The sequence below is a fragment of the Cynocephalus volans genome, chromosome 10, assembly GCF_027409185.1.
Source record: "Cynocephalus volans isolate mCynVol1 chromosome 10, mCynVol1.pri, whole genome shotgun sequence".
NCBI lineage: Eukaryota > Metazoa > Chordata > Mammalia > Dermoptera > Cynocephalidae > Cynocephalus > Cynocephalus volans.
In genome coordinates this window covers 6844909-7133266 of record NC_084469.1, presented here as the reverse complement: position 1 = coordinate 7133266, position 288358 = coordinate 6844909, and the positions used below count along the sequence as shown (strand labels likewise).

Here is a 288358-nt window from a genome sequence, read left to right as displayed (position 1 = left end):
ATACCTGGACAGACTCTTTCACAAGATAATACCTGCCTCTCAGGCTGATTCTCTAATAATCTTTTACTGTCCCTCAAAAGAATGACCTATATCCCCCACCTCCCCTCTCCCCTATGAAGACTGGCATAGAAGTTTCTGTACCCCACTGTGTTATTGAGTAATCACTCTCTTGTGATTCCCCATGCATTGCCCTTCTGCAGCATGTTAAAATAAAATCTGTTTTGACTTTTTTTTCATATTAATTGAATCTTGATAGTTGATTTTTCAGTGAACCTTCATGGGTGAAGAGGAAGTTTTCCTTTGGCCTCTATTCCTTCTAGCTGGTCTCTTTCTCCAAATCATCCTTGAACACAGCAATCATGTGCATTATCTCAAGATGTTGTCTTCATTATGTCCTTCCCCAGCTCCAAATTCTTAAATGGCTCCCCATTGACTAATTGTTATTATTATTTAAAGTTTTTCGTAATTAGGTGCCCATTTGCAATGAGTTGAATGGTTATTTCACCCCCAAAATCGTACATTGAAATCCTAGCCCACATGGTGATGATATGAGGAGGTGGGCCCTTTGGGAGGTGACTCAGTCATGAGGGCAGAGCCCATGACATGAAAGAGGTCCCAGAGAGCTAGCTCACCATGTGAGGACACAGCAAGAAGGCATGTCTATGAGGAAGCAGGCTCTTACCAGACACTGAATCTACTGCCACCTTGATCTTGGACTTCCCGGTCTCCAGAACTATGAGAAATAAATTTCTGTTGTTTATCAGCCACTTAGTCTACAGTATTTTATAGCAGCAGCTGGAACAGACTAAGACACCATTGAACTGTCTAAGATCACATAGTGTTGAAGCCAGATTTTTAGACTGTAAATCCTATCCCTTTTCCATTGTTTCTCCCTTAGCTGGTCTAGTGATATGCTTTATTAGAATTCATTTATTTATTTAACAAGTAGTTTTTGAGCTACTGCTACATGCCAGAGTCTACTCAGTACTGGAGGACAAAGTGGTGAATATGACAAACGTCCCTGACCATATGGAAACGCTTTCTACTAGGAGACAGAGACAAACAAACAAACAAAAAGTAGGCAAATAAATAGAATAATTGCAAACTGCGATAAGTGCTAGGAAAGAAAGCTGAGAGACAATAAGGGAATTCTACAATATTTTAATCAGGTTTCCAAACTCTCATCTCTCCCATTGCTATTTCTCTGGTTCCTGAAGATGGCCATTTCTCAGAGACCCACCTCCCAATAGCTCCAATAAGGACAAGCATAATACTTTGTAAATACAAATAATTCCCTTAGGACATCTCTATTTTATTGGCTTAAATCGATATTAAACAATCAAGCTACATTTCTTGGAAATTTAGAAGCAAGCATGTAATCTAGTGACCCCTCATTTGGGCCACAGATGGAATAGATCTTTACGTTAATGTATGAGGGATTTAGGTTAGACGTGATGAAGAACTTCCTGGCAAAAGTTCAGTGGAACGGGCACCTGAGGGAGTTTATCAGTCAACTTTACTACAACAAGGCCGCATAACAAATAACATAAATCTCAGAGGTTAACAACATTCACTTCTGGCTCACACATTTGTGGACTGGTTGTGGTGACTCTGTCCCAGGTTGCGGGTCTTGTTGAGGTCTGCTCCATGTCACTTTCTTATTCTGAGACCCCCAGGCTGAAGGGACTGGGCATGTTCTTCTCATGGAAAAGGGAGGAGGTACAAGAAGCCAAGCCAATCCACAGGAATTGATTTAAAACCTCTGCTTATGTTCCATTGGACAAAACAAGTCACATGGCTAGACCTGTCATCATTGGAGTGGGGGGAGATTACTCCCCCATGGAGGGCATAGAGGAGAGTGGATGTTTGCTGAACAATAACACACGACACTGCAGAGAGGTTGTGGAGTTTCCTTCACAGGTGGTCTTTACAAATAGAAGAGATTGTTATCTATCTGGGTTCCTCTGGGTACCATATTACCTGAAGTATAGCAAAGGAGGACCAGAAGACATGATTTCTTAAAGATGCCTCTTTTGGTACAAGGGCAATGTAATTTGTGTTTGATATCTGCTTGCCACTGAAGCCCCTTTTCCTTTTCCACCAGAGCTGTGCCATGGGGGTGATTTCCAGGCCAAGTCTTAATATCAGAGTCTCTGTGTGATTGTATACAAGTGACAGTCACACAGCAAACATAAATACAGAAGAGGCTCTGATACCATCGGGGAACAGTATTCCTGCCATCAGGCCAGCTTTGTCTGCCGCTGCAGTGCAGTTAACTCTGGAACGAAATTGGAAAGCTAACTGATGGTCAGAGGGGACCAGGAAGATTTTCATTTGTAACCGAGACAGGTAGGGCTCAGCAGCAGGTGAGGCAAGAATGGATTTTACCATAGGCTAGACAAACTCAGCTTACACACATTTATACATTGTATTGAATCACTTAATGGCCTTAATATTTGAATGTGTTCAAATGGAAAGACACAAGCACAATTGTGAACTCACACTGTCAGCAGTTTTTGACTTCAAGGCTTCATCGTCTTTACCTTTTTTGCTCTTGATAATAACCTTTCCCTCTCGTTTCACTCCATGATGCGCATTCTCACGCTTCTCCCTTCCCAATATCTCCTACTAGGAACTCTAGGTGCTCTTGAAAGCGTAGTCCCCAGACCAGCAACAGCTCGTCTTAGGTGCCTCGTCTGAGAGCCTGTTAGGAATGCCAGTGATGGGTCCCCTCCTCAAGACTTGTCGAGTCAGAATCTCTGGTGATGGGATGGGGAGCATTGTCCCAGGAAACTGTTTTCATAAGCTCTTCGGGTGATAACTTAAGCACACACACTGAAGTTTGAGAACCATAGTAATTCTGACTCAGCAGGTCTGGGGTAGAACCCATGACTTGCATTTCTAACAAGCATTCAGATGTCACAGGCTGCTGTCTTTGGACTGCACTTAGAAACCCTGCTTTAGGACTCAATCACATACACGTGAAATAATAACCAACAGTTAAAAGCCTTACTGGTCCTGCCTGGAGAGAATCAAAGTCTTAATGAAAGAAATGAGTCACTAATGGTGGAATTTCAGGCAGCAGCAGCCACCAGATTTTTTGTTTGTTTTTTAAAGCATGTTTTGGTCAGAGGGTGAACCTGGAGCCTCTGAAGCCACACTGTGATTAATTTTCTTCCCATATATAGAGCTAGTCCTGGCTATGGATGATTAAAGAGTGAGTGTGCTGGTGGGGGGGGAGCGAGGAGAAGCCCTGGACTTGGGGTCAGGAGACCTGGGTTCTAGTTCTCGCCCTGTCATTGACAATGTGACAGTGGTTAGTTCCCTTATCTCTCTGATTCTTATATATAAACCGAAGAAGATGAGAGCTATACAATCTCTAGCATCCCCCTCCATCCCCCTCCTCTTTAATTACACAAGATTATGATTACCTTGGCAACAATGTTCTCCTCAGGTGAGTAAGGGAGTCTTACAAATATGGGAACGCCAAGCTGTAGAACTGAGGGCCGGTAGAACCTGGCCATGAGGTACACTGTGAACCATGAGTGGAGTTAGGCCTGACTCTAACCATTCCACCACACTCTCCTTAGTGTAATGCTTGAGCATCCAGGCTCTGAGCCAGATCTCAGGGTTGGGATCTCCACCTCCTACTTCCTAACCCTGTGACTTTGGGGAAGTTACTCTGTCCTGGAGCTGTAGTGTCCTATTCCATAAGATGGGGATGACGATAAAACCTACCTGATAGGGTTGTTGTGAGGTTTAAGAGAGTTAATAAATGTCAAGCGCTTAGAACAGTGTCCGTCCGACACGAGAAAAGCATTCGATAAATGTCAGGGGCAGTGACAAGGAGCAGGAGGGCCGGTTCCCATCGGTCCCTGCCGCACAAGGGTGGGATTCTCGAGCCCAGGTTGCAGACCTTCCTCTCTCCTGTAGGTGGCGCCTCCCCTCGTTGAGCGCGCCACCTGCGTCCTGCAGTGCTTTCAGTTGAGAGAAGTTTCTTTTGATATCCCTGTTCTGTTTAGGATTGCTAGAGCGGGATCTCCTGCAGTCCCCTAAAGACTGGGCTCACGACAGCCAGGTTTTGGGATTCCGACTTCCATCCTGGAATGGCGTTGAACCCATCCCACGCTGTACCCTACCCCCATGACCTGAGCGCCACCTCCCCGCACGCATGCAACCCAGGAGTCCTTGCCTTGAGACGATTTCACTCCCAGCACCTGAGGTAGGGAGTTCAGTGGGCGTTTCTTTCCTGCTCGGTTAAAATGACAAATTGGTACATGAGCGCTTAATGAAAGATGCTGGAAACGTCCGTGGAGATCAGAAAAATCGCCTCTCCGAGCTGACAGCCAGGCCATCTGCATTCCTGCATTCCTATTAATTCCTTAACAATAAACGACAGGAGCGCCTAGAGGGTTAACAGCTTAATTTAATCTCTGCGATTCCTTCCTGGAGCATTGAGAATTAGAAGGGCATTTACAAAACGTTATCTGCACACCTGATTTTTTCCCCACTTGATGTGTCTGCAGGACCAGTCCACCCATTTGACACTTTTCTCTCCACACAGAGGCTCTGCCCTTCTGTCTGAGAACTGAATATGCCCCACAAGGTGCTCTTGGGGCGGGGGGGGGGGGGGGGGTCCTCGAATCACGTGACTGGGCTCCACGTGTCACAAGATTTGGCTTCTTAGTTGTGACCTCAAATAAACCCCTGAAGAAATAGAAAGGTGGTGCTGCTGTTGAGAGAGAATTTCCTTCCCTGGTGGGAAGCAAGGCAAAAATGGGAAGAGGTAGTAGCAGTAGCAGGAACCAGCATGGGGAGCCATCAGGTTAGGCTTTGGGAGTCCCTGGCAGATGGTGAACTATTCTTTGGAAATGCCTGATTCTAATGCCAGTCTTCTCATTTTATGGATAAGGAAATTGAGACCCAGAAATGTCGAGTAGTCTGTTTAAGGCCATATATCCAGGTAATGTCAAAGCCCCTGAGAAGGACTCAGGTCTTCTTACACCTGGACAAATATTTGTTCTGTGATAGGGTTGGCGATAGATTTCATCTTACATGGTAACTCCCATCATTGGTGGATAGGGGCTGCCCAGGGCCCGGTGGGCTTCTCAGGTTGTGTTCAAGTCTAGCAGGGAAGACCGTTTGGAGATGTCTTCCAGGAACAGGAAAGGAGCAAAGATGCCAGGTAAGTATTTGTTATGCCTGCATTTTTCAGGATCTGTCCTCTGGGTTAAGGCACTTAAAGGCTCTATTAAAATGGAAATGTTATCTAGGAGGAGTAATGCATTAAGCCATTATCTGTCATTAACGCCTTGGCTAGAATGCATTTAAGATTAGTTTGCTGGTTGCCCAGCAGGTCCCTCAGGGAATGAGAGTTTTGACTGGGATAGAGACCTAGGAAAGGACAAAGGGCACTGCCCAGGAGGGGTGTAATTATTTTGGGGCTCAGTGCAGGCAGGAGTTAGAATGAAGACACTAGACATCTAGCAGGAGGAACTCCGAGGGGCCGAATTAAGAGGAAGATGTGACCCCGAAGACATTTTTGTGCAATTCTCTCTTGGTTTACCTTTGCATGACATGGTTTCTAATCGTCACTCTGCTTGATTCTCACTTTCCCCATCTGTAAAAGAAAAAGTTGGGCTAGATGAGAGGTTCTCATGCCTGTCTACACATTAGAAGCACCTGGGAAGCTTTCTTTTTTAAAAAATCAGATACTAACGCTTGGGTCCTGCCCCAGCCCAATTAAATCAGAATGTCCAGAAGTGAGACCCTGCTCCCCCCTTTTCCCAATAATACTCTATAGTACATCCTGGTATCAGTCATTATATTCTCCAGTCCTTATCCATACACTACATATTTTATGTACTTACAATCCCAGATTTTGTATAATTTTGTATTTTGAATGTATCGAAATGCAGAGGCAGGTAACAGAATACTTAACGAGAAGCCTCAGTAGGGGCTTTTACTGTCTCACAAAATAAGGAGCATAGAATCCTATTTGGCTCATCAGCTGAAAAATGCTACAACTGACTAGGCTCCTTTCATCTTTCTGTGGTTTTCACCCTCAGCGTTGGCTCTTGGTCTTTAGGCTTGCTGTTGCATGGTTGCCATGGCTGAAGCAATCATGTCCTCACACAGTATGATCATACATGTATACTCATCCTTTTATTAGAAGAAAAATGTTCTAAGACATCTCCCTATGGTCTTCCTCTCACCTCTCATTGGCCAGAACCAGGTCATGTGACCATCCTAGTTGCAAGGGAAACTGGGAAAGCAAGAATCTGTCATGAGAGGCAGCTTCACCAGAAGTATATGAGGGGTATTTCAAAAAGTTTGTGGAAAAAAATAGAAGTAAAGAGATAATATGAATCTCTCCATGAACTTTTTGAAGTACGCTCATATTTGATAAGTAGTATGTATATTTGATAAGACATAGGACACAATCAAATATCTGTAACAACAGCTAAAGATTTAAATGCAGCCACTACTTTATATACTACTTTCTGTACCAGCTAAAACCATTTTCTTCATATCTGCGGTTCTAGCTCCAGAGACCACATCCTCCCACCTAGGCAGGAAGTGTAAAAGAAGATCAAGGCCATTTAGATGTGTTTTGTTAACTGGTGCTGTGACTATAAATGTCTTCCTGAACAGCAGACTCCTGTCATCTGGGATCTGATTCTTCCACCCCATCTTACTAACTAACCTCATGGTGTTTAAACCTTCATCATATGCTTGAACAAGGGAGACCACCCACTTTCTGGTATCTGCCTTCATCTCCAGATCCCCAGACCACTGGTATTTGTCCTTGACATCAGCAGAGCTCTCTAGTGGTCTTGTCTCCCTGACAGACACATATGTTTTGCTGCTGGGTGTGTGAAAAAGAAATATGAGTACAGTTGTGAAGCTGAGTGTCTATGGAACAAATCAAACGTTTGAGTATTGAGGGGATGCCAAGCAAAGGAACTGTCAGTTGCGTTAATCAGATCAGGGCTTGCTCCCGCAAAGTCTGACATTTAAAAAAAATTGCCTTTGGTTAATGGGTTAATATCCTTAATTTGTAAAGAGTTCTTACACATCTATAAGAAAAATTTTAAAAAGGACAAATACCCTCAGAAAAATGGGTAAGGAGTGGGCCGGCCCCGTGGCTCACTCGGGAGAATGCAGCACTAGTAGCACCGAGGCCGCAGGTTCGGATCCTATATAGGGATGGCCAGTGTGCTCACTGGCTGAGCGTGGTGCAGACAACACCATGCCGAGGGTTGTGATCCCCTTACCAGTCAAAAAAAGAAAAATAGGGGCCGGCCCGTGGCTCACTCGGTAGAGTGCGGTGCTGATAACACCAAGGCCACGGGTTCGGATCCTATATAGGGATGGCCGGTTTGCTCACTGGCTGAGCGTGGTGCTGACAACACCAAGCCAAGGGTTGAGATCCCCTTACCGGTCATCTTTAAAAAAAAAAAAAAAAAAAAAAAAAAAGAAAAATGGGTAAGGAGTAGAATAAATAATGTATAAAAGAAGTAATAGGAAAGGCCAATAGATACATTTTTAAAAGTTCATCCTTACCAATGATCAAATGAATATCAATTAAAACCATGTATTAATTCTGTCAACTTGACAAAGGTTTTAAGAAGGTTCTGAAAAAATATAATATCTAATGTACTAGATAAGATTAATTAGCACTTAGTATCCATTCCCACTATTACTAGTGTGCTTTTTTGTACTACACAGGCTGGAAAGCTAAATACTATATTTTCTAGACTCCCCTGTAGCTGGGATTCAGAGTGTAAATTAGGTTCCACTGATTAAATGCACTTTCCTGAGATTTGGGTGATGCTGTCTGCTGCTGTCCAGAAGCCTGAACCATGATTCCTTTGGGTTAGATCCTTTAGATTGCTGAGCCCTATGGCAAATAATGGGCTTCATAATAACTAACATATATGGTGCTTTACATAAGTTTAGTTTCCTACATATAAAGCAAGTTTCCTGTACAATAGCTCAAGGAAATAATGTATTTAGTTCCAATGCTGGCCCTGGTTGCCTGACCTTGAACTGGTCACCTATCTATCTGGGTCCCAGTTTCCTCATCTCTACAGGAAAGAGATTTATTAGATGACTCCTGCCACCTCTGACAGCCTAGCCCCATGCGAGTCAAAAACAGTGCTGGCTCCTTTCTCCTTGGGAGAGTCTGGTATGCAGGTGACCCTAACCTGCCTTGAAGGTCAGTCGGGAACCCCATATTCCTATGGCAGATCAAAGTGCATCTCTTTGGTCAATTCATTTGGCCACAGTACAGACCACAAGTACTCCCAGTGTTAGTATCTATATGTGCTTTGCCATTTTAGTTCTATGATTCTTCTACACAAGGGGGTAGGTGACATGACTTTAGGGGTCCTTAGGCAGGAATCCTTAAAACTCTCCTGCCAACTATTTCCCAATCGCCACCTATCCAGCACAGTGAATTCACCATTAGAAATGGCTCCATTAAGGGCCGGCCCGTGGCTCACTTGGGAGAGTGTGGTGCTGACAACACCAAGGCCACGGGTTCGGATCCCTATATAGGGATGGCCGGTTAGCTCACTTGGGAGAGCGTGGTGCTGACAACACCAAGTCAAGGGTTAAGATCCCCTTACTGGTCATCTTTTTTTTTTAAAAAAAGAAATGGCTCCATGAGATCAAGGAATTGTTTCTAGTTCAAGCAAAAGTACATCATGAAAAGAAGTAATACATTAGTATATTAACCCCGGCTACCCTCATTAGTACTTATTACACATGAGATTATCTAACTAATTATAGTTTGGAGGGCAGAGAGCAGATCTGGAGGAGAAACAGAGCCAGGGACTGATAAAGTTTGACTGGAAGAAGGAGTTCTCAAAGAGGGCAAGACTAGGCGAATTGCTACAGTGGGACACACCAGGAACTTTGGGGGTAGCATAAGTGTATACATTCATTCATTCATTCCAACAAATAAACATTGATTAAGCCTCCATTATATGCTGGCATTATGATGTTAGGAGTTATAAATACAGAGATGAATAAAAATTAGTCCTGGTTCCTAAGGCAGGTATGATGTACTTGGGGAGGGGAGAACCAAATGTAAAGTGGGCAAGGAAGCATTATACACACAACACATATACACATATACGTCTTCCATGTGTGCGCAGGAGGAGCGGTCGCTTCCTCCTGGAGGCATTGGAACAGATGTCATGGAGGCAGTACTGCTTCCTCTCCTGGTGTGACGAGGAACTGCTAATGCAGTGGCGGGGAGGATGAACGAACTGCAGCTACCTCACAGTTTTTAGCTAGGGCCGGCCTTGCTAACCTTCTTTGTGTTTGGATAATGAGGCAAAATAAATTCATAGAGGACTTGGAGGCAGAGTGCCATTTGACTGCTCCTGTCGTGGAAGGGCAAGCTGCTCGCCAGCACCTGAGGGTCGGCAGTAGTAGTAGCAACATGGGGTGCAGCCTGTGGTGGCTGAGAGCATGAGCTTTGCTGTCGCACTCCCTGGGCTTGAACCTTGGCTCTGTGACGTTGGGCACAGTACTTACCAGGCCTGCCTGGTTCCAGTTTTCTTGTTTGTAAAATGGGGAGGGAGTAATGCCCATCTCTTGGAAGTGGGAGGATTAAATGAAATAATGCATGGAAAGCACTTAGCAATTGTGGCAATTACGTGTATTTTCTGAGATAGTTTCATGAAACAGAAATTACCTAATATAATGGTCGACCCCAGTAATTCTAGCTCGAGGTCAGTACCTTTTGCCTCATTCATGAAACCAACGGCTAACTCCTGCTATTTCGGGGATCCTGCAAATCTTTTTTATAACCCCGTTTTCTGCCTCACGTTCCCATCCAATTCTTTTGTGATTATGACCATTCTTCACATTCAGAAAATTCAGGACAGGAAAATCTGAGTGTGTTAAACAGATACACCTAGAGGTCATTATTTGTATTACAAAATAATTATGTGTTTTAAAGGAGAATTAAACTTTACAAAGTTAATTTCCTATGTACAAGCAAAATTGAATGCAGAATATAAAAACTCATTTTGCATACATCTTAGAATCACAGAATTGTGGCACTTTAAAAATGGAATTAGCCTTAGGAATCGTCTAGGCTATGTAGGTTTTCAAATTTTTACTGCAGCAGCCCTATTTCTTTAAAAGTCTTAGATTTCTTAGATGCACGATGCATGAGAAAGCAGAGCTACTATGATTAAACCAGGGACGGGAAGGTGGCGGCACTTGCTCCTGTGCTCTCTTGCCCTGTCCTTGAAGCAGCTTCAGACCCCCTCTGAGGAGCCCCAGGGCTCCTAGGAGCATAAATTTGAGTTCCATAGATCCCCCTTAACAATCTCATTTTGTACTTTCCTTTTGTAAAACTGGGTATTCCTGTATTTCTATTGATTCAACCGTCTTACTTTCTTTTTTTAATTATAGGCTATTTGAGGGCAGGAAACTTTTCATTTATATAAAAAAATTTGTAGTGTACTTTCCCTGTGTGTGAGTATTTGTGTTAAAATCTTCCTGTTAGTGCCTGAAATGACCAGAGACTATAATTATATATAAACATCCTTTATTGAATCTTTGAAAAGTGATTTCATAGAACCATAGAATTTTCAGCTTGAAGGGACCTTAGAGAACATGTACTTACACTCTCATTTTCCGGATGCGAAGCTGGGGCCCAGATAAGTGATTTGGTTGATGTCATGTAGTGAGTTAATGGTAGACCTGGGACAAGAGTACTGGACGCCTGATTCCTGGTTTAGGGCTGTTTCAATTTATAACAGGAGGCTGCTCTTACTTTGCTAGAATATTACAGAGTTGTATTCCTGAGAACAAACTTTACCTACAAACTTCCTTTCTTTTCTCAATGCGTAAGCCAGAGAACTATCTTTATAATCCATGCCTATGTTTTATTAGGTGTAGTTTTTTTTAATTATAAAAATTAAGAAGTACTAACAAGAAGAGATGTCTATGATACAGTAAGTGGAAATGCAACTATTATAGGAAAGATGATCTCATTTTGTTTAAAGCTTCAGATATTTCCTTAAGGTTTAGGTGGACTTATTTTTCTATGATCACTTTTGACTCAATTACCTAATGAACACCTAGGTATCTGATGGTGTGGTAACCACATCTGTTAATTTATGTAAGTTGACATTAATGCATGACTGTAACAATCATAAGAATTTTAAATTTACAATATCTTACTCTTTTTAATTACTGTATGGTGTTGTATAGTTTATATGCATCATAATTTATTTACCCAACCCCTTATTGACAACATTTAGGTTATCTGCAATTTTTCAAAAAGCTGCAGTGAAATTCCTCACACATACATCCTTTTGTACATATGTGAGTATTTTTGTGAGATAGATTCCTAGAAGTGGAATTGCTGGATCAAATTTCAAGATATTGTATGACATTCATTCTCACATTTTTCTTTCATTACTGAGACTAAAATGAATAACCGCCAGCATCCGTACATAGCTTTGTAGTTTATTAAGGTTTTCACATGCATGAAATTATTTGAACTTTTTAAATGTGTGATTTATAGATGGGGAAAATGGTGCTGAGATAAGTTAGTAATTTTGCTCAGGTCCTATAGCTAAGGAGGGTAGAGCCCAATTCAAAAACTAGGTCTTCTCACTCCAGGTGTGGGGCTAAAAGTCCCCAGTGAAAACACAGATATAAACTATTACGGTGAGAACAGGAATGTGAATACATTTTCTTTGGGCCGCAGAGACCACTAATTTGAGCTGTTGGTAGATATTAGTTGGAGCATAAACATTGTCTGGTCCTCACCCTGATGCCTTGCTGGAGAGAGCAACAGCTTCTCTGTCTGAAGCCATCTTCATAAGTCTTTCTTTTCTGCACAGTCTCCCAAGAAAACCAGATGTCCCCTGTCCCTCTCAGATGGGATGACTTTAGTGAGAAGTGGATGCTTCCAGATAGAAGTTGAGAGTGTCTGGGAGTCCAGACCTTAAAATTATCCAGAAAACAGTTCAGCTGTATCTACAGAAGCAAACACTGCCACAGTTCGCCATGGTGAAAAGAAGTCTAAAAGGGTATTGAAAAAACTATTTGTGCCCAGATGCAGAGAAGAGGCACCCTAATATGTGCTAATTAGACCCACTGCACAGGCCATTATGAACAGAAACGTGGTGTGTGTGTGTGTGGTGGTGGTGGCTGGGGGTGGGGTGTGCATAGGCACTTCTAGAGACAGAAGATTCTGTTCTGGTGAACTTCCTGCTCTGCTCCAAAAAAGCTACATTTCAACTTGCCAGACGGTTTCTAGAATGGACTGGGCTACATGAATAACTGGTGACAGTAAAGATAGATACCCCGGGATAAACATCCCTTTTTCCTTTCCCTCCACCAAGGCCCTGTCCATGCTAACTTGGTCAAACTTTTTAGCATCTGGGTCCAGATGCTAAAGTAAATATCAAGCCTTATTTGGTTTAATAGAGATTTACTGGGCACCTACTATGTGTAAGGCCCTGAGGATGTGAAGCTAAACAAGACGCAGAGATCTCTGCAGATCCAGGGGACCTCTTGTAGCACCTCCATTCCCAGCCACCCAACCCCACCCACCCATAGTATCTCTTGGGAGCAGATGCTGCTGATATGGGCAGGAGCAGAGTTAGCAAAGGCCCAGCTTGTCACACCACTGCCACAGGCCGGTGGCTGTAATGGGGCCTGGGCAACCTCTTGGGCCTGGACTGTGTTTGGCTAAGCCTCTTCCGAGACCCTGTCTCCAAGCTGCTTATTATGCCGGCAGAACCCAGAGAGATTTATTTGGTGACCTTTCCGGATGCGGAATCCAAGCAGGGGGAGGGAGAAAATCAGCTCCGAAGCGGTTAATTTTACTGGCTCCTAAATTGATAAGCGGTGGGACGTCAGCCTGAAATGAACTCGCCTTGTTCGACGGGGTTCTCAGACAGCGGAACTCAATCAGCAGCGGGCCGCATGGTTCAAGGCTGCAATTCATCCCGCCGTGCCTCTGAAAAATAGGAGGTGACAGTTCATTTTGCCAGTGACAGTCTGTCGGTCTCGCTCGCTGCTTCTCCTGTCGATTGCTGGCTGAGGTGAAGAGCAGCTCTGGGACACCCTCGTTTGCTATTCCGCTCAGCCGAGCAGGACGGTCCCAGGACCCAAGCTGTGCAAACCTGACCGCCCCCGGCGTGTCTCCTCGGCTTCTCGGAAGCGCTGAACCGCTCGGGCACGATCCCAGGTCCCGGGAGCCGTCTTCCCACTTCCTGTCCCTCACCTTTCCTTCCAACCTCCACTTCCGGTGCACGGGGCTTCCTCCTCCTCCCTCTGGGACCTTGTGAAGCAAGGCCATCCTGCCCTTTTTTTTCTTTTTTCTTTAAAGAGGACTGCCCGCGGGTCGAGATACCAGATACAGACATGGGTGCAGAGAATTTCCTGGTGCAGGTGGGGGCCCTGTGGGGACACTGGGACACTTGCTGGACCACCAGCAAGACACCTCCTTCACAACCACAGCTTCCGTTTCTGAGGAAACCCCTAACCAGGGCGAAGAGAGAAGAAGGAGACAGGGAATGATCCTGTGAATCTGTGCACTTAATCCTTCTCTGTCACCCTTCCCCAGTCCTTTCTATTTCTCTAAAAAGAACACCACGCATTTGAATCAGAGCTCACATGTCTTTGTTTACTTTCCTCATTTTGATAACTATGCTGAGTATTATTTTTAAGGAATGTCCTCATTCTTAGGACATGTCATTGAATTTTCGGGACGGAAGGAGCATGATGTCTGAAATTTACTCTCAAATGGTTCCGAAAAAAGTATGTAAATTGATATAAACAGATAGTAAAGAAAATGAAGGAAAAGTTAACGATTGACGAATCTAAGTGAATGGTACACAGGAGTTCTCGGTATTATGGCAACTCTTCTGTAAGTTTGAAATTATTTTAAAATGAAAAGTATAGAGCCGGCCTGTGGCTCATTTGGGAGAGTGCGGTGCTGATAACACCAAGGCCACGGGTTCGGATCCCATATACAGATGGCCGGTTCGCTCACTTGGGAGAGCGTGGTGCTGACAACACCAAGTCAAGGGTTAAGATCCCCTTACCGGTCATCTTTTAAAAAATAAATAAATAAAATAAAAAGTATAAAAAAGCCCCAACAAACTTACCTTGTAGCACTTATTCAATAAGTGTTTATTGAGAACCTACTGTGCATGATGTGGTGCTGGGAATAGAGTGGTGAACAAGATAGGAAGGATCCAGACCCTCGGGGACTTTACACTTGAGAGCAGAAGACAGGTGGTAGGCGGGCAAGTAATCACAGATGGGATGTGAGTTTTGAATGGCAGGTGCTAAATGCTACAGGAATAGATGAGAGGGAAACATAGCCCAGCCTGGGCAGACAAGGCTGGTTACCAGAGAAGGTGAAGTTGAGACCTGGAGAATGAGAAGGGGTTAACTGAGTGAAGGTGAGTGTTGCAGACAGAGGGAACAGCACATGTGAAAAAATCAAAGTGGGCGAGGGTGTGGCTCATTTGAGTAACTGAAGGAAGTCTGTTACTGAAGATGACAGGGAGTAAGGGGACCATGTGGGAGGTGAGGCTGGGGAGATTAGCATGAGATTATGGCGCTGATGGGGGTGGAGGCTTGTTAGCCATATTGAGGAGTTAGAAAGTGTAATATTGGGAAGCAAGTAAAGTTTTGTTTAGGGGAGGGAAATGAGCAGATTTTTTTTTTTTTTAAAGAGATCACTAGCTATAAGGTAGAAAATGTGTTGGTGGGCTAAACTAGAGGGCTGCCAGGTGAGAGGTGATGGTGGCTTGGACCAGGATGGTGGCAGCGTGGCTGGAGAGAAGCAGATATTTTGAAAGATAGTTAGCAAGTAGAATCGGCAGAAGGAGAAAGAGGAATGAAGGATGATCCCAGGTTTCCAAACTGGGCAATTGGATTATCCGTGGTGCCATTTACTGACTTAGGGAAGATGGAAGGAGGGGGAGGCTTGGCTAAGAAGAGGAGGAGTTGCTACCCCTGTGAACAGGGTTCACTCTGCACATTTCACAACCAAAAATGTAACAGCGAGTATAGTAGAGTCTCAGTAAGGCTGGAAGTAAGACACTAGCGAGTGGAATAAGGATCTAAACTCCTGATCTAACCACATCCCTGATTTTCAGGGGCCTAGAATTTGAACATTTTCCTATAGCAATTCAGGCATATACAGGCAGATCTGAAGAACAGGGGGTATGACGTATAGATTGCTTTTTCTGTTCAGCAAATCTACCTATTTCTTCTAGAAAAAGCAATATGTGTCGTCTAAGAATTTCTTCTCTCCCGCATTCCACCCATTTGGTTTCTGTAGGAGCTCTATGATCTTACATGACATCACTCTGGCGGCCACAACTGCCTCAGTTTGGGCCAATGAGACCCTGCCGTGTGACCTAAGAAACTAATGAATCCAGGAAATCAAAAGACTATTTGTATCTAAGGCCTAGTTATATTCCTGCCCTTCCATGTTCATTTGTTCAACACTTCCTTGGAACCTGGCAACAATTAATTTCCCTTTTTGCCTAAGGCTATTTGATTTGTGTTGCTGTCTCTTACAATCAAAATAGTCTTGATTAACACAAGGGGCCCTTAAAGAATCCAGGTCTGTTGGAAAGACAATGAGACTGTTAAAGAAAATCACCTGTGTAAGGATGGAGTTTGCAGACAGACCAGACTCAATGACCAAGTTGGAGTGGAAGGAAGGCAGCATGTGGTTGTTTTCGAGCCCTCCTGACCCAGCCCCTGGGGGTGCTAAAATCTTTCCATCAGGTAAAGAGTAAGCAATGCCACACCCTGTGGGTGGCATAGCAAGAGTAGGCACTTTCAAAATGAGCCAAGAGGACAAACAAGAGCCAAATGGGGTTGGCAGAGGAAGCAGAAGTGATGCAAATCCGTGAGACCACCCTAGAAATCTCAGAAAGACACAAGAAAGAAGGACTGAGCTAATTGCATTTGGCGGGTGAGGGATACGAATCCAGTGAACTTAAGGACAAATTGTTAAAGTGACCTCAACTGGTGGTACCTGAGAGACAATATAGACCACATCAAAACTTTTTTTGTTAAATGAGACACACAGAAAATGCTAAAACTTTTATCAACACAAAGGGAAGCCACTGAGGAAGCCCAGATCTGAGGCAGGATTTTAGTAAGGTTGACCAAAGATGGAAAGATTCCAGAGGACAATGATCACAGCTCCCTAGAGAAACAATTCTGAAATAAGCATTGCTTTCTTTCAGAATCCCTTTTGTTCTCCATCCTTCCTTTGTACCCGGTCCCTTAAGTTGATTTTAATATTCGCCCAGGCCTGAATTCTCCTGGGTAATACTCTGTGTCCCAGACATTTCTTGCTTTCATGTTCTATCAAAATTTACCTGCCCCGTCCATCATCATCTCCTCAGGACAGACACTGATCTGATAAACTGACATGTACTAATGGGATAAAGAGTGCCAATGTTGCAACACGTTAGGTCTCCAGGTACTTCACGTCTTATTTATTTATGAATTCTCACTACTGGACTTTGTTCCTGGCACATACCAGATATTCAGTTCATGTTTGCTGAAGTGAATGGGTGAAGCCTGCTCCTTTTCACTCAGACTTTCTGCAGACAACACCTTACTGAAACTTAAGGCCCCCATTGCAAGAATTTTAAGCTTTGTAGCACACTAGAGTGGGAGAGAGATTGGGGGCAGATGGCATTTTGGCATTTCTCAAACCACACCATGAGGGCAATTGCCCATCCTGTCTCTGTAGGGGATGGACCTTAGCCTGCATCTCATGGTCCACATGAAACACCAATTGTGCATTTACTTTGTTTTGGCACTAAATATCTTTGGGAATTCAGTTAATACTGAGGCATTAAACAGGCAAGCATTTTGGTCTCTATAGAACACTATGTTGTCATGTGACATGAAGATATTATTAACATAGCATTTGTAGGTTACGTTTTTGGGTCTAATAATGACACTATTTGGAAAATACCAGGTTATATGTTTCTTGAGGTCACTATTTTGTCTCTACATGTTTGTGTCCTAGTACTTTGAATATAGTAGTGGCCACTTGAACAAATGTTTAATGAATGAAGGAAGGAATTCACACTGGTATTCCTGGTTCTCTTTGTGACTATGGAAATACCCAAAGCCTTTTGGAGTTAAGGTTAACAAAAGTTCCAAAGAACAGAAATGTTTTGTTTTGTTCTGTTTCCTTTTTCCGTTTCTTATGTGAAGCTGATGGGTCCACTGAGGACAAAACCCGTAACCTTGACTCAAAATAACAGGGCTGCCTTGCCTTAAGGTATCCTATTAGCTGGAGTATTAACAACTTGGACCTACATAAAAAAAACATGGCTGGTTGCCTCCTCGTCCTTCTTAAAACACCAGAAGAAGCTTCACTGCATGTACCTATTCTGGCATGGAGTCTATGGTAACCCCTAGGAGTTGAACAACCCCTTGGTGTTTGCCACACTGATGATGCTAAGCTTGGGGCAAGGGAAATGTGCTACTTACAAGATGTGCATTACTACATGTGTAATTAAATGCTGTAAAGAGGTATTGGTAAATTCTGGGAAGTCTCCACTTTTTGAAATTGTGGAATTCTGGCAGGTTAGAGACGGAAGGAACCTTATTTCCTCAATTATAGTTGAGAAACCAGGTCCTTTAATAAAAAAAGAAAGACAATCAAATTATCTGTCCTAGATGCTTTAGTTACTCAGCAACCGGAAGACATGATGCCAGACCAGATGTTTTCTTGGGGTTCCCATAAACTCCATTATTCTTTGATTTCATGATTCTGTGTTGGACAACAACCAATAAAACCCCTGAACAATCAGGTTCATGCTCTCCTTAATGGCCTGAAAGAAAGAGTGTGGATTAGATGGGGACAGTAGTGTGGAAGCCCACAGTCTTGTCAATTATTTTCTTCTCCAGAATCTTCTCTCCTTTGGCATCAGCTGACACAGGAAGTGGTAAAGCTGTTATCTGTATATTCAGCCAGATCACCAGTTCCTGATTCTAATGTTCAACAACCACTTTTTTTTTTTTTTTTTTTTTTTAAAGATGACCGGTAAGGGGATCTTAACCCTTGACTTGGTGTTGTCAGCACCACGCTCAGCCAGTGAGCGAACCGGCCATCCGTATATGGGATCCGAACCCGGGGCCTTGGTGTTATCAACACCGCACTCTACCAAGTGAGCCACGGGCCGGCCCTTTTTTTTTGAATCCTCCCCCACTTACTCTCTATTTTAGTTTGAAGTTCAAAAGCACCCAGGAGATAAATTAGTACTCAGATGAGCAGAGTGGGGCCCTGGCACCTTTGGGGTTCTGCTGCTAATTTGCTATAACCCAAGCGCATCACTTCTCCAGGCTGGGCTTCAGATTTTCCCCTAGACATCAAGGGGTTTCTACAGTCCCTTCCAACTCTGAAATTCTGACATTTTTTGTTGAGGTTTTGAAAGGAGAATCTATGGACCAGCTCCCTCTGGGAAGAAAAATGTTTTATGCAGCCCTATGAATCTCTTCTTAGCCCAAACCTTGTCTTTTCCTCCAGAACACTATATCGGAACAGTGAAAGAATCAGAGAAGCAGAATGACTGGTAGATGAGCTCTCCAGTGTCTCATGTGAATTAAAAATGGAATGAGAGGATGCCAGCGTCCAAGTGGCCAGAGAAGCCCTTTGCTGAGGCTAAACAGAGTTTAAGGAAAGAGGCCAAGGGGTCCCCCTTTGATGTTGCTCCATTTCTCTCTGAGCCTCTGTTTCCCATCAGTTTAGTGCAAAACTCTATTCTCCTGCTCTGGGCCAGCTTAGACAAAATTGCATACTGGTTTTGTTTCCAAATCAGGATAGAGGTGAGGAAGACCCTCCAGTGGCGAGCTCTCCATGCCAGTGACTGGCACTGGGGACATCAAAACTCACATCCTGGGGCAGAATTCCACTCGGGGCAGCAATATCCCCCCATTAAACATATTTGGGTATCATCTTCTCCTGGGGACGTTGGAAGCCCTCAGCCTTCCCTTCTCCTGGCATTTTCTCCCTTGGGTGAAGATGTTGAAAGTTGGTGGCCAAATGACTCGTCCAAGATCACACTGTTGGTGGCAGAGCAGAGATGATATCCTTGGCCAGTCTATTGAGACCTTAATATGGCTCTCACGCCACAACCGCTCCTTGTGTAAGGGACAGCCCCACCTTCCAAGGATGCTGGGCAGGGATGCCAGGTGTTGATATGACTGCCATTCTAGTCCCCAGTGACCTTTTATGTCCTGCAGCACACTCAGGTGGTGGAGGAGGCAGCTCTGGGGCAGAGGAGATTGCCATATGCAGAGCTGCCCTGGAGAAGATAACAGGTTGTCTGTCAACATACGAAGCCTACAAAGCCTATGTATGGCCCAGACCACAGAGCTTCCACCGGAGGAGAAATTAAACCTGTCTCACACACCAATCCCAGTGCTCTGATTACATTTACAGAGGTCATGGCCTGCATTCTGTCACCATGGAAACCTCTCAGGCTGCCAGGGTGTTGTCGTGTGTGTGGTTGATATTTAAAGGCAAAGTCGCAAGCCTCCGCATTGCTGAACTGTCAGCTGCCAGGGGCAATTGCTGTCGTCCACCTCCTGAGTCCTGCTGCCTCATCCCAGAGATAAGAGGAAGGGGAAGAGATGAAGAAAAAAGCCCATTTGTCTCTAACAGGCAGGTCATTTTCGTAGAGCCAGGTCTGCAGGAGGTGAGCTAGAGGGTAGATGTGCTGGAATAGCAGGTGAAGGAAAACCAGAAAGGACACCAACTTTGTCAGAATATAAGCATCTTCTCACAGGCACATGGGCCCTTATGTTGAGTGGAGCCCTTTTTTCTGATACCTTCTTCAACTCATGAGCACATGTCAGAGCAGAAAGATGGAGCTGGGGAAGCCCCCTTTGCCTGAAAGCCCTTGGTGGTTTCGATTTTGCACATCTAGTAGCTGTGTGAATATTGCTGATAACAATACAGTTTATGAAGGATCCCTATGTCTTCCAAAGACCCTACAGCACTGTCCTGGAAAAGCTACCAGGGGAGTGGCTTATCAGGAGTCCCAGGTGTTGGAAGAGGTAAATAACACCTGATTCAACAGAGTTAGAAAAGAACACAAGTGCTGACTTGGCTCATGACCATCAATTTTTTTCTTTAGTCTCAAGACAATTATTTCCACACCATTGAATAGAGTGTAGATAACACAGGCACCTTAATAGGCTGGGAGCAGAGGCTGTTTAGAGGAGATTTTAAGCACTGTGAGCATAAAATGAACATGAATATTCTGCAATATGTATCTTACAACTTGTCATTAAGTAGATGGCCTCAATGATGGGGTGCAACAGGCTTTGATTGGAATATTGAGCTCTGAAAAGGGAAATTCTGCATCAATGGTCTCATGATGCAGAATATCACATATTACTCAATAAGACATGTCATTGTGTTGATAGTGCAGTTGCTAAAAAGTATAGCAGCAGATCAGAACGCTTGAATCTCCACAAGGCACTTTTCCTTAGGCATTTATAGCCATTCCCTGAAGCTTCTCAGTGTCCTTGGGTTGGAGCATGGTATATCCTGAAATTACAACTCAGGAAATCAAGTGGATCTTTTTGATTTAGTTTCTGATTCTCCCAACTATGGGGACCTCTTTATTTTCTCCTTATGTTTTCTTTCTATTTCTCCACTTTGTTTTTGTTTGTTTGTTTGTTTTGTTGCTGTTGTTCAGTTTCTCATCCACTTTCTTCTTTTCCTCTTTTCTTTCTCACTAGCCTTATCCTTAGGCCATTACCCCTCCCACACACGCTCCCCCCACCCCCACCAGCAATTCTGTAGAGCTTAGCCCCGCTGGCAGATCTCCAGACCAAAGAGGCTACAGACTCCTGAGATATAATCTGCTTTCTGATTGGTTCTTTCCAGGGTCTGTATTTATAGTGGAAGCTTGGTTTCTGCCACAATGAGTGAAACAGGAGTCAGTATCTCATGCCTTCCAGATCATTGTTTTCCCCATGTGGTCTGAAGAACACTACTAGTATTCTAGAATAGATAGGGCAGGGAGGAAATCTGTGGAGGTGGGCAGGAGAATCTGATAACCCTGATTTATTAGAGCCCGGTGCCAATGAAGCCAAAGCTGCTGTTTCCACCTCATTAAAGGTAAGTTAGCTTCATAGAGAGGAAAACTCTCATCCCTGGAGACCAAGAACACCCATGTCTTGGCCAGTCACTCCTGAAATATATCTTTAGTGGGCAAGGAAGATCAAATGAGAGATTACGGATGATTTGTGTGTATATTTATGGAGCACCTACCAGGTGCTAGTTGTTGCAAGGAAACAGAGACAATAACAGCTAAAGTTTATAAAGCATCTACCATGTTGCAGGTAGTTGTAAACCCTATATATATTAGCTCTTTGGATCTTTACAACAGCCTTGAGAATACTGTCACTCTTGCCATTTTACAGATAAGGAAATTGAGGCACAGAGAAGATAAGTAACTTGTCCAATATCACAGCAGGCAAGTGGCAGATTCGAGCATAGAACTGTCTGATTTTAGGGCCACTATACTCTATCACCTCTTTGATGCGGTCAGGACCATGTTTTGGGATGTATACTCTGGAGCTTGTGTGAGGGGTAGCATGGGATGGTGGGAAGATTGTATGCTGGAGCCTGGGTTGGAAGCCATTTCAAGATTACTTCTAAACAAAGGTAATAAGAACCCAACCAGAGTGGCGACATTCAGGATGCAAAGGAGGGTAAGAATTCAAAAGCCATTGTGAAAGACTGGTGGGCATGGTGGATGTTTGGAATGAGGATGAGGAAGGATCCAAGATGAGTCCTATATTCTAAGCTTGGATTACCAGGAGAAAAGCAATTCCTTTATAACTGTTATAGTTTATGAAGCATATAGCATATACTATATACATACATCATCTTATTTAAGCCTTATAATAACCCTGTAAGATAGGGATTATGGTTTCCAGTTTCCATATGAGGAAACTGAGGCTGGTAGAACTCTGCCCAGAATCTCAGAGCAGATAGGTGGCAGAATCAGAATTGGGACCGAGGTCTTTCTGATCCATAAGCCTGTGCCCTGTCCACTGAGCTTTGTTGCCATTACAGGAAAGGAGAGGAAATAACGAATTGTTGGAACTTCTCAGATACCCAGGTGGGAATGTGGGGTAGAGGTACAAATTAGGAAAGGAATCTGTACAAAGGGGAAAGTTGGAATGGTTGGAGGATGAAACCACTGGGAACTCAGAGAAGAGGGAGGAAAATGAAGGGAGAAGGGGAGAAAGGCAAGTGTAAAACCCTGGCAAATACCTGTGACTGGAAGGTGAAATGACAGCAAAGAAGGAGGCAGAGAAATAATAATTAAGGACGGCGGGAAGAAGACCAGGATAGGGCAGTGCCAAGGAAGCTGGTGCTTACTGCAGGAGCAAGTGGCCAATGCCATTCATTGGTGCGGAGAGAGGGTTGGTGAAGACTGAGAAGAGCTGGGAACGAGGTCACTGAGGCCCTTAGGACAGTCACTTCATTGTGTGAAGACAAGCATGTTGAAGGACTGAGGGGGAGGGATGTGAGAGTTGATGGAGCAAGTGGATGAGACAGGCAAGAAGATAGGATGAGAGCTGGAGAAGGTATCGAGGCTGAAGGAAGGTTTTGGGTTTTGGTTTTAAGGATAGAGGAGACCATGAATGTTAGCAGACAGTGGGCAGACTGAAGGTGAAAAAGGATGTGGACTGAAGATCAGGAAGGTGGTGGGAGACGGTGGGATCATGAACTCCAGAAGAGGGGTGACAGGAGGAGGGACGTTCTTCTTTTAGAATAGGAGGAAAGATGAAACCTGAAAAGCAATGCGATGTGGACTCAGAGTGCTGTCTTGTACAAGAAAGACAGTGTGGTTTACACCGGGAGAAAATGCTGCCAGAAGGGGAGCCCAAGGACGTTTAAGAATAGACAATTAGAAAGCAAGAAAGAAAGAAAGAAAGAAAAAAGGACACTGACACAATTCTGAAGGCAAGGAAAGAACATATTTTGAGGACCTAAAAGTCATTTTAGAGGATGTCCATTAACATTTTTACCTACTTTGTTACACTGAAATAACCAGCCATTGCTATTCTTATCTCTAACTTCAGGTACTACTTTGCTTTACATTTGTGAAGACCGGTGATTCTGGACGGATCACATCAGTTCCTCTCAGTGTGAGAATTTCTCCAAAGCACGTGTGCACATGCGCACACGGGCCAGAGCTTTCGGCCAGATTCTACGTAACTGCCCCTTCTCTCTCCTTGAATCCTTCTGCTCCAACTGTGAATTTTAAGACTTGTCGTAAAGTGAGGGAGAAGGAATGGTAGAAAGAAAGGGTTTTGGGGAGACTAAACTTTTTCTACCTTTTGAAATAGCAGATGAAAAGAAACCAAAGAAACCCAGGTCAACATAAGAAAATTGCTGTCCCTCCATTACTTACCTTCGGTCTTCTTAATTCTCCCCAAAAGAAATGGTTATCTCTTCCATGTAGTTTTGCAAAGTTATCATGTCTGCAAATATCTAGCCTATAAAATTAGTCTTAGTCCCATCTGCTTCTCGTGCAACTTAACCACATAGACTGCCTCCACGTCTCACACAGAGTGCACAGCCTCATCCTGTCGCAGCTGACACATTTCAAGTCCCCCCAGCCCCCCTTCAGATTCCCAAGAGAACCAATCAAAGACAGTGAAGGTCAGAGTCAGCAACCTCTTTGGTCTTCAGGGCCTCTGCTGGGCTCAGCAGGGCCCAAGGGGGATGTGTAATGTGGTCTAAGGGATAGGTAAAGAAGACACACAAAAGGGGGGATAGTGGTGGTGGGAAAAATAGAGGGAAAATAATAAGGGGATTGGCAGAAAGATAAAATAAAGAACTAAAGAACAAAGAAAGAAATGTTACTATTTAGATTAAGGAAGCCCAACAGTGATTGCTTCACAGAGTTGCTAGGTGATCCCTGGGCTGTAACTCTCTATTTTTGTTATTGTTCAGTTCTACAAGAGCTTTGAATCAGCACCAGAGAACCAGGATTCTAATGCCAGCACAGCTCCCGGTGAGCTGGGGGCCCTGGGCAGAGCACTGAGTCTGTTCCTCATCTTGAATTTGATCCCCTTGAAGATTCTTTGAGTTTTAATAGTCCCTCATTCTGTTCTGAGCTTGTGTCTCATTGAGAACCTGCTTGTAAGAATGTTCCCTGATATGATATGAGAACCTGCTTGTTTTTGTTGTGTGTATTAGGGCAGAGAATCTAGGGGTGTGAGCTGGAAGGTGAGACCATCGGAAGTGCATTTGTGGGAGTGCGTGTATTAGGACCATCTTCAGTCTAAGGGTTAGCTAATTAGTAAGAACAAGGCTTGTGGAAAACAGCAGAAATCCTGCATTTTAAGGCCACTGAAGTGATGCACCCAAGTTAGCATCTTCTGTCCATCTCCTCTGCCTCCAAGGTGGCATGAGGCTTAGCTTCTGGCACCTTGGAAAGTAGGCAGTGAGCCTAGTTCTTGGCACTGACAGGATGCATCATCTCTCCTTCTACATCCCTTAATGAAGTGTGCAGCTCTTGTCCTCATTAGGCCCCAGCACTGTCAATAAAAGAGTCAATAAACCCGGATGATGGGGTTGGGACCGAGAGGCTGAGATGCAGCGGCCGCACATCCACAGGGCAGACGTCAGCTCCTCCACATGTTGTGAGCCAGCATCCAGAGATCAATAACCTGCTCAGAATAAAGCCTCAGAGCCTGCCGTCTGCAATCTCCTCTCCAGACCCATCTCACCCAGGGTGGAGCGGTGCCAGCCTGCTCCTGCTTTGCTTGCAGTTGTTCCCACCCCATGCCATTCTGGGTACCAGATGCTTTTGTTTCTTCCTGATTGAGCCCTCTGGACAGCCCATGGATGCATATTTAGTGAGTGCCCACCTGGCACAAGAACATGTACACAGCATCTCCGTGCAGCCCAGAGGCCGCCATGGGCCCCATTCTCTGTGTCTTCTGTCTGCTGACAGTGTGCGAGGGGTCCCAGTGGACACGGCGGTATATTTCCTGCATTTGTGCTGCCGGACTTCATTCCTGACTGCTCTGCATCTCTTTAGATACCCTTATCTTATCTAATTACAAGGAATTTCAGATTAATTTCATGGCCTCTGCTCCAAAAGACCTCTTATCTGTGAGGGCCTGGTATTTTAACCTTGTCATTCTTTTGTTGTTTGCCTTTAAGGGGCGGGCAGCTAAGAAGGGGATGCTAAGATCTTGCTGGAATTGGGGCTACGGGGGGAGGGGAAGGAGAGGGAGGCAGACAGACCTGGGATTTGTGTATTCTGATCCATTCCTCTGCCTGTGTGCAAGAGACAGCTGGCTGCTCTCTTCCATGACAGCCACATGGTACCCAGCCACACAGAACAGTACCTGGGCAGGGACTCGTCTGCTGCCAACCTCTCCAGATCTCTTTGATATTTCCGACAGAGCAGTAAAGGACTCTTGACTATCACATTTTGCCCTGCCTCTCTCCACCTCCTCTAAGACCCCTTCATGTGGTTTCCATGGCTACTCCCAATCAGATTTGGCTTTCTGCGAAATTGGATTTCAAAGAAGGACAAGGCTTCAAAGGAATTTGTCCATTTAACAGAATGCCATTAGGAGTGAGGCTGTCTGCTGAACCAGGTCCTCAGATGATGAAGGAGGGGCTGCACTCATGTGTGGAGGCAGGTTTCTGTCTACAAAGAGGAATCTTGATGCAACATGACAATACAGTATTGGAATCTGCCAGTCACCCACCATGTACTACCCAACTCTGCACCTCCCTCTACCACAGTCTCTCTAAAACCCAGGGATTGGTGTGGGAAAGAATAGATGTGGAATACCTACACTGCAAGTTCCTGCTATTTCCCTGGGTATAAGTAAGCTAGACAGGGAGTGAGGCCTGGGAGGACATGCAATTAATTACCTGGCTCTTTATCAAACAACTCAAAGTTTGGGGTGGCATACAGGAGGGACTTTGTTTCCCTTGCTGTTTTTTTAATACCAGCTTTAGGTTTACCAAAAATAAAAAACAAAAAAATAAAAAATGTGACCATAATACAGCTAGTTCCCATATATCCTCCCTTGCTTTTTAACACGTGTCATAAGTACTCCAAAATCATTCCAGAGCGGCTACAATTGTATAGCGGATGTGGTGAGGCTGGTAAAAATGCCCCAGGGGGTACCTGGTGTGCACTTGCTCTGCAGCCAGGAAGAAGCAGCCTGCCCACTGCTCTCCTTTCCCAGGGGAAGAAGGAGGATGAGCAGGAAGCAGATACTGCAGAGATTCGTGCCAATCTCTGTCCCTTCACCCCAATTTGCTGCAAATTGTAGGTGGGTCATGTGACTCTGAAACCAAGGCACCATTCCTTTTCAGATGGCAGGATATGATCAAAGCCACTGCACCCCTTAAAGGATCAAGCCCCCAACCTTGAGGTTGTATCTCTGAAGGGAAAACTATGCCAGGAGGCAGGCACTGCTACCATGTGTCCTTCTGGACAGTTCCTTCTTGCTGATCCCCCCGCCATCTCCTGGGACATTATTTCCCTTGAGACTGCTGTAAAAACCACTTCACCCTTCTCTACTGTGTACTTTCTTACCACTCCCAATCCTTCCAACATATCCTCTAGGCTGACTCTGAGAATAGAAACACCACTTTTTTTTACAAAGAAGGAAAATGATACAGGCGAAGAGAGATGTGTGAGGCCACATACTATAGGCGCTCGGATTAGGTCACTCTCCAGCTCAAAAATTGTCAGTGGCTCCTACTGCCCACTCAGTTGAGTTCAAAATCCCTATTCCGACTTTCAAGTCCCTTCATAGGAGAGCTTCAATTTATCCTGACAACCGTAGTTTCCCTACACCATCCAGTTCTTCAAGCAGGAAAGGCCTTTTCCATCTTTGTTTACTCTGGTGTTTCTCCCTGGAAAGTCCTCCTGCCCCTTCAAAGTCTGGGGTGTTGTTCAGAGCCCGTCTCAAATGCCACATGCACCTTTAGGCACTCATACACCCACTGGCACGTCCCTCCTTTTCTTATAATGATCTCCCTTCTTTTATGACCCATAGCACTTTATACCTTTTTCATGGCAGTCGGTCTACTGTACTTAAAAAAATTTTTTTTTTATTTTGAAATGATTGTAGATTCACAGAGAGCTGTAAGAAATAACACAGATGAATCCTGTGTACCTCTACCCAGTTTCCCCCAATGGCAGCATGTGGCAGTGTTACAGTACCATATCATAACCAGGACGCTGACACCGACTGCACTTTGCCTGTCACCTTGGCCTTTCCTTTCACCGGCTGTCACTCTCAGAGGGAAAGGGCTCTGTTCCCCTCTTCCTCAGCGTTCTCTTGAGGTTACCCCTTCCTTTCTCACAGCCTTTCAGCTTCAGGAAGGAAGGGACACTGGCTCCCTGTGATCATTGCTGCCGTGTCGCTCCAATTTTTCCAAATGTCAGTGGTCTTATTTTATTTATTGAGGACTTAGGATCATTCCCTTTAAACATCGTGGCTTCCCTGAGAGAGCCACCGTTCTGTCCTCTTTTCTGGGCGTGGACGAGCGAACTGGATCTCAGTTGAGGGCTGTTAAGCTTGGCAGGGACAAATGTCTTCCTCGAACGCTGCCTCCCTATGCCCCGTCCCCGTCCCCACGCGGTCCCGAGGCCAACTGTCGGGGGCTTGGGATGGAGTCTCCCGGAGCCGCCCTGGCCCCTCTGACTTGTGTGAAGTCTTTGGTTTGGGTTGCGGGGGGCGGCCTGGAGGGGCACCCCTGTGGCCCTGCGTGGGCGGCGCTCCCCGCGCCCCAGTCTTGCGACCTGGGGACCTGCCGCTCGCGCCACTTCCTGAGCGCGTCCCGGGCCCGTGGCCCCGCCCTGCGGCTGGGCCGGGCGGTGGCGACAGAGGCGGCGGCCGAGGTACAGGTGCCTCCGCGCGCAGCCCGCCCGCCCCGCAGCCCGCCGGCCTCGGCCTCGGCCTCGGAGCAGCCCCACGCCCCCTCGCCCGCCTCCCAGCCCGGCGCCCTCCCGCCCCGCCACATGCAGGCCGCCGCCCTCCCCGAGGAGATCCTTTGGCTGCTGGAAGGTAACGCCCCGGCCCACCCCAGGCCCCCTGCCTTGACCCCTCTGGGAGGTCCCTTCAGGGCAGGACAGGAGACACCAGGCCTCTCCAGGCAGGGCTTTCTTTCCAGCTCCATCACCCGCCTTTTTCTAGAACCTCAAGGCTTCTGGAGTCCTCAAGCCCCCGGCTTCCATCCTCGCACCTCAGGGTCCCCTTCACTCCCTCTAGTTCCACATTTTCTTTTTCCTTAAGGCGTCTCCACCCCTCCACTTAACCTCACAGGCTTCTAAACTCTTTTAGGCCAGGTCTTGGTCCACTATGCCACCTTGCCTGGTCTTCAACCTGTCCCTTTCACCCCAGAACTCCCTGACCGATGTCTGTAGGGTTTTACACCTCCCGGCCCTCCAGCCCTGACTTCATCAGCTCTCACAGAAGTCCCTGCACCTTCGGGCTCAGAGGTCCCTCAGGTTCTCGAGGGGGCTGTGAGGAGCTCATGGGATCTGTAGGCCAGGGCCTGGTGCTTAACGGTGAGTTTTTGTCAGTGCCAGAACCCCAGGCCTCCCTTTACCAGCCTGCAGACTTCTAGGGGTCTCACTAACCAACTCAAGGCAGGCTCGTTTCTTCCTTTTCTAGAAGTGCCCCATTGTGGTGTATTCATGTTCAAAGTACAGTGTCTAAGCAGTCCTTTAAAGAGTTAAGGCTGTACTCACTAACAGTCAACACATACTTCCAACACTGCTAATGGGCAATGTCATCTGCTCGGTTCACACTTTGCATGGTGAAAGTAATTTTTAGTTGCTTTCCTGTAACTGACCTTCTAGGGAGGACAGAGGCCTGGAATCTACAGTTGCATGAGAGTCCCAGGAGGAAACTGTTCAGAATTGAGCCTTTTAGCATCTAAGTGACGTATTTGACACATATTTAACAGATGGCCTGCTTCAGGCAGGTTATACTTTTGGCAAGAAGTATTTTTTCAGTTTCTCTCAATTTAATTGAATTTATATCTCCATTACCTTGTTATCTTGGTATAAATGCCTTCTCATCAAATATTTGGCAAGTCCTTCTGGTCTCTGTGGCACTGTTTCCATTCTGGTTTGCTTCTATGTAAAAGCTGTCAACTAGCTATTTCTTTTGAGGTGAGGTTTCCAAAATCCATTTTACTCATGACCTGAGTTAATATAAACTTTAGGAGGAGAAAACTATTTGCAGGGTAAAAAAGCATCATCTGAGCATCTAAGAAGAAGGAATCCAGCCTTTCCCCTTTGCTGTTGGTTTAATATTAGGCTTGTGAAGCAAGGCTGCAGTTGTCTTTGCTTCCTAGGAGAGAAGAATCTGTGGCAAAAAGTTTAACTCTGCCCTTGCATTTAAAGATTCTTCCTATTGGTATCTGTCATTTGATGAGAGGAAACCTATTTTATAAGCTTGTTACGCTATACTTCAGTTTTGTGGGCAGCCTTGGTAGGAAATTTCTTTTTATTTTCAGAGGCTTGCAATGAAATCCACTCCTTCAACATTTTTGATGTACAGTTCTGTATTGTTCAAAACTGACACTTTGGTAAACAACTCATTTCTGCACCTGCCACCTTCTTTTAGCTTAGATTATTTTCTTGTTAGCTGACTGTTTTTAATTGAAGTCTTCAGATCTCCTTCTAAAGCAGAACCTCTATTTGCTGACAAGTAGAGCAGTGTATGAATGGAGATTAATTGCATGTCACAGCCTTCTGTATCAAACTTGCTGTGTCTTAACAATCTCTGTTGGTGCTCAGGTCTTTAGAATATACAGAGGAGTCTGAGGCTAAATTATCAGGAGCTTCGTTGGTTAATGTTTTTCTTTAAGGCTTGTTTGTTTGCTAATAGGGTCTGAAATTGAAGTAGAGAAAACATGTAAAGTGGAATTCAACCAATGATTCTATTGAAAAATATTTGAAGAATTTTGGGGGGAATGTTTCTGTTGTAATAGCCACGTGTTGGTTATAGGTTTTATTTTTTATGGAACACAGTCTTTGGTGTCGACCAGCAGAATTATTCACTGTGTTACAAATAATTTGTGGATATTAGTAACCCCAAACGGCACCAATTTGTCATCTGTTGCTGTTTACTTGTCTCCTCTGCCACACACTTTTTAAGGTTAACTGTTGACAGTTTGAAAATATGTAGGTCCTGATCTCTATATAGTCACTCAGTGGGAGGGAGTCACAGGATGTGAGAGCTGCAACTCTAGGGCTGCCACATGACCGTGGGGGTGGAGTTTCCACAACGAATTACTACTTTCATAAATCAAGGCATAAGCATTTGCTCTGTGATTTAATGCTGGCCATCACAGCCATAACTTAAGCATTTATTTATTTATAACTACACGAGGATAAATGACAGGGGCATTTTTTGACATAATGTGTGTGCTTTTAAAAACAAAAATATGCAAAGCATTGTGAAAGGTTTATACCAAAATTTTGCATAATGAAGAAGAGAACAGATATTCTGAAGGTCTAAAATTATTTTTGTTTAAATATAAAATTTTAAACATTTGAAAATGTTTCATTTGACCCAGAAACCCCACTTCAAGGAATCTGATACTGAAATGAAAGGACGTGAAGTATATGCACAAGGGTCCATCCTAAATGTCCATGAGTTGGGAAAGGCAGGGGATGGTTGAATGAACTATGAAACATTCATCTTATGGAATACTTTGCAGCCATTAAAAAGGATGCAATTGATCTCTATATGTCGGCTTGGAAAACATCATGGCATGTTTTTAAGACTAAAAAGCAAAATGCACAATAGTGTATGTAATATCTCATTTTTGTTAGAAAACAAAAAACAAAATAAAAAATCCTCATATATGTTTGTGTAAGCCTAGGAAGAAGTAAAAATATAGATATATATATATACCAAGCTGTTAACATTGGCTTCCTTGGGAGGGGAATGAGAGTTTGGAGGAGGGAGAAGTTATTTTTACTTTATACTTCTTCGTGTTGTTTGAATTGTGACAGTGATCATGTATTACTTTTGTAATCAGGAAAAAACAACCAGTATGGTTATTTTAAATAAAAAAGAAGAAACAAAAGAAAAATAGAAGCTCAGAGAGGTCAGAGTGCTAAAGGGTCATCCACCATGGTTGTGGTTATTCTTTTCTCTTTTTAGCCCTAAGGATTGTGGACAGTGGGGAATTTAAAAAAGAAATGCTCTCTTGGATTTTTGGCAAATGTTAAAGCGATGAGAGGCTTCTAGAATAACACAGGAAACAGCTTCCCCAGATAGACTCCGTCAAGCTCTCAAATAGAAATAGTAACTAGTCCTCTATCACAAGTACCTTATAGATAAGAAAAATGAAGGACATCTTCTGCTTTATTGAAAGAGGAGGAAATAGTCAGGTCTGTTTTCAAGTAATAGGGCTTCAGATGCAGAAGTTATCTTTTTGTTTTTGTTTTGTGATAACCGCACCGAAAACAAAAGCAATGAAGTGCCTGCAGTTTGCATAATCTTTGTTCTACAGATATAAACATAATCAGTCTCTTCTTCCTGGTCTTTCTAGCACCGTTTTTTAAAGTCAGAAATAAGAGGCAAGTATGAAGGAGGTGGAATAGATACTTCTTTGCTTCACAGTTTGTCCTCTGTGACGGAACGGGGCCTACTGCCTTTACCCTGATAGTTGATAGGTCCCAACTGCCTACATGGTACCTAAAGACTATGGATTTAAGCCAAAATAACATCAACAACCTGGTTGCTGTAGTAGCAACTGCTGCATTAACACTGATTCTGATGTACCTGTGGTTACTTATTTTTAAACTTCTTTGCAAAGAAGCAGTCATTAATCATTTCCTTGCAGATCGTTCCACAGATTTGTATTGGCTGACGCAGCCAACCATAAAATTCTTTTCAATATAGTAAAAATCAACTATGGGGAACTTGCACAAATGAGTTATTCTGTGCTCTTTAAGCACTCTTTTTTTTTTTTAATAAACATTTGTGATCAAATTTTTTCTAAAATGAGTTAGGAATTTCTCTTATTCCTTTAACTAATTAGTCTATATTCAAATGGACCTCTTTATAACACTTTTTAATTCAAGGTTGTTATAGTGAATATGTATTATCATATCTTATGGGGATATATTGAATTGTTTAGCGATGTTTTGGCCATACTTGCCCCTGAACTGCTTTGTGAGTGTCTGTCTGCTTTATGTTTTTATTTTTGTTATTCTCTTCCTACTGTTAGGCTGAGGCCTGTTACTCTGCACTGTTGTGTATCTGCATCCGCAGTGCTTCTGGAATATCAGATAACCTAGTTTGCTGGAATTAAGATATATGTAAAAGAAGATATAAAGGGGCTTTCTTGTTGAATGAAGTACCTAAACCTTTAGGCATGGGCTTTGTGACATGTGTTTTGGCTGCTCAAAGTGTTTTTTGCTTAATTTTTAATACTGGATTGTTTTCCAGATAGGTGAAGTTACTGGGTCAGTTGAATTCTGAATGATGAGATATAACTATAGTTTTATTTCTTTTTTATGCTAAATATTTCTGATTATAAAAGTAATAAGGTTTGTTGTAGAAAACCTAGAAAACACGCAATAGTATACGGTTACCCAGAGTCAACAATTGTTAAATTTCCATGTATGTCTTCCTGTCTTTATTACACATGCATGTTTTAAAAGTTGGACATACTATATGTATAGTCTAAATACTAATTTTTCCACTTGTAATTTTTTGCCTATCATTATCTTCTGAACTTTTTCCTAGGTTATTGCTATAGTCTGAATGTTTGTGTCTCTCCCAAATTTACAGGTTGAAAACCTAATTATCAGTGTGATGGTATTAGCCTTTAGGAGGTGATTAGCACTCATGAATGGGATTAATGCCCCTGTAAAAGGGACTCTGAGAGCTGCCTTGTCCCTTCCACTTAAGGATGCAGCTGGAAGGTGCCATATATTTACCAGAAAGCAGGCCCTCACCGGACAGTGACTCTGCTGATACCTTAATCTTGGACTTCCCAGTCTCTGGAACTGTAAGAAATAAATTTCTGTAGTTTATAAGATACCCAGTTTGTGGTATTTTGTTATAGCAGCCCAAATGGACTAAGACAATCATTAAATGGTTTTTTTTTTTTTTTTTGCCTTCAAGTAATTTTAAAGTTATACATTCTGTTTTTATTCCATAGATAGTTTTACCCTAATGGCTTAAAACAAAAATTGAACCACATCTCTCTGGTTAGCAATATTAATAATAAAACAGTATCTTTTGGTTCTTTGCTCCAGCGTGAAATGTGAACTTGCTGATATGAGAGGATTATTAATGTTTTTATTATGTATATTGTATTGCAAGAATTATTTTTGACATTTGCATAATATTTAATACTATAGTTGCAAGGAACATTACAACGACTATTTTTTTTTTTTTTTTACTGTTTAACTTTGCTTACTCATTGCTTACTTTCGGTACCATGGCTTTTTCATTCTTGAACTCTTTATTTTATCTCTTTAGATATTTAGAATGTGCCGTCCAATATAGTAGTCACTAGCCATATGTAGCTATTTAGATTTAAATTAACTAAAATTAAATGAAACCAAAAAAATCGGCTCCTCAGTTGCACTAGCTACATTTCAGCTGCTCAGCAGCCACAGTATATTGGACAGTGTGTGAAGTCCTTGTAGGTAATGATCTAGAATATAATGCTGAGTGAACTTATCAGGAAGGGTACTTTGATAATATACTTTCTGAGCCCCTGCATGTCTGAGAATGTGTCTCTCTTGTTTCACATAATCTTAGCTGTGGGCATGAAGTTCTGGTGTCACACTCTTCCTCTTTCTTTCCCTTCCCCTCAACTTAACTTCTGGAAGTTGTCCCTTTATCTTCTGGTCTTCAGAATTGTGGAGGAGAAGTCTGATGCCAGCCTGATCCATTTCTTTTATAACCCATTCCTCCCACTTCTTGCCTGGATGTTTATAGGTTAATTTTCTTTGCTTTCAAAAATGTTATTAGATTGTGTCAAGGTCTTAGACATTTTAATAATTTTGCCTGGTGTGTAGTGAACCCTCTTGGGAGATGCATTCAGGTCTTCCTTTGACTGGGGAAGGTCTTCTTGTATTTTCATGCTTCTGTTCCGTTTGTTTTATTCTGTCATACTGGGGTTTATATCATACTTATATTGGACCCCTGAGCTGCTTTCTCTGTTTCATCTTTTATTGTCATTGCTTTCATTGTGATTTTAAATTCAGCATTTTTAAATTTTTGAAAAAAGTTTTCGTGTATTCTTTCCTCATCACTCATTTTAATTTTACCTATAAAGCTCTGTTTTATTCATGTAATGACTTTTTGGATGTTGTTGAGAATATGAATTAGAAATTTTCTCAGTATTTCTCTTCTTTAATAATAAATCCATGTCAGAGGGAGGCATTTTCTCTCATTCTTCAGGTGGTCTTTTCTTTTTTATTTTTATTTTATTTTTATTATTTATTTATTTATTTTTTTTGTGACCGGTAAGGGGATTGCAACCCTCAGCTTGGTGTTGTCTGCACCGCGCTCAGCCAGTGAGCGCACCGGCCATCCCTATATAGGATCCGAACCCGTGGCCTCAGCGCCCCAAGCGCCACTGCACTCCCAGCGCCACACTCTCCCGAGTGAGCCACGGAGTCGGCCCCGGGTGGTCTTTTCTTTTTGGACTTTAGTGTTTTCTCATAGATCCTGTATATTTTCTGTGTGTAGTTTGCCTAGATTCAAATCCTGACTCTGCCACTTTCTTACTACCTGTTTGACATTAGCCTCAGTTTCTTCATCTGTGAAATAGGGATAATAATAGTACCTATCTCATAGAGTTTATATAATGAGTAAAGAATGAATATTTGAAAAACAATTAGAACAGTATCTGGCATGCATTAAACATCATATAAGTGTTTGGCAAATAAAATTTTTAAAGTTTTTTTTTTTTTTTTAATTAGGGAAGTCTTATTGACCTCTTTTTTTCTCAGCTGCCTCTCCACAGGAAAACTCCCAGAGATGGCCTTTTGTTTATACTGGTGGTCATCCTTGCTTTTCTTTAAGTTAAGGGAAACTTGTAGGGATTCTTTCACAGTCTCCTCCATTTCTTTGCTTCAGAGTCTAGTGATCATTTCTATGAGAAACCCCATGGAGGAAAGAAAGAGAACATTAGCTTTGTTGCTTTTGTTGTCAGCTACTCTGCAGTTCACTGAATGTTCCATACTCTTATAGATTCCCAAACATATAATTTTTCTACTCTGATGTCTAAGTTGAAATTTTGTTTTGTAACAAAAAGATTCTTTGAGGTGGCACTTGAAACTTTTCCGAGTCTGTTTGTGTATGACTGACTATGTATCAGGAAAGATATATGCTCCTTACATTGACATAGAACCATAGAATGCTGTGTGTGTGTGTGTGTGTGTGTGTGTGTGTGTGTGTGTGTATAAATAGTATTTTTGTATTAATTCTTAATTGAAAAAAAAAGAAAGTTTTATTCTTCTCCTTATGTCTTTTGTTTGCTAAAATTTTTAAAACTTGGTTTTAAATTTGGTGTCACTGGTTGCAGATGGCAGGGGGGTTGGGGGGGGATAGGGGACGTTGCTGAGGCCCCAGCTTGGAAGTACCTAGGCCTCTTGAACTGTAGGGAAGATCTACTCTCCATGGAGGTGCACGACTCTTCTCCAGACCCAGGTAGTTCTCAAGGAGCATGCATTCCCGAGGCCATCTCTGCCTCCAGGGTCCCCTGCTTCTACTCATGCTCTTTGTCCTGGGTTGTGTAGGCCTAAACCAGTGGTTGCCAACCGGGGTGATTTTGTCCCTTAGGTGACTTTTGGCAACATCTGGAGATATTTTGGTTGTCATAACTTGGGAGGGAACTTTTGGCATCTAGTGGGTAGAGTCTAAGGATGCTGCTGAAGTTCCTGCAATGCACAGGACAGCCCCACAACAAAGAATGATCCAACCCAAATTGTCAACAGTGCCAAGAGTGAGAAACCCTGGCCTGGACATATCCTCTTCCTCAATTTCCACAAAAGCCTATTCATATGAAGTCCCTGTGAGTGAAGAAGTCACCACTGGAGATTCAGGGGTGCAGGGAGAGGAAGGAGGGGTTTTCACTGCAGTCATGCAGATGATTTCAGTTTGAGCATTAGGCATCCCTATTCCTAAACACGCTTCTGCCACCGCAGTTATCATGGTGTGCAGTCTAACCCTCCACCTGATTTAGTTCTCAGCCTCATGCCTTCTCATTGCCATCTTCTATCTGGAGCAAAACCCCCCAAAATTTTTTTCCTTGCCATTTGAAAAGGCAGTTTAGTTATCTGTTCAGTTGTTTAAGTCCCCACCAACACACACACACAACAAAACGAGTTGCTTTCCCAAACAATGACAGTTCTTTTCCCAAGAGGAATTCTAGTGCTAGCTACAAAGATAACATTTTTACCTAATTTCGTAAATATAATACTTGAATAGTTTTTAATCATTTTAAGTAATAGGAAAAGTAAGGTACGTTTCAAGTTTGACTATCATCTGAGAATCTTAACATATTAACATAACTAACATAGATCTAATTTTTTCACATTATAAGTCATTACACCCTACAGAACTCCTATAATTTCTACTACATTTATTCATATTTATTTCCCCTGTGTTTCTGAGTTCATTGCTTGCTTTTCTGGTTTGTCAGTGCTGCATTATAGGTTAGGCGATTGTAACAGATGGCTTTTCAGGTTTGGAGTCTTTGAGTTCCACTGTTTAGTTTTACTATCCAGTTTTTACATGGAAGATAGGACAGATCTGGGCTTAGGAACAGAGCAGTCTTAACATCCAGAGAGCAAGTCTTCCTGAAGTCTAATGGCTTTGATAAAATCATTTATGAATTACTTAAGTTCTCATCTAGGGTCTCTTCCTAACATTGTTGACATTCTAGTATGAGTATGTTATGGGAAAATAAAGTTTTTATTCACATAATAGGAGCTTTACTAAAATGTATCCAGTGGCACATGTTTATACTTACTTAAACAAACATTGTGATAGTTGGAATTAAATAAGATACTATATATTATAAACCAAGTATGAGAAGAATGCTGGGGTACTTAGATAGCTACAGAAAATATCTCCTAACTGCATTTTAATAAACCTCCTTAAAACATCACATTCCCTTTAAAATAATTTTTCCTTTCTGAAAACTTTTTGTGTGAACCTCTTTATCCATCCATCCATCCGTCTGTTCCTTCCTTCTGCCTGCCTGTGGTGCTTTGTATGACAATGTGTAGCTTCCTTCTGACATGTGAAACCTGAGGAACTCTTTCACTGTGATTTTTGATGGTCATTCTCCTAACTATTCCCCTGGGCAGCTTCTAGTGGTGTCTCCCATTCACGTTCCCAACAAGAATGTCCACTATGTACATGCGAATTCTACATTTTTCTTCTTTCTTACATGCTGAATTCTGATTGGGGAACCTTCCGTGGTTGTCTTTCCCAGAGATTCCTTTGAATGATCACTTATGATGCACTGAAGGCTCTTTGTATGGCATTTTCATGAAACATTCCAATCCAGAATTTCTGAAACCTGTATGCCAGTTTCTCATGGTGGTGATTTTGTTTCACTACGTTCAACTTCGTTCTCATTTGGGCACCTTGTGTGTCGATCTTTCCACCAGATTTGCAACACACGATCTCTTACCATATCCCCTATGCTGCTCATTGTGATGTTTCCACTTACCCGTTCCAAACAAGAATTTCTGCTTGATGTATGTGAGTTCTACGTGTTGGCACTTTGTTTCAGTGAGTGGCACTGAATTCTGAGTGGGGACCCTTCTCTGAGTATCTTTCACGGATATAGCCACGATTGTTCTATCCCTCCTTCCCCTTTCTCTCCCTCCCTCCCTGCCTTCCTTCTGTTTTTTCTTCTTTCCTTCCCAGTACTTCATGAAGGTATGACTTACATGCATTTTATGCTCTAATCTTAAGTGTTACAACTGGATGACTTTAACATACATATATACCTGTGTGATCGTTACTTGTATCAGGATATAAACATTATCATCACCATACAAGATTTTCTTTCCAGTCCCTACCCCTTCCCAGAGCTAATCATTGTTCTAATTTCTATCATAGTAGATGAGTTTTGCTGTTCTGGAATTTCATACAGTCAGGATGTACTACTCTTTTATGTCTGTCCTCAACATAAGGTTTTTGAGATTTATCCATGTTATTGTGTATATTGGTTTGTTCCGTTTTGCTAAATAGTATTCCATTGTGTGAATCTTCCATACTTTCTTTATCCATTCTTCTGGTAACAGACATTGAGTTGTTTTCAGTTTGGGGCTATTATGAATACAGCTGCTATGAACTTCTTATATAAATTGTTTTGAGAACATAACCACTCATTTCTCTTGGATAAATGTCTAGGAGTAGAATGACTTGGTCATATGGTAGGTGTATATTAAACACCAAACAGTTTTCCACAGTGATTGTTCCCACCAGCAGAGTATGAGAGTTCCAGTTGCTCCATATCCTTACCAAAACTTGGTATTGAAGTCTTTTTATTTTAGACATTCTGGTGGATGTCATGGTCCGTGTACTTAATTACAAAAACAACTCATAGATATATTTTTATTATAGAGTATTTGCACAGCATAGAAATATATAGAGTACTTGATTTTTTAACATAGTAGTGGTAGAGGCTTTTCTATGCAAATCCACGTCTCTATCTATGTATACGAGGGTACTTCAAAAAGTTCTTGGAAAAATAAAATTAAAAGATAAATTTTCCATGAACTTTTTAGAGATCCTTCTTATATATATTTAAACTGCTGTATAATATTTTACAATTTGTTTAGGTATTCTCCTATTGATGGTTGTTTCCAAATTTTTAATATTCCACAGTGCTACAGAGAACAACTCTATCTGTGCGTCCTTGTGTACTTGTGCAGATATTTTTATAGGATAGATGTTTAGACTCTCAGATAAAGATTGAAAAAGTGTTAATCCTGGATTTCCAAGCTGGCCACTAGTTAAAACTTAAAGTACTGTCTGTGTTTTATTTTCTGCTTTTTGTTTTCTCTGCGTTGTGAGTGTACAGGTGTTTTCATTTTTTCCTCTACAGGAGGTAGAAGGAGAATTAAAAATATAAACACAACACATTTCTTGGGTCATGGGGCAGAAACAATCAGCAGGTTGAAGCAAACCATAACCAGAACATCTGACAATTTCACTATTGCATGCTGACAGCTTCTTTCAAGCCAAAACAAAGCTGGTAGGTATGATTTTAGCCTTGCCAACAAGTTTTACCTCTTAATAAAGGCAAATAATGCATATGCCTTAAGAATGACGATTAATTGCCAGATCAAAAATTTAGTGTAATGTTTAAAACAAGTTCTAAACAAACTGAAAGTCACCCCCCCCACACCCATGGTTCTTTTATTTAATTGGTGTGAAAACAGACAAGACAAAGTTTCCATGAAGGCTTCCATTAATAGGGCAAGAAAATTAAACAAGAAAGTTTTAGAGGTTTGATTTTAGTGAGCTATTTAAGAATGACAACAGGAATCCTAGGGGTCTAATCCCTTCTATGTACCTGTGACAAGGAATCAGGAATTATTGTTTTTGTTTCTACTAGAAGCTGTTAATGAGACTTTATAGAAGTTGGATTGCCAACTAATCTGGTTTATTCTGTAAAATAGCAATATGTAACTTAAAGGGGTAGTTGTGACATTTAATTAAATGTGTGAAATACTCAGATACTCTTGAAAGGAATGGGGTTTTCTATTGTTTCCAGGGTGGAGATTGTTTTGGTTTGTCAGGCATTGTTTGCTAGGCATGGCAAGGTGGACAGGCATATCCTGTTACTAGAAAGGATGTTTTACTGTTAGCAGTTCATAAATGGAAGTCCTGGGGCTGATGCAAGCAGATCCTTACTCCCTGCCCGTCACCATCAATACAGAGGGCCCCAGGATGTGCCCCGGGAGTCCCTCATCCTCTGGCTCTCCTTTCCTTTTCTCCTCCACAATCCCAATAAACCTTTTCTATCCCCCGCCCTGCTCTTCCCCATAGAGGGTCTCATCTCCATCCTGAAGGTCTTTAAGGCTTTAACTGCTTCAAAGTGTTCAGAGTAGAGCATCTACAAGATAAATTAGGCATCTTCTATTTATTTTAAAATGCTAGGTATCATTGAAAATTTAAGAGAAGATGAGGCTGAAATAGCGTCCTGCTCCTAGAATTTTTAAAAAACCAATAAATTATTTTCCAATGTTCACTCAGGTATTTTCTTATATAAACAATGTTTTAACTGGAAAAACAAGCATATTTTTTAGGCTAATTCCCAGGCCATCTTATTTTTTAAAAACTACTTTGCAAGTATTATACCTGGAGGAGAGGACTATAGACACAATATTTTGATAGGGGCCTATCTTCCAACTTGCGCCTCCAGAAACTCTTTCCCTGCTGAAGCATGGGCATCTGTCCTTTCCATCTGCTTCTTCCTCTTTAGCCAGGGAGAACACACGCTTTGTCTCCCTCCTCCCCAACTCCAAATCCAACGATGACTTGGGGAATGACTCCAATAGGTAAGGCTGGGAAGGGGGCGAGGAGCTGACGGGAGCCAGGTTAGTGTTTGGAGGATTAGAGAAAAGAACATTTAAGGTGACACATTGAGAATGGGTAGGGGGCCCGCCTGGAGAGAAGTGAGAACCAGTGGAAAGGGGGAAAGAATTTCCTCTTCTCATGTTCCCCTCTCCTTTCCCTTTCCTGCCCTCTCACCTCCAACTCCATCTTCCCATTGAGAGTGTGGCTGTCAACAGATTTGGATGTGCTATGATAAGAGGAGGGTGCTAGGGGATGGGGTGAAGAATGATGGTAGAAGTCAGCAGAGGGTTGTTGAAGTAAAAGGAGAATTAAATTAGCAACAACAAGGGAGAATGGACATTTCTGTGATCTTGCCCAGTCAGGACAACCATTCACACTTAAAGAGTATTTGCACGTACTTGGGAATTCTTTTTACTAAAGAGAGGGCCTGAAATATTGCCCAGCATTACACTTTGTAGAATTAACATGGTGGGTCATTTTAACCTGTGCTAACCCTTTTACCCATAGAAAAAAATCTCAAATATTTTCTTGGGCGTAATGCCAGTATAGGCAGAAATTTATACCGTTCTTTTTAGAAATGTGAGTTCTGCTTTAGTAGTTCAAATACTTTTACAAAATATCTCCTTTTGGAACCTTTAATTGGTATTTGATGGCTGGAATTGTTTTCAATAGCATTTGCTCATTCATCCTGCCTCCAAATAAGAGGTTGACCGAAGCAAACTTTGAGTTTTAGAAACATATCAACAAAAAACATTTGCAACTGTTAGGGAACACCGACTTACACATTTTTTTTCTTTTCAGCGTTATTAGTGTCATTACTTAGGAAACAGAAGGAGACAACCTTAATCTTTTAGTAGTTTGAAAAATGTGACCTGTAAGATATCATTCTTCTCCAAATAAATAAAAGAATAGCCTTGTAAATGGACAAGGTCAGAGAATTTGGGAGAATGTCAGAAACTTTCACCAGTCTACAAAACCTGGTGGTCTTGGGTGCATCCTGCCAAGGCAGAATCTTTTCAGCTGGCCTTAGATTTTATAGTGGTTTTTCGCAGGAGTGTGATGATCGTATCATGTCTCCAGTGTTATACATACTCCCTGTTCCCTTGTCCTTCAGTCATCTTTTCCTATTTTCTTCCCCTACTCTGACTTACTGGAATAGATGTCTATAAACAGTTTGGAAGCTGAGGGAATTTTTGTTTTAGGGCAGCTATGAATTATAATAGGAAGATGCATCATTGCCAGAGCTGTGTTTACCTTTTAAATATGGGAATTAAAATTATTATATATTACTTTTAGTACAGAATACTGTACATTGCCACAAGCTTACCTTCCAGATTAATCTCTGACTACCTTCCCCCTCACTGCTGACCTTTATGTTCTACTCTCCAAGTTGAAATTCTTTGAGTCTCTCCAAGTGAACAGCCACCTCTGACCTCTGGACCTTTGCACATGGTGTCCCCGGTGCCTTTTCCTCATCTCACTAACTCTCCTCCCCTGCCCACTCCCCCAACACATATACTTGGCCTGATAATTTGGAGGTTCAGATGAAAGATCAGTTCTCTGAGTGGTCTCCTTTGACCTAACCTTCCCCTCGGGACTAGGTGCCTCTACCATGGGCCTGTACACCCATCACTTCCTTATTATAGTTACCGTAATTTATTCTGATTGTCTATTTAAGTCTGTATTCTTTGCTAGACTGTAAACGCTTAAGGTAGAGATTTATCTTGTTCACTTTTCAGTGCTTAGTGTGTAATAAGTACTCAATAAATATTTGTTGAAGAACAAATACATTTAGACAATGTGGCATTGTTTGTGGTATGTTTTTGATTTTGTCATTTCTCTTTGGTATGAGGACTTTTACACCATGTGATATTGCTCATGCCCCAGTTGAAGGTAACCATGGGCAGACCCTGTAGCATCAGGTCACATATAGTGAGAGTGCTGTGATGTCAGACACACCTCAAAGACGTTCTTATGCAGTTGGTGGCACTTTTCACGCTGGGGATTGCAGTTGCAGGGAGCCCAAGGCATCCTGATGAGACCAGACATGATGTTATTAGGAGAGTTCTTGTTTGTGAAAGGCTGATCACTTAATGGAAAACCCACCAGATGGAAAGGTGACTTTGGTTAAATAAGGGAGGTGATCTGCTGAGGAACCTTCTCTTCCCTCTTCAGTGGTGAGTAGTGTGTTCTGAGCAGGGTTGCTGAGGTACTTTGGGGTTATAATAACTGAGTAGCATCATCTTCTGAATTCAAGAGCAAATATGTTGGGCCGAGCCCATGGTGCACTCGGGAGAGTGCAGCGCTGGGAGCGCGGCGACGCTCCCGCTGCGGGTTCGGATCCTATATAGGAAATGGCCGGTGCACTCACTGGCTGAGTGCCGGTCACGAAAAAGACAAAAAAAAAAAAAAAAAAAAAAGAGCAAATATGTTATATATTGATCTGTGATTTTCTTTCCTTGATGCCTTTATCAAGTTTTGGTATCAGGGTTATGCTGGCTTCATGATATGAGTTGGAAGGTGTGTAGTACTAGTAATACAATGCCTCATAAAATCCTTGCTGTTGACTTCTTTATGTTTTCTTGGTTATATGCTTATTCGTCTAATAAGATTGTGAGTATATTTTTAGAGCAGATTTTTAAAAATCTGATGAGACAGATGGAAGAGGTCATCTTGTATCCTTTGATACAGATGACAGTTGCAGGTGAAGGAACAAGTACTTAAATTAACATGGGAGCTGCTAAAGTGTTTTGAAAGGCAGCCTTTCAAAAAATTAATTTGAAGTGAAACTTAAAAAGTAAAGTCCTAATAAAAATATCTCCTTGTCCTTAGTGACATCATTGAGGGATAATTGTATCCTGTTAATTCCTTTTTAATAGTTTTAGTATCCACAGATATTATTACATAGGATATTTTACTTATGAGAATTTAGTAAAGATATTTGTCAATTATCCCTCAATTCAGCCGAAGAACAATAATTTCGTAAAAAGAGCCGAAGTTCAAAATAACAAAATTATCTATCATCTACAGAAATAAAGTATACGCTTTAACACTCCATCTCCCATGGATCTTTTTTATTCCCCACTTTGTCTCTGCCCAGCGGGGGTGGAAGCGGGGACCTCCTTTCCTTGTTCACAACTGTCTGAAAACCAGCTCAGCCCACTATCTCTGGGTGAAATGAAGACGAGGGACGAAAACTAGAGTCTGTCTATCCAAGCTGGGAGTAATACATCACCGCATGCTTGCATAGTGATTTTTATTTTACTTATTTTTTTCTTATTCTAAAACACATATTTTTAGAACATTTAGAAATATGGAGAGTATGAAGAAGATGATAGAATTCTACTACCCAGGGATTACCATTGATAATATTCTGGCGTTTATTACAGTACCTGACTGGTATGTAGGAAGGACTCAATAAAGATTAGGTTAATGAATGAATGAATTGAACCCAATATATATTTTTATTTGTAAAACATTAAGATTATACTATACACCATTTTTTAAATCAATAGATTTTACTTTTTAGAACAGTTTAAGATTTACAGAAAAATTAAGCAGATAGGACAAAGTTCTCCCATTCCTCCTTTGGACCCCAGTTTCCCTAATTATTAACATTTTCCATTAGTATGGTACTTTTGTTACAATTAATGAACCAATATTGATACTTCAAAAAAAATTATTTATTTGTTGTTTTTTTTTTTACATCCTAAGATGTTGTTGCAGAGCAGTTGGTGGGGAGAGGGAAAGGGGAAAAGGGAAAGGAAATAGGGTAGGAGTAGGAAGGAGGGGGCTTCCAGTGGGGGCTCGGTCATTGCTGGGCTGGATGCAGATGTCAGGGGGATGTGGTTGAAGCCCTCAGCCCCCACTGCCCCAGTTCGGGAGCTCAGGGCACTTCCAGGGGCAGCTCGGTGGTCATTACTTGTCTTGGTGCAGACACTGTGGAGGTGTGGCTGAGGCCCTCGGCCCCCCACCTCCCTGGCTTGGGAGTCTGGGGCACTTCCTCCTGGGCTGGCTGCGGATGTCTGGGGGGCATGGCTGAGGCCATCAGCCCCCAATGCTCTGGCTCGGAAGCCTGTGATACATTATTAACTAAAATCCATAGTTCATGCAGTTTTCCTTTGTTTTTACCTAATGCCCTGATGAGGAAACTCACGTGGAAATCTGATCCCAAATGTGGCACTGTGGGAAGCTGTTTGAGTCATGGGGGCAGATCCCTCATGAATGGATTAATGTTCTCCCTGGGGTAGGAGGGGTAGTGACTTCTCACTCTATTAGTTCCCAGGAGAGCTGGTTGTTTAAAAGACCCTGGCACCTCCCCTCTCTCTCTTGCTTGCTCTCACCATGTGATCTGCTTGTACCCACTGGCTGCCTGCCACTTTCTGCCATGAGTGGAAGCAGCCTGAAGCCCATGCCAGATGCAGCTGTTCAAATAAAACTCTGTTCTTTATAAATTACCCAGTTTCAGGTGTTCTGTTATAGCAACACAAAACAGACTAAAACATGCCCTTTTTTCTGTTCTGGGATCCTATCCAGGATACCTCATTTAATTTATATCTCCTTGAGTTCCTCTTGGCTGTGATCGTTTCCCAGACTTTCCCTGTTTTTGATGACCTTGACAGTTTGAGGAGTACTGGTCAGGCATATTGTAGAATGACCCTCTATTGGAACTTGTCTTATGTTTTTCTCATGATTAGACCAGGGTTATAGGTTTGGGGGAGGAATATCACAAAGGTAAAGGGCCATTTTCATCACATCCTATCAAGGGTACATACTTGTCAACATGCCTTATTGCTGTTGATGTTGACCTCGATCACCTGGCTGAGGTAGTGTCTGTCAGGTTTCTCCACTGTAAAGTTACTCTTTATTCCACCTTTCCATACTGTACTCTCTGGAAGGGAGTCACCATGTGTAGCCCACCCGTAAGGGGTGGGAGTTATGTTCCCCCTATTTAGGGTGGAGTATCTACATATTTGGAGTTTTCTGCACTAGAGATTTGTCTCTTGTCTCCCATTTATTAATTTATTCAGTCATTTATTTATATTAGTATGGACTCATGGATACCTATTTTATATTTTGGGTTGTATTCCAATATTGCTGTATTTTGTTGCTCAAATTGTTCTAGCTTTGTCCATTGGGAGCTCTTTCAGTTCATTCCTGTGCCCCTTTGACATGTTCAGTGAGAGAGAGAGAGAGAGAGAAAGAGTTTGCAGCACTTCTTTACTTTCTGGCACCACAGAATGCTGCAGGCTCATCCTGTCTGTTTCCTGCCACAGTCCTAGAGGTCAGACATTTTCCAAGGAGCCATGGTTCCTTTTATTGAAGATTGGTATTAGAAACCAAGATGTGGGTGCTAGATTTGCTCATCGTTACTGCTTTGTTATTTATTTTAGGCCCTCCCAGCTGACAAAGCAAAGAAATATATGTGTGTATAGTACCCTGATATATAAATATTTCTATGTGTAACCATCTGTATCTACAGAAAGTTAAACATTCGGTCTCCAACTCTAACCCACTACCATCTGGATCGTTCTAGACTCTTCTCCTTGCTATTCTTGCTACTTGCTTCTGTCCTTTCCATTCTAATAGTGAGAAACCTGGCACCTACCATTCTCTATTTACTTAATTGTTCAATTAGAGTAAACATGTATAGAAGTATAAGAATTGTTAACCTGTACACCTGTGGCAAACAACTTTATTGACTAGAATCCAGTATTTATGTGCAGTTCCTTTTGCCTTTAGTCTTACAAACTCTACTCATTTTCAAAGCTACTTAAGTCAGCACGTTTTCCCCATCCTCTTTAGTAAGGTATTTTGTACATTTATAATATAGTTAGATTATGTTGTTATAGTCTACATTCTTTCTTGTGATCTCTCAACCTTCTAAATAATTTTTTTTTTGAAATTTACCAACATTAAGGCTCCCTCTTTGTGTTGTAAAGTTCTTTAGGTTTTGACAAATACAGAATATCATGTATACACCATTACAGTATCATACAATATAGTTTCACTGACTTAAATATCCTGAACTGCACCTATTTATCCCTCCCCAATGTCTTGAACCCCTTGCCAACCACTAATCTTTTTAAAGTATCTATAGTGTTGCCTTTTCCAGAATGTCATATAATTGGAATCATATAGTTTGTAGCCTTTTCAGACTGACTTCTTTGACTTAGAAATATGCATTTAAGGTTTGTCTTTCCGTTCTCTGAACAGTGTTTGCAGCTTTTTTCATTCTTTTAACAGTGTCTTTCTTAGAGTGAAAGTTTTCTATTTTAATGAAGTCTAAGTTGTTAGTTGTTTCTTTTGTGCGTCATGCTTTTGGTGTCTTATCTAAAAACTCATTGCCAACCTCAGGCTGTGTAGATGTTCTCCTATGTTATTTTCTAAGGTTTTACATTTACGTCTATGAACCGCTTTGAGTTACTTTTTGTGAAAGGTGTAGGAGCTATATCTAGATTTCTTCTGCATATGAATGTCCAGTTGTTCCAGACCATTTGTTAAGAAGACTGACCTCTCTTCATTGAACTGCCTTTGCTTCGTTGTCAAAAATCAGTTGACTATGTTTGTGTGGGTCTATTTCTGAGTTCTCTGTTTTGTTTCATTGATCTGTGTGTCTGTTCTTTCAACAGTACCACTCTATCCTGATCACTGTAGCTTTGTAGTAAGTCTAGAAGTCAAGTAAAGTCAGTCCTCCAATTTTCTTCTTCCTTCTCGTCCTCCTTCAGTATTGTGTTAAAACTATGCTATGAGAATTTTTGAATCCCTTTGTTTTCCAAACTTTCTACAATGAGCATCTATACCTTTTTTTATTAGGGGGAAAGATAAAATGTTTGTGTTTAGTTTCTAAATCTGAGAAATGTATTTTCTTCCTTTTCTCTCAGTCTGTCTAAATACTTTAATGGTTACATAGTATTCAAATAGGGATGCACCATAATTTAAAGCAAAGGGGAGTGAGGGGATGGGAGGGAATTTTCCAGAGCTCCCACTCCCTTGAAGTCCCTCTACCTTTTCTCTTCCTTATCAGATGAAGACTCCAGAGAGCACTATTAGAAAACCACTGTTCTGATTCATTAATTTCTGCTTTTATCTTTATTGTTTCCTTCCTCCTGTTTTCCATAGGCTTGTTTTATTGGTCTTTTCTGATTTCTTGAGTTTGGTGATTATTGTATTTATTTTCATCCTTATTTAACATTGAAAATATTTAAGGCTATGAATTTGTCACTGTACAATGCTGGTCATATTATAATATTTTATATAGGCTATTTTCTCCTTAGATGGTAATTATAATTTTTGAGTTTCTCTTTGACTCATGATATATGTAGACATTTTCAGTGTCTAAGTGTGGAGGGATTTGCTTAGTCTTTTTAGTATTAAGTTCTGGTTTTATTTCATTGTGGCCATAAAATAAGATCTTTCACATTTGGAGTTTTCAAGAAATTAGTGACATTTCTTTGTAATCCAATGTTTAATCAATTTTTATAAATTTTCCTAGCAGCTTATAAAGTATGTTTTCTGTTTTTAGGTTGTAAAATTCAGTTCACTTCTATTACCTTTCTTATTAATTATGTTATTCTAATCCTCTATACCTGCACTGTCTAATGTAGTAGCCACTCTCCACATGTGGCTATTGAGCATTTAAAATGTGATTAATCTGAACAGAGATGCATTGTATGTGTAAAATTCACACTAAGTTTTGAAGATTTAATACAAAAAGGCAAAATATCCCAGTAATAGATTTTGTATTGATTATGTGTTCAAATGATAATATTTTGGATCTATTAGGTTAAACAAAAAGTAAATATCATTAAAATTAATTTCACCTCTTTTTGGTACTTTAAAACATTAGGCTTCTAGAAGATTTAAAATTATATATGTAGCTCACATCCTGTTCCTACTGGACAGTACTCTGTATCATTTACTTTTGTTTGGTTGATCTGTCAAAGACTAGTAGTGACATTAAAATTGTTTTTTCAGTAATTTCTGCTTATATTTCTCACAATTTTCACTGAGTATATTTTAGTACTATGCTATTTAGCACATAATGGGTCATTTCTATTGTGGATTGTACTTTATATCAAATAAAATAAAATGACTGGTTTTGATCTGTTTTAAATTGTTCCTTAAATTCTACTTTGATATGCATTATTGCCATTCTTACTTTTTAACAAAATTTGCCTAGGATGTTTTGCATACCTCTCTACTTGTAATTTCAGCTTCATTTTGTTTCAGGTGACTATCTTTTAAATAGTAGTTAAATTTGTTTTATTTTTTGATATAGTATGAAAATATTTTCTTTTAATATGGAAGTCTAACTTTTCACAATTATTGTCATCAATGATATATCATCTTATTTTATGAGATCTATTTATTATATTTATTTATTTTTAAATTTAATTTTATATATGAGGGTTTTAATTTCTTTCCATCCTCAAAAACACTCATTCTTGTCTGTCTTTTTGATTGTAGCCATTCTAGTGAGTGTGAAGTTGTATCTGGTAGTGGTTTTGATTTGCATTTCCTTGGTGGCAAGTGATGGCGAGCATCTTTTTATGTGCTTATTTGGTCATTTGTATGTCTTCTTTGGAGAAATGTCTTTCAGTTCCTTTGATCATTTTTAAATTGGGTTGTGTTATTATTATTATTATCTTATTGTGGTTGAGCTATAAGAATTCTTTATATGTTCTACATACATGTCTCTTATCAGTTCTATAAGTTTTTTGCAAAAACTTCCTCCCATTCTGTGGGTTGTCTTTTCACTTTCTTGATGCACAATAGTTTTTAATTTTGATGATGTCAAGTTTATCTATTTTTCCTTTTGTTGCTTGTTCTTTTGGTGTGATATCAAACAAACTGTTACCTAATCCAATGTTACAAAGATTTATTCCTTATGCTCAAGGTTACAAAATTTTGTAGTTTCAGTTTTTACGTTTAGATCTTTGATCCATTTTGAGTTAATTCTTGTATATGGTGTGAGGTAGGGGTCCAACTTCATTCTTTTGCATGTGTATATTCAGTTGTCCCAGCACCATTTGTTGAAAAGATATTCTTTCTCCATTGAATTGTCTTAGCACTCTTGCCAAAAATGGACAGGTATGAAGGTTTATTTCCATGTTTTCAATTCTGTTCCTTTGATCTGTATGTTTATCCTTATGCCAGTACTGTATTGTCTTAATCACTGTAGATTTGTAGTAAGTTTTAAAATCAGAAAAATTTTTCTTTTTCAAAATTATTTTGGCTATTCTGGATCCCTTGAATTTCTGAATGAATTTTAGGATCAGATTGTCAATTTCTGCAAAAAATCCAGCTGGGATTTTGATAGTGACTGCATTGAATCTTTAGATAAATTTGGGAAGTATTACCATCTTAACAATACTAAATCTTTCGATTTGTGAACATGGGATAGCTTTTGATTTATTTAGGTCTTTTTGAATTTCTTTCAACAATGTTTCATAGTTTTCAGAGTTGAAGCTTTGTGCTTGTTTTGTTAAATTTTTACTAAGTATTTCATTCTTTTTAATGCTATCTTAAGTGGAATTTTAAAAATTTCATTTTTTGTTTGTTCATTGTTACTGTATAGAAACACAGTTGATTTTTGTACATTGATCATCCTGTATCCTGAAAATTTGCTGAATTCTTTTATTAGTTCTAGTAGTTTTTTAGTGGATTCCTTAAGGTTTTACATTTATAAGATTATTTCATCTATAAATAAGGATATTTTTAGTTCTTCCTTTCTAGTCTGGATGCTTTTTATTTCATTTTCTTGCCTAATTTCCCTAGCTAGCATCACAAGTTCTATGTTGGGTATGAGTGGTGAGAGCAGACATCCTTGTCTTGTTCCTGATCTTAGGAATGGAGGAAAGCATTCAGTCTTTCACCATAAAGTATGATGTTAGCTGTGGGGTTTTTCATAATGCTCTTTATCAGGCTGATGAAGTTTCCTTTTATTCCTAATTTGTTGAGTGTTTTTATCATGATGGACTGTTGAATTTTGTCAAATCCTTTTTTGTGTGTCTATTATGATCATGTGGTTTTTGTGCTTTATTATATTAATATGATGATTCATTAATTGAATCTTGTATGCCATTTATGTTTGCCTTTTAAGTCAACTTCCCATTTTCTTGTTCTTTAGCATTCAAGGACCCTGGAGGAACTCATTGAATGACACATGCAATAGATGCCATGCAGGGCTTGGATGTTGATGGTGGTCCTTTGTGACATTTTCAATTTCCAGGACTTTGCACCTCATCATAAGTCCTAGTGATGACTATCTAAGATTTTTTCGTTTGATGTTGTTGAGTGGTGCGAATGTGGAGCAAATTTTTAGGTACACTTATGTAACATAACTATACAAATTCATAGCATTATTTTGATAGTATATATGATACAGTTTCACATTACAGGCACACTTGTTGGAGGCTGAGATTTTTAACTATATTATTTATATGCTTCTTAGGGGTGGTGAACCTCTTATGCAGAATAAAGTGTATATTTCCGGCAATTGTAATTATTATCAATGTATTTGATAGCTAGTATTTCTAGCAGTTGTAATCATTATCAATGTCTTTTGATAGCTAGTATTTCTAGCCGTTGTAATCATTATCAATGTATTTTGTTTTTGAAAATTTGTAGGGCCCCCCCCAGTTTCTTCCTTCAACATCATATGATTTGTTTCACATTATGTATTTCCATCAGGTCTCCATTTTATAATGTATGTTCACGTTAATTGCAGTTTCCTACTCTTAGACACATTTTTCTTTTCCATGTGGATTCCTTCACTTGGTTGCTTTGTCATTTTCATTGATGATGCATCTGCTAATTAATGTTTCTTTTTGTTGTTGATTTTGCAGTTCAGCCCTATTTATTGGTATTTCTTTTTGGTTTCTATTGGCATGTGACCTTCTGTGACTTATTTGTAATATTTATGTTTATAAAATTAACAGTCTATCCTCTGCTATCAGTGATAATTAATATGTAAACGTTTCTCCAAAATGGTTTAGAAAATAGTAATTTTTGTGTGTGTGTGTGTGTGGTTAATAAGTATATGCATTAGCTTTCTAAATTCATGGCAAGGTCTTGGACTATTAGAACACTTCACTTACAGACATATATAAAATTTAGTTATTCTTTATTCTAGTAAAATATACATAATATAAAATTACCATCTTAACTGAGTGTACAGTTCTGTGGCATTAAGTGCATTCACATTGTTCCGCAACTATAAAGTGTTTAAAGAGAAAAAAACCCCATTTTTTAATCCTTCAGATTTTTCTCTTTTGCCTTCAGTACCTCCTCTTTTCTGTTGATCAACTTTTCTTTTCTTTTAGATGCTGAAGAGTTCCTGGCAGAAGGTTTGCGAAATGAGAACCTCAGTGCTGGTGCAAGGGACAACAGAGATCATATTCTACGGGGCTTTCAGCAAATCAAAGCTAGGTTTGTATAAACTGGTTCCATTATTTTTCTTCATGAGCTTTAAAAACAACTTATAATCAGCAAATTCTACTTTAATACTGTATAAGTTAACAAGGTAAGACATAGCTATCATAGTTCTTTATACTTGGCAGAAGCTTTATAAATATTTACTGAATTGCATTGGAGGTAGGAAGGAGAATTAGTGTGGTTTCCCAAAATAATGTTTTGATAATTACATATCTTAAGATAATTATTCTGCTTTTAGCTTTAGATTTTTATGTTAGACTTTATTGAACATTTTGCATTTAACTAAAAAAATGGTGAAATCTAAGCATTTATGCTTATCCAGATTACTAACAGGAAGGTGTTAACAGTATGAGATATTTTCATTATGGTTTCTGGTACTGATTTTACTTCCACATCTCCTTCCCTAATAGAAAACTTAAACGAGACTTATCCAGTTTGACCATATTAGAATGTTTCAGTCCTGGGCTAGGTTGGAATATCATGTTCATTAAGTTTTTTTTTTAATAAGAGGCCCTGATCTAATTTGTGTGTTTTAGAATGTGAGCATCTGACAGATGCATACTTTCTTGGGGGAGGAAAAAAATAAAAAATTTTATTTACACTATATTTCCCTTCCACCGCTTGCTTGAAATGTGGTAACTGAATGAGAGTTGGAGATAAGTGAGTGTTACTTTACCTTTTCCAGCCTGGTGGCAGTGTGATTCAGAATGTTTGAATGGAGTACTCTTAGAAAAGGGAGAACATCTGCAGGGTATGGCCGGGCTTTAATTTGCGTGGCTGACAGTTCTTAGCATCTGCTTTAAAAACCTCACTGAAACTCCTTAAATGCAGGGAATTTTATCCTTTGGAAGGGCACAGCCAGAATCTATTCCCTCCAGGAATGTGAGAGAACCTCATGAGATGCCCTGCTGGATCTTAATCGATCTTTCCTGCCAGCTAATTAAGCATCACTTTTACTCAGCAACTGGGGACTGTGTAATTATCAGCCTGGGTTGCCCTGAATAATTGAAACAAACCGAATGCAGAAGGTGGGAGCTTTTTGCAAAAGTGGGAATATCTATAATTTTTGGTAAGCTGGAAGAATGTTTAAAACAAACTTCTCCTTAATGTTACTTTACTAGATAAGTTTAGATCTAGTTGTGTACCTGGAGGCTTAGTCAGTAACTCATAGAATTTCTTATTTTTACAAGTTTGCCTTTGTATTATAGGATTACTGTAAAGATAGCATGAGAAATAAAGGTGGAATTACTTTAAATTCCACCTTTATTAATTACAGGGAGAGGGATGCTTTAAATATAATGGTGTATATTGTGGTTATATCGGAGTAAATCTGTGATAAGGAGTGAAAAAACAGTTTTACTGCCTCTGTAGGGACAAGCGTACAATGAGGAGGAATTCTTCTTTCCCATATTTGTACCCCAGCATTGGGAAAGGGCTAAATTGATAATAAAAGGCAAATTTGTGGTAACATTACTGTCAGTTGCATATTACTTCTTAATCCTCTTTTAAAATGCATACGCTTATGTATGTACATAGAAGCAGTACTTGTTATAGGGTAGAGAGGGTTCCTTGTTTTCTAAGAAATTTCCATATGGTTTGTGGGGTGGACATTCAGGAAATAATCAGCAGGAACTTTAGGAAATATCTGCCTTGTTGATGGGAACTTTCTGTTGATTGATTTGTTGTAAGAAAGATGACATTTTATTTAGAATTTCATCATTATCAGACCACTGAGGAAATGAGGAGCCAGAAATTAGATACTATACAAGAAAATGGAAAAATGAGGCTTTCCTTTGGCAAGCTGTTTGAAATTGCCTTTCATCCACCCATTCAATCATCATCCAATCAATGTAACCCTTGTTGTACTGAATCCCCTTCTTCAGTCATACACCTCTGCTGTCCCATTTATGGCTGGTCAACATTATACACTTATATGTATTGATACTAATTGGTTTAAAAGTACTGAAGGCTGTGAAATGCCAGACATACTGACTTTTGTCGTGTGGTTGTTGTATCTCTCCCAAAAAGCTGGGTGTGAAAATAAATTTGAAAGTCATCAAACTTGCGTTAAATGTATATGGCAGTTGCTGAATAATACAAAAAGAATTATTGAAAGTCATTTAAAAAGTTTTATTTTTAGTCATCTTAAAGCAATAATATTTTTGGAGTTTGGTAAATTTGGGGGATATGAATATACCTAAAACTATAATTTGGCACTTTAGGGATTGTTTGGAAGGTAGGTAAGAAATCTCTAGCAGGATAATTTGGAAAAGCTACTAGATAATATAAATACTATATATGTGTGTATATATAAATATATAAAAGATACAGTCATGCGCTGCATAACAACATTTCAGTCAACAGTGGACCACACATATGATAGTGGTTTCATAAGATTATAGTGGCTGTACCACATGGCCTAGGTGTGTAGTAGGCTATGCCATCTAGGTTTGTGTAAGTACATTCTGTGATGTTTGCACGATGTAATCACCTAATGATGCATTTCTCAGAATGTATCCCTGTCGTTAAGCGATACATGACTGTGTATATATATATATAATTTTTTTTACAACTTCCTAGTTTATCTTTGTTGTTTCCTTGCTTTAATTCTTCCCTCATGTCATGCTGCTTGAGGGGGAAAAGGAGTAGAGAAGTAAAAATAGCACTGCCTCTGATTCTTGGTAATCTCTGGGGGCTTGGCTCTAATCTTTATGGCTGGCTTAGAATTCAGCGGTATTTGCCGTGGTTGTGGACTTGCTGTAAATTGAAGTGCCTGACTCCACCACAGATGTTATAATGTACTATTTGCCACCTTTCTGTTGTCTAAAGTGACTGACCACAGGAAACAATAGTTGGATCATGGATGTTCCCCAAGTGTTCATCCGTTTTTCAGTATAAGTAGCTTAGCTATTCTCTCTTCCCAGACTTAAAAACAAAAAATAAAATCATATCTATATCTACATACTCACTTTTTGGCTTGAAAGTGTTACCAATGAAGGATAATGCTTTCTGTATAAGACAAAATAAAAATGGATGGGAATTTCTGTAATTCCAAGGAAACGAAATCCTGTTGTGGTATTTGATGTCCTGAGCTGTGATTTTTATGGCTGCTGCCTCATTTAAACCTTCTCCCTAAAAACTAACAGTTTTCACATTCTGAGTCCAAGTTTTCATTGAGCTCTTTGGAGAATGGTTAGGATGAAAGCCAGGCAAAGGCTCCTCCTGTGTTATTACAGTGGTCACTGCAGGATTAGCTCCAGATGTGAGACACCTGGAACGAAGCAGACATGATCTATGCTCAGAAACGTGGTGCTATTCTTATTCATTTGGAGAAACAGTGGACCATTTCTTAAATGTTTGATTCAGTGGAGGCCATCTGACAGCAAGAATACATGAGAGTGGGGGGAGCGATGAAGAAATAGAATAATTTTATTATGGAAGTAGGGCTAAATTTTCTCTCGATGGCCCTTTTTGGGATGAGTAGTTATTTCTGTTCACTGTTGGAAGTGAAGGCCAGAGCCAATGGAAACAAACTTGGGGTATTGTTTTCTTCTGTGAAACTTAATAATGCTAGAGGAGTTCCAAAAAGAGACAAGTAGATTTATAGTATATTGAAATGGAACAAAATAAAGAAATAACTTTGTGTAACAGGGTTATAGCACAAAACCCACAAAACCCAGGACATTTAAGTACAGTCTGAAATACCTTGAACATGTCTTATTGTGGGTAGCTAGCTTATAGCTCTGCCGGAAACACGATACACTAGTACAAAATCTCATAAAAATAATTCCGACTTTCTTTGGGAATTTCCAGTTTTTCTTTTCACCTTAACCTGGATTTAGCTTTAAAACTGGATTTAGCATGAGAATCTATAATTCTGATTATAGAAAGATTACAAAGAATCTTTGTATTATAGAAAGAAAGTCAAGGAGTCAGTCTGAGAGCAAGAGTTTTAAAGTAGTATACTGTAAATATCATTACTATTAATTATATAGTGAGTTTTACTTTTCCTAGTGTTGATTATTGAGCTTAAAAAACCCCAGAACAAAATACTTTCAAATGAAGTATGCTTATCAAACGCTCTAATGAATCGTGTGCTATTAGTGCATTTGTGTTTCTCCCAAGTTTAGAGATTTGCTCCTAACATCTATTTCTGTTCTTTAATTTTGCTACTTATACTGGAGTTTCAGTGCCAAAGCAGAGAAAGGAGTAGGTGGTACTTGTACAATCTAAGTCATAAGACTCAAAAGGCTCAAAAATCATAACAATAATTTGACTACATCTTGAAGGTTAATAAGTAATTTCTTCCTTTTTCAGTCCTATTCGTCCTTCCCATCCTTAAAGAAAGAAAGAAGACAAAAATCCACAACTTCTGTACTCTCAACTGATCAGTTATATGACAAATTTCTGTACTAGTTCTCTATTATTCAGTGTTTGCTGAGATTTCACAATTGCATTGAAGATTTGGGGGAATCTAGTCCTCTTGGAGCGAGGGGTTATATTTATTGCTCTTTTAGCCTGAAATGCTCTATAGGTGAGACTGATGTACTATTACCCGCTGTCGGTTTCTTGGCTTAACTTTTAAGACCTGGAAAGGAAGATCATTTTATTATGTGTTCTTTTATGGCAAGTCTCAGTCCTTTCAAAGTAGTTGTGAAATGTATAACTGTCTTTTTAATTTTATCATGATTATTTTGTTTACTGTTTTGCTTGTAAAGGTATTCTTGGATTTGGTACCAGCTCCAAGATTAGATTGATCCATGTTTTTCTTTTACACTGAGTTATTGTGGTATATTACCAGGCAGAAGCTTCTCCCCTTGGGCATTCCGAAGACAAATATTTCATATAAATAACTCTGATATAAAATAATATTTTATTACTTTTCATGCTAACAAATAGGTGGATTTTTTCCCAAAGCTTGTGTGGATAAATTTGTTCCTTTCAAAACATTTTGTTACAAAAGTAGAAAAAAATTTTCATAATAATTTTTCTATATAATAACAAGCATATTCCTTGGTGGCTTAGAATAAATGTCTAATAATAAAATAGTATTTATGATATTTTAATTTTATATCTTAAAGATTTTAGATTAAAGTGCAGGAAAATGCATTTTTAAGGGAGTTTTTGGATCATTTGCAAAACTGGGTCATGTATAATTCTTCCCAGTACTGTGCTCCTTAAACAGAATAACATGTTCTGTCAAGAGTGAAAAGGAATTTTGAACTGTGATCTAGGAGGCAGACAAGTAACTGAACTTGCACCCTTCAGGTTGGACTAAACTATTAGAATAATAAGAATAGAATAATAAGCTGAGCACTGCTGTTTAGTCATAGAGTTAGGTCACTGAAATTTGCTTTACTCCTGATAGAACTTTAGCCATCATTATTACTTGGGTGCATTCCTATTATCTACTCGATATGGATTTGTCTTGGTCTCAGAAAATCTTTAGTGTCAATTTTTTAATACATGAAACTTTTCTATTTGTCTGTAGATGGAGGTTCTCAATTCATACATTGTATGAAAGAATCATCTGTGTGAAATTACTGTATTCATTTTACCACCATTTGCTTTGGCTTTCATTTTAAGTCTCGTTTGATCTGGAGCTAGTCTTTTGTCCTGCAGTTATGTTATTATCTCTGATCGTAGAAAGCCAATGAAAAAATGCTTCTCTGTATTCATCTGTTTGTGGATTTCCAGGAACCTTGTGCTATGGGGCCTTCCTGATTGTGATTTTCTCCAGTTTGTATATTTTCTTTTGTTTCTGATATAGACCCACCCTGTATTCACTTTCTGTGTTATAGTGAAACTGGAGCAGAAGGGAGGGGAATGCAAGAGCTCTGGGTCAGCTGTCAGGAGCCAGGCTCTTTGTTCTGATGTTATTTCTGTGACACTGACTGAGTCACTTGAAGATTCCCTGATGATGAACTTATGGTTTCTTAGGTTGCTTCCCCAAAATGTTGTTTGGAATTTATTTTTTTTTACAGCTGTTAGAATAATGCAAACATTACCAACCAAACCTGGAAAACTCTATTTTATTTCTTTTATGGTGTCACTATGATTTCTTTCTTTCTTTCTTTTTTTTTTTTTATCTTGGAAGATGATGCAGGACATTTTATTTCCTCAGGATTTTATTTTATTTTGTGATTCTGTTGAAAATGAGTTGGGCCTAATGTGGGTTTTTATAATCACTCCATGTGAATCATTTCTTCTTTGGATGCCGGATCTTCTCTCCCACTGTGTAGCCTCATCTAGTCTCCCTGAAGTGCAGTGCTAGCAGGGTTTGTAATGAAATGCAGTCCTGCTTATCACGCTCAGCAAAGGGCTCAGAGAAGACGGGAAAAAATCAATCCCACAGGAACTTCTTGAGTGCTAGATATCCATATTTAACTCTCATGCATTTAAAATGGAAATGAGATATCTTAGGGTTTTATTTTTTGATTTACACAAGATGTCACCACCTCCTTAGCAATGGAAATATTTTATAGACCAACTGCTGACCTGTTTGGGAAGATCTCAGCCTGTCGCCCCCAGGTCGGTTGTAGTTTCTTCATATTTCTTTCAAAACTCTCAGCAGTGCTTTGCAGTAGCTTTGATTCTTCAGGCTTCAAAGAGTAGTGTCCCTTCCAGGGCCAATCATCCAAAAGAAAAAAAGGGGGAACAAACAATTCATAAAAGAAGGAGCAGCTGTCCCTATGGCAAATCTTACTGTAGTCAGACAATTAATATGGAGTTTACAAACCAGTAATACCATGGCATTACAAAGCCAAGCCAATTCCAATTTGATGCTACTGCTTTGTTGTTACAACACCCCCACTTGGAGTGACCCCATCTTAAGTAGTCCAGCTTCTGATAGTTCTATTAATGATACAGTGTGGCTTATGTAAGATGTGTTATAATTAAACGCTCACATTCAAGCTCCCTCTTGAGTTTGTGAGCCTTTTTGAGGTTCTCATAATTTAGAGAAAACTTTATGCCCACATACTCTCCAATTAGCTATTTCTCTAAGTTATATTAGTGAGCGACTCTCATTTATGAGTTCTGCCATAACCACAAGGCCCATTTTACAATTTGGTAACTGAAACCTTCTACCATGTTTAGCAAATGCCTTTGTTCTTTTGTTGATGAGAGAACTCATATATAAGAAATTAGTCAAAGTAACAGAGTTAATAAAATATTAGGATTTAGAATTTAGAATTTCTAAATGGCTACTTAGTTTACTTAGCACAGGTCATCAAATAAAATGAAGTGGCATCCTTCAAAAGATGTTTGGTTTAAAAGAACTGTAAACAAAGATTGTAGTCTAATTAATTATATGCATGCCAAAGTGTTTAAGGATGGAGTGTACTAATGTGTGCGGTGTATTTTGGAATGCATCAAAAATATGGATGATGGATACATAGACATGTGACAAAGCAAATACCACATAATGTGAATCATGGAGTTTAGGTTGTGGGTATATGTGGGTGTTCCTTCAACTTTTATGAATATTTGAAAATTTTCACCGTATAATGTTGCAAAAAATATCTGATTGGTTTGACTCTGCATTTCAGACACCACGGACTTCATTAATTCTTGTTTCAGAAAACCATAGACTTTCTCAATTTATAAATGTAATAATACGTATTTGCTAGGATGATAGTTTTCTAGGAATAACCTTATTATTTTGGGATGATAACAAACAAAGGGATAATATTCCAGTTTGTTATTTCCAGCATAAATAACAGGAAGTAGCTAACTTTTACACTTCTTTAAAACTTGTAAGTCAGCAATTATTGAGAGCTGAAATTCAATTCAAACATTCTGCCCAGGAGATCTTGAAATTTTGATTTTTTTTTTTTTTTTAAGAAAAGGCACTTTCTGACTTTTCTCATAAATTTGATAAAAGGAAAGCTAATATGAGATTGGTAGTCCAGTAGGAAATGGAACTCAATTTTACATTTTTAAATCATTTTATGGTATTAAAAATGACAGAGGTTAGAAACAAAGCTCTTATTCTTTTATTGAACTAGAATTGAAAGTGGCAGAAAATCATTTTGGTCCTAGTGCAGTAAATGTTATCACTAAAACATGTTCAGGGGATATTAGGATAGTCTCTCAAGCACCAGAGACAAAAGTTCACCAAAAAAGAACTGATTTTTCTGTCCTTATCTTGAAATTATTAGATATACAGGAGATGAAAGTATCTTAGCTCTAAGAGGACAGGTGATGGAGTGTGTGTTGAAAATGATAATGTCTCCATTCTGGAGAGGTGAAATAGGGAGAATGTGGTGGTGTGGGTGTCTCCGCAGTGACAGGCATGGTAGGGGGAGAGGGAGTTCACAGGGATAGCAGGGTCACCACCTGAGCCAGCCCCAGGGCTGAGGAATCCAGGACCAGAGAAAATTATGCTCATGCAATAGTGTGAGCTGACGATGCAAATGGTAAAGAAGCAAGTGATACTATTCATTAAAAGAACTGTTTGAAGATTTTATTTAACAAGGAGATTAAACTGGATCTGTCAGCAGCTACTCTGTTTTGAGAATCTTGTTGGAGAGAAATTTTAAGTCCATTTGGGAAAAACCAATCATTTTTGAGTGTGCAGTGTGATTATGCTTCAGAATTTTGTGTAAATGGAGCAGGTTGGTAGGCATATGTTTGCTGATCCTAAAATGATTAAAATTCAGAATAAGTAAGACTCTTGTGAAATTGAGTTTTCAGGTTCCAGCCAGTGTTCTATACTGCCATATGGCATAACTAGAATTAATTGCTGTTCCCAGTCTCTTATTCTTTTACTGAATATTTAGGTGTTCTGTTTGAAATATTAGAGGTTCCACAGAAGTATCTAATCACATGAGATAGATGTTTGACATGTTCATGAAAACAGTGTGTGTAGCTAACAGTTGCTTAGAAGAAAAAGCCCCTTATGAGCTTTTCTAGCTTCCTTTCCCTGCCCACTCCCCCCCGCCCAGTTTTTTCTAATTAGAAAAATGGATACTGAATAGGAGGGTTAGCAAGAAAAGGAGGAACGATTCTTAGGACTTTGTAGGGCAGTGCAAATAGAAAAGATAAAGCAAGGAATCTTTTTTTGCCAGCCTTTAGCTCCTTGAGATTGCAAGTGGAGTATCCACACACCGGCAACAACAGCATCACCTGGAAGCTTGTTAAAAATGCAGAATCTAAGGCTCCGTTGAATCAGGCCTACTCAATCAAAATCTGCATTTTAATAAGATCCCAAGGTTATCTGTATGCACTTTAACATTTGAGAAGCACCGTTCTAACACATCAGCTACTTTTAAGTTCATTTTAAATTCAGTTTCCTGGAACTCAGAATACATATTTCTCGAGATTCTAAGCTCATAAAGGCATGGATAGTCTTATAGTCATTAAAAAAAAAAAAAAATCTAGGTTGGTTCGTGCATGTGGCCTAAGTTCAACGATGACAGTTGAATGAACGGGGAAAAACGATTATAAATGTGTTTTTAGGTCCCAGGCTAGACCTTAGAGAACCTCTTCATTAGGAAATTTACTATTCAGCAACTAGCCCCACATATTCTTTCCCAGGAATAAGGATGCTTTCTTTTTACGGAGTGCTGAGCTACAGAGCCGTTTGGAAAGGTGGTCCATCTCTTCAAGTGCCTCCTATAATACCATTCCTCTCGCTTATGGAACATTCTAATTGGAACTGTGATAAAAGGTTACAGGACTGCTGACCATGTATTGGAATTCTGTTGGAGTGTGGCTGCCAGTCATCCCAGCCATCTTTGGGACTGTCACCAGCTCTCTGCGTTTGGCTATCATCCTCCCTTTTCAGCTTTGCACTTCCTTTTCTCTGTCATCTCTCATCTTTCCTGATGACTCTCTCCTAACCCTGTGTTCCTTGGAATCCACGTCCTGTTATAATCAAACTCTGCTGTTTCCTCAACCTCTTTTCTCCATCTATGCCTAACTAAAACGTGGCTGTCCCACAGGACACAGTGTCCCGCAGGACACTGTTTGCAATTATCTTAAATAGAATTTGCTTATTTTTCCAGAAGTTCTGTTGGCATTCTTCAAGCTCCTTGTTGCCCCTTCTAGAATTTCACGATTCAATTGTGTCCAAAACTTCTTCCTTTTGAGGTTTGTCTACAGCTTTACAGAACTCTGTCCCTCTGTTATCTTTTGAGTTCAGAGTCCCTCCTCATACTATTTGAGGACTGAAGCATCAACTCACAATTATTATGTTCACTGCCCCCCTGAGACTCCCTCTTTCTTAAATTTAGCTTTTCCCTCTCCATTACATCTCTCCAGTAGTTATAAAAATATGCTCAAATTTCTCCTAATATTAAGAAAAACATTGTGTCCTACGCAGTGACCCTCTCTCTTGCTACTGTTTTGTATCTCTTCTTTTACAGGCAAACTTCTTGAAATAGAAGCCTGGACCAGCCAGTTTTGGTTTGCTGTTCTCCACCCACTCCTTAGCCACTCTTCAGTCCACTTTAATCTAGCTTCTGCTCCTATCAAGTTACTGTTACCTGGACCACAGAACCCTACTAGCCCAGGGATGAATCATAACCTGTAAGCCATTCTGCTTTGCCAGTGGCTGGTCTAGGATTTGCATAAGATACAGTTTTGGCCAAAGAAATGTAAGGAGAAGTCTTTTGACAGCCTCTCACAGGACAGTCTCATACTTGGGAGACAGCAGTATGGCAAAATACAGTAGACCCCTGAAGACATTAGTTTGCTCTAATGTGTTTGTTAGAGCAGAAAAATGGAAGGATCTGGATCCTTCACGCCATTGGCCCTTGAACCAACTCTGAAATCTCCTGTCTCCAGACTTTTTGTTTTGTGGGAAAAATAAACCTCTGCTTGTTTAAGCCCCCATCAGAGAAGTTTTCTGTTACTTGTAGCCAGAAGAATCTTAACTGTTCCCGTGTCCAGAACTGAACCCACTGTCCTGTATTCTGCTCATCCCTGAAGTCTACTTCTGCTTTCTCTAGGCCCAGGCTCCTGGGAGTCATTCCTGATTCCTCTCTCTTTACTCCCCAAACAGCCAACAAGGCCTACTGATTCTTCATCGTAAATCTGTCTTTCTATGCCCTTTGTCACTGGCTAAACGTTAGCCTTCATAAAGTTTTACTCAAGCATTGCAAAATTCTCTTTTCTGGTTCTCTGCCTCAAGTCTGTCTCTGTTCCAATTTACTCTGTACCTTTATCCTGTTAAAAGAGAAAACTTTTTTAAAAAATGGTAATTTAATCACTTATGCTATAGAAGATTTATTGATATAGAATAAGATATACTATAAGTAAAAAAGTAGTTTAAAAGATACTCATATATAAAATCTCACAGTAAAAAATGCCTAAAAAAATATATACCAAAATGTTAACAGTAGCAATCTCTGGCAAGTGGAGTTTGAGTGATTTTTAATTTCTCCTTTTCGTTTATTTGTATTTTCCAACTCTCTAGAGTGAATATGTGTTTAATCGTAAGTTACCAATATTGGAGTCTTTCCTATTTTAAAAAAGGGCAGAGATTTAAGAGCTGGTATTTCATTTCCAGGTGGGTAAAGAGTTGGCACTGAGGGGGAAAGAGATGTGGAAAGAGGAAATCAAGTTTTAATTGTGCAGCCTGTCTTCGGGTCACTTCTGTGCAGATGAACAGCTGTATCTGAAGGTGTTTTACTTTGTGTTCACACACACATGAAAGTAAAATTATTTTTGAGCCATATGAAATATAGCAGCCCTTTGAGTAATTTATGATGATTTTCAAAATGCGGGGTTTTTTTTAAGTAAAGGAAGTTCACTCTCAAGGTCTCCATTAGATGAGGTATCACTGACTGGGAACAACTTCCATTTCTTAGATGTTATCCCTCTGAGCTGCACAGAACTGACACAGGATGAATTCTTCATTAGAAAAAGATTATCTACACTCTGTGTGACTATTTAGTAAAACATTTGTATTTGTCTGACTACTTTTCCAAAGTGACAGTGCTTGAGTAAACCGTTCACTTCCTTCTTCCCAAAACATCAGTCATCATGATTGATTTCTGTGTTGGTCATAAAGAGAAATGGAATCAACTAAAAGCAGGGTGAGGATTACAGACCGGAAGCAGTTAATTTACTCGACAAATATGTATTGGCTATTTGTTTATGTTGGGCACCATTCTACGTGATCAAGACAGTGTCACATAAGACACATTCCTGTTTTTCAAGGAGATCTTGGGCCAATGAGTGGTCAGGCTCCTGGACAGAGCCAGCATGGAGCCTGCTGCCCACACATATCTTCTCTAGAAGGTCTAAAATGTTTGGTTTCAATTTGTTGTATGCCTGAAGTTTCACCATTTAGAGATTAATTTGGGCTTAACATTCTCTTTTAAAATACAAATTCACCTGGAGAGTTTAGAGACTTTTGGTTATTCAGTCATGTGCATTAGCCTGATTCAATGGTTTGCTTCTAACTTTTGGTGAGGATGTCTGTGTTGAGGAAATTCAGTGGCTGGTAAATTTGTTGAACCACTATTATGGGCAATGCTAAATGCTAGGTACACTGAGGGTTATAAAAGTAACAGAGGATCCTTTTCCTCAGGAAGAATGAGGACTTTAGAGGCTGTTACCTCTGCGACTTAAGAATAACAGTCATGGCTAACATTCATCACACACATACCATGGGCCAGACCTGGTGTCAAGGGCTTTACATGAATTATCTCATTTAATCCTCACAACAGGTACGTGTGAGGTGGATACTATTATAATCCCTATTTAGCAGATGAGAAAACTGAGGTTCAGATTGGTAATCAACTTGCTCAAGGTTACACAGCTATTAGGTTCTGGAATTGGGATTTGGACCCAGGTAGTATGACTGTTGGGCAGGCACTGTTATTGAGGCTCAATTTCTTCATAAAAAATTAATAATCCCACTTCACTCATTCATTCATAGGTTTAACAAATATTTATTGAGCATATACTAAGTGTAAAGCATTTTTGTGGTGAACATGACACAGGTCCCAGTTCTCTTATAACTTATTTTTGAGCAGGATAAACCAAATGATTATACAATACACTCACATTATAGGGTTTTGTTATACATATAAAAGTGCCTAACAAGACATGTCACATAGTAGATACCCAGCAAATATTCCCAAGAAACTTACAACCTGATGGAAAAGATTTTTTTAAAAAATTCACAACTATAATTGTAACTGTAATTCAAGATAAATTGTGGCAAAAGCTTTAGAAGAGGTACACACAGATAGTACTGTGAAAGCCCAGAGAAGGAAAACAAATCAGAATCTAGAGAGCAGATTCCTACTGGAACTGGTTGGTGGGGTGTGGGATGTCTTCATGGATGAGTTGGCATCATAGCTTAACCATGGGTTGAAAAGGATGGGTTTTTGGTGAGATATATTGTACGCAAACATACCATGTGCAAAGATGCACAGGAGATAAGTTTAGGCATGTTTGGGAACCAAAGGGTGATTCTGTTTATTAGGTAAAAGAAAGTAATGGAAATATGGCTAAAAAGATAGGATGAAACAAATGGAAATGAGAGTTTTGACTTTTTTTTTATAGTTATCCCTTTTAAAAATATTATTTATTATAAGCATATTATTATTACAAATCGTGATTTTTCTTTATGCCCTTTACCCAACCTGTCCCTCCCCAAACTGCCCCCCCGTCCCTCCTCACACTTCATCCTCATCTCTAGTGTTCTGAAAGTTCAAGGAATTATTTAAGTCTTTTCTTCCTTCTTTCCTCCCCCCTCTCCCCCTCCCTCCTTCCCTCCCTGCCTCTCTCTCTTTCCTTCCACCCAGTTACAAGTGAGAACGTGCAGACATGCAGCATTTCTCTTTCCTCATCTGGCTTATTTCACTTAACGTAATTTTCTCCAGACTCATCCAGGTTGCTGCAAATGGCAGAATTTCATTCTTTTTTATGGCTGAGTTGACTGGGTTTGAGGAGGACAGATAGGTAATTTGGAGGAGTAAAGCATAAGGTAAGAATAGGTAAGCTGACTCAACATCACTCAGCATCCGGGAAATGCAAATCAAAACCACATTGAGATACCATCTAACCCCAGTTAGGATGGCTAAAATCCAAAAGACTATGAACGATAAATGCTGGCGAGGCTGCGGAGAAAAAGGAACCCTCATACATTGTTGGTGGGACTGCAAAATGGTGCAGCCTCTATGGAAAATGGTATGGAGGTTCCTTAAACAATTGCAAATAGATCTACCATACGACCCAGCCATCCCACTGTTGGGAATATACCCAGAGGAATGGAAATCATCAAGTCGAAGGTATACCTGTTCCCCAATGTTCATCGCAGCACTCTTTACAATAGCCAAGAGTTGGAACCAGCCCAAATGCCCATCATCAGATGAGTGGATACGGAAAATGTGGTACATCTACACAATGGAATACTACTCAGCTATAAAAACGAATGAAATACTGCCATTTGCAACAACATGAATGGACCTCGAGAGAATTATATTAAGTGAAACAAGTCAGGCACAGAAAGAGAAATACCACATGTTCTCACTTATTGGTGGGAGCTAAAAATTAATATATAAATTCACACACACACATACACACATACACACACAAACCGGGGGGGGGGGGGAAGAAGATATAACAACCACAATTATTTGAAGTTGATACAACAAACAAACAGAAAGGACATGGTTGGGGGGGAGGGGGGGAGGGAGAAGGGAGGGAGGTTTTGGTGATGGGGAGCATTAATCAGCTACAATGTATATCGACAAAATAAAATTTAAAAAAAAATAAAAAATAAAAAATTAAAAAAAAAAAAAAAAAAAGGATAAACTATCAAAAAAATAAAAATAAAAAAAAAGAATAGGTAAGCTGAGGAGGAAGCTTTAGTAGGGAACTGTGGACATGTGGGTCTTTGGCACCAGAGCTGAGGCCACCAGAAGGCAGGAGAGATGGTTGCAAAGGGAGAGAAGGTAAGAATGTCAAAGAGTGCCTCTGTTCTCTATGCCCAGAGAAGGAAGACAAATGTCCTTTGCCATATTTTATTTTATTTTATTTTCCAGCTTTACTGGGGTATAATTGGTATACAAAATACTGCACATAAGTAATGTATACAATTTGGTGAGCTAACCACTTTTCAGAACTTTATGTCTATGAGAAAATACATTCTAAATGGCTGGCTTTATACTTTAACTTTTGAAATGTGATTGGTTTGTAATTTAAAGACTATATTTACTATACTTCAGATCTGTTAACAAGATTTAATAGTTTTTTGAAGCTGGCCCAGATTACTTAACACCATCCATTACTTTGTTTCATTAGGAAAATGTATTCCAAGGTCCAAACAACGGAAATGAACTTTTGGAATACAGTCGATACTTGAGCTGGGAACTGTCTGTCTAGAATTTTCTTTACAGGCAACTATTGGTAAAATATCTGTTTCCTTTATCATGTTCTCCGGACTTGCCCCATGATGTGAATTACCTGAGAATCCTGTTTTAAAAGGAGATTTCTAGGCCCCTGACATGGAGATGCTAATTCACTAGGTCTGGAGCGGACACTGGGAATTCATGTTTTTATAAGGTCCCAAGACATTCTTAAGATCAATACAGTATGTAAAAATCTTTATCAGAAGACCCCAAGGTTTTTTAAGATAAGGCTATTTGGTTTTCAATTGAATTTTAACAGTTAGGAGGAAGAAAAGAAGAGGGATTTTACTGAGAAGTGTGAGTAGAGGCTGGTGTTCAGGATGGTGAGAAGGTGTCCCAATATGATTGGGGATAGTTGACAGGAAAATCTTACCAGCAGGGCGTAGCACCCCCCAGTAGCTGACAGCATTTCAACCTCATTAGCTTCTGGGGTGAGGAGGTGGGCCTGTGTTCACACGCTGCCTTGCGTGCTTCCCTGCAGCCTGGCCACATCTCAAGACATCTCTGATGCTGAAGAATCTTTCAAAGTGGGATAGAACTGGAAGTCCTGGCCCCGAGGTGGGCCATGGGAGGCCTGGGATTGACTGGCTGATTTTGCCTGAGCCTCTGGGGACCCCTGACCTGTATTGATACAGCCATAGAACTGGTCGCACAGCCATTAGCCTTTAGATCAAAGTCCGTTCCATTCTTTATGATTTGGATAATTGGATACTTTATGTAAGGGTTCTCCTGTGACTGCTGTAGGTGCTGTACAAAGATAAATAGTAAGAATGATACCTTAGTATAGAATCTTGTACAATTAGGAAAAAAAGTCAAACCGAGAGCAAAAGCAATAATCTAGAATAAGTAGGTTGATATGAATTTAGGAAAACTATGTGGAATAATTTTAAAATGATGGGTTTTTGGTGATTTTTGAATTTCTGTATACGTCTCGATTTTTAACTGGAAGAATGTGTACACATATAGATAGAAGTTTTAGGAAGATTTCAGTAATTCATTGTAGCTCTTAGAGTGGTTACCAGTACGAACTTGCTTTCTAGAGTCTGTTATTATTTATTTATTTATTCAGATTTTGGTGCAGAGTGAATGAGTGAAATAATATTGTCTTTAATTAGGATTCTGCTATTATTTTTCAATTAATCTGTGTCAGTAGTTTTAGCATTTGTATTAAATTATTTTCTTCATGAAAGCTTTTAATAAGGAAACAAATTGATTGTATTTATATATTGGATTCTTGCCACTGCGATGTGTATTCGGTCATGTCTTTTGAAGTCTATTTTTGCAGGTCATTTTGTGGTTTGACTTTGAGGCCAGGCTTTGGGGGAAAAAATTCATTTGGATGACAGGTTTCGATGCTTTCTTATTTTTATCTTTCTCTTCTTCTCTTTCTTCCCTTCCTTTGATTTTCTTCCTCTCCCCCCCCCTTGCTTTTGTGTGGGTAATTTAGAGGAAAATGAAGGCAGCCCATCCCTATCTTACTTGGAATAAAATCGACACTCCACAGCATTGCTTGGAGTGCCTTGTGCTCTGCCTGCCTCTCCAGCCTTGTTTCCCACCCCTCCCTGCAATGCGCTTTATGCTTTATGCACACTGCCCTCAGATGGCCCTTGCTCTTTCTCACCTCCTGCATTCAATAATCTAGCAAGAATTTAGGGAGCATGAGTTCTTGCCACTGCCCCTTGAGAGCCTGGTGACGTAGACAGACAAGGTTATAATGCAGTTTAATAGGTGGTACTGAGAGGTGTGCACAGATGTGCTGTGGGAGCACCTAACACAGGACACTGAGCTGAGCCTCAAAGGACCATCCACTGTTTACTAGGAGGATGAGGCACGAAAGGAAGGGTGTGCGGGTGGAGGGAGCAGCACCACGTGAGAACAGATTGTGAGCAGGAGCAGGGGAGGACCTGGGAGCTGGAGTGAGCCACTGAAGGATTTTAAGTAGGAGGATGATAAGACTGTGTTTGCATTGTAGGTCATTCAAATAATGATGGTGCCAACACAAACAGCTGACTTTATTGGAGGCTAACCGGGTGCCAGGCCCTGCTGCTCAGTTCTTTATGTGTATTTCCTCTGTTCATCCTCTGAAGAACTGTATGAGGCAGGTATGGTTATGATTTCTGTTTTAAAGATGAGGAAACTGAGGCTGCAGCAAAGTCTCACAGCTAGAAGATGGAGGAGCTGGGACTTCCATCCAGTCCTGTCTGCAAAGCCTTTGCTCTTCATGGTCATTTTACTGCCCTTTCCATCCGTACTGAGAATAGGTCAGAGGGAGCAAGACCACTTAAGCCACAGTTACTTTGAAGTGGGTGAAGCATTTTGAGAGTTTAAATGAATCCAGTCTCTGCGGAGATGGAGAGGAGATAGGTCTCTCTCTACATATATGCCACATATAGTCTGGTGACTGAAGGGAAATGCACAGTGATAGAGAAAGAGGTAAAGAGATGATTCCTAAGTTTCATTTGGGTGGATGGTGATGTCATCCATTGAAATAGGGAACAGAGGAGTAGGAGAGCTTTGGGACTTGTGGGACTTTGGGACTTGTTCTACTCCTGGTAGAGAAGAATAGAATAATAATATCTGCTGCTTTTGAACGTTTCGATTGATTATTAAAAGTATTTATTATGTGCAAGCACTGTAGTCAAGCCTTGGGCCATTGGTTTCTTCCCTGGTTAGCCTAAGCCCCACAACCTGTCCCTTCAGTCTTCTCTTACCTTCTTGTCCTAGAAAAATGCTAACCTTGGATCAATTCAACTGTCCAACTTCTCTGCTCTTATACTTGGGCAACTAATCAGCACTGGAGAAAAATTACATAATAGGATTTCCACCACAGTAAATGTTAGTCTCCAGCCTCAGGTGAGCTCTTAATGATGCCTAGCAGTTAGTTTGTGTGCCCCATGTCAACACCCTCAGTGATTCTCCCCCCAAATCTTTGTTAGTCTCTATCTACCTCATCATATCGCCTCTCACTCCTTGCATGACATCACAGCCTACTTCACAAGAGAAAACAAGCTTTCAGATTGGAACCCACTCAGTATCCTGCCTGTCCCCTCCTCCCTGTCCCCTCCTCAGCATATCTGCTGTGGGGTGCTAAGCTGGGCCTCTGCCACCTGTCTACTGATAGGCCTGGCTCCTCTGCCTGAACTCCCTCTGCATCCTGGGCCTGGCCTTTCTGTGACCCTCCCCTCTCTGCCAGGCATCTTCTTCTATCTGATCCCACATCCTCCTTCAGCAACCCTTATCTGCAGGCAGTAAGACAGGTTCTGGCATTAACCAGACCTGGGTTCTTCAGGTCCCAGGTTTTACTATTTGTGTGTTCTGGGCCAATCACATCACTTCCATACAATTTGACTATTTTAGCCAAACTGGTCCACAGTTTGAGTTTTCTGTGCTCTTAGTCCTTCGCAGAGTATCTGGCAATTAGTGGAGGTTTATTACTCTCACTGTTATGGAGAGAATGAATGCAGTATTCATAACCTGAGGTATAGAGTATGTGTTGGCACATTAATGTTGAGAAATCCACCTTGCCTGGATGAACTCTAATAACTAGTTCAGCTTAAAACTTTTTATGTAACGTTTGCTCTCAGGTGAATAATATGACCATGTTAATAACAAAGAAAATATCAAAAGCATAATAGTCAAAAAGAGTTTATCTGAGGAGGTTTTAAATGTTTTTGTAGAAACTCTCATTTTCAAATGGATAGCATGTTTTCAAACCTGCCCCTGATTTTGTGGACTCTGTACGAGTCCACAGTATGGACTTTTAAACTCCTATGGTCCAATCAGATAACCTCTCCATGCTTCATTTTTCTCATCTGTAAACTGAGGACTTGATAAATACATTTAATTGTCCTTCCAGCTGTAAAATTCAGTGAGTCTGGGGGCCACAATCACACACATAGCTTTCAGTTATTCACTAATCAGATGACCAGGAGTCTCAGTGGTTGAAGAGTAGCTATTAACTTGAAGCAAGCTACAAGGAATCATTCGAGACTACTATAAACAACTATACGCCAACAAATTTGAAAATCTGGAGGAAATGGATAAATTTCTGGACACACACAAGCTCCCAAAACTGAACCGTGAAGACGTAGAAAATTTGAACAGACCAATAACAATAAAGGAGATTGAAGCTGTTATCAGAAGGCTCCCAACAAAGAAAAGCCCAGGACCAGATGGATTCACAGCAGAATTTTACCAAACATTCAAAGAGGAATTGACACCGATTCTTTACAAACTATTCCAAAAGATTGAAACAGACGCAAATCTCCCAAACTCATTCTATGAAGCAAACATCATCCTGATACCAAAACCAGGTAAAGATATAACCAAAAAAGAAAACTACAGGCCGATATCCTTGATGAATATAGATGCAAAAATCCTCACTAAATTACTAGCAAACAGAATACAGCAACACATACGTAAAATTATTCATCACGATCAAGTGGGATTCATCCCAGGGATGCAAGGTTGGTTCAACATACGCAAATCAATAAATGTGATACACCATATTAATAAACTCAAACACAAGGACCATATGATCATCTCTATAGATGCTGAAAAAGCATTTGATAAAGTTCAGCACTCATTCATGACAAAGACCCTCTATAAGTTAGGTATAGAGGGAAAGTATCTCAACATAATTAAAGCCATATATGCCAAACCCACAGCCAATATCATCCTGAATGGGGAAAAGCTGAAAGCTTTTCCTTTAAGAACAGGAACTAGACAAGGATGCCCACTCTCACCACTCCTATTCAACATAGTGTTGGAAGTACTAGCCAGAGCAATCAGAGAAGAGAAGGAAATAAAGGGCATCCAGATTGGAAAAGATGAAGTCAAACTGTCCCTGTTTGCAGATGACATGATCCTATATATCGAACAGCCTAAAACCTCTACAAACAAACTGCTGGAATTGATAAATGATTTCAGCACAGTAGCAGGATACAAAATCAACACACAAAAATCAGTAGCATTTCTTTTCTCCAATAGTGAACATGCAGAAAGAGAAATCAAGAAAGCCTGCCCATTTACAATAGCCACCAAAAAAATAAAATACTTAGGAATTGAGTTAACCAAGGATGTGAAAAATCTCTATAATGAGAACTACAAACCACTGCTGAGAGAAATTAGAGAGGATACAAGAAGATGGAAAGATATCCCATGCTCTTGGATTGGAAGAATCAACATAGTGAAAATGTCCATACTACCCAAAGTGATATACAAATTCAATGCAATACCCATCAAAATTCCAAAGACATTTTTCTCAGAAATGGAAAAAACTATTCAGACATTTATATGGAACAATAAAAGACCACGAATAGCCAAAGCAATGCTCAGCAAAAAAAATAAAGCTGGAGGCATAACACTACCTGACTTTAAGCTATACTACAAAGCTATAATAACCAAAACAGTATGGTACTGGCATAAAAACAGACACACTGACCAATGGAATAGAATAGAGAATCCAGAAATCAACCCTCACACTTACTGCCATCTGATCTTTGACAAAGGCACCAAGCCTATTCACTGGGGAAGGGACTGCCTCTTCAGCAAGTGGTGCTGGGATAACTGGATATCGTTATGCAGGAGAATGAAACTAGATCCATACCTCTCACCATATACTAAAATCAACTCAAAATGGATTAAGGATTTAAATATACACCCTGAGACAATAAAACTTCTTAAAGAAAACATAGGGGAAACACTTCAGGAAATAGGACTGGGCACAGACTTCATGAATACGACCCCAAAAGCACGGGCAACCAAAGGAAAAATAAACAAATGGGATTATATCAAACTAAAAAGCTTCTGCACAGCAAAAGAAACAATTAAAAGAGTTAAAAGACAACCAACAGAGTGGGAGAAAATATTTGCAAAATATACATCTGACAAAGGATTAATATCCAGAATATATAAGGAACTCAAACAACTGTACAAGAAGAAAACAAGCAACCCAATTAAAAAATGGGCAAAAGAGCTAAGTAGGCATTTCTCTAAGGAAGATATCCAAATGGCCAACAGACAAATGAAAAAATGCTCAACATCACTCAGCATCCGGGAAATGCAAATCAAAACCACATTGAGATACCATCTAACCCCAGTTAGGATGGCTAAAATCCAAAAGACTATGAACGATAAATGCTGGCGAGGCTGCGGAGAAAAAGGAACTCTCATACATTGTTGGTGGGACTGCAAAATGGTGCAGCCTCTATGGAAAATGGTATGGAGGTTCCTTAAACAATTGCAAATAGATCTACCATACGACCCAGCCATCCCACTGTTGGGAATATACCCAGAGGAATGGAAATCATCAAGTCGAAGGTATACCTGTTTCCCAATGTTTATCGCAGCACTCTTTACAATAGCCAAGAGTTGGAACCAGCCCAAATGCCCATCATCAGATGAGTGGATACGGAAAATGTGGTACATCTACACAATGGAATACTACTCAGCTATAAAAACGAATGAAATACTGCCATTTGCAACAACATGGATGGACCTCGAGAGAATTATATTAAGTGAAACAAGTCAGGCACAGAAAGAGAAATACCACATGTTCTCACTTATTGGTGGGAGCTAAAAATTAATATATAAATTCACACACACACATACACACATACACACACAAACCGGGGGGGGGGGGGAAGAAGATATAACAACCACAATTATTTGAAGTTGATACAACAAACAAACAGAAAGGACATGGTTGGGGGGGAGGGGGGAGGGAGAAGGGAGGGAGGTTTTGGTGATGGGGAGCATTAATCAGCTACAATGTATATCGACAAAATAAAATTAAAAAAATAAAATAAAAAAAATAATAATAATAAAAAAAAAAAAATCCTTAACTCCACTAGGAACAAGAGAAATGCAAACAAAAAGACAGCATATTTCAACTAAATACCAAAAATAAGAAATATTAAAATAGCCAATGTTGGCAAAGACGTAGAGAAAAACACTACTCATTCCCTAACAGAGTGTAAACTGTCATAGCTACTTTGTGGAGGAATCTGACAATGTCTAGTATAAATAAAACTGCACATGCCTACAATGCAACAACTCAAATTCTAGGCCTGGGTCCAAACTCTCATTCATGTGTGCAAGGTAACAAGTACAAAGATGTTCACTGCACAGAACAGAAAAATGGCCTATATGTTTCATAATAGGGAACAAAAAAGTATAGAATGTATTCCTATGTTGAAATATCAAGCAGAGGAAATTAAAGGTAATAAATTGGCTCTTATAGATGAAACATCAATAGATTCAGAAATATTAAGTGGGGGAAAAAGGCAAGATATGCAAATTATTTACTGGTGAAAATGTTCTGATATTAAATAGTGGTAATGGTTGCACAACTTTGTGAATATACTAAAAACCACTGAATTGTTCGCTTTAAAATAGTGAATTTTATGGTATGTAAATTACATCTCGATTGGAAAAAAATGTGATTTGCCCAGTATGATACTCTTCATATTAATTTTAAAAAACAATGTCCTATTATTTGAAAGCAATACAAATGTGCAAATGTAGAAAAATAGAAGGGAAGAAAGGCTGAAGAGTTATAAGAAAAGGTTGGGAAGCATTTAAAAACTTTAGCTGCATCTATAATAATTTCCTAAAATCAAAACAGGAATCAAAGATGACAAAATGTAAACATTTGTTCATTCTTGGTAGTGGGGACTTGAATGTTTGTTATTTGTATTTTCCTGATTTTTGTTTTGTTTTCGTTTTTTTTTTGAGAAATAACAAAAGCAGTCATGAAATACAAAGGGCACAAAACCAGCATATCACAAAAGACAGTAAATAAATACATACGTAAGAAAAGATATGTGGCATTACTAATCAAATAAATGTAGTATGAGACATTAAAATGAGGTATGTTTTTCAAGCAGCAAAAAAAAATAAATAAATAAATAAATAAAGCTGGAGGCATAACACTACCTGAGTTTAAGCTATACTACAAAGCTATAATAACCAAAACAGTATGGTACTGGCATAAAAACAGACACACTGACCAATGGAATAGAATAGAGAATCCAGAAATCAACCCACACACTTACTGTCAGCTGATCTTTGACAAAGGCACCAAGCCTATTCACTGGGGAAGGGACTGCCTCTTCAGCAAATGGTGCTGGGATAACTGGATATCTATATGCAGGAGAATGAAACTAGATCCATACCTCTCGCCGTATACTAAAATCAACTCAAAATGGATTAAGGATTTAAATATACACCCTGAAACAATAAAACTTCTTAAAGAAAACATAGGAGAAACACTTCAGGAAATAGGACTGGGCACAGACTTCATGAATACGACCCCAAAAGCACGGGCAACCAAAGGAAAAATAAACAAATGGGATTATATCAAACTAAAAAGCTTCTGCACAGCAAAAGAAACAATTAAAAGAGTTAAAAGACAACCAACAGAGTGGGAGAAAATATTTGCAAAATATATATCTGACAAAGGATTAATATCCAGAATATATAAGGAACTCAAACAACTGTACAAGAAGAAAACAAGCAACCCAATTAAAAAATGGGCAAAAGAGCTAAGTAGGCATTTCTCTAAGGAAGATATACAAACGGCTAACAGACATATGAAAAAGTGCTCAACATCACTCAGCATCCGGGAAATGCAAATCAAAACCACATTGAGATACCATCTAACCCCAGTTAGGATGGCTAAAATCCAAAAGACTATGAACGATAAATGCTGGCGAGGCTGTGGAGAAAAAGGAACTCTCATACATTGTTGGTGGGACTGCAAAATGGTGCAGCCTCTATGGAAAATGGTATGGAGGTTCCTCAAACAATTGCAGATAGATCTACCATACGACCCAGCTATCCCACTGTTGGGAATATACCCAGAGGAATGGAAATCATCAAGTCGAAGGTATACCTGTTTCCCAATGTTTATCGCAGCACTCTTTACAATAGCCAAGAGTTGGAACCAGCCCAAATGCCCATCATCGGATGAGTGGATACGGAAAATGTGGTACATCTACACAATGGAATACTACTCAGCTATAAAAACGAATGAAATACTGCCATTTGCAACAACATGGATGGACCTTGAGAGAATTATATTAAGTGAAACAAGTCAGGCACAGAAAGAGAAATACCACATGTTCTCCCTTATTGGTGGGAGCTAAAAATGAATATATAAATTCACACACACACACACACACACAAACCGGGGGGGGGGAAGAAGATATAACAACTACAATTATTTGAAGTTGATACGACAAGCAAACAGAAAGGACATTGTTGGGGGGGAGGGGGAGGGAGGAGGGAGGGAGGTTTTAGTGATGGGGAACAATAATGAGCCACAATGTATATCGACAAAATAAAATTTTAAAAAAATAAATAAATAAAAAAAAAAACTTGAAGCAAGCAAAAAATAAAACAAAATTAGGTCTCCAAGCATCAACAGTGACAAAAATGACAGGAAAAGAGACAACAGTTTAAAATACGGTCATCAATGGTAATCAGCTGGAGTTCTCTGTATGTGAGTGGTGGCTTGTTTTCTCCAATACACAAGTTTGGAATCAAAAGGCATCTCTTTCCTCCTGATGCTCTGCTCCCAGCCTGTCTGCAAGCCTGTCATCTAATCTCTTGTCCCTTCTCTTGCTCTCAAGCGGCTTTCTAAACTGCCTCCTACTTCTCTCTCTCTCCCACCCATATTGCATATCTCTGTCTGATTTGATCATAGTGGGCATCATTCTCTAGACTTAGAAACAAGCAAACACACAAGCAGATCCTTTTTATCTATAGAAAAAAAAAATGATTCCTTTTTACCTAAAGAAAAAATCTAAATTTAGACCTGACATTTAGGGTCTTTTATTTTGTCACAGAATACCTGGCTAGAATTTTTCTTTTATTAGTTCATTGAGTTATATTTGTTTGTCTATTACATGCAGGGAGTATGGAGATTGTGTAGACATACAACCAAGATGTGCTAGTGAGGAAACAATCCTCATGCTGGAAAGTAGGGGAGGAAGTGTTAGCATGTAGCTTTCTAGTGTTGCAACGAGAAAGCTTAATCACTGGATCATTAAGAAGAGCTCACAGATTTCTTACTGTTTGTATCCAGAGCAGATGTTTGATTAGCCATAGCAATGATTCCATTTGACAAAAGTGTTATAGAAGACTCCAGTGGTGAATGGGGTTTTACTTAATTTCTTTTAAAAATTTAATTTCTTTTTTTATTGTCTGAGAATGAACTTTAAAGTTATTTGGGGGTCATGGGTTATAATGTCAACATCAGATAATGTTGGTTGTTTATTATTTAACAAAAGTCTGCAACCATTGTATTTTGTGCATAAGAGAACATTGTGCAGTCTACTGAGGTGAGTTTCTAAAATTTATGGATGTAGACTCAAGACTACAGAAATATTACTTCCCCAAAAAGAGCCCAGGAGCTTCTTATGTCAGGTCCTTCTATTTCTTGAGTAATATGTGTATTGTCTATTGTTGCCATGTATTTATTTACTATCTTAGATTGTCATCTCTTCATATGCAAATATCTCATATTTGGGGCTAGATTGTAAGCTCCTTGTAGGCAGGCACTAGGTCTAGTACTTTGGTGGTATTGAAGGAACTGGGGCAACACTGGCCTCAGCTTCCCTCCAAGGACCTTTTCTTTGCTGCCCTACTGCTTCTAAGGGTGGTATCCAGACCCCCGGGTCCCTGGCCTCTGATGCCTCTGCCAGAGACTTCCACCAGATGGTGCTCTTTTCCCATCTGTTGTTGGGTGTCACTGGCCACATTACCCTTTGCCACTTGCCCAATCCTTTTACAAGGTAGTAGATGGGACACTGGTAGTAGAAAGATAATTCAAAATCAGTATGAATCTTTCCAAGGGAGAAATGAGGTTTTAGTTAATATCTACAGTGGACAGGCTCTTAGCATTGCTCAGCTAAGCCATTTTGGGGGCACAGATCACCTCCATGTGACTCACTGCTCAAGGTCAATTGCAAGGATTTTTCCTAGTCTTATCAACTTCCACTGATGCCCTGCTCAAGTAAGAGTCCATTTGAATCCTAAGATTCCATTTTGAATGCCAGAACAATACTTCAGTGTTGGTCTTTGCAGTCTGCTGGAGACAGCCATTACCAGAAGTCTTTAGACATTGAGAGTTGCAGACAGCCTATGCATTGCTGCTTTGGTACAAAAATGAAGTTCAATTTGGACACCCTTAAGTCATCAGGAAGGGATTTGATTTTGTTCAGCAGGTGGTTTACCAAGGCAGAGAGCATTTAATGTGTTTTAAATTTCTTCAAGTCACAGGTAAAATAACACTTTAATACTTCAGATGCAAAAGAAATTCATCTAGGTGTTCTAGATTTATAACATCACAGATGTTGGCCTTTATGGATAGCTAATTTTATAATGCCATTATAACCCTATTCATCTAACCCAGTAGGTCTTATCATTTTGGGTGGGTGTTGGGGGAAGGAGAAGTGATTGACATTAATTAAGTCTATGGACTGTTCCCTAAGGGAAAAGAAAACACATATTACTTTTCACCCATAATTTTAGGAAGTTTTTTAATCGCCTGAAACCCAGCTATGAATTCTAAGTTAAAGACTTCTGATCGAACCACTCCCTAATACCCGTATGTTGTCTAACAAAGCAATTGTATCTTTTTGTAAGTCCTAGGTTTGTTTTCTGTATGACAGCCAATAGGAAAGCAGTTAAAGTGGAATCTAAGTGCTTGGGCTCTGGAATTAAGCAGACCTGAATAAAAATCTTGGTTCTGCCACTTTATAGCTGTATGATCGTGGTCAAGTTATTTGACCTTCTTGAGTCTCAGTTTCCTCATTTGTAAAATGGGGATAATAATAGTACTGATCTTCAAGGGCTGTTATGAAGATTAAATAACCCATGTGAAATTTATACATAGCACAGTGCCTAGCATATATTAAGTGCTGGATATGTTAATTATTTTGCTATTATTAGAAAATGGAATTATTTTTCTTCCTAAGTGTTTCTAATAATATGAGGATAGTTATAGTTGTTTGTCTTACCTATTTCAATAGGATCTACTTAATTAGGTGGCTGGGGGGTCAAAACTCTGAGTACTTTAATCTCAATAACCATGTTCATGGGTTAACTCCATGGTCAAGAATTTGATACTTCCCTCCCTAGTCTAATGATTTAGAGTCAATAATGAGTCCCATATTAAGCAGAAATCTAGTAATATATTCTGTGAATTTTGAGTGGCAATCTAGAGCAGTATGTTTCCAATGTGAAAAATACTGAAATATATCTGTAGATGAACCATACTTATTTTGGCCACCATTTTATCCACAGACCCTGAGCAAAGGACTTGTCATAGAAGATATTCAATAAATATTTGTTGACTGAGTGACTGAATTACTTTATTTTTTTTTTTAACTTTTATTTTGTCGATATACATTGTGGCTGATTATTGTTGCCCATCACCAAAACCTCCCTCACTCCTCCCTCTCCTCCCTCCCCCCCAACAATGTCCTTTCTATTTGCTTGTCGTATCAACTTCAAGTAATTGTGGTTGTTATATCTTCTTCCCCCCCACCTGGTTTTTTTTTTGTGTGTGTATGTGTGTGAATTTATATATTCATTTTTAGCTCCCACCAATAAGTGAGAACATGTGGTATTTCTCTTTCTGTGCCTGACTCATTTCACTTAATATAATTCTCTCAAGGTCCATCCATGTTGTTGCAAATGGCAGTATTTCATTCGTTTTTATAGCTGAGTAGTATTCCATTGTGTAGATGTACCACATTTTCCGTATCCACTCATCTGATGGTGGACATTTGGGCTGGTTCCAACTTTTGGCTATTGTAAAGAGTGCTGCGATGAACATTGGGGAACAGGTATACCTTCGACTTGATGATTTCCATTCCTCTGGGTATATTCCCAGCAGTGGGATAGCTGGTCATATGGTAGATCTATCTGCAATTGTTTGAGGAACCTCCATACCATTTTCCATAGAGGCTGCACCATTTTGCAGTCCCACCAACAATGTACGAGAGTTCCTTTTTCTCCGCAACCTCGCCAGCATTTATCGTTCAGAGTCTTTTGGATTTTAGCTATCCTAACTGGGGTTAGATGGTATCTCAGTGTGGTTTTGATTTGCATTTCCTGGATGCTGAGTGATGTTGAGCATTTTTTCATATGTCTGTTGGCCATTTGTATATCATCCTTAGAGAAATGCCTGCTTAGCTCTTTTGCCCATTTTTTAATTGGGTTGCTTGTTTTTTTCTTGTAAAGTTGTTGGAGTTCCTTATATATTCTGGATATTAATCCTTTGTCAGATGTATATTTTGCAAATATTTTCTCCCACTCTGTTGGTTGTCTTTTAACTCTTTTAATTGTTTCTTTTGCTGTGCAGAAGCTTTTTAGTTTGATATAATCCCATTTGTTTATTTTTCCTTTGGTTGCCCGTGCTTTTGGGGTCGTATTCATGAAGTCTGTGTCCAGTCCTATTTCCTGAAGTGTTTCTCCTATGTTTTCTTTAAGAAGTTTTATTGTTTCAGGGTGTATATTTAAATCCTTAATCCATTTTGAGTTGATTTTAGTATATGGTGAGAGGTATGGGTCTAGTTTCATTCTCCTGCATATGGATATCCAGTTATCCCAGCACCATTTGCTGAAGAGGCAGTCCCTTCCCCAGTGAATAGGCTTGGTGCCTTTGTCAAAGATCAGGTGTGTGGGTTGATTTCTGGATTCTTTATTCTATTCCATTGATCAGTGTGTCTGTTTTTATGCCAGTACCATACTGTTTTGGTTACTATAGCTTTGTAGTATAGCTTAAAGTCGGGTAGTATTATGCCTCCAGCTTTATTTTTTTTGCTCAGCATTGCTTTGGCTATGCATGGTCTTTTATTATTCCATATAAATGTCTGGATAGTTCTTTCCATTTCTGAGAAAAATGTCTTTGGAATTTTGATGGGGATTGCATTGAATTTGTATATGACTTTGGGTAGTATGGACATTTTCACTATGTTGATTCTTCCAATCCAAGAGCATGGGATATCTTTCCATCTTCTTGTATCCTCTCTAATTTCTCTCAGCAGTGGTTTGTAGTTCTCATTATAGAGATTTTTCACATCCTTGGTTAACTCTGAATTACTTTAGAATAGTAAAATATCTTTAGAGAAAGAGTCAATTAATTTTGGTGAGTATTTTTATGTTAGATTATATTTTCAAGACTTTCCTCCTTGGTTTCTTTTTAGAGTGCCTGTTCTGAAACCAGTTGCTATAGTTGGAAATATAGCCTGCTTCATTAACTAGTTGTGTAACTATGGGCAAGTTATCTCATGTCTTGATGCTTCTGTTTCCTCATTTGTAAAGTGGGCTTAATAATAAGGTTGGGCAGTGGAGGAAGTGAGTTAATATAAGGTACGTGCTTAGAGCAGCACCCAACAAAATGATAAATGTTAGCATTGCTGTCATTGTTGTGATTACTGTCACTGCTACTACAGTGACTCCTGCTTGTCAGGATTCCCTCAGTACTGCAGATTTAATTTATTTGATGTAGCTTTCCCCAAACTAAAGTTCAATTAAAACGTCTGTAATTTAGAAACATGAGTACCAAACTTTGTCTTGCATGTAATGTAATCCTAAAATTTCAATACTCTATTCTGTAGAGTAGACTAAATGTTGGGAAATTCTATTTTCCCATCCTTATTTTTGGAGGCATGAGTGAAGATGGGTTTATTTTGACCGAATGTGAAGACAATCATCATCAACATGCTTGCAGCATTTGCTGCCTGCTCCTCGGTGCTCGTCATTTTTCAGTTCCAGATGTCATTTGCATGGACCTGATGATGTTGAGTATGGGTATTGCAGAGGAATGATAGCTTCCCTTTCCTATTGAAACAGAAGCTTCAAAGAGAAAATTACAGAAGTGTTTGTTATCTATCTGCACAGGCCTGATACGAAATTCTCAGAGGGGTTTAAGATAAGCACAACTCTGTATGTATGCATCTATATGCTTTTTCTTCTGTATATTTCTATTGCGATCTTTGAATTTTGGTTTAAAATTTCTAATTTCAGACTTGTTGGACTCTGGCTAAAGGAGAATTGTTTTCAGAGCAATTCTAAAACTGCCTCCTGAAGAGTAGAGAATTCTCTCCTGTGGAATCATCTTTGCAGAGAACATGATGAAAGCCACCCATAGGATATGTTTAAAAAGACAAGATCAAGACCTTAAAGGTGTCCAGCAGAGAATAATCCCTGGTGCCCTCCAGAGGGGGGGTTAGATTGCTCAGTTTTTGGACTTTTTGTGTGTGTGTGTGGTAGCCAGCCAGTGGTACAGGGGTCTGGACTTTCCTTTTAAAAGTGTCTTCTTGTGGACTGTGGGCTAGAGGTATATTTTTGTTTTCTGTTTTTGTTTTTAACAAACTTTCTTTGGGGTTATTGCATAATTAATAGTTAGAGTAAGAAGACAAGGAAGGGCTGGCTGGTTAGCTCAGTTGGTTAGAGTGCAGCCTTATAACACCAAGGTCAAGGGTTCGGATCCCCATACTTGCCAGTCACCGAAAAAAGAGAAGAAAGGGAGAAAAGGTAGGGTGGCAAGATGGATTTATATCTTCTGAAAAAGAAGGGAACTAACATGCCACTTCATGCCACTCCATGTCAAGTTCTATATAGGATTTTTATATGAGTTTTGTTGACAAATATTTTTTAGGATTGATGAATAAAATTGTATACATTTAAAATGTATAATGTGATGACTTGATATGCATATGCATGGTAAACTGATTACCACAGTGAAGTTAATTAATATGTCCATACCTCAATATACCTTTTTTTTTTTTTTTTTTGGTGAGAATGCTTAAGATCTATTCTCTCAGCAAACATCAAGTAAACAATACAGTATTATTAACTATAGTTACCATGCTGTACATTAGATCCTCAGAACTTATTAATCTTATAGCTGGAAGTCTGACATATGTGTTTAATTATGGTATTAGCAAGAATAAAGCAGATTTTTCTATTTTACATCAACCAGATAGACCTGCTACTTTATTTGATACAGTTAAATTGAGTTCTTTTTCTGTAATCAACCCTCTTGAGATACATCTACTATTGGCAGAAGCAATACTCTTAGTATATATAAACTTATAAGATCATTTTTCTTCTTGACTAACAAGAGAAACCAGGAAACCAGGGCTTTTAGAGTATGTAGGGAAGGGAACTTCAGATCTGTGCTTGTTGGAGTGGGGATTATGGGAGAGGGAGGCGCAAAAGAGGTTTAGGTCATTAATTACACATTTTACCTGTGTAACAGTTAGCCTAGAATTGGCCTTTTAACTGCCACTGCATGACTAGTTTTTTTTGTTTTGTTTTGTTTTTTTCCTGGGCCAATAAATAAGAACAGCAATGGTTAGCAAAGTTCCTGCTGTTGTCATCATTAACATTTTGGAAGGAGGAATGTGTATGCTTGATTTTTATTGAATTAGAAGTTGGGTAATGATAGGAATTGGGGGCTAGAGCAGTGCCTCAAAAGAAGACGGAAAATTGCTCACTGGTTTAATGATTTAATTTAATTATTACCTATGTGTTGCCTTTTTCTGAATCTTTTAAAATCCTTGTAAGAATTTAATAAAAACTATAATCAAAAAGATGGTGAATAACAAATGCTGGCGAGGGTGTGGAGAGAAGGGAGCACTCCTACACTGTTGGTAGGACTGTAAATTAGTACAACCACTATGGAAAACAGTATGGAGGTTTCTCAAACAACTACAGATAGATCTTCCATACGATCCAGCAATCCCATTTCTGGGTATATACCCAGAGGAACGGAAATCATCATATCAAAGGGATACCTGCACTCACATGTTCATAGCAGCTCTGTTTACAACAGCCAAGATATGGAACCAATCTAAATGTCCATTGATGGATGAGTGGGTAAGGAAACTGTGGTGTATATACACTATGGAATACTACTCTGCCATAAAAAAGAATGAAATTCTCCCATTTGCAGCAACATGGATGAACCTGTAGAAACTTATGTTGAGTGAAATAAGCAAAGCACAGAGGAATAAATATCACATGTACTCACTCATATGTGGGAGCTAAGAGAAGAAGAAGGAAGAAAAGAAAGACCACAGTGGTGCATTGGTCTTGCCGAGGGAGAGAATGTTCCTTGGGCTACAAAGTGACATGGCAGGGGAAGGAGAAGGGGGAAGGAGGTTGGGTATAATTGGGTGGGGAACACAGGGTACAAATGCAATTTCTGGTAGTGGGTATGCTGCCAGTATGAATCTGGCCCTCACATCATGGGCACAAGGGATGACAATTAGCTTTGTATCTCATGAATATTCATAATAACAATAAAAAAGAATTTGATAAAAACTGTGGACTCTTTCCGGGGGGGGGGGATGATCAGATGCATATATATATATATATATACACACTCCTGAGAGGTGAAGATTAGGATAGGAAAATGTCGACTCTATTTAGTGGCATTGAGGTCATTATGTCCACAGCAAGAACTAAGGTGCAGTGGCCCTGAGCCTGACTGGAGTATGTTAAAGAGTGAGTGGACAGTGAGGCGGTAAAAGGAGCAAGTATAGACAAGGCTTTGAAAATTTCTCTGTGATGCAAAGGGAAACCATACAGCAGAGGGAGGGATGTGAAGCGGGTGAGGGAGGATTTGCTTTATCTTTATATGAGCATAAATGCTAATGGAAAGGGCCAAATTGAGAGGAAGAGTTTTGATATATGGGAGAGAAAAACTGATATAGAATAGTGTAAAGTTCCTGTGAAGGTAGCAGGAAGTGGGATCCAAAGTACAATAGACTTTTGTGGGTAACCACCATATGTAACATTGTTTCTGCGGGGAAATATGCAGTTTAGCTTCCAAATAAGTGACTTACAAATGATCTTTTCTACCACTGCTGTTTCATTAGTTTAAGACTTCAAGGGCTGTCGGTTTTGCCAGGCACTTCCCAAGATAAGAGGGGAGATGGAACGGTGCAGTGAACTGTGAGTCCCGTCCTTGGCTCGGGCACCAGAATGTTAGACAACCTTGAGTCAATTCTCATGCTTCACCTGTAAAATTAAGAATTTCGGCTCGAGAGGCATTCGAGGATGTGTTGGTGGCGTGGGGTTGGAGAGTGCCACCGGTAGGTATTGGGTGCCCGGGACCAGTGATGCTACTGGTCCTGTAATACACAGAACAGGTTGTCACAACAAAGAACTGTCCTGCTCAAAGCCTGCAGAGCACCTGATGAGAAGCCCTGGGAGACCCCTAGGTTCTGTCTTAGGACCTTTCCAGTTCTAAAGTCAAAATTATCTAAGGAATCGCCATGAGTAAAATGCAGCTTTTAAGCCTTTGAGAATGTTTCAAACCTCAGAGACAAGCCTTTTGTTTTTCTCAAAGTGAGTAGTAGCTTTGGCTGGTTACTCGCTGTTGGCAAGCTTTTTGGACTGGGTGCTGTAGCTACTGTATGCCAACCCGAATTGAGAAATACAGGTTTGACTTACGTCCATTCTTTTCCTTGTATTACAGGTACTACTGGGATTTTCAGCCCCAGGGTGAGTACTCTTTAGCCATGCGTGGTTTTATACTAAAAATGTGTAGATGGTGTTGTTTACTTTTGTATCTTCTATATAAGCTTCACCACAGAGTGGCATTAGCCATTTCTGAGTAAAGTTAGTGGAGTATTTAATTAACCTTCACCCTGCTGGGCCCCCTGCCCTGCTTTTTAGCTACAAGAGGTTCTGTGCTTCTGCCTTCTGAGTGGATTGTTGCTAGATTATGTTATAGAGCTAAAGCTATAATATGCTTTTATTCCTTGAGCTTTGTTAGATGCCCACAGGATCCAGTAACATTCAAATAAAATCATAGCCGAGTTCATAATAAAAACCTTGGGAGGGTTCCAACTCAGCTAATCTTTCATTTGCTGCAGAAATAAATTCCAGTATGTTACGTCCTGGATCACGGTGCCCTTCCACACAGCCTGCCTGTCTGGCAACAGAGAGATGTCAGAAGTGGAGCAGGGCTGAGACTCCCACTGGAACAGTGTTATCACATTCTAATATGAGCTTCACTGCAGCCTTGGTGCTTCTAATTGCTTTCAAACCATTGTTTTCCTGCTTTTGCTTGATGAACCCAGCATCTGGCGTGATTCTAAAAAGTACGACAGACAGCTGTGTGCAAAATTAAAAAAAAAAAAAAAAAGACAAGATTAGAACACATTTTTAAAAGGCTCAAAATGGAATATTTTTTCTGAATTCAGTTTGAGGGGGTGTCTTTAAAATACATGCCTTCCTTCTTTTTAGTTCTCTGGTTGAGAATGTCGGAAACATGATCCTGAATCTTAATTGATTATAAAAGGAGGGTTTTTATTTTCTCAGAGAATCACAGAGAGGTCTAGATCAAACTTGCAAATAGCTTTATGAACTATTTTGCTCTATAATTTTTTAAACCACTTGTAAACTTTTTCAATACTTTTTATTCTCCTAATGTTGTCAATGTACCTAATCTCATCAAGCAGTGGTACTGTAAAGAAATTAAAATTGTGAGTGATGATACTAGTTTTATTAAAATTTTTATTTTCCTAGCTCGTACTTGTTTCAGTGTATTTCAAGTCTGTATAAGGCTTTCTTTAAACACCAATAAGAAATAAAAATACTATATTTTTACTTTTTGACTCTTGTAAGTTAAAGTTGGAGTACTTATACTATTTTTAGTATTTTATGTGATATACACTATGTATATCACTGCCTTAAAGGATTTATAACTGAAAACATACATTGAGCAGTAGAGAACTATATGTAAAGCAGTTTGCTTTACAAAACATGAAATGCGTTATTCAGGGAATGAACCTATAGTTCGGGGTTTAACAGATGTTAACCAGAATCCACAGGGGGCAGAACATGATTGTGAACTGGCAGAAATGATTGAAACGGTGAGGGTAGAATTAATTACCTAAAGGAGAAATAAAGAATTAGTGTCAGAGATGTGGTATAATAATGTGTTGAGAAGAGAAAATAATTTTGGAGCTTAACACAAGAGACTGTGTGAGACTTAAAAGACAAAGGGCACATCTTACCAGATTCTTGTAATGGTGGAATTGCAGTCCTCTTCCAACACAGGGCAACTTCTATACACCATGTCTCTCTTAGAGACAGGGCAGAGGTAGGGCAGCCAAGGGGGCAATTGAAATAGTTTATTTAGGGCAGAAAACTGTATTTGCTTCACAGCAATGATTGAATATATGTAGCAAAATCTTTGCTCATTTAGAAATAAATGTAAGAGAAGATCAAGTAGGAAAGCCCATACTCTTGCCCCCAAGCTTGCTCCTTCTCATACAGATTTGAGGGAGGGGGTGATGTGGTGGGGAGCAGTGTCTCTTACCTTACCCTTTTCATCAGATCTTAGCTGATTGTGTGCTTCAGAAGCTGGTGGGGTGGGTAGGAGCAGTAACTGGTCTATGTAAGGTACGACAGGACAACGTAAGATTATGAAAGAATAGGAATATGGAAGAAAGAACAACTGACAGAATAATTTTAAAAGCCCTGAAAGTGTTGGAATGGAAGTGAGAAAAAACGGGAATGATGACTTCAGGCTTTCCTAGGATTTTTATCTGTGACAGGACCCTCTGTGCAGGAAGAGGATGAGATGAATTTGATTAACTCTTTGCATTTGCCTAAATACACACTTGTGTTTTTCAGGGTATTTGTACTATATCAGAGTCTGGTGCCTGGGAGGAAAATAGTCTTTAATTGTGAAAGATCCTTTATTTGTAGATCTTTTTAGTAGCACATATTTGAAAAAGAACACCTTTATGAAAATATAATTCACATTCCATAAAATTCACCCTTTTAAAGTGTACAAATCAGTGGTTTTTAGTATAGTTACTGAGTTTTGCAAGCATCACCACTGTCTGCTTTCAGGACATTTTCATCACCCCAGTGAGAAACTCGTGCCCATTTCAGAGCCCAAACTCTTCCAGAGTTCCAGAGCCCATACTCTTCATCACTGTATTTTACTGTCTCATTGCAAGGTTGTCGAGGATTAGTAGTAATGTGTGAAAGCATCTAACACAGTACCTGGATATAGTAAATAGTAAGGAAGTGTAGTTTCTATAATGATATTAATGGTAATTCTTTTCCTCACATTTTCACCCAAATTTTCTTATTTGTTCACTGTCAACTTTCTAACTAACTGATGGCTGTTTAAAAAGAAAGAAATATAGTAAAAAAAAAAAAAATGTAATCCAAAGAATGTATTACTTTAATCTAGAGGGGACAGAAATGGAAGAGCTCTTTTAATAAGTTGAAATGTAACTGGAGAACAAGGGAAAGGCTTTTTATTTTTGTTTTATAATAAAACATGATTGCTTTGGTAATTCAAGTTCTGCTTACTTAAAAAAAAAAAACCTTTTTTTCTACGCAATTTTTCATTTAAAGTTGTAAAGAAAAGCCATTGGAATCTTTATCATGGAACTTTTACCATTTCAGTATCAAATACCTAAGGTATGATATTGATCAGATGTCTAAACAACAATATTAGTTTTGCCCTTTAGATTTGATGACAATATCACTTGAAGTCATTGGGCAAACTGATTTTCTTCAGTTTGCTTCAGTTTCCCCTTTTATAAAATGAGTTTATTGGCAGCTTTAGTTTAATTAACCAAAATTTCAGTTTCAAGGTATAATGTTTATAATTCAAAATTTATTGCTATAAAACATCTTCACAAATATTAGATAGAATTTTTCACCATGAACACAGGGTCTAAAACAAATGATGCAATATTTAAATAAATATTTAAGAAAAACCATGGGAATATTATGAGTATGTATGAGGGTACTTCAAAAAGTTCGTGGAAAAATAGAGAAGATAACATGAATCTTTTCATGAACCCTTTGAAGTACCCTCATATAACAAGAGCATATTGTTTTGTCCAGTGGTCACTCACATTACATTTATGATAGTGGTAAATATGGGCCAGTGAAGTTTCTTGCCAGCTTGAAGATTCTTTGAGTATCTGCCTGGGTTTCTCAGAAAGTTTCTGAGAAAATTATCCAGTATATTTCAATATGAAAAATATCCACTTTGTGAATCTTAAAAATCTCATTTTGAAATGGCAATCCTATATCCCTTGTTAAAGTAAATTGATGCCTTAAAATATTGCTTGGCAAAAGCAAATAGTGCAAAGTGAATAAAGAGAATGTTATTATAAATCCATGTCAACTATAGACTAAAAGAGATTAGAGAGGCTCATCAATGAATGTGTGGACTTTATGTGCATCCTGAATCAAACTATAAAAAATAACATCTTTGAGAGAATTAGAAATTTGAACATTGACTGGTTTATTTTATGTTATTAAGAAACTACTGTTAATTTTTTACAGTGTGGCAATGATATTATGGTTAGATTTTTTGAAATGGGTCCTTATCTTAGACGGAGGTATGCTGTAATATTTAAAGATAAAGTGATATATGTCTGACAAATAATATGGGAGGGGTGAAAGAAATAAGAGTGGGGGTATAGATGAAACAAGAATGACCATAAATTGACACTTGTTGAAGCTGGATGATGTATACATGGGGGCTTAATTACACTGATTTTACTAATTTTGTACATGTTTAAAATTCTCCATAATGCAAAGATAAAAGAAAAAGAAATCCAGGTTAGGATTGATAAAAAACATGACACTGTTCTTCTGTTTCTATTGTGAGTCATACTACATTAATGCATAATCTTATGTATCTGGGCACAAAATACATAGAATAGGGAACTGTGTTTTTTTTTTTTTAATTGTTGTTTCATGTTAATGTTTTACGGTGGAAAGAGTGTGAACTTTGAAATCACACCTGAATTGGAATATCTTCTCTACCTTCGAGCTTTGTCAGCCTATATGAAGTAACGTAACCTCTCAAAGCATCAGTTTCCTCATCTGTAAAATTACACTAATAATACCTACTTCTCAGTTATTATGAGTTACAATGTGGTGATAACTTATGAGGAGTGCTTGCTACACTTACTAAAGTGGTAACAGTATTATTTTTGTGTCTCAAAGTAGGATCAGGCGTGTAAATGCACGTATGGAACTTTGATAATATATATTTCACATATCTTTCCATAAAATTCATCTATTTCAGCTGAACCCTGGTGTAGGGCCGTGTAACTCACCACATATATGTATGTAAGGTTTGCATTTATATGGTGTAAGTACAGGATTTTTATTAGTAGGCACTTCGGAGATTAGATTTATGAGCTTGTTGCTCTATAATGTCTGAGACATTTTGAATGAAAGCACAAATGTCACTTAACTTCTTGTCTCCTCCAGTCACGTACTTGGAGCATGTAGTTATGACAACTGCAAGAAGCAAAACATTGAAGCAGCAAAGAGACGCCATCTTTACACTAAAAAAAGGGGGGGTTCCCTTTGAAGTTGAAGAGAAGTGTTTTTGAGTTAATGGAGTGTACAGTGATTTTACTAAGTTTTATTTATGAAAATACTCTTTGCATTCATGCCAAAAGGTTTTAACACAGTCATAAGTAGGATTTATACAAAGAAACAGCCCAAATTTATGATGTGTTTGCAAATGTAAGAAAAAGTCTGAATTTACAATATTTGTAATTTATTGTTAAGTATCTTTCCATCACTATTTCTGGAATGCTAATATTTTACAAACATAAGCTTTGGTTATGAACCTAGAATATCCTAAACTATACTACTTTTTAAAAAGAAACATTACAGCCTGTTTTCCATGTCTTTAGGGGATTTAATAGGGGGAAATACAGAGGATGAATACTCCTGTCTTTGGCTTTGGCCCAGCCTTTTAGCATCAACAATCTTGACAGCTGCTTTTGTAGCTTGACTTCCTATAGGCATTTTCCCCCTTTCCTTACTTGCTACATTTTATACAAATTAATCTGTAGAAAGTAGATACACACACAAACTGTTTTTGAAGTTAATTACTGATTTTGATACCTTTTCAAATATTTTACTTCCTATATATCTACTGGTTGGGTTTTGGGGTTTTTTTTTTTTTTTTTTTTAGTGAAATAATGCATTTTAAAATTAATGCACTCATTGTTTTGCAACTACTGTAAAAGACAGCAAGATTTTAAACAAAAAGACTCACTTTTTTCTCTTTTAAAGTTAAAAATTTCTAAGATTTTTATGTCTTTCTAAAAATCCAGTTCTGGAGCAGATGATATTAAGACAGATGAGAAAGAACTGACTTTCATGCAGGTAAAAAAAAAATCATTGGAATCAGAGGATGCTGCTTTATACATTCCCTACACAATATATTATGTTCACTGTAGCATTGTTTGGAATAGCAAAGACTCCAAACAGCCTAAATGTACAGCAATAGGGAACTAGTTAAATAAATTATGCTACATCCATTTAATGGAATGCTATATAGAGTTAAAAGAAAATGGCACATAGATATGTGTGACATATCTGTACTTCTCCAAGTATTAATACTTCTCCAAGGAGTATTGTTAGTGAAAAAAGGCAATTTGGGCCAACAACATACAGTTTGTTTCTGTGTCTGTGTGTCTGTGTGCTCACACCTGCTTTTGTTTGTGTATAGAACATTTTTGGAAGAATAAATATGAATCTATTAACATTGGTAACCTCTGTTGAGGGAGATGTTGGTATGAATGGATGAGAGGACCTTTGTTATTTATATACTCTTGAGTACTATTTGAATTTTTACCACGTACATGAATTATTTTTTAACTAAAAAAATCCATTAAAATAAAAAATGAGATAAATGTACATGTGTTGATATGGAACAATCATCAAGATAAATAGGAAGAAAAGCTGGTTTCAGAACAGAAGAAATGCTACTCTTCCTTAAAGAAGAGAAAAAAAGACATATGCTACCCACACAGACACTTGTTATATTTAGATAGAAAATTCACAGAACACCCAAGAAACCTCACAATGGTTGCCTCTGGAGAGAAGGACCAAGAGAAAGTAAGGGAGATGAACTTTCACTGTATGCCTTTGGAATTTTTACTCTAGGCATGCTTAACTTTTTGATTCAATAAAGAAGCTTACAAAAAATAACCCTTGACTCAACATGGTAGTGAGCTCTTTTTCAGTAGAATCATGATTTGGTAGTTTCTTATCCACTCAAATTCCCCACACCCCTTTATTTATTTAGCTTAAAATATGAATTTATGTACAAGGCCCTGATGATGAGATAAAACACCTACATTCTCTGTTGCTTAATATTTGAGAACCAGCAGTACATAGGTGTCTTGAGTTGACTTATCCCTTAAAAGTCAATTTTAAGGGATAAGTATCATATAATAGCCATGGTAACTGATAATGAATACCTTTTCTTACCTTAGCTCAATCTTTTTTTTTTCCATTTGTAGTTATTAAAAGTTTACAGAACTTCTTTTTTTTTTTTTTTTTTGTGACCGGTAAGGGGATCACAACCCTTGGCTTGGTGTCGCCCGCACCGCGCTCAGCCACTGAGTGCACCGGCCATTCCTATATAGGATCTGAACCCACAGCAGGAGCGTCGCTGCGCTCCCAGCGCCGCACTCTCCCGAGTGCGCCACGGGGCCAGCCCAGAACTTCTGATTCTTATCTTCATGTAGATGGCAAGGAAAATCAAATAACTGATAAATTAATGACTGTTTATTGAAGTTTATTTGACTAGCCCAGGGGACTTATGTTGAGAAAAACATAACTTACAAGCTATTTTTCTTAGATAGTATTACCTCTGAATTAACATAGAAAATCAGATGAGAAGTACAGTTTCTGAAGATAGAATTTCAGCATAAGAACTAATGTTCATCAGGAATTTTGCCTCTAACAAATTTTCATGTTCTGAACACAAAATATTGAGAGAAAAGTGTAGTTAACTTTAATACAAACTTTTTTGGTTCTTCTACTTAAAATCTTTTTTTGTAAGTACGTTAAGCCTCCGAACTTGAAACCCAGTGAATTTGCTTGATATTTGGAGGCTATATAATGTGACAGGTGAGTCCAATTCTATTGGAAAGCATTAATTTTTCATTACGCTTCTCATCAACACATATTTCTCTGCTTGTTTGCCAGGATGGCTGGTACACAAGGAAAGGGACTGCTAAGTTATGGGTAAGGGTTTTATATGACATGCAAAATAAAGCTTCTAGTTACTGCTGACTCTTGTGAGGCAAACAGTGGAAGAACCAGTCTTGTGAGCCCTACTGTCCTGGTCAGCTGATGTGAATTTAACACACCCTTGCCAGCCTGAAAAAGTTCTTGATTACACTTTATCTCTAAAAGGTATTTTCCTAAACTTAAAAATGTGGTACCACTTACTCTTAAGATTTGTGCACTTTACTTGTGTTAGTGATACCTCAATAAAAAAGAAACAATAAATTTTAAAAATAAGGAGATGTACTCTTCCGTGTGAAACGTCTGTCCTGTGGCACCAAACATTGCATTGAATTCTTGACGGTGAGACATTTTGGCTGTTGATAATGGTGTTACGTACATGCTGTGATATAAATGTTGTTGCTTACGTGAACAAGAATCCTTGTTTGGGGTGGCGTGGGGCATACAGAAGCCAAGACTTTGCCATTGTAGCTTTAGTAATACTGGAGGTCTGCGCTACGCACAAAGAAGACTCGCTCTTTTTTCAGTTTGTTAAAAGCTGGTTCGTGTTATCAGGTCTGCTAATCTTACCCATAATCCATTCTTTATTGTGTATTGCTTTATTTTTACTCCTTGGACTTTTGTAAAGTTTTTCTTATATATACATTTAGCCTGAAGAACATGTAGTCTCATCCGTCTTTAGCAGAAGACAGTGGAATCCAACTAGCCTTATAGCAGTGGCAGTCCACCAACTGGAGCATAACAGATACTGGACTGCATCAGGATTATAAATGGGTACTACAGTCTACTACAGTTTGTTGTTTGGGAGAAAGGAAAGGGAAAGATGGGAAGAAAGGGCAAGATGAACCAATAGTAATAAAATTCCTACATCTATGTGACATATTTTGAAAGGATTTCCCTACTCTGAGACTTAAAGCATGATGGTACCAGAAAGGAAATTCATTGTTTAACCAAACCAGGACAAAGATGTATTTAGATATAGAACATGTTGGTTAGTTTTTGGTGAAGCAGGGTCATAATGCCCAGGATCAAACAGAATCAAATAGAAGGTGCTAGAAAAAATTCAATGTATCAATCTGACTAAACCCAAAGTAGTTGTATTAAATTTTGTAAGCACGAAATCCATGCCAAAAAGTGATATTTTAAAAATTACTACACAACACTATTGTGACAAATTTGAACTATGAATTGGACCACTTCCTTCTTAACCAAATCATTGATCACATTTGGCTTTGTCTGTCAATTCTAGTTTCCATACCTAATGTGACTACTACTAATAATAATTTATACTTTTCATTATAAACTTGTTTTACTGAAGTAAAAATACTAATTAATGTGACATATACCATAAATTCAAGTCATTGGCTGTCATTCAGTATGCATTGCCTTTGAGTAAGGGACATGATTTATAAAGCATGTAGATTTGGAAACTGTACAGCTCAGTGGATTAGAACAAGAGCTTAGTAATCAGACAAGGTGGGGTCAAAGCCTGACTCTGCCACTTATGAGTACTTATGTGACTTTGGGTAAGTTATTTAATCTCTGTGTCTCAATTTCAGAATCTGCATCTTTGGAATAATAATACTCATACATCACAGGATTATTCTGAGTATTAAATGAGATAGTACATGAGGAGCCTTAACCCAAAGCCTGTACCCAGTAAGAGTTCAGCAAGCTATTGTATTTTTATTATGATTATTACTATAGCTGACTTTCTTCTGTAAATCAAAACATGCTGAGAATTCAGTTGAATAGTTTCATAATAAGAATTAAGGACTGAGAATACAGTGATCCAAAGAAAACAGAACTATGAACCAATAATGCCAGATTATGATTGCCTGGTTGCCGTATGATAAATGCATTCATTTCACAATATACTCATATTTATCCACAATCTTCCAAATACCTCGGTTTACATGTTCTGAGTTCTGTCAAAATTTCACTTCTACTGAAAATATTCCAACTCAGCAGGTTCCATTTTCGTACCAGTTGAACAATAACAGCGGTAGATGGAATGCGTTAGTGTAAAGACAGAATGATTGCTGACAGGCCGTAATTTGCTTTATGAAGTGTGTGTTGTCGCATATACAGTTATCTGGTTTATATTTGTTGCTGCCAGTCTCGTTTGTTATTATCCAGGAGTTATGCCTTTATTGAAACCTAAGAAGGGTTAAAAATGTCAGTATTTTCTGAGAGGGAGGGGGAGGAGCAGAAGGGCTCCCACAGTGGATACTTTTCCTTTTTCTTTCTCTTTTCTTTCGTTCTTTTTCTTTTTTTAAAGAACTAGGATGATGCTACACGCTGCAGCTCACCCTACTGGTCAGAAAGAAAAACTGCAATACAAAGGGCCATTTTCTTGGAGGAGTGAGGGAGAAAAAAGAACTTTTCAATTGGCTCCCACTGACATTTTCCTGTCCAATCTACCACTGACAGATGTAGTTCATTTTGACAATCTTATTAAGCTATGCTGCCCTTTTAGTTGTTGGATTCACAGGTGTTGTCCTAGTGATTGTACAATGAGTGCCCAATCAGTCTGGTTCCATTTCTAATCATTTAGACTGTGTACCTCTCTCTGTAAATGTTCTCTCTAAAGATTCTTAAGAAGTCTGCTATTCTTAGCATGATTATATTATTAGTAAACAGTATTCTTAGCTAAAAAACTTAGGCTTAATTTACTTCTTGTACATTCAAGATCTAGTTGGAGTAACTTTTTAAAAGAGTGATAAATGGAAACTTTCTCTACCTGGCCTGTCATTTGTTCTGTGGACTTAATGACATTCAGTACTATTAAACTCACTGCCAGGGCCTTGGGGGAAAAAAAGAATATTTATACATTGAGTTATGGGTAGATGTAGAAGAAGAAAAAAAAAAAGAGAGATGGGCAGGAAGTCAGACTGTATAGAACAGAGAAGACTTTGAGACCTTCGCTATACATGGATTAATCACAAGAACTAACCAGGCAAATCCAAATAGATATTTAGAAATCGGTGAAGCCTCTAAGATGTTCTGTGGATAACACCGTACATTTTCTAATGCATGGGTATGTGCAAAATGATGTGTAACTTATAATGGAAGTGTTGACAGAACTTTAGCTTTGGTGTTGCAAATATGCTCTATAAAATATTTACATGCGAGTAACATTTCACGTATATGGTCACATCCGTACCCAACGTATTTCATTATTTGGTGTTAGATTCAGTAACTTAGGTGAATGGTTATAATAAGGAATAATAAGCTGCAGTTTTGCTAATCTTACTATAGTTCAGCTTTGGGAACTGCATTACCATTAAACTGGTCCATGAAAATTTGGCAATATTAATGCTATCAAGCATGAAAACTAACTGGATTTGGATCAGGGAGCTTTATTTATAGCATTTTAGTGAGGATTTATTAGTTTAAAGAAGGAGCTATGTGTGTCTCATGGTTTCTTATATATTAAATAGAGCAGGAAGTCATGTGTTCGCTTCCAACAGCAACAAAACTAACAAAACCCAAAAAATTTCAGACAATTTTACATTAACTTAAATTTTCTTATATTATCCAAAAATACTTGGTGGGATAATAGCAACCCTAGAAAAATTTTAACCACACCATATAAGCAGTTGATTGCAGATGTGAAGAGTCTTATACTATAGCTCACAATTAATTAGAAGAGAAATAACAGATGACATACTAACATGAGAAAAAATTGAGCCTTGACATGTTGAATAAGAAAACATATATTCATATGTTTTTTCTGTTATTTGTTGTTCTCATATTTTGTTGTATGTGCTTTTATTAATGCTTAAGTTGCTTTCTGTCTTTTTTCACGTCTTTCTCATTTCTTTGGTAAAATTGTCATTATGGCCTGTTTTTGTGCCTAAATAATACCTGCAAGTTCAGGACTAGATCGGTTTGCTGTGAGTCAAAATAGTTACAAGGGGAACATCATCCTGGTTCATTTTTCCCTCTGTTTTATTTGGAATTGAATTAGTAAATGAAAGTTTTTAGCAATTTAATTCACTTCTCCATAAAGTTTATGGAGCAGCAACAGCTGGTTGAATCCACGGCAGGAAAAGCCAACTTCTAGTAGCCAAGCTATTGTTTCAGAATTAAGGGGGAAAACTCATTAACTGTTAATGAAGACACAGGGAATAAAAACAAATAGCATAGAAACCCTAGAAAATAATTACCTTACACCTGACACAAAGCTGCTTTATCTTTATGTCCCAACCCTCAGAAATTCACAACTTATCACTCTGTGGAGCATGAATGAAATGGAGTTTGACTCTCAGAAAAGAATAATGAGAAATCATCCCAGGTATGGGCCCCTCAATAGGATACTCAGTGGAAAACATGCCATTGAATATACTAAAGAATGTTCCTAGCACCTGATTCTTATGACACTTAAGGTAGAGGAGCAAATTACCAGCTAATAGCAGGTGAACCTTTGATATAGTTTCCTCAGATCTTGTTTAGAAATACAAGGAGAAAGGACTGAAGGTAGTGGATGTAATTAATGGAGATGTGGTGTGTTAGAATATATATCTGTATAGAAACATATTGATTCTGAATGAGTTGCAGTGGGAAAGTGTCTCCAGCAGCAAAGGGCTTGTGAGAAAGCCACTCTACACAGATGGAGTTCTAAGCCCTAACTGTAGAGCTGCTGAGCGGAAATGTCTGTCACTATAGTCTGTGATCATTTATGTCTGATCCCACTGGACTACAGTAGTGACCACTTGGAACTGCAACTGTCAGAGCTGTAGACAAATCCAGAGAATACATGCAGTTATGTTTTAAGGAAAAATAATGTTCTAAACTTAAACAAATCCAAATGACCTCAGTAATTGCTGGTTCTTCTATAAAACTTTTCACCCATGCATCTTGAGTAGTTGTAATCATTTTAATTACACGGGAGTGTCTATTGATATAATGTTATAGGCTTGTTTCTGTGTGTGCCCAAGGGAGTTGGGCCACTTGATATGACACTAAAAACACTTATAATAACATCTCCATCATCAGGAACTAATTGTGCTTGAGTGTGAAGTATATTTTTAAATGTTTCCCCCACCACAACCATTTGTAGTATTGACCTAGGCTCTGGTTTGCCCCCATCGAGTTGTATTTCTTCATTGTTGCATACTTTACAAAGGCACAATCTCATATTTGGCACAGGAGTGGCTGTTAAAAGCCCACATTAGGTAACTATACTCAGAAACCATAGGAATTGTGCATAAGTGACTTTGTCATCTGAAGTTAGTAGATCAAGTGCCAAATCCAGGCAGGTGTTTTGGTTGAGAGTTTTTAAATGGAAGCTGTAAATAAAATGTGATATCCTGGATTGGATCCTGGAATAGCAAAAGGACATTAATGGAAAAACTTGTGAAATCAAAATATGTAGTTTAGTTAGTAGCAGTGTACCAATGTTATTTCTTGGTTTTGGCAGCTACACCTTAGTTATGTAAGAAGTTGACATTGGAGGAAACTGGGTGAAGGTATATAGGAACCGTCTTTACTACCTTTGCAACACTTACTAAATCTAAAATTATTCCAAAATAAAAAGTTTATTTAAAACAAACAAACAAACAAACAAATAAACAAAAAAGCCCTTTCTGACCTGCATATTAAAAAAAAAAAAAAAAAAAGCTTAGAATGCTAGAATGTATAAGAGTAGGTTTTTTCTTCTTCAGTGGTAGATTTGTCAAATTTCTGAAGCAAGCAGAAAACTTCGAGTCCAGAATGATAGTTGATAAATAATGTTCAGTATATCCGACAAATATTAAAATTTATTTGGCAAGCCAAGCTACTTCTTTTTTGTTATTATTATTTAAGAATTTTGACTTGGCTCTAAATAAAAATTCCTTTCAAACTTGCAGTTCACTTTCAGGTTACCAGCGAGGCAGTCCATTAGATCATGTTGATAATATAATTTCAGTGGATTTGCAGTGGTGTAAAATTTGAGCATTTTAATCCTCAGTCAGTATTTGAGGAATTTTCTGGTTGTTATGGAAAGTACACACTGCTGCTTTAGGCTTAACTATAGCTTTGTGTCCTGATCAGTAAACTAGTAAAGGAGAGCATTTCTTCTAACTTTGGCTAATGACTGCTGTGTAAGGTTTTTAAAAAATTTTTACTTTTCCATAATATACTCTGCAGTTTATTTCTAAAGTCCTATACCTACTGGCGTTCAGCCGAGTTGTGGACATCTACCTACCATTGAGCATTCAAAGAAGAGTCTATATGTGATCATCTAATTTATGGAAAGAAAAGGCTACAGCCATTCTCTTTTTATCATTTTACTTCCTCCCTATCCTTCTAATTTAATTGTAGGAAATAAACCTTTAAAGTGAGGCAATACAGATTCTATGTAGGTTGTTTGGTTTCACTGCTCCCTAGTTGAAATCCAGGGCCAAAACTCTACGGTGTTTACTGAGATTAGCATTGGTGATTTCCTTTGGAAATTAGTATTTGAGATGATATTAAATTCAGTTGAAAATCCCTTTTTCATGTTTGTGAAATGAACTAAGCAGCTGTTGGTGTCCTTTTATCAGCAGAATGTACCTCTGTTTGGGGGATTTTAAGGAAAGCCATTTGCAATGCAGAGCCTTTCCTTCCGGTTTCTGAATGAGCTAACGTCTTCCATCTGAACCTTTTAAAGTATCATAATAGCATCGGCCACTTCTACAAAATACAATCCAATGTATGTTGAAAACACCCAAAAGGGATTAGCATTGTTTTAATTGCATAATTCAGTATTGTATATACATTACCTTTTATCAAAGCCATTTTACAGAACAAATATTACCTTCTTAGGGCTTTTAGAATTCCTAAGAGGTTGGTTGCATAGGCTGTAAACTAGAATTACAGAGAGAGAACTTTGTTAAGGTTGCAAAACAAGTACTGATTTAAACAGGAATAGAATCCAGAAAAGTCTAGATTTTTACTTCTTTTATTTTTACTACTTTTATTTTTCAGAGAAGGAAAGACATATTCTATTTCATTTGGAAATATAATGAAGAAGAGGCATTCAGGGTAAAGGTTGTAATTAATGGAGATAGTATATCTGATTATGAATTTATATAGCTATGTTTTCACTTTAAGTGTGATATGGAGAAGTTTCTCTCTGGTAGCAATCTGTCTTCCCACTCCAAGTTAACAGTTCCTAAATTCCAGCGAAAGAGTTACTAGAGTGGAAAATTTCCCATCCCGGTAAGTTGGTTCTTGAATTTATTTGTTTCTTGTATGCTAATGATAGTGACCATGTTCAAGCAAAAGTTACATCCTTTTTTGTGAATATCAGAAGATGTCTGCAAATACCGTACCTTTATAAAAATGTCTGAAGGGTAACCTTGATCTCTTTCTTTCTTGTCCCTCAGGGGGAGACCTTGGACAAGACAGCTCTGAGGAGAATCACAGTGGAACTCACGGCCCATCCCTCGTATCAGATGCACCCTTTTTATCAGATTATCAGGATGAGGGTGAGTGTCGTCTTTCTGGACTTCGTGTGACCGTATTTTGTTACTTTTTGTCCTGGTGTCTGCCTTTTGTCATTTTGCATGCAGCAGCCTTCAGTGGGTTCTCTGTATTGATAATCACTCGCTTGCAAAGAACAACTATTTCTTCCATGGCGGTGCTGATCCCCCTGGGTAACTCAGTACTGCTGACGTTAATGTCTTTAGGGAAACGCTGATTCCATATTGGAGCAGGAAGACATCCTTACTGATCTTTTTATAAAAACTGTGGCTCAAACGCTAAGAGGGCGTTTTAAGATTGCAGGGCCCAGTTGACCATTCTTTTGGGTTTCTTAGCTTCACTGAGTTGCATGGGAATTGGAGCTTTCATTTAATGATTATTGGATTATTAATTATGGTGGATCATTTAAGACGCTTGAGCTCATCATATTATAATAAGGTATCACCTGTGCCTCTCACATAGCCCTGACCATACTGGCGTGGTTCAAGGGGGAGGGAAAGCCCCAAAACCACAGTGCAAATCTTCCTCGAGTGTCAATTTTACTTGAATATTTGGAAATAGGAGGGGTTAAATAATTCAACTGTTGCCAGCATTTTTATATTAAAAATACAATGGTACATAACAGAGTAGAATGCAAAATATACACAAATTTTTAAGATAAGATACATGAATAAAAATATTTGGGCCTGGTAGCTTCCAGTTTCTGGCATGGGCCCAGATTTTCCAAGTGGCAGGGATGGCTGTGCCTCTTCTGGCATCTGGCCACTCGAGCAGAAGGCTTCATCATCATGGATATGCCTGGTTTTCTTATCAGAGTCTCTTTCATGGGGTAAAAAGGTAGAGATGTTACTGAACTGAACATTAAATTGGAAACATATTATTCACTTAGGGATTGGGAATAAAGTCAATAAATTATTCTTTATTTCTCTTTATTAGTCTGTAATCTTTCCATTTTTTTTTTCTTCCAAATTTCAAGGGATCATAATCCTTATTTCCTCTCTTTTTTTTACTTTATTCATTAGTTATTTCATTTAGCCTTTCTGGTGATTTATATTTTCTCCCTTTCATTGAAGTGATAATCTTCACATCACAATTATGGGTTGAATCTCACAGAAAGATTTTATTTTGCTTGAGCTTTGCATACTAGCACAATTAGTAACACCCAAGTTTTAAAAATTGAGCCTTGCAATGTAGGAATCTGTATATTGTTTCAGGTATTACACTAAAAACATTTTTTTGGATTGAAAGCTTAATAATTACATTGGTAGCTGACTAATAATTATAGAAAATTAACAGTGCAAAACATGAAGAAATCAACCTTTCATGTGTTTTTTATTAACCTAATGCTTGGCAGAATTAGAACAATAGTGCCTCATCAATCCATAGGTGACTTATTCGGTATTTCTAACTTTCCCAAACACAGCTGAGAACACAATAAGTAAGCCTGAAAGACCTCTAAGTGGAAATAGAGATTACTGAGTTAATACCTATGTACTTCATTCTCAGGAGAGTCCCTGAGGCCCATACTGGGGAATCCTCTTCTTACAAATTTCTAACCATTACAGTGTTTTGCTTTTTCAGCCTGTAGTAGAATAAAGCTTCAAATTAGAAGAAAGTGTACTGTAAAGGCATCAATTAACAAATAACATTGAGGTAAGAAACAGGAAAACAATTAAAAATTTATATAGAAAACAAAATCTATAAATAAAATTTATATAGGAATTCAAAAAACCATAGCAGTCTGGGGCCATTTTATATTGTATAAAGAAATGGTCCAAGCCCTCTCCTAATATCTCAGTACCTTAATATACTAAAACTTTTTTAGCTAGCATTTATTGAGCACTTACTATGTGCCTTGTATCTGTGTTCTAAGCACTTTGCATGCATCATCATTTAATCTTAAAAGGTAGATATTAGGATTATTCTCGTTTTACAGATAAGGAAACTGAGTCTCAGGGAAGTTAACTTTCCTAAGATCACACAGCTAGTAAATAGTAGTGCCAGGATTTATGGCTTGGTCTAGAACCTCTGCTCTTAACCACTCTGTTTACCACCTTTGCCACTATTCTTATCTGTGTTATCCAAAAAAGTAGATTCAAAAGGTGGAAAAATGTGTTCCAGACATTTTGGCTAAGACTATACAGATAGAAATAATATGTTTAAAAATTTTTCATTAAAAATAGATGAATTTTTTTTAAAAATTGCGTTGAAAGAGGTAAACCTAGTGTCTGGGGAATTCTATAGGGGAAAAAATTTGTTCCGTAATGGTTTCACATAAGAGAGGAGTTAATTATATTAGTAATATTAAATTCTTAATAGATTTTTGTTTTTAATTCTGTGCATAAAAGAATTCTCAAAGTCACAGTCAATGGTAGAGGTAGGAATAGACCTATTTATGTGTTGAAAACTGATTTAAGAACAATGTGATAATGTTTAAATATGAGTTTCTACAAAGCCTTGAATCTGGCATAGTGCCTGAGTGCCTGATCACAACAGACACAATAAATGTTTGTTTCCCTCCCCTTAAAATTAAAGATATATACATTTCCTGTGAAATTAAAGAGAGGGTTATAAAGGTATTGAAAATTTGAGTAAACTCTATATCCTGTTTAATTAGAGTTTACCATTATAAAGGATAGTAATATTTGATATTCTATTTATTCATTATTTAACAAATACTTACTTAGAGATTCTAAGGTAATACCAAGGCACTGTGCTAAGTTGCATGTGAAATACTCAGTGAAAAAGCAGGCACAGTCCCTGCCCTCATGGAACTGACCATCTCATTGGGGAAACACTATTAATAAGTAGACAGTGAACAAATGTCTTCATTTGCTGGCGAGATAGGTAAGGCAATTCTTTAAGAAGAAAAGATACTCTCCTTTAACCTTCTCTTTAGTGACAGTTACTTTTAGCTTTTGGAATTTTATCTTTATTAGTAAATGTCAAAATATTTCAGTTTTGTTATCGTCCACCCCCCAGCCAGGACAGTGTCCTAAACTTACAATTATAAAAGAATACACGGTCTGACCCATCTGCTCTTAAATTTAGTGATGAGAAGCAATGACCATGGTGCGTGTCCTGTCCGAGTCATGCCTTTGTGAAAACTACAAAGAGATCTAGAAGAAAATAGAAACTTGGCCAGGTGCACAGCAAAAAATGAAAACCAAAGTTACAGGCTAAACCATGCATAAAAATGAGAGCACACTGCTACGTAACCACAATTCCTTCTCCTTTTCTTTTGTAAATGTCCGCAATCCTAAGGCAGGCTATATCCTATGGAGAGATACCAACAAGAGCATAGCCCCACCATTGGGAACGAAAACTTGCTACAAGAAATAACATTTAGATTTCTAGACTAAAAGCATAGTTTCTATCATATGAAGGAAAAAAATTATTAGGAAACATTCAATGCAATAATTGTACAGAAGCCAGACGATTACAAAGCTCAAGATATGATTGCTTTCAGATTCCAAAATATAAAAGGATCTTAATGTGTCTATAAACTTATTTTGTTAGTGTAAGTTATTATGAAAAACCCATGTGTACATACATTTTTTTAAAAGGAGGGTTGGGGAAAGTGATTTTTCTATAAACAGAGTATAGTGACTCCTTCTGGAAGAATGAGAAAAAATAAAATTACTTTAGAAGAAACCTAAAGTATGTAATAATGTATTACTTGTTATATATTATTGCATTCTAATTAAAGAAAAGGTGGCAAATGGATGTTGGACAGAAACATTGTAAGGAAGTGAGAATGTTTTTAAAGCTTATTTTTGTATCAAGATGTTGAAGGTTAGAGAAGGTTCTTATTCTTCAGCAAAATGAGAAACAGAATTGGAAAACTAAAGACCTGTAACTATCATTGGAGAAGAGAATTAATGACTAGCTGAAAAGGCTGTTGTTGATAAATTTATTAATATACTTATTGATACAAAGGAAATTGCAAACCTGTTAATGTACCAATAATAGACATTTTCAACTCCATGCCTTTTCTAAAAGGTACATTCAAAATTATATAGAATATTCTGGAAATAAAGAAAATCAGCTTTCTACAGTGTTATTTTTAGCATTTTTTTTTTTTTTTTACATTTCTGTATTCATTTTAATTCTCAAATATAAGTCAGTTTGGGATGTAAGACTATGGTAATAATAGACTAGCTTTTGTTGATCATTGTGGGTTTTTCTTTTTATAATAATGGGGAAAAGACATTCGATCTGAATGTATTTTAAACATAACTATTTCAGTATTGTGAAATCAAATAATGGTTTAATTTATTAATTAGATCTTTGTGGTTAGAATTCAAGTTTGTCTTAAATTTCATTGTGCCAAACTTAGAATCATGGAATCTGGGAATTGGAAGGAATGGTAAAGTTACCTGGTAACGGGAAGTATTTATTGCTTACTGTGCAGTACTAAGTGCTTCTTGTGGGTTATCTCATGTAGTTTTCAAACCAGCTCCGAGAGGAAGGTGCTGTTATCCCCATTTTACAGGTAAAGAAATGAGGCATAGAGAAATTAAGTGGCTTGGCAAAGGATGACATATCTAATCCATGTGAGGGACTGGGATTCCAATAGATTCCCAAGCTGCTGCTTTTTCAAGAGCTCGGTTTGATGTTTGTCCTCTGTAGATACCCACTTTTATGGGCTTTATAGCTCATTCCTTATTGCTTTTTCCCCACTGAATATAATGTTGATTTTTAAAATAAATGTGTTCAGAGCTAAAAACTATTCTCTAAATGCAACTTCGACACCATCCCAGAAAGTTTGATATGAACTGCTTCATTATAATTCATCATTCCATTCTGTGTTTTGTAATTTCCTTTTTGATATTCTTTTTAACCTATGTGTTTTTTAGAAGTGTTTTTTGTGATTTTGTTTTAGTTTTTATTTTGATTCATTTTGTTGTAGTTTCTAGAAATTTATTACATTATAATCTAAGAACACGGTCCATATTGTTTTGATTCTTTAGGCTTTGTTGAGACTTCCTTTGTGGCGTAGTAATGATCAGTTTATGCTTATGTGCTATGTGTACTCCTGAAGTATTTACCGAATACATTCTTACTGCTTTATATTTGTCAATAGTATTCTTCAAATCTTTTATATTCTAGATTTTCTTTTATCTGCTGAAAGGATTGTGTTAAAATCTTCAATTGTGGCTGTAGATTTAGCCATTTTTCTGTGTTTTGTTTTATGTTTTCAAGGTCGTATTATTAGGTCCTTATAAAGAGCTCTAATAGTTTGAAAAGGTTTCCTCTTAATGAGCTGAAATACTGTCCCGAGAATTTCCACTTATTAAGATAGTTTTGTTGTCTAAATCTATGAGAGCACCCCCCGATAGACTGTATTCTCAGTAAGTATAAAAATGTTTGTTCACAGCAGTTTGAGATCCCTGTAGTCGTGAGCCATGGGTAAGGCCCGATTTTAGTGTATGCATTATTTCACAGAGTAAATAAACTGTGCTTCTTACAGTGTTTACTGAGGTACGTGAGTTAGTGATGCGGGGATTAGAGGTAAATGACCTCATTGATCAGGATGACTCTTAGGTGGAATCCTGCTGACAATTTTGGAGGAAAATGTGCATATTTTAGGGTTGTTTTACTTGGAATGTTAGAAACCTATTGCAAGTTCATCGATACCCTAATACTAATAATACCTAGTACCTTAGTACCAATAGTACACCAGTGGATTGAAAGAATTAATGGCCTAAAAAAGTGAGCCATTTGCTTCCTTCTCACTGATAGAGTCAAGTTCATTACTTCCTTCATGGTATTTTTAAAATATTACATAAACTATGTGAACATATTTAGAGTTTTTAGTTCCTTTGTGTTCTATGATATGAAGATAATGAAAGTGACTCAAGACAGTCTCTCTGCATCTATGCCTATGAATAAACATACATGCATACATACAACTCAGCCTTTATCTCACTTTCTTTTTATTCTTCAGACAATTGCTTTCATCTTTGTTGTCAGCTAGAAGGTATATTTTGTTTTAATAAGGCACATGACTCCTCTCAAAACTAATGGAAGGTATATATGTGTGTCTAGTGGTATGCACTGTGGAAGCACATAAAATTTGTTTCCATGTCTGTGTTTTGGGGGGCCAAAGAACAAATTCTATGGGAAAAAAACAAAAACCAAAAAACCCTTTTGTGAGCATGGTGGATTTCTGAACAAGTTTTTGTTAGCTTCAGGTGAGTCCATCAGATTTCAGATCATTGGAGAAATTAAGGACTTGGTGTTGAGTTAACTGTGATAAGGGTAAGTAAACTGTCACTCAGGATCGCAGTGACCTCCTTCATGAAGATAAATGTCTTATTAGATCTAAGACATCATGTCGTTTATATAGTCTGGTATAAATCACAGATGAAGATGACAAACTGGGTTTCGAAGTTGACAGTAATTTATATAACTTAAACAAATGATTACCAAGGATTATACATGTTTTGTGAAGAATTAAAAAACAATAACAATTATCTGTCTATGAACGACCCATTTTTCATCCTTCAGCTCAGCATGTTGAGCTATTGGTACTCATTTAAACTCTAACCTTCTGTCCAGTGCCCAGTAAAGCGCTCTCACATGTGTTGATTGCTAAATATCTTCCACACTGCTTCTTTCCCTAAAACAAACTCCTTGTAAATTTAACTCGTTTCTACATAAGATTATGGAATTTTAGAGCTGGAAGAGACTTGGCAATCATCTAGTTTCTCTTTTACCAAATAGGAAACTAAATTTTAAAGACACTAAGTGTCTCAGTCCCAGGTTAGCAAGTGACAGAGCCAAGACGGCAGACAAGACCACCTCGCCAGGAGTGGCCCCTCTGGCTCACACAGTGTGTTCCCTCACCTGTGTGACCTCAGCATGCTCCTCAGTGCGGCACCCACACAGCTTTGCAGGAGGCCTTTTGCTCTCAAGCTATTTCTCACAAGTTTCAGTCAAGTTCTTCAGACATGTGCATCTCTCTTGCCTACATATGTCCTTTTTTCCAGGATGATTTGGGAATAGTACATTTTTTAAAGAATTTCAAAAGGCTCTATAAATGCTAACAGTTATAATTATGAAAAACATATGAGAGTACTTCTAAAAGTTCATGGAAAAATAGAATTAAAGGATAGAATGAATCTTTCCATGAACTTTTTGAAGACCCGACCCCTCATACAACAAGTTCCTGAACTGATTTGACATAGCACTAATTAGTTATCTTTTTTGGGCTTTTGGTCCATGCTAAAGATTTTAATATACTGCTAATGAAGAGTTAGTTATTGAATACCTGTATTGAATGCCCTTGTTTAATCACAGGTTTAGATGCTGTATGGAGGACACAAAAAAGATGTGATTCCTTTCCTTAGTGAGCATGTAATGTGGTTGAACAGAGGTGATTTAGACACCCCCACAACAAAGTATATGGTACATAATCAAGTGCTGATAACTGGGGACACAGATTGCAGAAAAGAACAATTGGTTGGACTTGCAGTAGTTTGAAAAGAAACTGAAATAATATTTGACCTGGATTCTGGCCAAAGTGATTTTAGAAGTCTTTTCCAGACTGGGAGTATGAGCAAAAGAATATTCTTTGAAAGGTCAAATATTTATTGAGCTTCCACTATGATTAGCTTCCACTATAATTAGAAATAACAGTGGTCATTTTTAAGTATAAATAGTTGATTTTTTTTTTTTTTTTTTTTTGTCTTTTTCGTGACCAGCACTCAGCCAGTGAGCGCACCGGCCATTCCTATGTAGGATCTGAACCCGCGGCGGGAATGTCCCCATGCTCCCAGCGCCGCACTCTCCCGAGTGCGCCACGGGCTCGGCCCTAAATAGTTGATTTTTAAATGAGTGACTTGGCAGATGGGATTAAGCTTTTTCATAATGCCTCAGGTATACTTTGTTTCTCTCCAAATTCCAAGCTAGTCAATGAGTTTAATGGCAGTGTGAAAGCTATAGTATGTGATTATTGAAGATGTTACTGTAGTTGTTTCAGTGGTGGCAAAATGATACGCAGTGTTTTGGTTAACAATGTTTTATGTATAATATATGATTGATATGTAAATCAATCAAAGGTAAGGAGGGGTTGTATATCTTTGTATGCTGTTGATTTAAAAAATCTTATACAACATGTTTAATTACCTAGTTCATAGAATTTATAAATGCATTATAATGAAATGTAGCATCTGCTTTGTAGGTGAACACTGTATCACTCCAAGTTTGGCTGCCTTACCTAGGGCAATCATGTCTAAAGTTTTAGAGTTCTGGATTCTCAGGTATGATTTTAACCATTAGGCTGTACTTCCTCAAACTCCAAAACCACTGACTATTTTACCATAAACTCTAATATTCGCTTAAATTTGAAAGAATTTTGTTTAAGCATAAAATAACTCTTTGGGGCCAAGTATATAAACTTAATACAAATATTCAACTCTTCATGCTTTGATAGTCTTTGTTTTTCTACTAGCCATAAATTCTTTTAGGCTAACATAGAACTCATAGACTTTTCAAGTAAAAAAAGAAATGTTAGTAATGCTGTTTAAAACAACGCTGTAGCACCTGTTAGTCAAGAATACTATAGTCTACTAGGCAAAGACGGTTGAATTTACAGACTATACTATACTTCTGCTCTAGACTGCTTTTCTGACTTAGAGTAACAACTTTTTTTTATGTTGGGCCTTAAGATACACTAGTCTAGCGTGAAAGAAAAATTATACAGAATGGGTTCTCTGGCTTGTAAATGATTGGGATTTATAGGGAATTGTTCCTACATGGAAAGCTTTTACTTAAAGAAGGCTTCATCTAATTTGCAGACCCATTTTTATAAGCTGTAAGTATAACTTACATGGCATAGTATATTTTCATGGAACGCCCTGAAAGGTAGACATCGTTGTTGTCCTAGTTAATTTTATAATTACGTCATTTCATAATAATACCTCAGATTTTATTTTACTCAGCAAAACATAGGGTTAACTGGGATCATGAGCTCTCATCTCTGCAAATGATCATTATCATCATTGAAAGACATTTATGAATGCCCAAGAACATAGCTGGATTCAGAGATTGTCAGGGCTTAGAGAAAAAAAATCACTTGAGTTATCTAATCTAGTCCTTCTAATGAATTCACATCATTCTCACTAATATCTCATTTAACTAATTATCAAATACAGTGATTATGCTTTGGATCCTTCCTTTGCAGGACATCTTTCCCGCCCAACTATTATTACTAATTTATTCTTCACGTCTAACCTAAACTTTTCCTTCCTTAGTTTCAGGCCATTGCTCTTTTCTATACCATCTTCTGAGACTGAATAATTCCCCTAATTCATTTATATTGTTACCTTTAGAATGTATTAAAGACTGTGAACATTTATCCCCAGAGTCTTCACTTTTCTAAACTACATAAATTTCAGTTCTCTTAATCCTTACCTCACTCTGCCCCTGTCATACTCTCCAATCCTTGGGTATTTTATCACACTCCTTGATATTTCCCATTCCTAGGGGATCACCCAACCAAGAGAGCTGCCTTTCGGGGGGGGAGGCTAAGGAGTAAAATCCCATATAAACTACTAGAAGATGCCTAAGTGTTTATTTGACGTTGGGATTGGTGATCATCTGGAGAGCATACCAGTGTAGTGCTTGCTTTGGCATATGTTGGGATATATGTGTATTTTAATGCTTTAATGTATTATGGCCTGTTGTAATTGAATGTCTATAAAGTAGCAGTTAAGAGGGTTTTATAGACCTTGGAAGAGATCAGAATTCTCTAGCCCCCTCTTGTGGTAAAAGAAAATACTACTTTGAGGATTTTCTGGATTTTTTCGTTTTGTTTTAGTGAAGGGAAGGCTAAAATACGTAAGTTTTCAACATGCGAGCATAGGGAAAGAGTTCAAGAACTAAAAATTAAGTTAATAAATCAATAAATTAAAAAATACACATACACACAGACACTCAAATCTGAGAAATTCTTGTTCTTTTATTTTATTAATGCCTTAAAATCTCAAAGTGGTTTCTTTTGTATATCATTTCACTATATTCTTATTATTACACAAGTTAGGGGGAGGACAAATAAAGTAAAACCTGATAAATAAGGGGAAGGGGGACCTGGATATGAATTTTAAACCAAATTTACAGGTACTTTTTTTCTTTGCCAATTATAAATGGATGCGGTTAGCATTTCTAACAGATTTAATCAGATCTCCTATATCTCTTATAACACATTAATTTTATCAATTTTATGATCTATTATAGTAGCATTCCTTCTATGGTAGACAAATTTCAGATATAAAGTTATAAGTGGCAAATAGCTGAAGGGGAGACTGAAGTGGTATACAAATGAGTTCATGTGTATTGCCTGTGGAATAAATATCTACAGGTAGCAAAAAATTATGTTTGTTTTTAGGAGACCACTAAAAGTAACTCTTCTCCTTTAAAATAGTTGATCTCTATTCAAGAACCAGTGGAAAGTTGCTATTAATATGCCTTACATGGCAATCCAGGAAAGTAAAGGGATTAAAATTAGACACTATCGCTAAATTTATTTTGCTTTGTTTTAGGCTACTCAGAAACTTATATAATGGTTAAGGTAGATTGCTTTTATGTTGACATCACATTCTAATGAAAGTGTGGGGTCTTATTTAGTGATTTCTGGGAACTCTGGAAATAAATTTGAGACATGCTTTTTAATATAAAATATTGCCCTTTTTTCTAAAAGGAAATATTGAATATTACACTAATTGAAGAATTGCAAGAAAAGAATGGCATAGACATAGCAGAACAAAATGAAAAGGGGTTGGTCACAGGTGAAATGAAATAACTGGTCATTTTGACTCGTTTTTCTTTTTTCTCCACTTGAAGAGATGACAATTATTTTTTTTAAATAGGAAAATCAATTCACTTTTATTAAACTATGTGCTTCTCCCTTAAGATGTATGAATAAAATTTTAATGTCAGCTATTTATTAATTTTTAGCATTGACATTCCTATGAGCATCTGAAGACAAAATTTAACAATCTACAGATAAAACTCTTTAACAAAAAACATTTATGGGTCTTCATAGGAATAATCTAATTTTTATACTTTTAAAAAACAATAATTTGATGTAACGTTTTTGAGATTTGTCTATAATCAGGCTAGGCAATCTTATTCACTGTGATTTCTTGATCTGTGTCATATACCTGCTAGGCCTAATTTTTTTCCATGTAAAGGCTGCACTTTCCATGAGATGGACTAAATTGTAAATTTTCATAAAAACTCTGGAACATTCTTTTCTGAGAAGAGAAGCAGAAAATGGCTTTTAGTTATGCCATGCTATTTACTACCATGTATATGTCAGTTGTTTGGTCACCAAAAAATTACAATTGCTCTTGAATATACATTCTTTAACTATTGACTTAAAATCTCTTATGTGTATTTTCACAAATCTCTCTGAAGTGTAGCTTCTTCCTTAGATGTCTGGCTTTACTTGGCTATTGGAAAAAGATTCATTCTAGAATACTTATTTTTTAATCAAAATTTATTTACCAGTTTAAGATTTTATATTCTTTGTTTTAGCATTAAAATTAGGGACATTATAATAGCCAGTTTCTCAAATAGTTACAATTAATAGCAGTATAATGTAGAAATTGTTTGCACAAGTTTGACTTTTGTAGCTATAAAGAGGTGTCAGGGCTTGTTGGAGGTGTCATGGTAGTTGTCAAAGCATAGGATAGAAGAGATTTTCCTAGAAACTACATCTGAGTTCCTATTCGGTATCTTATTGTCAATAATTATTATTTTCTTTATCATATCATAGAAGCTGAAAGTAAGGCAGTTCACTTTGTCCTTTCTTGCACTGTATGTGCAAATGCCTTCATCTGTAAAGCAAGTATTTTTCTAAATTTTCCTAAGGAACAACAGAACAATTCAAGGAGCTCTTCATGTGGAATCTTTTGCATGTTTGCTTCCTCAAAAATAACAAATTTATTTAAATTTGATAGTATTTTAGGTGTTTCCCCCTAATTTGGGTTCATTAAAATTCCCTGTTTGTTTAGATGAGACACTTTTTAAAATGACCCAAACAGGGAAAACCTTTTACTGCTTTTGTATTTGTTCTGTGGATAAAATTTCAAATTATAATATAATTTCTTAACTCTAAGTATATTAATTTGTTTAGATATGTTTCATTCAGTGTTCAGAAGCAGCACACATAGTTTGTCTCACCAGTAGAAGTCCCAGCTATGTCTAATTGAGAGAGGAAGGTATGTGCAAGAATAGCGACTTTTCCTATCAGATGCAAAGAAATTTAGAACAAATGTTGGAAAAGTGGATATTAATTTCAGTTCAGTTAGGAAGCCTCGGCTACTCCACTAAATAGACTTAGCAAAAATAAGTGAAGGCACATTAATTATCAATTTTCAGGGTGTTTACAATTTACATCTAACGCAGACCTTCCTTCAGCATTGTTGCTTCTTATGTTCTTTCATTCTTTCTTACATTTTTACATTTTGTTGTTTATTTTTGTTTGTTTGTTTGTTTTTAAGAAGTTAGTTAACGGAAGTGGTTGGAATTGCCAGAGTGTTGACTTGGTAAATTCTGGTAGTTGAATAAGTGATTGTTGTACATTTTATAGTTTGCTGATGATTGTTACATGTTAACATACTGTATATTGAAATTATGACTATTACAGTATGAATCACTGTACTGAACATTGCAGAGATCCCGAGCCGGTGCTGTGGAAGCCACCGCCTAGATAAAAAGTTTTACATCTTCAAGTTTACTTCTTGATAGAACAGGCAAAAATTGAGTTCTGTCTGATTTAGTTATAAGGTTCTTTAAACTCTTACCCAAGTTATTGCTCATAATAATTCTAACATATTACATTTTTCAGTCCAACTAATATAAGAGCCTGCTGGGTATGATTTTCAATATATGGCAAAAGTATAAAATTAAGAAAAGATTCCTATGAAATTTTTTGCACACTCTGCTAAATGAATTATTGAAATTCCAATAATTTTTTTTTTTTTTTAAACCTGAAAAGCAGTATGGGTTTTATTTTTCCCTCAATCCTTTCAGCTCTCATAAATGTCTCCATGAAAGCTGTATCTGCGAGTTAGAAAAGAATATATCCTATAATATTTATCCGATGAGGATGATTTTTAACATGTGGCATCTTGATGTGAGATATTGACTGAGGTGGGCTGGCAGTTTTACTGGCCTGGCAGATGCAGCAGGTTTGCAGTAAATCCATGTGGTAAACAATCCCTGAGAAGTTTCTGATTAAGAAACTTTTACTATCCTTTTCAAATGAAATATGCTGGTCATTTTTTAAATGATAAAAGTAGATATTTTATGTTACTGTCTGAATCTCAGTTTCTGAAGTATATTTTAATAAGTTTGTTACGTGAAAGTTCCTGGATTTCTAAGATGCCAACTTAAATTATCAGTTTCACAGTCCAGCATGTCCAAAGAGCATGTAAAAAGAAATGATAAGAATAAGCCTATTCAGCCAGAATAAGAATAAAATTTTACATATTAAATCTGAAAACCTGCATTCAGAGAAGATTAATATTGTTTTTACAAATGTTATCAGTGATTTAAAGCTAGAATAATATAATAAACTATGCTGAATGGTAAAGTTAAAGAAAAGATATTTTCAAATAAGAAACTTAATTTTAAAATGTATATACTTTTGAAAAAACAAACTAAAATCATAAGGTGGTTTTAAAAAATGAATTATAGGTTACATTTCTACTTAGAGTCAGTAAGAGCAAAGATTACTTTAGAACATAATGTGAAGAGACAGTATTAAGTGGTAAACAAAATTTTATTGGGAAGATGAGTTTAGAAATAATGTTATATAGAAGTTCACAAATTAAAGTTTATAATTTTTTGAGAGCTAAATTTGAAAGTGGTGCCTGCCCCTTCAGAAAGCCACATACTCAATGAATATATTATCTCCTTCCTTACATGTTTTATTAATTAGATTATTAGTAAAAAGGACATATATGGCCCTTCTTGATTTTTGCGTAAAAGCTAGAGTTTAACCCAACTATATATTTTTTAAGGCTTATAGGATTATTTTAAAACTTTTTGATTTAATGAGGTAAGAGCAGATGTTAAAAGAGATCTGTGTCTCACGTTGATATCTGGTTGCTGTTGAAAAATAGCTATGTGTCTATGCACTCTGCCAAATTAAATTTAGTTTTAAAAAATCCACAACACCACAGTAGTAAAAGCTGCCCCTTAACTCACTGGGACCCTGTATTCTACTCCACAATTTCAGGAGAAGCAACTGAAACAATCAGCATCATTCTTCACCTAGATAATACTTTCTCTGCAGCTAATAGCTCCTTGTTCATCAAGGAAATGAATGTGCACGGAGGTGACATGTTCCTCACCCACTGGTCTTTGTTCTAGGGTCCCTCAGACTGATTATATCAGTCTCAGCACTGACAAATATCCCCCCAAACTTTAACACTATGTTAAATTGAGTTATGAGGTTTTAAGGTTACACTCCTCTGGCTGAAGGTTGATTGTCTCTGAGAGATAAAGGAATCGTGCTCAGTGATAACAGGATCCTTGCCATGGGATAATCTCAGTTATTGAAACCATAGCTCTCTATTTGGTTATTCGGTCACTCTTTATTTTTCTGTTTTTTGTTTTTTTCCTGGGGACTGACTGGCTACTAAATTGGTGATTCACCTCACTCTACCTCCTCCCCCAAAGATATTTTAGAAAGACCCACAGCATTGTAGCAGTTGAGGAATAAGACAACTCAAGCAAATAGAGCAACTCCTTGAAAAGTGTCACTTAACGGTGTGCCAACCACTAGAGACCAGAGGGCTCAGTTCTTGTTTGCTCTTCTCCTGGCAGCATGAATGCGTAAGAGGGTGTGAGGTTGCAAAATGCTTCCCTGGTCCTTCCTGCAGCCCTCAAAAGTCTCATGCATATGTTTAATCTCTGGTGGCTTGTTTTTTTGTTTTGTTTTTTGAGTTGTGGCTTTTGGATTACGCCCTGATGGCAGAAAGTTCAGACTTGCTGTCCAGGCAAAATTATAAGCTGCAGCCTTTGTTGGTGACAATGATGGTGACAGTTCTTTATGCCAGTCTTTGCCATTCTAATCCAGCATGCCACTCTATAAATGCCTTTATAGTAGTATAAACTATTGAGGAATGGGAAATTAAAGCCTGTCTGAATAATTATGAATACTTGGTTTTTTCCCTCTATATCTCATAAAATTAAGACAACTATTATAAATGGAATTGATAATACCATGGAGAAAAACTTTAGTTAAGCTGCATTCTAGGAATACCAGAGAAAGCCCTATTTAGGAGGAAGTGTTTAAACAAATACACAGACATCATTCTACAAAAGATTTATTAGCCTGACCTTCATTACTAACAGCAGCAATCACTTACTTAGCACATAACTATGCTGAATACATGGCACTCTATAAAGTGAATTAACAGTGCCTGCTTCCTATAATAAATTTATTGAATACCTACCATGTGCCAGACATAGTATTTTACATATATTACCACTGATCATTACTACTGTGCAATGTAGTATTATTGTTCCCATATCACAGATGAAAAAACTGAGCATCAGAAATTAACTTGCCTGAGGTCCTCAGCTAATAAGGTGGCAGAGGCAGAATTTGAACAACTCTCTATAGTCCCAAAGCCCATAATTTTTCCAGTATGCCATACTGCCTCACAGAGAAGGAAATAACATTTGTTGTTACTCCTCCAGATGCTTGTGAACAATGCTAAAAGGAAACATAGAAACTCTGGAGTTACTTGAGAAAGCAGTAGTGTATTAGTAATGGCTATCATTAATTGAGCACCTACTCTTTGGAGGGCATTGTGTTAAGCACTTATATAATTTCTTATAATCACCTTTTAAGTCCAGTATTCAAAAGCTAAACGTTGCCTGATTTCAAAGCTCATATCTCTTCCACTGCACCACACTGTCTTTCAAGATTGTGGAGAAGGAGAGGAAAGGGGGCTCCAGCACAGCACTGTCCAATAGAACTTTCTGCAATGATGGAAATGCTCTATAATATTTGCACTGTCCAGTAGAGTAGCCACTACCATTAGCAGCTATTGAACTTTTGAAATTTGGCTGGTGAGATTGAGGAGCTAAGTTTTCTTAAAATATAATTTTTTTAGTTAATTTAAATACACATTTAAATAGCCACATGTAGCTAGTGGCAACATGTTAGAGGGTAGAGCTCTAGAAAAATGGCTGCTTCCCAACTAGAGAGTCAAGTACCTGGAAATAGCATTTCAATAAATTGCTTGAAAGATGGATAGTATGGAAGTTTGGTGGACAAGGGAGAGAAGAAAGGAAGGCTTGGGCATAAGCCGTGGCTGGGGAGAAGGTCAGAGGTGTGAGGTAGGTGGATAGGCAAGAGGGCCCTCAAGTAAATTTATGTGAGAAGCCCAGAGAAAACAGGATGTGGAGTGGAAGAAGGGAAGTGACCTGGCAAAGTGCTTTGAAGAAGAGCATTAGAATTCATAGTTAATGGATTTGCACAGATTGAAAGGTAAATAAAAAATCAGCATTTTTTTTCGGTATTCACCTGCTGTAAATCATTACTCGACATTTTGATGAGTGGCTTTGGGGTGAGTTGTTTAAATGGTACTGTGATGTTTGTGTAGGGTAGAAGCTTACAAGGCTCTCAACCTACGGAACTCACAAAGCTCCCGAGTCATAGGGCTATAAATTTCCGGAGGAGAGGGGTCATTTATTCCTTCACAAGTATTCATTAAGTCATACAGATCATCTCCTTGTCTTGAATCAGTGCCATATCTAATATTTCTCAAGACATAGATTCTCCAACATATTAAAATATTTTTTCATTATAGAGGTATTTAAGCCCCTGCTAGATTTGTACACTTCACAGTTTTAAAATCTTGTTTGAATGCATACCCCATTTACCCCTCACAGCAATCTCATGAGGTGAGTGGCATTCTTGCTTGATGCATCTGGGATTACACATCTCACATGTAGCAGAACTGGAACCCAGACAAAAGCCAGACAGTTGCAGAGTTCGGGTTCTCTGATCACACTCTCGCCACAGTAGTTATCAGCCTTCAACTCTTTCTGCAGTGACATCATAGTGAACTGTAATACTCTCATGTGTGGGTATCCATTTTTCAGATTAGGAAACTGAGGCACAAAAAGGGTTAAACATGGTTTATCAAGACTTTGGGTCCAGCTGCGAAGTTGCAGGAAATATAGGACAGAAGAACCTGTCGAACTGTCTGCAAGTATGCAATTAGCAAAATTCAGATGGTGGGAAACTCTACCAATCAAGCATCTCAGGTTCTTCAATGGATAAATTATAAGGAAAAGAAAGGGATTAAGAGCAAAACGTATATTAAAAGAGATTTTTTAAAACATTTAAAAAATTTCTTAAATGGGCAAGACTTTTTAAAAAAAGAGAAATCAAGATGCAGGTGTATTGGAATCCCAACCTGATAACTATGCTTTATTTTCTGCTGTCACTTAGCCTCTTGAACTTTATGCTTTTCCATACTGAAATTGACAGAGTGTTCTATTAGTTTTATATTTGGTGATCACTTTGAAAAACACATGTAAACATTTTTGAAAAGAAATAAGCTGTAGTTGCTCTTTAGTGTGGTAGCCCTAATGGTCCCTTCTGAATGACCATAGACCCTTTGCCCACTCATGTTTCTTATCACATACCTCGTGATCACCCTTAAAATTGTTCTTTGGAGAGAATGAATTTAGGATTGGAGAGCTTATAATAAGTTCCTAGTATTCTATAAATCTGAATGATACTTAAGTTTAAAGTTCTGTGATTATTAGGACAGGGAATAAGCTAGAAAGCCGGGGGTGGGGTGGGGGCGTGGAGTGGGGATTATCAGGTATGTTATTAATGTCCTGCTCTGATTTCTGATCTGCAAACAACATAAGAATGAAAACAAATATTTTTAAAAAGATTTCAAACACAAAAGGAATTCACTTATACTGTGAGTTGTAATGTCCAAGTGTTTGAATTTGGTCTAGATAAACCATCTAAAACACAATCAGTTCTTCACTTACAGGGGTGCTGAGTTTGCAGGAAAAAAAATATTCCAATGAGAGACAACCTTGCAGATGTTATTTCCAGTAAATTCTGAAGCTCCAGAAGATCAAAGAGCCTGAGCTATCTGACCTATAGATTTTCCTCCCATAGGCTATATGGTACCTTTTGTTTTTATCATCTCTGCTTCCCTAACTTTGGAACAAATGAACTCATCAAGGTCTCAAGAATAATATGGGACAAGAAGATTTTGACAGGCATTTTAATTAGTTTGGCCCATGCTAAAACAAACAAGTGCATTTCCCTCCATAATGGGGACCGTTCCAGCAAAGAGCAAGATGTATGTACAAGGATGCTTGTCACTGGTTTGTTTACAATAAAGGCCAAATTATTGATGCTTTACACTCTTGGAAGAATTACAAAGTGTTATAACATTAGTATAACATAACTATTTTTAAGTTTCCCCCTATTCTACTTGGTTGTAACCTGTATATTTTTGTTGCTTGTACACAAAGATGATGTGTATGTGTGCATGCACATTTTTGACAATGTGAAGTGTGTTTGTGAGAATTAATGAATAATTACCCCTTTAAAAAGAAGCTACTAAGACTTTTTTGCTTATAAATATCTGGTAGAACTTTTTTTTTACCAAGAATTCTGAAATAGACGAAGGTCAAAGTTTGGAAAGATATGCCTTATTTTTCCTTCCGTAAAGATTACTAATGAACGTTTCCTTCTAGATTATACTTTAAACATCCTGGACACGTTCCAGGGGTTTTGTCCAGCACATTATATCAAGAACTGAAATCTGAAAACAAGCTTGCAGCATTTTATGTGGCAAACATGGGAAGTTCTGACACTAATCTGTACATTCGTCCAACAAACATTTGTTGGTGCCTGGTGAGTGTCAGACACAGCCAGGCACTGGGATTACAACAATGAATAAGCACAGTCTAATTGGAAACACAATAAGTGAACGAGTAATTTAACTACTCAGTAGTAACACTAAAAATGAAGAACGTAAATGGTGTTTGAGATCATAGGGAGGGAGCTGTAACTACACCTGGAAAGGAAACTGGAGATCAGGGAAGCCCTCTCAGAGCAAGTGGTATTTGAATTATGTCTTAATAGAGCAATAGGAATTTATCAGGCCAACCAGCATCGGGTGGCAATAAGCTAAAATACTCAGTGTTGGGCAAAAGCGTAGGAATTGGCCACACACTGCAGCTGGTACAGTCTTTACAGAGGGAAATTGGGGAAAATGTAACAAAAATCTTAAATGTAACTGCCCTTTGAACTTAGCAATTCAACTTTTAGAAATGTGGTTTAAGAAAATAAGTATGCATAATGATGTTTAAGGATGTTCATTGCACACTTGTTTACAAAAATTGGAAACAGGAGAAATATCTAAGCTACTACCATACGATGGAATATATACAACCATTAAAGGAGGTGATTGTAAAATAATATTTATTCAAAGACTATAGAAAGATGTTCATACTTTATTAAGTGAAAATATGAGGTCATAAGACAGCACATACAGTGAGTTCCTCCTTCTTGAAATGTGTACATAGAAAAAAGACTATAATGCTGTTGGCATGCTTTTATTTCTAAATTTTATACAGTAAACATGTATTATTTTTATAATTAAAAATAAATAATGAATTATTTTTCAAAAATCTTTAAACTGTGTACAGCCCCAGAAGTTTCACTTCCAGGAATTTGCTCTAAGGAAATAAGATGATATAGCTCCTAGAACATCAAGTAATTGGAAACAGCCTAAATGTCTAATTACATGGGATTGGTTTAATAAATTGTAGTACATTCATGTGATGAAATGCAGTGCAACCATTAAAAATCATGTTGTCAGCAGTGGAGTCATTATTGTCATAGGAAAATGTGCATGATCTATGATGGTACTTCAAAAAGTTCATGGAAAGATTCGTGTTATGTTTTAATTCTACTTTTCCATGATCTTTTCAAAGTAGCCTTGTATTAAATGGAAAAGGCAGGATACAAAACAGTATGGAAAGTGCATATACCAAAACGTAAATAGCAGGTTTTTCTGATTTATAGGATTCTGACTTTTTTTTCCATTGTATTTTTCTATATTTCCTAAGTTTGCTGTTTTGAGCATGTTTCTTTTTAAACTGAAAGATCATTGGTGGTTGTTTATTTCAAATGAGTATGCTAGAAGTTGTGACCTTAAATAAGTGTTGATTAACAGCTGAGGATACATGAGAGTCTAAAATGACATGAATACATATAAGGAGTAAAAAGCAGGCATGGGATGTGTTTGCAAAGGTCTGGATGTCCCTTCAAATATGCCAACCAGACCTGGAGAGGCAAATATCCCAACACCCATGGTCCCATTTGGAATCTGCTTTTGCTCAGCATCGTCCCTCTCATCCTTATTTTTTGTCCAGGCCCTCCTATGTGTCTTCCTTTTCTTAAGACCTCTTTTGAAGTTAATGATCTGTCTAATTCAACTTTGTGTTGAATTGGAAGAGTTCCCTCTTCCAGTCTGCAGCATCTAGCATGGTATTTTCCACATAAGAATGCTCAATAAATGCATTTATTATTATTATTATTATTAATGTGTATTATTAATAATAATAAATGCTTGTTAAATAAATTTGAAGATAAATAAATTTAAAAGTAAGGTCACAGTGTTTTCTATCACAATGCCTTGCATTTTGTACCCTATTTGTCCAGAGCAGCCTGTTTAATGTCTTCAAGGATCACTTTGTAATGACCTAAGTGAGAAACTTTTCTTTGATTTTAATTGCTGAGTGTCCACAATCCATTAAGTAAAATTCAAATTCTGTGAATAAAATTTTTGTATATTTCCCAGTACTAAAAACATGCTAGCTATGCTCGAGCTCATCTGCCATTTTCCTGCCTTGTGATCGATGCAGTCTTCTGAGGCTTTTCTGCAATTTGTCCACATTAATTTGGCTTCTTTTTCTCTAGCTTTGTTTTACTGTTGTCTGAAACACCACATTTTCACTATAATCCCTGTTGCAAATTGTGACAGACTCTGCTCATTGTCTACCAGCATCCATTCCATCTTGTTTCTTACTTACAGAACCCTGATTTTGTTCACAGTTGCTATGTGCTTAGCTGAAAACACTTGCCTCTTAGACACTAAGATGGCCATGAGACACAGTTCTGGCAGGGTGTAAGATGAAGAAGTCACTAGAGGAACTGTCCCCTCTGAAATAAGAAAGCTGAGAAAGTCCATTACTCCTCCTGTCCTCACCTTTCATTTTATTCTGTCACCTCCCTCCTGTCTGGAATATAGACTTGCTGCTCAGAGGTACAGCAGCCATTTTCTCAGAGATAATGGGACTTGCCCATGACAACAGTCAATAGGTAGCAAAGCTAGAAGAGCATAAATATCCAGGTCACTCTTTCTGTTATCAGATGAAATGGGCCTAAATAAATATACATGCACAAATATGCATGAGACAGTTCAGCAAACATCTGAGTCCCTTGCTGTGGAAGCTCTGTGCTAAGAAATAAGGAGAAGAGTAGAGCTATCCTTGTCCTCCACTGGCTTACAGATAGATTATGTAAGAAAGTAATGAAGGTAGATTAGGAATATGCTAATGCTGTAATGTGGTAAGAGAACAGAGCAATGTAAGAACCATCTTGAGCGGGAAATTCTACCGAAACTTCAAGAAGGGAGTAGGCCTTGGAGTATAGTCCACAGTTAAAAATGAAGGAAAGATAATGCCAGGCAGATAATGAAACATGAGCAAAGATATGAGAGGAAACGTCTGAAGGGCTTTCATGGGTAGAGTTCTGTAGCTGAGAGTGTCGGGAGCATATGCTACACAGACAGGAGCCGGAGGAGCTAAAAGCTGGAAAAATGGTTTGCGTGCAGACCGTGAAGACTATGTTTACCTGCATTTTGTACATGGTAGGTAGCTATGAACTTTTTTTTTTTTTTTTTTAAATCATGGATTGATATGGTCAGGTCTATGTTTGGGGAGGACGGGGGTAATAGAGACAAGATGAGGAGGCTCTTGCCGTGGTGTCCATGGTGTTGGTGAGCTGTGGCGAAACCTCTCCATTACATTGGCAAGGGAAACGAAGAGGGATGGACTGGACAGAGAATTTTACCTTTAAAAATGATGAAACAGAAGGGTGAGCTGGTTACCAAAGATCATTGCAGAATAATAGCATTCCTGGAAAATATTTTAATAGGTGGCTAACCAAATCTCCATTTTGAACAAGTTCCATGTTTATACTTCATGATATAGGAAATTGGCCCAGGTGATTTCTTGAGGGGCCATTTTCTGCTTTTGGGTAAATGGAAAATATATATATATAAATGAGTAGCTATACTACAGTTAAATTATTGATTATCTAAGTCCCTCGATTTTTCCTTTCCATTCTGTTACAGACTGCTAACTGTGTTACTGATTAGTATCATATCCTCAGGGGAAAAAAAAAATACTGGGGAAATGTTAAGGCCTCACATGCCAAGGTTCTGGTTATCTGAATGCATGCCATTGGCTTGGGTAGCCTAGGCCTGGATACACAGATTTCCACTAGCAGTAAACATTAGACTTGTAATTAATTCTGTATTCACTGCCTTCTACTCCTCCCTAACCAGCATGATAACAGTTGAATGAGAGTTTTGGAGTATCTATGTATTTAAGTATCTAAAGTACTTATTATTGTATCTAAGTATTTATTATTACTCTTTTAGCTACCATTATTACTGATAACAAAAAATGCTTTTTCTTTTGATAAAAGTTTGCATTACTTTTTTCATTCTGACTGTGTTTCCTTTGCCTTAGGAAGATTTTTAAGAGAAGCTTACTTTCTTTTCTGTACTTCAGTAACCCTTATTATTTTTAGTAGTGACAAAGTTCAGCCCAAATAAGTTATTTTTATTCAACATTTGTAAGTGTGCTAGGCACTATTTGTTTCTACCAAGTCATAGACTTTTATAGCAACCTCATTTCCAGAACAGTAAAGAAAAATTTTACTTTTCAAAGACATCCTTGTCTAGAAATATTAGCTTAGTCTTAAGGTAATATATTGATTAATTATATTAGTTAACATAATTAATGTTAATTATGGATTTGGAGAATGGATTTGGAGGCTTCCTAAGGTATGCAAAGAACCAATAAGACCATTTAGTTCATATTTAAGGCTGAGTTTTTCCTGGTGATGTGTTCCTGAATTATTATTTGGTTCTTTGTGGCTCGTGAGAGACAGTTTCTTGGTATAATAGACATCATTGACAGGAAACTCACCCCTTTTTCTTTTTGGCTGTATTTTTTCTTGGCTTATCTTGTATGCCTTTGGATCTCTTGCCTCATGAATTATCCTGGTAATTTTGTTCCTCAGTTTTTTTCACCTGTTGATTACTAAATGACCATGGGATTATTTGTCCATTTCGTAGGTGGTTTTCATATAATGGATATTTTAGATACCTGGTCATAAGCTTTCTTATCAAGGCTTCAAAATTTTTGACCAAAAGAGAGGAGTCATCTCAAAAACAGTATTTAGAATTTTCTTATCAGTATTTCAATCAAGCTGTGGAGCAAGATTATTAACTGCTATGATCTACTGCTGTTTCTTGTATCCAGAATCCATTGATGGGAAAAGTGATTGTTTTCTCCAAATTTGTCATTATTTTCCCTGTTGGGAAAAGGCTTTCCCTGTTCTTTCATATTTGTTTAAATGCCATTCTAGAAGCCCTAATTCTTAAACTGTATTCTCCAAAGCTATGGAAAGCTGTGGCAAGTGAAGCTGTTTCCCAAAGGGAATTCCTCTGGAGGTGAGAGGACCTTGGGATTTATGGCTGAAGCGCTTCTGCAATGGACATTTGAACCTATAGGGGACTAGAAACCACTGAGACACAGCTCTAGTTTCATACTTCTCATTAGCTCCTTTTGCCATTCCAGTCCATTTCTTTTATGTTGTTCACTCTGTCAGAGAATCATCAACCAAAGCCCAAGACCTCATTCATTCTAGAGTATTTCTATCAAAAGACTATTCTTACCACTTATGTGTATGTATGGTCTTGTTCAAACTTTAAAGGTTCATCTCTCCTCTTTGTTTGCACTTCAAGATGATCATTTATATTAAATTGGGAATTCATAAGCCTTGGAACACATTGAAGCTAATAATACAAAACCTTAATTTTTAAGAAAACAAAGGTTTTTAAAAGGACAGTTGCCAGTTGCTAGTACAAATACAACCATGTGTATTATATCCACAGGATTCCGAACCCATGAGAGCTTAATAGTGATAATGGTGACAGCAAAGTCAAGTAAATGAAGATAGCAGCCTTAATGTAATTTTAAGTGAGACCTCTTAAGTGGGCCACCCAGCATGAAATCAAAGTGAGCCAGCCTCCTGCTTTGGGTAGAAGATAATTGCCATCTGAGGTCAAAAAGAAATGATGCTCTTGATATGGAATTGCACCATTAGGTGTATCATTGGATTTGGGTTGGTCAGAGTAGAGCTTTCCTCTGAAACATCTGTTCGTGGTCAGGGAAGCATGGCAAAAGGGATGGACTAGTGGTCTGATTCAATATGGCAAACCCCACATAAGTAATACAGAAACATGAATGCCTAGGCCCTTATGAATTATGATGATGTGTATGAAATGTAAAAATCATTGTTTTTGCTGGTGTTTCGTATTGTAAGCTCATTTGCCCTTCTCTGCTGCTACAAAGTCTTTTACAGTATTATGCCTTCTAAACCTTTCCTTCTTACTGATGCTTGTATCTTGGATTATTTTTTTCCCAGACCTGTTGATTGCATTTTTTTCTTGATTGAATTCCATTTTATTTTATTCTTGAAGTACTTCAGTTTCTACCTCTACTCTACCCTTTGGTTGCTTCTCTGTTTTTGCTAACTTCCATAATACCTCCTAAGTTAATGTCTCAGGACAGTTTAATATTTGTTCTTATCTTAGTCATTAATATGCACAAAACACATAAATACCTTGAAAAATCCGACCAGATTTTTATTTGAATTGCTTCAGATCTTGCAGAGATCTGAAGAAGTTATTTTCTTCAGTTCCTTCAGTTTACAGGTAAGAATACTAAGATGCAGGAATGTTAACTGACTTGACTATTATCACCTGTTTTCAAGTTTTATTTAGTTTTTGGTACATGAAAATTATTCATGTTCAAGTATATTTGAGTTTCCTTCAAAAGGAGATTTCTATGGACATTTTATGTGTCCAGCCTACTAGTCTAAGTACAGAATTATGCTTTGTTGGTCCGAATCTTTGAGCACTTTCATTTTCTTATCCTTAAAATTGTTCTTATGGTATAACCTGATTTTTAAATTTGATTCAATACAATATATGTACTAAAACTTATTATTTAAATGCTGTGCTTGTGATATTTCTACTTCTATTTGGGAACTGACCTCTAGAAAACTAAACGAAGGTCATCTAATAATAAGTTTAGTCTTTATCTGTGTTCATCATTCTTTTATCATATCAACATTGAGAGAGTTTTTTCCTCCATTATCATACAAGGAATTGGTGATTTTTTATAGATTTATTTCCAGTGGGAGTCTTTTTTCCTCCTTCAGCCTTGTCAATAAATGAATGCCCATGAATGTTCATCTGAGTGTGGAGTCAAGGATCCTCATTCAGTGTAGCTCCAAGGGGCTGGCACCCTTGCTCCTGCATGAGTAACTGGGCCTCGGTGTGTCATGGCCAGGATGTGACTGTCAGCCCCACCCACAATCCAGTGACTGTACCTGCTACATGTTGGACGTGGTGAAGAAGATGAAGGATCAGATTGGTATTTTTCCTACAAAGGCTACAAGGGGAGATAAGATCTGTGTGCAAATAAGCATGTACAAAAGAAACAGTGATATGGTCTGTAAGGAAAATGTAGTTCCATTGTTATGGGAGTTCAGAAAAGAGAGCTGATTTTTAGCTGTCTTCGGTTGATAGTTCATCTTAGCATGGTGGCCTCTGTTATGTGAATGTTCTTTTGAGGTTGATTTTCAAATGAACAGCAGGTGGAATGTCTGCCAGTTGCTTTGACTGTTCTTCATTCATTCACTTATCAGTGAGCACCTACCATGTACAAGACCTTAGACTAGATATTGGGGACACACAGATGAAAATTGACAAAATCCCTAGCCACATGGGGTTTATATGTTACTGGGGGAAATATATAGTGTAATGTCAAGCCAAGGTAAATGCTCTGAAACAAAACAAAACAAAAGACTGAAGGACAGAAAGAGAATGAGTAAGAAGGATGACGGCGGGGCTCTTTGAGACAGGGTGCTCAGAGGACGCCTCTGAGCAGAGACCTGAATGAAATGAGAGATCAAGCCATGCATCCATCTGAGGGAAGACCATTTCAGGTGGAGGGAATAGCAGATGCAAAGGCTCTGGGGTAGAATCCATCATGGAGCATTCAAGGAATAATCCAGAAACCTGTGTGGCTAGTGCTAAATGAGTAAGACAGAGTGTTAGGAAATGAGGTTGAAGAGGCAGAAAGGACTAAATCATGGGGGACCTTTTAAGCCATACTAAGGTATTTGGATTTTATTTTGCATATCATGGGAAGCAACTAGTGAGTTCTAAGGAAGAGACTGATATAATTTACATTTCTAAAAGATTTCTCTAATTACTGTTTGTAGAATTAATTTTAAGGAGGGGTAGGAACAGAAAATAGGACAGATCAGAGTGAGGTGTACTTGATCATCCACTGCAGAGGGGAAGAAAATATTAGAATATATGTACATATGAGAGAAAAAATTAAGCTTTTCTAATATTAATGGATTATTAGTAGTATATGTATATAATTTGTAAATTTATTTTTATACGTGTATATATACTTGTGTCTAATAAAAATAAAAGTTTTACAATTGGGGCAATCAATTTTGAAAGTTTGAAAACTACTGTTCTTTGTGAGAGATGATGGTTATTCTGTGTGAGAGATGGTTAGTTGGCTTTCAATATCTGTTCTTTGGAAATTGTAATTATTATTTTCTTTTTACTTTTATTCCTTTTCTTATCACTGTGTAGCAGTGGTTCTTCTTGACATAAAAATGAGCATGCACAGGCAAGCACACATGCATATTTGCATATAATATCAGGGTGTTCACAGAAAACTACATTAAGAGTCTGGACTGTAGAGGTCATTTCACAGCATTCCCACCCCAGGGATATAACATTTATCCTTTTTTCTGAATACTCTATTCCAGCATTTCTATCCCTGCCTGTGTCAATCCTAAAATTATTATATGAGTATAGATTTTTAACTTACTCCGCAAGCCTGGAATTCTGACCTGCAAGTGAGGGCAGTTCCTTTTCGTTGTATTTTGCTGTTCACCCATTTGTCACTGAACTACCTTGAGGCTCAGAACAAATAACACCAAATCCAGTATTTCTTTCACAGAATGGGCACCCTATATCTCTCTGTTTCCTGGAGTGTTGCCTGGTTTAGTAATATTAATATATATTGATAAAGTTCCTAGTGATAGCCAAACAAGAATTAGAGGCAATGTTTTTTATAATCCATGATGTTAACATGGATTCCAGCCATCTGGCTATGTGTTGCTTTCCTCAAGGAAGCTCTAACACTCCTCTATACTTCCTTGGTTACACCTGAGGCTCTTGGGTAAAAGTGGGAGTAGAGATTAGGCATTTTTCAAGTATTCCTCGAAGTTCTCTACAGTTTTTTACTTTTCTAAGTGAAAGAGTTAGCAGGTTTGGCCTGCCCCATTTAGAAACTCTACTTAATGGCCCAGCATTGTGGGAACCTTCCAGCCTATTTTATGATGTCTGTCCAACTCTAGTTACAATTGACATCATAAAATGTTAATCTTTTAAAGATTTGCCTCAGTGCACACTGTGCTAATTTCCTACTTACAGAGTTTAGCCACATCCTTTTTTTCTTTTCTTTTCTTTTTTTTTCTCCCTTCTTTCCTGTTTGCATAGGCCTTTGGTTTCAAAGTCTAATTAAAACTAATAGCTGAGAATAAAATTCAGGGTGCTGGTCCACCGTGGTGGTCAGATGAAGGATTACTTTTTTTACATTCAATGTTGTTTAATTTTTGTAAAAGAGGACCAAAGTAGCTCTAGCAAAAAGAGCGGGTGATTTGACTGATAGGGCATTCTTTCCAGACCTTTTCTATGTATAATGCCTGTTAATGTTTGGAGGCAATAGTGATATGATGCAAAAATGATATAAAGAGAAATCGACTGTCATTTCATTTCTGAGAGAACATGATACCCCTGTATGACATAAAAAAGTGAAAACAATCTCTTCTTTGTTTACTCTTTGCTGTTTAACTTTTTGCAATTCGTCTTTATTTTTCAATAGCCTAAGACAAGATAATAAAAACCCTCTGTGGTTTCAGTTTATTCCTTTCAAAAATGTAACTCGAGGAAGAGAGAAATACAAAGTCATTTTAAAAGTCATCTTATATATTTTCTATCAGCCCTAGTTTGGCTTTTAAGTCACATATTTTATTTTTTAAAAATGTATTACATGATTTAAGCTTTCTTATTAAAGTCTTAGCTTGGGATTTGTTATTCTAAACTTAGCAGACACCCCTCCACACACACACACACACACACACACACACACACACACACACACACACATTCTCTTTTAAAAAGACAATCTTCAATAGTTTAAGTTGATTATACTAACTCTATTGATATTGCTTGTGTCCTCTTTATAACCTGAGGTCTGTAAATTATTAGGAGAGAGTCTGAATCATAATAGATTGATGCTAAGAAGTCAGATAATTTCAGAACCTTGTGGGAACTTTCTAGTTTCTACTCTTTTATCTCCTCACAAGACTTTTTCATGAAAGACAGGGGTTAGTGACGACTTTCTAATGCAGAGTTAGTCATTAGTTTTTTGTTTAGAAATGACACTTTGAACATGTAGTGCATAATGCATTTGAAGGTCTGTTGCCAAGCAGCTTGAAACCTAGGGGGCATTGTTGAATTTGAAGGAATAGTGGGTTCAGGGAAGGGGCCAAAAGAAAACTTGAGAAAAATAGAGTAGGACTGAGAATGTTTTATGATAATTAGAATAAAAATTGGATATCAGAACTTCACGGGTCAGCTTCTGTTCACACATTTAGCTTTCACCTTGCAAAGAAAGGGATGTATCAGGTAATTAGGTCAAATCAATGATTATATATCTTTAACTCAAGTGGAAGGGACTGTAATTGTGATGAAATTTGTCTGAAGGGGAACGCATGGGGAATCTTGTCAAAGGTCATGAGTTCAAAGGGGAAATTAAGTTCAAGGTTCGGTTCCTGTTCACACACCCCAACCAATAGTGCATAACAAGAAACCAAACCACCAATATTTCTATAAACAAGTTATTCTATCATTTTGGAAGTAGAAGAGTCTTTCTCATTTACACCCCTTTAGGGATATAGAATTGAAGCAGTTACACTTCCTTAAGAGGGCATTTTGTCCTGGTGTGAACAGAAAGAAAACCTCTGGTATTATATTTCCAGGTTGTTGGTTTCTTCTGCTTTGTTACTAATCACACACAAGACATCCAGCTGTATGGCATGCAAATAAAACAGCCCATTTCCAAGATATCACATGGCCACGTGTCCCCTGATGCAAATCCCTGACTTTTTACAGGATAACGATAAAATATTATAAGTTTAAGATTAGAGGCAAGGGAGGGACAGCTAAGAAAATTGTTTGGAGTTTCTCTCTCAGTCTCTCTTTCTCTCACTCTCCACCCCCCTCTTCTTTCCTGAATTCAGTTTCTCCTTAAACTTGACAAAGTGGAACCAAAATTCACCCTTGTCTTGGTCATTCTTCTGAAACAAAGGGTCTATTCTCTCTTTTAATGCATGTAGAACTTCCATTAAGGTTGACCGTAAGCTCTTGCATGGGATGAAAAAAGAAAAAGCCCTCAAATCTTTTCTTTACCCTGGTATTATTTTTAAAGGACAAACAATAAGAATGTAGTTTCACATAGTGGTAAAGAAACCCTGGCTGAGAAGACAGAGCCTTTAAGGCCCAATGGCCTTTAAACATTCTGGATTCCATGTGTCATCCCAATATATTATATTCTATAAGATTGTTCTAGTAAGTGTTTTAAGAAAGAGAAATACATGCAAGAGAAAAATTGCATAATTACTTAAAGCAAATCAACAAAGTTCTTGCAGATATTTTAAAAATATTTTCTTTCACTCAACAAGGTATTGTATTTGCCATTCATATACTATTCATATATATTACTGATTGGAAACCCAGAAGGGTAACTAGTAAAAGAAAAACTCATAGTCTGTTTACTCTGTAGTGGAGCTTGTGTGTCTGTATAAGCAACTAAACATGCACTGAGACCCAACCAAACTGGGCTAATGGCTGAAATAGAATTTTAATGTTAAATGTGATTTATGTAACAGAATACAGAAGTATTTCAAATATAAGCATGAGAAACCAAATCCCTGATGCTTGTGTCTTACTCAGAAAGATTTTCATAGAAATAGACTCTTGCCATAAAACAGGACAAAAAAGTGTTTGGTGATAGCCTACCCATATTTTTGCTCATGAATTTCCTTCTATTTATCATGTCCAGTGCTTGGATGGACTTACTATCCCAGGGTTTCTTCTTGAATAACTATTTTTGTGTCAGAATGTATGTGGTTTCTGTCTGTAAACTCTAAGGCACTTGCCAAATTTTAAAAGAAAAATAATCTCTGATACAAATCGTGATTGATAAACTATTTTGGAATAAACAGGTCTGTGAGTAGAAAAGATTCTAGGAGGCAGGTGCCTCACTTAAGTTAATGGCCTTGGGAGGGAGGAATAAAGGGCTGGGTCTGTTCACACTTTGGTTAAACTCTAGCAACTAAAATTTCCACCCTGGTAAAATTTAGAAGTTCAAGGAACAACTTTGCCATGATATTAATGACCTTAGAGGGCATATAGAGTTCAGAGTTCATTTTCTGTTTACAACATCTCTTACTGCTCCACCTCTTACCCTTCCCTCTTCAAAAAAAAAAAAAAAAAAAGCAATTATTTAGGACATTGTTACATTCAGCCTGGCTAATTTTTATACAAAAATAGAGACAGTGGAAAATATAGCAGTTAAGTATTAATAATGGATAGAACTGGGGGTGCCCAATGTGGGGAGAGGGTATCTACTGAGCAGTTCAAAGTTCATTCTTTGTTCACATATAATGAAAAGTCTTCAGTTATCAGGTATTTAAACCCAAATCAGCAGTTCCATATCCGTAACCTGAGCTGAGTGTTCCTCCATCTAATGGCCATGCTGATGTCGTTTGCAGTGAGTTGGGTGACACTCGATTTGTACTCCGAGACGGGAACAGATGGGCTTTCATTGTGAGACTCCGCCTGTATGCAAATGTGAACGGAGTTTCACCCGATCCCGGGGTCTGACCTGACCGTGCACATGCATTTACTCAACGTGGCTCAGCCTGGGGGGGCGGCGAAGGGGGAATAAAAAATGGCAATCGGATAGTACCAGCGGCAGGTCAAGTTTACCATCCGTCTTTCAGCGGGACTGAGATGGCAACACAGTTATTTAGTTTCAGTGTTGATGTGCGTTGCAATAAACTCCATCATTTCACCTGTTTATGAACCCAGCCTCGTATGAGATCTCTGTGAAATCAAACAAAGCTGGCAATCAACCCTCTTGTTTCCAGCAGAATGGGGGATTATAGGCTTTTTTTTTTTTTAAAAATAAAGCATCTTTATTTTTTCCCCTGCCTTACATACATAAATCAATATTTTTTTACCCAGCCCTTTTTATTTCATATATTGAGTGTATTAATTTCTTATTTGGAGGAAACAAAATTCATTTTCCCCAAATGCTTTTTATTTCAAATTAAGAAATATGATCATTAATTTCAGAATAAACAACCAGCATTTTAGATGTTGATTAACTGTTTTGCATGTACACAACAATGTACAGTCTCTAATAAATCTTACAATTAAATGTGCAGCCCTTCATTAGAGTGAAAATATGAACAGCTGTAATCATACACATTCTATTGACAGAGAAAAATTTGGTTTCATTTGTAATTTTTCACATTGGGAAAGAATGAGAGATAGATTGGAACCACTATTGTTTCCGTAACTGTGGGCTTTTTCTTCACGTGTACTGAAGGACAACAAACCAGTGTCTCTGACTTCAGGGTCTAACAGCAGTGATTTGCCTCAATTTTCTTCTCTCATGAAAGTAAATTTCTCTTGGGAAACATATAAGCCTTTGGCTAGAAAACCCATAGGACAGACACCCCCAAACTGTAACAAATAACGAATTGATGCATTTCTTCAGTACATCTGTTCTTTAAGGGGTTCTGTTAACTGATGTCTGGAACTGGCATAAAAAAAAAAAAAGAGTTGCTAAGAATATGGTGAAAGTGAATGCATGCAGCAAAAACTGCTTCTGGCGACAAAAGACACCGCTTCTGGTAACACATACATATTGCTCAGGATGGAAAGAGGGTTTTTTGAAGTTGTATTTGTGCAAGTGTAGGCAAAACTAAGACAGACTTCTCTCAAAAAAGGTGCCAAATGATCTCTGCCTAATGATTCTTCTCCACCTCTCCTTATTCCAATCCTCACTCCAAGGTGCAAGGCCAACGTATCAGAACAGGCTTTTCAAGCAGTTCTAGAGAGTTGGGCTTGAAATAATTCCAAATAGAAATAAATGGTCAGGACTAGGACTAGCATTTGTCTACGAGGCACCTAGCAGTAGCTGACAGAGATAATAAAGAATAAAGAGTTGCATGACAGGATAGCAGGTATTAAAAAATGTCATACTCCTCTCCTTGGCTATTGCAAATTGATTTGATTTTCTTGCCTGGTCTCTGAATATGTATTTCCAAATAGATGGGAGGTTTTAAGAGAGTATATATGTAGACCTATATGTATATATTACATACCGAAACATATGTATGTGTTTATATCTGTGTATGTAGATCCTTCCTTATACAAAAAGAATTTATGTGAATGCAAGATTTTGTGTCCACATAAACCTTTGCTCATGGATGAATTATTATAGGCCACCTTAAGTTAAGGATATCATTTATACCCTTAGAAAATTTACTTAAGAATTGTCAAGGCAGTGCTTACCAGGGAATTCAAAATGTTTATTTATGTTAGAAGCAGTGAACTCATATGTTCTAAGTTTAACAAGAGGTTTGACAAAGTTATATTCTGGCGTAAGATCCTGAAGACTTATTTTAGTATAGTGAGAAAGGAAAATGAAAGTATTTACAATATGAATATTGCAACCAAGTTATTAGAACGACGACTTATGGTTGTTTGCTTTAGTAAACTGATGCATTTTCTAAAGTGTTACCTACAACAAGCTTGATATTTGGAAATCAGCAATTTCTTTTTTAATGTCATATTGAAAGTAATACCATGGTTTGATAAGAAAGTGCTTGTATTTTTTAAGTTCTTAAGAAAGAAAAAGTCCAGATACTATCAGTTACCACTGATCAGAGTTCTCAGGCTATCTATAAAGTAGTACTTTTCATGTCTTTACAAAATCCATGAAAGTACATTCTTCTCACATGGTTGTGTCACAATGTAAAGAAGGAGGTACTGAGATCAAATAAATAATAATAACAATAGCAAACATTTAAATGGCTTTTATTATGTCCCAAGGACTCTTATAAGTGCTTCTTCACATGTATTAACTTGTTTAATTCTGACAAAAATCCCATGAGGAATAGGTTCTATTTTTAACCTCCATTTTACAGATGAGGAAAATGAAGTTTGCCCAAATAGCTTCTCCCTGGAACAGAAAATGGAAAATGTGAGAAATTAGGCCCTAGACTTTTGGAAAGACCTTCCATGTAGTCTGACAAATGATTCATCTCTCTGTGCCTATTTTGTCTGTAGAAAATTACAATATATTCTGTAAAAATCACATTTATGAGATATGCAACCTGTTTGCTAAGCAACAAGAACAAAATATGTAATATTCCTCCTCCTTTTAAAGCTTTGTAGTATTAGAGATTACTGTTCATCTGTGACATGGTGTGGGACTTCTGAGAAAGTGTGGCAAAGTACTCATGAAAACTCCCTCGTGGAGAAGGTATCAGTCCAGAATGCGGGGTCCAGTTGGAGTGAGAATAAGTTGTATACACTTCTGAAAATCTGGTCTTATCTAGTCTATGACTCTGTTCTTTGGCAACAAAAGTAGGTTTCTCTGAAGTGTTTCATTATTTTTCTTATTTTCCTCTAAGTTGGCTCAGTTGTACCTTTGGGAGAGAAATTAAGCAGAACACAAAGGACTTTTCCTTTCTCCTCTTTTGAAAGATCAATTTTGCATTGTATCTTAGTGTACCAGGGACTGGCTTGTGATCCATTCAATTCACCATGAAAATAATGGCATTTACAGGTCATAATTAGCTTCTGAATCCCAGTCTGCCTGGAGCTCTTAGCAAGAGTGTACACCCCATTGGCTTGAGAGAAGGGGTGGGGGGAGCCACCTTGTGGCTGGAAGACAACCTGGCAGCCTCCAGGACCCTTGCTCTGCTCTAGGTAGAAAGGAGAGGAGAAGAGGGTAGAAGCCAGAGATAAATCAGAAATATCAATCACTAAATATTTGTGGAATGTGGTAAGGGATATAAATAGAATCTATAACTACAATAACACTGAAGCTGTAGTTGTAAATATACATTATCCTCTTTAATATGACATAGAGTAGATTGAGAACTGAGAAATTATTAAGACCCCCTCACAAAAAAAAAAATTGGAAGAAAGAATGAAAACATTTAAGTTAAAATATGTTCATTTTGTAATTCAATAAAGAAATCCCAGAGACATATTTTTAAATTTAATGTTGTTTTCTAAAGCACAGAAAAAGCCCCACAGACATCTGTTTGCATACATTGTGTGTCAGGCAACATCAGATTTGAATGGAATTTATCTAAATTTTATATGCATGGCTTGATGTAAATTGAAATAAATTGTACAGCATACTCTGCATGGACATATTGGTTTTTCCATCGCTGCTTGAACTTTTAACCCCAGGGCCTGAGCCGGTCACACGTTGACCTGTCTGAACTCTGCTGGTAGATCCAAGTGTGGAAGGCTGACCTTGCATCCATGGCAACCATAAAGTAAGGTCCATGACTCTTCTCTCCCTTTCTCCCTCTTTTCTCCACACTCCAAACAAAACAAAACAAAACAAAACAAATTAGTATATTCTCGAACAGTCAGTCAGTGTAATTGTGGAATAGTTTTGCCAAAATGCGTTTTGCCCCAACCCAAGCTCTAAGCAAAGCTTTTTCAGCTTACTTGTCAGATGTTAATGAAAGTTTGAAATGAAAGCCTTTATAAAAGTTAATGGAAAAGACCCCTTCCTGGGACACATTCAGTTTGCTTGTCTACTATTATAATAAAATATACTTCACATACTCGTATATTAAGTAATGTTACTATAGGTATGTTTTACATGCATATGAAAATTGTACTTGTGTGGGATTTCAACATAATTCTTTATAGGTAGATTTTTTTTAAAAAAAACTTAGATTAGGTTTTACCATTGCCCACAGTATCCACATCAGATCTAACATTTTCCAGTGTCATGGAGCTAATGTATCTGAAAGGAGTAAGCATTAGGGATCTAGAGTTAATCTCTCTACTGTGGGTTGTAGTCTCCATTTTAATTAAGGTACTTTCATACTTCTGATTTGTTTTAACTTAAATGATTGATCTTTAAGTCCATATGCTAACAAATTATCATTTTCACAATCTTGGTGCTAGTCCAAAAATGTTATTAATTCATTTCTAAAGTTAAAATTCCATTTATAGAATGTATTTGTGGCTATTTATTTATTAATGCAAGAAGCATTTGTTGAATAACATCCACTAAATACATGAGGTGATACAAAAAAAAAGTATGTTCCTGGTATTAAGGAATTACAGTTTTGTGGCAGGATAGGACATATTACTTAGAAAGAGAAAAACTAGAGAACAACTAGACAGCAGTGACAAATGTATAATTGTTTAAAATTGTATACCAAATGACAAGGAAACATGGCATAATGGAGTGACCAATTGGAATTGGATTTAATAAAGAAAGACCTCTTATGAATAAAGACTTGGAAAAGGTGGTTGTCCAGGGCCAGTAAACAGTCTGGGTTTTAAAAATTTTACAGCATAAGCAAAACCTGGAACGGTATTGGTGATGTGCTAGGGTTGATAAGGAAACAAATGAAATTCAATGACTTTCTAGCTTCAAAAGTAGGGTAACCGTTTTGGATTTAATATTGTGTAATTAAATAATTGAAAGCTGCCCTGGAAAATAAGACTGACCATCCCTTGTCTTTGGAAAAGACTATATCTAAATTTCATCAAATTTGGTGGTCAGAAGGATGAAGAATTACCTCTGTTTAATTGATATTTTGAGAAAGAGATTGTATTATCTTTAACAAACCATTTTACGTGAACAGCTTTTCCTATCAGGACTGTAGTCTTGATGTCTAACCTTAGTTCCTCATGATGCAGTGGAAGCCCATTTGCTCCCCTTTTTAGAAGATGAGCTTGTCTCAGTCTTCTACACTACCTTCTACAACTTGTACATCACCTTCTGCAACTAAAGATAAGAACTTTCCATCCTCCTCCCAGGCCTTTATTCTTTACTCATCTAGATTGTTTTCTATTCTTCCAGCTATTATTATAACTTTCAAAGGAGCCCTTTCCAAAATGTATTTATCCCTCTTGAATGATGGAACCAGAAATTGGGCAGGTTAGAGACCCTCTTTTCCTTGTCTGTACTTAAAAGTTGGATTTTCCAAAAATGCATACATGAAAGTTTCTATAAATGTTATCACCTAAAGTAAGTGTTTTGCAAGGATCTATAAGGTTAACCCATAACTGCTTTAGTTGAATACTTTGGTATTATGGTAGATGTAACAAATCATCTATTCTTTTAAAATCAAGTAATATAGCTGATTGTGAATTTAAAACCCATTTATTTTTTCTTCTAGCTTTAAAACTTACAGCCATTCCAGGGTTTACTCCTATTTTCTTAGTGTCTGTTGAGGTGATGCGATAAAAACAAAATGTAAAATCTCTCACATATCATGATGTTCCTACATATTATCACCAGTTACAACCTTAGCATTCAAAGTCCTGAATAGTCTGGGCTGTATGCCTTATGGCTTCCCAAACACTGACAATTTATTTCATAGGTAGTGAGAAAATATACCCTCATTATCTAACAACCTGCTATATGTTCTAGGTATGATCAATTCAGGAGACTGTATTTCATTCTTAGAAATGGCCATTGGCGGCCCCGTGGCGCACTCGGGAGAGTGCAGCGCTTCCGCGGTTCGGATCCTATATAGGAATGGCTGGTGTGCTCACTGGCTGAGCATGGTGCGGATGACACCAGCCAAGGGTTGCAATCCCCTTACCGGTCACAAAAAGCCAAAAAGAAAAAAATATATATATATATCCATTGGAGTCAAATTTTTGGAGATTTTCCCTCTAATTCTGTGTCTTTAACAGACATCTTGTCAGAAAGCTAGTATGAACACATATAAAGTTTTTTGACATAAGATGGTTCTGTAACCACAAAATTGGAGGAGCATGAAGGAAAGCAGTCAGTTAAAAGTCTGCCTCCTTTATGTGTGTTCAATATGGTCTTGGAGTACTCACTCAACAACTTTGGTCAAATAGCTGTAGTGAGACCAGATGAATAAACTGCTCTTTGAGAGTAAAATGCTCATCTATTTATATTTCTAGAACTCCAGAGTACGACTTGACAAATTACATAGGCATCAAAGTAAAGGATTATTTACAGGTTATTTGAAGGAGTTGAGGTAAGATATGATTTGAACAAGAATATCTAGAGAAAGAGAGCCTTAAAATGAGATATTGGTACCATAACAAGGGGACTCCCTTCCCTACAACAGTATCACAGGACAGCAACACTGGACTGCCCGTTACCTGGTAACTTCTTAGCATAACCAAAAGGTGATTTTAAATTTGCTCATGAAGTGAGACTCTCCAATATTTCTTTGCCTCTACTGCTATTGTATAAAAAAGTTTGCTGCCTTTAAAGACCTTTATTTTGAGAAGAATCTGTTCAGTGACTAGGCTAGTCAATATGTTTTTATTTTTTCTTTTACCTTGTACTTTATTTGGGCATTTAAGTGACAACCTAAAATAAATTTTGAGTTTTAAATTTGGGCATTTCTATATATGTTAAGATAAATTAAAGATTAAGATAGTTCACTTTTTTTTTAAATCCCTGTGATCCGACTTCTTCGAATCACTGCCAACCTTATGTTGAAATTCTGTATTTACAAATCTCTATCCCCCACTGGACTCCGGCTCCTTGAAGGCCTAGCACGATGCCTGTCACTGGGTAGGTGCTCCCAGAGTGTTTGTTGACCTGACCTGTTGAACCAAATAGTGACAGGATGTATTTTAACTGAGCATTAGAATGCGCTGCAGAAACCCATGGATTTTTTGTATTTTGGCTGGTTAGGCCCATTCTAAAGGAATGCTGTAAGTAAACAGCTGTAACAAGCCGCTTGGTTTCCTTAGGTATTTCATGCTGCCTGCAACAAGGTGGTCAGCCACATAGGGAAGAGAACAGCCAGGGAAACTTCAGTATACACATGTGTGAAAGAAGCCGAGTGGCACTTGAGCGGCTCCTCACCTTTCCCAAAGGCTTTGTGAGAGATGGGAGAAGGGACCTCCACTTCCTGTTAGTGAAATTCCATAGCAACATAAGATACCTGAGGGCAACATAGTAGTAAAAAAGTGTCCCTACATCCCACTGACTATCTTTAAGTGTCTGGATTTGAAGTAAGAATATGTGTTCTTTTATCCTCTGCAGAAAGAAGCACATTTATTAAAGATGTCATATCTATATATTAGTAGTGACTAGCTCAATTCCTGGATATAGTTTAGTATATATCACATCTCAGCCACCTGTAGAACTTTCTGGGGAAGTGCTCAAGAAATATAGCTTACTGAATAATACAAGATATTACACTGTGGTTCATGTTTGGGTCAGCAGGAGGCTCACTTGATAAGTTTGACAAGTCAGTGTGTCTTGGATTCTTCATTTTTGAGTTGTTGATCACTATGATTGATCATTATGATCTGTATTTCATGTTGGATATTAATTGTTGGCTTCCTATCATTTTAGCACAAAATCAAAATAACACAGTTTTCACCATAGTTTCTGGTAAATGACAACGTTAAAATAAGTTTATTATCTGTCTACAACTGAGGATGAGATGTTTCCTAATTCTATAAATCCATTAGAGAACACTACATGTCCTGATGCCAGTTGTAGCATCTGAGATCATTGCTAGGATACTAACATGGTGGAAGAAGATCAGGAGTCATGGGGACCATAAGGAAAGCTGAAGAAATCCAGATTCAGTTCAAATACTCATGGAGTGTCTGCCATGTGCTAGGCATAATGCTAGGTGTTGAGGGGATATAAAGGTGAAAAATTGGCAATCCCTCCTTCGTGTTTATAAGTTATTAGATACGTGGCTGGTGGAGAGGGCTGGTGGGATTAGAGGGGAAACAAAACAAGAAGGTCTTTGCTAATCTTTCGAGGAGCAGTTTCAGCAGCCTTGTAAAACTAGAAGCTGATTTTAGCGATCCAGGAGTGAGTGAAGAGTGGGAAACTAGAAGTATATGCTACCTGAAAAGAGTTGGTTAGTGAAATGAAGGGGAGGGATAAAGTGGTAAGAGAGAAGAGGATCACTTTTGGCTGTCTAGTTTTTGGTTTAGGAGAGAACAGACCTGAGCTGATTTTCCAGCAGATGAGAAAGAACCAGTCTAAAAAGAGAAAAGGGATAGAGTCAGGTTCTGGAAAAGGTAGAAATGGGTCAGTTGATGCTTTTAAGGATTTGTCTTAGCTAATAGGCAAAGGCACTCACTCCTTAGAGAAAAGAGCTAAATGATAGAAGGGAGTAAAATACAGAGATATTTTTACTTGAAGGGAGGGAAGGACAAAGCCATTTGCTGAGAATAAAGAACATGAAGTAGGGACTGGCCCAGGGCTTAGGGAGAACGGACAGCAAAAGTTTAAGGCAGCCACTAAAGAAATGGGATAGGGTCAAGAAAAGAGGAATTACTGCTGAGCAGTAATCAATAGACAGTGAGAACCGTCTCAAAATATTCAACAAACAACAACAACAAAAAAAAAATTCAACAAACATTAAAAATAAAACGGAGAGTTCATGGAGAAACAAAATGGTAAAAGTTTCTGATCCATTTCACTTTTAATCTGAACCCTCATCCCTCTTGGTGTAATGTAGCCTTTAGTCCGTGGAAACTCTCATACGGTCTCATGCTGAGCTGTCCTGGATCTTTGCTTCCCTATCCTGATCCCTGTTGACATCAGGACCCAGTCCTGAAGAGGCATCACATTCACAGAAGCACAATAGGAGTAGATATTTCTGTCCTCAAAAATACCTGAAGCATGTTTTAGAAGGCAACCTTCCCCTCCTTTTTCAATATCCCCATAACTCCCTACAGCCTCTTGATCTCCTGCCCCAGAACTTTCTCAAATACACACTTCTACCGTCCTGCCCTTTCTCTCGCAATCCTTGAAGGCATGGGGTGGAGAGTGCTTCTTTGCCCTCTGACCTCCACTTCTACCTGAGCGGCCTTTGTCCTTTTGAACTGCTGTCTCGTTCTCCTCATTTTCCCCATACTGCATCACAAAAGGCCAAGACACTTGTCTGACGATGGCAGAACCCTCCTCGGATGAGAGCAGGCCTGGGAAAGAACTGAAGGGGTGAAATCAGAACCTCTTGAGCACATAGGGGAGGAAACAGGCTAGGAACAGTCATAGTTAAGAACTGTTGTCTCATTCACCATAGCTTATTTTTAAGAGGATTTGAAACCAAGATCTGAAATACAATTTGTATTTCTGAACCTACCTTCTATCTTACCTCCTGCCTTTGAAACTCACACCCTAAACTCCAGCGTCATGAAATTATTCATCATCTCCCAAATCCAGCCTTGTGCTTTCCACCTGGAATGCCTTTCCCATCCTCCCCATCCACTCACTCATTCTTCAAAGCCCTGCTCAGACTCCATCTTCTCTACCTGGCTTCCTAGCTGCCCCAAGTTGGACTTAACTTCCACCATCTTGCGTTTTACTTGATTGATACCTCTGTCATAACTGTTACCACCATTTGCCTTGCATTGTATTACTTATGTTTGCTGGCTTCTCCAACAGATTGTGAGCTCCCAGAGGGCAACAGTTATGTCTTAATTATTTTTATATCCCTCACAGGTTTCAGCACATATCAGACATTCAATAAGTGTTTGACAAATTGATCCAACAACTGGGGTTATATTGTTTAGACCTTCAGATTATACATATATCTCTTTCATATCCTAAAGAAACTTCAAAGAACCTCAAAGATAAGGGCAGTCCCTTGTTCTGCAGTGTGTCTGAATGTGCCACAGAATGACAGTCCCCTCTTCCCCCTTCCATGATATCTGGAGGTTTTCCTCCCTTAGACACCAGAAGTACTGAGGGTGAAAAACACTATACCAGGTAGATCCACGATAAATGTTTACTTCCTTCTATAGTATAGTTTATGAGTACAAAGGCAAATGTTGGACAGTACCCTGACACCACAAAGACAGATGAAAGAAACAGGAACTTCAGAGAAGAGAAAGGAGGCAGCCAACAGGGCATGCTCGTTGTGTGTGTTACAATTCAGGGAAGAGAAAATGGCAGAAAAACCAAATCCACATAAGAATTTACATCCCTTTGACTACTGAAATGTGGTTTATGCTGAAATGCCAACAATCTGTGATGCCCACATGAAATGAAAATGCTCGTGTTTATATGGTGCTTTTCATCCAGAGACTCCTGAGGTACTTCATAAATGAAAAATATGAATGCTCCTGACGCTGTGTCCCTGATGTTCTTCATGCACAAAATCCGGTTCCTGATGGCCAAAATTACCCCCACTCCTGCGACACCACTGAATATTAAACATTTTATCAGGTGACAATTTTCTGTCTTTACAAAAACCAACTATATTGAAAGGTCTACAATTTACACTGTTTGTCTTCTAACATATGCTGCATACCTCCTACCCACATCCCTTCCCCCATTAACATAGAAAGTGAATTCAATTAGATTTAAGACAAAGAGTAATTGCATTGGAAAACAGAAAAAATATCTCATCCCAGAGTGATTAAGCTCTTTACCTTATAGAGTGAGTTTAACTCTTTCATGAAAACAGGATCCCATGTAATAAATGAATTCAGGGATTTGCTAAATCAAAGTATAGTGTCTTGAAGCTAATACCCCAGTCATCAGGGAGCTCTTTGCTCCAAAAGAATAGTATGAGTATACTCACTTTATATATAAGAAATATAAAACAAAGACAAAAACAATGAAGAGTCTTAAAATTTTATCTTTTAACTATTCTTATTTTATAGTAAGTATCTGAAAATCCGAAACATTCTAAACTCTTGGACTCCTGAAAGTGAATTTAATGATCTACTTTCCTAGGATTATTTTGTGCTTTTGATATCTTGATTTTGATAACCTCTTCCACGTAGTCAATCAGAATTGGTCCAAGCAAAACCTGAGTTACCCATGCTCCCAAAATTGCTTTGCCAGCAGCTCTGACTATGACTAGTTGCTTGTTGGCGCTCATCTGACTTATGCAGAAAGATGACAAAGTACCTTAATGTGACAGGTTCCTCATAGAGGAAGTCCGAGAACTTTAGATGACATACTGGACTGTCATTTCCAATACATATTTACAGGGAAGATTGTGTCAACTGCAAGGGAAACTTAAAAGGTAAGCGTTGGAATATCTTGAGAGAATCTGTAGTAAAGAGACAGGTTAAATGTGCAGATATAAGCTGCAGTCAGCCCTGTGGGGGTGGCTGCTCAAAGCTGGAGTGCAGCAGCCAACAGAAGAGATCTTTCTGGGGTAGGGAAATAGGTTCAGGTGCCTTGACCTAAAAATATCTCCCTTCTTGGACCTTTTCCCACCTATCTGTCAGTATGGTTTGACGTAAGACTACCAAAATTTCTGAAGCTGGCCCTGTTCTAATACCTTAAACTATCCTTTGAAATGGTAAAGTACTATAGTCCAATCCCATGTATTCCTGTTTGTTCTCTTTAAAAATCAGTAAAATAGGGACTACCCATTTTTATGTCACATTTACAGAAACTAGCAGCACGAAGCATTGGCGGTTTTGACTTGGGTTTCTCACAGCAGCATGGATTTTTCTCATCTGAGTAGTGCCTGCCTGAACCAAATGTTTTTGGTCATTGATGAGACTCTACTTATAGTCGATTGATATTCTTATAAGGTGGTAGGTCTGACTTTAAAAGGTAAAGCGAGAGAATAAAAATCAAATACTTATTTTAGATGTTTTGTACTACCTGTCTCACCATATTGTTTTGCCCTAATCCTGACAAGGACCATAATATCTATAACTATCTATGGGGTCATTTATATTGATCTTCAAGATCTCCAGGTGAAAGGCACTGTATAAATAAATCCTGATGTTAATATATCTGTATTTTTATCCATATCTTATGAAACCTGATATACACAGGACAGATTCACTTATTTATATGTACTTTGTTACTCTTAGCAAAATTTGTGTCATGATAAATACTTAAAAGAAGAAAGAGTAAAATAAAACTACCATCAATTTGGGTCATGGAATCAACTAAGTTTAGAAGTTCTTAAGTGAAATGTTTTTAGCCAGTCAACAACAGGGTAGGTCATACCAAAAGGAGCATCTATAATGAAGTAACACAAGGATTTTCTAAAATCTGGAAATATGTGAGTTAAGGAAATTAGTGGCTCTTCTAACTCCTTAGACAGAGAGTCGTACTTTCAAGTTTGATGAAGGTCATTTTCAGGACAGTCTAAGAGAGGTTACAGTTCAACTTGCACTAGCAGGCCTTCAGAAAAGGAAAAATGGCTTGAGTTTCTGAAGCTGCCGTACTTTTTTTCTCCTTAAATAAAGCTGTTAAAATGTAAATGATTACCTATATTAGCAATATTTTACAATAACATTTTATGTTTTTCTCCAAAAAAAAAAGTAGGAAGTCATCACTTTTTCCCAAGACTGGAGTGAAGAGAATACCAGCTAAGCATGATACAGTGAATGCATGCCAGTATATACTGCCAGCTGTTCACGTAAATCTTTCCTCACAGCAGGATTCGAACAAAAACTCACCACTTAATTGAATAGTGCAAACGCCACTGAGTAGGAAATTTTATTTAGACCAGAGTATTTGTAAACTTAAAGTAGGTATATGTATTCTGGTAGCATATACAGTATCTTGAAACATCAAACATTTTTTAAAAGAATCTTTTGTGCGCTAATGCTAGTTGAGGGTATTACTTGTTTTAGGACTTTGGGAGTAATCCTTTTATACTGTAGCTGTTTTTTTAAACAACCACCACCACCTTGCTTCATTTTCCTTTTTACTTTTGAGCTGTTTGCAACCGCCTTTTGAATAGTGAGAAACAATGCAATTAATTTTCTCCAGCGCAATCATGCATAGATTTAATAAGCATCCGAAGGTAGGATCCATCTGTAAAGTATGCATTGCATGCTAAATTACTTCTCTTCTGTGGTTTTTTTCTTTCCAAACCTTAATTAATTGAAGAAAAAAAATGTTTATTAAAGTGGGAACAGGCTGGGCTCTGGCTCTCTGTCTCTGGTTCAAAAGTTCATACAATTCCCTGAAGGCTCATCTGAATGTGTGTGTCTCCCTCTCACAATCTTTTTCTCTTTCTCTGTAGTAGGAATGAATGCCTAGAAAAGGTGTATTGTTTTGTTCCCAGGATCAATTTTAATAATCTTAACTTGAGTAAACAAACTTTTTTGTGTGTACAGATTTGCATATATTCTATATGTTTACATAAATAGTACATACACATAGACACATAAATCTGTTATTTACCCATTTTCCTATTGCTCATAATAAAGTAATTGGAATATTTTTGGTGGCATCTTTAAACAGGGTGTAGATAAAGAGCAGGAAGTATAATTCTACAGGTGGATCTCAGACAGGAAATTAAGGGAATTATGTATGGAAATAAGCTAGGTCTTTAAGGATAAATTTGGACCAGAAGAAAAAATATTAAATCAATTCAAATAGAGAAATGTTTACCCATTAGCAGAGAAATGGGAAAAAAGTAAATAGGAAGTGACTCACTCCTGTGAGATGCTTTGGAAACCGAAGACATTTCCTGATCTGCAGCAAGCGCTCTGTGACCTAGGTGAAAAACAACAAGTTTATTGTAAAAGAAAAATATTATCTTTAAAGATAGACTCAGAATTTTTTTAATAACATCAATCACTTACCTAGAATGTCATGATCTTCCTTTTGTTTTTTTCAAAGTATTGCTTTTTCCTCTTTATCATATACTACAATTTTTAGACCCTTGTTTAAAAAAAAGGAAAATACAAGTTGTGGTGTTTATCCATATTAGTAGTTTCTTTGTTTTACCTTATTAGTAGTTTCTTTGTTTTACCTTAAAGTACAATTAGTTTTCTCCTCTAATACAAATAAGATTTGCACAATCACTTCCAGATTTAGGCACCGTGGAATTAGAAAATACTGCTGAACTTGACTGTGATCTTCCCTGACTGAAGGCAACTTTTGCCCAGTTCCTTCTGCAAAACATAGTGATCATATGAGAGCCTAGCAGAGGGCTTTCTACAGGTTGTTTCATTCTCTCTTTGGACATTTGTACAAAGTGCCTAAAACCACTGGTTTGTTGGTTGTTTTAATTTTAAAAATAGACATTTAAGTCAGGAAAAAATAAGCAGCATGGAAAGCTATTTTAGTTTGGTATAGAAGCTGTCGCAGTAGTGTTGGCTCTTTTTGTCATGTACACATCCCATCATCTACCCTTGCCATATGAGTGTCAGATGAGCCATGGAGACAGACATTCCTGGAAAGAATTTGAAGAATCAGCATCCCATATTTTCCTCTCAAAGGTCCCGTTGCTACTGCATATTGACAGGTACACATTTGGGCCACTTTTGAAAACTTATGAATCAAATCACATGGAGGTGATACTGAAATATGATCACCAACTAACAATTATAACTGATGTCTTGGAAGCTTGAAGATTACACCATGTAGGTCATGTACTACATAGGGCATCTATTTATGTGTATAGCATATCATAATCTCACCACACCCAAAATTCTGTGACTTTTGGAAGAATCTTGCTATTGCTCTCTAAACAGATTTTGGTTTAGACTTCTGTGAAAACCCTGCATTTCTGAATAGCTGTGGGCTTCACAAATTACATGCATGTAAACAACATACCTTTGAAAGGAGGAGGTGTGGGCCCTTTCTCCTATATGCTTATGTCTCTGTTGTCGTGGATTGGCGTCCTTTGTGAGCTATTCAGTGACATTTCAGAACCATTTCGCTCTGCAGAAAACCCGCAGTTGTGTTTCTTTAGCTGACACTGTGGCACTTGCACTCGAAATTGCTAGTTAGAAAAAAAAATTGTTGAGGCCGGTGGCTGTAATCAGCGTTGTTGCTGTCTGTTTCCTCAGACTAATAGCAGAGCGATCTGAGTCTGAGAGTTCAAACAGAGGTTATCTTTCCCAGGTAGCATCTCGTCCAACGAGAATTTGATTTTTTTCTATAGGACTTTACTCCATTAGATTAATGAAATTTCAATGAGAGCCTGGCGCCCCCTGAAGCTTTGTTAAGAAAACAAATGGTGATTCTGTAGGTGTGACAGCTTGCTTGGAGAGTTACGAGAAGGTGAATACATCCCCACAATCCAGGCAGCCTGGAACACATTGATCTCTATTTAAAGCACCAATCGGATTTTTGTTAATTATAAATGATTGATCTGCAGTTTTTTCCTCTCTCTCCTCTTATATGTGTGGTTCCCCTGCCTTCCCCCACTTCTAACTTCTTTTCATGCTGAGTGCAGAGCTTTTTGTTTAAAGGGACAATCATAGAGAGGAAATTATAGCAATACCCAGCAGCGATGCTGTTGTGAATGTTATTGTCACAGTGTTCACTGTTCACCCAATTGAGGTGAGTCCTGAAGTAGATTTCAAACTGACTCCATGTTTCCTCTTTAGCTGGCTCAGTCCTAAAATAAAGGATTATTTTAAGGAAAAAGAAGCCTTAGAATCATTAGACTAGTGTCATACACACTATCATTATTATGTTTTTAAATCTGACTTGTAAGCCTTGTAAACCAAATCCCCAATGTTAACTCTGAACCAGAGTGCATACTTTGTACTCACCAGGACGTGACGTGTGACCACCCAGCCCCATGTGAGACAACAGCATGAGCAAAGGGAATATCTCTGACCTTGAATCTCAATTTATAGGCACTTAGGTGATTAATCCACCTTTTATAATCTTTGTGGAGTAGCTCTTTAATAATTTTTAGGAGGTGATAATGTACTCAAAAACTGACACATGTGTTATTCCTGATAATTACTCAGCATACATAGTTCTGAAGAACACAGAAAAATGTCCCTAGCTTCTTTGTGGACTTATCTTTAGTGAAAATATCCGAGCATTAAATGTATTTATTTATTGAATACAAAAGTACACAGTTCCTTCTCTGCTATTTTTAACATATACAATACATAAAGAAGATAATTTACACAGCTCTTAGGAAACATTAATAAATTTACTAATAAAGTGTATTACATTGAAAACTACTTTGATTTCACACTTCTAACTCAAATGTAGATTTTTATGAATGTGTCTTTCTTCAGTTTGAGCCCTTAATTAAGTTTTAGGACATATATTTTCAAATTAGAGTAATAAACTTGCCCCCTTGTTTTTTTTTAAATTGTCTAAGTAATCCATGAGATGCACAAGAGTCTTTCTAGACCAAGAATTTTAAGGTAGTTTATAGTTTGCACGACACTCTTCTACAAAATCCTTTAGATTTGAAGTGTTGCCTCATTTTCTTGAATGTCCAGAAACTTTGTTTAACTTCCTTATGAGTTGCTGTATCACTAATTGTATATGGTAAACTCTGACGGCATAAGAGCAATTCTGCCTTTAAAAGAGTACCATGAGATGGGCAAGGACCAGGAGAATAACATACCATAATCTTCTCACACTCCAAATCCTGTGACTTTTGGAAGACTCACTATTGCTTTCTAAACAGGTTCTTAGTCTGTAATACTCATAAATATGAAAGGTGTTCTGACAGAATTTCCCTATGAGGCAATTATTTAATGATTCTGTAAGTACCCTCGGGAAAACTACATTTAAAGTGCAATTTTTGTTGGTACAGTGTTTGCTCTCAGTATTTTTAAATATTTATTTTTTTCTCTTTATTATTGCTTATTGTTTTTAATCTCAATTTTTTTAAATTAGCAAAAGTCATTAAGCCACATTTATAAATAATTATAACTGCGACTTTTAAAATCAGATTTTGAATTAGCCAGAAAAAAGCAATGTGACTTTTTTACAAATGTTAGCACATCAGCATAGCTTTTAATGTCAGTGACTAAATGAGTGACCAATGACAACATTAAGGAATGGGTGATCATGGTAAACTCACCAAGTTATTTTCATAAAATGCTTCCACAGGGCTGGTTTTAAAATGTTTTAATTTTATTCCTGTTGTTTTTGTTTTTGTTTTTATTTTTGTAATAGGCTAATGATTTTCATTAGTGTATGTGTAATTTATGTGATTTTAGTAGGATCTACCAAGGTTAAATAATTTAAAGAAATAAACCCTTATCTGATAGGAGATAGCTAATGAAGTATATTAGATACTTGCCCTATTGCTGTGTGAAATGGATCTCCAAAGCTAACAACAGCTTTCTGCGGGAACACAAATCTCTATATAAATATCCAAATGTAGCAAGATGTTGAGAATTTTTAAAGATATGCCATAAAAATAGATTAACGCTAGTATGCAGTCCTGTTCAGCTGAATTACAAAGGGATATCATGGGATTGCCAGTGACATTCACATAAATAAAAAATCAATTCTTAATGATGAGGCAGACTTGTTTTAGTGCATTACCCAGGTTAAGTGGGAGCGCACAAAGACATCAACTCCTATAAGACTAGTGGAATCATTGTATATTAATATGATTTAGCGAGCTACACACCTCGATGGAATAATTGTTATTATATCTATAGAGCCAGATGGCACTTGGTGTAAACAGCCATTGAGCACCTCAAACACAAGTGCGGCAGGTGATCTTTAAGATGTTCTTGCATCCTGCTCACTCATCTTATCATTGGAATCTGTGTTACTGTTTGCAAAATGGTTTGATTGCCAGTACACAGATTTTTCAGAATGGTCCTATTGTTCATTAGGAATATAGAATATAGAACATCCTTAGCAGGAAAATAGATGAGGCAGAATAGATGAGGATAGATGAGGCAGCTACCTGGATTCGGGTGGGTTCGTACTGTCTTTTTTACAAGAAAGAGAACAGAGGGGAGTTATTTTTTCCCCAGTACCAGTGGCCCCAAAATTGGTGTTCTCAGAAATTTTAAAAAATGAGTTCACAAATTTTCAGTGAAGTAAGCTTTTAGTAATTACTGTTACTAAATAACCCTATGAAGGAAGCCAAAAAGTATAAAAATTTGTGCTTCCAAAGTTAGAGAAATCCAAGTTCTGAACAGAAGTATCTTTAATTCCTTATAAAATGTTTTTGTTTTGAATATTTAAAATTAACTTCTGCTAACCCTAGTTATTCAGTTAAAGAAAACTCATTCATTTACTCAGCAGATATTTACCGAGCACCTGCTATGTGCCAGGCGGTGTTCTAGGCACTGAAGATACATCAGTGAAAAAACCCTGTCCTCATAGAGTTTACATTCTTCAGGGAGACAGTACAATGATAGGATAGGATAGGATATAAAATAAGGGAAAAATGAAATAGGGGATAGAGATAGAGTGTGCTGAGGTAGAATGTATCTTTTAAGAATAAAAGAGGCTGAGAAAGCTCTTTTTTATCTTCCAACTTCATCTGTCCTGCGAAATTTCTAGTGAGTTGTCTGATAACATACCTGCTGTCATATCCTCAACTCAGTGGCCAGGGTTAAATAGTTGGATTGAGTGTTCAATGTACACTTAGATTTTCTTGGCTTGAATTAAATTTAATAAAGTTACATAATCTTTTTACAGTTTGGTTTTCTTTGTTACGAATAATTCTTAAATTGCCCCCTGCTGTACCTTATAATCCATTTTTTTTCAGTTTCTAATTATGAAAGACATAAAAACTGGCCTCATAGAGAAATCTTTACCTTAGTAGATTGAGTATATTTGGATTTCCAAAGATATAAAACAAATTTCCTAAGTGTCTAAAATAGAGGAAACTCCTCAAAATTTTGAGATCTCATAAATTAAACCCTTTTGTCCCCTGATGACAAATTTCATCCTAATCCTGACAATATAGCCACCGTGCCACTCCAGGGTACTACTGACTGACTAACTCCTGGATTTTAAACTCGTGTTCAATTCTTTCTTCACCGGATGTAGTTTATCCTATAACTGCAACTGCTTTTTAGGTGAAACATTGTACATGGTGTGAAATATTCCTTTAATTTAGGTGAAAAAGTAAAACTCATTTTGTAACATGGGATGGTCTTCATTCAGATTTACTTTTGAGTAAATATTAATAAAAAATACAAGTACATGCTTATTGTTGCATAGAAAAAATAATAAAAGGAGGTGTTCCAAAGTGTTAATAATGGCTACAGGTTATAACATAACATAGGGATAATATTTATTCTTTTCTTCATACTTTTCTGCATTTTATTTTTTTCTACAATAAACTTGTATTCGTTTTGTAATCAAGAAAAAACTCTCAATATCATTTTTTTGAAACATAACAGAGCCTAAAAATTGACATTTTTACATAGCCCAAAACCCCACAGCTGGCAAGTGAATGCAGATCAGTTCTGCAAATAATAGAAAGTAGAAATCAGCAAGCGTCAAGATTTAAATAATGCCATGAAATTACTAATTTTACCTTTTTCTATTCATTGTACTTGAAAAGTGCAGTGCAAAATTTGACCAGTTTATCTCTTCTTTTGTTTCCAAGATATCAAGTTTCTCTTAAAAAAAAAAATTTCTATGGCAACATGCCAGATATACCAAATTTCATAAGGAAACATGTTTTTATTTTCAGGCCTTTGAATGTAGTCTTACTCATAAGGATGAGTATTTATGATTGCATAATAAAAACAGGGGCTTGGAAACTTTGTTTCTTTGGGCAGTCAACAATATTTAGCCTATCAGAATGCCTGAATGGATAAACATTCCTACTGTTTTAATTTTGAATATAGATTGTCTCGTGCTGATGGGAAGTATTGTTAATTTTAATAAAATTAACTTTATATTGTTATTTCACCGCTTTATAATAATTTTACATGGTGCCCTGGGGATGCCTCTGTTTTACATTATCAGGTGTCACATTTGCCATTTGGTTGGTATAGCAGCGTTCAGCTTCGCTTCTCTATTTGATTGCCTGAAGCCACACTATTCACATTATATTACAAGTAGCTATATTGCTATACACTGCACAGGTTTATATACTTTATTTTATATGTATATATCATTTTTGTATTTTCTTAAAATTATTGTTTTGTGCTATTTCCCAGCATTCCTATTGCTTGCCTTTAGGTAGACACAGTTACGATGACACGTTGCCTAAGACACCTAGCAGTCTGCCTCAAGTACTAAAATGTTTAAATTTATTTTCAATCTGGTAGTCAGCCACTATTTTGATACAATCTTAGCCAGAGCTTCATTGTTTTTAATGAGTTATAGCTTGATAAAAATATAACTTTCTATATAGAGTGATTGCTATTTAAAAATCAGGGGAAATTATTGATGACTTTCATAACTCACTGTATGTCAGACAGATCACTCAGAGATAATTAATCAGAACATGTGTCCATTAAATGTTATCAGTTTGGCTTTTACTCTCCCAGGAATTCATAGAAATAAGACAGACTAGCAAATAATCTGTAAGAGAATTGAATATTTGTCAAATTAAATACCACTGTTACTAACTACACAGTAATTAAATTAAAGATATGCCAAGTTCCTCTTGAGTCAGTCCGTGTTTTTACTTTTTAAAAAAAATAATAAGTGTATAGCTTTGCTTTGACTTTCCTCTACTTTGAATTGTTCCATTATATGCTGTTACTATGCTGCTATTTAAGGTGTAAGAGTGTGCAAAAACATTTTGGTTAGCTCTGTCAAATATTTATAGTAGACAATTCAAAATATACTTTTAAAATAGACTTTCTTTTCCACTTGAGTTTGTGTTTGTATGAATATAGATAGACAAGCAAGTTGGTCTCCTGTCTGAGACCTTATGTGCACCTGCTGGTATTTGATTGATAAGCTAACGACCCCTATAATCTGAGGAGCATTTAACTAACTGAAAACTGATAACAAATAGACTAATCAATTTAACCCTGTTTTAGTAGTTCATAGTCAGAAGGTATGTAACAATGAGTACTGAGAAGTTTGTATAAAACTGTGCTTTATATTGGTGCGTTTGTTTCTCAGAAACTGTTCCCTTTTTCTTTCTTACCAAAAATGTCTGTAGCTAGAAGAAGCTATGTCTCTGGTTTGAATTATACCATTACTCCATGTTATTAGCAATCATATATCACTTTCACACCTTCAAGTTTAATATTTTGTGTGCACTCTTTTAGTTAGAGTCTTGGAACAATATGTGGTAGTCTTACCTTTGGTTTTACTCAACAAATGTAATTGCCCTGCCATTCTCTTAAAGTGTAAGTTGCTTATTAGATATATTTTTCATTTTCTATTATTGTGAGTTTTGCAGGTTTGGGAGATGTTGCTGACTATGGGTAGTAAAAATGTGGAACCAGGTGGTAAGAGTCACTCCTGTGTGCTAGTTGTGGCACTGGTACAACTTGCCAAATGACGTTGATGAAGTCATTAAAATGACCTATATGATTAAGATAAGCCAGATGAAGAGAAATTTTAAGAATGTGGGGGAGCAACTATTAAGCTGATTTCAAGCCCCAAAGAACTCTTGCTCTTGAGGAAGAAGTCAAATGTGTACGTTTGTTATGGGGGGGATGTTGTAGATGTTACGGGCCTACTGAATGTTTATGTAGCTGAGATCCACTCAGTAATTCCTAGCTGGTTGTTTGCCTTTGGGCTGAATTTATAGACTTTATTTTTGCTTTTCTGGCTCAAATATTTAGATATCCTACATGTGTCATTTGAAGAGTTATATTTATACTATTGCAATAGAAATATTGCAGAGAAATTTTTTGTAAAAATTCAGCAAGACACAGGGAGAATTTGAAGGTAAAAATAGTTTGCATAATCTCCACCCCACACCAGACTTGGAGGTAAATGACCCACAATGTGCACAATAATTTAATGGCTATTAATACATTTCTGAATTTTTAAAGGAAAATTTATTTGAAAACATTTTATGAAGTCTCTGAATGTAGGTAATTTGAATCATGTTTATAAATATTTTAACTGCCTTGAATAGATGATTACTTTTGTCCAATAACAATTTCAGAGTAGTTAATGTGACAATATAAATAAGAATATTTACGGGGCATTTTTTCTTTATATAGTAAATATGTACGTGATTAGTAATGATTTCTTCACAGAAGGTTTTTTATGGCACGTTGCTTTATAAAGGAAACTTGAAGTTAAGTTTGAGGAATTACATGATGAAATCTTCTGGGAGTATGTGGTTTAGGTATAATTACAAAAGTGAAAATGTATAATTTATACTTGCATAATGCCTTTTATTGAAGGTTATGAAAATAAGTCTTGTGATGTACTTCAGGCCTCACATGTCTTATATGCCTCCTTATATCATTGAAACAGCTTCCCTACTATGATCTAACAATTGTCCCACACTCAAGAACACCTAAAATTTAGTGTCATGTAGCAAATCCTCTTTATAAGGTTAAGTGAGTGACTCCTCATTTGTTTTTCTTCTTAATTGTTTGTTTCTACATTTTGTACTTCCAAGGCACTTGAGGTAGCCTTCCCCACCTGTTTTAAGACTTCTATCAAAGTGGAGTCACTACTAGCTATCAAAAATTAAAATTGCAACCATTTGTTGAGAGCCCTTTATGTGCTGGCTCTGCTTTCTGTATAATATCTCATTTTAACTCTCATAGTAATTCTGTAAACTAAATATGACCATCCCCATTTCACAGGAAATAAGGAAACTAAGACTCAGAGAGTTTAAGTAACTTTCCTGAGAGTATACTGCTCAGCTGTGACAAAACAGGAATGTCAATTTATATGTGATTCCAAAAGTAGATGTCTGAGAAAATGAGAAATGGATTAAGGAACAATATTCAGAATTCCTGTCTCCTGTTCTCACCAGAAAATTGCACCTAATGGCTGTTATAGTTTCTGGTGAAAAAGAAAAAGATCAATGATAAAAATGCAGCATTTGTTTAGTGCCAGGAGACCAAAAAGGGCTCATGGGAAATAGTGACATATGGGCTTCCTTTTTCTTTCTAGACCCAGTATGGGCAGAAAGAAGAGTTGACATCATGTAAAGGAGAGGAAGTGGAAACAAACTTTCTGCTCCTTTCTTAGAGTTATCTTTCCCATGTTATGCACTACTCTCTCAAAAATGGCTCAAATATTTTGCTAAATGCATCTTTCATCATCCCTAATAATATACTGACCATAGAGCAAATACCCCCAAAGAATATTTAGAGATGACTGTGAAGACTTGGAGAGCTTACAGAGTGAATATACCAAAAGCATAAAAAATGAACCTCTCTGTGTGTCAGAACAGGCCTCAGGCTTACTATGAGAGAATCCTCCGTATAATTGCTTTGTAGGCTAATCCATACCTCGATGTCTTTCCATATGACTTCCATAAATCTCAAGCAGCTAAGAATTTCAGTGTGCTGAGGTATACCGATCTGGTAGCCTGATCGGAGTTTAATGACTACTGTGGAAGAATTTTGTTGAATTGTGAACAAAATCTTATCATGTATGTCTGTGCCAAATTCTTGGGCAGCCCACGAAGGCCAGGTCCTCCCAGGCTTGGCTGAAGTCCAGTTTCCTTAAGATTGCCAACCATCTAGGACTGCTAAGCTATATACTAGTTAACACAGATATCATGTCCTCTAGTGTAAAGTGAGAGTGGAATTGGCACAGAGTATCTGGATTCCTGAGTTACTTGTAGAAAAGGAACATACTGGATATAAGTGTATTTTTCCCACAATGTGCCAGTTGTGCTTTTCAGAAGCTATTTCTGCACAGGTGCTGACAGCCAGCTCTGTGCCCCATGAATATATATAATCAATTAAAAAAATTTTTTTTAATTTAAAAAGTAGCTATTTCTGAATAAGATGATAGAGTACACCTGACATAGACATCGGCTGTGTACTCATATCCAAGCCCTCTTCACAGATGACCACCTACAGAATTGGCAGAAGCCACCACAGGCACCCAAGCCTCTGAGTACACTGAAAGGAAGGCCATTTTGTAAATAACCTATGCTAAGACGGCAGACAGTGTTTCCACCATGTTCTGATAACTACCCATGAGTGGTCTGTTTCAATGTTTCAAACTCATCGTAAAATTTCCATGTGATATAAAATGTCTTAAAAAGAGACTGGCCTCCACAAATTATTCCTTACCTTTATTAGTTCTATTCATGACCTACTTTGTCAAAACATTATGATAAAGTATGTCCTCTTTAAAATCACAACTACAAATGTTTGCCATAAATGGTGTTGGGTTGGTCAGTCAACAGGTCGGTAGCTTCTAGTAGGAGAAGGGACTACAGGAGATTTAGCAAAGAGAAGCGGGAAGCAGGGGGAGAGGTAGAGGAAGACTTAGGATATGAAAGGGAAAGAGCAGGTAGTTTTCCTGAGGGCTGAGTTTAGGCTGGGCAAACAACTTCAAAGTTATATCCAAGGCATTTGACCTAAGAGGACTGAGCAGGGAATGGCATCGAAACAGACTGCATGGGCCGAGCCCGTGGCGCACTCAGGAGAGTGCAGCGCTGGGAGCGCAGCGACGCCCCACCGCAGGTTCGGATCCTATATAGGAATGGCCGGTGCACTCACTGGCTGAGTGCCGGTCACGAAAAAGACAAAAAAAAGAAAAGAAAAGAAAAGAAAAGAAACAGACTGCATAATCATGGTGTTCAAAGAATGACAGGTGAGAGTCTGGGGTGTTATTGGGAGGTCCATGTGGGACAGGAGAGAAGTAGAGGTTGGTATCAGAGAAGCAGTCTGGCTGGAGTCCCCAGACCGCCCTGGGAAACTAACAAAATGTAAGATGCCCAGAGAGAAGGGCGGGTTAGGCAGACTGAGAGCACACTGTCCTCCTTATTCCTCAATTATTTCCCCATCCTAAGGGAAACGGAAGGGAGCAGCAGCTCACTCACTTCTGTGGAGGGATCCATGGGCCACCGCTAGGATATTCAAGAACCAATGAGGCCCTGCCTTCTGCCTGCCCCAGATTACAGAAAGAGTGAAATACAGCCAGTCAGCCACGTCAGCAAACATTTGATCTCCTCTGTAGGGCTTCTTTTTGGACCAAGCCTGATGCATCTGTAGATGGCAGAGGTTGTTGTAAGAACCTGGAGTCAAGCAGCATCTGAAAGGGTTAAATAACTTGTCCCAGGTCACAGACCACAAGGAATTTGAACTGTGATTTGAACTCAGTCTGACTCTAGAGTTTATCCTGGCTTTAACCACTATGTTATACCACCTTAATCATTATCATCTACATTTTAGACACAATTTTCAACATATCTTTCCTTAGGAAACTTTCTCCAGTTCTCTATCATAGGCCACCCTAGTCACAACTTTTCTCTGTATTCTCTCGTCAGTAATGTATTTTGTCTAAAGGCTCTAAACCTTATTTTTCACTGTTGTTTTTTTTTTTTTTTTTTTTGGAGATCTTCTCACATTGCTTAAGATATATAATTATTTTGATTTCCTTTGCAAATTTGTGAGCTCCAAAATAACCTAGGCAATGACTTCTGTTTCTTGGCATAGTTCATTTGTTTACTGGAGGTACAAACAGGAGTAGGATACCAACCCTACTTGCTCTTAAGGGACTATCAAGTGCTGTTTTAGAAGTATGTGGGCTGGCTGGTTAGCTCACTTGGTGAGAGCATGGTGTTATAACACCAAGTTCAAGGATTTGGATCCTTGTACTGGCCAGCTGCAAAAAAAAGAAAAAGAAAAAGTAGTAGAAACACAGGAGCCACCCTGGCTAGGAAGGCTTATCCCTGTAAGGTTCTCAGACAGAGGATCTCAAATATTTGATGGCTTGGATAACTGATTATATCTCATAATTAATAATGGAATTCTGCATAGTGAGGAGAATCTTGTTTGTTCTTGAACATCCTACAAGGGGACTCAGAGCAGGAGTCTCTTGATGTTGCTAATCTGTATTTTAGAAATGGCCAGTGCGTCTGAGCCAAAACTTCATTGGTATTTCTATGTTCAGGTAACTGTTAAATTATATTCTGTCCCTAAAATAGGAGCTTGACTCTTCCAAACATTTGTTAACTAGAAATTTTACTAGTTTACGGCTAGTTCAGAGATTTTAAAGTGCTTGAGCTTTTTTAGCCAAATTGAGAAAATAATTACATGGAATAACAAAATTACTATGGGTGGGTGGTGTTTTATAGTTATTCTTCACTCAAAGGTGGATTTGTACTTAGCAGAAGAGCACAAAAATGTGCAGTTTTGTTACAGAAAAATAAAAACAATTTCTTAGTTTTGATAGTTACACTATGGTTACATAATATGTTAACATTGGGAGGTCTGGGTGAAGGATAGAGGAACTCTACTATTTTTGCAACTTTTCTGAAAATCTAAAATTATTTAAAAATAAAAAGTTTAAAAAAAAGAAAAGAAAACTTTAATTTGGGTGGAGGTGTGAATGGGAGAAGTGCATAGGAGAAAATAGAGGAAACAGAATTGGCTGTAAGTTGATAATTGTTGAAGCTGGGTGATAGGTACAGGACGTTCATTATTTTATTTTCTGTACATCTATACGTGTCTGAAACTTTTGTTTAAAAATTTTTTTTAATCTAATAAGATAAAAAAGAGGAAGAAGTATGCTCAGTTCAACTTTGGGCAAACATAGGAATTTTCCAAATAACATTGTTAGCTGAGACAAACTTGTATTATTTTTGAATTTCCATTTTCTTTGCTGTTCTTATTTTTGGTGCATGAAGAATCTAGTATATGCTTCTGTAATTTTTTAAAATTCTAGAGCATATATTCTTAGTTATATTTAGCTTTTGTTCTTCAATTTTTCTTTATTGCCATGCTGCTAAAACTATATGCATAAGATAAACTAGAAATTTTTAAAAGTTGTCTTACCTGTACATAGACTAGTAAATATTAATATTTATTTTATGTCTCTTTTGTTTTATTGTTTTTCTAAACAATATGAGTGTGAATTCACACCCATTGACGGATATTTTCCCATTTTCTAAATATGAAATTTATGCTGTTCCAAAGACAATAAATCATACTAGATCAGCACTTGTCAGCAAGAGAAGTTTTAAGTGCCATGTTAGAACTTAAGGCCACTAGATGGTGGCCACAATGTCAAGTTCTTATTTTCTAAGCTCTCCCTTGAAAGATACCTAAATTAGAGGATGTCCTTATACATAAATTCCCTTAATTGGTTTGGGAACACAAAGGTCTTTCTTTAAAGCACAATTTGAAGGCATGCTGCCTCTGCCCACCAACCTAAATGTGTGGTGCTTGATGTGCCACTGGGCAATCTCTATTTGGAGAGCATCACAGGGACCAGGAGCAGTTAGAAGGACACAGGAAATGGCTCCCTGATGAAGGTAGAGAGCTTCATGGTTCCTGATTGGGCACCAGTGGACTGGCATACTTTACAATCTGGGCTCTGAATCTAGACTGCCTAGGTCTGAACGCAGTTTTTGCCTTGAGTGTTTATAGCAGTTTTATTCACAATACTCCCCAAATGAAAACAATCAAGTATCACAATTTGTGAATGGATAAACAAATTGTGGGATGTCCATGTAATGGAATATTATTTGGCAATAAAAAGGGATGAACTAATGATACACACAACAACATGGATGAATATTAAAGATTTTATGCTAATTAAAGTAAGCTAGACATAAAAATTAGATACCGTAAGCTATAAACAGAAAAATAGATCAATAGTTGCCAAGGCCAGTGATGGGGGGAGTGGATTGACTACAGAGCAACACAAAGGAACTTTTTGGGGTGGTGGAAATATTCTATACCTTGATTTGGTAGTGGTTTTACAGCTACACATATATAATATGTATAATTTATCAAAATTCATCAAACTGTACACTTAAAATGTATTTTATGTAAATTATATCTCAAAAGATATTCAAGACAAACATACAAAATACATTTTCCAGAACCTTTTTTGATTTGTCTGGCTTCCATGAACAAGCTTATTGTTATTGCTTATTGTCATACGTCTTTCTAGAACCAAGGGACATATGAGTTATTTGCCTCATGTGTATTCTCTTATCTGTCTGCTGTCTTCTGATAAGACTTTATGGCAACAGTGCCCTACTGGGGTAAAGACAGCAAAAGGGACCTGGGCTAAATACTAGTCTTAGAAAGAACAAGCTCTTAGAAGGAACTGTGAGCACAGGAGGGAAGGATTCAGAGAAAGTAGGAACTGGCCCCAGCTACAAAGAGAGGAAGAGCCAACATCAGAGTGCTGGCTGGCCACAGGAGAGGAGGGAGGTGACCCTGTTGGGGAAAGGGAAGCTGAGAGAGTGAGATGAAATAACGCCTCTTTAGATATCATAGCCCTCAAATTAACATGTTTACCCATTCACGACACCCAAGTGGCTTCAATTTCTCGGCAGTGAAATTTCTCACATAATTAAGCTTTTTGAAAAAAATTCACTTTTTGCCATTAAAAAAACCTGACAAATGGTTCACATGTATCATTTGGACACAGGTCACATTACCCAGATAATGAACCCTTTCATGTAAAATTTCCAGTAGATTTTTAACATGCAAAGTCCTCCTCATATGTTATCCTGCATTGATCTGATTGGAGCTGTTAGTGTCTAGTGGATCAATGATCAGCAAACTAAAAAGTCACTTAGTGACTATGACACCCATGGCAGTGTTAGAATCTATTGTGTCAGGAATCCTTGTTTTATTAACTCTGTAATTACCTGTTCAGCTGAACCAGTGAATTTTATTACACATTTTCCTTCACCTGAACAAGACCTTTGCACTTCTACCAGTGCCCTCAGGATCCTGCATTTTTTTTTTTTTCTGCTCCATGTCCTTCTCAAGTGCCCTGTGGCTTAGCTGCCATCTGTTTAAACAGAGATGTGTGTGGGAAGGAGGCTTTTAAGAATACCACTGCCTTGCTTTGGAAACTGTTAAATGGCCTCACTTTCCAAGATAGTTGCCTCTGCTGAGACACACTTAGTCCTTAGGAGGAAAAAAGTCAGGATGTACTGGTGCTGTCTTTAAACAAAGGATCATAATGCTGTATAGCCCGGGGGTTAACAGCACAGACTTTGGTGGCGGGTCTGGGAGGCAGTTGGTGAGTTACGTAAACTCTCTCAGCCTGAGTTTCCTCGTGTGTAAGAGAGGGTAGCAGTAGTTCCTGCCTCGTGATAACGCACGGAGGTCTCTCCAGCACCTCACTCAACACGACTAAAACTTTGTTTTCTCCCCCCTAAAATCTGTACCTTTTCCATCTTTCTTTTGGTAAATGGAGCTCTCGTTTTTTACCTCCTTTCTCACTCACTGCACACCAGTAGCCAGTCCCTCACCAAAGCCTATCAATTCTGCTTCCTAAATGTTTCTCTGATACATCCCTTACTCTCCATCCCACCGTCTCCACTCAAGCCCAAGCCGGTTTTTTTACCATTTTTCATCTGGACTACTAGTCATTCAACTGGACTCCCAAATTCACTCTTGGCCTCTTTTATTACAGTCATCATGCAGCTATTCTTCAAAAATTTCTGTTATCCATAGCCTCAGGTTCAACATCATAAATGTATCCAAAGACTTTGCATGTTTCCTCCTTTTATCTTCACCCTCACGTCACTCCCCTTGAGCTGCTGTTGTGCTAACATTATGTACAATTATATGCATGCAATTTACTTTTTCATTTATTCACTCATCCAGCTTACAGGTATCGAGCATCTACTGTGTGTCAGACATAGTGCAGGTGCTAAGAATACAAGTGCGAAGAGGGTCTGTTTCCTGCCCAGGATGAACTCAATGCCTAATAGAGGATGGAGTATTGTATAAAATTTTTTTAAAAAAGAAAATGATTATGGTAAAATGTAACATGGGAGCAGAGAAGAGAGAGTGATTAGCTTTATATCTGGCACATCAGAGAAGAATTTGCAGTGACAGTGTCTGTATTACAATTGGAAGGATAAATAGGAGAAAGAGACAGTAATTTTAAGTTAGATTTTTCATGCTAGAAAATATTTTAAGAATATAACACAAACCAGAAGAATAATTCTTCTTTAGACTATATAGAGGGTGCTTACTGGCCTCCCACAGCATTAAGGTTTGTTTCTTGTATAGTAACATTAACTATTGATAATTTCCCTTAGAATAAATAAAGCTGATGAAATACCCTTTTTTTCACTGGGTACTTTTCTATTACCTTTGTTAAAAAACCTTTCCACTTGTTTTGATTGGCCAATCCAATGTCTGCAAATTTCCATTTTCTTGAAACATATCTCAGGAAGTGGAAATCAGAAAGGCTGTTGATTGCAGAACATGGTCAAAATCAACCAAAAAAGAAATCAATTCAACATCTTCAGAACTGGAGTCTTTTTAACTGGTTTCTAAACAGGAATACTCCATACACTCATCACGTAATCCGACCTGCTTTAACATTTAATTGCAGTGCAGAGAAATTAGACTATCCACAAATGATAGAGGGTCAGTCACTGTGAAGATTTGTGGCCTGCCTAAAGCACAGATTAGGTATGAAATATCTAGTTTTCTAGAAATGCAACTTTAATACTCAGCTGCTACTAAACGTCCACTTGATAAATTTAACTAAATAACAATTTCCTTAAAAAAATCTAATCTTCTGACTGTACTCTGTTTTCCAAACTCTTGGAAAATCAAAATCATTCTTCTAACTAATTTTTAAAATGTGTTATGCAATTGAGATGACTTCCATAATGTAAAAAGTATTCTTAAAAGAGAAACTTAAATTTCCTTTTATGCTTATGATGCTTATTGACCGTATTATTTTGCAGATGTTTCGTAGAAATATTTTGACCATAAGGAAAATGATTCATAACCACAGACACTATTTGCATTGTTAGAGGTAATATCCCGTGTCTAATATATGTCATAAAGATCTCAATGCACTTATTGCATAAGATAATTTAGTGTTCTTAGTTTTAAGCCCAGTATCTAAGATACAGAGAAATGCATGCAACTAGCTCAACCTGTTCTTCTGAAAAAAACATTTATCAATTAAGCAAAATTGAATTGCTTGTAAGACCTCTGAAAGTACTGATGACACCTCAGTTGTGAAGAGCAGTGGGAACACGGCTCTCCCCTTCCTTCAGCTAAGGAATAAGAAATAAGAAAAGTTACCTGACCCAGGGTGAAGTCGACCTAGAACTCTATAGACTTTTATTGGAAATGATTAGGAAAGTACAGCGTATGGAACAAAAGAAATTAGGCTGAAAAATGTAAACCATAATTTAAGAGACCCCATCATTATAGCAACATCACCTCTTCTGCCTCCTAATTCTTCCTTAAAATGTGCTTACCGATGTAGACTCTAAAGATATGAAGATGAATAAGACCCAGTCCCTGCCTTGAAGGAACTAATAATCCAATGGAAAACAGATGTGTACAGTTAACGATAATCATTGAGATGTATTAGTGTTTTCAGCAAAGTGCTAAGTGCAGGGAGAACAAAATAAATGATTCATTCTACCACGGGGAATCAGGGAAGACTTCACAGAGGAGGTAACTAATTCTCAAAGGATATGTAAGATTTAACCAAATAATGAAGGGAAGTAGTGCTACCTTGGAAAGAGAAAATAGCAGGAAATAAAGGCAAGTTGTATGAAAATAGGTGGCATGTTGGAGAATATATAGGGAGTGGCTGAGGAGGTAGGTTAGGGTTAGTCGTGAAGAATATGCACATTCTTCCTCTCTCGATCTACTCCCATCTCCCACTGCTGATAGTTTAGACTTTATTTTGCAATACATTGAGAACCAATAAACCTTAGTATTTTGTGGTGGGCATGTTTCATTATTTGGTCATCCCTCTTCCCCGTTCTTATAAACTCTCTGATGCCCTTTGGTGTTATCTCCTATAATGTGTGGTATTATTAAGTGTTGCTAGGGTCCAACCACATGGTTTGGGTTTGGCCAAATGGACACTCCTCCTCTGAAGACTTTGAATCTTGATCAAGTGATACAAAGAAGTAAGGACATCTGGTGATCACATTCATAGAAGCAGCAGCAGCAACAGTAGTTGGTGCATTGTGGGATTTTTGCTGTGGTTCCTGTTTCTTGGCCCTCAGGCGTTCCTCTGATTCCAACCTTGATTTAGTTTTCTGCCTTGCAGCTAAGAACCCTGACCCAACAATGTTCAAAACCAAACACATCATTCGAATTCAAGGAGTTACATACTGGAACTTGGAACTACAAGTTCAGAACTTCAAATGAAAGGTTTCTCACAGAAGGACCTAGATTTAAGATCCTTTGTATTAAAGCTGAGATTTAAAGCCCAAGAGATAGATCACCCAAGGAGAGACTACAGAGGAAAAAAACAAGAGGACTTGTGAGATGCCAAGAAGAAGCAGACAGGAGAAGCTAGCAAGGATGCCCTATAAGGATATCAGAGCGGTAGGAGAAACAACACAGGGAGGAAGTAATTTCAAGGAAGGGGTCAGCAATATCAAATACGACAGGAAGATGAGAGAGAATAAGGGCTGAGAAGAGGTCACTGAAATTGGCAATTAGTGGGCCACTGGGCACATTTGAAAAAACAAATTAAAAGTAGCTTTACAGGTAGGAACCAAAATCCTGTGGTTAAGGACATAGTGGGGGAGGGGTGACAAGTGGAAGCAGCAGTACAGATTGCTTTAACTGGAACTCTAGTGACATAAAGGGGAATGAAACAGCTGCAGGAGGACTTGGGGTTGGAAAAAAGCTTTTTCACTAGAAGGAAACTGAGCCTTTTCTAGCAGAAGATTTGGTGGAGAAAGAGAAATTGAAAATGTAATACAGAGGAGAGAGATGATGGTGCATCATCTAGAAGGAAAGAGGTGATGGAAATTGTAGCAAGGTCGAATGGCTGGCCTTGGAAGGGAGTAGAGCCTCTTTCTCTTTGGAAACAGGACTGAAAGAGGTAATAAAAGATGAAGATTAATATCACCTGCGTTCTTAAACATGGAGATAGCTCAGGCCTACCCTCAACTTAAAGAATCGGAGTATTAGTACATGGAGCCCCTGAATGTGCATTATTAACAAGCCACAGGTGACAATTATGCATACTAAAATTTAATAATTGCTAATAGAGATAATACAAAAGGGGCGATGGAATTGGAGCCAAAGACTGATAAAAGTTTGGCATAGCCCCTGTGAGAAACAAGAAATGGAATCTTGAAAGTATGAATTAAAGGATTCATGAAGTATAGTAAGAACCCAGTTGAGACTGAAAATCATATATATATTGAAGATATCAGTCACCTAAGCATTCTGTTTCTTTCTGTTGTGCTTGGTGGCCCAGGGGGAGCAGAAAAGCAAATGTTCAGACTGATGCAAGATGTTGGGAATGGCACAATGAATGTGATAGATCTCAAGGAGAAAGGAATTGAGAGTGGTTGACCCTGCAGTCCATGTTCATGAGGCAGGAAAGTGAAATGAGAAATTCTAAAGGGGATAGAAATAAAGATCTTTGCATAGAGAAGCTCATTCCAAGTAGGCTGGCTGGATTGAAGGAGTACAGTTGGTACCTCCAAATTCTGAACAGCTCTTTAATAGTAGGTAGTAATCAAAGTGTAACAACCCAGCTACACTTTATCCTTGCTGCCTTGCCTGTATCTGAACATGTTTTAGTGTTGCTGGGTTCATTCCCAATGTCCCAAAGACTTGTCCACTCATGTCAGGAGACTGACATTCATAAAAAATGAGCAAATCCTGTTTACCTAACAGATGTTACCTTTTTCCTAGAATCTGGGGCTGAAAAAGATTGATTTATAATGACAGTGACAACAATTCCTAAGTCTTAGTTCCCAAGATTAAAAAGGGAAGAGGATTTATTTTTTAAAAATCCAAGAATTAGACGAGATCGGGCGCGTTCAGGGTGGTATGGCTGTAGACTAAAAATCCGAGAATTAATTTCCCTTTTTATGTTTAAAAAAATCCAAGAATTATTGTGACTTTTATAACACTTAAATTTTCTATATTAATTAAATAGCCAAAGAACATAGTTATCTATCATTCATTTATACAGTAAGCTGTTGTTATATATTTACCATGCTCAAAGTAACAAACTGTGGGATTCAAAAAAAGTATACATTTCTACCTTTTTATTAGGGGGATGTTAATTCACTCAGGAAGACAAAACATAAATTGATAAAGTAACTAGGGCAATAGTTCTCAGACAAGAATTGGAGTGCAGGTGATATGGGAGGCATGTCTCAGAATTGCTTAGAAAACTTTTTCAGAGTGTAAATGCCCTCACCCAGGTCAAATCGGAATATTAGACAAAGTACGTGTGATTTGAAAAAGGCCCAAAATTATTTTGATGCAGTTCCTACCATCTGTTAAAAATCAAACAACAGGAATATTGATATCACTGTCAGGTTTATTGAACAAATATTGATATTTTGTTGACTTTTAACTATATGTAAAAATAGTTCCCAATTTACAAATTGTTGGTACTCATGATTTGTTTTTAACAGAAATAATATAAATGGTGTTTAGATTCTTGGTCCAGCAACAAAATGTGATTGTAATTGATGATGTAGATAATTATAGCTCACTAACCTATTTTCTGGCTTTTAAAAGTAGAGAGATGTGTAATAGAAGGAGTTTCTCCCTATTTCCTAGACACAGAGCCAGCCTCAGGAAATGCCAGAAAAGAAAAAAAAAAATGTTCCTTTGATTCTCTGCTATCTCCTTTTGATACCTCTCTTTTCCTGCTCTTCTCCTGCCCAGATCCATCAAAAGCTCATGCACCTTCCTTAAACCTGCATTACCTTTAAAAGCATTTCCGAAATCATTTGTACAAATATTGAATTCCAGCATTAATTATAATGAAAAACTGGAATCAACCTAGGTGTCCATCAGTGGGAGATTTGTTAAGTAAATTATGATTAATCCAAATCATGGATAGTATGTCACAAACACAATAACAATCTAATTTGGGGGGGAAAGTAGCCTTGATCTTTTAGAAGGTGAGGAGGCATGTTACAAAACAGCAATAAAGACTAATTTGATTTTGCTAAAAACAGGTATGTATGTGCAAGTGCACACATGTGGGCAAAGGAGATATTTGACAGAAAAATCACAAATGTTGAGATTTTTGATGATTTTTATCTATTATGTTGTCTATATTGTTCAAGATTTTACTATGTTTCTGTTATTTTAGGACTCAGAAAATATGATAAAGTTGTTTTCGAATTTTTATTAACAAAAAGTGCTGCAAACTCCCAAATAACTTACCTTTTCTCCCCGACAGATAAAAACTCTCTTGATCTTAGTGGTAGGAGGAAGCTAAGCTGATTAAATTAATTTGTGTCAATTTGTGAATGATTGTTATCTTCATTATCCTTCAAAACATATTTGTGTTCTCAAAACATAAATGAATCTCTAAATGATAGTGTTTAAGGTAGAAGAATGATGAAGCACAGTAATTTGGGCAATGTGGGTTAAGGTAATTTTGGATGAGAAGATGACCCCATAGCAGGTTAACTCTGCCTGGAATACACGTCCCCAGGGCCAGCTTCCGGAAGCTGTTCCCACTTATGCCACATTCTCCTGTCCTGGCATAGACTGATACTTGTTACACATAGAAGTAATTTTTTGCTTTGTTTTGTTTTTAACAGGGTCATACTTATTTATTTATTTTATCACTTCTAACTTAGAACGTCCTTTTTTTCTCTAGAGATTTGTTAAACATTCAATTCTCCTTTAGTTTTTCTGTAACTTGACTTCCGCGTATTTATCTTTAATTCAGGTGGAATTTATTTTGATACCTAGTGTGAGATGAGAATCTCAATAGATTTTATTCCAAATTACTACTTTTCTCAAAATTCTTTATTGAATCACCCTCTTTTATTTGTGGTGCCTTATTTATTACATCTAAAATGAGCTCTTTATTCTGCTATATTGATCTAAGTGTTTTTGCACCAGTACTAGGACTTATTTTATCCCTATCATATTTTAATATTGTTACTGTCAGTCATTACTGTTCTTTTTCAAAATTTCAAAATGCTATTTTACCCTTTTTATTCTTCCCGTAAATTTTATAATTGTTTTAACAGGTACCTTAAAAATCTTATTGTGGTTTTAGTTTGTATAGCATTAAACTTAAAAATTAACTTGAACCTCTCCACTTTGTACCAAAAAATTCTTTTCGGTCTCCTAAGTATTTTCCATAGAGGTACTCTGTCGGCTGTGGCAGTCATGGGTATACATTTTATGTGGTAACTCAGGGGTTTGTAAGGCAGGAATTGCCTGATTCAAGTATTAGAAAACTGTGTCATTTGAGGCTTTTCTACTATTAAGCATAATATGTAATACAGGTTTTGTTGCTTTTTTAAGTAGTCCTTTATTATCTTATTATTTCAGTCTACGGTTCTCAGTGTTAGCTACTAATTGTCAGGTTGTCCAGAACTGATATACTTTGCTGCTTCTTCCCATTTTTATATTTGGCTTTTTATATTAGATTGGAGACCTCTTCAAGTTTTCTTTTTTTAGAACCCTAAAGAGTAATGTCTGTCTTTTGAGGATTTTATAAGATTTATTTTGTAAAGCATTCCAAACCCTGGAATGAATTATTGTATAATTATCTGTATGACCTCAGTGAAGTTATTTAAATTTTCTGATTTTAGGCTTTCTTATCTGTAAAATGGGCATAATAATACATACATGAGGTAATAATGTCAAGATACCTATAAATAGCCTCTAGGTAATCACTCAGAAGTGGTGTGCCTTTCCATCTCTCCCTTCCCCCCATTTATTTATCTGTTTTGTCAGTCCTCCCTACCTTTGGCTCCATAATTACCCTTCCTAAGGGAGTTCCTAAACTTCTCCCAGCGCTTGGTACTTAAAACCAAATGGTGAAAGGATAGAAATACAGCAAATAATTTTGAAAGCAATCTAGTATTAAATTAATTGATATTAAATTAATCACAAATCATTTTAATAGTAGCAAATGAAGCTAAGCCAGTTCATACCCTTCCTTTAGAAAAATAAGTAGGGCTTAGAAGATTATCTTCTAAGTTATTAATGATTAATATAGGGCAATAATTTGGGTGTTGACCTTAGGACCTATGTATAGAGTATTACTAACAAATGGTAATTCTAAGTGTAAATGTTGATCATGTCACCTTAGAGCCAAAATCATTTCTTAAACAGGCATGTTCAACATTAAAGTGTGTGTGTGTTTAATTAAAATTGATTTTGGAAGAATTCTCCAACTATTGCTCCTTTTGCTCAACATTTTTTTATTGTGAAAGCAACATAAAATTGAGGTATTGTTTAGGTTAAATCACATACATTGAGAGGTATCTAATTTTGTTTTTTCTCTCTAAGGCCTAATAACTTCATGTCTTAATTTTATTTTATCCTAGGAAAGGTCTACTAGTGTTCATAATTCAGAAGTTAGAAATTTATCTGAAGAAGATCCTAAAAGTTGTAGAAGCATTTAGAGCCCTAAGTATGGGGAGGGATGTGGAAAAGAAATTTAAGAAAGATAATTCATTGTTCTGCATCACATTTTTTTCATGGTAAAATGATAATCTGTGTGCTAATTCTCTCATCTGCTGTGTTCTATAAAGACTTTCCTTAGAACAGTGAAAGCATGATGTATTTAGTGTTAGTCTATTCACAGAAAGAAAGACAATTTTAGGTATATTTGAATATTTCCATTTCATTCATCAAAGAATTATCTCTAGTAAATATAAGGTATCATTTTTGAATTTTAGAAAAGAGAAAGAGAAGGGGCATAAGAAAAGGAAACCAGAATTTTAAAAATCAAGTTCATTTCCAGCCATTGACCTGATTTCTTGCACTAACCATTTCAGTACTGTATTTATTGATGTGCATAGTATGATTAGTATCTTACAGGCAACCACCATCCATCTGTTCTGATAGGTGGAAACTACCTTTAAATAATAAAAGAACTCCTTTCTGACATAAATGCTCCCTGTCTTTGAAAGCTAAGTAGAAATATGCAGCATGATGTTTGCATCAGCCTATCATTTACATTAAGACCTATCTGATTATAGCTTATAAAATCTATTATTTTTGGTAAATACTTCAGTTGAATAGACTAAGTTGGATTTTGTTTTGTTTTTCTTTCTTTTTTTAGACTATTCCTGAAATATTTCCAGCTCACTCACAGGTTAATAATCATACAGTGATGTCAGCCAAACCAAGTGCTGACAAGGAAATGGGAGTTCTGTTCAGGGGAGAGATGAGTAAATATCCCAAGAGAGGAATCAAACAGCCAGCAGTCATTTTTCACAAAGAGAAAAATCGCTAAAGAAAAGAGCTTTAAAAAATAAGTTTAACTGAAAACTTGGACAGTCTAAAAAGATGTGCAGATGGGAAGATGCTCCTAGAAGAGGCATTTGGGAACCTGGCTAGCTCCGTGTTCCACCTGCCACAAGAGTTTGCCTTTAGGCTGATACAGCTCCCAAAGTTGTTTTCTCCCTAGTTTGAGGGGAAAAACTGAAAAAGTTACAGCCCGGGCATGTTAGACACACCTCTAGCCAGAGTGGTGTTCCTGAGTTATTCACACTGTTGATGGCAATAAAACCAAGATAAAATAAAATGTGAAAACAGTGTGCTGATTTTTAACTACCATGTCAATATGCTTAAAAAATAATGAGGTTTTGTGTGCCTTTTCTGAATACACAGTAACCAGACACTGCAGTTTCATAGCTTTCTTGCAAACAAAAGACTCCCAATTTGTTAAAAGTAAATGTAATTTTAGAGTCTTTTGGGCTTCAGTCTGAACTAACTTTCCAAATTAAAACTGGATCCAGGTACTGTTTTCTCTTTAACAGATTGGGATCCATTAAATCTCACCATAGACAAATCCTGTAAAAAGTGTGTATTGTTTCAAATAGCTGGAGAGGAGAGCAGCTTTACCCATCACTCACCGGAGCTGTGGCTCACCCCAGTAGAGTCATGTTTTTAGCAAGGTTCCTGTGGGAGACCTGTTTATGAAGTGGCATTTGTGATTCAGACTTCGGCTCCCATGCCAGCTTCAGAAAGTCAAACAGATGTTTCCTCATTTACTGCAGCATAGCCCATCACTTATCCCAGGAGGAAAATCAGAAAAGACTGGGGACAAGTGCAATTCTGTCAGCCACAACCACAAGAAAATGGAGATAGAGGGCTTGTGTGTGTGTGTGTGTGTTGAAGATTTGATTAGATATAAGTTTAAATTTTCCATTATTTAAAGATAGAATGATTCATCTGTAGAAAATTTTATCCTCCACCTAAATTTCCTTTTTTACTCCCTCTTCTCTCCCCCTTTCCTGGCAAAGTTCGATATCTTTGATGGGTCTCTTTAGAGTACAATCTTTGTGCTTTTCAGTTTTGCTTTGGATTAATAGGTTGGTTGAGAGCAAAGCTTAGATCCTGATTTGTGTTGCAAGAATAATAACAACAAAAGTATTTTTTAGTCACACATCAAAGCACATGCCTACCAAAAAAAGGAAGTAAAATGTATTTTGAATCTCATACACCACAGTAATGTGGCCTGGGAATTATATTCCTCAAATAGATTATAAAGAACTGGGTAACATATAGTGAGAAACAATTTTGCATTAAGCCTGAACTAACATTTGGTGACACACAGTAAGACTTTTTCATTTCTGACCTGTATAATTTAAAAAACGGTATTGCTGATCTTTAAGCTAGAAATCAAATGCTTTAGAAAATACAAAAAACAAAAACACCCAATTTTAAGCTTTCCCATGTTTTTGTTTTGGACGTATATTAGATGTAATCTTGCCTAATTGTAGTCTAGAGTAAGATTTTAAAGTTGGATTTTTTTTTTTTGGAAAAATGATCTGATGTCTCTTGGCTTGGAATGAATTCCTCTAGCCCTAGGCCCCAGACCAGTGGAAGGGTTACAACTGATTTAGAAGGTTCTCTGCGGATGTATGTCTCTGTCTCTCCCTTTCAGACACTCTCGTTTGCTCTTCTCTCTTGCTCTGTGCAAACGCAGTGGTGTCTGTGTTTCAGGAAAAGAATGTGTGTTAAAAGAACTAATGGTCCAACTGTCCATCAGACTGGGCAGCGATGGAGGTCATCTGGAGGTCAAAACCAAATAATTTCAGCCTGTTCCTAAAGCCCCTGAAGCTGTTGACTCGATGACTAGAGTTCACTGCCTCTTGTTGCTTCTGTATCCTCTGAAACCTGGGACTTTTATTTTTGGAGACAAGAGGGACATATTTTCTCCCTAGCAACTGTGTGTGCACAGCAGACCATTCAGCGTCTGCTCAGGTTAGCCTGGCTGAAGTGTACAGTCAGTGCCCCTTCTTGATACGTGTCTGCCCCGAATAGACAATAGACCAGATTCCAAACCTAGACGCTCCCAAAATATTGGAAGAGTCTGAATATTTATATTTGTGCTTGTTTGAGGCTCATTGTAACACAGAAAATTTGAGTATTTAAAAATAGAAAATAATTTCTCTGCTTTTATAAAGAGACCCAATGTTCTTTTTTTTTTTTTTTGGTGGCTGGCCAGTACAGAAATCCAATGAGACCCAATGTTCTTAACGTCAAACTTTCTACAGGCACATATTTTAAGGTGTCTTCCAAGTTTCTACATTCATATGGAACAGATGGGAATGGAAGTGGTTTCAGAGTGCTGACAACTCCATTAAAAATGTTTTAAAATCCATAATCCATAAATCTGGACCACATATTGGTCACATTCACAACCCTTTCAGTACTTCTTGTACCCTGCTTGTGAATACCACCACCTGCTGGTAGTTAAGGATGAGATCTTTGTTTGCTGAAAAATCAATCTAAAAGTCAGAATTAAATAAAATTTAAATGTTTTTAAGTAGGTAAATTTTTGAAATAGAAATCTATTTTCTGTGTTAGTTAGAAACATCCTAACCACAATTAATTTACCAAAACTTTAAAAAAGGAATTAGAAATAATTGCACATGGAATATCATTTTGAAATGAAAGCTATTCTTAAATTATACCAATTCTTGATTATCTTTTATCTTCAACTTCTTTTTCCTTGCCCACATTTCAAAGTGATGTTAGAAGCACGCAAATCATCAAGTTTAAGTTTCATTGTTTAGAAGTAGACTGCTTTTGTTTGCCTACTTTCTAAAAGAAGTGTGTGTGTGTGTGTGTGTGTGTGTGTGTGTGTGTGCACTGAAATACCTAAATGTGGAGAGGAGGAGGGGCAGGAAAGTGTGGAAAATCCACAGGCTGAATAATTAAGTGTTGACTTCTAAAGATAATGTCTGTGATTGAGGGATTTACCACTCTTATTTTGGTATTGACTCATAAAACATATGTTCACAAAATCTGTTTTATGGGCTTTTTAACAGAGTAAGAAATTTTAAATGTACAATAGAATAGGAAAATCAAATCTTCATGCAATGAGATTACAATATATACTGTTTCTTTTAATTGTTCAAGTCTTTACTCATCGAACAGAAATATACGATAATATTTTATAAAGAAATAAACTAAAATATAGTGTCACTATTAGCCAATACAGTGAATGATAAAATTTTATGAGTTTAGGTAATCCAAAACTGCAGTTTTTAAAAACTGTGCTGTGTTTATTCTGAAGCTGTGCTCTTCGAGTTTCCTATCATTCTTAAAAGCATCCTGGTCCAATTTTAATATATGCCTTTAGCCAGGTCACTTTTACTACCTCTTTACAATCTAATAAGACTCTTAAAGTGAACTGGTTTGGGGCCAAACTTGGACAATGATTCTTTCTTAAATATGCTCTTCTGACCTCTCGCTTGGGGGCTGTCCCGCAGGTGGATGGTTCTTTCCAATGTGTGAGGCCCTGACACCTCAGCTAGGCCCTCCATCTTCTTCATAGGCAGCCACACTCCGAATATTTTTAGATGTTTGCAGATAAAATCATACGTTCAGTATTTCAGGTGATTAGAAGTTACAGGTCTTTGGCAGCAAGAAACGCAGTCTCACTGAAACTTGGTTGTACTCACAGAGCCTGGCGCCGAGTTTTATGCACTACCTGGAGAAGAATGAAATTGATCCAATGCCTTTCCAAGAGGAAGAATGACTTCCAGAGTTTTCTCTCTCAGGGGAGCATTTACAGAAACTTTTTCAATATTTTTTCATTATATGTGTGGGGGTTTTTTCCCCACCATAAAACAATAGTAACCTCTAAGGCCATAAGGGAGGGAGGAACAGAAGGGGTAGAGAAGAACCACACCAAATTTCAGAACCACACCAAATTTCTTTTGATGATGGAAACCTGAGTAACAAACTCTATTAACAGCATAAGAAGCTTCTCCCCTAATTTGAGAATTCCGAGTTCAGGATGGCCCTTGCTTGCTTTTGGAGTTTTTACAGTTTTTCTCCATGCCTCTGATCACTACTACCAGACCTGCCTTATGCCCCCTACTGCTTATATTTCAAAGGTCACTGGGACAATGACTAGGTTTTCTGCAGGCCCCACCCGTCACACAGTCTGTGAGCACATTCTCGGCCAACATCCTCAGCTGTAACACGCCCCCTACTGTTTCCAGGATGCCAGTTCACTAATGATGCTCCGGCAACTGATCAGCCCAAGGGCTCTTGTGTGTATAAGGAGAGGGTAAAGCTTGGTGTCACATTTCTTCTTAAGGCTTTATAAGGCTCTATTTGGAATAAGTCACAGGCATGCCACTCTTCTCTTGGTCAGCAAAACACAGGATTCTTACTATCCACAGCTTTGAAACGTCACATTTTGAGAGACGGCTTTAAGTAATCCTTTCAAACTAATTCAAATAAACATATATGAAGCATTGTCTCCTGGGAGAGCATGGCACCAAAAATTTCACAAAAATTGTCAAGGAATGACTGCTGCCCTCCTAGGACTTGCAGACTTGGGATCATCCAGCACAAGTATAATCATTCTAATACTAAAATATGATAATTACTATAATAGAAGTTTTTTTAAAAAATACTGTAGGAGAGGAAGAGATTAATTCCACATCAGGGATTCTGAAAGGCATCTTGGAATAGGTGGATTTTGAATTGAATCTTAAAAGATAAATTAGAGGAAGAATGTTCCAGGCAGGGGAACAGTAGTACTGAGAATGTGGTATTTGCTTGCACCAGTTTTCTTGCATCACTTGACTACTTGGTGCCTTTTTTGTTAACTGTGCGGTTGACCAATTAAAGCAAGGAGAAAAGCTGATTTGAGATAACCATGATGTGGAAAAGCTTTGATGTAGACACTTACCTTCTTTTTACATGGTGATTCTGATATGAATAATGTCATTAACTTTCTTTTTTTCCTCTTGCTATTTATTTACGTTTCTTTCCATCAGTATTGATACACTCACATACGCATACACACACACACTGCTATGGAGTTTATTCTTGGGCACTTTCCAGTTTCTAATGTGATGTCCACAAGTCAAATCAATTAGATTGAACTGATAATACAACTTAATGACCCTGCTTGTCATTGCAGGTAAACTTGAGAATGGAATGAATCTAACTCATTACCCTTGAAAGGCAATTCATGTGGTTTTATTCTAACATTTCTAATGTTTGTTTAGAGTTGAGCACACTTTAAATCTGTGTACATTGTTCAATAGCCTCTTGTTGTACACAGTTTTTTTGATGGACTCAATTGATATTCTTCATTAAAGACCAGATCCTAATGAACTCATTTTCCTTCCTCTTGAATTTACATTAAAACAGAAGATTTCTTAATAGCTTCTTAAAATGCTAACTTACTAGTTTTAAGTTTAAGTGCTTCATGCTGCCAGCCTCAGAGCTTCTTGTCTGCATGAAATTCCTAATTCTTACTTTTAGCTTTGTGGGAAACAATTGTCCAGCCTTTCTCTCTTTCCATTTTTTTCTTATTTTGTCATTCATGCTGCTCACTCCCCATGCTATGAATGTCTTCAGTAAGGGATTGGTAAGATTTTAGTCTCTAAAGACAAATATTTTATTAGCTCTTAATGGTGATCTGCTGTGGAAGGTTACATTTCAAGACATTATTTATGTTAGTATGTTTGTAACTTGTTTTTAAGGAGGTTTATTTCCCTCCTTTTCCATTTCCAGCTGAGAAAAATCATCCAGAAATGTCTCCACTGCCACCTACTTGCAGTTTGGAAATTTACATGCACCTGGCTTTTCAAATAAAGCTGATATTTTTTTCCTGCCAACACAAGATTACTGTCGAGAATACTGTAGGTGGCATTGTGGATTCTTCTCATGTTTTTAAATGCATGGGTTTTTCGAAATTGCTAGAGAAATACCTACATTATAGAATTTTTACTAACATTCATGAAAACAGCTTTTTCTGTAAACGTGGTATGTCTTCTCCTATGATAATCGTATTGCTACAAATTATATAAGGTAACAGTGTAAGTGAAAATACCATTCCTAAATGCTTTATTCATATTTATATTAGGATTACGTTGCTATAGTCATAATCCTTAATAACTTCTTATAAAACACGTTCTATAATGCATTCATGATTATGCTATGGAAAGCTGTTACCTAGCACATTGCAAAAGGGAGACATTTTAAAAAACAATGTATGTTCCTATTTAATAGAGAGATGAGTTATCAGACACCGTGTGTACTTGTAATTTCATAAATAATAATAAGGTATGCATAAATGGCTCTTTAATGCCCTATGTTATTACGTGGAGAAGAAAGTGAACTATTCTAATATAATAATAGATATGAGAATTTTGAGTTATTTTTTCTTCTCATCATAACAGTGACCACTCTTTGCCTAATGATTTCATTTTATTGCAAATCCTCTGGTTAGAAGCTTAAAGATTTGACATTGTTATGTGCTTTTTTAATGTAGGTTATACTGCGTTTTATTCAGCCTACTAAAAGTATATTGCCCTGTCTTAGCATATTTAACTGCAAATCCTAGCTTGAGTCATTTTTGCAGCATGCTCTGTAAAGCCTCCCATTTTAAAAAATCATGGACATCCAAGCGTCTGCCTAAAATTTTAATTATTCCCCAAACCTCATGTACCTCATTTTTCTCAATCTTCATACAATATAACTAGACTCAATTTTTAAGAATATTTTGAAAGCGTTAGTTATTCTGAATCTGATAAGTCTTTTGGATTATATTGTAGGTGTATGTATCTACATATGAAAACATATATTCTTAGTGATGAGAAATATTGTATTCTTTCTCATGAAGACAGAGCTAAGAGTTGAGAGTACGGGGCTGGTCCTTTTCCAAAACCATTCAGTACTATCTAATTTCCCATCTACACAGTTTGTCCCTAAGTGACATTTTAAAAGCAGCTGTAACTTTATGGTTGTTTATGTTCAGTGACTGTAGAATGGTTGTCTCAGAGAAGTAAAACAAATCTTTGCTGTGTGTTCCATGACTGGCACACAAGCAGTATTATGTTTGTACTTTTAAGCAACTTCTAATGTAATCTGATTTCATTTGTATGCTGTACACCCTTTTCAAGATTTTTTTGAAATCTCGTCTAGAGAAACTGCAAGTCATTCAAGTTTCCTTAACAGCACCAGTAATGTATATAAATCTTGTTAGTATGCAGTGCATTTCAGAGTGGAGTGGCATTAAAACTCCTTTGTTGCACAGTCATGCTTTAAGGAAGTCTTCCAGATCTGAAGATAAACTGTGTGCTTGGTGAATCCACTTCATTTGAAAGTGTCTGGAATATAATTTGTCTTATAAGGGCAATCCTTTCACACAACATAGAAACCAGGTGAGTTCTTGTTAAGCACATGGAAATCCTTGCACCAAGATGAAATAAAGCTTTATGTTTGCATCCTGTTTCATAAATGCAATAGAAGAACACATTGGGCTTTGTGGGAGACTTAGTTTATGTTATTAGACTAGTTATTCATGTGAATAGAGATCTTTGAAATTTCAGTATCGAAAGCACCATCAGAGGACTGCCCTGTTGGGAATACTGACAATTTACTACATAAGAGCATCACTTTAACTGGCCAAGAATCCTGACTTTCTTGGTGTAGGATGATAAAGCACTGATATGTCACATTGGCAGAGCTTTTTGCTAGCTCTTGGTGCAAGAAGGCAGGTGGGCCAGAAGGTGACTGTCTGCAGCAGATTTCTAGTGTTGGGTCATTTTTCTCATCCACGTGACCCATACCCAAAGCAGCTCTTCCTTTGTGAGCACATCGGCTTTTTGCATGCATTCAGGAGATATGTAGACAGCTGCAGAGGCTCCAACTGTCAGCTCCTTTTCTACTTCAAGAAATGAAGAAGTTCCATACACTACAGTTATTTTTTTAAAGAATGTAATAAGTTATAGTTATAGGTCATGGTAGTTTTTTTCTATAGTGTTATTACCATTATTATCTTCTACAGCAGTAAAAATTGATTGTTTAGATGAGCAGTGTGAGAGACCCTCAAATTCAGGCAGCAGGACTAAATCTCCCATCTAGATAGAAAAAAAAAAAGAAGGAAGAAAGAAAAGAAAAACAGAAAGGAAGGAAAGAAAAGAGTATATTAACCTACTAATCTTCTCCCTCCTTTATGACTGCCCAGCAAATTTTCGGAATGTCCGTGGATGTACCACAAATACACCCTTCAAAGTGAAACTACATTTTTATGTTTACAAGTCTTATGCCTGTGACCACCTGTCACCTGTTTTGGTCATCTTTAACCATATCTGCATTGCTGCTATAATTATGATTTCATACAAAGCCCCACACGCAAGATTTGTGTTTGTAATAAGGTGGCTAAATACTGTTTGGATACATATTTGGGAATGCAGGTAAATATGAAGAGGCAAACATTTTTGAGCCCCGGAATGTATTAACAGAGAATACGATTAGTGGTTAAAACAGGGAATAGTAACTCAGGAATACTCGAGCTTCATAACCTGAAGCAAGCTACAGTATTTCCAGAATCTGTAGGTAATGAGACTTGTTTTTAAATGTTTTGAGATAGAGATTTTAAGACACAATAAAGTATTTTAAGGATGACAGTATACTAGGTTCTCATACAGTTGTCGTTAGGTTCAAAAATTTGAGATCGTCAAAATAACATTCTGTGTTTTTTCATCTCTTCGTTGCATGTCAATTCTTTAGTATCATCCCTGTGCTTAATTAAGTAGATTTATGAACACTTTAAACCCTCTTTGACTCGAGGGGATATTTTGCATCCTTCTGAAATCATAAGATCGTCAGCAGTGTTTGGATCAAGTGTCTTGTGATATTGGCTCTATTCCGTCTTGAGATGTGGCCACTCTCCCCTCCATATTGAGATATATTTCATGATCATTAATAATGCATCATCCACATACCATTTCTAGAAATATTTTTTATTTATAGCTTGGTTCCTTCCTTCCCTACCTCCAATTCCCAGAGGAGCCCACAGAGCCTCCGTCCCATTTTTACCCTCTTTCTCTCATATCATAGGCACTGTCCTTTGCAAGACTTCCTGAGCACTGATAAACAGATCAGTCCTGTCCTTGCACAAATCAGAGCCTCCATAGAGTACAGGGGAATCTCTCTGCATAAGGCTTTGAGTACACTGCCTCATAGCTGTCTTGAAAAGTAGGACTGGGATGCTGGCAGTGATCTAACTTCCTTCATTATCAATGCGAGAGTCTGACTGTGTGATGCCACAGACTGAAAGGGACTTACGCTGTTCCAGGATCCTGATAATATTTTTGTCTTCTTTTATGTGTACACTTGATATTAAAACATTGTCTTTCTGCTAAGTGTTTTTGTCTTTAAATATTTCATTTTTATTGATAGTCATTTTCAACTATGAACAGCAATTATTTTTACAGTATGTATGTAATATCAGACCATTAATGTTGTTTATATGAGATTGATTTACTTGAATCTTTCTCTCTTTCTCTACTCTGTGGACCTTCATGCACCAGCTCCATGTGTGAACTCCTAACACACACACACAAACACACACACATATTTTGGTAAACTGAAGAATACGCATTGTTGAGAAGGAAGACCAGGGAGAGTGACAAATGCATAGGGACAACAAGTAAGGAGGAAACTATGCTAAGTGTGGCTATTTTATAACCTTATTTATATTGATTTTAAAAATGCATCTTTACAGAAGTCTTTTTCCTTTGCTCTTTTGCCTGCTAAACTGAACAAGGAGAAACCAATGATAGAGTGTTAAGCAGAGAGCAGACAGTAGCGATTTAGTAAATATTGTGGTGTCAGTTTTATTTCATTTATACAATTTATTTCATTGAGAAATATTGGGTAAAATAGATTTCCAAAACAAACGTTATGACTTATATTCTCCTAGGGCGAACAGACTGCATTTCTCATAAGCTGAGGCTGCAGATCTCTTCGAAGGAAAAATTATGGGTGTTGATAATACAAACCTCCTAGGTAGCTCTTAAGGTGTAGGTTTTGAGGTTGGGAAACTAGAATGTTTGAATAACATGGAATAGTTTAACAAAAACTGTAATGTCTGGCCACCTTTTGTTTAAGTCAGGGAGAATTTTAACATTCAAATTTTTTATTTGAATGTTAAATAAAGGGTAAAGAGACTATTCGCCAATTTTAGGGTAACTTTTGAATTTAATAATTACAGAATGCTTCAGAGGAAGGTCACTTTTTAAATCTATTACAGTGCATTGTATTATATTGTATTCTTCTTTCTAATGTGCAGTACAACTGTCCTTATACTTATATTTAATAAGTATTGGTGCAGAAAGGAAGAAAAAAATCCTTTTATATGTGGCTAAGAAAGAAAAAAGAATTTGTCTGTAAGTAGCAGAGCAAAATGGGAGACCCAGAAAGTAGTGCAGGTCACCTCTAATGAGTGCAAACAGATGACTGCAGTCTCCACTGTTCGACATAATTCTGATTTAAGAGCCAGTCATTTTGTCTGACTTTAATTTTAATTATATTCTGTTAATTAAAAACAAGATAAACCCAAGAAGAGGTTTCAGACTCTTTTCCTCTCCATTTCTTCACCAAGGCTGAAGCTTATCGCCAACTCCCTGTCACTAGGTCCCTCTGTCTCTCCTGTGATGACGTTCAGCATTTGAAGGAGGAGTACTGGCCCATCCATGGGAGGAGCTTCTAGTTCATTTCAGTGTGTAGAGCAATTTCCATGAAAAGAAAAGAAATCTCAAAAGCTTACCCAGAGGAAAAAGAAAAACAAAGCAAAACCCCAAGCTTTAAGAAAATTAGTGTCTCTTAGGGTCATATAGATTTTCAGACCATTGTTGATAATATTAGAATTGTATTTGCTTGCATTATAGAACTTTTCATTTTTATTCCTTTACAGAATTTAATGGTATTTCTAGGTGACAGAAGTATAGGACGAAGAATACCACGTTTAAGTAAATCTGCTTTTCTTCCAAGAAAATGTACAGAAGAAACTTCATGTCTTGCATCTAGTAAATATGAAAGAATGAATTAATGTTCTGAGCACCATCAGCAAGCTCATGTGTTGTCAAAACTTTCTAAAATACATAGCGATAGTGTATTGGAGTATGGATATAAATAATTCTTTCATTTATCTTCAGTCATACACACATGTGTATGTGCACTTGGGGTTTATACTGAATTACCCATGCAGACATGACTGCTTGTACTGTGCATTGAGAAACTAGTTTAAATTTCTCAAAATGTTTATATCTCATGTGGAAGGCACAAATTCGAGATTTAAATCAATATGTTCAGTAGCAGTAAATGGCAATTAATAATGCACAAGTTTTGTATATTCCATTCTAGCTTTGTGATTAGAAATGAAAGTTACTTTATACATTGTGCGTTATGAATTGAAGGGGGGCGGGGAGAAAAGAAAACATCTCCTGAAAGAAGTTTCTCTTACCAAAAGTTTTCCTAGTGTTATTTTTATAGCCGAGTGAGAGAGAATTTACAGGGAGCTGAAATCATTGAAGCTAATTAGTTGAATGGCCCTATTATTTATCCAGGGACACGTAGTACAATAATTGCTATTGCAGGTTTGAAGCATCTCAGGGATATTAATTCCAGAGCTTTCATGTCATCTCAGTACAGTAAAACTTCCTAATGGCACCCTGAAGGTGCATAATCTCATTTTAAAACTACTTTTTCTTATTTTTTTCTGAAGGAACTGGCAGAATCTCCTTCCATAAAAGCTGAAAAAGGGGAAGAACTCATAATATTTTCCTCATAAGAAAGCAGTTATATTTTCTTTTTTTATTTTTCTTTTTTTTTTTTTCCTGTGTGACCTTTCCTACCTTCTGATGAGGGGTTTGCTGTGGCACTTTATCAAAAGTTTATCTGAACTCTGTTCCTTTGCCTCCCCTTGGTGGCAGCCAAAGCATCTCTTGATCTCTCAGAGGGGGATAGGAAAGGTGTGAGGTGGCATTGGCTCTGGTCCCTTCCACCGTCATGTAGAAGAGGGCTTGTTACAGAGCACAGCAGGGTCCGGGTTAGGTGGGGAGAGATGAGTCCAGCACCTATGCCTGAGACAAGTCTCCTGTAGCCATCCTAACCCATGCCTAATTTGGGTCCCCTTGGAGGAAACAACAACCATAATTTGATCTGTATAAAATCACACCAAGAAGTGCCACTTGTGTAATTTTAGAGGGAAATGAAGCCCTTGCTCATAAAACTGCTGGCGCTGTCTCGAGTCAAGAGTAGTGTGGGCTGTTTGGCAAACATCCCACCTCATCTCTGGAAAACCATCTCAATTCCACATGTATCTTTTCTTCCTCCTCTTCCGTCCCCTTGCTATTCCATTCTTGGCTGTGGCACAGCTTGAAGACCCAAGTTCTGATCCAGGAAAACATAGTCCAGTCAAAGTTTTAAGAGTTAGATTCCTAAGTGTTCCATTGGATTCTGGGGGCCGAGGGGGCTTGCGGGAACCATTTTGTCGATGCCTCAGCCTCAGGCTTCTCTTGTTCTACTCTGACCTTGCAAAGCTCCAGAGAAAGGACGACTCGCAACCTGAAACCTACCATGCTTACTTCATGTTGCAGTTCTTTAAGTGACCCATGACCAGAGGAGCACAGTGATATATCCCCACTGGGGACCAGAATGATGCCGCTCAATCTATGGTCTTAAAACCTAAGCAACAATTTCTGTACAGTTTTCAAGATCTGAAAAGCAAATACAACTCTCACTATGCCATTAAACCCGAAAGAAGTTCTATAGCATCTACTCCAGCAATAAAGCAGCAGATACCTCCAGGGAAGCTGACTCAATTAGGAAAACTTCACTTAAATACAGTATATAGATCAAAGTTCCTCCCTCATATTGGCTGTGGTCGTGAGCAGCTCGATCTGTACACACGCGCGCACACACACACACACACACACACACACACACAAAACACACACGTTCTTGGAGCTTTGGTCATTTTTATCATGATATCTTAATTCTTTTATTGAGGTTACCTGGAAATCCTTAAATGCAATGTAAATTTATTTGAATAGCATTTCTATTCATTAAGGTCTTAAGCAGAACAAGACACTAAAATAGTAATGCACCATCCTGGTATTCCTTCTATTGCAGTTCACTATTCGAAATTGGTAGATTTTCCCAGAAGTTGTTTGTTGCCTTCTCAGATACACATGTAAATATAAACAAAGTAACAATTAGTTCATGGTTTATATCAAATCCAGGGGGACAGCATATACCAGAAAATCCCATAGGGCTGTTGTAAAACCTTTCTCTTGCTAAAAAACAGTACTGTCTCTTTATCTAATTTTTGGTCTCAGGAAGTGCTGCTGAATGAGAAAGCTGGGATTAAAATCAAGGACCCTGTTTTCCTGTCCTATAACAACTAAACAAACTAGGTCACTTATGTGTGTGCTCTTTATTTTTTTCTCTGTGTGTGTGATTTTCTCTCTCTCCCTTTCTCTCTCTCCCTTCTTCCCTCCCTCCCACATAGTCTCTTACATATATTATTTACTCAAGAATCTGTACCAACCCTTTGGGGGCTGTTAGAATCTATTTTATAGTTTGTTGGTCACTGACCTGATAAGTCATAATCACTCAGAAAGAATCATCACAATTTTATCAGGTAAGAGCAGCTGCCACACAGGCACAGTAAATTCTTAGGCTTAAAATCTGTGTAAGTTTTTTTTTTTTTTTTTTAACAGAAGACATGTTAAATGAATGCTTTATACATGCACTGAAAGACTGTTTGCTCTTATTTAGAATTTAGCAATGGTGTTTTGAAGAAAAAATTGCCAAATATTCAGAAAAATAATCAAAAAGAGAATTTTGAAATTTTACGTAGTTCCATCCATATTTGACTTCAAAACCCTCATAACTTCTCCATGCCTGAGTTTTCACTTGCAGGAAAAGGGAATTATTTTTATTGTGTTTTTTTGTGTGTGGCAGGATGTGGGGAGGTAATATAATGAAATTTCTAATATTTAATGTCCTGTGGAAAGTCCAAGAACATAGAGAATTTCGTGTTTTACATGAATTTCAATTTTACAGCTGAAATGGTTTTGAAAGCTTTTATTTTGGGAAACCAAGAAAATCAGGATGTCTCTATCTTTTGCCCCAAGATGGACCTTTAAAAGTCATTAAAGATAAATAAAAGCAATTCATTTCCAGGCCAAGCTCCTCTGTATTAAAGTTTTTTTGTTTTTCTTGTCCCTGTCAAGTTATAAACCTGTGACAAGACTTTGCATAAAAGTGCTGACAGACCCTTAACTATGACAATGTGAATAGTGCTAATTTCACTTCATTTAAACTTGATTTAAATGAAAAGAATGTAGAATAAAGGAGGGTATACATTTGGAGGTGATTCTATATACTTGGTTTTAACCAACAGTCTTCATAAGTGTTCATTAAGAAACTCCACTAGGCATGTTTCCTGCTGCAGAATAGACTTTAACGGAAGAAATAAAGCTGTGAAGATTCCGTTTTCACTTTGTTTCTCGTAAAGACAGTCAGGATCCAACATAAACAACAATTTACACCCAGCATTTATTCTGGAAATTACAGTATCGTGCAGTTAACGCACACAGATAAATAATGTTTTATGGGATGCTGTGGAGTCCTTTCAGGGTAGCGATGTTTAACCAAATTAAAGGATTTTGAGAACACAAAGCTCTCATTTTAAGCAGGTTTAAACAGTTAATATTACAAAACACGAGCACAGAGGAGCTGGCCCAGATATATTTTTAATGCACGGTTATTTTATTTTCATGATTTCCCATTTTGGTTTTATTACCATTTGGCACCTTCCGTTTATACTAAGTTACTTGTCTCCCTCAGGACCTTGCTTGCTTTATAGTGATGTTTCTTAATCCACTTTTTAATCCCCTATGTATCTGCAGGTGTGAAAATATCAGAAATGGAACTATAATTCCTGATAGATGGTGTTATATAACAGAGATGATTATAAAAATAAAGAATTATGATTTTAAATAAACAGTGCCCCAAAAAAAAAACCCCAGTACCTTTTTTTAGAAAAAGTAGAGAATTGCATATTTCAGCTAATTTCTGACCTTTGTTTAGTGAAAGGGACAGTTTCAAAACTATCTTTCTAGGGCAGCAAAAAAATTATTCCTCAAATTGTAATAGATTATAACAGCTTGGAGTAATTTTAATATAAAACATATTAAAAACTTGCAGTAAATGAAATCAGATGGCATCAGGGAAAGAAATCAAGGAATGCATATATGAGAAAAGGCAGGAGATATTTAAATGATGACATCAATGAAGGATGCTCCAGTAAAAAGCAACAGCTCCAACCAGCAAGCTTTAGAAAACATTCCTAAAGTTTTCTTAGATCCTTTTGAGCTGTAAAAATTCTGTGTCATTTCCAAAGGTTGCTCCCTTTCTATGTTATTAGATCTACCTAGTCTCCTTTCTTACTCGCTTATGGGGCCTCTGTGCTCTCCCAGATAAGCGATATATGTCAACAGTTATCAGCGAGCCATAATTTTTAGTAAAATTTAAATCATGATTTTAAATTTTACTAAGATTCTATATTTTAATATAACCTCAGGAAAGAATTATAAAGTTTTAATATTCTTGTTCCATCCATATGGTTTATACAGGATACAATTTTCAATACTATTATAGTGTTAGTTTAGCTGTGGTTAAGGTTAAGTTGGCATTTCTATTCTAAATCACTTTTTCAGGCTTTTGAAACTTGACCTTTTAAATTCTAATGGGACTGAAGCTGAGAGAGCTAGACCAGCTGAGTATGATTAAACATACATAAAGCCATTAAAAGCCTGGTGTGGGGATCAGCCCAATAGTCTAACAGAACTATTCTGCATTGACAAGCTGCTCTCTATTAGAGGATCTCAAAGCATTTATATTCTTTAATTAAATTGTCTTATCTAAACTTGGGGTATGTTGAGGCATATTACAGTTACATGATTTTTTTTTTAAGTCCTCTATTGAACCAGTAGAAATTCAACCTGTCTTCAACTTGAACCCTACCCACCCCACCAGGCATCCCTTCCTGATCACACCAATCTAAGGAAGTTTCTTCCTTCTCTCATTGAGAACACGTGTTTACTGTGGGGTTTTTTTGATTGTTTGTTTTTGTGTTTGTGTTTTTCATTAGCTGTCTTATATTACTATCACATTGCTATAATCACATAAGCCCTTTGGGGGCAAGGATTATGTCTTAAACTTCTTGTCTCCTACAGTTCTTAATGCAATACCCTATACAGAGAAAACACTCAATTATTGTTTGGTGGAGAACTGGAAAAACTAAAATCTAAAAGGACTCCTAGTTCCTGTGTAGGCCATCCTTCTTGGAAGAATAAATGGGTAAAAATAACAGCTAATCAGTTCTACACTATCAGGTTTGTTCACTCTCCACTTTTGTCATTATAACCTATTTGCCTTAATAGAAATAGTATTGTTGATCATTCATTCATTGATTCAGCAGTTTCTTATTGAGTGCCTACAGTGGAAGAACAAGATAGACGAGGTTCCTGTCCTCATGGGGTTTTAACATTCCATTTGAGAGACTAACAATAAAGAATTAAGCCCATAAATAAAATAATTACGGATTGTGGTGAGTGTGATAAAGAAAATAAGCAGGATATTGTAATAGGGACATGCCTTTCTTCTGATTTCCTCCTTTGGGGAAATTCATGAAGAGAGATTCCAGGAATAAAGTAGAACAATGTTGCAAAATTGAAGTATAGCTGTTATACATCGCCTATACATATTAGTATACGGTTTGCACTTGACACTTCCCTCCTGAGTTTTGAAGGATAAAAAGGATGAAAAAAGATATATTAAAACACTTTGAAAAATTAAAAATGGTTTATGTATTGTTACTATTAATTTCTCTAGCTGGAAAAAGTATACAAGTAAAGCTGGTTAGTCAGACTTCGGTCAGCATTTAAAACTTTCATGAGGGAGGAAAAGGTTAACCTTAAATCATTGAGTAAAGAAAATGAATGATAGAGGAAAATCAGAAGTATTAGGCTTAGCTTGCAAATTGGGGGCCCATAAAAGACCTACTCCATGGTGTTGGCAGCTTCCCCTGGTAACTACTACTCCCTTAGCCTCCCTGTATCTCTTTTTCATGCCATTTGCCTTCATTATCATGTACGTATTTTGGGGCTGCTTAGTTAATAAATCTCTAGTTGTGTTGCCTGTTGTTCTTCCCAATAGAATGCGACTAATCAGAAGGCAGAGTTTTGTCCCCTCTTCCTTGGTAAATTATCGGTCCAGGATCTTCCGGTGCATACCTTGTTGTGAAATGTACACAGTGAGTGCTCAGAGACTTTTGTAAAGTCAGTGAATTAGTGCATATGTATAACATGCACTAATATGTATGACACTTAATTTCCATTGACTTTTCTGCAGACATGGAGGTATTTAGTTATTGTGCACGGAAATTGATAGCTCAATTCAGATAGTTGGGTTAGAAAGAACTTTGAGACTATGAGAGGGATGAGTCAGTAGGATGGTAAAGGTTAACGCCCTCCTTTTAACATTCATTCATATGTTAATTTAATGAATATTTACTATGTGCCTCAAGGTTATAGGCTCTGTTCTAAGCACTCTGGGGATAGAGACCAAGGTGTCAAAGGTGCATGAGACATGGTGGGGGAGATAAGACCAAGTAACTGTAACTGCAGAGGCTGTGTGATAAGCGCTGTAGGTACCACAGTAGCTCCGAGGACACCAGGCAGTTCAGATTCGAGGGATGAGGAGGACCAAGAGGCTCAGATGATTTGCTCTCAGAAATCTCTGCACTGTTTGGACACCTGAATTGCAGTCCAAGCTGTAGTCGCTTGGTGTCTCTGGGCAAATCACTTAACCTCTACAGGCCTTAGTAAAAGAAGAAATTAGATCATTTGGCCTTCAAAGCTCTTCCAGTTCCAGAACTCTGTGATTCATTAAGAAACTGTATTTGGGCTGGCTGGTTAGCTCAGTCAGTTAGAGCATGGTGTTGGTAACACCAAGGACAAGGGTTCAGATCCCCATACCGACCAGCCACCAAAAAAAAAAAAAGAAAGAAAGAAACTGTATTTAAATCAGACCTTGAAGGATAGATGGAAAAATAAAATAAAGCCTTATTTTTTGAGTGGTAGAACCTCTGCTGTGCTGTGTTTTCAACAGATAGAGATGGGGAAGGATAGAAGGGGGAATGGCAAACTCCGGAACAAAGGGGCTACATCCACATAGGTGTAGGTGTGGGGAAATACAGGATGTATTCAGGAAACACCAAGTAGTCCAGTCTAACAAGGGTTATTTAACTGTAGGAGGATGATGAGAGAAAGAACTGTAAAGGTAAATCAGCCATGGAAACCTTTGAGTGCAAGTCTAAAATCTAATATTCAGCTTAATTGAAGCTTTTTAAGAATGTAATCAATGAATATCCTTTGCTTTAGATACCATCCATCTTACTAAATTACCTGTTTTTCATTCTATATGTAAGTTAACACACATAGCCCCTACAATGTGCCAGGCTCTGTTCTAATTTATTTGCATATGTTACTTTACAATAACCCAATGAGAAAGGGACTATTATTGTACCCATTTTAAAGATGAGGACGTTGAGGCACAGAGAGATTAAGTAACTTTCCCAACGTCACACAGCTAGTAAAGTGTCAGGGCTGGGATTCAAATCCATTGTTACAACTACACAGAAACTTATTAGTGCTATTTTCATTTTTCTCTCTTTAAAGTCACACAGTATCTAAAAGAAGATGTAAAAATCAAAAGATTGAGTGAAATTAACCAGTACAGATCAGCCATTCTCAAAGCATAATAAAGATACTTTATCCAGTCCCTGTCTGAACAAGATTCTCCTTCCTGTAATCAACAGCAGCCTGTCGCCATTATTATTTAAGAAGTCTTAACTGTTTTATCAGAATGTGCTCATTAAAAATGCTGCTTTTTAAAAATCACATGTGGCTTGTGCTTTATAAAGACTACAACCATTTTTGAAAAACATAAATATCCCTGAAGTTCAAGAGGGGCAATTGCAGCCAGTTGAGGAGGAAGACACCCACTATCTTCCAGGTACCTACCACTTTAGATTCCACAATTTGGGAGACGCCAGCAGTCCCTCAGGAGATGATGTCCCAAGAATAAAACTGCTCCCCAGGAAGGAGAGTCAGAAGGTGACTCTTTCCTCATGGGCCCAAATTCTGAAAGTAAAGGAGAGCATTCTTTCTCTGACCTCTGGCCTAAGCAAGGGCTTTGTATCAAGTTACTACTCCCAGAAATCTTGTTTCCATTGGTCCAGGTTCCAGATCCATGGACAAATGGAAAGAACCTGTGCATCATTTTTGGAGGTTCTAGAAGAAAGAACAAAAGTCCATGACACGATTCAGCTCTTTTGTTTGTAACAAGTGTAATTTTTTACCAAATTACTTGACCCATTTTCCCTGTGAAAGTATCTTCTTCAAACTGGATCTTCATGCTTTTTTGCTAGGCAGCTTGGTCCTTTCTTGGCCAAATCCCTTCTTTGAGGTCCCAAGCTTCCTTTACTACAGTATAACTGTGTGTCATCAGCAGAGTTTTCAGTTTTCTTCCCCAACCTGCTTCCAAATGTTTGCTGAAATGAACTCTTAACAGGAAGTAAACTTGCCTGGCATGGCCCAGCTGTGAGTGAGGCTTGAGTGAGAGGTATTTATGACCTGACAGGAAGATAAAGATAAAGATAAAGATGAAGCTGCCTTGGTGGCTGTTAGCAGGGGGAGAAGGAAATGTTTATGACCCCATCTGCTGGCGTTTCAATAGGATAGAACTGCCTTTATGGCGTCAATCTCCCCTGTGACTTCCTTCCATTTGGGGAGTGATATCTTATTTCAAGATGTTCCCACCGAACACACTGCTGTCCCCTTTGTTTAGGGGCAAAGGAGGAAGGAAGGACTTTGTTACTGGAATGTGGGGATGGGGCAGTATTTATGGTTATGACTCAAGCTGGAGAAAAGGCTTCATTGGAGTTGATTGTGTAGGTCCAGGAAAGCTGCCATGCAGTCTGCTACTTCCTTAAACATTATCCACGCTGAAAGCAGAACCATATTAGCTCTGGTCGTTAGCAGGCATTAAGGCTAACCATTTTCTAACACTATTATAACTACAATTATTGTAGCTTGATTTCCTCGCCCACTGGGGGGAAAAATAACTTTTATTTTGTTATTTCCTTGTTTCTTTTCTTTTAAAATTTATTTATTTATTTATTTATTTATTTTATCTATTGAAACAATTGATTGTACATACCTGTGGAGTACAGCATTGAATATCAATACCTGTGTGCAATATGTGATGTAATTATTTTTTGTGGCCCTTTTCTTTTAACTTCTCTTATTCTCCTTCTCCTTGACTTTTTTCTTTCTTTTTCTTAGAGGAGGATACACTTAAAACCAACAGGTGTGATATCCGCTCCGTTCAAAATCGATGTACATGTAACAAAAACAGAATGAAATGATCCCTTTCTTAGTACTAGCCAAGGTTAAGAGAATCTACAGATAGGTTAATAGTCCTTTGGGAGGCAATGATTTTTTAAAGTGCCAAAAATAAAGGAATATTCTTACAATACGGTAGCTTGTGCATCACTGAAACCTGTGTTTTATTTATATTAATGGTATTCATTTTACTGCAAATCAAGTATTTATTTCCCAGTTTTATTTGTGCTTCCCCTAGGCCCATCAGTACAGATTAAATTTTATATTAAATTGCTCAAATAATCAGCACAATATATGTAAATCAGGGACTTTAACTTCATTGGCATTATTTGTGCAGATATATGTGACCATGTTCAACATGGCCTTTTTTTTCTTTGTAAAAACAGGGTTTCTTTCCTTTTTAGAGCTAAGATTCTATTCCTAAAAAAATGAACTGTTTACCAAATTACATAGAGAAAAGGCTCAAAATTACAAAGGAAACAGCATTGGGTTTTTCTGATTTAAAGAACAGAGAATAGAATTTTTGTTTTGGGGTTAATCACCCAATGACAGGCATATATATATTCTTAAGGTCCTATTTTCACTTTCATTGGGGGGAAGAGGGACCAGGAAAGAGAGAAAGGGAGAAGATGGCTTGCTCAAGCATTTTTCCCCAGAGAATTCACAGTAATATTTTTTTTTAATGGGAGAGTCCTCCAGTTAAGTTGGGCAAATTAGTTATAATCGTTGTATCTGATTACCTAAAGACTGGAAGGTAATAGTGTGTGATGAGTTACATTTTACATCACAGCCCATGTATAGTCAATTCATAAAGTTGAAATATTCTGGTGGCAATGTCCCTTCAAGGGATTAGAGCTATCGGTGAAGTAAAATCTCACATAAACACTGAATACCATAATCAAGAGTTAATCCTTGATTTTTACAGAAAATCCTTGATTTTTATAAAAAATATTCTACCATTCCTTCCACAGTAAAGGCACAAGTCTTGGCATGTTCGATAGGCCAGCAAGTCCCGTCCTAACCATATTTATTCAGTGATTCCTGAGAATAACTTGATAGGCCCACTAGGGGAGATCCTATCACACCTGCAATTTTCTGAGACCTTCTGAGCTACAGGTTATTAGGTTGCATTCCTATTAACAAAGGTTCAAACCACAGCATCAAATGGTTCAAACCACATAACCTCTTGTCTTAGGAGTTAAGCTAGCTTCCTAACCCTTCCTTGCAGTGGTTAACTCCACTGAGAAGCTTTCTATCAGCAATAATAGCTTCAAGGTGGGAAATAAAAAATGGAGAGTGTTTAAATTGTTAATGGGTTTCATGTTCTTGTCACTGTTGAGGGTTTGTTCCCTTTTATAAACTCATAGTTTTTGGTTGACATTGCTTTTATGCGAGCCATCAGCCAGTTGGTGATGGTGTTGCTGTGTTAGACCATTACTGCCGGATTGTATTTGCAGTAAAGAAGGAGAATGGAGGCTGTAAATCTGCAACTGGAGATTTAGGGCTCTGTTACTCTGCAGTTTAGGCCCATGTGCTGGGGAGTCCATTCTCCTCCGGCAGAATTATACCCTGCAAACGTGCCTTCCCAGGCACTGATCGACGACATTCATTCCCTGGGCTACCAAGGCACTTAATACGGCTAATTCAGTTAAAGAAGCCCGAGGGGTGAGGTGGATGAGCCTCTCTCCCTGTTGGAAGCCAGATGCCAGGCAGGTTAGCAATACTGCTTTGTCCCTTCCCCCAAGCGAAGCTTTGAGGAAAAGCGGTTACTGCAAATGTAGAGAAAAATAATAAGAAAATGCTGTCAGTGTTGTTGAACTCAGTTCTCCTTCAAGCAGGAAACCCAACCTTGTTAACCCCTTGGTACAAGTCCATTATCTGGAATATTCAGGAAGCACATTCTTTCAGAATTCAGGATGTGTCAGGAGCCTTGATATCTTGACATCATTTTACAAAACTATCACCAAAGTATGGAAAGCAGGAGAGTTAGTGCTTTTGGGACAGATAACTAAAAATAGAAAAAATTCCCATTTTTTTCCCAGCCAGTTGGTTTTGAATATAAACAGTTTGGAAGATAGTATGTTACTGCTGGATTCAGAAATACTTTGGAAAGACATCAATATTAAATTTATTTAGAATCACTTTATGAATCATGTATCATTTCTGCTACTAGATGTTTTATAGGGAAAAGAATGCTGAAATGTTTCTTTGGCTGGCAAAAGTTTTAAGCGTGGTTTTAGATTTGTTCTGTTTTGCTTTGTTGGGCCTTCCCCAGAGAGGAAGAATGTTAAATATAGACTCATCTGCATGATCCATCTAAGGCATCTGGGTCTGCTTTCTGTGTCAGCTGTGGCACAAATGTGCATGATTTAACCATACAACTATTGAACCGGCATTGGCCTATTAAGACTTCAGATGATCTGTTCATGAGCTGTCAGCCCAAATTGAGCTTGAAGCCTGCTGTAAAAGATCTAATTTTCATAATTATCCAGAGCCTTCACACCCTCCTTCCCTCCAGTATCACCCACCTCCACACATGCACACAGAGGAGTAAACACATACATACGGACACAGAGGCACAGAGCAGCACTGTCCCTGGAGATTCATCAGGCCCCTTGCCCGAATATGCACCGAGTTCATCCAGGGGTCAGGCCTGGCTTTGACTTCCTGTTTGAGGAGCCCCATGTGTGGTGTTCCAGCATCGCTAGAGGCTAGTGATGACTAAGTAACCTTTTCACACTATAGCCTCCCACCAAGAAACGAGGTCCCTTATGATCCTGGACCTGGAGTGATTAGGGCACAACAAATACCTTTTTACTATATAAGGTGGAATAATGCCAATAGAAACAGCACTTTACTGTCTCATGGACTTATATTTATAAAAAGGGGATAGAACTTTTGTCTTTGAGGATGAAGAATTTTAAAGGCAACCTGATTTAGTCTCAGAGTACACTAGGGACTTGGATCATTTAGCAGTTGCTTAAGGCGACCTTTGAGTTTTATCTGACCCTAGTCTCCAAAGAAAATCATCATACCATGTATGGAGTTTAGCTGATAATATTCCTCTAGGTAACCTGGCCTGAAATATGGACCAGTGGGAACAGGCAGCACTTTCAGGTTTAACCCCTTGCAGCACTGGGGATGAACAGTACACACTTCAAGGATTAGGTCCCTCTGATATCCCTGCAGTAATTCCGCTGGAGCTGTACTGCGCAATAAACCATTGGGCTTCTGAACATACATTGCCCATGTGTTAAGGCTGGATACGCAGCACTTTCCTAGGTTCTTCTCATACAACCTCAGGTTTTTGAGGCTGCTGAGGCTTAAATTCCGTGTCTTAACATGGAACAACTGTCCTTCTACACTGGTTGTCAATTGTCTTTGCCCTTAGAGGGCATTTGCTGCAACTCTGTTCTCCAGTTAGAATAAGAGAAGTTATTTCCTGTCTTCACTGCTTTGTGCCTTTTTTTTTTTTTTTTTTTTTCTTTTTATCATGAGTGGAGACTGAGTATATTACTCAAACCTTGGCTTTTCCCTGAAGTCCGTTGTTTACAGAGAGACATTAAGGTCCCTAAGGCTCACTCCCATAAAACCTTATTATCATATATTCAAGGCATAAACTTCAGTTGTCAGCTCAGGAGCACAGTTTCGAAAGCCCTGGCTGCTCTTGTTGTTCTTCTGCTTCACTCTGGTTTATTTTTCTTTCAGCTTTGCCTTTTTTCCCCCTCTCCCTCATCTCAAGCAATGCTCATTTCCAAGCTGGCTCACTCCTTATTCTACTAATTAGACAAGAAGTCCAGAGAGGCCATTATTAGATTCTGCGAATCTTCATCAGAGCCCATTATGGCCTTAAATACTGCACAAACATTTTACTAACTGAACCCACGAACATTTCAGCTGATCCATCCTTGGTCTTTAGTACCTTCTTTTGTACCAACAGAGTTATGTTACTGATGATAGAGGTTCTTAACAGCTTATTTTTCTTTGCATTAATTTTCCTAGAGGCAGTGATTCAAGTTCCTTCTCTCTTTTTCTTTCTCTCTCTCTCTTTCTCTCTCCCTTCTACCTCCCCCCCCCCATTCTAATTACTGTTGGTGGGGGTGGAAGGGATCTGAGAAGCCTGCTTTTCCTTGGTGGGATGTGTGAGTGTGTGTAAATGTCATATGTATTAATGTCAGCAGTGAGTAGGATTCATGGTTGCCTGTTTTTCTCTCATTTTCTTTACAGAGCCAGGATTATTTGTATGGACCAGTGGTCTCCCTTTTCTTTCAATGGAAGACTAATCCTGCATTATAATACAGTAACTGCAAAAGAAAGCTCTTTTTCTATTTCATTCTTTTCTTTCTTAATTCACTGTCTAGTGAGTTTCTGATTGACTCACAGACCAATTAAAGTAAAATTTAATGGAAGAATAGATTAACTCCCTGAGGTTTCCCTACCATCCATCACTTTTTTATAGCAGGAGCTGTGAGGAAGCTCATAACTTCATGCTGTGAATGTGATAATAAAGAGGGCACGGGGAGGATTCCGATTTACTGCCGGGCTGATGTTAGCCAGGACAGAATTTACTACCCAATCCCCTTCCCCTTTTTATTCAGGAGGAGGTCACTAGATCTGCCCTCGGCCTGGGTCTCAGATACTGAAGGGCAGATTGTCAGGTACAGATTTTTTCCCTTTAATTGTGGTGGAGGGAATGTGAATTCATTGTCCAGAGATAGATATTGTGTTAAATCCATTTCTGTCTTCAGAAAGCTGCTGTCACCCCTAGTGTTCATATTTTTAAAGGGTGCATTTGATTTCTTACTATTCACTGGCATAGAAATTCAGAAATAAGGCTAGATATGTCTGTTTGAGTCACTAAGTCATTGTCTTTTGTCTACAAGCTTTTCTGGATAACCAAAGATACCTCTCTCTACAACTTCATAGTCAACATTAATAATGTCTTCTTGGCATCTTTTATTTGAGGATCTCAAAGCACTATAGAGTTTCTGATATGTCCAAAATAACCTACTAGCCTTCCAAAATTTTGCCAGTTCACTGTTTCTTTTTGCATCTTAACAATAAAGTGTGACAGTGATCACAATCTAGTAATCATGTGATGAAACTCCATACCCATGCCTAAGATTAATTTTGTACACTTATTAAAATTTTTATTTCACATAGCAAAATTAATTTTTTTAGTCCTTGAGTATTTAAACCTGTGCCAAGTTTCATGACTACATTAAATGACCATTTTTTCCCCCAGAAGCTTGGTGAGATGGAACCAACATTTAAAAATCATGTTGATCTGATTGTCCTTGAAATCAAAACATGTCTGAACCGAACCCATCATCTGTCTCTCCCTTCACCAGCCCCCTCTTCTTCACGTATATAAAATCTTAGGGATGGGTCCACCCTTCAAAGTGTTGTGGGTCGGAAACTTAGAAATGGTCCTAGATTCTATCTCTCCTGCACACCCAGCATCTCATTGGTCCCCAAACCCACTGAGTCTACCCTTCAAGTCTCTTGAAACCATCCCTTTCTCTCCATTCTCTTGCCTCAGTTCAAGGTTCTCATCGTCTCTTTTTTTTTTTTTTTTTTTTTTAAAAGATGACTGGTAAGGGGATCTTAACCCTTGACTTGGTGTTGTCAGCACCACGCTCAGCCAGTGAGCGAACCAGCCATCCGTATACGGGATCCGAACCCGGGGCCTTGGTGTTATCAGCACCGCACTCTACCGAGTGAGCCACGGGCCGGCCCTCTCATCGTCTCTTTGTTGGACTGTTCTGATCATCTTCCAGCTGATCCCCTTGTCTTCACTCATCCTCCTCCAGTCGATCCTCAATGATTCTAAAAGAATAATCCCTCTAAAATGCAAGTTTTGTAATTTTACTGCTAAAAATACTTAAATGACCTCCCATTGCTTACAGCATAAATTTAATGCTGCAGCATGGCGTACACAACCCTTAGTAAGGCAGCACAGCTTCACGGCCTAGAGCAAGGATCCCTAAGTTTGGAGAGGTGTCATGGGATTGCCAATTTTCTTCTTTGGGGGGGATTGCAAATTTTCACTAGAACAATTTTTAAATTACTGCCATCTTCTATCAACATAATTTCACAAAAAGCAATACTTTTTTTTAAATTTTATTTTGTCGATATACATTGTGGCTGATTATTGCTCCCCATCACCAAAACCTCCCTCCCTCCTCCCTCCTCCCTCCCCCCCAACAACGTCCTTTCTGTTTGCTTGTCGTATCAACTTCAAGTAATTGTGGTTGTTATATCTTCTTCCCCCCACCCTGGTTTTTTTTTTTTTTTTGTGTGTGTGTGTGTGTGTGTGTGTGTGTGTGTGTGTGTGTATGAATTTATATATTCATTTTTAGCTCCCACCAATAAGTGAGAACATGTGGTATTTCTCTTTCTGTGCCTGACTTGTTTCACTTAATATAATTCTCTCAAGGTCCATCCATGTTGTTGCAAATGGCAGTATTTCATTTGTTTTTATAGCTGAGTAGTATTCCATTGTGTAGATGTACCACATTTTCCGTATCCACTCCTCTGATGATGGACATTTGGGCTGATTCCAACTCTTGGCTATTGTAAAGAGTGCTGCGATGAACATTGGGGAACAGGATACCTTCGACTTGATGATTTCCGTTCCTCTGGGTCTATTCGCAGCAGTGGGATAGCTGGGTCGTATGGTAGATCTATCTGCAATTGTTTGAGGAACCTCCATACCATTTTCCATAGAGGCTGCACCATTTTGCAGTCCCACCAACAATGTATGAGAGTTCCTTTTTCTCCGCAACCTCGCCAGCATTTATCGTTCAGAGTCTCACAAAAAGCAATATTTTGATGTAAGAAAAGAGGAAGAACGTAAGTTCGGAATAAAGTCTCTTATACAAGGGTATTTGAAAAAGTTCTGGAATGATGCGTATTATCTTTCAATCCTATTTTTCCATGAAGTATGTGAAGTATCCTCATATTGAATAACTATATAACTTTATGAAAATAAAAAACGCTGTATAGTGCTTACTTTTCTCATTTTACCATAGACCTGAAAAACTTTATAATGTTCTCTTATTATATTTGGGAATGATTAGGAATGATAAGGGTACAACAAATACCTTTTTAATATATAAGGTGGAAATAATGCTTGTTAAGTAGATGATCTCTGAAGTCAGAAAGAACTGGATTTCAAATCCAACTTCAAGACTTAATAGTTATGAGTTGCTTATCCTCACTTAATTCAAGTTCCTTTATCTGTAAAACAGAGATAAGAATAGTACCTACCTCTTACTGTTGTTTTGAAGATTACATAATACAATGCATAGAAAGTGTTTGGTTCAGTGCCTGACACATAGTAAGCACTTGGCAAAGTTAGATGTTACTATTATGATCTCCTGGCCTCATCTCCTGTCCCTCCCATACAAGCACCCCATGTCTACAGACATACTGAATGTCTTACCAAAGTGTAAAACACACTCTTGTATACCTTAGCAGATGCTCTTCTCTTTGCCTGGAATCCTGTTCTTTCCACTTGTAATTCTGGTGAATTCCTACCCTTCCTTCAAGATTCAGCTCAAACTTCACAGTCTCAGTTAACATCCCTATTTCACCCTCCTCCTCCATTGGCAAATGGTCTTCCATGGTCTCATAGCATTTTGTAGATTGCCAAACACCCACCAGGAGCTTTAAGTTTCTTTGCTTAATTTGGTTAAGTGATTAAATAACTTAATATTATAGAAAAATTTATATTGGGGGGTTAATCACTTTTTACTCATTAATGAAATGAATTTTTGTTGACAACCTAGTATGGTGCAAAAATCTCTGCATAGTTTGCAATAAGAGGAACACAAAATCCCAATAATAGGAACACAAATTTCAAGATTTGGGAATAGTTACTCTCCTCTGTGCTCCCAAAGACAGTGGTAAAAGCCTTAATACAAATGATAATTTGCATTACAATCATTAGTTTACATTCTGTCCCCTTCCCCTCTAGACTGAGTTCCTTGAGAGCAATAATCTTACTCATCTATGTCTCTCCAGTACCTAAAATTTTGAAGATGCTCATTGTATGTTTATTGAATATATGAAGGAATATCAGAAAGCATTCTTGGGCCAGCCCATGGCTCACTTGGGAGAGTGTGGTGCTGACAACACCAAGTCAAGGGTTAAGATCCCCTTACCAGTCACCTTTTTTTTTTTTTAAAGAAAGCATTCTCAACTTTAAAGAGCTTTATACTTAACCTTGTTAACTCTATGTATGAATGTATTGTCCCTTGACTTTGAAATGATACCATCATCCCATGCCAGTATAACTATTTTTAAAAGGCCCAACATGTTTTCTCATGGGTCCACATGAATTTTATCCTTTAAATTGTGCCTGCAGCTCCATCCAAAAGCATGGGGTGGTTTCCCTCTTCAATTAGTGGATCATCTCAAACCATTTCTCAAAAAAGAACAGTGTGGTCCCTTCAGCTGCATACCAGACTGTTGTAGGGAAGACAGATCTTCTCATATTTTCTGGTGTGTTTGACTGTATGTTCATGATGAGTAAAGCAGGGGCAAGAGCTATGATTGCTGGTCCAAGTGCACACAAGAATTGCCTCTGGTTGATATTATTCTGGGAGTGGAATAGCATCTTACACTTGCAAAGAGTGTGTTCTCAGCACCCTGTGAGTTGGATTTGGGAGGTGAACACTGACATTCCCTGCCATCCTCAGTTTTGCTGCATTACTGAAAGCTGTGTTTCACGGGAAATTATACACCTCTCTGATCATGTTTGCCCCACTTTAACACGTTGTGCAGCCACATCTTGGATATTCTGCTGTTGTCTACTTATCACAGTCACCAGAGCATAGGACTGCATTCTGCTCTCTAGAGCTGGTTGCAGTTGATCTCCTTCTGTAGTTTGCTACTAAATGGAGTCTGGGAGCAGCACTAGAAGAATGAAGGCTAACTTTTGAGACTGTTCAAACTTCACAGTTTTATGGCAATTAGGGCGGTTCATTACTTTACGGACCTTCAACTGTCATGAGTCTTCATGCTCCATGGTTACACACATCCCATGGTGCTCGCTAAGTGTGTACATTTTTGTGCATTTCTCCCTGTCTTTGTAGATCAGTGACACCTCCCTATCCTCATCTCCCTTTGCTGTTCATTCCTTTTATGTATCAACAATTCCAGATATTCCCCACTGTTTCACATCTCTTTTTTTCCTTATGTTGCTCCTTTATTCTTAGAGAGCTCCTATTCATTCCTCAAAACCCACTCAGTCTTTGTCTCCTCTTTGAAGCCTTCACACACATACACAAGGGAAAACCTAATGTTTCTCGAGCTCTTGCTAGAAAACTCATGCAGGAACTGTGTCTGATACTTTTACAATTCTTACCTTGCTTAATCCTCACAAAGCATTTCAAGGTAGGTGTTATTCCCATTCTCAAAACATAAAACCAAGGCCAAAAACATAAGCTTTTAAGTTAAAATATTTTCCCTAAATCTTTATGGCAAGCAATTGAAATATCCAGGATTTAAACCAGAGTTCTCACGATTTCAAAACTGATATGTGCTCTGCCATATCATGACACCACCCATCTCCTTGATCTGTTCTGTATTAATGTATAAAAACATAATTTTTCTTTTTACTCATCACATTCTATTGTGTTATCCATTTGACTGTCTTTTCTATGAGGAAAAAAATAGCTCCTTGAAAGTAGAATTTGTTTCTGATTTGTCTTGGTACCCCCAGGGCTCTCAGAACATTACCTGACACATAACAGACGCTGAATAAAGGTTTAGAGGATTGGGTCGGATCTGATTAAAGCTGAGTTGAATTGAACAACATATTACCTCGAATCTCAGAGTTTTGCATTTTTGATGATTTCTGAGGTTCTGGATGCCATTTCTTTCATGTCAGGTGACATGTGACCTCAGTTGTCTTCCTAGTTTTCCATATCTAGCCCTCTTCCAACTTTACTCTAAAAAAGTGCCCTTCCTTCCATGAATGTGACATAGTCATTAGCATATATAAGTTTCTAAAGAACTGTCTTCTAACTCATATATTTATTGTAGTCGGTGGAGTATACTCGGTCTTTTAGGAATAATTAAAATATTCTGCGATGCTAATTAAAGTAGTCTGGATATTTTTAAGAAACCTATATATAAGAACAAGCTGAGCTCTGACATCAAGTTAATTGTGTTATTTTTAGTGGAGCTATCATTGGTGATAGCAGCATGGCACCCAATGCCTTTTGTAATCCTCATATCTAGATGTAAAATGTTAAATAACCAGCATCTTGGACTCTTAAGAGGAAAGGTATTAAAGCATAAATAAATAAAGCTGTTATGAAAACTTAGAAAAATATCTAAATGCACTTGAATAAAAAGTAATGTGGTTATTAAATTGCTAGCTATGGAGATAAATGCCCTTAACGTCTGTCATTGCCAAAACACAAACAACCAAACAACTTGCAACTCTTGTCATATAAGAGAAGGGGAGCCAGAGAGACAAGGTGTTGGCCTTGCATTTTTACCTCTCTAAGTAATCCTATTTTGTCCAAATGTTATACAATTAGTACAATAAAACTGTGTGCTATTATATTTGATCCGTTTAAACTGCAAAATTTTCTTATTTTTACTAGAAGTCAGAATTTGTCGCCTTTTTTCTAGTCCTTATTTCCAAACGTGGGCCAAACAGGGAACACAGTCCAACAAAACCACACATTCTAGCACTGCCATACTTTCTCCTTCCTTTTGATGTGAGGTCATCACTATTTCCTCTTAATATCCTCCTTCATCTTAATCCCAATTGAACACTGAACCCCATTGTGAATAGCTCTATTCAATTTTCCGTAGGTGAAATGGAGTTTCTTTTATGGGCTACCCAGAACTTCTGACCTCCCCAAATCATGATACCCATTAGCCATGACTGCTGCAGAGTTCCCAGTGGAGACGGAGCATTTCTTTTGTAAAATTGACTCAGGAAGCACTTACCAAACCAAGCTTCTCTAGTCTCTTACTGTTTCTCATGATCAGGATTGGCAAAAATGCATCTCTTGGAAATAGTCCAGGCACAATGACTTTCACAAGGACACAATCACAGTTGTGGGTATCCACTAGGAATTCTGATTTTGGATTATCTGTGAACCAAAGAAAAGGAAGATTAGGGAAATGAATTTATTTTCAAATAATGGAAACTATTGGTTGGGTTTTTTAGGCTGAAGTTCTGGAGTTAATCATTATTCTGCAGAATCCTGAATGATGTTGCTTGTAGCTTTCCCTACACAGGCAGTGCCCCCATGGGAGTCCTACTAACGGTCTTTTGTCAGGCACTATCAGCAGTATTGAGCCAACCTGAGCACCCTATTATTAATCCTTTTCTCCTAGTGACATGACAGCGATCGATGTCTGAACAAGCTATTGAAACTGTAGCAATCAAGTAGACTCCAGTTAATCCAGTGGAATACTTACTCAGAGCCTATGGGAAGGACAGGGAATTTTTTCCAACTCCATACTGTTCTCATATCCAGATACTTTATGAGTAAAGGTTGACATTTACCCAGGCCTGTAAAATACACAATGGAACCCTTACTGATGACTTGAACACATTCATGTCACCTTTGCAGCCATCTGCTCCTTCTGTAAATACATAAACTTATGATCATTATATAAATATTTGTACCTACGTAAATGTACAGCAAGGACATTGAAACCTTTACATGGTAAGGTACCCACCTGGTGATGTTTTGGGACTCGTGGAAATCAATCAGCAATTACAAAGAATAGTCTGTGGAACACAAAACTGTCAGATTTCCTGTCCCTTATTTCAGACGGAAGTCTCAAATGGTAGTGCCCCAACCTGGCTATGCATACAGATTCCTGGGTCCTATCCCCAAAGATTGTGATTCATTTAATCTGGGGTGATGCCAAAGAATCTGCATTCTAAGTTCCGAGGTGACTGGCCTAGAATAACAGTTTTCAGGCTATATTCCAAGATGCTTTAGGGCTTCCTAAAAGGCACCCATGTGTAGGGTGGGAAAAAAGGGGGACAAGAGGGAAGAAAACCAGGAAGGAGAGATCTGTTTTCAGCTTAGGTAACAAGTGCATCACTTTTGGCAGTTCACCTTAGCCTCTTGCCTTCAGTTTCTCTGATTGTAAAATCTGTATCAATAATGTATGCATTTATTTCTTTTATATAGGTATTTAGAGAAGAACAAATGGGAGAGTAGAGAAAGTATAAGGAAATACAGAAGATAAAGCTACTTCCTAGTCAGTGCAGGAATCTATTAACACGAGTTCATAGTGTCTGCCCCTGCTTAACCCTACAGTGAGATGGGGCTTCTTCCTACCTCGTGGCCACCATGGCTCCTCAGGCTGGGGAGGGGGAAGCTCTCCAGAGTCTGAAGGATCTTTCTCATGCTGAACATAACCCTCCCTTTCGTTTGTGTAGTACCCTTCCTCAAACTATGCCAGTTGTTCGGTTGATTTGCTTTCACTTTCTGCACCGGAGTTTTCCTGTTTTTTACTCAGCCCTGTTTCTTGGGCATTTTTTTTTTCCCACAATGTGTTCTAATGCTACAGCGATCGCAGTAATCCCCACTGCATTATTATTTCTGAAATAACAGTATAATCACTGGTCTGAGAGAACACTTAATGTGAAGATGCCTCTCCAACATGGCTGCAGGATATAATCATTTAAGAGAGTTTGAAAAAAATGTAAATTTCCAATGACCTCAACCAGAACTTCACTCTGAGATCCAGTGGAACAGGAGCAAGGCTCTGGAGGTATCTTGAAGGTGCCCAGGTGATACAAAGGCAGCTGGTCTGAAAACCACTATGCACAATAACTTGAAAACACTATGATTTAAAGAGACTGGGACAGAGAAATCTAAACCCTGCCTGCAACTATCCCTTAACCTGTGCAAGTTACTTAACTGCCCAGAGCCACCTTTTCTCATCATTTAGATCACATCTACCTCCTACATCATGAGAATTACACGAAATAATATATGTAAGACACTTTGTTATCAGAAAGGACTACACAATGTCTTTTTTTATGCAAGGACCAGTTGGATTAATATTTTATTATGCCTCTGTTCTATTCCATTTTGACAAAGGTTTGTCTGATAAAGGTTTAGGATCTTAAATATAGTCATATATGCTTACTTGTTTATAAAACAAATTTAAGAGATGATTATCTTGTTTGTGTATATGTTTTTGTCTGAAGTAGTCAATCAGCAAATCATTTTTTGATGGTCACGATCTGCCATCTCCCCAGCTAGCAATTCTGGAAGAATCTGCAAAAAACAACCTTTGAATTTAACACAAAACAAAGCTTTGTTGATGCCCTAACCTGGCATGGACATGAGGAGACATCCTGGAAGGCTCCCATGTAGACAGCGAGTTCTAAGAAACTGGTTGCAACAAGAAAATGGCCTGGTTTATTATTTTTAATTTAATGAATCTTGTTCCTGTAAAAATTGCTGGGCAGATATTCCAGGAAATCAGCATCTTTTTTTAGCCTTAGAGCAGACAGCCCAGTAGTGGTCACAGCTGGACAAGTATGCCTGACCTGCATTCCAACTCAAACGGGCAATGTTGGAAAGCAAGAATGTTTCAGGTCAATGTCTGAGCCTAGATGTTCTGCCCTTCCTACAGAGACTGTCAGCAAGGAGGCAAATTTTGAAACTAAGTTTTGTGACGTGTGCACTTTCCACTAAAAACTGGACTGAGCCCAAGACTCATTTCTCAGCACTCCCAATCCACGCACAAGATGAGGAATGGTCTTTGGTCATTAGCGCTTGGTTTGGAATAGCCCAGAGGTGAAAGAGTTGCTATTAGATTTCATTAATCTGAAGAACAGTGTTTAGGTTAAAATGTCTTCCTGGTGTTTTAATTGGGGACAGTAACATTGGTGTTCAGCACCAGGCAAAATCCTTAAGCTTAAGATTAAGGGGGAAAAATTGTGATGAGTTGAACCTGTGATTTAAAAATGTAAATGTTTTATGATGACAAAAAAACATTCAGTCCCACCAACTTAATTGATCCTTCTAGACGGCTGAAGAGCATCATTCTCTTGCCTCATTTTCAAGTCTGTGTAATAAAAATGAAAATAAATAAATTTTTCTTTTTTGCTGTTTTGTTTGGTTTTAATTTTTATTGAATCAAAATTGATTTTATATATATATATGTTGATCGAATCAATATTACTAGCATATATATTGTTACAAATTGTAATTATTCTTTATGCCCCTTGTCCAGTCCTGCCCCATCCTGCCCCATCCCCCTTCCCCTGCCCCTCCCCCCTCTAATCACCCTAGGTTTCTTCTCACCCTCTGAAAGAATAATGGTTACTCTGTTGATTTGCTGCCCAAATGATCCGTCCAATGCTGAGAGGCGTGATCAGGTCCCCCAATACTATCATAGAGCAGATGTCTCTTCTGTCACTATGAAATAGGCTCTGTAGAGACAGACGTCCTCCTCCTTTCTTTATCTCTGCTGGTGACTCTCCTTGTGTCAACTCATTCCAGTGGCTGGCAGACCATCTGCACAGTGGTTGTAGCATCTAGCCACCTTCACGGCAGCCATGGTTATCATGGTGGCTGTGGTGGGCCATCCACATGGAGGAGATGGTTTTGGTCTGCTCCGTGGTGCTGGCAGTGTGCCTGGTTGTGGAGAGTGTCTGATTCCTGGTTCCATGCCCCAGGGCCCCAAGTAGGTCCCAAGGCACTGGCACTGTGTGCCTGGTTGTGGGAGGGGGGTCCAGTCCCCGGCTCCATACCCTGGGTCCTCAGGTGGGCCCTGAGGCCCTGGTGTAGGGTACCTGGTTGTGGGAGGGGGATCCAGTCCCCTTCTCCATGCCTCAGGCCCCAGGGCAGGGCCCTGATGCACTGTCCCAGCGTGCCTGGTTGTGGGAGGGGGATCCGGTCCCCAGCTCCTTACCCTGGGTCCCTAGGCAGGCCCCAACGCACTGGTGCAGTGTGCCTGGTTGTGGGAGGGGGGTCCAGTCCCCGGCTCCTTACCCTGGGTCCCTGGGTGGGCCCTGGGGCACTGGTGTGGGATGCCTGGTTGTGGGAGGGAGGTCCAGTCCCCTTCTCCATGCCCCAGGTCCCTGGGTGAGACCTGAGGCACTGGGGTGGTGTGCCTCATTGTGGGAGTGAGGTTCGGTCCCCTTCTCCATGCCTCAGGCCCCTGGGTGGGCCCTGATCTACTCTCCCATTGTGCCTGGTTGTGGGAGGGGTCTGGTCCCCAGCTCCTTACCCTGGATCCCTGGGTGGGCCCTGGGGCACTGGTGTGGGGTGCCTGATTGTGGGAGGGAGGTCCAGTCCCCTTCTCCATGCTTTGGGTCCCCGGGCAGTCCCCGAGGACCTTCTCTTGCTTCATTTCCAAGTCTATGTAATAAAAAGGAAAATAAATAAATTTTTCATAACCCTAAGCTGAAAAGAGAGTATTCATGATGGCCACACATTTTCTGGGTTCCTGCAATTGCCAGACACTGTGCTAAGTGTTGGGCATAAAGCAAGTAAGATCCAGACCTCAGGGATGCACCAATGAGAACACAGCTTTGGAGACAGCTTGGGCGTGAAGTCAGTGCTGAGCGGACGCAGGCCAGCCTCCTCTTTGAGCTGAGCGTCAGGTGTTAAGCTGTGCTGTCTTTCTTTACCTACCCCAGCCTTTACCCCACCTGCCCATAGAGGGTCCTGGGCCAGCAAACCAGAGAGATCTATTAGTAATCCCATGAAGCAGCCTCTCCTTTAGCCCAGGTGTGTGGTGCCTAGTTCTCCCTCCAGTTTTCCAAAATGCCTAGGACATGGCCTTAAACCCCAGCCAGTAAGCTAAAGGCCCAACTGTGAGCTCTAGCACTCACAAGCTATGCAACCTGAGCAAGTTCCTTAATCTGTCTGTGCCTCAGTTTCTTCATCTATAAAATGGGAGAGTGCCTACCTTATATGGTTGTTATGGGACCTGAATGAGTTGATACATGAAAAACACTTAGAACAGCAACTGGCACATAAGTGGATTCTAATAAATGCTCTCCAGGCTACTTCCCTAGTTCTAGCACAAACCTAGTCCAAGGCTTAAGTTATACCTACCTTGGCTATGATTTACAAGAATCTAGCACAATCCTGCAGCAGTATCTGAAGGATGCTCCAAAAGCAGAAACCAACCTATGGAAGCATCTATGATTACCTCTGGCCAGATATCGGAAAACACTTAGGGCTATTCAAGTGCCAGTGTTCTCTGTGGGAGGTCTACTAACAACACAAATGTGCTACGTCATGTCCTTGAGCTAGGCATGATCCACCAGTGAAAAAACTAAGAAATATTTTAGAGACAGTTAGACTTTTCTTCATGTTTAGAAAGATCTCTCATGCCCTCTTTTATGCTCTCTCTCTCTTTCTTTCTGACACACACACCCCTGATATGATGATGTTTCCTGCAATCTTAACAATATTGAATCACATCATTGTTTCTGTATGTATAACCCTGTAACTTAATTCTAGATATTAAATAGGGGTCATATTATCTCTGCTATTCATTAATGACCAGAATATACATAGAAACATACTTCGAAATGCATGAGGGAATTTATAGCTCCAGTATTTTTATTTGTTTAAGCAACATTTATATAGTACTTACTGTGTGCCAGGCACAGTTCTAAGCACTGTTCAAACAGTAACCCATTTTCTTCTCCTAACAACCTTATAAGGTAGACATTATCACTACCCCCATCTCACAGATGAGAAAACTGAGGATCAGAGAAGTTGAGCAATTTGCTCCAGTCTCACAGATAAGTGGTACATAGAACCTGGATTCAGAGCAAGCCACCTGGCTCCAGAGCTCAGGTTCTTTACCAGCACTCTCTACTAACCAGTAAATTTTATTCTTTCCAAACCCCACAATAAAAATTCAAATGAGCTTCTCTTTGAAGCTACGTTATTGAGTCTCCTCTTGATATAAATTTCCGAAGTGCCAATACTCTCTGCATTCTTTAAAATTCTAACATTCTTAACACAGCGTTAATGCTCAGTTGGCATTAATTACTGGTTATAATGATGCATAAAATTTAGGTTTTAAAATGTTTTTCAGTTTCTTTCTCTATTGAGCTGAAGCCCGGGTGACAGGGGTAGAAACCAAGAAAGTTACGAGAATTTTAGGACTGGGAAGGAGACATGTACTCATGTAGTCCAGCTCATCCATTCTACAGGCCAAAATGCAGATAAATCCAATGACTTGCTCATTATTACAGAACCACTTTGTGGCAGTGCTGGGACCAGGGCACGGACAGAAATGAAGAAGAGCAGTTGAGGAAACAGTCCTGCTGGAAACACTTGATTTCTCCCAAGCCAGGGCTCATCCCATCATACCGTGTTTCCTGTCCATTCACAGAAACTGAAGGAAGACTTGAGGAACCATGCCACTCCTAAGTGTAAGAGTAGGGCAAAGTCCAGAATCCAAGTTAAGCAGGGCTTGAAGAATTAGCCTGTGCCAGAATTCAAACCAACGTCAATAGCCAAAAGTAGGGAGGCAAGCCAAGTTCAGGTAAAGAAGAAGATGCATTGAAAGGTGAGACAAGACACATAACACAAGTCCAGGCAAACCAAAGGTAAAGAGTTAATAGGGAATATTTGGAATTTCAACAACTTGCCCATTTCAAACCCCAGTGCTGAAGAATGAAATTACATTACACATCCCTTTGGAATAATAAGCATCAGATTTACCATGCAGATTGTATAGAAGTTTTTGAGGATGTTAGAAATACCAGAATCAAGTTTAATGTCCATTTTTTTAACAGTGAGATTATGAGTTATTGCAACTCATATAAGAGATCTGTACAGTAAGATTCTTAGTATCTTACTTTATCTGCCAATGAAAAAGGACTGAGCTGATTCAGTTGGGAATTGAACCTGTGGTTCCAGGAAGTCTAGATATTTCAAACCTCATACTTAGTCCATTAAGATATCTCCTCTAAGAACATAATGTAGTTAAAGTAGACTTAGATATCTTTAGTACAGAGAGTGGATTTTATTTCCACTTTGGGAATTTCTGATCCATATCAGGGAAAGATGTAGATGAAACTCACCTACAGTAGTGCCTATAGAATAATGCATATATGTCGACATACACTGTCACTTTTCTGATTTACGGTTAAGAAGAGAAAAACCATCTTGGAGGGAGAATAGATTACTAATGCATTTGCTAAATGGGGCTTCATATGTAACTCTTTTCTCTTATTCTTCCTAAAGACCCACTCTTGCCTCTATCAATAAAATAGAATAAATTATACTCACCCAGAGAATCTGAAGAGAGACCACAGATTTCACACATCTGTCAGGTGGGTCGGTTTATTTGGGGGACAGTAGGGGAACATCCTGTACCATTACAGGCTGTCAGCCTCAGAGAACGTTTACTAATAAGCTTAGCCATTAGGTTGGGTCAGTGATGGATGGTCTGTGTTCCCCTGCCCTGGCCTGGCATGTGCTGTGATACTCACTGACCAGCAGCAGCTGTTGTACTAGCTGCCTTGTTAAGGGTCTCACCAAGTGACATCAGCTATACATCACCCTAGCTGATACCTTTGATTATTTGGACAGCTCCTGGCATGATGAATCGTTTGGATTGATCTGTCTTTTCTCGCACGTCTTAGACAGTGTTCTTTACCCATCTCTCTCAACTCTTCATTCTTAAGTCGAGGGCCCTTATTACTGCTTTTTCAGATTATGCACCTTCTTCCCTCTCCAATTTAAAGGACCTGCTCATTTCAGTATTTATGAGAAATTGGGATGAGGCTGGGGAAAATAAACACATCGTAGTTAGAACAGGCAGGCAGGGGAACAGCAGACATTCTCTTGCAGCCAGAAAAACAAGCAGAAAAAGCTTTTTCCATGGGCATCCAGGGCTCAGCAGCTTTCATTACTGAGGTCATGGGCCTTCCATATATTCCATGTGGTACAAATTAAATTTGAATGCTGTGGGTAACCTGAACAATGCCTTCTATTTATAAGATCTCTTTCTTCCAAGGAGTACAAATCATTTTACACACGGTATCTCAAGCATCTCCATATTTCTGTAGAAGTTTTATCATCTTGATTTCACAGAGGGAAAAAAAAAATGAGTACAGGGGAGCTGTCTACCCAAATCTGTTTGATGAACGAATATGCAGCGAAACCGATAACAGGACCTAAAATCTCTGACTTCCTGCTATATTCAGTCCTTTAATTCATTGATTTATAAAATGTTTATTAAGCACCTACTGTGTGCACCAAGAGCTGGGAATACAGAGAGCCTCTGTGAAGCAGCCATTAACTCATTCAATCCCATTTATCTCTATGTGATAATTAGTGAGGGGGGAAGCATACTGAAATATACTGTTTCTTTTAGAGAATATGCATGTATGTATTAGACCTACATGTGCTATTCCACTTTACCATGAATTAACCAGAGGCCATAGGAGACCACCCTTCCCCATAGTATAAATTCCTGTTCCCTATAGTTCCTTATAGTTCTTTTCAAATCCATTGAAATTGAATAGGTTCAAATATAACTATATAAAAGCGGTAGCTCTCAAATGTGTTCTAGTACATTTGGCAAAACCTCATTAAATATATGTTTAATTCCATTATACAGGCAACTCTACTAACAAAGTATGGCCATGTTTTAAGTATGCAATATAAACTTTCGACCAGAAGTACATCCATTCCCCCCCACCAAAAAGCAGGCCACTGAACTAAAGATGATCAGTGATTTCCAAAAATTCTCATTAATATTTGTTTACTGTTTGTTTTTTGGGGGGGCCACCTATAAAAATGTAGTAAAACAACCCAAGGTTTAAGGTAACCATAGTTAGCCCTACTATATATCTATCTATATATTTTTTTACAGTCATTGAAAAATAAGTATCTAGACATGTATGGTTTAGTAAAATTGTAAGTATGCTACATGTTACATAAAAACTGCATTTTTCATTTATTTCTTAGTGTGTTTAATTTCTATGTCAGCACTGTACATATATCTACTTCATTATTTTTAATAGTGGCATAATATTTCAATATTGGTTTGTGTGTCTTACTGATTTAAGTGTTTCTAATATCTTATTATCATAAGCAATGTTGCAATAAATAGCTGTACCCATAAAAAAAGTACATTTCTCTAAAAAAAAAAAGATTTAAGAGAAAATCATGGGAGAAAATTTTAATTTGGTATCATTTCCTATCCATTAACTAAGTATAGATGTGCCACATTGTTCCGGAAAGAATCAAAGGCTAGAACTAGTTTGTTTGCAAAGAATTATTATTCTAATAGAAAAATGGAATAGTTCAGTCAATGGGAGAATCGTTGTAGAACAGCTATATTTAAATCATCTCCATCACTAGAAAAACACTGGTTTTATCATTTCATTTCCTGACTGAAAACATCCAATGACTCTGCATAACTGAGAGGAAAACTAGATTATTGGAACTTCTTAGCTTGACCTTTGAAGTCTTTCAGAGTTTGTCCTAAGCTTGTAGAATAAATATCAGCTCATTTCCTAGAACTCACCATGCCTGCACATCCAACAAAAGTGCTAAGCTTCAGTCAAGTTCCTCTCTCTCAATCTCTCTCTCTCTCTCTCTCTCTCTCTCTCTCCCCCTCCCCCCCACCGCCCCGCTCTGCCATCTCTCAGAGTCCAGATCAAGGTACTTTTCTCCACAGTCTGTGAGCACCGCCTTCTCTGAACTGTTGGTTTTTACTTTGGCACCTAATCATATACTTTCTTATTTTGTTAATTATCAATTTCAGGTGTTTAGCTAGAGGCCATCTCCCCTTCCTGTCATTCCTAGCACCGTACTTGTACTCAAAGAAAATGTCAATAAAGTTTTGAGTGAATGGAAATAACCCCACCCTTGGGAAAGCGTGGTGCTGATAACAGCAGTGTCCAGGGTTCAGATCCCTGTACCGGCCAGCCACTAAAAAGAAAAGAAAAGAACCCAAGCAAACTGTTAACCATGGGTCACTATGAGCTCATAAAAACTGGCTAAATTGGTTTATTTTCAATAATGGATTACTTTCAAATATATGTGATAGTTCTCAACTTGATTGGTGGAAATTTGTGGGCATTTCTGTGCTTAGACTGATGTAGAGGTTCTATGGCCTGGTTTATATAGATATATATGTGCACAGGACATTTGCCCCACATCTCAGTTTTCAGCATCTCATAGGTGCATACCACAAGGGCATTGCCTTGCATGGTGCAGTATATAATTGTAGCATATAACGTGGAAATTTAGTCATAACCAGAAAAGTGTCTAGAATATAAGGAATTGGTCCTTTAATTCAGATAACTGCCATATTGCTTATAAATGGGCACCAGTGCCTCGGTTGTGCCAGAAAGCCACTCCAGAGAAATTAGAAACCAGAAATTGGAAGGGCCTTAACTTTCCGCATAATTATTTTTATCTCACATAGGTCATTTTGAAGCATAGATCTACTTCTGATTCTTCAGATCTTAGTTGCTATAATTCGTTTCCATTTGCCAAGCAAAAATCAGCAGTTTTTAGAATACCAGTATCTCTAAACCCACACAAGAACTGAGCTAAAAACCTGGTAGCACTTTTACACTGAAGAGCTTGACTTCAAACCGTGCACCTTTCAAGAGGACATTTTAGGAAGCATTAAAAATATTCTTCTATATGTGTCTCCTATTTCAGCAACACATATTTTTCAACTACAAAAGCAAAAACAAAAACAAAACAAAACAAAAAACCCAAGGCAGTTCAGTTACATCTCTTGAATATGGTTTTTTTTTTAGAGGCAGAAAGAGTGTAGGAATATGGAGAAACAGTAATAAATGGTAAGAAAACTTCTAGAAAATTCTCGATGATAGCTAAAACTATTATTGATTTGCATTCACTTGAGAAATCATATTTGCTAAGGGTTTCCTCTAGACCCAGCTCCTTCTACCTCATTTTAGCTCCGTAAGGCCCCTTTAATGATTCCCTCTACTTCTCAAAGCCCGTGGATGACTGCAGCAACTTAATTTCTGAGCCAGTGTAAAGAGTCTGAAGTTACGATTTAATAGATGTTTCTGGCACCATCAATGTTGCAGTTGACTGAGTTTATGATAATAATTCATTGTATTTACATATCATATTTCATCACAGAATCATTACGATTTATAGATGTTAACCAATTGGGCTTTTTCTGTCCTTTATCATCAGGAGGTGCAGGCAACAGACACTTGCAAAGAGAGAAACTGAGTTAGTGAAAGAAAGTGAGCCAAGATGCCGGGTACCTTTCAAGCTTTATTAAAGAAAGAAAATCTGCTGGGCTGTGCTCAGCGTGGCAGAAAGCCCAGGGCTGCCCTGAAAATGGGGACAGCATCAGGTGTGGGTGGTAGAGCTTATATTGGTATGTTGGCACCAAGAGCTGGCTGATACCATCAAGGAGGGTCATTATGCTGATGTGGATCGGGGTGGAGAACTGCGTCCTTGTGGAGGCAAAAGGGGTTTCTGTTTAAGTCACGAGGCTTCTCCTAAAGGGAAGAGGGGAGGGGAGGGGAGGAGGTGGGCGGTGCCATTTTGTACTTGGGCTTGTCTAAAGTGGCGCTGGTTATGTTGCAGATCTATTAGTTAGGAATGTTTCACTGTTGATAAGTGACTTTAGGGCAAGAGCCCTAAAACCTGCAGCACTCTCTGTGAAGGGTAGATTTTTTTTTTTTTTTTTTTGGTCTTTTTTTTTTTTTTCGTGGCGGGTAAGGGGATCGCAACCCTTGGCTTGGCGTCTTCCGCACCACCCTCAGCCAGTGAGCGCACCGGCCAGCCCTATATAGGATCCAAACCTGCGCAGCAGGAGCCCCGCTGCACCCCCAGCGCTGCACTCTCCCTAGTGCCCCACGTGGTCGGCCCGAAGGGTAGATTTTTAAACTATTCCACCATCCCACTGTTGAACTGAAGAATAAAGCTGAAAGAGATCTCAAGGGATCTTGATCAATCTACCTGACAGATGGTTTTCTTTTCTTGTCTTGTCTTAAAGATATCTAGCAATTCTGATTCCACAATTATGTAACTTTCCACTCCAGAAATTCTTCCTAACGTCCAGCTAAAATTGTTCCTATTTTAATTTAAGCCACTTTCCTCTTGCTGCACAAGCAGAATAGCTGGTTAGCACCATGCTTATAAAAGCTTCGATATAGTACACTATTACAGTACTTGAAGGTTTAAACAAATCACCATTTAGCCTTATGAGCTCCACAAATTCCTTTAACCATGCCTCTGTAATTTCTCTGGAATTTTAAAAATATAATTCTGTAGTAAATTTCACTCAGGGAGAAGCTGCCTTAATCATTCTTCCTTTCTTTCCTAGTATTTCAGAAGTTGACAAAGGCATTAATTAGTAACAAAGTACACTGATAGGTTTTTTTAACTCTTTAAATCGTGGTATATCATATGTACAGAAAAATACACAAATCATAAATGTAGAGCTCAATGATTTTTTAACAAAGTGAACACACTCATGTAATCCCCACCCAGATCAAGATATAGAACATTACCGGCACCCCAGAAGCTTCTCTCTGTGTCCCTTCCCAATTCTTATCTCCCCAAAAGTAACTACTATTCTGACTCCTATCACCAGATTAATTTTGCCTGTACTTGAACTTCATATGAACAGAATTTTATTATATTACTTTTGTGTGTCTGAATTCTTTCAGCATCATGTGAGAGTCATCCGTGTGTCTGCATGTAACAGTAGCTCCTTTGTTCTCGTTACCGTATAGTATTTCATGTATTTATTTCATCCTAGTGTAGGTAAGCAATTGAGTTGTTTCTACTTTGGAGATATTATGAATAATGCTGCTGTGAACATTCTCATACCTGTCCTTGGGTGCACATTATGTTGGCATTTCTGTTGGGTATATACTTAGGAAAGGAATTGCTGGGTCAGAGCGTGTGTGCGTGTGCAGCTTCAGTAGATTCTGCCAAACAATTTTTTGAAGTGTTTGTACCAATTTACACTCCCACTAACAGTGTGTGAAAATTGCAGTTGCTCCCCATCCTCACTGACACTTGGTATTGTCAGTTTTTCTTAATTTTAGCAATTCTGGTGAGTGGCTGCCGTCGTTTATTTCAAATGGAAATAAACCAGCTGCCTAGATGGATTAGGTCTCTGAGAACATCTTTTTTTCCCCCTACTTCCATGTGCATTTGCCAATGGATCACAGGAACATCCGCTCTGTGAGGAACAAAGTGGTAGCCACAGCCCTCATTTGCATGACTTTGAACTGTTATCTGCGGCTGCTGTAGATCCTAGCCAGAGCAGACTGGGAGATACCGCGTGCAGCCCGATAACCTTTTCTTGTTCATTAAGGGTCCACTTAGCTGTCCGTGGGGCTGCAGCGGACAGCCTAGAAAAGCAGGTCATGACTTTATAACTATATAATGCTAATTCCATCAATAATAATTCTTAGAGAGAAAAAAAAACAGAATTTAAATAACTGTAGTTATGGTATCAACCCATCAAAGTATGAAAGTCAGATTGAAGACAGTTATCCTTGTTTTTGCAACGTGCATGTGGCTGAACTGACCCCATTTACTATAATGTATATTCAGATGGAGTTTTAAATTGGATGCTGAAATTTAGAGGGGGAGGGTTAATTGCCTTGAAGTATTTTGAAAATACTAACCAATAAACAGTCATATTAGAAGCAGTTATGCAGAACTGATGCTGTACTTGAGACTGGACAAATAAGAGTTTCAAAAAGGTTTGTAAACGATAATTGCTCTCCTTTTGTCAACAAGAAATTCAAGTTCGGTGAACAGTTTTTGGACAGTGAAGTGAATAGTAGAGCTTACTTTTATACTTCCCACCTTGGTTTGATTTAGTTTCTTAACAATGAAACAAATTTACAATAGCTATAGAGGTGCCAATGCTGTCCAGGTTACCTTGTTAATATTGAGGGGACTCTTCTCACGGAAATCTGTGTGTTTTGCCCAAAACTTGGAAACAAAGAATACTTTACTGATAATTCCAGAGACTCAGAAATAAAACATATGCTATTAGATAAATACTAACAGGAAATTGGATTATTTTTTTTTTCAAAAGCTTAACTTTTCTTTCTCAATCTGCCTTTCTCCCCATTTCTGCCAGAAAATATGTACATGTACATTCCTCTCTGCTTTATGCTCTGATTTCACATGGCCACCTCTATGAGGGGTTTTTAAATCTGCAACCCCCCAAATATTGGATTATTATGGAAACAAGGTGCAGTATTTCAAGCATAGTGCCACAATAAAAGTAACAGGATAATGATTTTCTTTCTCCGTTCAGATATCAGAGCCCCAAGTATTGATTGCCTGTTTCTTTTGCCTCCTGTCGTCTGATGAAACTACACTTTTGACACAGAGTCACAATAAAATGTGCCCTTTCCAGTATGAGATCTCTGTAAATGTCATTCACACAGTCATTGTTTTCTAATTCTCTGTGTTTTCATCAAAGTAGCACAGAAGCCCTTCACTGAATGGAGAGAGAGCAAGCAATGTTTAGATTTAGGATTCACTGGAACAAACAAGATCCATTATTTTGCTAAGTGCAGTTACATTCTAAAAATAGGACTCCTTTTCCATAGTGTGTATGAAATTACTATTATTAGAATTGACTGAGCGCTGAGGACTTTGATAGCTAGAGCTTTCATGAAATGCTGTTTGGAATATTGATGTTGCATTTGGCAGGCACAAGAGAGGTTGTAAAATCAGTGTGGGTGAAGAGTTGGCTAGTGGTGTGAGCTGTAGCCAGGGAGGAGACCTGAAGGTAATGGCTGGTTCCCCACCCCAGCTCTGCCAGCTAGTCTTCCTCCTGACCTGTAGCCCTCCTGTCAGCTTCAGGTCTCTGATCCCAGCTGCCAGCTAGTGATTTGTGATTTTGCTTAAGGATAAATATTGGTGGTAACCTAGCTTGAGGCCACCAAACTCATTGCACTTGTGCCCTGCACCAAATTTGATCCCATAAGTGGTGAGCTGGTATATTAACACAATGTGGCTCTTACTACCTTCCTCTTCCTCTGTGAAATCAATTTATCTAAAAATATCTCCTACAAAAGACCTGCAAAAATAAACCATACACAAAGCATTGACTAATGTCTTGATAAATGTAATCAGCACACCTATGGCTTTTCAAGATGTTTCCATGCTGTGACCCTCCGTTTCACATAATGTAGCCTTTTTATTTATTTCCAATAGCTTTCCAATCAGTCAGCACTGGTGTCCTTTTTCTAACCTCAGATCATGGTCTAATAATTTGTTTTGTTGCTTTTATTGGCCTCAAAGGTAGTTTGAGCTGTTAAAATCTTTCTTTAACAAGTTTCTCTTTCATAAGAGATGTTTCTCTCTTACCTTTGCCTAACCTTTTCTAGACAGACACAAAGTTATGGGTAAAACAGACCCTAGCAACATCATCTAACTTTGGCATCAAAACTCATTTGGACGTAGCATCACCTAAAACTTTGGAAAATTCCTAGTCAAATTAGGTCAGAAGAGAGCGCCTGGAGTCCTTACCAAAGACTGCACACTGTTGCACATTATGAAAGACTACAATGACCTGGTATTACGAGGATAGCATTCTTTCGACTGCTGTTTAGTTTACTTATTTTTGGAGATGGAATACAGGAAGGAGGATCAAAATTTTATTTGTGTTCTCCATTTTGTTTATATGTATCTCAGTTTCCACCTCTCTGACCCAATTTATGCCCCAGAGGGATGCAGCTGGCCAGCTGCAGTTTTTATCTTGCACCATCGCAGCTGATCCCATCTTGAGAGCAGTCCCTCTAGAAATCTGTTCAGAAACTCATTTTCTCTTCATCTTTGCGTCATCCTGTCTGGGAGGCAGAGTGAGCGGGGAGACCACTGAGAGGACTGGTTCTCACGCTTTCTTTTCCACATGTTTTCTATTGGCTGTCCCTAGAAGAAAGATAATTGATTTAGGGGGTCTGAAAATGGTTTGGAGAGACTATAAAGAGAAAAAAAAATGAGATAAGTGTGAAGTCAACACCACACACCTTTTTCAAAGTTGGCAAAAACACTTATGTTCTGAAGTATTCTAGATGAAAAAATAAAATATGTGATAAGAGACAGGCTACCCGAAGTATATTTTAGGAAACCTAAGCCTCAGTTCTTTCTTACAACCCCCCTTCCACTCTCACCACATGAAAATGGAGTATCTGCTTACTGTATTAGAAGAATTGTCAAGATTTTAATTTCTTAGAAAGTTTCTAATCTGATATACGAAATATTTGTCAATCCCTCAACTAAAGAAAATGTGTTTTGGAGAATGTCTGACAAAAGAAAGGCCAAAATTTTGTATCTTAAGAATACTTGAGGCTGGCCAGTTAGCTCAGTTAGGTCAAGGTTTCGGATCCCCGTACCAGCCGGACACCAGAACAGCAACAACAAAAAGAATATTAGCAGTGTTGGGTGCTTGGTGCGTTGTCCACACAAGATGCATAGTTCTTAAGACTTAGCAGAAATGTGTCATATGTTATTTCTATTTTACAAGTAAGGAAGATAAGTAGTGGCTTTACTGTTATGCACACTGTATCAGTGGGATGTTGTCAAGATAGAATCTAAGTTGTAAGCTCTCTCTTCACGGTTTTGTCCATAAAGTTGTATTGCTTCTTCTAACTCAAACAAAATCAAGTTGTTGCTGGCACCATTTCCTTCAAAGTACCAAAGATGGACCTGATTCCTTTTTAAGAAGTGTCAAAGGTTATCTAGCCATGGAGAGGTTGCCAGAATTCATATTGCCAAGAACAACACGTGCCTGACGTGCTGTTAAGCTCCCCTCTGCAGCTTTCCCCTCTGCAGCAGTGGTGGAAAGCCAGCTGCTCACACTGAGGCCATTTCACCAAGGAGGGCATCCTGAGTCCCGTGGCACCTCTCAGATAGTGCCTAGCTCAGAGAAGGAACAGGCAGAGCAGTGCACTGGGAGCCACCTGTTTAAGTGGTGAGGAACAGATTGGGAGTAAAGGGTTACGTGGAGGATTGTAGTCAGGCTCGAGGACTCTCCTGAAAGGTGAGCGTGCATGTGAGGGCTCATCCTACACAGTGGAGGGAACGGAGGACTGTCTCAAATCAGAACCAGGGCGAGCTGGCGGAGCTGGGGCCGCCTGCAACTCAACTCTGATCTCATACTGCTTCCCTGTGGAGAATTCTCAGAACTGCACCTTCCCTCTGTGGGACCTGCCTGTCTCGCCCATCCAGTGTGGTCACAGACCTGGGCTCCATATCATCCAAAAGCAGTAAAAGAATTTCTGCCGTTAGTTACCTCAGCAAAAAGAATGGAAAAGCCACGAGAGAATGGTCATACCCGAATCCAGAGGCAGACCCAGCTGCAGGCTGATCTGACAGGTCTGCATCCCTGCCCTTCCCTTTTTTATGTACTTTTTAAAAAATCCCAAAGCCTCTGTCTGCCCAACGGTGTTCCTTTGGGTCTGCTTTCACAGACATATGTTCTGGTTGCACCCTTGGAAATTCCAAATAAATTGGTAAAATTGCCTAATATTTCTCTGAATCTTTTTCACAAGTGCTAAATCACAGTGCTCTTGCCAACACAGAGGTTCCTACATTCTTTTTTATAATTGCTATCACAACTTCCTGCTTATCCTCCATACCCACCCAAGGGTTGTTTGGACACAGCATTGACAAAGACACCCTTACTCCCCAGTACCCTTCCTTGTAGGGCATTAGGGCAAGAAAACACATTTTACATATATATCTACAGCTGACTTTTTTATTATGATATCAAAACAGCATTGTAGGAAATTATAGGTAGTATAGTTGTTCTGTTTACCCATTTCTCTACAATTTGCGAACCAGACTCAGTCAAAAGCTAATGGAAAGGTATAATAAAGTTTGATACTTTTTAGAGGGGGATGGAAAAAAAAGGGCAATACATCCTCTGGGCTGGTCAGTGATATTTTCCAATGAATGTTTGGAATCAGAAAGTATAAAGGAAGTTGATGGTGTAATTCACATTCCTCAGAGAACCTGTGATCCTTTCTCTTCCTCTCCTCTCCGCCTCTGTTGAAGGCTCCAGGGTGAAAGCTGGAAGTTGAAGAGGACAAGCCATCAGCAGAGGGTAACTTATGATGAGAAATGAAAATATTTGGATTAGCTGTAATACCAAGCCAGTGATATTTACAAATTATTAAACTGCCAGCCTCACATCAAATGCTTTTTATTTTATGAAATGCTAAGCTGTCCTCTGTTTGTTTCAAACTGTCAGGGCCATTATTTGATGTTCCTCTTTGTTTGTTTATCTTAATTAAGATGTTGAATCAATCATTTTTACTTTCTCTCTCCAAGAGCAGCAGCCGGCTCAGAGTCAGGATGAGGGCTGGCCACCCTCGAGCGCTGCGCAGGTGCTGAGCAGCGTTTGTTCACAGAGGGATAAAAAACACATTTGTCCTTCAGGTTGTGTGGACAGACTGACAAATTTTTTATAAGAGGGTAAAAAAAACTCTTCCTCTGTGGTAAGAACTGACACTTCTATCTAGAACCAGAAAAAGCAGGGGCAAATTTTATTCCTGTTTTGGAGATGATTTCCCTCAATGACATCATGACAAATCACCTGGATTGGAGGGAGGTGGGGCTGGAAATTGGAGACAGAATGTGGTGGCCCAGATCAAGCATGAAGCAGAAAATGCAGAGCCCTGAACCATGTCCTGTGAAAATGGTGCTTGTTCTTGCCACTCTAGCTTTCTTTCCCACTCCCAATGTCGCAGTTCAAGGTCCAAGCTGCTAGATCATAGTCTTCTGGAAGCAGGGTGGCTTGTTGTTGGATGCTTATTTCATATCCAAACTGCTTTGTGTTCCTCTTTGTATAGAGATACTTCTGGCTCATCAACTCTGTATGAGGGTCTTTTTAGGGTTTTTCCAACAGTGCAGCTTAATTCTGCTGAGACGCCCACTCTTTCCTACTCAGCCCCCCTTTTGAGAAGCATGCATTCTTTCAGGACAGCTGGCCAGGGGTGGTGAAGCAACTCACTAAACATGGAGCAGAATTGTGCTCTGCACACCAGTCAGCTTATCTAGGGATAAAACCTGTCACCCTGGTCTCATTAGACCATGCCCTATGTAACTTAGCTGACTGGCCATGCAGTTCAATCAGTAAGACAGATGAAAAACACAAAGAAAGGGAACAAGTCTATAGCATGATTTAGGGAGATGAGACAGGAAGCAAAGCAGTGCTTTACTTTTAAAACCATCCTAGTCAATGCAGTAATCCAGATTCAGCCAGAGAGTTAAACAGATTCCTTGTATTTTAGATCACGTGCTTCTAGAACGGCATTGTACTGGCTGTGCTCTGTGATCTGTTACTGACTGGAAGGTACTGACATTATCTGTATCTCATGCACTTGGAACCCTAGCATTAGGGGAAAGTATACCTTCTCATTGATCAGAATCTTTTTTTAAGCACGTTTAAGCAGAACTTGTATGTAAATTTTGTATCAACGTTTCTTCCAGTTAGGCTTGTGGGCACTAGCAGCTAGCACACAGTGCCGTGGTCTCGTGTGTTGTTCTGCTCCTGACAGTATACAGAAGTTAACTCCAGGGACTCAGGCGAGAAGGCCCACATTCCAGTCCTTCACTAGGCAAGAGGTGGACTTTTGAATCATGTCATTCCAAGAGGAAACACAACCTTTCAAAGGTACACCAACACTTCATTTATTTGAGGTCTCTGTTATGACTCTTGGGCCACAGATAGCTACTTTCAACAAATTCTCACTCTTCATTAGTGAAAAACACTTTTCTCTAATCACCAGGAATTACCCAACACCTGGAATTAAGCAGCTTTCTCTTACCACACTCATTTGCATTCTTTCTGGTGGGATATGCTAGGTTCATAAGGTGGCTGCTAATACTCGTTTACCTGTGTGCAGTATTCCTGGTGTGGCTGAGACTGCTCGCTGGCCCGCAATAGCCATTCTCTTCTTCTTCTGCATTTTTATTTATTTATTTATTTATTTTGTCTTTTTCGTGACCGGCACTCAGCCAGTGAGTGCACCGGCCATTCCCATATAGGATCCGAACCTGCGGCGGGAGCGTCACTGCTCTCCCAGCGCCGCACTCTCCCGAGTGCGCCACGGGCTCGGCCCTTCTTCTGCATTTTTAGATGGGCCCCTGGCTTCTCGGAACAATTCCCTGCCTCCCTACCTTCCTGGCCATGGGATTCGAACTTGTGACTTAAGTTCTGGCTCGTGGAATGTAGCAGGGATGTGTCAACTTCTAGGATCACACACAAATGTCCTTAAGCAGATGGAGGGAAGTTGACAAGGACGTAGTATACAAATTCACTCTGAGGCTGTGGTTCTCAGCCCTAGGTGACCATCAGAACCATTTGTAGAGCTTTGTAAAAATAAGCATGCCTCTGCCCCACCTCCAGATGATCCTGATTTGGCGTATATGGAGTGTAGTTCCGGTATCTACATTTTTAAAAAGGTTGACAGATAATTCCGATGTGCAGCCGCAGTTAAGAACCACCATTTTAAGGTGCTGATGCCTGATAAGGGCTCAATTGTCAACCGCACACACCTCATGGATGAGAGTCATTGCCCAACATACTTCTATCAGTTCTCTCTGCTCAGTGGTCTACTGCACAGTTACAAGTGGCAGTGCCTTGTCCCAAGGAGAGCTGGAACTCTGTGCCTCCCCCTCCCAATGATCTGTGATGCACCAATTTGTTACCACACTGTGGATGAGAAGACCTCTTTTAATGTCCTGACTCTCTCAAAGGTGTTAGTAGTTCAACAGGGAATAATGCTTTCGTCTAAGGGAATGGGCTTCTAATGGTGGGATTTCAGGAATGAAGGAAGTCAGTTGAGAAGATATTTGGAAAAAGACTCTTTTCCAGTTCCCTTAAATGCACACCATTTAAGCAGCACCAGTTCTACTTACAAAATAACAACAATGAAACCCACTGGACCTGTTCCAGAAGTTGTTTCAGACTTCTAGAAAAAAAGAACTTTATTTCTTCATTTTCCTTTGTCTGCTGTTTGGACTCACCCTCAGCCCTTACACTCTCTCTTGACCCTGGAGAAGCAGTGCCATTCATCCCTAACAGCCACAGTTACATGGTGAGAGAGCTCATTACATTATTCTGAATATCCTTTCATACCTGGAATATGATCTTAAACACAGAGCAGAGGGTCATTTAGTGATCAATTCCCTATTATAAAACAGGCACAGCCAGGCTAATCAATATTTTCATATATCTGGCCATCTTTTACAAGCCTGGAGTAATTAAGGTTCTACAGTGTCTTAGGTAATCCTTAATATTTTACTGGCTTTTCCTCTCAACTGTTTAACCTGTTTCTTTTTACTTGTATCCTCTCTTTCTACCTCATAGAGGTCTTGGGCTGTTATAAAAATAGAATTAAATAAGAGGTCTGAAAGCCCTCTAACATTTTTTAAAGCTCTATTTAATGTATAGTAAGTTTTTATAATAGGGACTGTATTATTTGTGTAGCAGCACTTCAGATCTTTGACAGAGAGAAGAAGGGAGAAGTTTAGAGATGTAGAGAGATTATGCTAAGGATTGGCGTGAGAATTTCTTACTTCTGGTTCTGCCTTGTTCACTTGCTAACTGGAAGCCTTGAGCAAGTCACTTTAATTTCTCCATCAAGAGAAAGAGGATCATTTTTCTTACTATAGACAGTTATTCTTATTATAGAGGTAGTGGTGAGGATTAATGAATCAAGGTGTACTGGGACACTTAAGAGTCCATAGATTTAAGAAATCCTGCAAAAAAGAATCTGGAAGAGAGATTCAGGTGCAGGCCCAGGTCACAGCTAGACATGGAACCCTGGCATCTGGGCACTCACCCCGCAATTCTACTTATTAGCACACCCTCTCTGCTAAATAGGATAAAAGGAAGAGCTTTTTTCTTGCCCTTTACAAAAACACATTGAATTGTCTATGGACGTTTTTTAACCATTGCAGATTTATTGCCCTGGAAGTAAGGATTTGTAATGAGAATGTTTTCACACCCTTGTTGGTGTGAACTGTTCTCCAGGAATAGGCAGAGAGATAAATGAAATATAAACAACACAGTGGGAAATGTACAGCCTCCACTAATTGTTTATTTTCTTTCTGAAATGGCAAGAAGTTGTTGGAGTTTCATACTTCATTTTATATACAAATTGAGGTCCTGGGGGAGAGTATCCTTCATGTGAACAGCTCTCCCAGTTATAGGAGAAAACTGAGTAACAATAAAACCCTCAGGGACATCATTTAATATTTCCAGCATTTCACATGAGCTTCTGACACTCAGGTCTTCAAGGGGAAAGCTGATTTATACCTTCAGTCGTTAGACAATGTAAAGGTGAGGTCAGGCGTAGGCATCCTTCATCCCTTTCCCTGGTGCTCACAGGTCCCTTGGGCAAGGTGGAATCAAAGCATTTCAAATGGTAGAGGTCACAGGAGTGACACCATAAGAGGTAAGAGAGCACAGCCTCCTTCCTCTACCAGTGGGACGGACGCCCATATATCTTCATATTGCCGTTGTTTCCACTGGAAAAATTACATGCAGTTGGTTTTACTTTTCCTTCCCATCCTATTCTTAAAACATGATTTCCACCCCAATCTAAACGGTAATTTATGTCAAGAATAATGATTATGTGTTTCTGATTATTTTTTAAAAAGATGAAACCTTTAACATAAATACAGGACAACAGGTGTCTTGTTTTATGGCCTTGTACCTTTCCAACCCTATAAATTAAAATGTCTGTGCTCTCCATGTCTTTGCACTGATCTGAAGTTGTCTTCATAGGACATCCTAGGAATTCTGTGCTCTCCGGCACAGCGCCTCCCACGTTGCAGGTTCCAAATAAATTTTCTTTGATTTGATTTGATCTATAGGTACTTTATCCAATTCTCGTCATGCCTAGTGATACAATAATATTCTGTAAATTGCAGCCCAAGTTTATACCCTGGACTTCTGACCCCAAGTTTCATAATGGGGTTCCATACCTTTTATTACTTGTGAAATAAAGCAGATCCCCGGTGGAAAGAGACCTCCTGTTTTTGTGGGCCTCCTTGCAACATAGGAAGGGTTTATGCAAATTAGACCTAATGTATAAAGTGCAATATTAGAATTTCAGGTGAGTCTTAAAATAGTATAATGAATATAGATTATTAAAATATTCTTAAAACAATACCTAATCCAAATATAACTTTGGGTAAGTATTTCTAATAAGATTATTTCTCTTTATTCTACACTGATATCTTCTTTCTTTTCTGGATTCCTTTGCCACATACCCTTCATACCAAGCTTAGGAATTTTGTATAATCAGCCACTCAGGATGGACATCATTATGTAAATATGGAGACAAGTAGCTTTGCTGTAAAGTGGTTGTAAAACTATTTTTCCCATTTTCTAATTTGTTTTAGTTTTATCAAAAGAATGTAAGTTTATAGTTTTTAAAAATCAAATAATAGTACAAATAGCTACCCCTTCCCAGTCCCAAAATTCTGCTCTCCAGAGGCAATCCTTCCCAATTCTTTCATTCATTCTGGTGTGCACCTTCCACACTTCTAAATAATATGATTATATAGCTATTTTTTAATTTATCAATTTCAGAACTATCTATTGATTTTATATTATGACAGAGGAGGATTTAACACTCCCCTCCCATTCCAACCCTCATCTCCTCTCCCTTCATCTTCCCAGTGTGGTTATATCATAATTTTTAGTTCATCAATATTTAGAGTTTACATTATTTTAACCAGGTAAATATTATTTACTGTCAACCCTTATAAAATGGTATAATCAAATTTTATGTCTTGCTTTTCCTAGAGTTGGCAAAAGCCTTGACTTCTTCATTTGGTTAGCTTTCTAAGTCACCACCCCTAATTCTTCCCAAACTGTGGAGGAGAATTCTAACATTCCTCTGACGGCTACTTTCCACATGGGCAAACACATGAGATGATCCGTCATTTCCATTTTATTTTTGGAGCATCTCTCCTGGAGATCTCCGTCCTCCTCCCCACTCTGGTCTGGCTGCTCTCGAGGCCTCCTGTACCCTGGGACTTCCCTTTGTCTCTTCGCTGTGTCAGAGCCCCCACCTTCTGGATCCAATGTCACCTTCTTCCTCGGTGGACTCCCTCATTTTGGTGGAGCACATATTCTCGTGGCGTTCCGAGAAAGGCTACCTGGGAGGTCAGTTTCTTGAGACTTTGCATGTCTGAAATCTTTATTGTCCCTTTACACTTGACTGATAGTTTGGGTGTAAGAATGCTAATGGAAATCATTTTCCCTTAGAATTTGTAAAGTTTTACTTTATTGGCTTCCAGCTCCCAGTGGTGTTGTGGAGAAGTTCAGTATCACTCTGATTCTTGAGTCTTTGTGCATGACCTGTTTTTTCCCCCTGACCCAGAAGCTTTTAGGGGCTTCTTGTCCACTGTGTTCCGAAATCTCACAGTGATTACCAAGGTGGAGTCTCTTTTCATTCACATGCTGGGTGTATGGAGGATCTTTTCAATCAGAAGACTCTTTCATTTTGAGAAATTTTATTGTTTCTTCGATCATTTCCTTCCCTCTGTCTTCTATGTTCTGATATTTTTTATTTTTTCTGTTTTCCTTTTATTGGTCTTTTTGCCCTACTTAAGATTTCCTCAATTCCATCTTCTAACTCACTTGTGGATTTTGTTTTGAATTTTGACTGTCATGTATTTAATTTACAACTGTCCTTTCTTGTTCTCTGATTGTTCCTTTTTAAGCATCCTTCTTCATGAATACAATGTCTCTTTATCCTTCTGGGAATATTAATGACAGCTTGTTTGTTTTGTTTTAATTCTCTTTTCTGCTCCCTAAATTGTTTCCTCTGAGTTTCTTTTGTTTTGTTGTATGGTTTGGTCTTTATCTTTCATGTTGGAAACTTTTCTGCAAATGTCTGGTGGTCCTTAGATGCCTGTTGATATTTAAAAGTGAGGCACTAAAAAGCAGATTGAAACTTTTGTGTGCCAAAATGGAGCTTATCAACTGAAGGGTTTCACTTAGATGCTAAAGTTTAGAGTGATGGGGGGACCTAACCGCTTTGCTTGGGGTCTCCCAAACATCAACATCTGTAGATCTCTTCTCTGAAGCCATTTATTTTTTTCCAGAGGAGGATCCATGAATCTTCTGGTGGTGCCGTTATGTATGACTTACAAGGGTTCTCAGAGCCAAGCAAAAGGAAGCTAGGGGCCTCAGTGTTCAGTACATGGACTATTACTTAACTCACCTATTTTCAGGTGGGCTTCTCACCCTCAAATGGACTATGTGTCCTAAGATTTGGGACCTTCCTGGTTTATTTCCCCAAAGAAATTAAACGCCCTGTGCCAGGATTGTAGAAAGATCATTACTAGACGATGGTTGTAAAAGGCTGACATTATGCTGAGCTGGAGTCATAATACTTTATTTCTCTTTTTCAATTCTACAACAAATTGGTCACATTACCTTGAATGAGTCACATGATCTAGCTGGCTGGGATTTAGTTTCCCCATCTGCAAAACGAGTCGCTGGGTCGTTTGCTCTCTCTCTCTCTCTCTGCTGGAGAGCCCTGTAACCACTCCAACTGAGAGCTCATTAGGGCACCTTATGGAGATGCTAAAATAAGTGATGAAATAATATTTAGAATTTCCTTGACAAGCACTACTACCTTCTTACATGATGCTACATTTTAGTAATTGGTCTTAGGGAAAACAGCTTAGGTAATGTGGGATATGCTGCTCGGATTTGGCTTCCGAGCTTCTCTAATCCCTCCTTTCATGTGCTCTACACAGTTTAGCCCAGAAGAGGCCCAGTAAGGCCACTCAGTGGGTGGAGCCCAACATGCCTGTGAACCTCATCCAGGAGGATAGCTCAGGTGTCTGCCTCCTCTCTGGTAATGCCAAAGATCATAGCCCATTTCAGGGCTGGACATTCTGGACACCTCCCAGGCTTAATGACTTCACTTAGCAGTATAGGAATGAGCTACAGCCATTCTTAGCAAAATGCAGTTCCTAAAAATCATGAAATTTGGGCTGAGAAATCTAGAATTAAAACATTCTTCATCTTGACTTTATAGTTATGACTATGACATTATACATTAGGTAAAATGTTTGTGTAGCATGGAGTAGCAAAAAGAAGTACTAGACTTGAAGCTTTTTAAAAGTTCCAAGTTTTTTGGAACAAGGTTCTTCCTCTTTCCAATTGTGTGAGCCTAAGTTTGCGGCTTCTGAATGCTACACGGCTGAGGCCTTTCTGTCTGTATCAAAAACAAGGAGGTATCCTACCCGAAACCATTTTATAAATACCAAATAAAATGCTATCCAAATGTAAAGGATTACTATTATTGTGTTACTGTTGTAACTATTAGGTCAGGGAAGGCTGGACTTCACGCCGCCTCTCCTATCTGCTTTGTAACACCCACGCAATTCCACAATTAGAGTCAACTTTCCAAAAAGACACTTTAATTCTTTTTTTCCTCAAAAACAAATGAATCCGGAACCAATCTACCTTAGCCATCCAATATGTGCAGCCTCTTTTGTTCATGAACAACCTTAAGGTAATAAACTAGTATGCCCCTGTGACAAAGAAAAATGCTGGAAGGAAATGGGATTCCATCTCAGGCTTCTAAGGTACGATACCAAACAACAACAAGGGACAAATTATTCCACTAAATGCACCTGACGTGCATTGGCGTCCAATATGCCACCTTCCTCTCCAGGCATTATTACTTATGTACCTGCCTCTGAGAAGGGCTACTCGGAAGAGCTACTCTGCTTTTGTCAGACATACATTTTAGAGACTTTAAATAAACTTATATAGTAATACCAAGCTGCATGTCTTCTAAACTTTGCTATTTCATCCGTCTATACCAAGTGCCGTGAAGCAGAATGGATGTGCCTTCAGCTTTCTACAGTCCTGGAAAATGAACCAGTCCACTTAACAATAAATGGTGGTTTGTTCAAACACACATGACTAGTCTAGTGAAGAAGAAAAGAAAGTTGAGCTTAATGAAGTCCAGTATCTGTGTCCCTGTGCATGGACAGGAAAGGACGAGTGTTTTATAACTGTTTATTGGAGTTAATGGTAATAAATTCCTCACTTGTGATGCATTAACTTTAATGTTTTCATTACTTGGTGATTTAGGTTTTCCCCTTTCACACTGTAAATCACGTTGTCCCAGTAGCAGAGCAGGTCGAGTGCCTGCCATAATGTTCATAATGTTCAGTGGGGAATGGAATGTTCCCTGTCTCTCTCCCACATGGTCTGACAAAAGATGCTTTGCCTCATCCCGATTTTCTACTTTCTGAATAAGTGATAAAGACAGACAGACAAACAGATGCGTCCAACCACAGCAGGCAAAATGTGACAGGACCTAATTTAGGTCATAGGGAAGGATGGGTCTCCATAGCAACTTTCTAAATGTAGTTGGTGCCGAGGATTTTTTGGTTGGGTGTTTCTTTTTTTTTTTTTTTTCCTTTCCCGTTTGCTGAGTGTGAGCCCTTAGCTAATGAGCTGTGCAAATAGATATTGAGATTTAGTGTTTTTATTTTGCAATTACAGGCATGGTGATTGGGTTGGAAACTTTTGGGTCTAGAAATATCACCCTCATTTTCCTCCCCTAATTCTTTTTTCCTTGCAAAGTTTGACTGACTTAACTTGCTTGAGTTTTGTTGGATGAAACAGAAGAATCAAGAAAGATTTTAAATCTCAAATTTGTAACTTTTTTAAAAAGGGGTGTGTTTTTTGCCCTAACAGTACCTTATTACAGTCGACATCATTTTTCTGTCTTTGAGCTCATGCTGCTGCACAGAGATACCCACGGAGCTGTCTGGAGGTGAGGTTTGGCTTGGAAGTGGCCTTTGTCCAGTAGATGATGCATAACAGGTCAAAACCACATTGCTAAGATCACTGCTTTCCTATCAAGTTCTTCTTGATGGGGTGTGAGAGTTCTTATTAGATCACCCACCCTGAAATATCCCCAGAGAATCATGATAATTAGTTCCTGAGTCTATTTTATTTTCTGCTTTGTCTGCTTTAAAAGTTTTCCTGATGCATTGCTTTGATGATATCTGAATGTCTGTTACTGGAGAAACACAGAGAAGGCAAAATTACTATCATTCAATTCCTCCTTGATATCTTTTGCTTTGGAGAGTAACTAAAATAGAGACTCCAGGATTCTGTTACACCAATCCACTAATCTCCGTGGCAGTAGCCTTCACCATCGACAGTATTAGGTCCTCAGACACTCACAGGATGTTTTCATACAGAATGCAAACTAATGTCCCTATGGAAGTTCAAAGAGAAATTGTCCTTTCTCAGGGAGGGAAATAAAAAAACAAGACAGGGGAAACACAATAGAAGGCCGAGTTCTCAACCACGCAAAATGTGTAGCTCAGAAATTGCCATCAAGAGCTAAGTTGTTCAAATTTGGCCTCAGTCCTTTGCCTGCTTATGGCTTCTGCACTCCATCCTTTGATGCATTCCTGAAGATAGATAAGGTCCCGGGCAGACAGAACTGATGGCCAATTAAGCTGTGAAATAGGACTCAAAAACTTACTTCTCTTCAGTTGAGGTTCATGCCATTTTTTCCTCATTTTTTTCCCCGGAATCCTCTTTGTCCCTCTTCCTGTCATTCTCGGAACTGTTATTCCCTCTAACTTCTGCACCCCAGCTTCCTCCTTGCTCTCTTGCCTAGATCCTCCTTTCTTTCCCTTATTTTACTTTCTTGTTTCTCATTACCCACCCTAAGATTAAAGTAGTGAATATATAGCAGAACAAAAATTACCGTTTTGGGCTAGGTGAAAATGACTCATCCAGCACATATTCACTCCCACATTACCTTCTTAGACCACAGATCCCACTAGGTTAGAAGGTGGCTTCAGTTCGATTTAACAAACATTTATCGGACACCTACTGTGTGACTAGGGCCCTGGGGATACAGAGAGGAGCAGGTATACATACGAATGACGAATTGCACTGCCCTCTGTGGAAGGGACCAGATTTCCCACCAGCAGCTTTTCTTTAGGCTTCAAGAAATTAAATCATTAGCACCAAACTCCTTACAATTTACTGTATGCATTTTAGGGAAGGATCCTCTGAATTCCACATCAATTCAACAGCTAATTAAAGAACAGCTCTATTTTGTGATGGGTACCAGCTAGTCACATTTTCTGGTTTCTCCTTAATCTATTTCTTACTCTCCTTACCTAGACAGTTGTCATACAAACCCTGGCCTGTGCCCCTAGGTGCACGGCTATATTGGATTCTTCTTTGTTCCCCCATTTCAATCCAGGCACTATAATGTTTTTTCCACTTAATTTCTTCCATGGTGTCATCTCTCTTCTTGTGAATGCAAGGTCTATTTTTACCCTCCTCCCTACTGCCTTGTGCCCAGGTTCACAGCTACATTTTTCTCCCAGAAATAGCCCCTTTTCTATTTCCTTGTTCAAGCTTTCTAGCAGCTTTACATGGTAACTAAGGTCTTATGTAAGGCCAAGCAAAAAGCAAGAATGGGGTTTTGGTTGCTGGGAGCCAAGACTAAAAATGCTCTGTAGTAAATGGTATTAGAGCATGAGGGAGTGCATAATTCTACATGGGGAAACCAGAGAAAGAGCCAGAGAGGACATGCCATTTGAATTGAGCTTTAAAGAAGATCTCTCTACTCAGACACTAGGAGTAGAAAGAGGAAATACCAAAAAGGAAAAATAGCATAAGCAAAGGCCTGGCAGTGTGAAGAGCACGACACGTTCCAGAAGGCAGTCTGCTACTACTTATTGTTTCTAGGGTATTGGCAGGTGAGAGGCATGGAGAGAATGAAACTGCAAGGGAGAGTGAGGCCAAGGGTTTTAAAGTTTTCATACACTGGAGAGTTTGAATTTCATCCTGTAGGTAATGGTAAAGCCATTAAAGGCTGTAAGCAGGAATGTGACGTGACAGATCTGTGTTTTAGAAAGACGACTTCTGGCCACAGTATGGTGGACAGGTAAAAGGTGAACCATTTAAAAAGTGATTCCAAGGGCCGAGCCCGTGGCGCACTCGGGAGAGTGCAGCGCTGGGAGCGCAGTGACGCTCCCACCGCGGGTTCAGATCCTGTATGGGAATGGCCGGTGTGCTCACTGGCTGAGTGCCGGTCACAAAAAAGACAAAAATAAAATAAAAAATAAAAAGTGATTCCAAACCAGGCAAGGCTCTTTTCCTTTTCTTTCCTTTTCTTGCTGTGTTTATCACATTCCAGTGGTGTAGTAAATAGATTTGAAAAATGACATTTTGTCATTTGCTTTTAAAGATATGCTCTCAAGTGACACATGTATAATGGTGATCTGCCTCGTGATGCAAGGGGAATACATCGATCCTGCAAGGTTTGTAAAAAGACAGAGTGGTATTTTTAAATCCTCTCCTCTTCCTTTTTAGAATCCCAAGGCCACTTGAAAGACTGCTGGCTGGGTTTGCATTAGAATTCCCACTTTGCACCGTTGCCACTTACTAGGCATTAGCTGCTAAAGAGACTTCAGGTTGTTTGTGCTTCCATGTTAAGGATGGATTCCTAGGATAAAAATAAAGCTGAGGGCTGTGTTACAGATAGGTATAGTTAATAAAATCAGAAGATACAAGAGGATTCCTGGGTCAAAACAATTTTTATTGAGACTACATGGATTCTCAGCCTTTTCCTACCATAAAACAGGTCCACTAACATTTATATGCTCAACCCACTTCCATGGAACACTCACAATTTTGAAGGAACACAGTTTTTTCAAAGAAACAAAGCACTGTGGGAATTCTTGATTGCATGCAATTATGAACATACATCAGATTTGTTTAGTCGCTATAAATGGTGGCATAAGTAAGAGAAGCTATAAGTTATTTTTAATTCACTTCTCCCCTTAAGAAAGCATATCAGGAGTTTCCAGTCAAAATGGCAGAACAGACAGTCTCCAGTGTCACTCTCTCCCACAAATCAACCAATTTACAACTATAAAAAAGCAACGACAGCCAAGCTTAGGTGGCTAGAGCTCAGGGGAAGAGGAGGAGAGACCTATGGAGTGCATGAAGGTGGGAGAAGCCATAATGAGAGAAAGAAAAAACACTCTGACCATTTCGTGCTGCAGCCTCTTTAAGTCTGGAGCTGCTGAGCACACGGAGCAGGAGGTGGCAAAAGCCACAGCTGTGCCCTCTGGATGGAGTTGCTTGGAGGTGGCAGGGGAGAAGAAGGCCTTGGTGGCCCCCAGGCCAGCAAGACCACTAATAGAGTTCCTGTGAACCCACATAGGAGCAAGGAGACACAACTGGAAAAAGGAGCCACTCAGAGGCCAGTGAATCATTGCAAGGGACGGAAGCATGGCCCATCCCATGGGAAGTGTTTGCAGCACAAGCAGTGGGGAAGATGAGCCCACCAGGGGAACATTGGGGCACAGCAAGGACAGCTGACCAGCACCCCAGTCAGTGAAGGACCACTCAGAGGAGACTGGTCAGGAATATAGTATTGCATGGGGTGCAGTTTGATGAAAAGACTCAGGCCCAGAACAGAGTTTCTACACAACCCAGGTGCACTGGTTCTCTGGAGAGCTGGAAGCACCACTAAAGTCAACCATTAAAACCTGAGCTGCACAAAAAGCCTTCCCTAGGGAATCAGCAGCAAAGCAGCAATTTAGCTAAACCACATAGCTCAAGTACTGGTCCCTACAGGAAGTTCCCCCATTTTAGAAGTAAGTAAAGGACAGAAAATTAGTTCCAGTCCAGGCACACCGCCAGCACCTCGGGGCCACCCAGGGACGTGAGGTATGGAGTTGGGAACCAGGCCCCCCCCCACAACCAGGCACACTGCCAGTGCCTATGGGCCTGCCTAGGGTACTGAGGTCGGAGCTGGGGACCAGAACCCCCTCCACAACCAGGCATACCACCAGTGCCAAGGAGCACGCCAAAAACATCACTTCCATGTGAGTGGCCCACCACAGCCACCCCAATAACCACAGCTGCAGTGAAAGTGGCTAGATGCCACAACCACCACACAGATAGTCTGCCAGCCACTGGTGTGCACTGACAGAAGGAGAGTCACCAGTAGAGACCAAAGGAAAGAAGAGGATGTCATCTCTCTCCACAAAGCCCATCCCAGGATGACAGAATAACCATCTGCTCTACGATAATATTGGGAGACCTGAACCCACCTTTCAGCATTGGACAGATCATTTAGGCAACCAATCAGCAGAGTAACCATTACTCTTTCAGAAGGAGAGAAGAAATCTAGAAATCTAGGGTAATTAGAGGGGGGAGGGGGGAGGGAGAGGGAGATGGGGAGAGATTGGACAAGGGGTATAAAAATTTGTAACAATATATATGCTAGTAACATTGATTTGATCAACATATGTCAACATTGAACCCCCAAAATATGTATAATCAATTACAATTCAATAAAAATTTTTAAAAGCATATCAGAATGCAAGTGAATGGTAGGTATTATTACGGAAAAACTTCAAATCCATTCTTATTCTAAAAGTAAGTTATTCAAAATCTCTGCCCTCCAACTCATCTAAATATGCCAGTGTCATGATACCATGATTGAGAAGCAATGGATTATTATACTGAGTTCGTCATTCATTAAGATGAGCTATTTATACCTACCAAATGCTGTTGATTATTACCATTTATTTAGATGCTAGCATTAGTGTGTTAAACTTATTGTACCTGGAATTAGAAAGGCTTCTTTCTAATACTTTCATTTCTTATAAGTAAAATCCCACCGAAAGTCAAGATGTGGGAGAAGAGCATCCCCTAAGACCACAGGTCCCCTGGGCCATTAGTGCATGCTGCCTCTTTGTAGGAATGAGAAGTTTCTTCATCTGCCATGAATATTCATGGTTTCTATATATTACCTTCGTGGCTGGTCATTATTGATGGAATGTTTTATGAAAAGAAACCAATTTGGATATTTGGCTTAAAAGTCTTTCTTTTTAAACCAAGATCTCTTCCTTCAAGAGTAAACAAATCATGTCCAAGATTCCTGTGTGACCCCTACACACTAGAACAGGGTTTCATTTTTCTAGATATTACAAACCTTGGTGAACAAACAGCATATTTCGAGAGTTCCCGGTTGCTTCCTCTTGTATTTTCTTCACTTTTGCATCCTTTATTGCATTTTGAGACTTTCTTTTATTTTGTTCTATGTATCTGTTGACCTCCTGGATTTTACACGGACCTGCCCTAGAAAGCAATACCATAGATTAATCAGTTAGTACATTACAAAGTAAACAAGAAATACGGAATCCTGAAATATTTGTTTGATATCAAGTATTAGAATAACCACACATGTTGTCTGTTTCTTCTTCCAAAAAATGGGATCTCTTTTGTGGGAGAGTGAGGTGGCAAGACCCTGTCTTTCCTCAGCCACTTCTGGGTGTGTCTCCTCAACTGAAGCTCGGGGTGTTCGAAGGACCATGGGCTTTTCCAGCTGAGCAACCTTCAGCAAGTCATGTAATGTGACTTCACCTCAGTTTCCTAGTCTCCATGCCTCATAGGGATCTGGTGGGACCCAAATGAAATATAAAAATGCTTCAGCATTTTGCTGATTAAAAACTTGTCAGTTTTTTTTTTACCATTTTTGTTAAAACATATTAGTTTTTAGTTATTTTTGTTCATCAATTATCTGCTTTTTTTTTTTTTAGTACTACTGACCTAGAACCTATCGTGAATTTTCTTCATCTGCAGTATAACAAAATTTCCTCCACAGGTTTTTACACTGTTTGGTCTGTTACCTGGATTAACTGATTTTTTTTTTTAAAGGCCTGAAAAAATTGGACGTGTGGGGACCAACATGAGCCTGTCAAGGTCTCTTGAATGTTGTCTTCTCTGTGTATTTGCTAATGACAAATGTGTCATTTCCATCCTTTTCTGACATCCTTTAGTCTCACTCCAGTTGCACTTGTTTTGTTTCCTAGCTTCTTACATCACAGCTTATTGAAGAACTTGATTAAGTGTGTTGTGTTCACTCCCTTGCTTCTGCTGCTGTTGGATTTTTTCTCCGTGAACAGTTCCCTTCAGTTAGCTTAAAGCCGTCTGTTTGAGTGGTTTCTGAATCTTTAAAGCTCTAAGATCTTAAGTCTATTAGTAATGATTTAGAATTTTTCACCTTAAGTGTGTTGTCTAAATTCCTTAACAAGCAAAGTACAATGACAGAAAAAGGTGCAGAATAAGTGTAAACTCAAGTGGACATAAAATGGAACCAAAGAAGTTAGAGAAGTATATAAGCCTGTCGCAAGGGGGCTAGTAGAGGAAAAGTCACTGAAACCAACTGCCCTGTTAGCATCAGAAGATGAACACTTCTTGCCAGACACAACAAACTGGCTATCGTATATTGACTGGATCCTGAAAAATTCGAAAAAGGAACAAAGTAACCCAGAAATGCAAGAAGCTAAGGAACAGCAGTAATGAACTTATTAAAACAGACCACAGAAACCAAATGTGAAGGAGAGAGTTTAATGAAGAGATTTTGGATCAACAACCACCAGACAAGAGAAAACGACCCCTTCCCCACCCTACCTGCAATACCGTCTTCATCTCTGTACATCTGAGGCATTGTGAAGTGTGTGTCTGTGTACATACCCGCAGATGCACACACAACTGCAATTGCAGATGGAACTTGACCATTCCCAGTCTTCAAATACGTCTGAGATTTTCTCCAACTTCATCCACCCAAATCCCCAAGTTCTTTACATGGGTGTTTTAATGAAGGAACCTGGTAGCTTCACCCTGCCTGAAATTCACCCCTGGTAGCTATCAGTCTCTAGGCTTGAATTGGTTTGGTCCCCTTTTTAAACAGCTAAAAAGAACTCTAAAAGGAGGACGGCCAGTTAACTCACTTGGTAGAGCATGCTGCTGGTAACACCAAGGTCAAGGGTTCGGATCCCCTTACCAGCCAGCCGCCAAAAAAAAGGAAGACGGAGGATGGGAGAAGTCCACAATTTGGGGGGCAGGAGGAAGAGCTGAGCAAAAAATGTTTTTTAAAAATCATTGATTTTTCTTTTCAGGTTGATTTAGCAAGAGACCAAGCCAGCTGCCTATACTGAAAGTTAGTGGGCACCTGGTTTGTTCTGTAGAGGTTGCAGCCTTTTGGCAGTGGAAATTGTGTGGCCTCCTGTGCTATTAGCCTTGTGCTGTGGTGTTGCCAACTGATTTCTCCAACTCTCTTTTCTTGGTGGGCTAAAACGCAGCTGGTTAAATAGGCCATGACTCACATAAGCTCCCATGTCTTTTTTATTGACTCTTTATGGAAATGTATCACACTCCAAAGGGTCTCCATTGTTGTTGCTGTGCATAGCTGACTGAAGAGTCACGTTTAGCTCTGAGAGATGGAATCCTACCCTGTTGTTTATTATTGCAGACTTGGGTATGGGTAGGATACAAGGCTTTAAAGGAATCTGGATGAAGAGAGAAGGATGTCTGAGAATTTCTTTTATTTTCATCTGCCATGAAAGTTGGGTGGCCATCCCTTCTGGGTAACACACTTCTCTGCTGATCTTATCTTTATGGCCCCACATCCTTCAGCTAAGTGAATCTGTTCTTTATATGGGCTATTCTGAGAGATTTAGTTAAGTGTAGTGGTAGAGAGAGATTATGACACTAATGTAATTCTGTTTTGTGCTGATATAATATGATACACCCTTAGTTTTATCCAAGAGGGTCATTTATTCCCAGTTAATCGAAATCATTTCTATTTTTTCATTATGGTGGTGATATCTTTTTTTAGGTAATGGGCAAAAAGCCTCTATCTTTTTAAATCGTACACTTAAATATAAATGTTTTTGCCTTAAAATAGCAACTTATATAATTGTTTGTGGCTTTTTCCTATTTTTATTATCATCCTGCAAAGCATTTACATACTTTCTATTATGCATTAAGTAGCTCTGTGCGGATCTGTTCATTTTCCGGTGGGTATGGATTCAGGCATACAAGACTCCTCCTGCCTCGTCACCCCACAGCACGGGTAACGTTGTACATCCCCAGGATCACCAATTCTTGATCACTAGGACTGTGAGCTGACACTCAGAGGAGAGAGCTCCCGCATCACAGTTGCTTCCTATCTTGGTTGTCTGGATTTGTCTGATAGATCATAGAGCTCAAGAGATTGAGCTCAGAGTCAACTCTACATTGAGAACACCTCTGTTATTGTACTCACCGCACAGTGCCTTGTACAAAGACAATGAATGGAATAGACAGCTTTCCTACTTGTTTTCCATAGCCATCCCAAACTTCACCTCTAGTCCCATATTTTTCCACTGCCTGTAAAGGAAACCAGGCAAGAGAGTTCATCAGTACAGATTCCCACTAAAGAATAAGAAAGCAACATAACACATCTCACTATGTACAAAAACACAGCATATAAAAAAATATAATTTCCAGCTCTGTTACTCTTCAGATTCTTGTTTGTGAACAACCAAGAGAGAAAATTCAGCAATTCAGTGCCCAGATTTAGCAGCCCAAGTTTGACTTCTGGAGAGAGAAGGTGGTAATGGTATTGTCCCTCATCTCCTAGAATTAGTGACTTGAAGTTCACACATCTCGGTTGTATTATCTCTTTGTTTTCTTGGTGGTGGCATTCTTGGGTTTCAGTTGGTGGGGAGAGAAAAGCCTCATGCTGACAATGTACTGAAAGTAAATGAAATTAAATAAGCGAAGCAGTGCTCATCACTACTTCCTCCCCCTGGGTAATTCAATTCAAGCTCTCTCTCTGATGGCAACTCACAGGGGCTGTCTCTGTCACCCCGCTGGGGCCTGGAGTCTTAACATCTAAATAAAAGTTTCACTCAAGCATTTTTTATGCTCCTGCCAGCAGGATCAGTGGGCTGGTGTGGGCACATTAATGTAATATTCATACTCACAGACTCTCCCTGCACACAGGCAATGTCTTCCCATTTTCATAATTATAGATGTTCCATAAAATGGCACTTAGATTTGCATTAAAAAAGGAAGTTTGAATTCTAATAGAACGTTTAACATGTCTTTTATGATTCAGACTCTTGGCATCTTTAACAAGAAGCTGTGTCTCTAAGTTTAACAAGACCTTAAAAAAAAAAAATAAGGTGAAGCGGGGGGGAACTGTGGAAGAACAGATAGAAACTCCAAGCTTAGGGAATCCTGTTTTTCTTATCACCTGTGTCTTTCAGTTAATTTTTAGGCCTCCAGGAGCAATTTTTTGACGGCACTTTAGAGAGGATGGGCTCTCCTTCAAAGAACCTCCTCTACCATATCTGGTCCTCACCCTATCTAACACCTCCCCCAGGAGAGTCTGCTGCAGTTTTCTTGCAGAGTGTTTCAGAGGGTAATAGAATTTTCAGAGTAGGAGAAATGAAAGAATCCTAGAAACATGGACTTTCCTTTGCTGCTGTTCTTGTCATGCATGTACTGTGAGACCCATCTGGAAAGATTTATGGCAGCCACACACATAGTTTGCTCACTGTAAAACACACAAATGAAAATAGTCCACGAACATGGAAGCTGGCAATAAGGGCCAGTTGGATAGAGAATCAGGCATATAGACATACTAAAAAAGAAAAAGAGAGGCTCTTCTGATCTGCATTTTTAAAACTAAGCTTGAAACAGTTAGCTTAGAAGCAAAGGGTAATTTTTTTTTTTTAAAGATGACCGGTAAGGGGATCTCAACCCTTGGCTTGGTGTTGTCAGCACCACGCTCTCCCAAGTGAGCTAACCGGCCATCCGTAAATGGGATCCGAACCTGTAGCCTTGGTGTTATCAGCACCGCACTCTCCCGAGTGAGCCACGGGCCGGCCCAGCAAAGGGTAATTTTAATTGCCTTTTAAATTGTCTTAAAATGTTATATTTAAACAAAAAATAGTTTAAAAAACACTGAGCAAAGTGCCAGCTCATAGCCACCACTGAACAAATATTAGTTTTTGTAGGAAACGTTCAAAAAAACATTGTTTAATTGAAAAAAAAATTTCACCCAAACGTCTCAAGATATTGTATAGGTGGCCCAGTTGATTCCTGTGTGGTTGTGCTTTACTTTGTATTTGATTTGCTTTGTAAATTTTTTAAGGCAAACCAAAAGAGATTTGGGTTTAGGGACTCAAAAGAATAAATACTAAGATTCTGCTAGCCCACTCCCTTCATTTTGCCTAAGTAAGAAATATAGAGTTGCATTCTTTAAAGAGTTTTAGTTTTTCTATTCTTGTTTTATTTTATTTTTTGAGGAATAAACTGCCCTCTCTTTGACTCTGTCCTTTGCCCCTCCCTTCTGTAAAGTAAGTATAAACCCCAGTGAAGGAAGATGGATTAGGATCTTGACTTCTCAATAAATTTGTACCTAACAAGGCTAATTGAAAGCCAAGAATGTCAGCAGCGTCCAATTAAAAGCTAACGTCAATTCCAGAGTCTTCTCTTTGTTAAGGATTCTTAGACTCTTTCCCATACTTTGAAGAAACCAGGATTTGGCAGTTATTGCCAAGTTCAGTTTGCACAGTTCTTTCTGTGAACTTAATAAAATTCAGGTTCACAAAGGTGGCTTTCTGTTTGTTTAAAAAAAAAAAGAAGTAAGCAAGTGTTTATTGCTCCCTCTAAGGTGACTGTTTCTGGTGGGGTCCATCGTTCATTAAAGCTTGTCTGTGCTGGTAGCTATTCATTTGACTTTTGATTATCTCAGTGTGGATTATCCAATTTGGAGCTTACATCCACAGCAAATTCTTAATTCCCTGTTGTCCTTTTCCTGCCAATCAGTACGTATTTAGGCTACCTCCCCTAGTCACAAACTAATGTATGTTTAGATAATTTTAAGCAATTTTAGCATTAGGTATAATTATGAAGAAAGAAAATTAACTTTTCTCCCCCAATCATACAGAAATTTATTTTGCTCTGTATTTAAGCAATTGCCCTTCATTAATGTGGATTATCTAAAGTAGCCTAAATAAATGAAAATTGGGTTACATTTTAACAAAGCATTTTGCTGCTGTTCCTTTTAGGAATGGAAGACATCACAAGGGGAGCTCAAGAGCTTGATAACATCATCAAGCAAGGATACCTGGAGAAGAAAAGCAAAGGTATTGATCAGACCCACAGATAGCAGAACATTCCAGGAAAGGAAGAGAAGTGAGGAAAAAGAGGGCTAACCTATCGGGTGCCTTCTCTGTGCCCAATACCATGCTAGGCAGGTATAAGGCAAAAGCAAGGCAAGGAAAGAAAAGTCTGGTGTGTGTCGCAGGCTGAGGAGAGGTGGCCTACATATTCAGCAGACTGTGAGCTTCAGCAGGATAGGGATTGGTTCTGCCTTGCTCACCACTGTATCCCTAATGCCTGGTACACAACAGGTGCCTAATAAAACTTGTCACATGAATGAATGAATGATATTCTTGTCCTCATCTCGCAGTGTGCTCCCAACTGTTTTGCTAAAGTGTAGTTTTTATATTATACGTGAAGCCCAACTCTTGACCTTTAACTCGTTCCATTAGAATAGGTACTGCTAGGGTTGGTGTCTCAAGTTTAATGTTCAACAGGCAAACTAGCTTAGCACAAAAAAGCCTCTCTTGTGGCTATGGGCTGGGGCATCATTTTCGTTTGTTAAAGCCAACATGTAAAGGTGTCATGGATAATTTGAAAGGTACAAGATGAGATTAGAACCTCAAAGATATAAAGGAAGCTAGATAAAAAAAAAAAAAACAGCTGTGAGGGCACAGGGCAGGCAACCCTGTTTAGAACTTGTACCTCTCACTGAGCTAGTCCTGTGGACTCTGAGTCAATATGGGATAACCTGTGGGAGTGAAAGGGAGGGTTTTACGGTCCATTAACCTGGGAGATAAAACAACACACTGGACTGTGTGTTGTTGGATTTTACAGACTCTTCAGTGACTGTAGTTACCTGAATTTATGTCCCCTACTGCTGTTCTGTTTAGATCATAGTTTCTTTGGATCAGAGTGGCAGAAGCGATGGTGTGTTGTCAGCAGAGGCCTCTTCTACTACTATGCTAATGAGAAAAGTAAGTGTTCTTCATTTACACAGCAGCATCTCACTCCTGGATGCAAGCACTTCGTAAATTCTTAAGCATTTACATCTCAAGATTGCAGTCCTTAACTAACACCCATACAGGGACATGCTTAGGGAAGAAATAGGCTTGGGTAAATAATTCCTTGCCCACCACCAAAAACACAGAGGCCAATTTAGAATTATTTCCCCTTTAAACGCTAAGATAGCATGATCGGCATATCAAAGGGTTCTTTTATTATGACTAATGACAAAACAGTATCAAAGTTGAATGTTTCGGCATTCTTTAAAAAAAAAAAAAAACTCCAAACTCTTTATAAGCATTAATCACATAGCTAAAATATTGCAAAAAAAAAATATTTCTGAGAAAGATTTAAACAGATTAACAGTGGCCCAGAAATAAAACCCTAAATTTTGGACCCTCAAAAAGCATGCTCCCAACTTTGTCTTACTGACCACTGGGAAGCAATCTAGTGGACATCCTATAGCCATGGAGTGTTGAGATCAGGATGGTTGCCGTGCCCAAGAGGCGCCCTTCAGCCAGATGGCAGCAGCAGCAAAGTGTTGACTCAGGCCAGAGGCAGTTTCTTAATGAGCCACCACTGACTCAATCGAGCACAACACTCATGAGCTGTCCCTAGAAGGCCTCCCATCCATGTTTAACACAATTGCTTATTTCATCAGATGGAATAAATGACATAAACACAATTGGCAGCTGCCACAGATAAATGCAAACTAAAAATTATTATTGTAGGTGAATGCAAACTTTCAAATAGGAGATACCCTTCTGCAGAGTTGGACTACCCAGAAGTATTTCTAGGAAGCCAGAAGGAGGCAAAGTAAAAAAAGGATCAATTCTTGTACGGACTTTCTTCGTGCTCTGCCACCTTCATACAGAGGCCAGTGATACCAATAGAGTAGACCCTTCTTTTTCCTTCCAACCATTTTCTGTTTTTCCTCTCTTCTTTCTTTCCCAAACTTATTCCTCTCCCAATGTCTGGATATCCAGTCCGGGGAATAATCAGACACCCACTCAGTTGCCTTTGGACTTCCTGCACCTTTGGCACTAAGGTAGCAGAAAGAACTGCAGCTTTGCTAAGCGACTTGGAATCCTTAAGAGTTGCCCTTGGGCTTTGTGGCGATTGCCTCTCCCTGCCTCTCGGCCTACAGCAGGCATCACTGACCTTCGTCTTCCACTCACCATCTCAGATTCCTCAGAGCCTTTCCCACCTAGGGGTCAAGTGTGAAGCCCTACTTGGAAATGACAGCAACATAGTCCAGAAACTGAGCAACAAGTCCCCTGTGTCCTTCCGATCCCCAGCCCACAGTCAACTCCAGCAACCACAAGTTCTCCTCCAAAGTCTAGGCAGATAAGCCAGCCACATGTTATCTCCTTATTTTAAACCTTCAAACTAATAGGACATTTGCATCATTGTAAAAATGTTTACCATTTGATGGAGTTTGGATGTGTTGTCCCCTCCAAAACTCATGTGGAAATTTGATCTCCAATGTGGCAGTGTTGCAAACTGATTGAGTCATGGGGGCAGATCCCTCATGAATGGATTAATGCTCTCCCTGGGGGAGGAAAGGTAGTGAGTGAGTTCTCGCTCGATTAGTTCCCACAAGAGCTGATTGTTTATAGGACCCTGGCACCTCCTCTCTCTCTCTTGCTTCCTCTTGCCATGTGATCTGCTTGTACCCCCTGGCTGCTGCCACTTTTCCACCATGAGTAGAAGCAGCCTGAGGCCCGTGCCAGATGCAGCTGTCCCAGAATCATAAGCTAAATAAACCTCTTTCCTTTATAAATTACCCAGTCTCAGGTATTTCTGTTATAGCAACACAAAATGAACTAAGACACCATTTTCCTTGCATTTAAATAAATGGTTGGCATATCTGGATGTAAAACCAGGTGTCACATCTGTTCATTCAGAGTCCTCTGTACTCACGGTGAGAGAGGAGGCGAAGAGCAAGAGCTGCGGAGACTTTTATTGACCATCAGGGTGAAATAAAATCTGGTGACCAAAGAAACAACTAAACATTTTAGTGGCCAGTTAGAACAAGGAGAGATACTTTAACAAAAAAGATTCTGGTGTCAAAAAGCACTGTTGCATGGTTCCCGTCTCACCAATTGTTTCTTATTGTGCCCAGGACATTTTCTTAGTAAGTACAGAGTGTTTGTGTATTTCTTTTAGCTCAACCAGGTGAAGACAGAGTCTTTTTTTTTTTTACTTTTTTTTTGGTTTATATTGTCATCCACTGTCCTTCTTATCATCATCATCATCATCAAAAAGCATTTATTAAGCAATTCATTCCACATGACATAGGGCACAAAGCATCATCTAGACATTGTGGTTTCTGTCCTCCATGTGTTCTGCCTGAATCACACAATGAGGACACAAAATCCTTAAGAGCCACCTCCTTTTTTCCTGTTTCTAGTACTTAATTTTTGAAAAAGGAATGACAGGCAGAATAGCCTCTCCTTTCCTTCATTTAGGGTCCTTTTCCTTTTATCTCCTCCCTCATCATCTAACAATACTCAACGGTATTCCGCTACTTCCCAATTTGACCTCTTGGAAGAAGGATAAAATACCAAGTTTTAATTATTTTCTCTCTAGGATGAATTCCCACCTGGCCAGCAGGGGAGGGGGAGAGCAGTTTAGCCCAAATGCTACATAGAGCATGGGAGGAGATTCCAGGACCTTAGAATGCCCCCCTGCACCACTGTCCCTCCCCTCGAATGTGAGCTCTGCTGGCCCTGATAATAATGCTTCAGCTCTGTAATAGCCTTCAAGAGCCTCACGTTTACAGCCACACTCTCCCTGCTGTAATAATTCCTCCTTTCTGTTATTATAGATCTCTTAACATTCTAATAAATTCTCTGTCTCTGTTGTACTCTTGGCAAAATAACCTTTCACGTTGCATTTCCCTAGCTTGGCAGTGATATCTGCCTTGCTGTTGCAGTAGACTCTTCTTAAGCTTCCCTAATAACCTTTCCTTGACTATTGTGGTTCCTCAGGGATGTGACAGCTGTTTCTGTGCTTTTATTTTACATACCAGAGAAGATGCCTTCCCTTGGCAGTTGCATCTCTCTAGGGATACAGGAAGCTTTCCTGTCTTGCAGGCAAGCAGCCCAAAGGGACCTTCCTCATTAAGGGCTACAGTGTACGGATGGCCCCCCACCTGCGAAGAGATTCCAAGAAAGAATCCTGCTTTGAACTGACCTCCCAGGATAGGCGCAGCTACGAGGTAGGACGAACCGAGGAGGTGGTGATGCTGGTTAGCGTTGCAGTCTCGTTCCATGTTGCATATAAGCCTTGGTTGTGATGCTGGATTCCAGCCTTTCTTTGTCACCTGCTCATTTCTTACCAACTAAGACCTCTTTCTTGATATGTCCTCACTTGGCTATGTCACACCTCCTTCTGCTCTCTGTTGCCACCCTCATCCTAGATACTGCCTTTGCTTGGCTCCCATCTCTTCAGCCCTCCCCTTCCCCGTCTCACCCATAGGTGAGATTCTTGTCTACAGCAGCACACAATCCAATTCCTTGCTCATAGTCTCTACTTTTATGGCTTTAATTCCCATTCTCTTTATTTTTCAACTGATTCTCTTCACTTCCCCCCACAAAATTCAGAAAAAGGAAAATCTAACTGTAGAGTGAAAAATAATTTATTCCCCAATATTCGTCTTGCTATCCAAAATAACTCCCTGTGTGTAGATGCATTGCATGTCTCTGAAAGGATTTCTAAGTATTGGTGACAATGGTTTTTGGGTAGTAACAATGATAACTGACGGGCTAGAGGACCTGGTTGGGGTAAGAAAGATTTATTCCTCACTCTGTCTATTTTTATGTATTTTGAGTCTTTACCTCATGCATTTACTATCTATTGTAAAATTAATTAAAACAATAAAAAAATTCTAACCATGGGAATAGTGATTTTCACCAAAAATAGATTTTTACGTGTGTGTAAATTTTTTCCTGCTTTTTAATAATTTTTTACCTTATCACAATTTTACTAAAGCAATTTAGAAAAGCTTTAGCTAACTTATGAAAAAGAACAAAACCATGCTAAGATTAAATTAGCCACTCGAGTAACCCTTTGACTCTTCAAATTTTTCTCAGCATTTGTCTTTTATATTTCTACAATATCTTAACTCTTATTTTGATTAAAATGACCTAAAACGTTCTTCTTCATTATGCAATTTCTAGAATTTTTAAAAATTTAAACTAAAACTTTTCTATAGAGTTTTTTATAAATGCATATAATATAGATGTATGCACTGAGTATGTTCCTAGGTTATTTTTATTATTAAATTCTAATGGTATTACATCCAGATAAAAGTTTATATGACAAATCTAAACCAACATCCCTATAAATTCTTTTATAGAAATATGTTTTAAAGAAACCAAGAATAGCAAGGTCTATTAATAAGTATTATGCAGGGATCTAGGTTTCTTATGCAACACATATCTTTATGTTACTCTTAATGGACAGATAATTTAAATGTGTTTTTAGGAACAGTTATTTTAAGTTGATTCATTTAAAATAAAAAATTACTAAGTGCTAATGCCTGACTGGCCTGTTTTGTGAATCAGAATGTATTTTATTTACTTCTTTTCTTTGGCCCATTGAATCCAAATCATTACCACGGTCTGTGGATTCTTCCTCTGCAATGTCCTTTGGATCGTCCCATTCTTATTTGTTCCCACAGCCATCACAATGGTTAAGTCCCTATCACTTCACCCAGAGGACTAGTTAAACAGCCTTCTAGTTGGTCTTCTGTCCCCAGATTTCCCTCTTCTCATCCCTCCTACCCACAACTATTGAAAGAACGCCCCACTCCGTTCGATAGAGTTGGTAGTGGCTTATTGCTGCATTTAAGTCTGCACTTCTCGCACTCGGAGCTCTTTTATCAACCCCAGCTCTGTCCCTGACCTGCTCAGCTTCATCTGTTGCTGTTCTTCGGTCAGGCTGACTTGCCTACCTTTCCCGTACATGATGTTCGCACTTCTTTTCTTTTTCACGTGGTTCTCCCTCCCTGAAACGTCCAACTCCCTCCACCAGTTTCCACCAACTCTTTTAAAATCCATCCAAAACAGTGTGACTTCAGCAAGCCTCCCTGACCTCCTGTAGGCAGCAGTAATGCTTCCTGTGTCCTCTCCACATCCAGTTGTTACCAAATGCACCTCCTCTGTAGTGTTCCCATTTCACGTATGTTGGTTTGCATGCTTTTTTTCCCTGTAAACTTTTCTCAAATAAATGCCTGATGCAGAAATAGATAATCAAATGAATGAATGCATATGGACATGAATGTCTCGACTCAAAAAGCTGTCATCTCTGGGTATGCAAAATTACTGAATAAAAAAAATAAGCTTGAGTGAGATATTTGGGGGTTTTTTCCTAAATGTTAAGCATGCAGAGAATCTTGAGCTTTAAACTAGACTCCAAAACTCACAGGTTCCTTTCCCTTGAACTTCCCTATCAGGATTCATGGAAATTTTAGTGAAGGTGATAAATTAATTCACTAATTTTTTTCTAGTTTACAGCTACTAGTCCAGCTGAAGCCAGAGACTGGGTGGATCAAATAAGCTTCTTGTTAAAGGGTAAGTGTCATTGCTACAGAAGTAATACTTCAGTTGATTTGCAGTTGAAGTTATATTGCATAAATATATACTTGGCAGGCTTCCATGCATATTTTTCCTGCCCTTTCTCACCTCTACCCTCCCTACCACATCCCCCATATTATAACAACAAATAGTACCATGTATGAATCAAAAGGTAAAGAAATCATCAGCCTGGAGATGACCTCTAACATCATAGCTCATGTACTCACCTACAGACAAGTCCATGATATTTGTAACCACCAGAAAAGGAAATCCTAACAACCACCTCAGCCCAATTCAGTATCTCCTAACCCCTTATATTCTGGAAAGGAAATTTATGATGTCCAACCTAAAGTCACCCAGTTGCAGTTGAAATCCAAAATCTTGTTCCTACTCTTAGGAGGAAGTAGAAATCTAAACTAATCTAGGTGGCCGTCAGGGACATTAGACACTAAAAACATTACTATTTCCCAAGCCACAATCAAATGCTCCTTGCTTTGGTATGAGAAGAGTCCTGCCTGAAGATGTTAAATGACTGCTGTTAGAGTACCCTCTGCTGGTCAGCCTGCTAGCATAGCAGTAACAGTGGCTCAGGAAGACTTGTCTGAGAGTGGCCTGGCAAGTAGAAGGAGCCATCCTTGAATGTGCCACTCGGTATTATGTAACCCTCATATACCATCATGGCAGGACCCTGCCTTTTCAGAAAGGCAGAAACACCACCTTTATACACGGCCCAGGACCTAAGAAGAAGCACATAAACCTAAAAACACCAAGTCTTCTCATCTCAGTTTTTTATTCTGCTATAAGATTTTATTGTGGATAAAAAGAAGGAAGCACCAGAGCTTTAATTACAAGAATTGCCTATATTACCCAGTTATGCCTTTGCTATCACAAAAACAAACTATTGCATCCGCCAACAGCATCACGTATAATAGACTGGAACTAGGCAAACACGAACGCTGAAGGCGAGACTACAGGGTACACTCTCATCTAGGTGCCTTGGATTTATGCGTGTAATATACCCCTAAGTGTGTAAACCTCAATAAAACTCAAAGCAGCTTTATTGAGCTGTACCCTGTGGTACTTTCAGAATCCCACATTGAAGAAATTATTCATTCCATCTTATTTTAAAACAAACAAAATAATAACATATGGTTAAAGCCACAAATGTGTCTTTGATCCTTTCCTCATACGTGGTGGCATCAGAATTCAGATGAAAATTGTTGCAGAATCTTTATTAAAAGCCTAATCAAGTCAAACAGTTTTATTGTGTTTTGAAATGAATGTTGGATGTCTCTCCATCCTTTCCTTCCCCAGAGTACGCTGACTGCATTCGCCCATCCTGCAGAGGCCCCTCGGCAGGGTTTCAGAGAGCACTCGGGTACACGTCAGAGAATGAACCCTCCCAGTTCCCCATTAAAATAAAAAACCAATCTCCCTCCCCTGCCCCCGTGCTCCCCAGTGCTGTAACGGCTCAACATCCGCTATGTTGTGACCCACTTTAAGGTCAGCCAGATTGTACTGTTGCAGAAGGACGTGGTAACTGCGTCATTCAGCCATTCCATTTGGTCTTGTGTTACTGCTATGTTTTCCCATACCCCATTTCTTTTCCTCTCCCATTTTTGCCCATTTTTCTCTCTACAAAAATAAGAAGAAAAAAAAAAGTCTGAAATTCTGCAGTGAGATCATTTGGGGAGATGGGCTTCTGAGTGCTCAGGTACTCTAAGGAAGCCACCATAGTTCCCACGGTTTGTGCGCCCTGGAGAACCACAGGCCGTGACTCACCCTTCCAGTTTTCTACTCGATGGGCAGTGCGTGGCACGCTGGCATTTCCTCTTCTGGCCTATTTTCTTGCCTCACCTCGTGTGTTCATTCACACACCCATACTTTTCAGGGCTGCTTCATCCTGATCAAGTTTTATTGCAAGGAAGGATTTATGTTGATGGTTTAAACCTGATGCAGTGCTAGTCTGGCCTTTTCTGTAGATTTCCTGCCACCAAGGCCTGCATTAGAAATAACAGCACTTAACCTAGTGTTTCATTTTCTTTTGACATGTTTTATTCTCATCCTTCCTCCTCCTTCTCCCTCTTTCTTTCCCTGCCTTATTCTTTTCTTTTTCTCCCTATCGTGATCTGTGTCCTGGCAGACCTGAGCTCCTTAACCATTCCATATGAAGAAGAGGAGGAGGAGGAAGAAGAAGAAGAAGAAATGTACGACGATATTGATGGTTTCGATGCCCCAAATTCTGGTGCACAGTGCAGACCCGTTATCTTGCCTGGGAGTGTAGGGATAAAAGAGTCTACAGAGGAGAAAGAAGAAGAGGAAATTTATGAAATCTTACCAGGTGAGAAATGTTGTCTTCCAATTACCTTCCACTAGTTTCAGAAACTTTTGACATGGTAGAAGAATATGACTTTGAAAACTCTAAAGGAAGCCAAAGACAACCCGCATCCTCGGAAGGAGAGAATGAGGGAAACTTATGGTTCCCGCTGCAGAGGCTCTGCCTGGCTCTGGGAGACAGTTGTATTTGATCAGGGGGCGTCTTTCATCTGGGCCATGTGAAGTAATTTTTCACATGTATTGACAAGGTAAATGAGTCGAGAATGCTCATGTTGGTTTTCATTGGTTTACTGTGAATTTGGGGGGTTAGTCATCAAAACTCTATAGTTTCAACTTCTTTTCTGTGAATTGTGAAAATAATGGAAAGTTGCTTCAAAATTATGAAGGATTTCAAAAGTCTGAAATATATAAATGCTGGCAAAATTCTTAGTAATACAGTAAAATCCTGATAGAGCACAACTCATTATTACCTAGTTCAGATATACCATGAATCAAATCATCTCTCTTAAGAATAAGCCTAGCATGTTTCTTCTGCCCACCATTACGGCAGTTCTACGCTCTCTCTCTGTTTCCCAAGGGATGATAAGTAGCATCTCAAAAAATGTTTAGTCATCACTGCTTCGGCATAGCCACTTCTGGTGGGGATTACAGCAGCTGGTTAACGGTGCAGAGCACAGTGGGGGTCAGACCGTGGAAAACTGAAGCCTGAGCCTTTTAATTGGGAGGTAGTTAGACCACAGGAATGCTGAATCTTCAGGTCCATTCAGAAAGATGGCTCCTGTGGAAATTTGCCAGGAATTCAGTTCTCTCTTGAGAAATTCAAGTTAAGCCTAAATTTATAGCAATTTAAACCTCCATCCCAGATGAACTTAGGAACTAAGGTGAATCTAACACTCAGGCCCCTGAAGACATTGCTGGTTGCTAAAAACATCTTCAACAAGCAACTTGCATTGCAAGGCTTCCTAAGAAGAGGGTCCAACTCTCTGCACACTGCAATGGTCTCTGCCCTGGGGCAGAAGCCACGTCATTGCTTCCTGAGTCAAGGAGCGGGGCTGTGGCCACACATCTCCTCCCTGATGGGGACTTCACCCACCCACCAAGGAGAGCCTGCTTCTTCTCCTAGCGCTTCCAACCTCTGCCAGTCCCGACTTCCCCAGCCTTTTTGTTGTGTTTTATTATGCAAATGTATCTTGGTTGAGGTCGAGCCATTTCTTGTGTCTGAAGTTAAAAAAAAAAATGATAATTTCCTCAGCAAGTCATCGTCGTTAATGAAGTTTTACAAAAACAGATACAACCAAAGGAAAATAAAATTTCACAGGTGATAAATTTTTCCAATTTCCCTGGCAGAATTCGATAGGATTGTTAAATTAAGAGTGAAGGTGTCTGTTAGAAAGCAACGAGCAGTGATGGGTAATTTTATAGAGTGGAAAATTGAATCAAATTGCTACATTAAAACACAGCTCCTCTGAGAATCTTCCCTTTCACAGTCTGCTCCGTTGCAACAGCAGGGTGCAGAAATGGATCTAATTCACAAGACTCCCTAAAAGGAGATGCACTTTCCCACTTGCCGGAATCTTCCTAGTGAGCTCACATTGGGCTCACTCCTGCCCAGGCTTGAAGAAATATCCGGGTGACACTCCACTTTGGGTTACAGCTGTGGAAAAGAGCTCTGGGAAAACGTCACTGAACCACTCAGCCTTCTGGAGTGCAAAGAAAGGGCCTTTTCATGCACCATGCTTAGTTCTCAAAGGAGCCAGGGAGGACAGGGCTGATGCTCAGAGACATAGGTCAAAGGAAAGTAAAGAGAAAGGGGCCTCAGAAAATGAGATGAGTTTGGGGCCTTCGCCTTACCCCCGGTGGGCGCAATAAATGTATGATTGGCTTCTCAGCAACGATCTTTCTCCCATCCCCTGACTCCTATCCTCGGCCATTGTAGCACTGCCCAGGTATCAGGGCATTCCTCCAAAATTCCTGCCAGCTTGTATGTTGGAGTGGACCCAAGGGCATGGAGACTGGTCTGTTTTCTCGAAGAAGCCACTTACCCTGTGCCCACAACAACTGTCCATCAGAAATGAGGAAGGCCACCCAGTAGCAAAGCCAGGGTCTCTCTCTGCAGATTAGGGAAAAGCAGCTACATTGCCTATAGTTTCCAAAGGACAATGCCGTACCCAGCCAACAGGTTCTTTCCCAAAAGCCTCTACCATCATAGTTCTTAGAGACAGCATTGGAGGTGGCATATATTGGCATTTAATTATATGAATATTTCAGCCATAGTCCCCATCACCCAGCTTCCTGTCCACTCCACTCAGCTTGCTACTTCTTAATTCTGAAATTGCTATTTGAGTTTTGCATGTGCCACACCACCAGTCCTGGAAGAATTGAGGTGCAATGTGAGGGGGCCTAACATTGTCTCCCCTCTGCCACCATCTCACAAGACCTCCTACCGAGCATGTGAAAGAAAGCATGGTATCTCAGGTACAAATGCTGGCTTCAAATCAGGGTGGATCTGCTCTACCACCTACTAGCTGTGAGACCTTGAGCAAGTTACTTTTCCTCCCTTTGTCTAATTGTCTCCCCTATAAAATGGGAAAGACAAGAGTAGATATCTTAAAGAGATGCAGTGAGGAGTCTAGAACTGATATGCTTAAAGCACTCAGCACAGAGCCCTGGCATACAGCAAGCACTCAGTAAATGCTGGCTATTGTTAATTTGGTGGTGTTGAAATAGGAAATGTTATCTCCTTGAAGAGTTGAGGGATGACAAGGTACCCGCCCTCACCGACCGGACCTGAGACCAGCCAGTTGGCCATTTCCAGCTCTGTGTAAGAAGCAGGTGAAATTGAAAAGCCTGAGCAGATGGAATGTGGGGCACACCTTCTGCTCAGGCCCATTTCTACTGCGAGGCCAGGTGCTGGTGGAGGGACAGCTGATGGTAAAGTCGGATTGTGCTAACGTTGCACACCCATCAATAGTCAAATGATTAGGGCTCTAACATTTGTTTCATTATAACAGGTAAATGTGCTTTGTGGAGATTACTTAGCATTGACGGTTCTGCTAATCCTCCTCTTTGGGATGGGGCCTACACAAGCCCTCGCTCTCTCTACGGGGAAAGCCATGTAAGTGAGATCTCCCTTCTGGAGTATAATTTAGATAGGCTTCCAAGTAGAGAGCAAAGCATATGTAACACATACCAAGTCAATAAAAAAATGCTTTTTCCTAATCAAAATAAGGCATGAGTCATCAAATTAAAAGCACTCTATCACATTAATCATGGGATAATTAGCATTTGCTATGTGGCTAGCACTCTTTTCCCCATAAGGGAAAACCAGAGCACTCATGGTTTCAGACGGACCACAAAAATGTTAGTTCTGGAAAATATGGTCTCAAGGTTGGTATCTGGTGGGATTTCTGAACATCCATGTGGAGCATATGGGGACCCTTGATTTTTTCGATCTCATTTGCAGTAGATTAAACTGCAGGGACTACCACAAAGAAAGGCTAAAGCCATGTGTAGAGACTGGGAGGCTTCCCTGAGCCCCTCTCATCCCCTCTCCCCCCGAAGTTTCTTTACAAGCTAGCATAGGCCCTGTTTCATGATTCAAGATGCCGTAAAAGAACAACTTTTATCAGGTTTCTCTTTGTCTGGGGCCTCAAGGCTGGAATCCAGCAAGGCGCCTGAGACCACCGAAGAGCTGTAACTGGGGCCTTGTAGCAGCTGCGACGGCAACAGAATCCGGCTGTGTCCTCTCGAGAGATTTCAGAAGAGCAAGCAAAGAGAGAGAAAAGAGCCCTCCCTGTGCACATTCCGATGCTGCCTGCACTTGTACACTCAGAAACCACATTGCTTTCTAATAAAGCATATATCTGTTTTTTTAAATTTGAGTCAAATGGAAACAAGCATTTTGTGGAAATATTTTTCCCCTTGTACAGTTGTCCAGACCCACAGGAAGAGGGAATAGAGATAGTAAGAAGTCTAAACAAAGTTAAAAAAAACAGAGACCAAAATACCAAGTTTATGAAGAAGAAAAAACATCAGAGAAGAGTCAACGCCATCACCAGGTCTCTCCTGAGCTTCCTGGCCTTTTCTCTCTCACACACCGAGCCACCTGTGCTGCTCAGCTACACCAAAACCGGAATCATGCTGTTTCTTCTATCTGGAATATTCCCCCTGAGCTCAGCCTATGAAATCCTACACATTCTGCTCAGATGTGTCTCCTCAGTGACAACCTCCCAGATTCTCAACTGGAAATAAGCTTTGTTTTAGCCCTTACTATAGTGATTTGTATTCAGGTCTTTCTCCCCAATTAGTAGGTGCTCAGTTATTATTTGTGAAATTAAATTCGGTGCATTCCAACTGTTGCAGTTAGCACAAATTGAGTTTAATATCTTATACATCAAGACCATATCATGGAGATAGGTTGTAAATATTTTGAGGTAACAGTTGAGATTACCAAATACACAACAGAGAATTAAATGTGTTATTAGAATCTTGCTTGTATTTTCCATGCTGTCTGAGGAGGTGCTATAGCATTCATGGATTTGTAACATATCTGTGCACGCTGTAAAACAGTTTATTTTTCCTTTTTGCATGTTCCCTTTGCACTTTGAATCTATCTGTATTTCTGTTGCATCTGTCAACAGAGCACCTTGACATCTGGTTGTACATTGATACAGTTGGCATTTTTTAAGCTTTTGTGTTTTGTTTTGTTTGGGGAAGTGATTTCCCCTCTTTCTGATCGAGTCGTTTTTTTCTAATGTTATTCTTTCTGGTATCAGGTTTAGCCAATGTCAGAAGGGTGTCAGAGCAGCACTTCAGGGAAGGAGCCAGGTGTCATGAGAAGCTGGCTCCTCTCTGTCCCTCTGAGGTGGATTCAGTGTCCTGTTCTCTCAGCCTCTCATTAGTGTCCCTGACATTGTGCCAAGAATGTTGATTGAAATCGACTCTCTGGATACTGACTCTCATTTGTGATGCCCCATGGTTCTCTTACATGTTCACACAGTTAACAGAGTCTTCTTCAGCTGTTGTCCCAATTGAGATGAGATATTTGGGGATCAAGTAGAGCATTTAATGTAATAAGTGGGCAGTAATCTTTAGAGGTTAATTTGTTTAAAACCTATGTAAGGTTGGGGTCCCATATGCCCTGTTAGGAGCAGGGACCATTATAATCTATTACTGTTTAAAGTTGAGCTAGCACATAAATTTTAATTCTCTGTTAAATGAAGATGTATTTCAGTAGATGTAACACTAAAATGCCTAATAATATTCATATAAGGAAGTTCAACAAGCTCTTTAGCCTAAATGTTTTTCAAAATAGTCTCTTAAAATTAAAGCCTCATGTTACAAATTAATAAAAATGAGAAATGTAGCTATTTAACCCACCCCCTTTTGTGAGCAAAAAGACTTTTCCTGTTGCCATATAATCAGTTGTCTTGACTCTGGAGTTCAAAAGATAGCAATGTAGTCTGGCTGCTTAGCTCAGTTGGTTAGAGTGCAGTGTTATAACACCAAGGTCAAGGGTTCGAATCTTCTCATCAGCCAGCCACCAAAAAGAAAGTTACCAATTTGGTTTCATGGAAATATCAGAGATAAATTGTTCCCCCTCTGTTCATATTGTGCCCTCTAGAGCTGGGAAGGTGTCGAGGGGTGTGCTTTTCACAGCCAGCTGCAGAAGGCACTTCCCTTCACTACATGACAGTGCCCCATACTCAGTCTTCCAAAGGCCCTAGAGGCACAGCACCCAGCCCATCAATAGAGAGGTTTCTTGACTTGAGCCCACTTCCAGCCACCCGGGAAGGACATTAGATAGAACAGATGTGGGGACTGAAGCTTCCCCGTTCACATCCATCACCAGAGAGCTTAGTAATGGCGATGAATGATATGTAAGCTCTTCGGCCAGCATTTTTCTTTCTTTCTAGGTGACTCCAAAGGCGCGATGGAGAGTATCTGGTCTGGAATTGAACTGCATAAAACAGATTTCTATTTTTTCCACTTTTATATCATGACTAGATTAAGTGCTATTGCCTGAAAGGATAAAGGAATCAAGTTTTAGTTTTCATTTTTATCATTGCAAATACATTTACATTCTCCTATTTTACAAATGCAAAGAGCAGGCAAGCCACTTTCAATAATTTATTTTAAAATCAATGCTAATGAGGTTATGTCTCGTCAGTGGCCGAGTTTTACAATAAAGTCTGATTTATTTAGAAAAGATCTTTGGTGTAGCTTCCCATCTAATGGTGGTGGGAAGGAGGTGGACTAGCAGGCACGGTGACCCTCCAACTTCAGATCCAATTTGTAATTCACAGCGGAGATCTGACCCAATTTACATTGATTAGAATTGGGAGGAAGAGACAGCTGCGCACAGACAGCAGAGGTAGAATAAACCCTCTCTGCAAAAGTGCCTGAGCACAGCAAATTATTGGTCTTTGTGATTGAGTTGTTTGATATCAGCAAAAGAGCTGCTCTCTGTCCAAATTATTGGGTATCTCTAAAAGCAAAGATGTACCAAGTCTGGCTCTAATGTTTTCAATCCTGTAAAATCAGTCCCATGTCAAAAAAGGAAAAGCATCATAGCAGAGGAAGGAAGGAAGTGGACAAATAATGAGAAGACAATGTGCAAAGAATGATGTTTAACGCGATTTATTTCAGCATGATCTATTTCCTATATTTGATTTCACTCCTCCATTATCTCACATCTTTATTCTCAGGGTGGGGTTGGGGAGCACTACAGGTGGTAAGTAGGAAATTCTCTGCTGCCAGACAGATCATACATGGAGATAGGCATTGTTGAGTCAAAGTGCTTCTTTTCCCATAGCATCTTGTAAAGCAAACATATTTTTGTTATTTATCTTGGTAAAAGGTGTCAGTCTCTTAATTTTTATTTTTGCAGGGAACAGCATCATTTTTCATGTGAAATCAATTACTTCTTTAATATTCTGTAGTGTCTTACCATTTTTATGCTGTTTCTTCTTACCTATGAGCTTCAAGTTTACTTCCCTCATTCTGACATATCAGAACTCATATTGCCATATAAATCTTATATTTTTTTAAAAGAGGGGGTTGTCCCTAGACCATCTCCTCAAAAGTTCTATTTAGTAATAAAACTATGGAGAAGCAAGACAAGTAAATGCCAGAAAACCCAGAAAGAGAGAGGAAAGTAAGTGCCGCTGGGAGAAACTGAGTATTCAGCCCTCCAAACATTGCCTATCACACCCTCTCCACTGCGTGTGTGTACACGTGCGTGTGTGTGTGTGAGTGTGTGAGAGAGAGAGAGAGAAAGGGGTCGTGGTGGGGGTGAAAATTAGCGAGTGTATTGTTGCTCATTTTGCCCCATGTATAAAATAGCTAAAATATGATTCTGGTATGCATACTTTCTTTATAAAGGCCCAATTCCTCTTTTATCAAGTAGTACCAAGCCTGAGATGAAACGGGTTAATGAGGGTAAGAAACTTAGCCAATCATGTTATGACTTTGACCATATAAACACTTGACTGGAGTTAGACACTAGCATTGACTTAGAACCCATTGTGAATCTACAGCAATTAATTAAAAGACCATTCCAACTGCCCTCAGGAGCTTACACTCTAATGAACAAGGCCGGCTGAATAAAAACAGTAAAAAGATAACTACAAGCCCCAAGTACTAGGAACATAAAATTGTGTACATGACCAGCCTCTGCTACAGCTGAACAAGGATGGATACATTAAGGACTAATTAATCACAGAGAATTTAAACACCCACTCCAAATCTCACACGCATACACCCTAACATCCTAACTCTGGAGTGCTTAAAACCAGAGCGAAAGCTTGCATGGAGATAATACATTTTGAAGAGAATTTCAGAAGGGGAGGAAAAATAGGATTTGAGGAAAAGGATTAGTATGCTAGTGACAGGCACATGAATAATCCAATGGATTGGAAGCTCTACAAGGGCAGGGCTCCTGTCAGTCGTGTCCATTGCTTGTCCCCAGCTCCTAGTGCAGCACCTTGCGTATGGTGAGTACTTCAAATTGCTGTGAGTAAACGAATGGAAAGGAAAGAGGAGAGGGCCAGCTCAAAGGTGACAGATGGTTTTTTGAAGAAAGAAGAGCACGGTACTCAAACTTCTCCTAAAGAAGAGAGTGCGATGAGTTCAGAGAAAGACCCCGCAGTATTAAGAAAATGAGACATGAGACTATCAACTACTAATTGCTAATACTGATCATTTATCCCCTCAGATGAAGAGCATGATCTGGAAGAGGATGACAGTGGCACTCGACAAAAAGGAGGTATAAGAGCTTCATACATGTACAGGCACTGGGTAGGACATTCAGGCTTCCTACTAGAGAAAGCACCTTTCCCCCAGCCTACAAATATTAATGGACTCAATAATTAAGAGGGTACCGGTGCGTGACCCCAAGAGCCCCAAATAAAGTGACCGAATAAGGAAATATCTTAACTTTAAAAGCGGCCACCCATTCACTTTAATTAATGTTCCCAGAACAGCTTAGATTTATCCTGGAGAGCCAGACCAGATATTTATTTTTTCCTATCAGTATTTCTTAAATCAGTACAGTGAAAATAGAATTGCCTCATCTCTAAGAGATCAGAGGATTGAGAATGGAAAGAATGGAAATGTCTCCTCTCTGAGAGGCCCGGAGATTGCAAGTTCAGAGGGGAATGGAAATGTGTCAGATCTGAAAAGTGAACCAGGGGAGAAGGATAGAACTGCTTGATGAGGCTGACTTCTGACAGCCTGGTTCGATTCCAGGCACATTTGGAAATGAATATGTAACAGGTTTGTTGAATACAAAATTACATCTTATTCATCCCAGACTGTTAACCACGCTTCAGGCTGTTAGCGAGCCCATCCCTTCTAAGGTCAGATACCCCCCTGAAGCCTCCTTAAGTGGACCAAGGGCCTATTCCATTGTTGTCGGTAAAGGAACGCCGCCCCTTGCAAGGGCCTCCTCAAGGGCATTCATTCCATCAGCAGAGTCTGAATCATGACTGATGTATATACCAGTTGATTTTTTCTTAGAGCACCTATGAGAATCTCAAGCTAGGAATTCTTTCCCTTTTCCCCCCCTGCTCCTTCTCCATTTCTCTGACCCTACCATTCTCCATTCTCCATTCTCCTCTCTCCTCCTTTCCTTGCACCTTTTCTCTTAGCCATTCAGCAAAGACCCCTTTCCTGGTTCAGGAAGTGAATACTTAGAAGGTTTATGAAGGACCCAACTTCATAAGGGTCCAACTTCTCCCAGGGGAGAGAAAAGGCAGTGAAGAGACAGCATCAGAAGTCAGGGGCCAAAGCAGAGGAGAGAGCAAGCCGCCGAGGCGACGGTGGTGCGGGGAGGACGCATAGCTCCACACGCCTCCTGATACCTCGCACGTGGAATTTAGCCCATTCTGAAACCTGTTTTCTGCTGTTTCCTACTTACTGCACATAATTCCAACAGAAAGTCTGTTCTGACCAACCCATGTCCCACATATGTCTTTTCTCAACCAATTTCCCTCGCCAGGGCAGAAGAGAAACACTTCACGTGGCCAGCTGGGGTGGAGTAACTGCAGCTTCCTATGGCCAACTTTAAATTAAGCTCCATTCAGGAAGCACCAGTCTTCCGGCACAGTCCGAAATTTAGTTTCCGACTCCTCCCTCACCTCATTTCCTCCCTCCACCTCTCTCCCTAAGTTATATTTGGGAGGTGAGAGAAGATTTATTTCTTAACTGTTTCAACAGCTATAATTCAAGTAGGTTTAAAAAAAAAACCTTTTGTTCCTCATGCTTCCTGCCTCCAAAATAGGTGTTATTAAAGTATAGAGAGCTCTAAATATGTTCCTATGGTTTATACTTCCCACCAGTTATAATGATTGGTGACTTAGTGATTAAAAAACAGAAGGACTTTTCGCTCTCTCTGCAGAATCTGAGGCAGGAATTTTTATTATTTGTGTTTACTTATTTATTTATTGAATTTATATAGTGCTTTTTCTCCAAAGGAGCTATAGAAACGGCAACAAATATGTAACATCCAAACGTCATCACTTAGTTTTATAACAATAAAATATAGAGGCCTGGGGGAAGGGCAGGCATCCCTGATGAAAGCATTTAAAAGGCAGGGAGCTCTAGGACCGTGTGAATTCTTATCTCATAGACAAGATACCCAAGTTTGCTTCATTTAGTTTTTCTCAGGTAAAAGAGGAAAAAGAAAATTAAGCACATTGACCTTTCTCTTCTTCCTTTTTTCCTAAAAGATACTATGGCTAGCGGGGTAACCTTTCAAATCTAAGTACTTTTCTCCGGCATCCCATGGATCCTGTTCCTTGAATGCTGTGCTTTTCTCTGATGGAATTGCTAACATTTTTAAGGCCCAACTAGATCTTATCAGAAGGAGGAAGAAAGGAATTCGGTTTATCCTTATTGAGTGTTAATGCCCCTGTAAGATGTAATTTCTTTTATTTTATTCTGTTACCTAGAAAATCCATCACAGTCTTGTAGTATTGATTGTTCAATCTATAAAGAGCTCAGTTTACAGCATGACTGTTAGTAACAGGGTTATTTTAATGAGCGACTCTTCAACACCTCAGATTTTCACTAAATTTCAACCCATCAGCCTAACAGTCTGACACTAAAGGTCTTCAGTGATGGCAACTTATCTCCCTTCTTTATCATGAAAAGATAATGTCCAGGTAACCTAAAGTGAAATTCACTCTGTGCTGTTTGTATTTAAATTTGCTTGGGTGTGCCATGTCAAATAAAAAGCAGCTCTGGAAGCACAAATCATCTTTAAATACATCAAATCCCTGACCAAGGAGGACCCTGAAACAGGTTTTTTTTCACTGTGAAATTGTGGGCAAACTAAGCCAAAGAGACAGACCACACTACTGTGGTCTTATAAGCAAATGGTTGCTTATAAGCATTCCATCTTGGAGGCATTCTTCCCACTTCAGTGCATGAAATAGAATGAACTGTTACACAGAAGAAACAGGGGGAGCCACAGAGTTATGTGCAGCTCTTACCTTTCCAAACCTATTTCCCAAGAGCAAATGAGTTAATCATCAACCAGCTAAAAATTTGGCCCAATAAAAAGAGAAAACGAGATGAAAATCAGGATCTATGAGTGTTTCCCACAACCAAATCATACTGCTAACAGGAAGGACCATAGTTCTTTCAAAACTCAAGATTCAGGGGCTATGAAAATAAGCAAACGGTATTGTTTGGTTGCTCTCCTGCTCTGGTTCTACAGTCAGTGGAGCTTGGTGAATTTTTTCATCTTTCCTTCTGAAATGGTTAATACAGTTCCAGACAGAGTCTACCTGAGTAGACTGAACTTGGTGGCCCTTTCTGGCCTGGCCTAGAGAACATCTCAAATCATTTCTGATGGGTCACTGCTTTAGCTTTTTTGTCCAAGTCTCATGTCCCATGCTCTGGTAGGACAGGTTTTACTGTCTTCTCGCTTTGTCTCTTTTCCATAATTTAAGTAGTTGTACCAATGCCAGACCTCACTGACAGTCCTTTTACTCATCCTGAAAATGTAAACAACATGCTGACCTGCCATTTAGCCTCTTTTCCCTGGTCACAGCTTGAATTCTGGAACCACCCAATGTCCCCCCAAACGAAAGCTGAACTCTGAAGGAAACACATTCAGGTTCTGTTGTCTCTAAGGAGAGGAAGAGACAGAAAAGTGTCCTTTTACCTTGAACTTTCCACATCATAGAGGCTAATTTTCAGGTATTGACTCTGTCAACCAGCCCCAACTTGGCCTCAATTCCAGGGGAAATGACTATCACTGGTTAAAAAGAAGTTGGCATGCAATGACAAATGCTTTGCATCTAGAAAAGAGAAAAACAATACTGTTTTTTTTTTTTTTTTAATTTGGTCTGTTGTTATCTTCCTATGACATTTTGTCTTCTTGGAGCTTAGCTTCCTTTATATGGAATAAAGAGAATAAGATGCTCCCTTTTTTTTTTTTTTTTTCCTCTAGAAAAAGTCCTTCTCAGCTCTACTAGCAATTTAAATGCAGTGATCATACCCATTAGCTTCTATCATTGTTGTTAATTGTTATAACTGTTTTAGTTATTAGTAGTGTCATTATTGCTCTAGGTCCTCTGTCTGTTTTATGCTGAATATATTAGTGCTTTGCTTTTGAATTACCAGGCTTTATTTAGTGCAGAGTTACGTTTTTTGGAGAGACACTGAGAAATGCTGGCATTAAGCTTTATTCCTTTGTTTTTCATTCCAAATGGACAGACTGGAAAAAAAAATAATTAGATGGAATAATGTCCTCAAAATGAGAATGAGGATGTTTTGAATTAATTAAATGGTCAGAATGCTGTACCAGTTCAGATCTCAGACTGCTGCCAGAGTAGTGTAAACCTAAAGGAACCTAAATCCAGCCTACACAGGCAAGCCTCACTCTTGGGTTCTCAATTCCTCTCACTACTCAAGAAATCCAAGTCTCCCATGCATTCGCCTGTTTATAGGACGAGCTGGCCACGTTTAGGGAGAAGCTGGACTAGCCCTGCAAACTTTGGGGTCTTCAAGTTCTTCTTGGGGCCAAGCTTCCGGAATGAAGCTCTCCTCAACCTTACCTCTTCCCCTCTTCAAGGTCTTTAAATAACATGCCCTCAGTCAGGTTTTTGTTACACAACTAAAGCTTCAGAAGAGCCTTCCCCAACCCCTCAGACGATGCTAAATTCCCTATCAAATGCAGCATCTTCAACTCCTCCTTCACAGACATAACACAATCATAAATAAATAAACTGTTTTACGGTGCCTCCCTCTCTAGAAGGTAGCCTTGAGAGCAGGGCCTGTGTGTGGCCAGTACAAAATTCCCAGTGTCTAGCATAGTCCCTGGCATTTAGTGAGTGCAGTGTACATGTTTGTTAAATGCTGAGGAATGAATTAGTGAAGGTGCATGCACACATACACATAAATGCAAATCACAAGTACGTTAAACAGGGAACCTGCAATACAGAGTCCAGTCTTGTCCAGCTAAGGAATTACTCCTCGCTGATTTCCTTAATACCACAAAACATCTATCTAGATAACAAGTCCAACCTCTTCCCAGTATTTAGCCCTTCATTCTGCTTGTTTTTCAGAGCTGTCTTGTAATGGTTCTAGTTCTGGTGATCCCTATCCTTGGGCTAGGCTAAACTGTCTCCTGCATGCCTGAACTCTATCTTCTTTTGGCCTTTAGCACCGAAGGCCTTTTCTATCTTTATTTTTTTCCTGGAAGGCTTCTGTTTTCCTCCTTGCTTATTATTTTCCCTTTGATCTATTGTGCTTCTAGAATAGATCTCTTTCTGGGTATTCTCCTCGGGTCCCATATATACCCAACATCAAATCACTTTTTACATATATACCCAAAAGATACCCATAATCTTAGGAGCTATCCCACATCCTTTCCCAAAGTGACTAACTGCTAGGCCAAAAAAGCCAAGATGACTTTGTCAGTCTTCTTACCATTCAGAAATATCAAGTTATAGGGCCGGCCCCTGGCTCACTCGGGGGGGGGGGGGGGGTGCGGTGATGATAACACCAAGGCCACGGGTTCGGATCCCTATATAGGGATGGCCGGTTAGCTCACTTGGGAGAGCATGGTGCTGACAACACCTAGTCAAGGGTTAAGATCCCCTTACTGGTCATCTTTTAAAAAAAAAAAGAAAGAAAGAAATATCAAATTATGTTTTTAAAATCTATTTTTATAAAAACCATTTCTCTACCACATATAAACCCATGAAGAATATTGATGTCAATATACTTTTCGTTCCTAAATTTAGTCAAAATCTTGGAGTGATTAATCAATTCCATTACAACTGAAAATGCATTATTTTCTGAGAAAACTACTTTCACTTTTCAGGGACTGATACTTCTCTAATATTTCATTCACTGATGTCCCCAAAAATGTATGCTTTGTCTTTTCAATAATTTACCTTTTCTCCCAAATATATTCTTAACTCTGTAGTAGAACGTTTTCACTGTAGTTATCTTGATTGCTGACCTCTGTTGTCTACTGCGTATGTGAACAATTTGTGTATACATGCTTGAGTTTCTATATGGTTGACTTTTTTACTTCTGTTTGCAATATCTGAGTCTTAATAGTTCTATTCCTCCCGTTTTTGTGCACTTTCAGATTCCTACTAAAGTTCTTTTCCAGAAACATGCAGGGATTTTGTTTCCCTGTGCCTTTATTATTTGGATTGCTTATAAGTTAGAAATAAGTAGGAAAAAAGCAAATATGGCTAGGGCCTCTGAGCCCCCTCTGTCCACGTGGCCCCCATCCCAAGTGGCCAGTACCACCACTGCTCATGGGAGGGTCAAGACAAATGAAGGGAAAGGTAGAAATCTGTAGAATAGAGTCTCCCCAAATCAGAAGAATTTTAATTAGACCCCAGCTCCTGAATCCCATCGATCAAATTTCATCTTTGGTAGGTGCTTTACAGCTCTCATACACAGCGTCCTCAGGAACAGGGAGCATCCTGGTCTAGTGGGCATTAGCTCTCCTGCCATTCAAATCCCCAGATCCTCTCCCACTTTGTACTCTAGTGTTTAACCTTTCCGGGTAGAAGAAGATCAATACAAATTCTTCATTGTTAAGAATCGATGGCTGTCCTGTGGCATCATTGCCATCTAGTCTTGCTGAAAAGCCCAGTAAATCTCTCCTGCTGCTTCTAAAGCTTAGTTTGTCGTCTTCAGTTGCTTTCACTTTTAATGCAGATCACTTTGGTTTCTTTTCCCCTGGGGGCTTGCAGATAAATCTTGGCAGATATGTTCAGGGTCTACAAATGAGATGCTGGAAAAGGGCCAGCCCACCCAGAATTTAGTTGTAATGGATGAGACACCCCCTTGGTTCCACTTAAAGACTGGGTTATTCACTTCAGTATTTATTGGTATTTACCTCATATAGTACCTGGTGGGAAGTGTCCAGGAAGAAGTTCCTGTGTTACAGAGGAGGCCCGAATGTGAGCTGCGATGCAGAAGCATGCTGGCTGACTCAGCCTCTCTTGTAAATAGGCAGAAGTCAGGGATTCATCCTGTTCCTTCAAATGCATAGTGAAGAGAAGCGCTAGAGTGTTTAGATGCCCTGTACCAAGAAAATCTGGTGGGAAACCTCTCTGTGTGGCTTACTCACAAACCAAGTGAAAAATTACCTGTCTGATTTTCTTTTATTAATAAATAAGTGTATTTACCACATTGTCGAGCAGCATCCTACTAGGGGTGATCTGTAAATATTTAATGTTAGTTAATTATCTCCTTCTCCCATAGTCCTTTGCTCACACTGATTGTTTGGCTGTATCTCATCCGGACCCCCCTTGAATCTTAGGTTTCCTAGGGGCATATCAGAATCCTGGTTTCCATTTGCAGTAAAAATGTGGCATCTTGGAAAAGATAGAGTCCTTTTAACCTTGATTTCTCCTCTCTTTGATCAGTGGACTATGCCAATTATTACCAGGGTCTGTGGGATTGCCATGGTGACCACCCAGATGAACTGTCCTTCCAACGCGGTGACCTCATCCGCATTCTGAGCAAGGTAAGGACATACAGTGTGGGGTCTGGATCAAAAGTCAATTTTTTCACTGTTGATGATGTAGTCACCATAACCAGAATTATTCCAAGTCATACGCTTCTCTCTGTGTGCTACATGGCTCCCTCACACATATAGTAAATTCCCATTTAATTATAACTGTTAGGGGAAAGTTTTAATTGAAAACTCAGTTTCAGGAACTAATTTTCAAATTTAAAAGTACTATAAAGTAGATACAATAACTGAAACTATGCCAATCAAAATTTGATCTGTTTCAGGGACTTGTGCTTAAAGGTCATCACTATGTATATAATTTATTACCATATAATACTATTCAAAACATTCTGGCTAGGTAAGTGGCCTTTTTATTTCATTTATAAGTAAACAAGACTGTAATATAATTACTTATGGGGGAGGAGTCAGAGTGAGTTATCTCAATTGGTTTGAGCAAGTGCTGATAGGCCAAGACAGTGAATGCAATCCCACACAGGGCAACTAGTTTTATGCTCTTCCTCAGTCACAAGTTTACCCCTAGCCCTAGCTACCCATCTCACAAATTGTTGATCATAAAGGAACTGGGTTTAAAAAAAAAAAAGGATGGATTATGTATTATTGCAGATCCATCACTGATGTGCAGAACATTCAGAACTCATGGGCTACAGTTTGGGAGATCACTAGCATCAACTTTGTAATGAAAGACAACACATATTCTATAGGTAGGCTAAGATAATAGGTTCTGTCCCTGAAAGAACTTATTAAAACGTCCACTCTCGGGCCGGCCCGTGGCTCACTTGGGAGAGTGCGGTGCTGATAACACCGAGGCCATGGGTTCGGATCCCTATATAGGGATGGCCGGTTTGCTCACTTGGGGGAGCGTGGTGCTGACAACACCAAGTCAAGGGTTAAGATCCCCTTATGGGTCATCTTTTTTAAAAAAATTTAAAAATTAAAAAATAAAATAAAACATCCACTCTATGCAGTCAATATCTACAAATGCATTTTTGAATAGGCATAATTTGTTCTTTAATTGCTGAGTATGTAGATTTCATAAAGAAAAATAAAAAACCCAATGTGCTATGCACCCATCATTTACCATTTATCTTTATTTTATGTATTTTACTGTCTTGGCCAAGGTTTTGTCTTGGTTTGAAATATACTGTAAGCTCCTTAGGAAACAGACCAAGTCTAACCCAAGGTACCTTTCAGTGGTTCCAACAAATCAGGCCCCTTTAAACAAGGACTAAATTCACATCCTACCCTTTGTAAGACAGTGGGAGGTCTGCAGTCCCTGCTGAGTAAGACCACAATCTTCTAGTGATTTCTCCTGGTTTCCTAACTCAGTTCCAACCCTAGTACCATTTTGGTGCAGCTCCAATGCACCAAGAATAAATTGGAAACAAAGAAGGGAGTGGACGTTGGCCTGATTGGTATTTCAAATGCCCGAAAGCAAGGTTTGCCGTGTAATAGAATTTGTGTACATTACCACGCTGGCATTACAGGGGTAATCGAGTTATCCACTCAGGTGTGACCAGGCCTCTGTTTGCCCAGAGCCTGCAGGTGAACAAATTAACTGTTTACATTGTCTGGAGGTGCCTGCAGCAGGAGGGGGGAAGAACAGAGCCAGACTGTCTGCTGGCCTTCTCTCTCCGTCATGATTATTTTGTTTGTTTTGCATGTCTTTTGCCTTTGTTAATGGCTTCACACTGGGGATCCCTTTCCTCCAGTTAGAAAGGGTTGTGCGTGTGACCTGTCCTGTCCTGCAGTAGAGAGCTATCTGTGGTTACCGCAGCTATTGTATTTTTAAAAGATCCCAAAGAACTGGGGAGCCAACCCCACCTGGGTTTTTTTGTTTGTTTGTTTTTTAAATCAGCCCCTCTTCCCTTCCTTCATTACTAAAAGCAAATATATTAGAGTTTAATTCAGTGAGCATACCTTGCCATTCTAGTTCTGTCAACTTCTTTCTCCACAGTTTTGGAAGTTTCTGTGTCCATTTTCATCGCTTAACATTGTAGTAGCCCATTTCTTCCCCCAAAAGCTACAGCAGCTGCCTCCTTCCCCCTGTTGCTAACCCCATGTATCAGAGGAGGAAAGGAGAAGCTAGGAATTCAACTGCACTTTCCCTTTAAAAGCTTCATTCCAGTTCGCGTTGGATTGGGGACCATTTGGGATTGGATTTACTTTTATTACATTACCTAACTCAATAAGAGTCCTTGGACAGGAAGGAACCTTAAAAGACCACCCAATTCATTCCTTCCCTTGCCTTTAAGAAGCACAAATAAACCAATTCAGACTCCTGCACCATTCCTAGTTGTCTATACTGAAGTTCAGTCATTCCTACTCTCTGGAATTGTCTCTCATATAGATCCTAAATTCATTCCACTGTAGCCCCAGCTGCCTTCCTTTGTTGGAGTCAGTTACACTCTGCAGCCTGCCCCTCACTCAACTGGCCCAGGTTGAGTTTAGTCCAGGAAAATGATGTCTGGAAAGCTCCATTTTACTTTGCTCTCTGGCCAGTAGAACCTTTGTTGGACAAAAAAGGCCTGCCAGTTGTAGGAATCTGGGGACGTCTGTTTCCCCGGGAAACACAAGATGCAACCGTAAACAGATCAGCCTACCTGGACCTGTTTCGTCACTGGTAAAAGGAGGGAGTTGCATCAGATATCATCAAAGGCTCCTTCCACCTCGAACATTCTTATTCTAAACATGGCATGCCTGACACTGCAAAACTGCTAAGTCCCACACACAGATGTGTTTTAGCTTTAATTCCTTACTCAGTGTAAGCAAAAAAACAAAAATTCTAATTACCAGGTCTTCTGTTCTTTTTTTTTTTTTTTTTTTTTTTTTAAAAGATGACCGGTAAGGGGATCTTAACCCTTGACTTGGTGTTGTCAGCACCACGCTCAGCCAGTGAGCAAACCGGCCATCCGTATATGGGATCCGAACCCGGGGCCTTGGTGTTATCAGCACCGCACTCTCCCGAGTGAGCCATCGGCCAGCCCTTATTACCAGGTCTTCTGTTCTTAGCCCTCAAAATGCATCTGGTTTCCCCCACTTTCTTTGATAAAAGAAACGTTCTGAAGAGGAGGGGCAGGCTAGAGGACAGGAAGCTGTCCCCAGAGAGAGGAGTGGGATGGAGGAGGCAGGGGACAGGAAGAATGACAGCTTTTGTCGTCAGCCCCCCATCCCCCCTGCTGTTTCTTAAGTCACCCAACTTTGAATCCTAGGGCCAAACTTAGGAGAACCTTTTAGTCTTGCCTTTGGGCAGGAATGACCCCAGAAAGACAGCTATTTATCCTTTTTCCAAAAAATTCTCTAGAGAAGATGATTGGCTGGACAAGAAAGATGCACCCCCTAGATAACCAAATGCCTGTCACCTGTCCTGTTTTCTGGGAAGCAAGTAAGTGCCAATAACAGATGGGTTATTTATGTGACCTTGGCCAAAAAGCACTTAATCTTGAAAATCCTCAATTTCCTCATCTGTAAAAATTAGGATAATTTCTATTCACAGTGTTGTTGTGATGCTTACATTTGAGAATTTGTGTAGAGAAGGGCCTGGCATCTAGGAAATCGAAACTATTTTTATATTCCTCTCCTTTCCACTAATAATAAAGTAAATCATTTGGATCAGTGTTGGGCACATACTAGGAGTTCAATAAATTATTGGTGAATTGGGAGAGAAAGAGTGGCCTGTCTTGCCACCAACTTTTCAGAGAGATGCTCTGAAGCACAAGAGGCTGTCACCTGGATATAGAAAACTACCCAGTGAAGAGGCCTGCATGGAAACCCACCACGCCTTTCCTGCCTTGAGAGATTTTTGTCACCAGTATTCAAGATTCTTCAAACTTCTCTTCGAGGAGAGGCCAGAGCCATGTATCCAAGCTCTGAAACAGTCACCAATGGCACAGTCAGCAGGAGGACTCCCGCTGACCTCCCTGCAACGCGTCCATACATTCCTAGGCCCCATGCAGCTTCATGCCCGTTTAATTCACTGAGTTCCAATTTGGGCCTTAAAATATATTAAGGGAAATTTTAATAACGAAGCAGATCTCTGCATCCAGCGGATGTTCCTGCATTCCTTTTGGGCCCAGATATTTCTGAACAGCTTTTTCTGGGGAGGGACAGAGCTTTCCTTCCTCCCTGGAGCCAGGACGCAGCCCAGGCCACAGCGGGGTGTTTAGCGCTCTTCAGTGGCTCCAGATTGTGGCGCTGGTGCAGGTCTCCTCATACGTAACCGATGGCTCCTGAGAGCCTGCCGCTCAATAAATTACTTCCCACGATGCCGGCGACCACCACAGAATTCAAGTTTGAATAGAGCAGGAAAAAGGTGTTTGAAAGGCCTGTTCACTCAGCTGCATTTTAATTTCCTTTTCAATCTTGTCCCAATTAATTTCACAGAATTAATCTCACAGAAGCAAACTCGGCAGCATTGAGGCTGCGGTTTTAGTGTGGCAGTCGCTCTGCCTGAACATGAAATAGGAGCTAATATAAAAATCCATCTGCTGTGTTTGAAATACACACCGGCTGCTCCTCAGTCCTGTCTGACATTCTAAACATCAACAGCGGGGAAAAGTGATTTGGGGGTTAGTGGCCATCAGTACTTGGCAGGGGTTCAACAACAGGTGTACTCCAAAAATCCATTCAGCCTGGGCACCAGGCATGACAGGGCAGGTGCTGAATCACCCTCCGTGCGGTAATGCTGTGCCCTGGCTTAGTTCCTTTTATCTGAGGATCGCAAGGCCCCTTTGTGAACCAGCACCGCTATGGTTACTTGTCCTAAGTGGGAGAAAGAAAGGTAAGAAGCCTCTTTTTGGATAAGACCAGCTCACAAGTCCCAGCTTTCAGAACAGTGGCCCTGTCTTTCTGGCTCCGAGGTCTTTCACTTTCTAAATAATAAAGGTGCCTATTCCACTATGAGAGATAACTCATAAAACGCCCATTTAAAAAACAAGCCTCCTGTTCCAAAAGTAATTTATGTTGCTAACATTAGCCGTCCAGCAGATAAGGGTGAATTAAAGAGAGAAAGAAAGAATAACTTCCTGAATGGACTAGAAAGGAGAACCGTCCCTGGATGAGGTCTTCCATTTAAGGTAAACTGAGCCAGCCAGTAGGATACTTCTCTCTGGCTTGGGTTGTATGCCTCATGAATTGGTCTTAGACTCCTCTAAGGTCTTATCTAGAGCCTAATTTCCATGGAAATCAGCCTGGGAGCAACAAGTTGGGCACCACATAAGGTTTGTACTTACATGGTGGCTTAGCTGGGGTGAGAAGGTATTCTCGTGGCCCAAACACACCAAGCTTCACTGCTGATGCAGTTGATATGAAAACAGGGGGCCTCGCAGACAAGGTCAAGTTTAACATGGAACACATGATGCTGTCATGTGCCATGGGCCTTATATGGACAAAGATGGACAGACTGTCACCCTGAGTTGGAGCTACTAAAACTCAGACTGGCTCCTGGCTCCAAACCCAGCTTCTAGGCATCTGAATGCCGCAGACCTGTCCCCGCACACCCGGACTATGTTAACATAACACCTTGTCTGTCATAATGGGATTTTTAAAAGCCAGTTTTCTCCTCCTACTCCCTCAAAGGGCTACTTAAAGAATGTAGACCTTTCCTCTCCCTTGACCCCATCCTCTCCAAGAGATCTGTATGTTGTAAAAATTATCTGAATGCAGCAATACTTCCTCTTTTAAGTGTGCTTAGTTGAATGTGACAACAACCCTCATAAAATCAGATAAGTTAATTCCTTCAATTGCTTTAAATGAAGAGTTTCTTGGTTTTTTTGTTTTTAATTTCAGGGCTCTGAGGGAAAGGAGGTGTTTGGTGACATCTAGTGTCCATTTAGGACTTCCTCAGGCACCATACCCTCATCTCAGCTGAGTGGGGGATGGGCTGGGGTTATTTGGGAGGTAATTTGGGGGTAGTAAGTGGGGAGAACATAGGCCAGGGGCGCAGGCTGCCCAAACAGTGCGATGAAACTGATCAATGCCTGTCAAAGAGCTCTTATTCACCTCTGACCTAACCAAAGGAGGTGGGTGAGGGGATACCACCAGAAAATATCTTTTCTTATTTATGATGGTATGAAAGAGAAACAGAAGCTGTCCCCACCACCCCATCTCATGTTAACAAGCAGGTCAACATTGTGCAGTGGTGACGAAGATGATGATGATGATGGTGTTTTCGCTCATTAATAACCCCTGTGGGAGGCTACAGAGTTAGGAGGATGGGAATGGGATTTGGGGTCAGCTGGAAGGCAACGGTCACACACCGGTCAAATTCAGTAGAGGCCATTCCTTTCTCCCAGACAGGAACCAATCGTCTAGAACAAACCCTGGCAGCCTCATTCCTTCCAGGTAATTTTTATAAATGAGGGGACACCCATTCCAAGAGAGGACAAAAGGGAGAGGGTGTTTATGTGTGTGTGTGCATATGCATGCACGTAAACCTACTAACAAGAGGCCCCATGCACATAAACCCTATTCTACAAACCCTGGCCATTTATTATAAAACCCGTTTTTTAAAAAAGTGGATAAAAATGGCATTTTCCTCTTTAATCTCTTTATTCCTAAACCGTTGTACTGGACAGGACTCTTCACTTTCTACACACATACACACACACATACACACACACACACACACACACACTTTTCAGTCAGGTGGAAAGTTCCAGGCCAGCTAATTAACTCTGAGGCCCAAACAGAACTGTTTACCTAGAACCATATAAGCTATGGCAGGTTAGGATAATGCTCAGAATCGCCCGATGCTGTACAAACTCCAGTGTAAAAAATTCCAGCCATTTATTTTTCAGTGAATTTATAACAAATGCTGTTAAAGCTTCGTCTTTTGACAGAGGTAATAATAAATTCACTGTTAAAGATGGTAGTTTAATTCCTTATACCTCCAATACTGCACAGAATAAACCATATTCATCACTGAGTAATTTTTTACCACATAAATCTTTAAAACTAACCGGTGAAGGCTGTTGAGACTGAAATATTGTGAATTTATTAGATATGCCCATGTAGCATTGGATTCAGAGGTTTCCATTCGAATATATTATGGGGAAAATTTGTGTCTTTAACTGTGACATTCCCTCCATTTCTCGCCATCAGTATTATAACAAGCAGCTCCTCCAGAGTCAACTGTACGTTTATTAGACAGAGATTTAGTGATAAACTCCTCACTAATCTGCCAAAGAGGCTGGGTGACATTTTGGTGAGATGCCCTATTTAAAAGGAGTCACAAAAGCTCTGTTTCTGTGTAATTATTTTCTCAAAAGGAACTCAGCCTCCACAAACCTCTTCTGCCAGTGTTTCTTGATTTTGTATGGATTCAGCTCTCTGACCAAACTAGCAAAATATTGAAGCAAATTATAACCTTATTGCAAATATACAGGGCAGTAACTTCTATGCAGGTTATAGAATTAGCTATGGAGTGTTTGGGGTAATTGATTAGAACACAGAAAAGCTGGAATTTGCAAACATTCCCAGACATATGGTATTTAAGACTAATAAAAAGATTATATTGATTCTCAAACTAGAAATAATAGACAATGGTTTCAGAAAATTTGCCATTTAAAAACTTTCATCTTGACATGTGACATATTAAATATATATTATTAAATCCTCAGAGTTGAGCAAAAATCCTTTTACTCTATCGTTAATTTTGAGTGAAAATCTGCACCTAATAAATGAGATATTCTGAACCTTCCTCATGATTTGCCAGTGAAGTAACATTTAAACTAACCAATCAATTATATCAAATTGTAATGCCCTCTCCAGTTTCATTGAGGAAACATTAATATTGCTAAAATGAAAAAAAATTTTTTCTTTTAAATACAGAAATGTTCAGTATTTTTTTAGCAAAGAGATTCAGCTATTTCTCTGTTTTCTACTGATATTCTTTGTTTGGAAAGAGTTCCAAATACTAAAAACTTCCATGGAGCATTGTGAACTTTACAATTTTTTTTAATAAAATATAATCAAATAGGTTTCTAACTATTAAACAAAGGAGAAAAATCTCCTGGCAGTGCAAGACTGCAGCCCATCAGAATAATTATTAAAAGATGGAACCAGCTAGCAAGATAAGAGTAACAGCAGCAATTAATATTCAGCATTTCACATTACAGTCAAGAGGACGTGTTTTTCTTTGTGATGTGGCTCACAAGCTAAGAGTGTTAGAAGCCAGACTATAAGCTCTGTCTTCTTTTCGTGCATGAGGGTTAAGGAGAAAAAAAGTGACAACAATCCTGCTCCATCTGTAAATGAACAAACATCTTGATTTTATAGTTATTTGCTTTGTAAAACTGAGGAATGAAACAAAAATTACTGGATGCCTAAGTAACACTTTAATTCTGAATTCATTTACGCTGTAGTTATGTAGTTGTCACAAACCGTAATGCAGTATTTAATTAAAATAACAGAAGTGCATCTAGATATGTCCTGGGGTAGCTATCACCAAATTATAGTCTATGCCATCCGTATTTTATTTATGAAATGGCAGATTCTAAGGTGCAACTAGGCTGATTCAAAAGCATAAACATTTTAAACTTGCATTTTTAGAAAGGCATCCTTCTCTTTTTTTTTTTTTTTTTTTTTTCCCCCCGCCTGCTGCATCTTTAAATTTTTTCCCCTTCTTGGGGAAGGGGGGTTAAGTGGGATTGTTTTGCTGTGGATAAAGATCTCTCTTTCTAACTCTTGCTTTTCAACTATTGACCCCCTAAGTCTTCTGGCTGTGAAATCCCTGTCTGTTGTCATGGAAAGGATTGTGAGGTTCACAGGAGCCACAGCAAGCAGGGACATCTTAGACAGAACTTGGACGTGGATTCCACAAGGGTAGGAAAAAAGCAAATCCTTTCAGGCTCTGTGTGCGTGTTCCCACACAATCTTTCTTGCACCTTTTTTTTCCCCACCTATAAATACCCGTTATAGTTTACATGCTTGCTTGCTCTACTTTGTGGATGTTCACATACAGACATACTGCTCCTTTTCATAAACGCATAGCATCTATCTTACACGCACCCACCATCTATCTCCTCATTCACATTGGCTGTCCCATCCACCTCCTTGTCTGCAGAATTATGTTCAGCAAGGTCCCGATTTATAGGAAATAAATAATGAAAATGGAACAGACTGGGAAAGATAATCGAAACATTCAAATTGTTATTTTTCACTGTGCTTTACACAAACAGAGCATCTATAAACACCTAGAAAAGGTGCTGTCTGGTTTCTAAAAAGCAATGGCTTATGGAACATTCTGACCGAGTGGGTCTCTAAATTGTATCTTTCCTGTTCTGATTTCCCTGCTTTTTGATGCTCCAAGATTTCACCATTTTAAAATGGTAAATGATGCCATGTTATTGTTTTCATTCTGTCTGCTTCTTAATTATCCTATCTATGATGACAAGTTTTTGTCATCACCTATCCTCTGTAAAATAATCCTAAGAATTGCAAAACAGAAACAGTAATTACAATCACCTTTTTAAAGAAAAATGCCCTTGTAGTTGCTGTATAAAAGATATTCTGATAATGGTATCATCGGATCACAGCCCGATCCTACCGCAAGGGTCTTTTGGAGAGAGGGTTTCTTCTTATACACTTGTAATTATTTTAGCCCCTTTCACAGGTCACATAAAAAGTTAATTTCAATCGCTGCTAATTTCCGTCCAGCAAGAGTGTGGTACTTTAAACCACCCAAAATAATTAGATTCAAAACAAATTTAGGAAATTGAGTGTGTTAGAAAGCAAATAAAAATATCCTTTTGGTAAGGAGGAGGGTGAAAGTAGTAAAAATGGCCTTTTTTTCCTCCCTTCTTTCCCCTTCACAACTTTGCTATTAAAGTTGCACCTACAGCTAGAAGTTTGTCCGTGAAAAATGGTCATTTTGTTTCTCTGCTCAAAGAATGTTATTAAAATGCTAATTTAAAAGAAAAAGGAGTTAAATATCTAGCGATGGTGCATTCTAATTGCAACCATAATGAGCTCTCTAAATGTGCGTGCCCCTGACACACACAGAGCATAAACAGCAGTAAACAGATCATTAGTACCCGCGTTCATTTATTCTGGCGACCTTACCATGACCCCGCCGAGGGTAGGGTGAAAAGCAGGTGGATCTGGCTGTGACACCCCCTAGAGGGATCCAGGAAATGAAGCTATAAGCGGTTGTCATGGAAACGCCTATGTGTGCAGATGATGTAACACACCGACAGGCTGTAGGGCTCCGCAACTGGGACGTTGCCTTTCCCTCGCTGGAACAATCTTAAGGATTAAATTATTCATTTATTTAATTCACAAAGCAAAAGGAATCCTAATTTTCTTGGTGATGTGCAACTCTCATTTGTCTAGGGTCTGGAATATGGTGACTTGCCATCTTCTTTCTCCAAAACCCATCCCAGCTTCCTACATTCTAGCCCTAAATCGCTGAATCTGGCAAAATCTAAGTGGGGGAAGGCAGAGGAAATCTGACACCCAACATCTGTACTTAGAGAGAAAATCTAAGGTTTTAAGCTAAAATTAATAATGATAGCGTCCTTTTCTGATGAGAGCATGGCGGCCAGGGCCTAAATGTATATACTTGTCCCGAACAAGGGGGCTTTGTTTAGAGCGGGGCGAGGTCAGGATTGGACCTGGGAACCAGCAAGCTGGTACTTGATGCCTTGAGCATAAAGGAGAGAGGCACCAGGCTCAAATGAACACACCACCCTAACAAGGTGCAAGAAAAAGAGATAAGAGAAAACGAGCATCTGCTCACCCCCTCCATGTCCAATTGAGAGAATCGAGATTAATAAAAATAATTCTTTGGAGAAAGGTTCCGCTCTATCCTACCCTGTTTTGCACCAAACAACCTCAATAACCTTACGGCAACAGTAGAATAACTTTTCTTCTTTTTTTAAAGGAAGTAGAAAAGACGATCTCTGGAAATTATTTTAAAATAAAAAATCTCCCAGCCTGCGCCTTCCCCCACCCCCCCTCCCCGTTGCACTTTAGATGAACCTGTGATATTGTAGCAATGGCCCTTGAAGTGCAGTGGGGAGGTGATTTAGGAGAATATTAAAGGCAATGTGGAGATTCAAGGCGCCTCTCTCAGGGAGATCTGGAGAAATACGCAGCACAGATGGGCCGAGCAGATTAAACATTTCCGTCACATTGTTTCCAAATTGTGTTGTGGTGCCTGAGGCTGGTACTGCGGTCAGAGCAAAACAGAGCAGTGCGGAGCTGCGAGCTGCGCAGTTTATGCAATACATATTAATACGCCCGTCTCACATGGTATCTCACGATTCCATCAGCTCCGAAATGGTGCTGTCTCTATTGTTCCTGAATTCCGCACTTGGCACCTTGTTTTCTCCCATCTGCAAAGTATTTGCCTTCCCTTTATCCTTTCTCTCTTCTTTAGGTAAAGTTCAAGTTGTCTGGTTCTTCCCTGTTTCTCCTTCCTTACAGCCATGTCGCCCTCCCTCTTACCTTCACAGCTTGTGGTTCTGCTCTCACATAGGCTTGCATGCCCACTCTGTGTTTTGCACACACTTCCATCACCATCAACGTCTGGGGCGTGCACAGGCCTGCACACCTCCCTGGCCTTGACTTGATCATTATCCGCCCATACCCTGTTCAGGACATGAGCGGCACACTTGCTGCATATTCCCTCGCTCTCAAGTGCTCTCAGACTCTCCATCTAGAGGACACATTCCTCTTCCCCCCAGAACACTCAGCTCTCAGCTGGGGCGTGTGCTTTGTGAAGTTGTCGCCCAGAGCCCCCCAACTACTCTCGCTGACCACCCAGCCTTTCCGCCTCCCCTTTCTTACACTTACACACCTTCCCTGGTGTCCAGGCCCATCAATCTCTAGGTTAGCAAGTTCCCTGAAATGTAACAATAAATAAAACTGGCTCAATGTAGGCAAATTTAATGATTCATTTTTATTATGATTTATAGACCAAAACTCTGAATAATGGAAAAAGAGAAAATGATTGCCAAGAACTTAAAACACAGTAAAAACAGTCTAGAGAGGCTGCCAAGCTACCCAAGGTTTTAGTCAAGCGCTTAGCTCCGATCTTTTTACAGGTTCCAACACCACTAATCCACTGGCCATCCAACTGACCATTTCCTTTCTCCTCCTGGAAAATCTCTTCAAACTATTTGTGCTGCAGAACGGGCACCTGTCTGTCTTCAGTGAACAATTCTTGTTCTCAGCCTTGTTTTTCTCATCAGTTGGAAGGGTGCTGAGTTGGAGCCCTCAATTTACTTAATAATTTATGATATCCTAATAAAGCACTAAATTTCCAAAGCTGGCTTTTAGGAGTAAAGAATTTGTGGGCCAATCCAGAGTAAAAATAGGATATTTTGGCTGACCCTAGAATATTACAATTTACTCTGCTTAGGAACTCCAACTTCCCATCTTTACTAATAATAATGTATGATGCACAAGCATTAATAAGAGAAATAAACAACCATAAACCAATAATTCTGTGATGGATTGGCCTTTCCCATCCATATATCAAGCATTTATTGATCGTTCGTGTTAGGGGCTGATTGATTGTTCTCTTGAAGAGGAGTTCTCTTGTTTACAAGCACTGATATGGTGAACATTGATGGTTAAAAGAAAAAAGTATGAGACTTTCTGGGAATCTTGTTCCATGGAGGCTTGGAGCCCAATTCAACATGAAAAGAGAATATTTCTGGTAGGAGCATAATCAGAGGAACTGACAGTGTCAGCAGCTTGCTCCAAAAGTCATCACGTGGACTTGAATGGAAGCTATGAGAAGACACCATAACTTCTAAGTCACAGTTAAAGAAATGGTGCCAAGCTCAGTCAGCCTTTGAAGAAGGAACAGACTTTGCAGTTGGAGGACTGAAGCCTAGGAAACCCAGCATGGAAGGAATGAGGACTCTTGATTCTCTTTCGCTGTATTTTTTTAAAGGGCGGGGAGGAGGTGGACAGGGCAACACTGGACAAAGGTACAGATCCAGGCCATAAAGACTATTGTATGTTTCCCCTAGAATACTGGTTTGAAAACTGTGGAAAGTTCATAAACCCTTTGATAATCTGATAAAGAGTCTGGGCCTCACCCCAGGATGAGACCCATGTCCATGTGCACACAAAATTTTACACCAATTCCAGCAACTTCAAAGATCTCTTCATATTTATCCATAGGTAGGCTAAGGGTTCACAGACTCCAGTTTAAGAATCTGTGCCCTAGAGCATGGTGAGTTCCTTTTGTTGGAACAGCCCAGGATTCACTGAGCCTAAAAATTGAATTCTCATCCCAAGACAGGGTGGTCATTCCAGGTCATGTCTGTGCTACTCCAGGGGAGCCAGGGAAGAGTTTATACAAATAGGAACCAGCAGGGAGGAGAGAAATTAAAATGTAGCAATCATGGAGTAGGGGTATTTAATCTCTTTTAAGGCTTATGATAGGCGCCTGCTGGTTTTCTCCCGATATCCCCTGACACCTACTGACAGGGTATTTGCAGCACCACACAGTGACTCAGGGCCCTGTGACAGGAGGAGCACTGAGGAGGTCCATGATAGTCTTGAAACCATAAACAGCAATAAGAAACCACTGGAGGCATTGTCAAGCTGTGCAGCGTGCCCATTGTTGGTGGCCATACTGCTTTTTGTTTATAGAATTTGCTGTTCTTTTTATGGCAGGTTTGGTAGGGTTTTTTTTTTTTTTTTTTTCCTTGTTGATAGAGATTAGCAGCATAAATCCTTTTATGGCAGTGTGCAATCCCCCATAAACACTTCTGATTGTTGCTCATGGTGAACGCTGCGTCTCTTTCTGGTTCGCTCAATGCTCTGCTCATCCAGACCAAAGGCTTCTCCAATCAAATAGCCAACTTTTATTTTTAAGACTTCTTCATTGCAGCAGGGAGGGATGGGAGGGTTCAAAGAGGTGGGGCCAGGTTGGTGTTGAGAGAAACAGATGTTTAATCAAGCCTAGAAATATTTATGATGGGAACAAACCACATGCTGTACTTCTTTCAGGAGAAAGCCTTCTAAAAAGACTTTGTGGCAAGAAGCAAGCACTGATATGAAGGGTTGTGGGTTTTTTAAAAAAAAAAAACAACTTTTTATATTCTTATCTAAAGCATCTTCAGTTGATAGTTTTGCATAATTAAAATCTTAGCTGTACCATTCACAGTATAATTTGAGTTACAGGGTGAGCAGCATGTATAATTCTGATGTCCTAACATTGTCACTTACAGGTATGTAGCCCCCCTTAAAGATAAAAACATTTCTGCATTGAAAATTTCAGGTCTCCTGAGAGCCTCTCAGCATTTTCCCAGTATTTCCAAACATCTGGGCAAAGAGAAATCAGACTTTATGGAAAACATTGATCCCAGAAATTCAGTTCTCTCTGCCATCCTAAAACTAAAATCCAAGGATCAGCAACTTAATAAAAATGCAGTAAATTAGCACCTCTAGACAAGAGCAGAGTTCATTCAGAGCTGGGGTCTGCCTGGCTGAGCCAGTACTCTCTCCATTTTAATAGTTTAATAAAAATTAGCATAATTAACGAACATCTGTATGATCCAGAGTGGTGCAATTTGGCACTTAGAAACGAGGGCTTAAACATGATTGCTGTGAGTTTAATGTTGTTTTAATTCTTTTTGGCACTGTGCAGTGAAATAAACGTTTGGTGGTGATAGTTCTCGGCCGGATCTCATTTGCATTTTTCTCCCTTTGATTATGAGCAATTGTGGACTCCCCAGCAATTCATCAAAGTAGAAATTATTTTAAAATACCTCGTGGTGTTCAGACTGGGCTGGAGCAATGCATGGGGGGTGGTAGTGGGAGAGAAGGCTGGAAATTTTCCATTCATGCTTTAAACATCTCAGCCCTGCAGCCCTTTTCCGGTATCCAGCCAAGGGATGAAATCTGGAAAAGATAGTCAGATCCCAAGACCTGTAGGTGCTTTGATTAAGCTCCCAGGCTCTCACAACAGGATAAATACGGTCTCTGAGTCTGTTCCATCCTCCTTCCACTTCTGCGAGCTCTTTTGTTTTGAAGGGCAGAGAGTTGATTTCACTCATTTCAGTTCTCACCACTGTGGTGAAACTACCACATCTGGAGTCGGCAGGGTCAGTGTTCCCCTCAAGCAAGAACGAACTGACGGGAGCTCAGCCTTTGCAGGTGCCCTGCTGAGCCTCATCTGCTTCCTGTTTGCACCCTCTTTGAGTTGGCAGAGAGCATCTTCCCAAGGCTTTGTCCCTACTCGTGACATTGGGGCTAAAGGGTGGTACTGTGAAGTGTGAGTCAGTCGGGGGGGGGGGGGGGGCGGGTCTTGAACAGTCCCCAGGGAGCAAATGCCTTATCCGAGCCGCTGCAGGTGATGAAGATGACAGCACCTGGCAAGTAGAAGACCGCACTTCACACACGTTTAAGCAAGTTGACTTTGATCAAGAGATCGTCAGACAACATGGTGCTCACCCTCTGCCTGGGAGATAGCCGAGGAGTTAAAGCTAGTTTTTATGAGTTACAGTGAGAGGAAGACCGAGCACGTACTTCCCCTCACAGCAAGGCCCTGCAGATGTGGACATTCTAGTGACTCAGTAAACACAAGGCAACAACGCAAGAAAACTTGAGGCAGAAACTGCCCTAACTTCAGTGTTGGAAAATGGACAGTAACATAACTTATATCCAGAGGAGCTTTAAAACATCCTGACAGGCATAGACTAAGGAATTCTGGATAATTTCCCACAAGGCAGTGCTGTAGGAGAAATGGTAAGAGAAGCTGGCCCTGGAGAGGGACTATGGGAGGGATGAGAAGGTATGGGTTGGCCTCAGCAGGCATCAGTGAATTCACACATGTGAGAAACCATACGAATGTAAAGAATATGCAAAAACCTTTCACCAGAATTCACCCTAATAGAGGAAAATCTCAATGAATGTAATGGCTGTGGGAAAAGGTTTTGGTGGAAGTCACCCCTCAAAATGCATCAGAGGACGAACACCATAAAGAAGCCCTGTGAATGTACAACTGTGCCTTGGATCTGGGATTAGTGTCAGGACAACACATGCATATAAAAATTTTCAAATGCTCAAGACCGTTCTATAAATGTTGTAGTATTGGCATACTGCCTATGCACTTCCTGCTGTACTCTTTACATCTTGTGTAGAATACTTATAGTAATAAGTACAATGTGAATACTATGTTTAAAAAAAAAGAAGGGGGCCGAGCCCGTGGCACACTCGGGAGAGTGCGGCGCTGGGAGCGCGGCGAAGCTCCCGCCGCGGGTTCGAATCCTATATAGGAATGGCCGGTGCGCTCACTGGCTGAGTGCCGGTCACGAAAAAGAAAAAAAAAAAAAAAAAGAAGGTATGGTGTAGGAAGGGGTGGTGGATGGACACATTCAGTCATTTAAGATTGGTTTTTAAAAGGCAAATTCCCTGGTCCTAAAAAGACTAGCTCAGTAGTTTTGCTTCCTGTGGCGTTTGAGACTCTTCTTGGTGTCTAGGGAGCCATTGGAGAGACTGTCTCCAAAGGCAGTTGATCTCTTCCTGCCACAATCAATTCAATGACCAGGGGAATATCTTACAATTGTAACTAAATCTGCTCAACTGAGAGTACAAATTCCCACTGCCCCTTTCGCTTCATCATAACCTCATTTAAGGAATATTTATTTGGCCCCACTCTGCGCTGGGTATCATGCTGAATGCTGGGAGTCATCAGCAGGCAAAATCAACAAGGTCCAGCCCTCAGAACTTGCCATCTAGTGATTGACTCTGAGACAAAGAAAGGCAGATACAAGGCAGTGTGATGAGCTCATTTCCAAGAAGCACAGGACACAGCACTGTGGACAGTGTAGCCATGGCCCCACACAGAGAGAGGCTAGGAGAGACTTCTAGAGTACCTGACTCAGGAGTTGAGATCTGAAGGCTACTTAGGAGTGAGCCCCATAAAACGGAGGAGGGAAGTAGAGGCTGAATAGGCAGAGGAAAGGCTCCAAGGTGAGAGAGCCTGTGACTCATGGTTGTCATCCAGGTAAGTTACTGCTTTGGTGTCTAGAGGTTGACAAATCTGATGGCTTTTCCCTTTGAAGGTGGAAAAGAGGTGTCCGCTGAGAGGGAGGGGAATAGTAGAGTTGGAAGAGGGGAGATAACACTATCTAGAAACAAAAAGATCACCAGTTAATGCCAAGGACCCCGAATTTTACATGTCACCAACCTGGTTCTCTTTCTTTTTTTCCTAGTAGGACTCAGCAGCCAGGTGTACAAAGAGCAGACAGTTATTTCCCAGTTGAACTGGAATATGTGATATTTCCCAATCTTAAAGTTTCATCCTAATTTTATGTCCTTCAAAAGAAAAACATTTTCGGGTGCTTTCAGGATAGTGTCATAACATTCAACATCTGCTGTGCTTTTGAGGAGCTCTTCTGTTTTCAAGGAGTTCCATTCTCAACCCTGTGATTGCCCCTAAAGCCCTGTTTTAAACCTTCTCAGCCCCTTTCTTGTTTGCCCCTCTCTGTGGTACCTGTGTCCTTGCTTGTCATTATTGGTGTACCTGTCAACCTCCCACCTCTTCCAGAGAAGGAATCTAATGTTTAGAGTACCTACTGTGTGTCAGACACTTTCGGTTGTTTTCACTTCAGTGGTGTCGCTCATATCCCACAATACAGAGGAGGGGAGATATCCTTGCTCTTACAGACCAGGAGGTTAAATCTAGAAGAACCTAAGGTCACAAGGCTAGTAAATGACCAGGCGGTGATCAGATCCCAGTCTGTCTGACTCCAAAGCCCATTAATCTATGCTGTAAGTTCCCAAGGAGCAAGCAATGTTCTGATTCATCATTGTATACTTCATGGGAACTCAAACAGCACTTTGCATATAGAAGATGTTTGAAAATATTATTTATCTGAACTATGACCAAACCTGCTGATTATCTTTAGTGTTCTGGCATTTTAGCGTGTGCCCAACTTTCTCTGAAGAAGCCATACCATTCTGCTTGGTTAAAGGGGCGTGGGGAGCTCTTTAGGTTCAGCAATGGCATCAAATGTGCTGTAGACAGGAAGATGGCAAAATGAAAGTGCTTTCCTCCTTCAGATGACTTTCTTAAATTTAAAAATCCCACCAGGGGTGTTAACAGTTCATACTGATCGTGCGGACAAATAAACCACCCCACAGAATCTCCCACCACTGTAACAGATGAACGGATGCATGACCAAATTCCAACGGAAACCACCTTCTTTTCATTTTTTCAGGAGTATAACATGTATGGCTGGTGGGTAGGAGAACTGAACAGCCTCATTGGGATTGTTCCAAAGGAATATCTCACCACTACCTTTGAAGTGGAAGAAAGATGAAGCCCAGGTATCAGAACCATTGTCAATGAACTACCTGTGAGTTGAGTGGAATTTGTCCACCATGACTTTGTTTCTCTGTGAAAGATGAGTTGCCGGTGAAATAGCTTTTCTTCATTTCTGAAAGTGATGCTAATTATTCACTATTGAAAGAAAATGAGACTGGAATTGCTTTTCCTAAATTTGGGGACTGTGTCACTTAGGACCAGGTTGAATTAAAAGTGATAGAAAAATCCAAAGTAACAATGACTTAATTAACACAGAAATTTATTTTTCTCTCCTGTAAAAATCTGGAGGTAAGTTCTACTGTGCCTGGCCAACATTCCCACGGTTACCTGGTGGCCAGGATGGATGCTGCAGCTCCCACTCTCATGTCTGCATCCTACTCAGCAGGAAAGATAAATTAAAACAGAAGGGTAGACCCTCTTCCATTAAGGACACTACACAGATGTTACACACACCACCTCTGCTTATATTCCATTGCCAGAACTTGGATATACAGACACAACACACTGCAAAAAAAAGCTTTATTCTAGGTAGACCTGGGTCCAGCTTAAGAGAGTTCATCATTGAATGAAAGGGGAGAGTGGATATTCAGAAACAACTAGGAATTTTTGTCACAAGGATGAATTGGGGGCGGGGGGCAGGGCATGTTTTGTGGGTTTTTTATTTGTCCGTTTTTTTGGTGTCTGGCCACTATGGGGATCCAAACCTTTGATCTTAGTGTTACAACACCACACTCTAACCAACTAAGATAACCATCCAGCCCAGATCTGGGTTTATCCCCAGCTCTCAAATCCAGGGCACTGTTTCCCCCAAATGCCCACATATTATAATATGACTGACCAAGATTAGGAACACAGTATAGAGATTCCTATGGACATAATCAAATTAACTTTTTTTTTCTTGGCAGCTGACCAGTACAGGATCAAATCCTGAATCTTGGTATTATCAGCACCACCCTCTAATCAACTGAGCTAACCAGCCAGCCCCATAATCAAATTAACTTTGTAGTAATAAAGAATACATTTTGCTTTCTATGAGCAAAAACCACATCATGTTTTAAAACAGTGGGACTGGGTGCTTGGTTTGGATGGGGTAACAGTGGGAGCCACTTTGGTGCAGAGTGGGTTCTCCTGAGAATTAGAATAGTGATGCAGGGCACCCAAGACTAGCAAGATGTTCCTAGCTCCATCTTCCAGCCTGAAATGGCAGCAGCCTTTATTGCTGGAGGTAAAGGATGGCATCAGTATGACAGTGATACAAACTGTCCTTGGAGTCTTCCAGACCAGAGCCCACTCTAGTGTGCAGCAGCAGCTGAGTGAATTCATTTAGGAAAATACAGAAGGATAGATCTTACTCTCCGATGCTCTTGTACAACCATACATAAAGCACCAGCTCGGGCCTCTTGCTCAAGGTTTGACTTTATGACTTTCCTAATGAGGACACTGTTTCCTGGCCATGAATGCAAAAGGGTTGGAATTTTTCTGTCAAATCTAAACAAATTCATCCTACTTCACTTTGTCATTTATTTAAAGTTGTTTATCTCCTCATTCTCTTTGACCTAACAATTCCACCTCTAGGAGTTTATCCTACAGCTACACTTGAACACATGCAAAATGATATGCACACAAGGTTATTCGTTTGTAATAGCAGAAGAATGGAAAGCATTTGGGAAATGACCTAAATGTTCAATAGGGAGCTAGTCAAATAACTGTAGTGCCTTCATAGAACTGAATACTATGCAACAGTAGAAAAGAAAGAAGTTGCTACAGAATACATTTGGAAATGTGTTGGTAAGTAAAAAAAAGCAGCAAAGAAGGGTAAGCCAAATTTGCACCATTTGTATAAAAAAGGAGTGGAGACAATATATACCTATTTGTCTATATATGTAGGAGATATTTCTGGAAGGAGAAATAAAATGGTAACATTGGTTGCCTCCAAGGACAGAAAAACGGCATGACTGTAAGAGGAGAAGGGAAGACTTCACTCTATGTCCTTTTATACTTCTATATTTTGAATCATAAAAGCAAATTTACATACTTTTCTTCCTTTAGGAAACATGTTCTTCTCTCTCTTCTGCCTTTATGAAGAAACTGATCATCAGGAGCTCCCGTTCTCTACTCCCACCATCTCACCAATGCCACAGACTCCTCTGTTTACTGAAGAGACCCAAGTCTCTGACACCTTGTAGTGACTGTAAACCACCAAGAAGACAAGTGGGAAGAGGCACATTCATCAAATCTCTTACTCACTCAGCCTAATCATAGCTCATCCCTGTCTGTAAACGTGTCCACCATCCACATTTGCCTTTTGACAGGCTTGTCACGAAGGTGAGAGAGAAGGAAACCTTAAAAAGAGGAAGTGGCTGGTTGTTTTGGCTGGTTTGAAAAGCACAAATAAACTTCAGATTTGATTTTTTTTTTTTTTTTTTGTCGTTTTTTTTTCGTGACCGGCACTCAGCCAGTGAGTGCACGGGTCAGTCCTATATAGGATCCGAACCCGCGGCGGGAGCGTCACCGCGCTGCCAGCGCAGCACTCTACCAAGTGCGCCACGGGCTCGGCCCAGCACCGCACTCTACCGAGTGAGCCACGGGCCGGCCTAGGAAGATTAAAGGATTTAACACATGTGACGTACTTGGAACAATGCCTGGCATGTAGTAACTGCTCAATAAAAGTAAGCTGTTATTATTGCCTGACACTCTATGCAAGAATTTTTTTTTTTTTTTTTTTTTTGGTGGCTGGACAGTACAGAGATCCAAACCCATGACCTTGGTGTTACAGTCTGTGCAAGAAATTTTGAAAGATAGGTAACCTAGCAGCTACAGAAATTTTATTACTAAAACTGCCTAGTCAGGACTGGCCCATGGCTCACTTGGGAGAGTGTGGTGCTGATAACACCAAGGCCATGGGTTCGGATCCCTATATAGGGATGGCCGGTTAGCTCACTTGGGAGAGCGTGGTGCTGACAACACCATGTCAAGGGTTAAGATCCCCTTACCAGTCATCTTTTAAGAAAAATAAAAGTAAAAATAAAACTGCCTATTCGGACAAGTCCTGGATTGGCAGTAGCCTTCCTCACCTCTGTAACAACCATTCTGTAGCCCTGGAGCAAGATACCCATCTCACATCACCACAAAAGAGAAACCAGGGAGCAAACAGGGCATCAGTGGATTCTGTTTCTCAAAAAGGATCTTATGCCAACTACTCATTTCCAGACTTTCTGACCCAGGAGTAAGGAAACTTTTTTGTATATGATGAATAAAGAGGTAAGAAAAGGGGACCATTTAGGTCTGGGAGGGAAAAAAAGAGTCAGATAAAAGGCAATGTAGAAGTGTCCATAACGTCCCCTGTACTTTCACGGGGTGCTAAAGAAGAAGGAACCACTAGGTGGCAGCATATGAGCAGGTGAACCAAAGAACCAATTGCCTCCGGTTTTAGGAACCCCTGCACCAATCCCAACCCTTGACAATGGGCATTGTTCTAAAGTATTTAACAGAGGGAGATAATACAAACCCCTCTGTGCCCCACCCATCCTTCCCTGGAGAAGCCCCAGGGACCTAAGTCTGGAAGGCAGGGTGACTAAGAGGGGAGAATACCATTATGCCACTGCTCAGTGACTGACAAGACACCAGAAAAGGGGATACCAGAAGAGGAAGAGCAGGTATCTCGGGCAGGGTGAGAAGGAGGTTGAAAAAGAAACAAGATCAAGGTACTTCTTAACTCCCTGCACAGTTCAACACTCTCTAAATAGCATGGTCATTGGCTTCCAGCATTTAAAACAAAATCCCTTAGTGCAATGGTCTCTTCTATACCTGTAGACCAGAGGAAACCACCATTTGCCCAACTGCAAAGGTCTGTCAGCTCCCTAGGATAGGCACCACACTCAGACTTCTGGCCCTTCTAGCTGTAAAACTTAGTGGGAAAAGAAATTAGATTGGCCCTAAAAGATATAAATAAATGGACTGACTGGAAATATGGTCCATAGCTGTTCTGGCTATTTCTGACTTGCTATATGCAAGAAAAGATATGGCAAATTTGATCAGTTGATGATACTACCTACAGGCTGAAGGGCATTCTCTGTTAGAGGAAAGTTTTAAGAGAGATCTTTTGGAAGAAGCAGACTCCTATAGACTGTTGGGAACTAAACCTCACCCAGCAAAACTGCTCCCCACTCAGCTTGACAGCCACCATCTTAGCCAACAGCCTCAGATGGCAACTGGCTAATCAGATTACTGCTGCTCCGTTTGACACCACTAACCAAATCCCCACCTCACTGCCTGCCACTAACTGGATAACTGGGGCATTAGACCACTTAACTAACCACATTATGTGTAGGATGGCTTTTTAATTGCCACCAATTGTTCTGGCAAGTGAAACAG

At 38.9% G+C, this 288358-nt stretch overlaps 1 protein-coding gene across 1 annotated transcript; it reads left to right on the top strand.

Moving 5' to 3' along the window:
- Positions 1-51131: 51131 nt before the first annotated feature.
- Positions 51132-283979, top strand: SKAP1 (src kinase associated phosphoprotein 1). Its single transcript, XM_063108974.1, has 12 exons — positions 51132-51162; positions 51987-52092; positions 85978-86003; positions 100910-101011; positions 241218-241295; positions 242145-242228; positions 245355-245479; positions 247772-247835; positions 249982-250179; positions 258391-258441; positions 265583-265683; positions 283878-283979. The coding sequence occupies exons 1-12, from the start codon at positions 51132-51134 to the stop codon at positions 283977-283979; spliced, it is 1068 nt and encodes a 355-aa protein (XP_062965044.1).
- The last annotated feature ends 4379 nt before the right edge of the window (positions 283980-288358 follow it).

Excerpts from the sequence above, each read along its gene's own strand:
- SKAP1 (XM_063108974.1), top strand. The coding sequence starts at position 51,132 with ATGCAGAATAAAGTGTATATTTCCGGCAATT. Across the intron at positions 86,004-100,909 it reads CTGGGATTTTCAGCCCCAGG|GGGGAGACCTTGGACAAGAC; the intron begins GTGAGTACTCTT and ends CTTGTCCCTCAG. Across the intron at positions 245,480-247,771 it reads AGGATAGGCGCAGCTACGAG|TTTACAGCTACTAGTCCAGC; the intron begins GTAGGACGAACC and ends ATTTTTTTCTAG.